The 288,358-nt window shown below is 32.6% G+C and overlaps 14 protein-coding genes and 1 long non-coding RNA gene across 17 annotated transcripts; 7 read left to right on the top strand and 8 right to left on the bottom strand.

Moving 5' to 3' along the window:
• Positions 1–10,212: 10,212 nt before the first annotated feature.
• LOC130442002 (uncharacterized) lies at positions 10,213–25,453 on the top strand. Its single transcript, XM_056775947.1, has 2 exons — positions 10,213–10,995; positions 25,142–25,453. The coding sequence occupies exons 1-2, from the start codon at positions 10,381–10,383 to the stop codon at positions 25,406–25,408; spliced, it is 882 nt and encodes a 293-aa protein (XP_056631925.1). The 5' UTR covers positions 10,213–10,380; the 3' UTR covers positions 25,409–25,453.
• Positions 25,454–28,750: 3,297 nt separating this feature from the next.
• LOC130442003 (inosine triphosphate pyrophosphatase) lies at positions 28,751–29,951 on the bottom strand. The gene has a single exon (XM_056775948.1). The coding sequence runs from the start codon at positions 29,510–29,512 to the stop codon at positions 28,928–28,930; it is 585 nt and encodes a 194-aa protein (XP_056631926.1). The 5' UTR covers positions 29,513–29,951; the 3' UTR covers positions 28,751–28,927.
• Positions 29,952–29,985: 34 nt separating this feature from the next.
• On the top strand, positions 29,986–43,217 carry LOC130441999 (splicing factor 3B subunit 2). The gene is made up of 11 exons (XM_056775943.1): positions 29,986–30,132; positions 30,184–30,262; positions 30,424–30,695; positions 33,982–34,190; positions 34,261–34,453; positions 37,381–37,557; positions 37,619–37,851; positions 40,041–40,395; positions 40,505–40,749; positions 40,829–41,129; positions 43,049–43,217. Exons 1-11 carry the CDS (start codon positions 30,115–30,117, stop codon positions 43,112–43,114), a joined length of 2,148 nt encoding a protein of 715 aa, XP_056631921.1. The 5' UTR covers positions 29,986–30,114; the 3' UTR covers positions 43,115–43,217.
• Positions 43,218–45,388: 2,171 nt separating this feature from the next.
• On the bottom strand, positions 45,389–74,257 carry LOC130441998 (protein hairless). 2 transcript variants are annotated; one of them, XM_056775940.1, is made up of 6 exons: positions 73,628–74,257; positions 70,818–70,964; positions 58,185–58,476; positions 57,549–57,951; positions 54,784–55,027; positions 45,389–52,996 (listed from the first exon to the last, which is right to left on the bottom strand). In XM_056775940.1, exons 1-6 carry the CDS (start codon positions 73,797–73,799, stop codon positions 52,962–52,964), a joined length of 1,293 nt encoding a protein of 430 aa, XP_056631918.1. In that variant the 5' UTR covers positions 73,800–74,257; the 3' UTR covers positions 45,389–52,961. The 2 variants fall into 2 exon arrangements, with proteins under 2 accessions (XP_056631918.1, XP_056631919.1); XM_056775941.1 differs by having other exon boundaries at positions 58,185–58,482; positions 73,628–74,256.
• Positions 74,258–76,574: 2,317 nt separating this feature from the next.
• LOC130441997 (phenylalanine--tRNA ligase beta subunit) lies at positions 76,575–86,008 on the bottom strand. The gene is made up of 10 exons (XM_056775939.1): positions 85,782–86,008; positions 85,549–85,604; positions 85,294–85,454; positions 83,406–83,745; positions 82,095–82,274; positions 80,107–80,282; positions 79,296–79,584; positions 78,991–79,204; positions 77,904–78,065; positions 76,575–76,760 (listed from the first exon to the last, which is right to left on the bottom strand). Exons 1-10 carry the CDS (start codon positions 85,837–85,839, stop codon positions 76,609–76,611), a joined length of 1,788 nt encoding a protein of 595 aa, XP_056631917.1. The 5' UTR covers positions 85,840–86,008; the 3' UTR covers positions 76,575–76,608.
• A 300-nt stretch (positions 86,009–86,308) lies between these two features.
• Positions 86,309–107,727, top strand: LOC130441995 (sister chromatid cohesion protein PDS5 homolog B). The gene is made up of 7 exons (XM_056775938.1): positions 86,309–86,543; positions 88,392–90,485; positions 92,359–92,636; positions 94,048–94,459; positions 96,459–96,892; positions 98,877–99,152; positions 102,267–107,727. Exons 2-7 carry the CDS (start codon positions 88,400–88,402, stop codon positions 102,375–102,377), a joined length of 3,597 nt encoding a protein of 1,198 aa, XP_056631916.1. The 5' UTR covers positions 86,309–86,543; positions 88,392–88,399; the 3' UTR covers positions 102,378–107,727.
• Positions 107,728–110,798: 3,071 nt separating this feature from the next.
• Positions 110,799–111,275, bottom strand: LOC130441994 (coiled-coil-helix-coiled-coil-helix domain-containing protein 1). Its single transcript, XM_056775937.1, has one exon. The coding sequence runs from the start codon at positions 111,179–111,181 to the stop codon at positions 110,825–110,827; it is 357 nt and encodes a 118-aa protein (XP_056631915.1). The 5' UTR covers positions 111,182–111,275; the 3' UTR covers positions 110,799–110,824.
• Positions 111,276–111,625: 350 nt separating this feature from the next.
• LOC130441992 (BRCA1-associated RING domain protein 1-like) lies at positions 111,626–114,019 on the top strand. Its single transcript, XM_056775935.1, has 2 exons — positions 111,626–112,298; positions 113,099–114,019. The coding sequence occupies exons 1-2, from the start codon at positions 111,834–111,836 to the stop codon at positions 114,017–114,019; spliced, it is 1,386 nt and encodes a 461-aa protein (XP_056631913.1). The 5' UTR covers positions 111,626–111,833.
• LOC130441993 (protein SEC13 homolog) lies at positions 113,451–116,699 on the bottom strand. Its single transcript, XM_056775936.1, has 2 exons — positions 116,023–116,699; positions 113,451–115,833 (listed from the first exon to the last, which is right to left on the bottom strand). The coding sequence occupies exons 1-2, from the start codon at positions 116,613–116,615 to the stop codon at positions 115,500–115,502; spliced, it is 927 nt and encodes a 308-aa protein (XP_056631914.1). The 5' UTR covers positions 116,616–116,699; the 3' UTR covers positions 113,451–115,499.
• A 259-nt stretch (positions 116,700–116,958) lies between these two features.
• On the top strand, positions 116,959–119,726 carry LOC130441990 (ATP synthase-coupling factor 6, mitochondrial). The gene is made up of 3 exons (XM_056775934.1): positions 116,959–117,170; positions 117,281–117,441; positions 119,446–119,726. Exons 2-3 carry the CDS (start codon positions 117,281–117,283, stop codon positions 119,609–119,611), a joined length of 327 nt encoding a protein of 108 aa, XP_056631912.1. The 5' UTR covers positions 116,959–117,170; the 3' UTR covers positions 119,612–119,726.
• On the bottom strand, positions 119,694–183,020 carry LOC130441986 (DNA polymerase epsilon catalytic subunit 1). Of its 2 annotated transcripts, XM_056775928.1 has the most exons (28): positions 182,815–183,020; positions 182,633–182,756; positions 182,194–182,412; positions 181,887–182,125; positions 179,379–179,623; positions 175,241–175,628; positions 174,934–175,127; positions 173,848–174,188; positions 170,567–170,759; positions 167,373–167,640; positions 160,662–160,835; positions 158,200–158,640; positions 156,235–156,600; positions 153,910–154,093; positions 153,273–153,593; positions 147,955–148,200; positions 144,630–144,817; positions 143,590–143,692; positions 140,229–140,488; positions 139,898–140,132; positions 139,557–139,825; positions 129,962–130,309; positions 129,608–129,862; positions 126,330–126,477; positions 126,017–126,261; positions 123,558–123,712; positions 120,141–120,403; positions 119,694–119,963 (listed from the first exon to the last, which is right to left on the bottom strand). In XM_056775928.1, exons 1-28 carry the CDS (start codon positions 182,898–182,900, stop codon positions 119,784–119,786), a joined length of 6,678 nt encoding a protein of 2,225 aa, XP_056631906.1. In that variant the 5' UTR covers positions 182,901–183,020; the 3' UTR covers positions 119,694–119,783. The 2 variants fall into 2 exon arrangements, with proteins under 2 accessions (XP_056631906.1, XP_056631907.1); XM_056775929.1 differs by lacking the exon at positions 156,235–156,600 and having other exon boundaries at positions 182,815–182,979.
• A 29-nt stretch (positions 183,021–183,049) lies between these two features.
• Positions 183,050–213,652, top strand: LOC130441987 (exportin-2). Its single transcript, XM_056775930.1, has 19 exons — positions 183,050–183,317; positions 183,374–183,519; positions 183,570–183,762; positions 185,821–185,966; positions 186,033–186,233; positions 187,188–187,355; positions 187,410–187,539; positions 190,228–190,391; positions 190,462–190,651; positions 190,794–190,989; positions 191,049–191,152; positions 191,993–192,149; positions 192,204–192,295; positions 193,837–194,042; positions 198,439–198,536; positions 198,641–198,808; positions 202,358–202,520; positions 204,245–204,389; positions 213,334–213,652. The coding sequence occupies exons 1-19, from the start codon at positions 183,233–183,235 to the stop codon at positions 213,486–213,488; spliced, it is 2,907 nt and encodes a 968-aa protein (XP_056631908.1). The 5' UTR covers positions 183,050–183,232; the 3' UTR covers positions 213,489–213,652.
• Positions 213,653–217,013: 3,361 nt separating this feature from the next.
• LOC130441989 (microsomal glutathione S-transferase 1-like) lies at positions 217,014–231,923 on the bottom strand. The gene is made up of 3 exons (XM_056775933.1): positions 231,635–231,923; positions 227,038–227,114; positions 217,014–217,306 (listed from the first exon to the last, which is right to left on the bottom strand). The coding sequence occupies exons 1-3, from the start codon at positions 231,755–231,757 to the stop codon at positions 217,060–217,062; spliced, it is 447 nt and encodes a 148-aa protein (XP_056631911.1). The 5' UTR covers positions 231,758–231,923; the 3' UTR covers positions 217,014–217,059.
• Positions 231,924–237,856: 5,933 nt separating this feature from the next.
• On the bottom strand, positions 237,857–286,011 carry LOC130441988 (ionotropic receptor 25a). The gene is made up of 12 exons (XM_056775932.1): positions 285,881–286,011; positions 278,937–279,086; positions 276,048–276,350; positions 273,603–273,801; positions 269,570–269,779; positions 264,792–264,912; positions 261,222–261,452; positions 257,773–258,155; positions 250,585–250,974; positions 243,375–243,707; positions 242,137–242,346; positions 237,857–238,135 (listed from the first exon to the last, which is right to left on the bottom strand). The coding sequence occupies exons 1-12, from the start codon at positions 285,966–285,968 to the stop codon at positions 237,985–237,987; spliced, it is 2,769 nt and encodes a 922-aa protein (XP_056631910.1). The 5' UTR covers positions 285,969–286,011; the 3' UTR covers positions 237,857–237,984.
• LOC130441991 (uncharacterized) lies at positions 280,254–280,698 on the top strand. The gene is made up of 3 exons (XR_008909661.1): positions 280,254–280,295; positions 280,353–280,430; positions 280,670–280,698. It is a non-coding gene; the product is annotated as an uncharacterized LOC130441991 (long non-coding RNA).
• Positions 286,012–288,358: the final 2,347 nt, after the last annotated feature.

Genomic DNA, 288,358 nt, shown 5'->3' with positions numbered 1-288,358 from the left:
TTTCTAAAACATACTTGTATTTGTAATAACTGTGAACTTACTTGAATCATATTCCCTTAGTTTTTCCTCCAGTCTCTTCATTTTCCTTCGAATACCGGAAATCACTTTCTGTTTTCTTTTCTCGGCTTTCTTTCCTTTCGGCATTCTTTTAATTCTATGCACAATCACTTTTAAAACTGAAAACACCGTTGGAATAAATTTTTCGCTACTGATAAGAACACGATATTCGTTTTTTGCGTTGTTTACCTGCACGAAATAAGCGCAAGAAGTATAATGACACACGAACGAAACGAGCCAGGCAGGATCGACGAGAGGGTGAATCATTTTCTTTAAACTTGCGCGTGATAAGTGATTAGGAGTATTACTACAGGGTGTTCTAGGAGGACGTGTACAATAGAACTATAATAACCAGCATCTAGAACCTCGATGAATGGATTCTACGACCGAAAACGTTAAATTAACTTGTTTTTATTATGATCCTAAGCCGGACAGATACAGAAGTTAATAGCCAATATTTCTGTATGTTTATTAGATGGAATTTCTTGAACCATTGGTTATAATAATTCTGAAGACGTTGTTCATTACCACTCTACTATTTTATTAAATCATTTTGTACTAGACTCATTTTTCTATATATAATTATCACAAATATACATATAACTTAGGGGCCATCAATAAATTAAGTCATACGTTACGGGGGTGGGAGAAGGTCGACGAACTGTGAAAAGTGGGTGGGAGTGGTCTTAAATTTCGTAACGTCACATTTCAAAATCTATTTTTAAAATGGTAAAACACGAACTTCAAACATATACACTATATGTAAAAATGAGATACCAATTGCTTCAAGTTGGAATTTCTAGAATCGTTGGTGATCTTTATACTGAACGCACTACTCACACTACCACTACACCAACAATCACACTTTCTGACGCGCGTTTTGATGAGTTATTTCAGATGAGCTATGTGCTCTTTAAACTGGACAATAACGGATCTCTTGGTCTGCCCAATATACTTCCCGTCACAATCACCACAGGTTATTTCATTTCCAAATTTGGTATTTTATCCTAGGGATTGCCCCACAATTGTTTTAATGTATTGCTGGATTTATAAATCAATTTAAAACCCACTATGAGAAATATTCCTTTCAATCCTTTTGTTTCAAGAGGATTGAATACTATCAGCGCAAATTTTTCTTGTTTTTCATTTTGGATTTGGAAAAGAGTGATATTACATACAGATTTCTTTACCTATGACGATTATTTAACCTATTTATCTCTTATCATAACCGTTGTAAGTGGAAAGTGGGTTAACCAATGTACCAGGAAATGAAGACTGGCCATCTTATGTTGGATACATTGAAAAGAATCAGCCAGGGTGTCCCACACGTAGCGGTGTTTTTCCTAAATACGTCACTTTCTAACCTATTACTATTTCCAATCACTAAAGTATCTAAAAATGTTAACTGCCAATATTTTCCATTTGATAGGTGAACTTTATAGATGGATATTATGAGTTGAGTTCCAAAATCCATTCATCTACGTTTGCCTCTTTCGTATTGAATATGGAGAAAATATCATCCACATGCCTGTACCATACCCTGGGAAAATACTGAAACTCTTGGCTTTACAAAATAACTCATGAACAGTTTAGCCATAAACGGTGATAGGCAATTTCCCATTGCTGTTCTTTCATCTTGCTTGTAGAATTCGTTGTTGTACAGGAAATAGTTTTGTTCCATATATAGTAATATTCTTCTATTACATCAGCTCCCAAATTATTAGAGCTTGTAAGTCCTCAAGGTACTCGAAGGTCTGCGGGTTCGGCACGCTGGGAAATAATGAACTTACATATCAAAGGAGATAGTTTCATCTTCAATTTCTGTAGTCTTCACAATAGAACTTTAATAATGTTGTTGGATGCATTTGAAAGCATTGACATTGCTAGATGTAAGAGTAGCTTAAAAAGGGACAAAGGGCCAATTCATTACTGCCCACCCTATAGTTTAGTAGTCAAGGAATGAATGTGAAGATTCCCGCCCAGGTTTTCCCGCTGGAATTAATTTTCTCTAGAGAAGGTTTATTGGTGATAAAATTCAATATCAAACAGGTATGTCAAGTCATTAGATTTCAGTTTACCTTCAGTCTCTGAAGACAGTAACTTGATTATCGAAATGCGCGTTAGACAGTGTAATTGTGAGTGTTGGTGGTGTAAATGTCAAAGAATTGAAACCAAACTTTCTATCTAGTACTGATGGCTTACCAGCATTTCTAATGATTTTTGAAGCACTTAGATAACAGTAGGCAGGTTGATGTCATCTATACAGATTTATCAAAAGCCTTTTATCGCTTGTTGTAAAAGTAAAGTAGTAAAGTATAGTGAAGACATCGGTAAAGAAGTAAAGTAATGCCTAATGATTTATATTTTGCGGCAACCGTTCAAACAATGTGTCATTTCATCACTGAAATCGAATAAATAAATTTAAATTTGAAAAAGACGACAAAACATCTACAAGGTAAGTTTATTTGGAAACTCTACAGGACACTCCAAATATTTAACCACGAGTGGCTACTGATAGGGACTAATAAATTATGTATATTTTCATTTGAAATAATTTTCTTCTCTGATTGTTTTGTAAACAAATTAAAATCTATCCAATTTATATGTATGTAGAGAAACTCATCTAATTTCCAATACGTCTATCAAATATAAAATAGATGAGAACTGAAGTAACAACAAAAAAGTGCGAAGTTGAAAAAATGGATGTTTCATCTGACATAAACTTTCTTATTAAACTCTTGAAATTAGGGTCAAGCATTGGGATTTTTCCTCGACTAACAATGAAAACAGTATCATTCAATATTTTAATTGGTATTTGTTTTGTATTATACATTATTCAAGTCATAATATACATACATAAATTGCTAACACATGTTGCTGTTCATATGAAAGTTACAGAATTGATTATGAACATCTGTATTATCCTCTCGATGTCGGCATTTGTTGTGACCTGCTACACGGGATCTTTGGTTAATAACAAAGAATTAATCACGATGCTGAGGCACTTGATGTCTTTAAATAAACAAATGGTTAAGCACGGATTCTACATCAAGAAGAAATTGATAGATTTTCATTTCGTTGGAATCATTCTCATCTCCGTAGCAATATTATGTTTAGATTTTTGCGATTTTAAATATAAATGGCATAGACACGGACATGAATTATTAACATATTACATGATTTTTCTTGTTAGCAGATACAGCAAATTATATATTTCAATTTTAATATTGAAAATTAACCAAATTTTAAATACTCGTTATAAATTTCTCGAGAGTAATGTAGAACGTGCCACTAGACTCAATATTTTTTTTATAAAAAAATCGAATGGAAGAAGATTGGAATTGATAGTCATTGTGGAAAATTTCAAAACTTTAAAGAAGATAATTGGATGCTTTAATGAATTATTTGGACTGCATATTTTCTTTATTTTAACTCATACAGTCGTGGAAATTTTAACTAACCTAAATCTCTTGATTAGTAATAGAACAATAATTAATTATCGAGAAATAACCATATTTATTCCTTGTTTATACACCATTATATATTCGGTAAGTACTAAAATAATGGTACAGTAAGACGCTTAATGCTGTTTCGGTTTAGGGCCCTTTCACACCAAACGAATCAGAATCACTCCGAATCAAGTTGAATCTGATTGTCCAAGATTCTGCTTTAAATGTGAAGGGATTCCTCGTCCGGTCAGTCTTGATTCAACAACCATACGAGATGGACGTGGAGTTATTAATTTTAAAAGTTAAAGATGTATCCACACTTTTCTTGTTTTCTGTTTCCGCCGTTGTCTCCTACGAAACACTATTGCATTTAAAACAACTGCGTAAAAGTAACTAAAAGAAGGAAAACAAAAAGAAGACGAAAGGATTTTTATAGATTCAGGTTGATTCAGCTGGTGTGAAAGAGTGGAGATGACGAATCAGATTCAACTTGATTCGTAGTGATCCAGATTGATTCGGATTCGTCTGGTGTGAAAGGGGCCTTAGGTTTTTTTTATTTCAATCCGGGGATTCCCCGAAATTCTGTTCAGCGCTACGTTTCCAAATAACATATCCGAAACAGGGTATGTAGTTGTGTTGGTTAGGTAAGTGCGGTGCTGTACGGAAGCATTTTTATCATTTGAAACATTTGTTGACATTATTTTAATAGATTTAATAGAAGCAAGACAGATACCACATTTAATATTAATGCCATTAATGGTTACAAAAATTAGTATAATTATGGTAATTACAACCAAAATGATGAAGTAATATTTATAAAATCAGAAATGTATGTCTCACAATAATTAATAGAACTGAATGGGAGTAACCTTCTTAGGCTGAAAATAAATTATGAAAAAGTCTTCATAATAAATTCATTTTATAGATCCCCTGCTAATGATGAAAATAAGTTTATCGATTAGTTGAACGACGTTTTAGGAACTGATAATAAAAAAGTTCTTTTTATGCAATATTAATATTATAGTCTATTTCAGAAAGGTGTAGAGTAATAAAATGGGGAATTCCGTCAAGTTCTGCTCAATTTCGGTGTCGGCCATAGGTGTAGGACTAGTAGGAATAGTATTGTGTATAATATTAAAATTTCAAGTAACTGCGTAAGAGAATTAGGAAAAGTATGTTTTCTGGCCTGGAGTGTCAATATCGAAATATTATATAGGGATTACTTTGGTAGTAAATTATACAGTTACGTTTTGCGTTTAACAGGTACCGTTTAACATCCTATTAGCGCCTCTGCCTAATTCTAACCCTATTTCAGATTCGGCTCTCCTTTTTACGAGTATCCTACAGGCACACCTTTGGCACACTATTTTCAGTATTTGTGAATGGATTACAATAGGCTAAAACTATATATTGACCCCAACCCGGGTGGTACTACCTACACTTGATAAAAAGAAAGAATTTTACAATGCCAAACTATGAAAGTGGCTTAAATATTCGTTGGGTCACTCTTGGTCCCTTTATATACCTAATGAAGTTTTATTACTCTATACCTTTCTGAAATAAACTATCTTGATATCATGAATGAACATGGATATAAATCAACAATTATTAACAGAGTACAAAAAAAATCCAGCACATGTCTGTTATTGTCAAAAAATTGTAACAATACAAAACAAAAAAACAAACAATACGGAAGAAAATTACAATGAGTAACAAAATAGTAATAGTAATAGGTAATAATTAGTATATAAGTCGTATATAAAACTATAGCAATTAAACCAGTATGCAGCATTTCCGAGATTAAATATTATTATTAAAGTACAGAGTAGAAGGCACTGTCTAGTAAGTATGTCCTCAAATTATTGCGGAATGCGGGAAAAGGTTCTATCAATTTGATTTCAATTGACAAGTAATTGTAAATTTTTTTGCATTGTAAAATATTGAACCCTTAACTAATTCTAAAAGTGGAGTGGGAAGGTCTTGCTCTGCGTTCCTAAGTGGATAGCCGTGCAAAGATCTCTCTGAAATTGGAGAAGCGTGCTTCCGAATTATGCAAACGGATTCAAAAGTGAATAAGGAAGAAAGAGTCAAGATTTTTAATCTTTTAAAGAAGTCCCTGGAGTTAGCCCTGCTGTTTAGTCTGAGTAAATATCTAAAAGCTCTTTTTTGTAGTCAAACGCGGATTCAGGGGGGTTCATGGGGATCATCCCCCCTTTGAGCACTGATTAATTAATTTTTGTTTCAAAAATTGATGAGAAATTGAAGTTTAAGGTGAAAATTACGTAAAGTTTGTCATTATGCTGTCAAAAACAACGTAATTAACTAATATTTTGTGGGTAAAAAGCTTAAAATGCCATGCCTTTGGGGTAGTACTCGTCCTAATACTAATAACCCCCCTTTGTCTAGAACCTTGATCCGTCCTTGTTCGTAGTTTGAAGATTAACTCAAAGGCATCACACGTACCTCAGAAGGGAAGGGCATATCGGAGATGCGACTCAATAAGTGAATAATAAACTGTTAAGGAGATGGATAAATTTAGTTCTTTGGAAACTGATCTCGGCGGAAAACAGAAGGAGCTTAATTTTTTAGATAAGGCGGCAATACGCAACTCCCATTTCAAGTAATTGGAAGGGTGCAGATAAGCTGAAGCGAGCTAAACGTCAACAGCAGTTTGTAGTCAAGATGGCGTTAATTTATTCACATTGGTGAATTCGTTGCTGTTATTTTTAATGTTTTTGACAAAATTGTGTTACAATAGCTAGGGGAAAATTAAAATGTGTTTTTTCTAAAGACAGAAAAAGAAAAATAAGCACTTTTGTTATGAGAGTGAAAGAGATATCATATCTAAAAACTGCTTTACCTGAAATTCTTGTTTATCAGACGTTGCTAGCTCTCGTACCATAAGGAGAATATTAACGCAAATAATGAATACTGCGGAATAAGGAATTAAAAGGAATAATGGAAGGACAAGACATCGTTAAATTCATAATGGGCTCATTTTATAACATTTTCCAACACTCTTACCAAAACTTCGGGTGACAGGCTCTGTCATTCAGCGTCGGATTTAGGGAGAGTGTAGCGGGGGCTAAAGCCCCAGCTCCGAACACATAGGGGTCCCACAAAATTACTAATTTGATCATTTATTTTCGAAACAATATTGGATCTACAGTAAAATTTGCATTTTTTCCAAAATAAATTCTATATTCCATTCATTCAAAATGTAAATAATTAATTAGAAGTGCGAGTAAAATCTCTAGTAGAAATATATTCGATACCTATAGTGAAGCAAAAAGATCTTTCTCAGTTTTAAAGAGAATAAAAAATGTACATCGCGTTACAATGATAGATGAGCGATTGTCATCATTAATAGGGCTGTCCATTGAAAATTACAGAATATGAATTTCCACGAGACAATTGAAAATTTTGCCACAACTAAATCGAGAAAGAAGTTTATTAAATGAAAATGTTATATAGTTCAATATATTACTATATAAATATACTAATATACATAAACTAATATATTATATTTAGACGATTTCCTTAAGTGGGCTCCGAATCGATTTTAGCCCCAGGTCCCACTACTTCTTAATCCGACGCTGCCTGGTCGTACAAAATTGTACCAACTCGCTCGCCTCTTCGGATAATGTCTACATTAGCGTTTGTTAAACTGTGCTCCGTGGACTCCCAGGGCTCCGTGGAGGCCATTCAAGGGCTCCGCCAAGCTTACCTGATTTTCTCATAATATTTCAGAATACTGATAAAATAAAAACATTGACGCTCTACGAAATTGACAAATGAATCGAAAGCAATCGTCCCATTATATTCATGGGAACTTCTATTATTGAATCATCGTTCCTTCTTGATTTTAATAGTGCGGGTTATCTACCTCTCTCTACCTGTCGTTATCGGGCCCACTGCAGTGATCATTAATGATAGGTTATTATTTTTATAATTCTAACCTAACGTGGCAAAACGTGAAATCTATAGATTTTATTCAAAGGTACATTGAAGTGTTTAAGCAGGTATGTATGTATTCACTTATTGATTTATATTCAATGTTGCCTTATTTAGTTCCAACAATTAAATAAGTTGTGAAAATTAGTGAATAAAATCAGTGCTGCTAAAAGTTCGAAATAAAAACTCTATCGTCAACAATAGGGTGGAAGAAACGTTTTCACAATCACAGTATGGTTGGCAATTCAGCATAATAGATATAAAACTAATATAATATATATATATATATATATATATATATATATATATATATATATATATATATATATATATATATATATATAAATATAAAGTAATTTACTTTGCCCCAACTATTAACTTAAAAATTAATAACCATCTAAAATAAGTTTTAGAATCTAAAACTTATGCTGAAGTCGTAATCTTTTTTGAATCGAAAAAATTTTCGAAATTTTGTTGCAGGATGGAAAGGTGGCTCAAAAAAGGTTCTCTAAAGCGTACTATTGCAGATATTGACTCTTCATCTTCTGCTTCGGACTCAACAAATACCCCTTTCGCTAAAGATAACGATGGCTGTAGTAATGAGAGTGCTATAAATAGAATGGCTACAAATGAAGAAACGCCAGATATTTCTTCTAAAAGTAATCAATCGAGAACAGTTACAAAAAAGCTTAGAAAGTATGATGAAAGCTATGTATCTTTAGGATTCATAAGCAGTAATGGAAATCCTTAATATGTTTTATGCAGTAAAGTTCTTCTAAATAGCTCTATGGTTCCAACTAAAATGCGCCGGCATTTGGAGTCTATCCATAGTGAGTTCAAGGAAAAAAATACGGAGTTAATCATGCGAAAAAGTGAAGAACTCTCAAAACAGAAAAGTTTTATGGTTCAAAACACAACAACAGTTAATGAAAACTCAACTGAAGAATCCTACTTAGTGAGGTATCAAATAGCAAAACAGGATGAATCGCAGATTAAATTAAACCGCTATAAATATGGTAGTGTATGCTGGGTGACAAATTAGCCAAAGGAAATTGCGAAGATTACACTCTCGAATGACACTGTAACTCAGTGTATCAGAGATTTAGCAGCCGATATAAAGAACGAACGTTTTGCTTGAAATCATGCGAATTTTCATTACAAATGGATGAATCTACTGAAATAGATGGGCTCGCAATATTAATTGTCATTATTAGATATGAATATGAAAGAGGAATATCAGAGGATCTTCTTTTCTGCAATCTTTACCCACACGTACTACTGGAGGGGAAATATTCAATCTCCTCAATTCTTTTCTAGAAGAGAATGAAATACCATGAGACAACTGTGTTGATATATGTACCGAAGGAGCGAAAGCTATGAGTGACAATATTGATAGGGCGGTACAACTTATTAAAAATGTCGCCAGAAACTGATCTAATAGCAACTGTATGATTTATAGACAGGTCCTTGCTACAAAAAAGTTGACCTCCTTTTAAAAAATTGCTCTTGATGATGCTGTTAAAATTGTAAATTTCATAAAGTCTCGGCCGCTAAATAATCGTTTATTCAAAATATTATGTGAAGACATGGGAAGTGTACATACATCTCTTCTTTTACATACGGAAATATTGGGTATTTTGAACTATTTCTTCTGGAACAAAATTTTGAGTTGAAAGATCGATTATTCGATAGAAATTGGTTGTTCAAAACTGCCTATTAGAGCGACATTTTCAACAAAATAAATGAACTTAATTTAACTCTTCAGGGCAACCTGGTGAAAGTATTTTCTACTTTTAAGAAAAAAATAGAATTCTGGAAGACTTGTGTGATCTCTAACGACTTGGATTGTTTTCCATCTGTGAAAAGATTTTTAGAAGAAGCTGGTGTCGAAATAGAAGAAGGAATAAAGGATTTAACACTTAGAAGGTTTGAGCGAAGCCTTTAATCACCATTTTCCTAAAAAACAAGATATCAAATATCAAAATTCATTGTGGGTTAAAAATCCTTTTAGTGTCCACACAAAACCGTATACTTTGTCAACGGAGGAATTTGAGAATTTTATGGAAATAACAACAGATTCATTGTTGGTAGAAAATTTTAAATTAAAACCGTTAGACGAGTTCTGGTGTAGTCTAGAAAAATGAATATACCAATTTGTCAGGAAAGGCCGTGTCAACACTTTTACCATTTGCAACTACATACATGTGTGAAGCGGGGTTCTCCGCTTATGTATCTACTGAAAATAAATACTCCAACAGATTAGATGCCGAACCTGACATGAGAATACATCTATCATCTACAAAACCTAATATTAAAAAGATTTGCGAAAATAAAAAGCAATATCATTCATCTTATTAATATTTTCCTGTTTGAGTACCTTATTTAAATTTGGAGAAAATTTAAATTGATTTTGAAATTAAATTTTGAAGCAAATAAAAATTCTAGATAGTTATAAATACTTTTATTTGAAGCGCATCAAGGGCTCCACGGAAAAGTGGACATTTAAAAGGGTTCCACTCATAAAAAAGTTTAAGAAACGCCGGTCTATATCATTAAAACTTTTATTCAAACATGACAGTTTCAATATTTGAATATAATTAACACCAGATATTTACCAATAATAAAATAAAACCAAATACGTTTTTTAAATTCAACACCTAACAAGGCCAAAATGAAAAACGATGTATGGGTCATTAAAGTATATTACTTTATCGGTCATTTGTTAGGAACAAGCAGTCCTGGAAATAAAACCAGATTGATAACATTAAGAAATCTATTATATACAATAATTTTAAGCAATTTAGTGATTATTGGAAGTATATATTCATTGTTGAATCGATTACATGGTACTTGGTTAGGAAATTATTCGTTATCGTTAATTATACTAGAATTCATAGAAACTTTACTGGAATTATTATTCATGTTGTTTTGCATTTTCAACGGATTCAAATACAAAGACATATGGATAGATATATTTTTCAGTTTCAATAAAATCGACCGAGTGTTTTCTCCATACAAATTCAGAATAAAACGCAGTAAAGTAAATTATATATTGAAATTTATAATATTTAATATGTTGTATGCGGCGATACACGTTACCGAATTGTTGATTTGGGAACATAGAGAAAACCTCAACAACGAATACGGATACCTTCTGTACAGAATCGTGATGTATTACCACTTTTTCAACACGTTCACCGCCATGAGTATAACAGACGCCCTAAACTCTAGATACAAATTTTTACGTTCGTTAATGACGAAAACGTTCGCGGAAAGTGAAACGACAGTGATTATTTGTCAAGATACAAAAATTATTTCTATAAAATTCACGAAAATTAAACAAGTTTTTTGGTTACTGGACGGTATCGTTCAAAATTACAATAACGTTTTCGGTTGGCCGGTGTTTTTCGGCACAATAATTAGTGTGATTGTTTGTCTCGCCGATTTAAATATAATGACAAATTTCGCAAATACCAAGAACTCATTCGATATATCGGTTGCAGTAATAAATGCATTGTATTCTATTATATATTTAGTACGTATATTTATTTATTTAATTTTATTCTTTAATGCTTCAAAACAGAGGCCCTTAGGGGATGGAGAACAGAGTAATTGCCTGGGCCTCGTTCTTGCAGAGGGCAACAACCCAAGCAAATTTTGAAAAATATCGATTTTTTATAATTTTTCCTATATAAAAGTTTATTGTGACCCTTAATTACTTATCAAGGTTATAACATAACGGTAAATTAAAATAAAGTTAGGGCTTCACGTTCTAATAAAGTGCCAAATAATTATTAGCCACATAACTTTACTAGGAACTTAATTGTCGAATAAATGTTTACTGTTTCTTCATCCCAGTTGGTTTAAATCCGAATTAACTAATAAGTATTTGTCACTTTATTATGTATTCACCAAATATTCTACTGTTGGTATAACTATGAAAGATGTCTATATAGCAATCGTCCATGTTTTGTATAAGAAAAGAAATAAGCGAAAAAACGTTTTTCTATTGACGGTTTCCTACGATTTGTGTTTGTTTCAACTATCTGTGCGTAATTAAATTTGCACTTGTTTTGTTAAGGTTAATGTTGAAGTAGTCGCTAGTTGGAAAAAGTTGAGTCTGAAAATTATAATTTATATTGAAAATAATTGATAGGAAAGAAAAAAGAAAACGGTCAAAAAATTTCATCATCGGACAAAAAATTGTAATGATCAATGTATTTCTTCAATCAAATATTCTAAATCTTGAAAGCATCCATATTAAATATTTAACTAACTTAACTGTTGAAAGTTATGGATAGGTAATCGTGATTATTAGGTTTTATATTTATAAATGAAATACACAGTGGTTAACATTCATATATTAAGTCTTTATTTAAAAGACTACGTTTTCGAGAAGCGTCCTCACGCTTGAAAGAGTCGGTTTGTACTAACTAAAAACTAATAATAAAATATTCACATTGAGGTCTAAGCCTCTCCTTAAGAATCGTAACATTACAGATGTTTTACTAAAATATATGCATTACTCCGAAAAGTAAAAAAGAGTCCTTTATGTGACCCATGTGTCCGGGGTCATAAAACAGAGGTAGGACTTACTTTTCCTTTTCTAAAATATCTTTCAACTAAATGTTAAGTTTCCTTAAACATAAAATCTAAGCATAATATTAAAATACTAAAATAAAAAAAAAATAATAATTTGTAAAATAGGATTCAATTTTGCTCAGAGAAATTCAACACGCCCCCTCAAAAATGAATCCCTTACATAAAAACAAACTTGTAAAAATACAGTCTACATAATAATATTTTACAACTAAAATCCTAAGTATTAAGTACTCCATACATTTCTTACAATATTATCTTTACTTGAATAAAACCCGTAATGACCCTTCTCTCAACGTAGTCCATCAACTTATATGACTCTACCTGGTCCAACATTTGTTGCTTAAGGGTTTAAGGGAAAACCCAACATCTTATGGGAAAACCTTACCAGACCAATTTACAATAGTGTTACAAAAAAAAATTCTTAAAAACTATTTCAAGTCCATTTTGCCCCTGTCAGTGATTTAGTCAATACATCGGCTATCCGCTGATCTGTAGGCATATAAATTAATTTGATTAGTCCCTTTTCTACTTTATCACGAGAATAGTGATATTTTATATCGATATGTTTCGATCTTTTGTGACTTGATGGATTATTTGCAATACTTATGCATCCATTGTTATCCTCATATATTATTATAGGACCTGATATAATTATTTTTATACTCTCTGCTAGTGATCGCAACCACAGAGCTTCTCGTGCAGCCTCATACAAAGCCATATATTCAGCTTCTGGAGTAGAGCCTGCCACGGAAGTCTGCCGCTTCGTAGCCCAACAGATAGTACAATTTTCGTATAATTTAAAAAGATAACCCGTCGTACTTTTTCTATCATTAATATCACCCGCCCAATCAGCATCAGCATATCCACTTATTATATTTTTATAATGACTTCTAGTATATACTAATTTTAAATCGATTGTGCCCTTTAAATATCTTAAGATTCTTTTTAAATATTGCCATAATTTAATATTATTTTTGTTCATATATCTACTAACAATATTGACTGAAAAACTCAGATCTGGGCGAGTACAAATCATTAAATACATCAAACAACCAATAATAGTTCGACATGGCTTATTACAATTTTTATCTAAATTTAAAGCTTCATAATCTATTTTGTTTTCAAGAGGACTATTTTCTGGATCACAATCTTGCATCTTAAATTTTTCTAGAACTAATTTTACATACGCACTTTGATCTAATGTTATGACTGACTCTGTTCTGGAAACTCTTATATCTAGAAATAATCTTATTTCTTTAAGATCTACCATTTGAAATTTATGCATTAAATATTCTTTTAAACTATTCATCGTATCTTTATTCAGAGTGGCAATAACAAGATCATCAACATATAGTACGACATAAATATTTCTGGAAATATCCCCCAAATCTAAGATATAAATGCACGGATCTACTGGAGAATTTTGAAAATTCCTTGATTTTAAAGTTTTGTCAAATACCTCAAACCAACACCAGGCTGCCTGCTTCAAACTATAAAGTACTTTGTTTAATTTACAGACCTGACCCTTTTTACATTGAACGCCCTCAGGTACCCTCATAAAAATTTCTTCTTCTAATTTGCCATTCAAAAATGCTATTTTTACATCCATATGGTGTAGTAACAGATTATTCTGGTTGGCAAAAGCGACAATGAATCTAAAACTAGATATTCTAGCAACTGGCGCAAAAGTTTCGTCATCGTCTACCATATATTCCTGACTAAAACCTCTTGCTACTAAAGCTTTATATTTACAAGAACTACCAAATTCATTATTCTTAATTGTAAATACCCATTTACAGTCTACAATATTTTTATCAGTAGGTATTGGTACTAATGTCCAAGTATTATTTGTATCAAGTGAATTAAGTTCACTTTCAATAGCTTGTTCCCATTGAATTCTATCCGGCCTATTTTTAATTTCATCAAATGACTTCGGTGCACCACTTATTATTATTTGAGCTGATAACATACATTCTTCTGGACTACCAGATTCATCATATGATATTTTAGGAAGACCTCTGATCCTTTCACTCCTCCAACGACTGGTGTCAAAATCACTATTTTCAATTTTTAATCTTGGAAATTTATTTCTGGGATCACAGAGTACATCTGATTTCTCATTATCAGATTCATTACCTGGTTTATCATTACCAGTTTTACATACACTATCTGATTTCTCAATATCAGATACATTATCTGATTTATCATCATCAGATTTATATACACTATCTGATTTCTCAATATCAGATTTATTGAAACTATCTGGTTCATCATTACCAGATTTATTTTCCATTACTGAAACTTCAAATGAATCAGTTTCATCTGCGGAACCCTTATTTGTTCTGTCACATTTTATACCTGGCCGAGACACCATATAATTTGTCTCGTCCACAATAACATCCCTTACAACGGCATGTTTATGAGATTCTACATCCCATACTCTGTAACCATTTGGTTCATAACCAACCAGTACACCTTTCCAAGATTTATTATCGAATTTAGTTTTATTGAGTTTATCATGTACATATACAGTAGAACCAAATATTTTTAAATATTTAAACAAAGGCTTTTTGCTATGCCACAACTCATAAGGTGTCTTCATTATTTTTAATGCTCTACTCGGAATAATATTTATCAAATAAGTTGCTGTTAAAACTGCATCACCCCAGAAAACTTTATCTAAACAAGATCCAGCTATCATTGACAGAGCTTTTTCTGTAATTGTTCTAACCATACGTTCAGCAGCGCCATTTAATTGAGGAGTTCGCGGAACTGTTAAATGATAAGTTATGCCTTTATTTTTACAGTAATCTTTCATATCATTTGATAAATATTCTCTACCGTTATGTATGTATAAGTAATTTAATTTGAGATTGAAATGTGATTCACTTTTCGCGACAAAATCTTTAAATACTGAAAACACCTCTGATTTATGTTTAAGCAAATATATTACACATTAATGAGTATAATGATCAAGAAATAAAACAAACAAATTTTTATCATTTAGTGCCGTCGGAGCCACATGATTGAATCACATACATCAGAATGTACAATAAACAATGGTCTTCTTACATGATCTCGATTTTTAACTTTATTGAAAGGTAATCGAGTTTGCTTGCCATTAATACAAGCTTCACATATCTTATCAATCGGATTGATTTCTTTTATTTCTTCGAAATCGTCTATCATATTATGTATCTTTACTTTTACAAATTTATCCTTACTTATATGACCTAATCTCTTATGCCAAATGTTATAATTTATTTTCTTATTGTCGAGTATTTTGACGACAGAATTTATTTCGTAATTTTCAATAGTAAAGTTTATTTGCGTCAAACTATTTAGTGGCTTACCTTGCATGATAAGTGTACCATTTTTACTTATCTTTACTCCATGCTGATCGAACAAGATGACCATGCCTGACTTTTGGCCTGACTGGAAACCGACAGTAGATTGTATGGGACTTCTGGACTGTAAAGAACTTCTCCAATTGTCACCTTTACGTCTTTGTTGGTTGTCACATTAATTGAACCTCATTTTGTTGCTGAAATGTACTGCTCGCTCTTGGCAACCAAAATTTTAATTGGTGTTTCAAGTGGCTCAAATGTTCTGGAGATGTCTTCTCTGTTTATAATATGATCGGATGCTCCGGAATCTAACAAGAAAACAATTTTATTCTGATTTGTTTCAATTAATTTATTTCCACCAGCCATAAAAGTGATAGCGAATTCGGTTCCACTGATTGAGCAATTTGAGCAGCCTTAGTTGTTTTTCGTTCGTTGTACTCTTGGTTTTTCTTAAAGTAAATGCAATCTCTTCTTATATGTCCTATGCGGCCACACTGATAGCGTTTTGTTTTATTTTTACTTTTAAAAGAGTTTTTTAAAATTCTTGGATGGCTTGTGACCATTCTTAAATTTTGATTTTCCATTATAATTTGATCTCCGGAAGGGAAACTTCTTTTCACTTGATTTATCACTATTTTCGGCAACTAATATTTTTGTACTAGTATCACGATTTTGTCCTTTCACTTTAATTTCGTGATTCAATAAAAGCGATTTTACAAAGTCTAAATCTAGTTGATCTTCACGTAATGTTTCGATTGCAATAGATACTGCTTCATACGATGATGGAAGTGTTTTTAATAAACTAAGTACTTTACCTGCTTCATCTATTATTGATCCAGACGCTAGCAGATCATTTACGTACGTATCAAAAATTGAAAAGTGTTCTCTTAGTGGCATATCAGGCGCTAATTTTAATTCTGAAAGTCTTTGATTCATCATCATTTGTGTTGGAAGACTTTTTCGATCATATACAGAATCTAATTTTTCCTTTTCCTTTTCTAAAATATCTTTCAACTAAATGTTAAGTTTCCTTAAACATAAAATCTAAGCATAATATTAAAATACTAAAATAAAAAAAAAATAATAATTTGTAAAATAGGATTCAATTTTGCTCAGAGAAATTCAACATTAACGAATATTTAAAAAAATTAAATAATCAAATATGGTATGATAAATTAACAAATCATAACATTTTAGGTTGAGTTTTTAATTGGCACTTGTAACTGCCTAATAACTTATTTGGCAAATAACTCGGAGGTTTACGTTATGAGAAGGTGAAGACACCGAATTTTTGGTTATTCGGTAATAATAATTAGTTAGGGACTTTATTAGGAAGTGAAGAAACCCAGCCTTAGTTAACTTTTCATTCATTCAAAACTTGGATATCGCGCCTCAAAACATTCGGTTTTTTAATAGCATGGCACTCGGGAGTTGGAACATAATGTTTTGCTCCTCTATCGCTCAGGAAATCCTATGTTTCAACTCTTGTCACCTTGGAATTATTTTGCTTGTAGTATGTGTTACAAAATCTTTACTGTACCATACATATCTTTCAATTTTATTGAATATTACGTTCTTATAGTATTTAAAGTATTGGGTGAGCTGAAAAAGTGTAATTATAGTATATAAGATAACTAGCAAACCCGGCGAACTCCGTTTCGCCACCAAATGGCTTCGTTTTATGTAACATTTCGTTTGGTGATTAAAACATGAAGAAATTTTTTTTTTGTTTTATATTTGAAAAGGAAAAATTTTATTTCATTTCACAACAGTAATGAATTCATTTCGATTACAAAAATGAAGTGTTATGTAGTTGAACTTCTCTAAGTAAATGAAAGTGAATCCAAATTAAATACTGAATCGAAGCGTTATACGTGTCCTCAAATTATCCGTTTCATTGAAGTGCTCTTTGGTAAACCACATTTTTTGTTTTTTGGTCTGACGTTAACACAAACAAAGCGGATGGTATCCCAACTCGTGAACACGCAACGTATAACTGCCCATGTGAAAAACAATGATTTTCTAAATGTATCCCGCAAACACTAAGCGATTGGCCTTGCGACTTGTTAATTGTCATTGCGAACGCAAGGCGAACTGGAAATTGCAATCGTTTGAATTCAAACGGAAGATCAGTCGGAATCATTGGTATTCGAGGAATACATACATTTTCACCTGTGTACTTTCCGTTAATAATGGTTGCCTCAATCAAATTCGGCATAAGTCTTTTTACCGAAAGTCGAGTACCGTTGCAAAGTCGCGGTGGATTCAAATTACGCAATATCATAATAACTGTACCAACTTTGAGTTGCAAGTTATGTGGTGGAAATCCTGGCAACTCCAGAGAGTTCAAAAGCTCCGTTGGATAATTTACTACATCATCGGGATTTGTTATGGAATCAACGGATTTGTATGTTACCAAATCGCCAGCAATTTTTGATTGAATGGTGAAATCAGTGCATGTACATCATTATTCTTTGCGGCAAGAATTGCTCGTTGACTTAACCAAACATAATTCTGACTATTTCCTTCGAAAAATTTAAGCGAACCAAAAAGCTGTAATATTTTATGTTTACCTAGCAACGATCAAATTTCAGCGATAATACTGCACTAGTGCAAATTATCGATAATTTGCACTAGTGCCAAATTTTCGTCTAGGATTAATAAACATCATTTGGTTTTAATTTTATATTTTAAGAAAAGGAACAATTATTGTTTATTTTAAATTAAATTTTTCTCAGGAAATAGTCTGCCAAAATGCCCTCTCGTGCATGTCAAATTGTCTCATAATTTAAATTATCCACAATTTGACATGCACTCCGGACATTAATATTGATAATTCTCATTAATGTTTGGGAAAACATTTTCAATAAGAGCTAATTGAGAGTCTACAAATCGGCAAAAGTCGTTGGTAAGAGTAATTAATCCAGATGTCGCATCCACTGGAACTTTTCCATTTCCAACAGCTAACAATTGTTTGGAAAATTGTGCAGCACTTTGATCATTTTGAAGTTGAACTCTCATATTAGTGGTTAGCGATAATGTTTTTACGTTATTCCATAAAGATGATGCCTTCAGGCAAGCATTCAATTCATCTGCAGGCGTTCCACGGGGAATTACTGACAACGTCTGCCTGAAATCGCCTGCCAACAATATCATCAAGCCGCCAAATATGTTGTTATTTCGCCGAAGATCCTTCAGTGTGAAGTTAAGTGCTTCAAGTGATTTCTTATGTGCCATTGTGCACTCATCCCAAACAATGAGCTTGCATTGCATCAACAATTTCCCATTGCACTGGATCGGGAAATATTGCATGTTGGAGTATCAATTGTGTTTAAATTGAGTGGCAACTTAAGCGCAGATTGTGCAGTACGACCGCCATCTAGAAGAATCGCCGCAATTCCAGATGATGCTAACGCCAAAGCTATGTCACATCTTGATCGACTTAAAATATTGGTTTGTAGTACATGCTATGTATCAGAGATGGCGCTGTATGTGAAAAAAGATTTTCCCGCTTTTCTATTGAAATTTTTCCTGAATTTTCTTTGCTATAAATCTCACGGAGCCCGAGACCTTTCCAACGAATACAAAACCGTGGAAAGCGGTTCGTGCGTTTTGGAGTTATAGCGTCAGGAAGGAAAACCCGACTTATTTTTATATAGTAGATTTTTTGGATTAATTGATATAAAATGTGTTGCTCTGAAAACAAAGAAACGACATTTAAAGTTTATTTCTACTATTCTTTCTTAAATAAGAAATAATTCTTGAATTAAAACTATTCACATCTCCCAACTTATTCAAATTCTATATTTTATCCTAATCGAAATTGACAATAACCGACAATGTTATTGTGACATCTATGACAGTTCTACCATAGACATCAACCTTCTTTAATTTCTTATTTCTTAGACCTTTTGATATTGAAGTTAAGTCGAAACCTCAATTTATTTCTAACTTTTAAAAATTATTGAAGAAAAATAATTTTGAAACAGAAGAGACCTAAAATCAAGAACATCTAGAAACATAAACAACATCATAACCTATAGATAAGTAAAGCAAACCATATTTCCAACTAAAAAAATACAATTTCTTTACATCTTCCCCGCCCAGTGAGGCAAATTTGAATAAAACTTCCTCTTCGTGTACTATTCCTGTTTTTCTTCTAAAACTTTCTTTGGATTACGCTATTGTTTTTATTCTTCATTTAATGCCAAAACTAGTACAAGTTTCGTTATATGGGAAAGGTTGGATTCTGTTCTACTTCTGTCTTCAATTCTTGAAGGAATTGACCAAAAAGCTGAATTTATATCTAATGTAGTGAAAAATTCGCAATTTGTAGGACTACGATTTTGTTTAAATCTATAAAGTTTATAGAAAGCATTATTTCTTATTTTCTTCTTCTTTCTTGTAAATGATTATTCTATCAGCTTATGATCTAATAATTTCGCTATTTATTGCTCTACCTCTTTTTTTTTCTTCTATAGTACATCTTTTAGGGAAAAATATAAACAGATACAGAAAATAATCAAACAAAGAATAAGAGTGGCCAAAGAAGATTGGATGGAAGATAAATGCATTGAATGGAAGAGTTTCAAGACAAATATGACACGTTCATATGATTAAAAAAGTTAGAGAAGTAGCTGTCTTATACGACAAGAAGACTCCTCATACCTTAAGGAATTCAAAAGGAAAATAAATCATAGATAAAGAAAAAATTCGAACAACTTGGTATGTGTATATCAAAGAACTGTATAATGACACTAGATCAGAAGAACAAATGGCATATGATAAAGACGAACAACCAGAAATACTAAAATCAGAAGTGATATATGTTATAATGTTTGCAAAAAACAAGAAAGTTGTTGGACCTGACAACATTCCAACAGAGATGCTAAAGCTTATAAATGAAGAAAACATAGTCAAACTCAATCATATTTATTCAACCGCTGAAATTCCAGAAGACTAGTTAAAATCCGAAATCATAACTTTGCCAAAAAAACAACATTCAAAGCACTGTAGCGACTATAGACTTATAAGTCTTATGAGTCACACTATAAAAATATTCTTAAAAATCATCCACTCTAGAATCAGAAATAAGTGCGAAGAAGATCAAGACGAAACTCAATTAGGCTTCAGAAATGTGATGGAAACACGAGAAGCACTTTTTGCACAGAATATATTACTACAAAAATACCGGGACCAACGAAAAGATGTATTCGCAGTCTTACGAAAAGGCATTAGATCGAGTACAACACGACAAGTTGATAAATATATTAAGGCAAAAAGGAGTTGATAGTTCCGACGTAAGAATCATCGAAAAATTATATTTGCACCAAAGAGCGGGCGTTCGAATCAACGGAAAATCGACAGAAGAATGCATACTCTCACCACTTCTGTTTGTTCTGCACTGTTTTATCTGAATATAAATTAAAGATCTTTAAGCAAGCTATGCACAACTTAACCTATGGACAAAAAATTAACGGTAAAATTGTAAATACAATCAGATATACAGACGATACAGTTGTAGTGTGTGACGACTTGAATGGACTGCAATGCCTTTTAAACGCCATTGATAGAGTAGGAGTTGGAGAATGCTAGAGAATGGACTAGGATAAGAGAAGCAGGATAATTATTTAGACTATTTCAAGATAGAGAGAGATTTGTGTGCAGGGGCGTTGTCCTGCAAAAACAAAACACCTTTGGATAGCTTTCCGGGTCTTTTTTTTTAATTTTTTCCCATAGAGTGGTCAGATGTCGAATAGTAATGACCAGTTATTGTTCTACCCTTATCCAAAAAATCAATCATGATTACTCCATGGCAATACCAAAAAACTGAAGCATAAACTTTTCCAGCAGATTTTTGGTTAGGTTAGGTCGAAACTTCTTAGGTCTTAGAGAACCAGAATGTCGCCATCCCATCGATTGTTGCTTTGTTTTTGGATGCGATGCTTCTACCCTTGCACGCTTTTGGTCAACATTCAAACATTTGGGGACCCATTTTGCAGCAATGTTTCTCATTTCATCTTTTATCTTTTAATTTATTGCGTAACTTTACTTTTTTGACGTCAAACTTTACACTGACACTTCTAATAACTTATTGTTCGTTACTATTATAACGCAATATTTTGTTTATGCATGGAACTGGTCTAGGCTAACTAGATATCAATACATCATCGTAAGTCTTTTCGTCATTCGTATCCTTTAACTGTACCAAGATCATACTTATCTTTTGCAAAAACTGATTTGTATTTTGTTATTAATTTATCAATCTCAGACTTTTAAGTCTCATCTCGATGATTAACTTTTACTTCAAAATCTTCTTTTTTCATGTGGTCTTTAAAATTCTTCTATATAATCAGTATTTTCGTTCTTTTCTTTTTTCTTTCTATGTTTGACAATGTTTCTTCTCTGCAACATCACTTTTGAGTTGTATTCAAATCTTCATCTGTCATGTCTTTACTCGTAAATGTATCCAATTAAGGGGAGAATAAGTTGAGTAATAAAATATTTTGACATTGAAATTTTGTTTGGTTCTATAGTAGGCTAAGAATTTTTCAATATCCAAGGCGGATGAGGATTACTCACCCCTAAACCTCGCATCGCCTGACCCTGACTTGAATATAGTATTGAACACCGAGAAGCTCGAACAGTGGTTACGAAAGGCACTACACGGTATATATCATCACGACCTCAACCAGCTGCATGTTGACAAAGAAGCTTCAAACAGATGGTTTACTAACGGAAATTTCTTTCCAGAGACCGAAAGTTTTATTATGGCTATCCAGGATCAAGTTATTAACACGAATAACTACAAGAAGAATAAAGGATCCGAACAATCAATCTGACAAATGCAGAAAGTGCCAACAAACATCAGAGACCATCCAACATATAACATCTGCTTGTAGTGTGTTAGCTAATACCGACTATCTACACCGATATAACCAAGTGTGCAACTTCATCTACCAGAAACTGGTTAAAAAGTTTGGTCTTCTCAATATATATACATCGTATATTACAAGTACCATCCGCAGAAGGTGCTCGAAAATGAGAATTCCATATTCTACTACGATAGGTCCATCATCACCGATACGCGGATCTCGCAATTGATATTAAACAGATATGGCACAGGAAAGATGTGGAAATAGTCCCAGTTATTATGTCTTTGAAGGCGGTTCATCATATGAATGATAATGATTAATAATTCTGTAATCATTTCATATTTATTATTATTCGTTTACATATCAAATGCACAAACCACGTGGAGACAATCGGCAGCATGGCATACGCGACTGACGATCAGTTCTCATGTGAAAGTTCTTCCAATATTAATTGCAGATGACAGTTATGCGAGGAACAATCAATATTTCATAAATACGCTCGGCAATCATACCAAATTAAGAAATGAAAAATAATGTTTACTCCCCGTGTAAACATCTAACAAACCGTCAGCCCACGTGACATCATCGTGACTGTTTACCAATAAAAATATCAAATCGTAAACATAAATGGATTTCTATTGGCCGAAACTGTCGGAAGGCGTATGTACACAATGTTTTCGAACTATTACTGCCAGACAGTCTACGATAAGCATTGACTTTGTTTGGTGAGATTTATTTAATTGATGAATTTCTTTAAATAAATTGAAATATGGCGTTATTTAGGCCATGGGCAAATGAAGACAATGAAATTTCACAGTGTACTGAGAATAAAGACAGGTATGAATTAAATAATTTAGATATACAAACACAACAAGTTATTTTAAATATATTCGACTGTTTAAAAGAGGAAATTATTCAGCAATCTGATAATGCAATCATAATAAGAATTGCTGAATTAACTAGAGTAGAACAGAAAAACATGTAAAGAAACACTGAAATCAGTTGATAAAGCAGCTCAAGATTTTATACGTAGGACAATTTATAGTTTATATAAGGAGAATAGGGTTGCGAATTAGAAGTAATACAGCAAAAGGTAGCAAATTATCCAGAATACAATTATACCAGTTTAGAAATATTGCGTCAAGTTTTGTCAGTATGTAGTTTTAAACACAACAAACTGAATAAACGGATGGCAATAACGCAATCTTCAAGGTTATTTCGATGGCGACAAGATTATTTGCGTCAAATAAAAGACTACCTCTAATAGACGAATGGGGTACAAAAAGGGCTTAGTTCACGTCTGTTACCCTGTTTAAACCAAACTCCCTTACAGGCAGATACATTTTACTCGTCTATTTACCTTTTATAATTTAATATTCAGTTGTAGCAAGTTAACGAGGTATAATAATGATTTTTTTAAGTTCAAAGTAGTACTACAATTAAGTGCATCTGTCTAAATAACGACGTAAGATGCCGTCCAATTTATAATGATTCGATTGTCTTTTATCGAATTGTTTCTCGTATAAGATATACATATTTCCAAAAGTATCTATAAAAATAATAAATTTATAAAATGAGGTATCTACGCCTATGATAGATCCAACAAAATTGTCGGCAAGGGTTTTTATAATCTGCAATTGATATTGGAAAAACTATAGATACTATGGCTCATGAGCGCGCTGACCAGGGTTGCCAGCTCCGGGCAACAGAAATCCAGAACACTAAATCAATTTTATAAACACAAAAAATTAACAAATCAACCAAAAACTGGATGAAATGCAGCCTTTATTCGTTCTTCAGCAGTCACTACTTATTCCACTGATATTTGTTTGGCTATTTGCGGCTTTATCAAGTCCTCATCTTGTTTAGACAGGAGACAATGGTTTTTAGCGGGCCCAAATCTCTCAAGGGCTGGTCCTACTGACAATTACCTAGTTGGTACATATTTGACAAGCTTTTGCCATTGTTTTTCGGCTTCGTCCACGAACTCTTTCAAACTTTCCCTCCTGAGGGCAGATTGTTGAAAATGATTTTAATTTAGTAGCAAAACATCAATTTCAACATTTTCATTGCTCAACTCACAAACCCGGGACAATCAGTGCCCCGGGGGCAGACAAGGTAGGACACCTGACAAGCGAATGGAAATCGGGATTGTCCTGAAAAATCCGGGACGGTTGGCAACCGTGGCGCTGACGGCGTCGCACGGGCTCATGCTTATGCTCCATGTAAAACGAAAGTTGCTTCCCACAAAATTCTTTAACTCACAAACTAATACAAGTATAACTGTCAAATTCATATACGCATCTTTTGAAGGTTAGGGCAAACTGAAAATCATGGATTCAATCTTATTGGCGTCATCTATGGGTCATTGGCCACAAACTTTTCATCCCACGAATATAAAATTGTAAAAAGTGCTATCATCATTCCACAATAATTATTTAACAAAGATTTTAAGTGCCATTCTTCTTTCAGACCTTGCTTTGAATGTATTTTGAAAGAATTATATATTATATATATATATATATATATATATATATATATATATATATATATATATATATATATATATATATATATAACTATTAAATACGTATATCTATATAAGCAAATACTTCTATTTTGTTGCTTTCAAATTTTTTGAAGCAAACGTGAAGCAAAAAAATTTTACACGTTACCTAAGCATTCGAATTAAGTTTAAGAGTCTGAAAATTTGGATTCAAAGTTCCTCAAATATATCCTTTTAAAAAACCAGTTCCGAATAAGTATTAGGGGCAAGGAAATTTTAACATGCTTATCCTACTATAGGCTTGAATACAATAAAAACAAACAAAATTAATTTTTTTTTGTTATTTTTTAGCTTTCAACTATAGCAATAGTCATTTCATGTGATAGAGTAGAAAAAACAGCCAGAAGAATAGTATCAGCATGTTATCTGAAACCAGGATTATTGGATAGAACGCCAATAAGAGATGATATTATATTTTTTGCAGAGTTTACAGAAAAACTTATTCCGAGCTTTTCGGCGGCTGGATTTTTCCAAATCAATCAAAATATATTATCTACACTGTTTTCTGCTATTATCACCTACTTAATTATAATAATTCAATTCAATTTAGCTTTGTAAAAGGTGCACCTATGATAAACAGGTAATAAATAAATTTATAGACTAGGAAATGGTTTAATTTCAACCGTGCTTTTAACGTACTTTCACGAAAAATTTGTCACATTAAAGTCCCCATCAAGCTTATGTACTCGTACTGCATTCCACTAAGCGTTCGCAATGCCTGAAATACTCTTTTGGGCGTTGCACATGGCCACCACGATCGTTGTGGTCGTGGCGAGAACGTCACTAATAATTTCATGACTAACGCTTACAACGACCATGTTGATGTGAGCGTTGAAAGAATTAGCGAAATTTTCATAAATCAAAGCTACAAAGATTACCGTCATGTGTTGAAACGGGAAAGACCGTGATCATGAACGTGATTGTCGTGAGTGCCTAGTGGAATGCACCGTTTTGATTATTCCATGCTAAAGTCCACCTTTCTCATAGAGGAAAACTTTGAGCGTTTTGTTGTTAGTTTGACATTGTTCATGAAATACACAACTGCACGTACGTGTTGGCGTAATAGGACGTGCATAATGCATCACGCTGTTTACGAGAGCTCTCGGTTACCTGGCAATCACACTGTTCTGAATTCCATATCCGAGCTACGTCGAATTAAATTGGAAAATTATAAATTTTATTAAAATATAGCGTTTTGAAGAGACTACTTCAACGCTTAAACCACAAGCAAACTATGGTCATAGAACATCTAGGACCGAAGATTGAGCTTAGACGAGTGCGCATCTACATTTCAAGGGACGCCGTGGAGCCTCCATTTTCATCTTTGAATGAGTTACATTATTCACATTTATTCACATTTTAACGTATTGCTTATCTTAATACTGTTATTACGTATTTCACTATATCACATTTTTTAAGCAAGTTCAAAAGTAAAGTCTAAAGCTTATAGATCACCGAATTTTTAAATTTGTCGCCGAAGCTAAGATCAATATAGCAGCTTACGACATTAGTAGGTTTACGCATGTTAACGCTTCTCTTCTTCACAGTTAATCTATTTTACAATTTTGACAATATGATTTTCTTTGATTGGGCTCATTTCCGTATCAATGGGTTTGTAACCGTCAAAATTTTTGTTACTGGAATATAGTGAGAATCCCAAACAACAGAAACCAGTGCATAATCCTCGTGGAGGAAAATAATTTGTACTTTCTTCTTTGATAATACGAAGGGGCAAGACGTCATTATTTGCTCATTCACATATTTTTCTTGCTGCCACGGCTGCTTTAATCTTCTGTTTCCAATACACGAATTTTATATTATCACACTCCATACTATTTATTAAAATATGTTGTGCGTCCTCAATAAACAATGATAAAGATAATAGAATTAGAGACTAGTCTTAAACAAGCTATAACATGTTTTAATTGAGTCGTAGGAAATTCACATGTGAAAACCGACATTACATATGAAACACCCTTTGTAACTTTGTTGAAAATCATCAAAGAAACAAACATCAAAGTTCGTTTCGTCCGTTTTGTACATAACATCTTGTATGTGTTTAAAAAGGGACTGCAAGTATCTTTCTGTATGATCATAGTAATAGTATCTTAGTGCCATTTCGTATAATGCTGCAATAGCCCCACGAGTGCTTAATCAATCGTCGCATTCAGGAGACCTTGTACTTAGCACTACTGCTATCTACCGGTGATCTGAAACGTGGTGGCCTGCTCGATTTACAGCCAGTTGTAGATTCGTTAGCAGTTTTATGCCTTTTTGGGTCAACTCATTGCTCGATGGGCATAGAACCAAGGATTTATTGCCTCTTAACAGGCTTTACCTGGACCTCCAAGTTGGAAGCTCTGGATGAAGGAAATTTGAAGGTAATGCAGGTTTTAAGCTTTGGCCTTCCTTTGGGCCTTGTCAAAAGCTTGGTAGAAACCAATGCTTTAGGGGTAGTAGTTTCCATGGCTTGTTTACTCAGAGCTGAATACGATCATGGGGCGAAATTGTTTACAAAACTACGACTTTAGATAACAGAACGATTAAGCTACGACTAAAACTAAAGTATGGTGATAAACTTATTATCACTGAAAAATTGGGAATATCAACATTCATATGCTTCATAGATGATAATCATGATATTTTGAATCAAGCCTGGCACGAAAAAAGTGTAAAAAAGAAGAACGATTCAGAGTCCTAGAGGCAGCTGCAGCTATCATTATATCATGACTGATGATTAAATTTCACATTTTTTCTTTAATTTAAATCTTTTCAATCCCCACTAATTTCCATTATTTTGCAATAGCTTCAAATTAAACATTATCACAACAGACCCGTGGAATAGGCCCCCTAGGGAAACAACGTTTAAAAAACGCGCTAAGTACACTACGTCATAGGTGGCGTGGAAACGTGTGCATATTAAGCTTATTACAACTTTTTGAATCATTATATCTCAGAAACGGTGGTTCGTAGGAGAAAAAGTATTCATACATTTTTTGTAGATAATTTTATGTTCTATAATTTTTGTCTGAGGTATTTTTGTGGTAAATCTTACTGCTTTACTGAAAATTTATTTTTTGACCTTTGACATTGAAAAAATTTTTTTCCATACACAGGTCTGATGAGGAACTTCCAAATTATATTTTAAACAATTTTACTGATTTTCAGCTTGATGGGAGTTTATGTAAGTTTGAATGTCTAAATTGATCGGAATATATAATAATTCTGAATAAAATATTCTTAAATTTCAACAACATGTATGGAAGATTTCTATAAAATTTATAACACCTATACAAAATGAAATATTAAAGGAATTATTTCCAGAAATAATTTTAAAAACCTATTCTACTATACAATTGACAATTTATTATCAAAAAATATTCATATTTGGCAATTTGTACTGATAACTGTTAAAAATTATAATTTTTTTAAATAAAATCAAGATTTTTATCCAAAATCATATTTAATGAATATAATTATTAATAACAATTTTTCAAAATTGTTACATGAAAAATTAGAAAAAATCTCAGTCTAACATTTTGATTGTTCATTTGTTCATATTTGATTTGTTTTTTCTGGAAATATAACATAAAAAGATTCAGTAGCTCAAACTCAAACAAACTATTTAAACTTTCACTGAAAAAAACTAGAATGCTTGCCACCTTTTATAGATAGATACCTTACAATGCCTTGTACATCTGCTCAAAAGTCCCCAATTTTTTAATTTTTTCTGTTTCTTGAATAGGAAGCAATTGATTGGTACTCAAGTTACCTTATTTGAGTGTAAGCTTATGAGCATACCTGCCTTGAGAGACAAGGATATTTTTCAATTTTATCTTCAAAAATTATATAATACTTTATAATTAAGTTGTCACTGCACCCTTTAAAAAAAACCAAGTATGGAATACAATATTTTATTTCGTGTTTATAAAGAATTAAATTTTATATCTAACCTGACAATATCATTTTATTCCATCTGAACATTCTTGAAATTTTTCACCAAATATCATTTCCCAGTACAACTCTTATCACCCATTTTATCACTTTCACACTTTTAGAATAAAAGTAAAGATGCAGTCATTGTTCTAATTTGTCTTTAAAACTATTGGTAAAATAAGCTTTTAGCGAATCAAGTGCTTTATACCGATGTGATATCTTATTTTTCTCTGATTTGGGCATTTCTGCATACGTCACATTATACCCTTCTGGTTCGAAGCATGGATCCCAACCAAAATCTCTTGGTCCTCTTGGGCTGACAATGGTACCATTTGTTATTCCTTGAAACAGTATAACTTCATCTTCTGCACCTCCGGGATGATAAGCAAATGTACATACTGCTTTTGCAGATTTATCATCAAATCCATGTAGCATTTGATGCAAGCCTTCTGGACCTAATTTTTCCAAAAACCATTTTATATAGGGACCTGGCAAACCTTTTAATGAGTTAAAACATAAAGCTGTGTCTTCTACGATAACGGGGCCTAATACTTGTTTATGTGCTTCTTTGGCTTTAAGGATTGATATTTCATCAAGTTCCCCTTGTAACTCTGGTAAATCCAATTTTTTATTAATCACCTGCCTAGGAAATTCTGAGCCTAAAATTTGAATTACTTCTTCCAATTTTTTAACATTACCAGTAACAAAAGTAATCGGCTTTAACATCTTGGTCCTTTAAAAATATGAAGTGAGGTTAAGTTACGTGAAGTTAGAGCATTGAACTATATCATATAGTTCAATGGCTCAGAGTTGATTTTATCTAGCAGAGTACGTGATGATAAACTTACTTTCATTTCAACGCTCGACGCTTAAGCCTCAAAACACTAAAATATACCAACTTTGTCCATAGATAATTTATTCAATAATGGCTCGATTAAATTCTTAGTTTAAATAAGTGAAAAAAAATACTATAAAATATTTACCTAGTAGTTTATTATACTTATCAGAACACTAGTAAATATGGGTTACAGTTTTTTTTTCTATACTACGCGATTTTTAAAACAATGCATTAATTTAAGATAATGATCCAGTCAAAATTGTACCACGTGGCCTTATTTGACGCTCCGAGTCAGCGTTGAACGTCAATATGAAATTGCACCCTAACAAATATTAGCCTATTGTCAAAATATGACGTATGTCAAACTTTAGACCATACAAAAACGAATAATGTACCGCTAGTACGATGGTTAGGTTATGTTAGGGTTGTTTGTAATATAAAATCAACATTTACATTACATTCAGAAAATTAACATATTAAAATAATTTCAATGGAGGAACAAGCAAATGTAAGTATATTTTCACTCAATTGATATCCATTTATAACGTCAAATTTGCAGGCAGGAGCACCACCAGGTATGGGTCCTCCACCCAGTTTTGGACCTCCAGGCACTCAGGGATGGCCTAATGATGAGTTTTGTAAGTAAAAGGTTTCCTCAATTTATATTTAGTATGAATTGTGTTAGGTAATTACTGCATTAGGTACATAAATGTTTTCATAGTATTTGAATTATGAAGCATCATTTATTATTACTTTTATTAAAGAAATAATTTACATTCTACTGATTTCATCATTCTAGCTCCACTAGGACCGCCTCCAACTATGGAACAATCTTCACCAGTAAATGAGAAACAACTACCTTCCTTATTAACTTTAAAGGTGGATCCCCCTGAACAGTTAACAGAAAATGCATCTGAAGTGGTTTTACCACAAGCTTTAGAAGATGTATTGGCTTTAAAAAATCAAAGACAACTGGAGCTTGGAACTGAAATTGATGTAAATAATGAAAATCAACAGCATCAAAATAAGGAATCTGAACGAGAACCTTTGTGGGAAAAAGATGATAATGTGGTGAGTTCAACTAAATACATTTTCTTATAAAGAAACAATCCACATTTATACTATAATGAATGCAAAGAATCTAGTGTTTATAATAAATAAATATCTATTCCATTTTTTTGTGATAATTCCCAAGATATTTATTTAAATGATATGGTTTACAAGGTTATAACAATGTCATATGAAATTTAAGGTAGCTAATGTAGTTACTTTCATGAAAATAAATATAGTATCCATCTAAATAGTTTTCCAATTATGGCAAAATACGTGACCATTTTTTCAAAATATAGGACTTTTTAGTAGATCTATAAAAGGAGAATATCCACTATGCTTTGCTTTACTATACACTACTGGTCAATACTTTTTGCCCACCCTAATATCCATTCTTTAAATTTCAAAATAATACACTTTAACAAATTTCTTTTTCATATTGTCAGCAAAGGTTGAAATGGTGTCTTACATATGCAAAATAATAGTGTCTTACTCAGAGAAAGCAGCTCAGATCTATGAATCTAGCGATCTCCCCTTTAGTACTTCTAGAATGCAAAGGAGATTGAAAGAAGCTGACCTTTTTGGAAAGGGGGTAGTCAAAAAACATCTTTTATAACGTCAAAATAAGATTAAAAGGTTGCAGTGGGCTTAAGAGTATAAAAATCGTATGCATGAAGAGTGGGAGGGAGTTTTATGAAGTCAAAGGTTGAGATTTTTGGATCTAGGAGAAGAGTGTTTGTGCACAGGTCAAAGAAAGAACAGATGTTTGACCCATGTGTAATTCCAACTGTAAAACATGGTGGAGGCTCGGTGATAGTTTGGAGGAAGGATGACTGGAGATCCGTTAAAAATTGAAAGGAATTTCAAAGGAAGAAAGCTGTAAAAAAATATTAAAGGAAAGTGTGGAACATTTATATCAACAATCCCAAGCATTCCTAAAAGCTGTGCAAAGAGTATTATAAAGAATTGGAAAGGAAGGATGTACTGAAAGTAATGATTTGACCATCACAGTCGCCGGATCTCAACCCAGTTAAGTACTTCCACTTCGTATCTTTGAAACATCCTGAAAAACGAATTGAACTAAATAGACGAAGATTATTTGTCGAACAAGAGAATGTAAAATTGTGCACTGAAATAACGAAATCACAAGGGGGGTACAACAATGAATAAAAAATTTAAATATGTAGAAATTATCGACTGTAGTTTTATTATTACTATATTATTATCTGTATAAATATCAAAGTCGATCGTATTATTTTAATTTGTTGTGTATCACACAAACTATAAGGTAGGCAAAAACTTTTGACCGGTAGTGTATCCCCAAGAACTCAAGCAGCTTTCAAGCTAGCATTGTCAAAACAGTGAAACCACCTTTAAAATGTGGTGCTTTTTGTTACAAAGAAAAGAATTTTGCTGCTGTTAGAGTTTTTCCAAAACAGTAGATAATGTCAGCTTATGAAAAAAGTAGTTTTGTAATTAGAATTTGTTAACAAATAAAATCTGAGATATATTAAATTTGTTTATAGTAAGTTACTTTGCATAGAGTTACTTATGAGTGGAAAAAAATAAGTGGGAGAAAGTATTTTACTCATGATTGATCTATTAAAACTAATGTATAAGTCAACACGAAATGGGCAAACCTCAGTTCACTTTCAGACTTTGTAAAAGAAAACTTGGTTTTAGAATCGTGTGTGTTGGTAGAGTGGTAATGTAAATGTGTTTGATATAAAATCTTCATTGATTCCAGAAATTCCCACTTAGTTAATAAATAGGTTGCTATCAATTCAAATGTAATTCTCAATCATTAAAAAAAATTCTTGAAAGATTTAACACTTCCAGTAACTTAACCATGTTTAGAGATTTTTCATTAAACTAAAGTATGCTTTGGAACGTTGCAGCTAATTCAGCTGAAAAATTTTATAGTTCTAAGAAATATGACTTAATTATCAGAATATCACTTTTATCGTGTCAGTGGAGAGTCAATTCAAATATCCTACAGAATTTGATATAATTAATAATATCATAATATCTGACAAAACATATACATCTATTCTTTGAGACATTTTCATTGTGACTTTGTATATTTATCCAATAATCAGAATCTATTTGACCCATAATATTGGTTGGATATAATTATGCATATTCCATGCAATTATAAAGATGGCTTTTGTAGTATTTGTGTCTTTATTATCTTAAACTTGAATGCTATAGATTGCTGACCCATATTTCTGTCCAATCTTTATAGCCGCTAAAATGTCAACAATAAAAACAGTATGCTATTTTGATTTTAACCACAAATCTATTCATTTTTGGCATAAATATTTTATGTAAATTTTCTTGTGGAGCGTTTTCCTCTTACAACAGTTTTTCTATTTTGTTTACATGGCTATTACCAAGTATGACTTAAATCTCAGCTGTGGAAAATCTATTCTGATGTTGCTGCTGATACATAAAAGTACTCAGAAAGAAGTAAATATTTGACAATCCTAGAAAAACGAGCAATGACGTTGCTATTCACAAGTATGAATGGAGTATCACCTATTATAGACCTATGCCAAATCAATTGCTGTTATGTTTTTATTCTGAAGAATTGATGTTTACTTTTGTATCATTGTAATCACACACTGATGTTCAAGTGACAGAATGAGTGTGAAAGAAAATGGCTTCGAAGCAAGCCCATCAGCCACAGAATTTTTTAATGTTTTTTCTACATCTACATCTACATCTACATACAAGAAAATGTGTTCCAGACCAGCATAAAGCATAAGAATTATTATCGCAGGCTGATGTTTGTATAATACCCAGCTTGGTAAGATGGACGGGGTATCTCCCGTGGCTAGTCTTGATTCTAAATATACTTGTTGAATAAAATTTTGGAGTTATTTAATTAGTAATAATTTGTAAGTGAAAGTAACATGGGATAAATTTAAAAATGGGTGTTATTTGAGGATTGTGAAACGTTATCTTAGTGTTTCCGCCAGGATGCGTACATTTTATCTTTTATTGAATCAATTTAATAATTTCCTGTATATATGTTACAAAAAACTCCATTAACTACTGAATCTTTTGGTATTCAATTAGCTTTTTTGTTACCTATATTCTAATATGTTCCTTAACACAAATGAATGTCACACTCAAATTCAATACACATGATTTTAGCTTTATCGTTGTCTCTTTTCTCTCTATTTAATCTCTCTACTATTTTTTAATTCATTATTGTACTTTTAGTTACTTAATTCTTTCTGTTGTTTCAATAATTTATTGTAGTGAAAAAATTGTTTAACTTATACTTATTTGTTGTTTTTAGGATACAGTAATAGATACTGAAGTAGAACCACTGAAACAACAAAAGGAAAAAGAAATCAAAGATAAAGTTAGTAAAAATAAGAAGAAAAAAAGAAGAAAAAAGAACAGGAAAAACAGAGAAAATGAGGAAAAGAAGGAAAGGGAAAAGAGTAACGAAGATAAAGATAAAGAAGCTGGTACGGAAAATGACCTACAAGATGTTGAAATAGAGTGAGTTGTAATTATATTCTATAGAATAGTTTCTACCATTTAGAAATTAAAATTAATCTCAACATTCTAGATATGTACAAGAAACGATTGGGTTACACGAACTGGCTCCTCAGTATAGGCAATTTTATAGTATTTTTGAATCATTCAAAATATCTGAACAAAAAGCTGACATTGCTCCCCCGACACTTGCAATGCCCACATCATTGTCCAGTAAAACAGCTCTAGCAAATGATGATTTTGAAGATGCTGATGAATCAGAAGATGTAAGTACATGTAAAGATACCCATTATAATATTAATAATTGTCTTTATTTCATACAATTAAAAAAACTTGATGTTAAATAGATTGTAGTTTGAGTTCACATTTATTGGATCAGTAAAAATTCTCTCTTTCCCTTACTGATCGAGTAGTTTGATATTAGCAGTACAAAATATTGTTTTAATTTCAAAATTACCAAAAAAATTTTGTAATATACTATAATTGATAGATATAATGTCTATCCACAAATTAAGGATAAAGGTAAATAACAAGCCACTCGAAGTCTAAATAAGAATGAATCTATCTTCTGAAAGATCCTGTATATATGTTATTGTTGAGCGGCTGCTCAACACGTGGGAGCAAAAGATCTTAAGCCGAATATATGGACCGGTGTCCAAACAGAGCGGTTGGGGCAGCCGTACAAACACCTAGCTCTATGAAGACCCGAGCTGGGTGACAGTCAAGAGAGCCAGACTCAGATGGCTAGGCAACTTGGAACGTATGCCTGAGGAGCAGGGGGTGAACAAAGCATACTGGAACGATGATTTCGAAGAGGATCTTCGGGAGCTAGGTGTGAGAGGGTGGAGACGCCGAGCGTTGAACCTGATGACTGGAGGAATGGAGTGCACGAAGCCAAAGTACCATCCCGGAATCGCGTCAGGTACGAATGTGTTTCTGTGGCTTTACGGACGTGATTGTTTGTTTGAGAGTGTAATATTACTCAGTTATTAGTTTATTTTATATCCAGTGTCTCCGAACAAATTATTGGATAATTTTTATTATGGGTAGAAGAGGCGTTCTTTCACCAAGTGAAATTGTTGAAGTGAATGCACTTCTTGTGAATGCGAAAACATTTACAGACAGGAAAATATCACGAATATTGAAGGTTTTTGAAGCTAGTGTACAACAAATAAAAAAGAAAACTGAGTCGGGGGAAGAAGTTTCAATTTACTGGAGAAGTTAGGCAATTTCTCTAAAAATCTGGAAAATTTTCAATTAGGATTATTTGAAATTAATAATAATTGATAAATCTACTAGAATTTTTTCGTTTTCTTCGAATGAGATTGAAAAATTGGCGCGCATGCGATTGTCATACCATCTAGCGAACTTTTTATTGTACTATTCAGTACCATCTATTTTATCTTCCGAAAATGTGTGCGTAAAAAATACCAGCTGATCATTGAGCAACTTAACCTTACAAAAGTGAGGAAGAATATTATGTTTATCACTTTATATATATATATAAAATCTATAGATTTAAAAAAATCTGAAAATTTGATTTTTTATAATGACATAAACATTGGTTGTGCGACTAAAAGAGCTATCAAAAAATGCAAAAACATTAAAGAGCATGATGTTCTAGAATTTAAAAAAGATTGTCGACAAGCATATATTGCATTGACTGAAAAATTACTTGAACGATCTCCAGGAAATTACAAATTAGTGAAAAAACTAAATTGTTTGTGGTTAGATAATATTATAGCTGCGCCAGATGATTTTAAAGAATTGACCAAATACATTAAAATTATTTTTACATTTTTTCATGGTAACTCATCTCTTGAACGAGGATTTTCTATTAATAAAGACTGCTTAATTGAAAATCTTCAAAAAGATTCGCTCGCGGCCGGATTAAGATTTATAAGGCCCGGGGTTAAAATAATGACAGGGTCCACTTAAGGAATTCGAAAACCCGGAAAAATTCACAAAATAATATCAATACGTTAGATTTGTGGTATCAACACATCAAAAAATACAGAAGATTTCCAAATGATGGGGCCCTCTTGGACCTGGGGCCCGGGGCTAGAGCCCCCCCCCCCAAGCCCCTAGCTTAATCCGGCCCTCAATTCGCTCATCCCCCAAAGATTAATTTATGATAAATTGATAAATGAAACTATTGAAATATCGAATAGTCTAATTCAGTCGGTTAAGAATTCAAGAAGCCGTTATGAAGAAAAATTTAAAAAAATAAAGAATTAGATGACCTTGATAGTAAGAATAAATATTTAAAGAAACAGCAATTGAATAATCTTTTAGATAAAAAGAAAGCTCTAGTCGTCGAGATATTCATCCATAGATGATGAAATTGAAAAATAAAGAATAAATGAATAATTATAACATAAAGAAAAGAATATATATATGTATTACATATGCTATTTAGTTTATTTGCACTAAAAGTGTTAATTTTTCATATTTATTCAATAAATATAAATAAAATGAAAGTGTTAATCTTCCTATACCCAACAGATTTTGATGGTTAAGTAGTTACTTACACCTACACACACATCAAGCTCCATTGCGATTTTCCAAAAGTAAAGGGCATTGGACATTCACAAATAAGTTTTATTTCTAAAAAAGCTACCCGTTGTTACATTATTTCTGTTCTACATTTACTACCTGTAATGGTACCTTTGACTATCTCCATGTCAGTCTTCTTGTATCCATCAGCTCCATTTTTTCCAAAATTTGAAGATACAAGTAACCCCTTAATGTGGTTTGATTACTATCTAATCCCCTTATATCATTGAAAATAAAGCGAAGATGATGAATTTTTATAGAAATGAGGAACTTCTATTGACAGTTAATTGAAAATGAACTAAAAGAAAAATAACACTCAGATCCTTTTGTTGACACAAATTCGGGTTATACGAAAAAAGGCTTCTCCTGCAGATAGTGTGTGATTATTAGATAGTAAATCGCCAATTAAATAAACATGTTAGTTTTTATGTTGGGTAAAATGAATTTTTACGGAAATCCCTAGTGATTGAACTTACAAGTGAGGAATGAGAGTCCTAAAATCTTGGTATTATCAATTTTTATGTTCATCCAGTTAAATTTTCTCTTTTGGATTATTCGTTTGTTCAATAAAAGTTTATACTCGAGACTATTATTTATATATCTATATTAATAAATCAAGAAATACATTTAATTTTAGAAAAAATATGAGGATAAAACAAAATTATCTAAAAGGAAGTTGAAGAAATTAACTAGGTTAAGTGTAGCAGAATTAAAACAACTAGTACAAAGACCGGATGTTGTAGAGATGCACGATGTCACCGCTAGAGATCCTAAATTGTTAGTTCAGTTGAAAGCACATAGGAATACCGTCCAGGTAAAACATTTTCTCTATTCATCATTCATCTGTAAACTGAAACTATACATTTTCTCCCTAGGTTCCAAGGCATTGGTGTTTTAAACGTAAATACTTGCAAGGAAAAAGAGGAATAGAAAAGCCGCCCTTTAATCTTCCAGATTTTATTAAGAAAACCGGTATTATGGAAATGAGAGCATCATTACAAGATAAGGATGAATCCAAAACGTTGAAAGCTAAAATGCGCGAAAGAACCAGACCTAAACTCGGAAAAATTGATATCGATTACCAAAAACTCCATGATGCTTTTTTCAAGTAAGTTTTTTTCATATTTAGATTTTTATAGAAAATTGGATCTATATTGGGTTTTCACAAAATTAGAATGTACTATTTTTCTTCCCTAGAAATAAACGTTTTATTTGTTTGGTGGTTTGTGCAAAAAAATCTGGCCATTTCTCCCTATAAGTCTATCGCTCGATTTTTCTAAAGCGTTGGTCTGTTGAACAATTACATTCCACATATAGGTAGAAGGTGGAATGAAATCTGATTACCCTCAGAAAAATTGTGAAAACAAGCAAAATTGAGAGAAAAATTGAGAACTGAAAATAATGATAATTACTTAATTTAAATAATAATAATTTAAGTAATACAACATTTTTTATTACTTATCCAAAGAAATACTTCGCAGTTGCCGTGTAATAACTTTTTTAAAAACTTCAAACAAAATGCCAACGTTGAGTAAAGTTGACCGATTGAATAATCCACCTACCTTCCTAATTCATGTTGTAACAATATTATTATTCATCTGGGATACACGAACATGCTTGTGTCTTCTTTCGATTACCTATGTTATAATTCTGGTAGAGAAATTCACTGCATTTGGTCCAGCGCAATATGACTTTCCAAACTGTCTGCTTCTTCAGGGCAATTCCAATTAAATAACAATATACTATAATAGAGTGTGTATGGTTTTGGGTAAATTTCTTTTTAATTTTTGGAAACATGGCATAACATCTGAAAATTTTTACCATGATCCGCCACTGAGAAGCAGTTATTTTATTTGGTTTCTTACGTGATATATTGCATTTCTGATGGTGTACGAACAAGATCTACATAAGCTCAATTGAAGAAATTAATTATTAGTACTTTCTTGTCTTTTGAGGACATTTTTTCAAATTACGAATAATCAACTTATAGTGCAAATATAAATGAAAGAACAAATGTGAGCCAAAGACAAATCCTCACTGACACATTGTCATTATACTCTAGAATATGAAGTGATAAACTAGTGGAGTTGAGTTTATCATGACTCCTCTCAAAGCTCCTTTTAAAAAAGAAAAAATATAGATCTGGAGGATCTCTAGCCTTCAGAATTCGATGAAATATGGTTTAAAACAACCACTAGAAAAACAATAAAATTCTCAATTGCCCAAATAGATCAAGGTCTTTCTGGTCTGTAACAAAAGCACCAAGGGCTTTCTAAGTCAAAAATTCCACTGTTGACTGGAGAAGATCGCAGTGACCGCAAAAGAGAAGGCGGACTTGTTGAGTCGCATGTTTACTTCAAATTCAACTCTTGATTCGTGGGGAAAACTACCACCCACCCTGCCTAAAGTTGGCACATCTATGCTAGAAATAGAATTTCTCCACCGAGATCTGGCAAAACTTCTCAAAAGCTGAAACATCAATAAATCCACTGGTCTATCATATAAAAGATGTCATTTCCCTGCAGACTGGAAACTTTCTTGGGTTCAACTAATACCAAAAAAAGGAAAACAGGCACTGCAGTTCAGGATTTAGTCCGGCCTGGACATAAAATATCGCCATCACCATTCACTTGTTGGGTGTTGAGGTAGAAAGCAATATGTGCTCGCATAGTCACGTGATCGATATATCCAAGGTAGCTTCACAAAAACTTAGAGCCCTCTTTAAGACCAAAGAACAATATACTCGACAACAACTTCTAACCCTCTATAAGGCCCAGACCATCCATCTTTGAAATATTGTAGCACATTTGGATCTCGGCTCCCAAGCATATCCTGAAGATGCTGAACTCAATACAGAAGAGAGCAGCTCGACTTATAAGCTATCCAGAGTTGATCAGAAACTTGGAGAGCTTATAGCATAGAAGAAAGGTCGCCGACCTGACTTTGTTTTACCGATACTACCACGGCAAATGCTCTTCCGAGCTGTCTAACATAATCCCACCGATATCAGTTTTTGCAAGATCTACTCGAGGCTCCAGAGCTCACCTACAGACGCCTAGAACAATTTAACGGGACTCATTCCTTTGGAGAAGTGCAAGCCTGTGGCTACAACCTACAAAAGTTTAAGATCAATATCCACAGGCATCTCCACTCGACAGGCACCACTCGAATTACTCGAGTGTTTTACCCTCTTGTGCTTGCTTCTTACAATAAAAAATTCAAAAAATGGGTGTTGGTTAAATGATTGCTGAAATTCAGCTGTTTTTGGTATTTTTTGTATAATCTAATTCTATTTAGGTGGCAAACAAAACCAAAGATGACAATCCATGGTGACCTATATTATGAAGGAAAAGAATTTGAAACTAGACTAAAAGAAAAGAAACCTGGTGATCTCAGTGAAGAACTAAGGACTGCTCTTGGTATGCCCGTTGGTCCAAATGCTCACAAGGTACCTCCGCCATGGTTGATTGCTATGCAACGTTATGGGCCTCCACCGAGCTATCCCAATTTGAAAATTCCCGGATTAAATGCTCCTATTCCAGAAGGGTGCGCATTCGGATATCATGCAGGTGGTTGGGGTAAACCTCCCGTTGATGAAAATGGTAAACCATTATATGGTGATGTATTTGGCACAAACACAAATAACATCGATGTAAGTTTATAACATTTTATATACGTCTAAAAAATATTGAGTTGTTCAATAATTTTAGTTAAGTTTATATAAATATCTGACATACGAAGTTATTTTTAAAATTTTTTAGGATATTGGGGAAGATCCGAATATAGATAGATCTCTATGGGGAGCATTAGAATCCGAATCTGAGGAAGAAAGTGAGGAAGAGGAGGAAGAAGAGGAGAAAGAAGCACCAGCTCCTGATGAGTCTGGTCTTGTAACACCAGCTGAAGGTCTAGTTACACCAAGCGGCATTTCCAGTATACCAGCAGGAATGGAAACACCTGAAACAATCGAACTAAGAAAGAAAAAGATTGAAAATGAAATGGAAGGGTAAGTTTACAATGATTATTTCAAACACAATTCTGTTAGATACTGCTATAAACTTTTCAAATTTTTTATTTATTCACAGCAATGAAACTCCAGTCTTATATCACATCATTCCTGAAAAACGTAATGAGAGAATTGGAAATGCCATGATGGCGAGTGCTCACACTTACGATATGACCAACGTAGGCACTGTAGGAGCTCCAATAAGCAAAAGAACCACAGATCGTGAAGGTATGGTCGAATTGGCGCTTGATCCTTCGGAATTGGATATGGATAGTGATGCTATGGCTGTAAGATATGAACAGCAGATGAGGGAAAACCAGAGTCAATTACAAAAAGAAGATCTAAGCGATATGTTAGCAGAACATGTTGCGAAACAAAAGGTTACTTCTTCTCTTATTTTATTATCGTCATTTTTGTTTTATGCAAAATCTAATTGGTAATCAGCTAAGAAAAGTTTGGTACTTTATTTGATTATTATATTTGTATATATCAAACATTTGTTTAACAATTGCGGAAGATTAGAAAAATAATTATACTAGTTAAATGTTTGCAGTACTATTTTTGCTTTAAACATACTTTTCACCCTCAAAAGCTAGTTTTCGATCAAACTATTTGCTACTAAATAGAAACTTCCTAATTTAAGACAGCTTTTTTCTTTATCTACAAGATTCAACATCCTTCTTCTTTTATTGTCTTTATTTAGAAGATATATCTTCTATTCAATCTACTTATGCTTACACATAATGTACAAGCCTAGGAGAATTTTTAATATTAATAAAACTGAATATTAGTTTGCTGGAAAGGTTATAACAACAGGTAACTACGACTTTGCAAAATAAGCTACTGGCTTAAAAAAGCATAAATATAAGTATCGTAGTTTTTTATGGATTGCCTTGTACTCACAAAAGAGATGTTAGGCAGTTTCCTTTGGTTCCTTACCGAAACGCCAAGAGCTGTCGGAAATTTCTCCGATGTTCTTCAGATGAGAGTGCAATGGACAGTGTCTTTGTTCAATGAAAAGGCCTTTTGAAATAAATTGGTGGAATAAGAAATATACCTTTTCAATTGTTTTAGATCTGGGGTCTTATTCCATATTTCTGATTTCTTCTCGTTTTGGTGGAGAATGATTCGTCTTCTACGATTGGTTTTTCTGATGCTGGTGTACCATTCAAAATTAATCGTTCTACGTTGCTCTAATTCAACAGTGGCGACATGTACAGTTGCTTCAAAGTGCTTCGTGCTCGAACAACTTTTGTTGGATTTGGCTCAGACGTCTTTTGAAGCACCGCGATGCATACAAAACACTAATAAAGCGTATATGGTCATATGAAATACATATCTGGGATTCACCACGAACAACATAAAGGTGCCTTTTCAATCCAAAGTATTGAGATCGCTGACTAAAGCTCCCTAAGATAATCCCAACTATGTACTCAATTTTCCAACATTTATTTAAGAATGTGCCAAACGACTTAATTGCATATCCCTTTACCCATCAGCAAATGGAAAGACTGGAACTACCCCACAGCATTTTTTTGCACCAATCGACACGAGCATTTTTTGAGCTATTGTCAAATTATACAGTATTCAATGCGAACAAATCTCTACAGCCAAATGTTTATGCAATATTGAATGTATGCGAGTGGAACTAATGCCCAAGTATGTTTCGATCTCGCGATTTGTCACATGACGATCACACAGCATCGATGTTTTCTGATACAACAGCCGATTTTTAACGACTTTCATAAATTTCATCCTGTAGCGAAGTGCGACCACGATTGAATTCGGAAAACAAGCTTGAGATTGTGCTTCATCTCCAAAAGTTGAAAAAAGTTGATCGGCACACTGCTATTGGTTTAATCTACGTCGAAAGTCATCGCACGAAAATGTTTGCGATTTAATTCCATTTTTTTTACCAAGATGATCGTTTATGAAGGCAATCTCAGATTTGACATATTCACATCAGTATGGTCATATCTTAAGTAGCAACTCTCGTATTTTCAATTTTTTGGTATTGCAGTCATCCACATATTGGGAAATTTGCTGATGACAGTTACCTCAAGATTTTCCATTACTAATTGTGTTCTTGATATGGATGCTCTCCTAGCACAGCACAGCTAATTTATTTATATACTTTATTTTATGAATTCTATGGCAAAATAGAAGTTATATCAAAGTTCCAAAAAGATTAAATTTTTGTTTTGAATAAGAATTTCCTGTTATATTTTTAATTTTACAATAATATTCGGTGACTTATTTAGTAACAAATTTTATTAACAAATCTTAATATTTTTTACAGAGTAAGAGAAAGCGACAACAGCAAGATACAAAACAAACGAAGAAATACAAGGAATTCAAATTTTAAGGTTTTGTACATTTTTTGTGTTGTGGGGCTCTTAACAACATTATTTGTAGATTTTAATGATCCAATAAATATAATGAGTGGTAAAATTTTATTTCTAAATCAATATATGTGTTTCGATTTTCATTATTTCCAGTAACCTACTGTCAAGCCTTGAAAAATTTACCATACATGATTTTGGAAAAAGCCCGGCTATACAACAACGCAAAAATAAAAATTTTGACAAATGATTGGTTTTACAAATATATCACAAATAAAAATGAATTTATTCAGCTTTGCTCAAACCTAATGGATTTATATGGTTTCGCTCAAATCTCTAATAATTTGTTAGTAGATAGAAAATTGTTTAAAGAGTAAAACCAAAACTTTTAATAGAGTTCCATAAGGTATGAAAATCTTTAGTCCAAATCCAGGACTAAATATTGAATCGTAATACATAAAACCTCAATATAGCAACTTCCTCGATTTAACAAATTTTTCGTAACTCTCAAGTTCCCACCAATGTATGACTATTAATCTCATAGTATGTGGAAAGGGGAGGTTTGAGAGACGATGTAGTCAAATCGATCACGAAATTGGATTTCGCTTTCGATGTGAATAAAACAATTTGTTTACTTCTTGATACCAATTTTAGGCCAACGTGACCTCAACATAACAAACCTCAGTTCAACGAATTACTTTATATAACGAATATTTACTTGTTCCCTTCCGATTTATATATATATTGAGGTTGCACTGTAAAACCTTTTAAACTGTATAGTTAATAGCTTAAATAACAATTAAGTTCTTTATTATAACAATTGAGAACAACAATTTACTGCAAACTGAGAGGAAAAACAGGAAAAAATATTTACAGTGGAGATAGTTTATTTTAGAACTGATAAATTATATGTATTTGTTTCTTAAGGTAAATGTAAGTTTAAGTATATTACATGAAAAAACATACAGATGGGTTTGAAATCTAGTAGATTAAAAGTATAACAAGAGATTAGAAACATCATTTCATTCATTATACAAAAATTTTAAAAAATATATCATCTGTTATTTTAAATCACTGTCTTCGTCATAGATCTCATTCATTTCCATTATAGGTGAAGGATTTATACAGCTATTGCCATTGCATTCTAAGCAGGTTACAGTGCAATTTAATCCACTTTTCAGTATTGTTTTCTGAACGTTGACATGAATATTTTATTACTAGCTGGATAAATTTTATTCTCATACACCTTTGTCCAGATGTGTTGTAAACACTTGTAATGCGATATTCTCTTCAATCATCATCTTTAAATATTTAAATGCACTGGTTATTAACCAATATTTCGTATAGCTATTTTTTAAAGCATATTTTTATATTAGTTCCAAATCTACTAGAAAACACAGTATTATCGTTATAATGCTTCATTAGTCTCACTTCTATTGTATCATTAGGAATATGACCAGTTTTTGAAATCTTTTTTTTTTCAAATTTATTCCATTCTTGCCTTTACTTATATTTCTACAGGATGAATTTGTTTCTCTTCTTGGATCGAACTTTTTGAATGTGTATCAAAATCCATGTGATATTTAGGTCCCTGAGCTATTAAATCAATCACACAGACATTTTTTTAGTAATGTGGTTACATGGCTGATTTTTTGCCTCAAATATTTGTTTTCTTTACATTATTTCATCACCTTCCTTTCCACAGCTAGAACAACTAAGTTTCCAATTTAAGCAGCCACACAACAAAAGTGGACAGCTCTGCATAAAAAGCCGCAAGTTGAGGCTCTTATATTCGACGCATGTAAAAGTCTTCCAGATTGCTACAATGGAGTGAAGAAGTTGGCCTTATCCAAACTTTATAAAACCAAGCAAAGCCATCGCTCCCATTGAATTTGTTTGCCCAATTGTTTATTGTTTTTATTAAAAGTACAAGTAACATTATTTGATAAAGTTTATATTTTCTACCTGAATACCCATGCAAAGCCATCGCTCCCATTGAATTTGTTCCAATTGTTTGTTATTGAAGTACAAGTTAGGGCTGTGAGTGAATGGTTAATTGTTTAAATTTTTTTCACTTAAATTATAGGTAATTGTAATTTTTGACGACTCAAGTGGTTACCAACCGCTGGCTTATATGATTAAGCTGCTATCGTGTAATAATTAAGAGGATTGAGTTATAGCGCCTCGGTTTGGTTATAAAAACCAGCGCACGACATGAAGAAAGGTGAAGTACTCAGACAAACTTTTTTAATAAATAGTTGAAACTTTGATGTTATAATAACAAATAAAATACAGTATTGCTATCTATCAAATTTTTATTTACTGTACAGTACATTTTAAGAGTCTAACATTAGAATTCCAGGTATAAATATTCAGTTCAAAGTTTGGACTCCCGTTAAAAATATTTACCGATATCACAATACATAAGTGCCAAAGAAGTTTTCCCAAAAATAAAAATCAGATAAGCAAGTTCAGTCTCTATTACATTTGTTTTTACAAAAAGTATTGTTCTGATTATTGACTGAAGATGGGTTAATAGCGAATGGCACAAGTCAATAATAGTATATTATAAGAAAAAAAACTACTAGATTAAATAATGTGACTATAAATATTCAGACGATAATAGAGTCCGCGAATGAAAAAATATGATACGCTAACACTTATCTATTGTCTTTTAAAGATTTATTAACATTTTGCCTAACGATCATATGAAAATATAGTTGTTTTATACAAATCTTTATCTTAATGGTAAAAATGGGCGTATAAGACTTAGTAAAAATATTCCAGCTTTACTTTATGTTGAAACTTATCACAAAAATTCAATTTTATGTTCAAAATTTCAAAAGCATATCTGCTTTTAAGCACAAGCAACCTGTTTGGCTTCAATAGATTCACCATAACTTTTTTATTGCTACTCTGTATTACATACGAAAAGGTAAAACGAGTTAAAAATAACACATTTAGATTCAATAGATAAATACCAGACTAGATATCCACGTTCAGACAGAACAGAAAAAATAACAGATACAGACAATGACGTTGCAGCAATTAATTTTGATAGCTCCAACAGAGAAAAAATGGAAAATAATTATGGATGGAAAAAAAAATAAACATAATTAAGAATATATTTAAGAGAATGTGGAATCAGCAGGAGATGATGACAAGTAGTGGAGTAGGACAAGGAGGCATTTTAAGCCCATTATTGTTCTTATTTATCAAAGACGAAATATTCGCTAACATAGAGGAAGCACTACAAAACAGAATAGAGAAGTGTATTAATGAAACTACAAATAACTATACAAAAACAGAAATAATTAAAATATCGAATATACCAGAAGAAATACTGTGCAACTATGTACCGCTGTTCAGAATATTTTTCGACCAATAACGAAAATCTACGAGTCACTACTTCTAATGCTGAACTATGGTGGTTTATTCTGGATACCAACAGATTGGAGCAAAAAATACCAACGTGTGAAAAGACGGTACTGATGGGGAGTAAAGAAACCAAATAAAATAAAGAACGACACAATAAGAGGTGAAGTCAGAAGCAAAAATCGAGCAATAGTTGAGATGGTTTGGAGACATAGAAGGACAGAGCAGTTAAAGTGATGAAAAACTGAAATAAACAAAAAGAAGAGATGAGGGAGATCCAGAAGGCAATTGAATATGAAAATAACAAACAATCTGGAAAAGAGGGCTGAAATGGAGATGGACTAAACAGGAAGCAAATTTTAGAACGAAATGGAAAGGAAATATTACATATACACGTATGATAGAAGAGGTTGTGGATGAGTAAGATACTTTTTATTATTTTAAAATATAAAGGAAAGGGTTTAAACGACTGCAATTTTTGATATAAGTATACTTGTGGGCAATACTGCCTTTGTTCTATGCTCGTGTTTTTGAATTAATTACTCATAGTTTTGTTTTAGGTGTGTTTATAGCAAGTAAATAAGTTCTAATTTAATGCGTTTACTCTTAATGAAAAAACCTATTGTAGATAATAAATAAAAGTTTATTTCAGTAAAAAAATATGTATTTTTGTTACATGACGAACTTGTATAATATGGACGGCATTAGAATGGTGGGATAAAAATGTTACAACTCTTTTTTTCGTGTATTTATATTAAACAATTATATGAATAAGTTCAAAAATATGGTAAAAGATCAACTGGAAATGTTACCTACGGCAAGTCTGATAGTTTTTTTTTAAATTACATGCTTAGCATACTGATCTGGCCAAATTTCCCATAATAACAAGTATTTCTACATTGCACACTAAAACGGAATCTGCAACAGAAGCCCTTGGCACCTGAAATATAAAACAACAAAAACTCTGTCCCATTAAAACCCCATGGTTCTGCAACAAAGTCTAAGAACAATGTATCAAAAAAAAGGAAGGCTTATCTAAAAACATGACAGCAAATACGCCCGAAGACAAAGAATGAGTATAAGAGGGTAAGAAACGACACTAGTAAGGCAAAAAAATAACAGTATTGGGAATCATTTTCAAAAAAAATAAAAAGGACTTTTATGACCTCCAAAAACAGATGTGAAGATTCATCAGAACTCAGAGAAAAGAAGCAAGTGAATATATTAGCTCAAACCACATACCAAAGGAAACTTGGGGTTCAAAATCTTAAAGAATTGTATAAAAAAGAAGATACAGAAAGCATAATGGACACACCAGAAGTGACAATTAACGAAGTAATTGAAATAGAACCTAATCTAACTTAACCTTTCCCATTTTTTTTTATTCAGAAATGTAATTAATATGAAATATTTTGAAATATCTATATTATTATGGACCATAACATAATTTTAATATTTGTACAAATATCTTGAATATTGTACTTACACAATTTTTCAATATTAAATAATTGTTTTTCCGACAATACAACCTCTAGCTAAAATCTAGCGCTTTTTTCCTTATTAAATCAACTGACAGATATAAAACTTCTGTAAAATTTTAAGAATGGAGTGAAGGTACCAGGAAAACAATTTACTCACTCGGATTGCAGCTGTGCAAAAATGGCTTCACTTTATTCACAGAAAATAATCGAAGACTAATTTTTGAGACGTTCTGGAACCACGGAGACTATGTGGCACAAAATTCATACATCCATGGTCTCGTGCAAGTTGCTCGAAAACGCCCAAAAGGTAGGTCTGATCATCAGAAACGAGACTTCATTGTCTATCTACTTTTAAAATAAGTAATGGATGACTATATAGATGCATTGCTAAGAAGACAATGTCGGAGTGCAAAGGAAGGGGTGGCACGAAAAATTCCAGACGACTAGGCGATGCAGGTATTGTTGCCCATATAAGTAATTTCCCGGTCTACCAAAGTCACTATTCCAGAAACAAAAACCCTTGTAGACAATATTTGAGCAGTGAGTTAACTATAAAAAAATGTAAGTCCTCCCCTTTCATAAGCTCACAGTTTTTGTTGCTTACTATGAAAGAAATTTATACCTATACAATCTAAGTATACACTGTGGAAACGATAAAACTGGATATATGTACGTATGGGACGAAGCTGAAGGTGGGCATGGCTCCAAAGACATAGCAACATGTTTGGTTAAACATTTAAAAGAAAATGCTTCACCCTATAGTCATGTTATTGCATACTCAGATTCATCCATCGGCTAAAAGCATCAAAACAAGCCTTTCTCTTCTATAGCTTGTGCAAGATCCAGATGTCTCGATTAATACCATAGATCTCAAATTCTTAGTTTCAGGTCACTCTCATATCTTCCTAATGAAGCTGACTTCGGTATAATAGAAAGTACAAGCCGTAAACATATACAAATTTACAGCCCAGATGAGTGGATTGAAATTATTAAAGAATTCAAAAAAAAGTTGCTACATTTCAGGGTTGTTGAGATGAATCATTTTTTAAGCAGTAGCATGTGGCTACGATTTCAGCTGGCTTAAAATTCGATGGCAACGTTTTCATCGGGATAAACCTCTGCAGTTTCAGTTCAAATAAACTCTACACTCCTAAATGGAGATGTATAAAGTTGACTTGACGAAAAGAATCGGAGGCAGACCTTTGAATAGTTTGATTCATATTAGTCAAGATCAACTCTACGCATCAAAAAGAATAGTAACAGCTGCTAAGAAAAAGGATATAATGGATTTATTACCATACATCCCACCAATATACCATCGTTACTACCGTAACCTTCCAGCAGAAGTTGCCACCCGTTCTTCATCAACAAAGAACAATGAAGATCGGTCGTCTGACGATGAGATGGACTACAATTAGTGCGTCAGTAATTAATATTATTCATTGTAATAATGGATCAAAACTGCACTTATCTTTCACATACTTAGCTAGAATAGTTAAAGAAGTAAAGGCTTCTGGTGAAACACTGTCCTAATATAGGAAATAAGCATATTTTCACAACAGATCAGGCGAATATGCTAGCGGATTATTTAGAGACTTGAATTTATCAAAAAATCAGAATTCTTAGGTGAGACTATGCATGTCGTAAAAACGTCCAGGTGTGTGCCCAGGTATTCTCTACTTCTAGTAACGATTTAATATAAAGATCTTCATATAAGTGAAGTGGTCGAGGCATAGTTAGACAAAGCAAACCTTCTTTAAACTTACTGCAAGTATCTTTTGCACTAGAATGCAGTTTCTCATGTTGATATCTTGTTCTTGAAGGTGTACCTTTACCTTTAGATGTTCGTCATTTGACGCCACAGACATTCGTAAATAGTTTAAAAACATCTAAAAGTAACGAATAGATTACGTCGTCTTTCTAAAATAGAATGAACCTAAATACTTCTCAAGATTTTTTTCTTCCTTTGATAGCAAAAAGATTTTTGATATAAAATTAGAACCTAGCACAATCCGATGTACTCTACACTTCAAATTTCTCCCGGAACTGGGCAAAACCTGATCGGACGTTCATCTGGACCGTGTGTTTATGGCCTTTAGATCTTTTTTAGAAGAATAATTTGCTACATCATTAAACTACGATAAGCCATTTTCGAAATGGTGACGGGCTCTTCCGGTCATACTATTCTCAAGATGGAGACTAAGTGTATTGTAATGATATAAATGGAGAGATGAAGAATTTGAAAATGGAATTAAATAGCTATCGTTTGTTCATTAAAACTAGCTTGAAAGCAGTTTTACTACTACTAATTGATGGAACTATATTTCTTTCTTACATCTGAACCCTAATCTGAATCTGCTAATATGATAGAAACCTAAGAAAATATGAAGTTATTAATGGAAAAAATCAAAAAAATCTTTCAAGAACGTTATTGCAAATTTTCTAGGTAACCATGAGAGTGGGGAGTACAAAATGTTTTTTAGCGAGTTTTGTTGACTTATCAAGCATTGGTACTGAACACACTGTTTACACCAACACTCACAATTACACTATCTGACGCGCGATTCGATAACCAAGATGGTTTTCAGTTTACCTCCACTATCTGAAGAAGACAACTTGGTTATCGAAACGCGCGTTACCCAGTGAAATTGTGAGTGTTGGTATAGTGGTAGTGTAAACAGTGTATTCAGGATGAATATCACCAACAGTTCCAGAAACTCCAACTTAGTTAATCAAGCATTAGATTGCAACAAGTCACACAAGAACCATTTTTAGCCACATATCTGGATGTTTTCCTGAGAATTGGACTGCAGAGAGCGATGAGCACGGGGAGACGTACCATCAGACCATTTCACAGACAGAAAAGTGCTATCAAGGCAAATGTAACCAAAGAATGTTGGACTATTCAGGAGCTAAGTTTGGCAAAAGATTCTAAATCGTGAAATTCGAATGATCATTATTTGTTTAAATATTCAAATTAATTAATCAATAAAATTCTTGGCCAATATTTTTTTTTAATTAATCGTACTTATTTTTACTAACAACAAAGAAAAAAATCAAAAATATAAGTGAATGTTGTGACATGAAATAGTTGCCCGCCAGTTATTAATCGGGAAATACAAGTCTCTATCAAAATAATTATTTTCCACACTAGATTGTAAATGTAATTTTTTTTCTCAGTATGAAGATTAAATAATATGAAAAAATTAAACTAAAAAAATATCAAAACAATAGCCGTTCCTTAAGACTATTAAAAATTTTTGTATTCACCAACATGACTAGTTATGATAATAACATTGCCAAATATTTTAACTATTAATTTGAGCACATTGTTACTGTAAATTGTAAAACACAAAAAACTGAGAGAAAGGATATAAAATATTTCTTCCGGATTTAAATTTGCAACAAATCAAAATTATCACTAATGAATGATAAGAAACATCTATTTGATAACAACTGTTGCAATACACTCACCATCTGGGAATTATGTTGTTGCTCATAAATAACTCAAAGTGGGCATAAAAATACTGAACACATGGGTTACTATTATTATACAAAGACTCAAAATTACACTGTCTGATCCTTCTAGCCAGATATGAACTAATGGAGTTGCAATTACGAGGGTTAGAATAGTTATGGTGAAAAGTAATTTAGTCAACGAGTGTTCCAGAAAATACTAGACTGTTTATAGCAATGAATCAAAATTTCAAAACCAATAAATGTGTATTTTTACACTAGTTCAGTAGTTTATTGTTAATATAGATCATTGAGAGTTTTATGGCAATATTAAAATTGTTGGACTTTTCAGAAACTATTACCCGGGTTCAGGTAGATCACCCCCATCAGCTGATTACAGATCCTAATCCAGAACGTGATTTAGATCACAGTTTCCATATTTCGCGTTCAATTTTCGATGGAAATTTTAAATTAAAAACAACGTAACGCAAACCTCAGTAACTTATAAAGTACACTGCTCTTGAGAATTAAAAGTAAACGGTCACTTAAATAATTTTGAAAATTCGAAAAGCCGAAGACAAAAAGGATTATATTGCATGACTATGATCCGATTAACTCGATCAGTTCCTGAACAACAATGAAGATCCGGGTTAGTTTCCAAACATTCAAATCACGGGTTAAGATCATAGTTTTTGAAAAGTCCTTATGTAAAGATAAACAAGAAGAACTAATTGGCCATATTTAGGATCTCGATATATCCTCGGGATAAAACCTTACCATAGAATCCAATGAAACAGATATTTTTAACAATTTTAATACATGTGAGATTAACTGATAAAAATTAGCATTATAAATAAACTAAATTATGGACGACGCTCAAACTATGGAGAAGAGATTTGAATAATCAACAAGCTAGACAATTATCTTATGGAAGCTTGTAGAATATTTTTGCTGATAGACTGACGCCATTCGTTAAAATAAATAGCAAAATGATATGTTTGACATACTATGTACAAAAGTGAAAAAGTTATTTACAAATACAAATTAATTCGTTCACGACTTGATTTCATTTTTAATTTTTAAGTAGTTTTTTCATTTCATTGTATAAAATAATACAAAACAGTTTCTATACAAAATATCTGTTTATATGTACACCTACTATCTACAGTTGGTTGCTTGTAGAGCTGTCAGTTGCACATTTTCCATTTTTTAAAGCTTCTATCGAGCTGTTTTATAAATAAACCCATTCGTTGGACATGAACATTATCTTTTTTCTTTCAATTTAGTATCAATAATTTTTATTGGCACATCTATTTATAAAACGGCCCCTTTTAATATTTATTGCTATCTGCTTCGAAAGCTTTATATAAAATGTTTAATTACAAATGAGTAACAATATTTATCGCATAATTCCTGCAGTGACATGTTTAGTGCCAAACTACAGCGCGTGTCATCTTCCTCAAAGAAATTACTCTTGTACATTACAAACTCTTTAGAAAATATATTTCTTTAATAAATATATGATATAGGGTACTTCTTCGGAAGGCACACATTGTTTTCATCCGGAGTTTTTGGAAAGGTTCAACGGCATATCTGAAAAACAAAAATTTGGAATAATTAGTACTTTTCTAATTCTAATTTTTCATTAATATGAATCTAAAGCACAAACCACATATTTTATAGACGACAATTTTATTTTTTATGTTCTGTTTATAGACATAGTTGAATTTGCCTGCATAAATAGAAATTAAGTTGGCAAAGTAGATAATTCTATATTGGCGAAGTATTGATGATTCTAGTTTATATAAAGGTAGTTTTAGTTGATAAATCATAATGAATATGGCATTGATTTATTTGTTTCTCTTCTATAAATCTAACAATAATCAAGATAATCGAACTATTCAATGGAGAAACCCACATTTCATATTGGCTCTCAATAAGAAAAAGGTAAATTATCAAATGTATAGTAGTAGTAGGCATAAATTGTAGTTCAACTCTGGATACAAAATCTGGCACGAGTACGTGAACAACAAAATAAAAAAGCAAAAACAGCGATTAGACAGAGTCCAGCACCTCGCGTGTCTCAGAACCACGGGTTTCGGTCCTAACTAGGGTCTTTGAAATCGTACTGGGTCTCACATCTTTGGATCTAGCAATTCTAGTTGAAGCCACGAGAACAGCATACAGGCTGAAGATAGACAAACAACTGCAAGCTGAATCAACTGGCCATGCAAAAATCTGAACACAGGCCGTGGGTGAATGTCCAAACATTTTGATGGGTAGTAACCAGATAGCACCTGCTGTCGTGAATAATAAGGGCTTGGAGACACATTTCACTGAGATACAGAGCAGAGGACAAGTAACTCCAAACCCATTATACTAAATAAAAGCCCCAGAGTGAATGACCAAGGTAATCGCTGTGGGGAAATGTGGACAACCGATACTCAATCGACGTCATAGGAACATCTGTTCAGATAGAAAAGTAGTCATATAAGCCATGATGGCCGAAAGGTTGGGCTCTAGGCTAGTACTAAAGTGTAAGAAAGTCCTACACGAACTGGTGAGTGAACTCACTCGCCAAGACTGGGAGGGGCAAATTCATCAATGGGCTCAGAATTTATTCTTGGTATAGCCAAAAAAGTTGCTATCATGTCTCTCAACGGTATGTTTACAAGCCTGTTTCAGCGGAGATGAATAGAGACACCTGGCATGAGACAAAAGAAGGCACATATAAATGGACCTTCTGTCTCTCTTACCAAATAATTGCACCAATTAAATATGTGCGAAAACAGACTAGTAGCTGGACTCTTAACTTAAATGAATATTATGTAAATCCTTTCATTTCTAGAATTATAACTGCTGTTCATGAAGCAATAAAAAACAGAAAAATAAATTAAAATTCTGTAGCTCAGAATTTGGTTCTGTCTGGAGATAAAATACCACCATCACCGCAAATTCGCTTGTTGGATGTTGAGGTTGGAAGCAATATGTCTTGGCATAGTCACGTGGTCGAATTAGCTAAGGCAGCTTCACAAATACTTGTAGATAACCAGAACGTCAATTTATCGGGACTCCTTCCTTTGGAGAAGGCAAGACTGTGGAATCAGCTACCAAGGCAAGTCTTTCTCGAACAATAAAATCTACACAAGTTCAAGATCAATGTAATAGAGTTTACCCTCTTGTACTTGCTTTTTACATAAAAAAATGTGGTGTCAATAAAGTTCACATAAATAAATATTGTATGCATTGAAGTCTTTTTTATTCCTCGAATTATAACTACTGCTAATTTTTTATGAATATAAACAAAGTGATAACTTGGAAACTTTGGTGAAGCTAAAATTTTATTAGATTTTCATTCAGTTAATAACACAATTACTTACCTGTAACAGTATCTTCCCGATGCTCACCATCCCTACGTGGTTCAACGACTGTCCAAGAGCAAGTGGGAGTTTCGTGTCTAATGGGCATATGAAGAGGAGAGGAATGATGATACATGGAAGGCACTACATATCCCCTACCATAAACACCTGCACCATAATATGACGGCACTGGCGGAAATGGATACACGTAACCATGTAAATATGACTGAGGTGAATAGGGAGGATATCCACATTTTTCTACTTGCTAAAAAATATGAAAAACTATTAATTTCAACGAATTTAATGGGGATTAGATTACATTGCAACCTCAAGTTTTATTGTTCCCCCATCAAATTTATTTTTAAAGATCTACAGCTTTCCTTCCAGTTCCAGAGTTCCAATGAGCTAGGAGGTCTTATCCTCGCCCCTACAATTTTCACTTGTGCTTGTAATGGCAAGGTATTCTAAATCTAGGTGATGCAGAGTATCTTTCTCTTCACGTCAGAATTTGCACTTTTAGTACCTCTCGTGTGCCTCTCTTCCAATTTCTTCCATGTTCCAAAACTCTTTTCCATAGGATTATCTTCATATACCAAGGCTCCGTATCAAGAGGAGGCGTTTGTGCTTTGTGCTTTTCTAACAAAAGTATGTTCATTATGTTTAATTTTACCAAGAACCCATAATTCTTTACATTCGTGATCTTACTTTTACGATTAAACAGTTGACTAGTGCCTCAGTGGGGAGTGACAGTTCCAAGGCTGTGCTTTGTATTTTTTGTTCAAGCCTGGTTGACTAGTACCCAGCTGATGGTTGTCAAGATACATAGTATTTAATTAGTCTGATTTGGTCAACTGGTGTCTAAGTCTAGAGTATCAATACTTTGATTAATACCAACAGAACAACACAATATACAATGCAAGATGCAATATTTGGTCAAAAGCATGCATAAATGAAGCTAAGATGATCGATTCATACAACATTACAATTTTATGGATTTGGTGCCATTTTTATAGCTTGTCAGTTCCAATTCTAGTTAGAAATCTAGTTATAACCAACCTAATGTCAGTTAGACAGCAGATTGAACGGAGCATTTTTAGGTTTTCTGTAGTAAATCTTGTCAACAATCTGAAAGGTAATATTGTCCTGTAAAACAAATATTGATAGAAGATTCCTTATGCACAATTTAAAAATGAAACCAAGGTAATTGCATCTTATGGTTGCAATTGTTGCTCTAGCTACTAACCTAGACAACCCGGATCTCTACTGCATGGATTTCTGTTTAGTTTTTAGTCTGTACCACCTTTGTATGTCCAGTTTCTATGAAAACACTCTGGATCCTGTTCCATTATTTGTTTTCGAGCCATCTTGAGATTTCATTATCATTAATGAATTATTTTTCATCTCAATCCTCTTTTGTAGGAATGTTCATTTTAATCTTTTGCTTAAGCCTGTTTTTTTGATAGGGCAAAGTTCCTTTCACTTTAATTTTGGTGCCCTGAACTTGGGTATCTTGAATTTTTTTGTGAACTGAATTAGTCTATTTAGGATTGACTCCCAGTCCGTTATTTTGCGCCCACCAGGTGATATCTTTTAATGTTTATATCATGATATTGCTGTTTATTTTTTGTTCTCTCCCCGAAATCAATGTAACTATATAGTCAGCTTACCCAATTGTTTCGTATCTTCGTCCTCCTAGGGTTTTTAGAATCTTTATAAGCATTATTAAACATAATAGGATGGTATTACTGCTCCTTGTCACGCTCGTCTAGTATTTCTTTTCCTAGTTTTATATACTCCTATTTCTAAACTAAGTATTCTGCTTTTTAGAATTGCTCTAATCCTGTTTTTACTATAGGGTTCACTTCTAGATTATCCACTTTATGGATAGGGCTCCAGATTAAATTTTTTTTCTTCCAATTATCTCTCGATTATCACTTCATACAGTGCTGACTAACTGTTTTTTCTTTTAAATAGGAATGTTGGGTTTTGCACTCCAATCTATATTTGTATTTAATTTTATATGTGAGTCCAATAGCCTTTTCATTCCTTTCAAAATGAAAAAAGCGAGGCTTATAGGTCTAAAGTATTTTAGTGTTATGTTACTTGATTTACCTGTCTTAAGTATAAAAACAACTCTGACTTCTCTCAATTTTCTTGGAATGTAGCCCAATTTTAGGTTATGTTTTAAAATTACCTCAACATTATTCATTTTATAATCTAGGGATTTTTGAAGCATAATGCTGGTATGGTTCAAAGAAGTTTATTGTCCATACGATCCTCTAACTAGTTACTATTCTCTCTACTGTTTCTGTGTCAACCATTTGGGCTTTTACTGGCTTATCTTCTTGTTCGCCAGGGATTATATTCAGGCAACCAGTAAAATGAGAACAGTAACTCTTTCATTCATGCTTCTTAGAATAATTAATTTTTTCTAAAGTAGGTTCCTGTTCCTGCCGCTACGTCAATTATTGACTCCAGGATTTTATTTTGAGATTTCCATTTGTCCTTGTGTATTCTATTTCTAAATTCGTTAAGGCTAATTTTATTCTTTACCTAGCTTGTTCTGAATTTTCCGATTTTCTCTATTGAAAAGCTTTCTTGTTTTTTCCTGTCTATTGCTTATTAGACAAGATTCTTAAAAGACATCACGAGAAGTTGCGTTAGCTCATTTACCGAATCCTAGTTGTTAGAAGCTAGATTTTGCTTCTTCTTTTCACTTTTCTTACTGGGTATTAAATTAAAAAAATAAATGGGTAGATACTGTTACTAAAACAAATAATACTAACCGAAAGTTCTATTGAACGCAGTCTGTCTACACTCTCTGAATATAACCGATCATCTGCAGAGGATGGCGGTGGTGAACAATATTGGGGGTGTGTTAGAGGATAGTGACTAGGAGATGACGGTGGCGATCTCTTAATGTTTCGATCTTCCGCTAACAGTGACGTTATGCTATAACTAGAATTTCTAAGTGGTTTAGTTTCCTCTACACCATTTGTGACTACAGGACTACCACTGCCACTTCCTGTAACCGGTGCTGAAGGCGGAGTATTCGATATTGGTTGATTTGTTTGTGATTTGTTACGGCTTCTTTTTTGAGAATTATCGTCACCGTGAAATTTGTCTTTTTCCATTTCGCGGAGAAACCGTTTTCTAGGTGAAACGACAGTTTCTGCTCTGGGAGGGGTACTGAAAAACATAAAAATATAATTGAATAATATCGTTCATTATGTAGACGAAATGTTTAGTTTCATTTATTATATATTATTATTGTGATCAATGAAGAAACATTGTAAGTAAAAAGTGAACAAAATAATTTTTTGTCGATGTTAATCTAAACTAAGACACATTATCAAACAATTCACTTCAAATTTAGAGGATAAATTTTATTAAAATATTGCTAACATTAATCAAATCCTTACCTTGTCCTGAGACTTTTGTCAATAAGATACTGTACAATGCTGAGAAGAGAATGCCTACCATATTCTTTTTTAACTTTCACATAAGTTCGTTCACTCTTAATAACAATGTCGCACTGGGGTTCTGGTGCTGTTGACAAAGGTCTTCTCCTCTTATTACTGCATCTTTTTGATCTTTGACCTTTAGGTCTCCACAAATAAAATTTCAATTCTTTTGATAAGTTTTTACAAGGATTCGTCTGTTTCCATGAATGATCCCTTTGCCATGGTGATGACTGAATAGAACTATTGTCATCTGAAACTTTAAAGTTAAAAAGTATTTGTAAAAGATAGATTCATTATAAACGTGCATATTTAATTCAAGAATTTTGCAACAGAAAACTATAAAGTTAGTTTATTGAATAATGAAAAATAATTTTAGGGTTAAAGTATTCAACAATGTGGATTAGGAATTAATCAATGATAAAAAAATATTGAATGTACAATTCACGTAAAATATTGGCACAAATTTCAAGCTATTCTATGTTTGATACGTTTGTCCAGGGCCGGATTAAGCTAGCGGATTTGGAAGGCTATAGGCCCGGGGCCCAGGTCCAAGAGGGCCCCATCATTTGGAAAACATTCTGTATTTTTTGATGTGTTGATACCACAAATCTAACGTATTGATATTATTTCTTTATAATTTTTCCGGGTTTCTGATTTTAATCCGGCCCTACTTTTATCCATTAAAAAACTCGAAAAATATACTTTTTCTTCAAGCTTATAATAATATCTATATTATTTTTGGCAATAGAGATCGTAGAAATAATCTATTCATTTACCAGTAAAATAACGAACACTCATTATTCTACTAGTAACAAAATAATGAGAAACGATAGCAACGTTTTATTATGGGTATTGTATCCAAGTAGACAGGAACTGTCATTTAATTTTTATTTAATTTGATTGTCAGTTTTGAAAAGTATATTGTAAAAATGTCTCAAGAAAAAGAATTTCAATGTATTATTTTTACGCCCATTATGCTAACGCCTCGGCAGTGCAAGAATCTGGGATCAACAATAATCATAGCCTTCTACTCCTAGTAATATAATGTATTATTTTATACAACTGTCAAAAAAAAAACTTTTCTATTGATGCGTAAATGTTAAATTTTTTTCCCCGCACTCACTACTACCCAAAAACCGTTTTCTCAACACCCGAGTATGGTACACAAGTGATGTATGTTATCCAATATCTTCTTCTTTTTTCCACTTAACTCTAACGCTTGTTCCTTCTTCGATATCTTTTCTCATCCTGCCTGCATTGTCACTCCACCTATTTTGTGGTCGACCTCTACTCCGTATTCCAATTGGAGATTTATTTTTACCAGTCTATCGTTCAACTTATATGTTGGTGCCATTATTTTTTACGCTGTGATACCCATTCGTTTATGTTATCTACATCACATAACCGTCTGATGTTTTCTTTCTTTCTCGGTTTAATAGTGTTTTTCCCTAGATCCGCCTGAAAATTTTTATTTCTGTGGTCTCCAAGAGTTGTTTCGTTTTTGATGTTACTGGTCTTGCTTGTATAGGTCATTACAGATTTGATTGTCGCTTTGTAAATTCCTGATTTTGTTTCTTGTCTTATGTGTTTGTTCCCCCTTACTACGTTCTGAAGACATCCCGCTACTTTATTTGCTCTAGCTACTTGTCCTCTTACCTCGTCTTCTACGTTTCCATAACTGGTTATATCAATTTCAAAGTACTTGTATATCATTTTCTTCTGTATTATTTGACCTTCTAATTCTAATTTGCATCTAATGGTTTGCATCTTTTGATATGGTTTTTTCAGTCGAGGTAGTCATATTCTACTGTTTCCCTGTGAGATTAATGGTTTGCATCTTTTGATATGGTTTTTTCAGTCGAGGTAGTCATATTCTACTGTTTCCCTGTGAGATTGAAGATATTTAATAATCTTTGAAGATCATCTACATATCATGGCATCATCGGCATATCACATGATTTTGATTTCACTGTCACCCATTCCGTAACCTTCCATCCATTATTAGGTTGAATTAAATGGGTGATCAGATACCGCTATTGACTGGTATGGGTATAACATTAATCCGAGCTTGAACTTGAACTTGTTTGTCTAAGTATATGTTTTCGATAATCTGGATTATATTGATAGGTATGTTTCTATTGTACAATCTAATATACAAGGATATATTGAAAAATTCTTATCCTACTATAGAACCAAACAAAATTTCAATGTCAAAATATTTTATTACTCAACATATTCTCCTTTTAATTGGATACATTTATTACATCGAACCTGCAACGTCTCTAGACCTTTCAAAAAAAAATGTTCCTTTTTATTCTGCAAACCAGACCACAGCTTTTACTACTCGTTGGAAGAAAATTTACGACCTTTTAAACTTTTTTTCAGTTATGGAAAGAGATGATAGTCGGACGGAGCCAAATCTGGTGAATAAGGGGGGTGTTCTAGTAGTTGAAACCCTAAATCACGAATTTTTTGCATGGCAACATGAGATTTGTGTGCAGGGGCATTGTCCTGCAAAAACAAAACACCTTTGGATAGCTTTCCGCGTAATCTCCAGTTATTGTTCTACCCTTATCCAAAAAATTAATCATGATTACTCCATGACAATTCCAAAAAACTGAAACAGAACTTTTCCAGTAGATTTTTGGACACGAGTACCCAAGTCTCATCTATAGAAACAATTCGGTTTAAGAAGTCTACATCGTTTGCAAATCGAGCATAGATGCTTCAACCCTTGCACGCTTTTGGTTAATATTCAAACAATTTTTCTCATGTCCAAATTGACGTGAACTCTATGATGAACGCGTTCTTATGAAATATTCAGTGCTTCAGATATCCGTTTTAGCCCAATTCGACGGTCTGATAAAATCATGTCATGAACTGCATCGATATTTTCGGGGACTGACACAGAAAGGGGCCTTCCCGATCGGTCATCATATTCAATGGAAAATTTACCTCTTTTGAAGCTTGCAGTCCAATTTTTCACGGTCGCATACGAAGGACATTGATCACCAAGGGTATTAAGCATATCTTCGTAAATCTGCTTACCTCTTAACCCTTTTAAATATAGATACTTGATGATGGCTCGATACCCCATTTTTTCGATTTTCACAATTTCGGTGGTTTACTTTTTTGACGTCAAACTTTACACTGACACTTCTAATAAGTTATTGTTCGTTGCTATGGTAACGCAATATTTTGTTTATGCATTGAACTAGATATCAATACATCTTCGTAAATAATTTAAAATCTTTGCCAAATATCGAGATTCTTGGAGCACTGTAACGATTTAGGTCTAGTAATTCTTCTTCTTCTTCTTACGTTAGGACTAGGTCCTGTATTTTCATCAAGGGTTTGCCAGGAGTAGTTGGGAAACTAAGGACCAGCTTTCATACCACCTTATAGGTGGTCGTCCAGGAGGTCGAGTTGTGTCTGGTTTCTTTTCCTTTGGAATTTTTGCTAACCGTTCTGTCAACATGGTCTCTCCATTCTCTTCTGCGGCTCCTTGCCCATCTTACTACATCCTGAATATCGCACATGTCCCTTATTTCTTCGTTTAGTAATGCATTTAATTCATCATCTAGTAATTCAAGATGAAGAAAGCAAAGACATAGAATCTTTTGAGCTTTACGAAGAACTACACCTTTTAGTGCCTAATCTACCAAGTCGTTAATCACGTTTACTGATCAATACAAAAAGTTCATCTTCAGCGATTGTGATTTTCGAAGCCGTCCTAAACGTTATCTATCGCCAAAGCTCCTGGTAGATGCATATTTCTTAACGTTGTAATCCACGGTATTTTTAATTCGGAGGCAACTGTATGGTTATTTTCAGTGGCCCTGTGGACCCTCGCCCACGGCCTCGCGAATCATCTTTAAATCTTTCAGTAATGTAAAGATTTAACCTTAAAAAGAAATGCTCTGTACTTTTCTATAAGGGCTCATTATCGCGGTCTCAATATAGGAATGGGAAAATAACGTTTTATGGTGAGCGTGCATAAATGACAGTTCTGAAGAATGTGCCGAGTGGTGATCAATACTGATTTGATGTAGAGTGCCGTCGAATCTCAATCCAAAAACTTATCGCCTTGTCGCGATTTTGATTTTATCGTTTGTCGACATGAGGTGCCAAGTTGGGAACTGCGAGTTCTAGGGTTCACTCTGGTGTGCTGTCAGGTTTAGGTTAGGTTAGGTTAGGCGATGAGTTTTCGGAGTGCAGCTGGTGGCATTCGACATGACGTGCCAAGTTGGAAACTGCAAGTTCTAGGGTTAACTTTTGGTTAGGTTAGGTTAGGTTCTCTTAAGCACAAAGAATGGTTTTACCAAAGTGTCAAGGGCTTGCTGAACGATGAGATAAAACCATAAAATACGGTAGTCAAAATGGTTGACTTGTCAAAGTCACATGTTCTAGATTAATCTATAGTGACGCGTGGTGGGGTGCTCCCTCAGTAGAACGAATTTCCTCAACTACTGGCCTAGTGCAAACAAGGCTTTAGTAAATAAAAATAACAAAAAGGTTTGGATTTTACAACTCATAATTTTCTGACTGATTGACATTTTGAAAAAATTTAATATCCTCTTATCAACTATTTTGAAATGTTTGACGATTTCTTAAAAGTTTCATGAAAAAAAAAATAATTTGCCTTGTAATAAACGAAATGTACTAATACCATTACTAAAACTAATTCTTCATTGTTAAAACTTATTAGAGCAAAAACAAATTTTCTTTAAAGGAAATGGCAACACAACTGTTTTTCAAAGAAATTATTCACATTTGATGAATCTAACTAGCAATAAAATTTCTTAAGAGTTGAATAAATATATAGGCCTAACAGGACTTTCTTTGAAATAATCTATTGTTATCGGGAGGTTAGATAGCGATAAAAAATTTAATTGTTACAAAATGTTATAGCTGAAAGCATGAGAGCACCAAAAATCACAATTTAAGGTCTAATTTAAATATAGGGGAACCTGTTTAACCTTGGTTCTATGTGTACCTAAACAATCATACTAAATTCTATTGTTTTTTTTGTGAAAAATTAAGTATTTATAATATATTTTGAAGTCTTTAAACATTTTATAATAGTCACTTAACTGTTATATGCTATTGATTCTTTTATTTAACAAGTGTCAACACAACAAAAAACTCACGAGATACGTAACCTCTAAACTATTTAAAATTGACCTTTTTGATGAAGTTGGAGTAGTGTTGTACCTCGATCAGGTGCTCCTTGGACATCGGACAAGGTACAATCTGGATGTTTTCACACTTACATAATATATTCCTAATCAAATATCTTTATTATTTTAAAATCATGCCCAGAAGTAACGAGAAGAAGAATGTGGATGTTTTGACAAAGAGAATTGAGGAGAAAAACTTCCAAACATTTTGGATTACCATCCAAGAGTCCTCAACCCGCAACAACATTCGAAAATACATACCAAGAAAGATAATGAGTTCAACATGACATTGTGGATTAACAAGAACAAATTTGCGTCGTCATTTGAAGCGCTGTTTGGAAATAAGTAAAAATGTAAGCAAGTTATACGAAAGCCGAAAGCATAGCCTGGACTACTTTGAAGACGCAGCACACATGCAATTTCAATTGACTCTAAAAGATGTAAAAATACACTGGCGAGCAAAAAATTGAGGTCACTTCAGAAATTGAGAATAATTCAGAAATTGCGAATAATTTTAGCGTCAACATTGATAAGGATTAGTACGCGTTAAAGCAAATTTTTTCCGAGACTTGACAGCTGTCATTCGATGTATTAGAGACTTTGATGAAAAATGTGCCTTTGCGCTAATTGAACATTCACATTTCCCTTGCCTGTTTTCCAGTTTACTATTGATTCTTTGTGTAAAACCTAACAATTGCAAAATGTAGTGATTTAACAGGCCTATAATGCCTTTAGATCCGATTGTTGTGGCAAGAATTGTTGCGCTGTTACAAGATAGTCGTGGGCAACGTGAAACTGCAAGAATTGTTGGTGCTAGTCTTTGTGATGTGCAAAGGGTGTACCAGCGCTTTCTGGAGACTGGCCTGATCACTAGAAGACCAGGGTCTGGGCGAAAAAGAGTTACCACTTCATCCAACGGGATGACCGTTTTTTGGTGTCCACAAGTTTGCGGAATAAGGCACCTACTGCGGTTTCACTGTGAAATCAGTTGCAAGAAGTAAGAAATGTCAACGTTAGTGAATGGACCATTAGAAGAAGACTTCATGCTGCTGAACTGTCATGCAGAAGTATAGCTACAGGTCCCCTGTTGCAACGCCAGCATCGGACTGCAAGATTGACATTTGCCAGAGATCACGTTCGTTGGAATAATGATGACAGGAGCTGGGTATTGCTCTCAGATGAGTCGCGTTTTTGCCTCACTGTGTCAGATAGATTATGGGATGGTAAAAACTTTTGACCAGTAGAGTATGTTATAATATATTTTTAACACTGTTCTACCCAACCGAAAAGTTCTAAATAAATATATGTTATAGAGCATAGTTAGGGTCATTTACAAAAAAACTCGTACTAGTGTCCCTTTGAATACGTGAAATTTTTTGTTTCAAAATTTTTAATTTATGATATTTCATTAAGCAATGCAGTGTGGAATGTGTATGGAATAAATAAAATTTTAGCGTTATTCTGACTATGTGAAAAACACTTGAAACAGGTCGATTTTTATTCTTAAATTAACAATTTATTAACAGTATTAAAATATTATACCCCTCCAGCACCACCTCTGAATTATGAGCACCCCCTAGAAAAGGGATCGAGTGGCACCTTGTTAGAAAGGGATTTTAGTTCTCTGTTCCGCAATATGAAGTTTTTCAAATTTGGTGCAATCGTAACTGAGAAAATTGATTTTTAAAATGAAAAATTTTTATAATGTATTTTTCAATGAACTTTACAATTCTCGTACAACATTTTGTATGCCCCCAGAGGTTCTTCTGTAGGAGTAATCAAATCGGGGGATCTAGTCGGCCGATCTTTCCACGTCTTCCAATCCACCTATTGGGAAAAACCTCGTTTAAATATTTTTTTTTTAACTGTAAGTGCAAAATTCGGTGGTGCTCAGTCTTGTTGGTAGTAAATAGATCGATCTATCTCATTTGGATGATTACTATTAGGAAAAAGTCTTTGTATGTAGTCACTAAGAATTTAATCAAATATTCTAGATAAACCTTATCATTAACTGTGCCCTCAAAAAATTATGGCCAATAATTTTATCGTTAATGATACCAGCCCAAACGTTCACTTTTCTAGGATAATAAGTGTGAGCCTCATACATCCAATGAGGATTTTTTCTGTTCCAATATTCACAGTTCTGTTTGTTAACCGTTACGTTTTAATGAAACGTTGCTCCATCATAAAAAAACTATTTTGGTTATGATCTGCATTCATTCTGTCCATCATCAATTCACAGAATTCTTGCCTTATACCAGGATCATCTTCATATAACTCTTGAACCCACTTTGTAAGGGTGGTATTTTTCTTTAACTAACATCTAACTTTTTTATCAGTAAATTGAACATTTCTACCTGGTTTTTCAATATTTTTTATAAGTCCAGTTTCACAAAACTTTTCTCAATTTTGCTAACCGTAGACTATGAAACGTGTTGACCAGGACATTTGTTATTAAAAATTTTACGAATTCTTGTTTTATTACAACAACCAATCATAATTGAAATGTCTATTCTTTAGAGACTTGGACAAATGAGCCATAATTGAATTTAGTAGACGCACAAATATTATACTGACGACTTTTAGTAACTTTAAATACCTAAATAACATGAGGTTGAATATAATGAATATAACATGAATATGAGGTTATGTTTACATGAGTATATGTGTTTCAATTGCAACTCCAAAAACAACTGTTGTAACTACTATTAAAAGAGACTTTTGAAGTTTACCGTCAATAATTGCATTCTAAAGCTCGAAACAGTTATAGTTCTGTTGAAAAAATTCCAATTTTCGTCGCAAAAGAAGTTTGTAGTTTTGAGGTTAGGACAAAATGAATAACTGCTCCCAGTGCAACAAAACTTATGGACAGGATGAAATTTTTAAGTGTGATGGTTGTGCCACAAAGTTTTGTGGCCCCTGCTCGAAATTATCTACTACTGAGACTCGCTGCATGGCCCTAAAAGGTACCAGGCATCTAACGTTCTACTGTCCAGCTTGTAAAGCAAATATCGGCCAGATCCCGGATCTTAAACAATTGATTGTTGTGTTGCAAGACGAGATGAAAAGCCTCAGGCAAATGCTTCAAACATCTCAAAACCAACATGTGCAACCAGTATCAAACTTTGATCGAGAAGAGCTCATCAATGAAATGATAGAGCGTGAAGAGCGTGCCAAAAACATTGTTATATTTAACTTACCAGAATCAAAAGCTAGAGATGTTAAAGCTAAGCAAGAGGAAGACATTAATAGTGTCAAGGAAATATTGCAAGAGACCGTTGGAGGTAACATCACAATAAACACAAAGTGCTTCCGATTGGGGAAGACTTCTGAAGCCAATAAGGTAAGGCCTCTAAAAGTTGTGCTGGAAACAAAAGAACAAGCGATTTCAATCCTTAAGAATAAGAACAAGGTCAAAAACAATAGACTACGTATATACTCCGACCAGACCCCAGCCCAAAGGCAGTATCTTAGGGACTTGCGTGAAAATCTGAACAAGCGAATCCAGGAGGGTGAAACGAACCTTATTATTAAATATGTGAGAGGCATGCCCAAAATAGTCCCAAAAAACTTGTAGAAAACACAAACAAACTTATGGATATATCAATATTATACACCAATACTAATGCACTTATGACTAAATTTGATCAGTTAGTAGTAGAAATAGAGAGAAAAAAACCAGCAGTAGTTGTTCTCACAGAAACATGGCTAAATCAATCAATACCAGGCACGTTAGTAAATGTTGATAACTACTCTTTGTTCAGAAAGGTTCGCTTTGATGGTTATGGAGGGGTCGCCATATATGTTTCGAAATGCTACCAAGGACTACAAGTTATTTCGAGTGATGACAGCACTGAAAATTTAAGCCCATACGAAGCACTGTGGATTAAAATTCAAATAGCTGAGGTAAGGCTTATGATGGTAGGAGTTTATAGACCACCAAACTCTTTGCTAGAAAATGATAGGCAATTTTATAAAAGTATTAAGGCAGCATCATTTACTGAGAACATCCTTGTCATGGGGGATTTCAATTTACCAAACCTAAGCTGGCCAATACTAGGTGAGCCCAGAAATGAAACGTACAGTCTCTCTCTTGTTTCTATGTATACTGAAAGTAATTTGTTCCAGCATGTTGACAGGCCCACTAGATACAGAGGAATGCAAGAACCCTCTTTACTGGATTTAGTTCTCAGTAACGACGAAAATTTAGTAACCAAAATTGAATATTGTCCACCAATAGGTAAAAGTGATCATTCGGTGTTACTCGTCAACCTACAAGTGCAGTGTCAAAAAAGAATTTTGCCTCAACAGCGACAAAGAAATTTCTGGAAAGCAGACTTTAACTCTATCAATCAATTTATTAGCAATTACAATCCTGAAAATATTCTAGTAGCAGAGTCGGTCGAAGATAAGTGGAATCAATTGAAAACAATAATTGACATGGCAGTAGATAAGCATATACCCTTTAGGGCACCAAGAAGTAAAAAGTCACTTAACAAACCTTGGATAACTAGAGAGATAATTAAAGTCATAGAAGAAAAGCGTAAGTTATGGGACGAACATGCCAGAATCAGATCAGAAGAAAGTTTTGCTTGCTACAGACTTAATAATAACCAACTAACAGCCAAAATAAGACAATCTCGGCGACAGTATGAAATAAACATTGCTACTGGAAGCCCAAAGACATTCTACAGTCACATCAGGAAACAAATCTGTTCAAAATCATCTGTTCCTTGTGTTATCAACTCTGATAAGAATCATACAGTACAAGACGCGACAGCTGTGGCAAATGTATTCAGAGACCAGTTTTGTAAGCAGTATGTTACTGAAGCGCTAGATGAACTTCCAGCCTTTGATGAACTGCCAAGAGTAGAGAGATCCTTTGACAGTATCGAGTTTGCAGTCGAAAAATTGGAAAAAACCTTGAAGAATTTAAGAAGCGACTCAGCACCAGGTCCAGACTGCATCAGTCCATATTTCCTAAAAAATTGTTGGCAGAGCCTGTCCCATCCTTTAAGTTCATTAATGCAGACTTCGCTTGAGTCTGGACAACTACCAAGAGATTGGAAAATGGCCTCAGTAACCCCCATACACAAGAAAGGTGATAAAAAGATAGCCTCCAACTACAGAGCCATTAGCCTTACATCAGTCCCATGTAAGATTATGGAAAGGATAATAGTGGATGAGTTACTGAAGTTCATGGATGAAGAAAATATTCTGCCTGCCGAACAACATGGCTTTACCCCTGGAAGGTCAGTCACCACTAATCTGCTTCTTAATTTAGACGTTTGGACTAAGGAATGGGACAAAGGAAATCCAATTGATGCTGTATATCTCGATTTTGAGAAGGCCTTTGACAAGGTCCCAATTAAACGACTTCTGATAAAACTGGAGCATCTTGGAATTAGAGGAAAACTGTTATCCTGGATTGAGTCATTTTTGACTGACAGAAAATTCTACGTTAGAGTTGGGAAAAAAGTATCAGAATTTGGGAAAGTTGTTAGCGGAGTACCACAGGGTTCAGTGCTCGGCCCAGTACTTTTTATCTTGTACACCACAGACCTGCTGTCATTAATTCAGTCAACAAAAAGCTCATATGCCGATGATACCAAGATATCTAACAATCCTCTTACAAGTGGTGAAACCATACAGAATGATTTAACGAACATTTTCAACTGGACCAAAAAGTGGCTATTAAACCTAAATATACAAAAATGTACTGTGCTTCACATTGGAAGAACCAATCCAAATATAGAATATCTAATAAATGGTAGCCCACTGAAGGTGGTGTCTGTTCAAGAAGATTTAGGTGTCACTATTACCGACAACTTAAAGTGGGAGTCACAAATCATCAAAATTGTCAAAAGGGCCAATTCATTAATTTATCTAATAAAAAAAGCATTTGTACACATCACAACAGAGCTCTTCGTCAAAATGTACAAATCTTACATACGCCCTATTTTGGAGTTTGGATTCCAGATCTGGTCACCTTACTTTCAAAAAGATATTGATCTTTTAGAGAAGACGCAAAGAAGGGCCACAAAAATCCTACCCACTGGTTTTTATGGATTGTCCTATGAGGAAAGGTTGATCAGACTAAATCTACCCAGACTAGAAGACAGACGTTTAAGAGGAGATCTTATAGAAACTTTTAAAATTGTGAAACAAATATACAAGTGTAGTGCTTTAAAAGATATTTATGCCTTTAATCAAAACACCAACCTGCGTGGCCATAGCTCAAAGTTATCAAAAGACGGATGTCATTCCAATCCTAGAAAACATTTCATCAGCAACCGAATAGTGGAACAGTGGAATATGCTACCTGAAGAAGTCATCAACTCAGAAAAAATAAATCAATTCAAAAATAGACTTGACTCATATTTGCGCACTCGTTTGTGATATAAACTACTGGCTATAATAACAATACGTATAATATGTAAAACTTTAACAATAATAAACTAATTGTACTCATTAATCTTAAGGGGGCGCTAACAGCCTTAGGCTGTCTGCCCTGTATTAGATAATAATAATAACAGAAGCCTACAAGATTCATATCAATTGTTTATTTGGCTTTTTGACTAATATTTTGGTATTTTCAAAGATATTTTCCTGATGTTTAGCAGAATAGATACGGAAATACCGTGAATGGTATTGAACATTTAATTTACATGTGAAGTACATTGAAAACTACATTCTAAATATTATGTGACATTATTATCTTCATTCTACATAAAGTTTTGTGATAGACACATAATCAAAATTTTACATCTCAAAAATGAATTGTCTCAGTTATGATTGCACCAAATTCAAAAAAAACTTTATATTTCTGAAGAGAGGATTAAAATCTCTTTCCAACAAGGTACCACACGACCCCTTTTCGAGGGTATGCTGGAAGGGGATATTTTTATACTGTTTATACTGTCTGTTTCGGGTTTTTCCCACATAGTGCATAATAATGCTAAAATTGAATTTATTCCATAGATATAAATCATTGCGAAAACTTAAAAATATCTTTCATAATACTTCTTTAGCGTATCTAACGTTTACAAATTAATGCACGCAGGATTCTAATAAGGAAAATATTTTTCTCTCAAGAAGGTGATTTCATGGAAAAAACATCAACATAACTTTTCCACATGGCATCTGACTCGTGCTTATCTTATACTTTTTGAGTCACTTATTCATGAAAAATTTCACAAGATACATTTTTTAGATCAAATTTTATGTACAATAGTCAACTTATTGAATTTATAACAATGACCTCTTGGCATATTAAGGTAATAATTGATTTTTTCTCCATTGTTTTCTAATAACCAGTATGAGAATTTGAATAAAGAAATTTTATTAATTTGTATTCATATTTTTTTACTTTAAATGAATAACAATATAATTAATAAAAATTTAAACTTACCACTAAGAGATGTACTACTTTCTTGACGATATGCTGGAGTGGCTGAGGCAGTACCTGGAGGTGGCCAAAATGTTTTTCTGGGTACTGACACCCAAGAAACCCTCTCACCTTCCCTGGCTCGTTCCAATTCAAGGATAAATTTTCCATCTATAAAAATATCTATTTATCGAAACTAATATACAAAAATTAACACTAAAGTAGAATCGTTGGAGGTCTTCCATGTCATTTTTATATTGAAAGAGAACGATATATTTGATTTGAACATGTATTTATTGTTAAAATCACTTGTTTCAAGAACTAATTTGACTATTTATCTAATTTTACATCGATAAATATGAATATAAAAGTATCGATTTATTAAAGTTATACTTTTATACATACATTTATATTGTATGTATGATCATAATTTCAGTTCAGACAATCACATAATGTGGGAAATTGTTTATAAATTAAAAACGGTTAGAGATAATTATAGGAAACCTTATGCACTATGAGAAAACTAAGAGTACTTTTCAATGCATTGAAAATATACAGGTTGTTCTATGTGACCTTGAATATTAGAATACCCTATTAATAAATAATGGAATAAAAAATATGACGATTGCTAGTTCGATTGCTAGTTCGAGGTATCCTAAATCACTGTTGTAAATTTTACTTGTCCGAGTTAAATTAATTCATTGGGAATAAACTTCTAGCCCAACCTTTTTTAAAATTGATCCAATTTAGTATAAAGAATTTAAAAATAGAATCCATTTAAAAATGTCATAGATTGCCCACTAGAGACACCTATGACTAGAGAAAATTTTATATGGTAGCTCTAATTGATAATTGTATGGCCATAAAAAAAAATTTGAAAAACGTCACCTTATGCCCACAGACCTTATACAGGGATGTATGTATGTATATTTATGTATATTATTATTGACTTCTGAACTAATCGAATTGGATATGCAGAAGAAATTTGGAAATAGCCGAAACTGTAAAGATATCAGAAGGCAGTGTGTTTACAATTATGCATGAACATTTGATCATGAGATAGCGTTTTTCAAAGTGGATTCACAGTCAATCAAAAAAATTTTGATGATTCAGAGCAGTTTTTGGCCATGTTTGCACATAATAAATCAGATTTTTTATCGTGACAATGGATGGTTCCATCACTTCACTCCGACCATCATCTGAGTGGACTGCAGATGGTGAACCACGTCCGAAGCGTCCAAAGGCACAACAGTCAGCTAAGAAGGTTATGGCTTGAATATTTTGGAAAGCGCATGAAATATTGTTCATTGACTATCTCCAGAAGGAAAAGGCAATCAATAGAAAATACTACACAGAGTTATTGGATCATTTTCATGCAAAATCCATTATATTGTTTTTCCATTTGGTGCCGATAAAGTTTTGACAGAAATAGTGATCAGTGATCTTGAGTTCATAAGTACGAAGATAAAAAGTCATGAAAACTCCAAAAGCCATCTTAATAATTGCATGAAATATATATGTTATTGAGATCCACCAATATTATGGTTCAATTAGATTCTTCTTATAGAATAAATATACAGAGGCATAATATTGTAAAAAATTATTAATAGTATTGAATTTTGTGAGTCATTTGAATTGGCTTTGGATTCTTCCAAATCTGTTCAACTTGTTTAGGACATTTTTGAGAACTGAAGCAATGCAATTTTATTTTATGACCCTAGTGAAAAATGGAAGTGTTCCTTGGAAAGTAATATTTTTCTAGTGGGACAACCACAATCCATCATTTCTGCATGATAAAATCAATGAAAATCTGACTGACGACAAAATACAAGTTCAATTTTTGTGGAAGCATTGCAGAAACCTAAAATGTTTTACCACAAGCTACCACTGTGAACAACTCAATGATAAAGAATCACAAGAATTTCATATTTTTCACTAAAAATTAGTAATTGAACCATGGGTTGATTGTAGTTAGACATCAGAGCAAGTAACAGCATAAATTAGCCAATCACTCTGAATGAACTTCTTCTTTTGTATTTTTCTTATCACCTATTAAAAATGTTGATTTACCAAGAATGCACAAAATTGCCAGTAATATGTCTATCGTATCCATATTTATGATATTGGTTTGTTAAACAATATTTTTAACAGGAAACAAAAAAAATAAAATATTGTTATAATTATTAGACAATAAGTTATCACATTAAAGTATGAAGTTATTGACAGAAAGTAATTACAAATATTTGTATTTAATAAAACTTGTTTCAATAGTTGTAAATGTTACTATAAATTAAGTTTCAGTAAATAAATATATATTCTTCTGAACTTTTAATTATAACAAAGTTCTCACTATTCTTTCATTAAATATTATAAGCCACAATACATCAGATCTATCTATCTATCTATCTATCTATCTATCTAAGAAATAATTTATTCCCTCAATGTACTAACCTTGTTTGAGTAGAATTTTAGATAAAAAATATTTACATGTGATTGAAATCAAATCAAAGTTCTACTATTAAATTGGTAAAATCGTCAGTTTATTTTAGATACCGGGGTAAACTTGAAAAAAGTTAAAGTAAAGTTTAAAGTGTAATGTTTAAGATTGGAAAAGGTTTGACACTATTTCAACCAACAATTAAGTAATGTAGTTTTTTCAACTAGTTCACATTGAAAATTTAAAAACTTTCACTGAACATTATGAATAAATACATAGTCAACTCTTGTGTTAATCAAAAAATAGGTGAAACAAGTTTGAAAAATCACAAGTTTAAAGATATTTAATAACAATTGATTTAAAGGAAAATAAACATGTTTAAATCAATAGTACTGACCTTTAAAGAATTTGAGACGTCCTCCTTGCCCATAATTAGTTTTGTGGCACTCCTCCTTAATATTTCTGTCAACATTCCCATTCATTCCAAATTTGTGCCCCTCTTCTGACATTTTGGTACATTTTGTCAAGATGGTTGTTGAGGGATGCTGTATCTCAGATGATATGTGCATTTCATAACGTTTTATAACAGTCTAATATCCATTTCACAAAGTTTCATCTTTAATATCCTCCCTTAAAATATTTCTACAATCCACAATCCACCTGCTGACAGTTCTTCGATCGGTCGCCGTATTTCAACGTCCACTGCACTCCATAACGAATAGTTCTCATGACAATCCCTTAAATACAGCGACCACATTTTTGAAACATTATCAGAAAGCTCGAATACATTAATAACTTTAACTGAATTTAAACCAATTTTAAACATCTAACGTTACCCACCCTACACGACTCGTCCCGTGGTCAAAATTTGATGATGTTGACGGTCGCTCTGTCGGACAGTTGGTTTCATAAAAAGTTCATTCACATTTCCATTGGATGATTTTCAAGAAATATGATTTCCATAACTGTACCAATTTGAAAATTAACTATGTCTATAGTTTCATTATAGTATTTCGTTATTAATGGAACAATTCTTTCTATTTTGAATTGTTTTTATTAAATTATTAATTGGTTGAAAATAAATTCATTTATAAGCAGCGCTCAGTTTTAGGGATTATTACGATTTTTGTTAAGTGATTTTCTCACGTCACATTTGATTTTAATCTAATAACGATTTTAATTTCGCGGTAAAGCATATGACGTCATTAATGTAGGCATGAGTTTAAGGTAATAATACAAATGAATTGTCAATGAATGAAATGTGTATACGTATTAAAACGCTTATATAGAAATTATAGAAATAAAAAAGTTAGTGTAATTGTGTTATGTTTATAATTTCAAGTTCAAGTTTTTGACACCGTAAAATAGAGTATGGTGAGCCTGTGGATTTGGCATACGTCTAAATTATCCATAGAGATGTCTATGGAACATCAGGTTCGATGTTATGGAATCAACTCAATCAAAGAAAGAGAATATTTGTTCTGTCACTTGTCACATCAATTCATAAGATTAGTACACGGACACGTGTGTTGATAATATGAAGGTTATCTTTTTGTAGGTATGCTTACGCGCCAAAATATTTTTATATATTCAAGTTTTTTTATTTGAAATTTATAGTTTCGATATTTTTTTTAAAACAGTATATATTATCCAAGTTATCAAAAATTGATGGATTTAAGAACTGGGCACCTTTCAAACTTTATAGATAATTTATTTGGAGGAATGCCTTTTTCATAAAAAAAATTAATTTAAGACTCTAATAATTATAGAAGTATTTAAAAAATTGTCAGAATACCTCAAATCGTCAACACAGGTTTGGTTTATTTACACTTATAAACAGGGTGTCCAAAAACTCTTCAATCTAACAGAAACTAGATGATTTTATGTCGATCTAACAGATTGAAGATGATGCGGTTAAGTATTTTTTATGCATATATAAGTTTATATTATGCTAACAATGGTGAAATGAGTTATCAGTGTTATTACATTTTCTAATTTTTCCCACAAGCTATTCAAAAGAATAAGAATAGATTCCATAGAGAAGGGTTAAGTAATTCATATGAATACTGCGATTTTTTCAATATAGTCCAAGTTCAAAGAAAAGTTTCAACTGTACTCTATATTTCAATAAAATATATCAGCTGGGATGTGTGCTGATTTTTCTTAAAAAAACTATGAGGGTAGGGCTTGCAAAGAAGATACAGCGAAATTATGATTTGTATGCTTTCCTATATCAATTTAAAGAATTAAAAATATTTATGCTAATTTCTTCTGAATATTAAGAAGAGTCTTGATTTTGTATCTTGTGCTGGGGTAATACACTAAACTTCCTAAGAACCAGTGTTCGGCGATGTATCTTAGATTTCACGTTTGATACTATACAAATAACTAGGGAAATGGGAGTGACCGCTAAATATACTTTGTTTTCAATTCATAGTCTGCTCAAAAAACCACCAATAATAACAGGATGATACAGAGGAGCCGGAGTTTAACAAAGCTCGATAAGGTCGTCTTTCACAAGTCAATCTCAGCAGGCACTTGTCGACAAATGTTATTATGGCAGCGTGCGATACTGCTATGACTCGCAAGACTCACAAAAAACTACAAAATAACTACTTGTCACGGAGATAAAGGTGGGGGAAAAATAGATCTGCAAATAGATTACTCACATGCCAGTAGCCCCATGGAACTCGAGAAATTACAAAAAAATAGTTTAAACCCGATTTTTGGGCACAAAGAACGAGAATTCACGTAAAAATTGGTATTGAAGTGCGATTGCCCTTTTTTTTCAATAACCGAGCTGCGAGAATTTGTTTAGTGTGTCAAAGTAGAGAAAGGTGTCGAGGCCTGTAAGGTCATTATGAAAAAAAATATGAATTCCTTGAACCTTAAAACACCTGCATCCCTTTCATAAGAGATGGAAATTGCAAAGGGTAGTCTTGCTGGACAAGAACAAAAATCTGCTCTACATGCCTATTGATAAATAGACGAAAGTAACAGTGAGAAAAATATTGATAATAAAGATAAATAAGGAACGTATCATGAAGGTTTGATTGCACAAAGGGGCATAGTGGAGTCCTAATAATGGGAAGTAATGTTCAAGCACGATATTTAGGACTAAGAAAGGGAGGTTTTTATTGGGAAAAATTCTACACAATCATTGGTTGCTCAATGTCTTTTATCAAGGTTTTACACTGCTCACAAAAAAAATAGTAATTACATATTTAACGTTTTTGAAAGCCATTATTTCTGAAAGTTGTATCAAGGATTTATATCCTTAATAACCTTATTGAAAAGTGCCAATAAAGGTAATGTTAGTAGAAGAAAAAAAAAAAGAAAAAAAATTAGATAAAATCATTTAATATGCCAATTAAACATTTAAATGAAGGATTGAATATTTAATTCTAAAGCAGAACATGGATTTGTTAGCTCAAATTTGGTCAAAACAGTTGGATGCAAAACACCAATTTTTCCAATGAGAGCTCCATGGCAAATTATATTTGCGCATCTTCCAGGAAAATAAGTTGGATCTGAAATGAAAATAAAATCATTAAATACGCATTGTTAAATTTATACATTTAATTTGTTGCTAAACGGCACAAACATTTGATGTTGATCATTAGACTGTATCAAATCTTAATAATTACAAAATAATATGAAACAATCTATTCTAAAATAAAATGAATCAACTGAATACAAAGTGAACCTAGAATAAATAAGTTTTTGTTGAATTATTTGATTAAAACACTCCCTAACAAAATTAACATTTAATTTCGATGTTTATTTCAACAAAATATTAGCATAAAATTGAAAACAAAATTACTATATTGAATTCCAACCACTATAGTAGGAAATACAGAAATTGAATAAAAAATCTCAAATATTCCTCCACATATTTTGAAATATTCTTATGATAAGTGCTCAAACATTTTCATTTAACAAAAATACACCTCTAAAAAGGAAAAATGAACAACTACAATGTACCTGTGACGATTAAAATGTCTTTCAATATGTATAGCGTCTTCATATTAAAACTAGCCCATACCATTACTATCTGTCACCATACACATACCACCATTGCACAAACCTTTCATTCTTTCATACTGCAACAAGTCGATAAACGTCAAATAGACAAAATCTAGAACATTGAATTCGATCCCTAGTATTTCCAAATAACAAGTAATCGGTAGCAGTGAGGTACGCTGTTTATGATTCTGATTTGTATCAGTTATACGCCCATTACGCTGATCTGGTTTATTTGAACTCTTTCCTTTTCTTGGTTTCATAATACGCTCATTGTTTATTGAATTTTCATTTTATTAATACTCTGAAACGTCCTAAGTGGGCCTAAGGTTTTAAGCTCTACAAGTATTTTGATATTTTCAAAATATAATCAACCCCTTCATGGAGGTTGAGAATTTTTCTACTTTACAATCTTGTTTGCATTTTCCCCATTATTTCCATATAATTTCAGTCATATCTGCTAAAAACCCGATTTCACAGTCTTTATGACTGGACTACATTAACATTTTGACTTGAATAACTAATGATGTTTTAATTTTGCTGGGAAGTGTATTAATTATCAAACAATTACTGAGCACCAACTATTTTATATATTTTTTTATTATGTTTTATTTAGTGGATACATTTTTATGATAAGACAAATTACTTACCATCGGCAGCTTGTAAATAATAACCAACAGAGTTTTTTTTTCTTGACCAAGATACTTCCAAAAGTAACATTATTTTATCTAAGAGGCCGTGGACGACTTCGAAACCGGCATTTCTATTACAATTCACTGCACATATTCTTCTCTCATTTCTAGCACCAACTTCTGCAATGAACGTAATAAAAAAATTATACTAACAATGTATATAACATTTCGATGCTATTTCATAGTAGTACCCAATTTACTAATTTCAGACAGACTTTTAAACTATTAAACTGAAGTTTGGACCGAATTCACTGAGTGACGAAAAAACCTCTCACGGAATGTTCAAAGGAGTTATCACAGATAAACTGAAAATTTCCTCAAAGAAGATCAAATTTGGAATATGCTTAGGATGAAATACCGAAAAAAAAAGTTTTAAGAACAAATTTACCTCAAAGGTCTAAACTATAAAAGTAAATGAGATCAAAACAACAGACAGAACTGAGTATTATGTATGTATAGATATAGAAGTTTGGGCAATACACCAAGTACTTTTCAAACTGAAATATTTGCTCATGTAAAATGTGTTCAGTTCAATTTAGCAAAGAGATATCACAAACAGGAGATCATCATTTTTTTTTGATAGTCAAATAGCCATTACAGCTCTGAACTACAATGTAATAAAATCAAAGCTGGTCTTGAAATGCCTGGTCAAGTTAAATGAACCAGGTAAAAAGGGTTAAGTTACCTTCCAATGTAGAGGACAAAACCTGTATCCACATTCTCTTAAAGTGTAAAAGACTAGGAAACTGCAGAACATTACAATTGGGAATAGAAGATGAAGTGCCAGTACCACGGTAAGAAAAGAGGGCACAATAGATCCTTTGGATCATGACATCCTGAATCACAGCATACTAACATTAAATCAATTGCAATAGGTTAACTACTACTAACTACCCATATTAAACATAACCCATTGACAAAGCATAACTACCCAAAGTGCTGTAAATTCCAACTTATAAACTCAATATAATAGAACTTGCTTCATTTGATTAGGTGGTAATATATAAAAATTCATTATAATCAAGTAAAATAATTCCATAATTACCAGCTTCAGAATCTTTAAGTACGACATCTGCAATTTCAAATATTTTCATAGGCAGCGGCATTTTCTTATTAGCGGCGATAGTTTTCAGAATACCGGGCAATAGAGTAGTACGACATACTTGAAATTCTAATGTTTTCGGGTTAGAGATAAATACTGCTGGAACTTTGTCTATTGAATCAATCCCTAATTTTGTACTTACATCATCTCTTGAACACTAAAACACACATTACAAAAATAAAAAGCATCAATTAAGTAAAATAACAAGACAACTTAAATATATATTTGCATTTGGTATCGAGACTTACCAATGTGAATGTTAAGGCTTCTGTAAATCCAGCTTCGGCAATAGGGTACCTTAATAGATCGGTCAATTTGTTAACTGGAAACTGTTGACCGACAGTATTTGTTTTTGGAAAAGTTCTTTTTATATTGTTATAACCATAAGCAATTGCAACGTCTTCATATATATCGCAAGGATGTAAAATATCATGTCTTGTAGGAGGTATTACAACTTTAACTGTGTCTGAATTGTTCTTTGATTCAGAAAAAAGGCACATTTTTGATAAGAGTTGAATGATACTATTAGAAGATTCACTAAAAAAATTTTATAAAATTAACATAATAATTTGAATGTTTCAATTTGTATAAATTTTATATAACAGTCCCTGATCTTGATACCTGGTAGCCATATAAGCTTCATACATATTTGTAAAAAATAAATTCAAATTTTCTACTAATCAAAGCATCAATAAATTTCATTTATGATTTGTTACCACTTTGTACTCCATATGATAATTATGTCTAAAATTTATCTGTGGTACTTATATATTTTTACTTTATATTAGATATACATATCTAGTGATGAACCCGATCATTATGATTTTTAATTATTACACATAAATGCACGTTTTGAATGAAAAGGAAAACATATGCAAGTGATTGTAATAGAGTGAAAATAGAAGATTTCTGGCTTGGTTCAAGTAAGCTTTCCCACACTCTGAGCATTACAATGCCATGTGACATGACCAGATACTGCAGAGTGCACTATGCCATATAATATATAATGAAATCAGTACTACCTTTTACATAAAATATAACTGGTATGTAATTACTTACTTAATTCCGATTTTTTTATTACATTTTTTAATTGAAATTGTTTCAGTTCTATATTCCAATTCCGGGTACAAAACAGAAGTACCATTGGGATTTTCAACTTCACAATATTCAACACAATTTGGTTCAGCACAGTATTGACTAAACATACAAACAATAGTATCTAGAACTACTTTTGCCTAAAATATATATGGCAATAACATATTTCAAAGTTTCTACATTTTTTAAATAATTTAACAATTTTTTAACAAACATATAAAAATATTTCGAGCATTATTAATTGATTACCAATAATTTTAGAATATAAGGTTTTTCATTATACTAAGGACATTTTTCCACTTGTTATAAGTGTGTGCCCTATTTTTCAATATACATTCTATTATATCTTTATATTTCACTTGAAATTAAAGAAATCATTTCAAGTATCTTCATATATAAAATCAGCTCAAATCAATTTTTTTAACAAAAATCCAAAATGAAATACATTAAAATTTATCTACTTCAATACTCCGACCACCGTGCAAACAATATCAACCAACTAAGCAACACTCAGTTCAACCCCTCACTGCAAGGAAGAAGACTAAAAAGACAATCACCCGAAAATCTGTAAGATCAATTCTAATTTGCTAATAAAGAAGAAAAATATAAGAAAATACATTTAAAAATTTATCAAATAATTCTATACTTGCAAAAATTTCAAACCAAAGAAACATAAAATAAACTTCAAGACAATTGAACCACTCCAATTTGGACATATCTCATAGAATTATGGAGTCTTCTCAGTAAATACAGGGCAAACGTTTTATAAAAATTACAACTACAAATTTTTCAAATAATTATTTATACTTGGCAACATTTCAAACCAAAGATCCATAAAATAAATTACAAGACATTTGAACTACTCCAATTTGACCATATGACATAGAATTATGGAGTCGTCTCAGCAAATACCATACAAATATTATAATAAAATAGATTTAAAGATTGTTTATATAATTATTTCAATATCGATCAATGAAATAAACTACAAAACAATTGAACCACCCCAATTTGGACATATTCCATTGAATTATGAAGTCGTCTCAGCAAATACAATACAAATATTTTAATAAAATATATTTAAAGATTGTTTGAATAATTATTTTGATACGGATCAATAAAATAAGATACAAAACAATTGAATCATATCCCATATAATTATGGAGTTGTCTCAGCAAATACAGTGCAAACATTTTTTTTAAAATTGTAACCATTCAAGATTTTCCTAATTAATATCTATGCTTGACACAATTCCAAACAAAATTTTTTATTTCTGATAATTCACAATACAGATATTTTATTAAAAGTATTATTAAAAATTTTCCAGATCATTGTCATCAACTTATGAATCTCAAATCAAATGTCCAAATAAACTACAATTTAAACATACAGTGCATAATTGTAAGGTTGTCTCAGCAAATACATCACAACTATTCTATACAAAATACACTTAAAGATACCTATTCCAGATAATTAATGATGCTCTTTGGTATATCACAATGTAGATGATATGCCAATTTAAACAGTACAAATAATAACACACCATATAAATCAAACACATTTTCAATGTCTACAATTACTTGGCATTCCCTTGCCCCAACAATATATGACAGAAATCTAAAAAGAAACTAGTCAATTGAGTAATGTAATAATGTAAAGTTCCTGAGACAGCTAAGGTTTAAATAATAAAATTCAGGATTCATTATATTCTGTTAATGAATATAAAAAAAAAACTTTGCTGATATACTATACTAAACAAATTTCAATATCAATGATCCACAGAAAATTCATTGTATTCATCCACATTTGCTATAAATATGAGTAATTTTTTGTTTATCAGGGATCAATATACAAATTTACAGGGTATTTTGTTAAAACTCAACCGCCTATGCTAGAATGATGTAGATGGTTTTGAATATTTATTATCCCTTAAATAATGTATATTATCTTACCTTTGTTAAATCAGTAGCTGTACATTCAATGAATACATTTTTTGTATCCAAAGTAATCTTTGAGTGATTTCCATTAATTATAGGTGGCAATGATAAAACAATTCCATTACTATCTGTAATAACCGGATATACTGGACTATCTTTTATTATGGGTAAATACTGTTTCAACTGAGCATGAGTCTAGAAAACAATTTTATTAGAAAATATAAATTCATAAAGTCGATTATCATTAAAGATAATTTTTTTTATTTTCTGGTCTAACTCAACCCGAGCGGGTTGAAAAAGAATTTGTGTGAAACAGCATTGTCAGAAGTTTGTACACAGTATGGTTATTACATTTAATTGACTGGGTTGGATGAGTTAGAAACAGGTTCAACAGAACAACAAATGGTAACAGTATTAGGAAAGGGATTAACAATTACATATACAAAACCGTCAATAAAGTATGAAGATTTTCTGTGGGTGCTTCACTAAGAGAATGTACCCAACTTAAGCAGTACAAATATAGATTAGCCCATGAAGCCATTATATATCTACACAAAGTAGGGAGAATTAGAAAGTAGTGAGCCTAGTCCTAGAACTTGATCAGTATCTCATCAGTGAATGTTCTCAGTAATATAATGATCAAGAAAATAAACATTGATAAGACTTTAATATTAGTTGAAAATTGGAAAATAAGATGGTTTAAAACTGGTGGTCACTACCTCTACAATACTGACCTGCTTCTCAAACAGAAATACGTCATGAATGTGCCATAGCGAGGCATTTTGACAGTCTAGCTCCTATAGAGTATTGAGTTCTCACCTAAACGATTCAAAGGTGTTCTGGGAACATTCTAGGAATCTCAATGACAGAAAAAACCAATAACCTTTTTGGTTTAGGTTTCCAATCACTAGGGAGTATATGGAAACAAGGAGACCATGTAGTTACCAGAAAAGAAGTGCAAAAAGCCTTTTACTGGCATGGAACCGAGGGGAATGCATCTTCAAGAAAAGAGTTTAATGAAAAGGAGGAATCTGAAAGAAAATAATTGTTGTATTCTTCCAGATAATATATTTTAGTAAAAAGGAATAATTGGAGAGAAGGTAGCAATTAAAAAGTTGAGAAAAAAATGCAATAATATAATATTTGTAGTAGTGTCCTTTTTGAATTCAACAAAATAAACATTTAACTGTCAATATTCTTAATTTATTTAAGTTGCAATTCCTGTTGTTGATATTCATACTGAACACAGTTTTTACCAGAATTTATATGTTTTTATCTTGTTGCTTTGGAGTGAATTAAATTTATTAGTTTAACAATCATACTCACAGAATAGAATGTCATCAATTCTTCAGCAGAAAATTCTTTGTTCTGGTTAAGGGGAACAAATTTAATATCTTTTGGAGATTTAGCATCATAAACAAATGGACCCTTAACAGTATCATAATCATGTGTTCCAATAGCCACTAGGGATCGTTTACGACAAATATTTTGGTGTAATTTATCTTGTAATTCTATGAAACTGTTATAACTATCTTTGTCAAACTTGATATTTCTTAATAAAGCTGCTACAGCATAGGGACGAATTTTCGCAGTATCAGGTTTGATAATTAACTTTTCCATTGTCCCCTCAGTTGGTTTAACAGCACCATATATTGGCTGAGAAATTCTAAAAAATGAATTGGTAAATAACAAGATGAAATAGAAGTCTTTAGAAGCAACACAATACAAAAGGTCTTTGGTAGGGATGAAATGAAATGAAATATGAAAACAAAGGGCGTTAAAAAAATAAATAAAATTTTTCTAAAGCTAATATGCAAATAATAGATGCTATGTTGATAAGGAAATGAAATCATAAATAGAAGAATTGGGATTAAGTGAGGTGATGAATCTCATGTTGTTGTTTACTGTATTCATGGATAAAATAATAAATATATGTAATAGAAATAACAGATTTCTCTTTGGAAGTTATGGTAATTAAGAAATATTGTTGTTATTGTAAGTTGGAATTTTTGGAACCATTGGTGATATTTATCTTCTTCTTTTAATGCATATCCATTAATGGATGCCTCACGTTCTGCAACCATGACATCCTCTTCCGTCCCAATCCTCTCTTGCCTTCAATCTTGCCCTCGACTATCAGCTGAAGGAATTGATATTTATGGCCTCGCATTATATGGCTAAGGTATGCAATCTTTTCTTTCTTCGCGATGTTAAAGAGTTCACAGTCTTTATTGATACGCCTGAGAATATCCTCATTCCTCACTTTGGCAGTCCATGGTATCTTCAGGATTCTACGATATACCCACATTTCGAATGCCTCTAATTTGTTGATGTTTTTTACCTTATGGGTTCAGCCCTCCATCCCGTAAAGAAGCACTGACCAAACTTAGCACCGCACAAGTCTAAGTCTAAGATCAAGATCAAAGTCGGTACATGTAAATATATTTTTAAATTTTATCAATGTACTTCGAGCTTGTTCAATTCGGCATTTTATTTCACTGTCCGACGACCATTCTTCATAGAGCCATGTACCTAGATATTTAAATTTTTTTACCCGTTCTATAGGTTTTCCATATTATGTTACTCTAGATTTTTTAAACGTATTCGCTTCCCTAGTGATAATCATGAATTTAGTTTTTTTGATGTTGATGTTTAATCCCATGTTTTGGCTATGTCTGCCTACTATATTAATTAGTTGTTGTAGGTCATCTATATTATCTGTCTGTGTGAACTCAAAAACTCTGGAAAATTTATAACAATATAAGACAAATGAAGAGAAAGAACCAATAGGGAAGAGGCAATAGTAAAAATTTCAAAGGGTGTGTGGGTGTTACGAGCAATTAAGAATTTACAATTAGCAGATTCCTCAAAGTGTATCATAGAAAGTATTATTATAAATTGTAGTTGAGTATAAATGAAAATAATATAGTGACAAGTGATTCAGCATTCTTAACTAACAAACAAATATGTCTCATGGCAATCATTTGTTAAGTCTTAGATAATTAGTTTAACAAAATTTAGAAAACTTTATGGGTCATTCTGAAAACATCTCTTAATAGACAATTTACATGAGCATAAATGGTTTAATCAGTTATCTAGAAGATTTGTTTTATTTTCCACTGAATAAACACACAAATTTGCAGTTAAATAGTTAGATTACCAAATATTTGAGCTTATGAAATTAATAACTAATTCTAAAAACCATATTACTCACTTTCCTTGAAATATTAGTAAACCCTTAACTAAACCTTCTAAACATAATAAATCATAACGATTTGCTGGAATATCAATTCTATAAATCACATCTTCTGAAGCATTTGTTGTTAGTTGTGAATCTTCACCTTGTTCTTTGGTAATCATTTGTTTTTCCGTTGTCTAAAACAAATTAGTTTTGCTCTGAATGAAACATGTTTTTATTTACCCATAGAACATTTAGTATAAGAAAAAAATATTATAAACAAATATTTACCACTTCATCTAGTTCTAGACCGAATTCGAAGCACAGGTTTTGAAATTCATCATCAGCTAAAAAATGCCTTGAAATTAATGTAAGAACAGAAATAAAAATTCAATTTTATAATTATTCAAGTTTAGGATTTGTATCAAATACTATTTTTATATTACGAACTGTTAACTTCCAATTAAAATTGCAGGAAATATGGGATGAAACAAATGTATCTTATGGAAATACGTATAACTCACTGTATTGTTTTCCTAAGGATTTAAATAACAAATCTCTTTTAACACCGATTGTAGGCATATTATTTATGATGAATGCAACGTTCGTGAAATTAGAATTGTTGCCTTGCCCTTATAGCAATATTTTTACTATAACTTGAAGACCATTAAACGTCAAAATATTTAACCTCACTTTTTAATGAAAACGAGGCGGCAAGAGCACAGAATCCAAATCATAGTAATGAGGTTATAAAGCAGTGCTAGGAAGTTGCTAGCTGGTGAGCAGCACGAGTCCAGTAATAACATTGTAGTGTATCTACACTCCATAGTATCTACGGATGATCTACGGTCCACTTACAAAAACTAATTTTTAGGTAACTTCAACCACGACTCTTAATGAGGAGGTATGGATATTTCAACCAGTACAAATACAAATATACGATATTCCTAATAATATGAGCGTTACATACAATCCGAGTTTAATAAAAAGAAAATAATTATAAATGTCACTTTCCGTGTTGACAATTATAAAAAGAGAAGAAGAAAGCTCCCAAACTTCATGTTAATAAGTGAAGTGCATTTCGTAAGTTCTGTTATTTTGTGCGCGTCCCTGTTTATCTAGAAAATGGAGATATTTTGGTAAAGTTTTACCGATTTTTCATAAACAGAAAAATATAACTGAAATAAGTTATGTTATGAGCTTGTGTTTTATACTATCTATAACTTTTTTAAAGTGCAAAGACTGATCTACCTCAATCTTATTATCCAACGTTATTTGGTAGACAGGTAAATATATGTTGCATAGTATTTCGTTGTATTCGTGTGTAATCCCTGGGAATTGCTTTTTAAAGAAGTAATTTTCAATACAATCAATGTAATTTCTACTTTGCGGCATAGAATAAATGAAAAAACATTGTTTGGAATATACCAACTGAAATCTGGATAATAGGTACCTGTAGATGTGGTTGATGTATATTAATGTGTATGTGTAAACCACGAGAGTTTGTTATTTTATAACGACTTCCAGGGATTATGTTAATTTTTGAGGTCGCATAATAAAAATAGAAAATACAGTATACCTATATTATCAAAATTACTTAGTTAACAACTTATTTACATAATTAAGATAGCAATTCTTGTATGATATAGGTAAATTTTTTAAATTAATAATATTTGAAATTATTTGGTTGTCAGCTTTTTGGTTTTAAGTCAGTTTTTTTATTAAATAATTTTCAGTTCTCAAAGTACTAATAACTATGAAGTTATTTTGAATAATTTGTTACTATTTTTTGAGAGGCCTTTAAGGAATATTATTTATTAGATCTTATTAATGAATGGTACAGTGGGGATTCAGATCTTAGACATTAGGAAATGATTTATGATATGTTAATAAGGATAATCATTACTTTTGACATAATTTTGAGTGTGTAATGAGCTTTCCATATTTGTTATCTTTAACAAAACAAGTGAATGTTAATATCTGAAGGGTTTTTGTAAGTTCTGTGATTTTTTTTATAAGTAAGCAGATGACCTATTGATGAGGGATGACATTTGTAACAAGAAACTGTTCATAATAGTCACTCTAAATATTTATGGTTGTTCAATGCATAAATACTCAATACCAAACTCATGATACAAAATATATCCTATTATTTAATCAAATTTTGTTCATTCTTATCGATATTGATATTATCCATTAATTTTACAGTTTGCTAAATTTATATATTAAACTGCTGACACATAACATAACCCTTTCCACAAATTTTTTAAACATTTGTTGTAAGTTTATACACTTTTTATAACATGAATAAAGACTTTATGTTACACCTAGAAGGAATAATTTTTCTTGATATTTGGCAACATCAGAAGCATATTTGGCTATAATAACAATGTTTATAAATTTTCTTGCAGATATTATTGTTTTAGTAATGAGGTTACAGAAAGAGATAAAATTATTAATTACATTAACAGCATATTTAGTGAAAAATATGTTCAAATATGTAAAAAAATTTCTAAATAGATTTGTGAACTAAAAATATGCTCATTTTCGGGCGCAGAAGTATCAAAACTGTTTTTAGTCCAACTTGTCCAACATCCAATTAAATTGAAAGATAATCCTATATATACAGTGATAGCAATTTAATTCACTATCTAATGGCATTTTATTACTGTGATAAAGTGGGCAAAAGATAATTTGTTGATCTTTGGAATCTTTAATTTATAGGTTATTTGAATTCAACCATTTGTTTATTGATATCCATCTTACATGCTTTGGTAGTATCAAGTATGTAATTAATACATATAATATGTTCTTTATTCTGTGTATTACAAAATCTATTCTGCTATTTTGGAAATAATTTATAATAGATTTTAAAGATTTAGTTAAAAAGTGCACATTGTTAATTATAATTGTGATATTTTGATAACATATTAGTAAGAAGTACAAAAACGTTGTCGTTTAAAAAATATGATACAAAATTCTAGCATAAAAATAAGAATAATTAATAAAAACATTCAATCAACACAACACACAAACAATTAGGATACAACTACCTAACCACTTTTATGTGGTTAGGTAGTTGTAGTTTTTGAAATTTGGGAATTCTTAAATCTGTCATTAAGTTATTTTTTTAGGTAACAAAATGTCTGAAATAGTGTATCCTCCAGGATGTCGTCCAATTAGTGACGACTTAAATACAGACGAATTAATCCGTCGGTTAAAAACACTCGCACATACTTTACAAGCTATGGGACAAGACGATGGAGCTTATAAGCAATACATTCCATTGTCCCTTCACCTTGCAGAAGAGCAGTTTTTATCTCACACTTCAAGAGATGTTCAATTACTAATAGCATGTTGTATTGCAGACGTCTTGAGAGTATATGCTCCTGAAGCACCATATAAAGATCCTGAACAAGTGAAAACAATTTTTCTCTTTTTAATTACTCAGTTATCTGGACTGAAAGATCCCAAAGATGCTGCTTTTAAGAGATATTTTTATTTGCTGGAGAATTTGGCATATGTGAAGTCATTTAACATGTGTTTTGAACTTCAAGATTGCCAAGAAATATTCTGCGCTCTTTTTCAATTGATGTTTCGAATTGTCAATGATGAACATTCTGGACGAGTTAAAAGTTTCATGTTAGATGTACTGTGCCCTCTAATATCGGAAAGTGACATGGTCAGCAATGACCTTTTAGATATTATTTTAATAAATATAGTTGAACCTAACAAAACGCAACATAAAAATGCGTACTTTCTGGCCAAAGAGCTAATAATCAAAACCTCGGATACACTTGAGCCTTACATTCAAGCATTCTTCAATCATGTTTTAATTTTGGGCAAAGAGGATAAAAATTTACAAATTTGTGGTAAGGTATATGATTTGATTTATGAATTAAATCATATAAGGCCTCAGATTTTATTAGCCGTATTACCACAGCTAGAATGTAAATTGAAAAGTCCTCTGGAAAGTGACAGATTAGCTGCTGTTGCCCTTTTAGCTAAAATGTTCAGCGAAAAAGACTCTGAGCTTGCGCGTCGACACACTGCATTATGGAGGGCATTTTTAGGAAGATTCAATGACATTTCTATTGCAATTAGAACAAAATGTGTACAATATTCCATGCACTTTCTCCTAAACCATCCTAGTTTAAGAAAAGATATCACAGAGACTTTGAAAATGAGACAACACGACTCTGAAGAAAATGTGCGGTATCAAGTAGTAATGGCTATCGTTACGACAGCGAAAAACGATTTTCAAGTTGTGTCAGATTCTGAAGATCTTTTAGAATTTGTTAAAGAAAGAACTTTGGATAAAAAATTCAAAATAAGAAAAGAGGCCATGTCTGGCCTAGCGCTCATTTACAAAAAACATCTCAGCGATCCCGATGTACCTAATGCAACAAAAAAAGCCGTCACCTGGATTAAAGATAAAATTCTACATGGTTATTATATGGCCGGCATGGAAGATCGATTATTAGTAGAACGTTTATTGAATACTTGTCTTGTTCCTTATCAACTTCCTGCTGCAGAGAGAATGAAGAAATTATACCATCTTCTTGGCACGGTAGATGATCATGCAACTAAAGCATTCTTAGAATTACAGAAGAACCAATTATGTGTCAGAAAATTGGTTCAAGAATATTTGGAATTACATAGGCGATTTGCAAACGGTTCAAATGAAGTTTTGAAAGAATTGGCGATAAAAGTACAGAATTTATCCAGGTGTTTACCAGAGCCAGTTAAAGCTCATGAATATTTAACAAAATTTAGTAATCATCTGAAAAGAGATCAATTTCTGATGGAACAATTTGATATAGTAGTGAAGCCCTCTGTGAGCTGTAAAGAATGTTCTGAAGCAACAGCAGCAGTATTAAGAAAACTTGGTCCACCAGTTATGACAAACTTATATTACAACACAGTTAAAATGTTGCTTGAGAGAATAAGTTCTGTAATGATCGACCACGAAGCAATTAAACTATTAGTAGGATATGTTGAGGACTGTTTAAAAGGTGGAAATAGTATAGAAGAAATTGGATTGAACCCTGCGACAGCTGGAGATAGGGGCATAAAGTTGCTGGTTATGTTGAGTGTAGTATTTCCCTCCCATTTTCAATATAGCGATGTTTTGGAGCAACTGTTAGAATTATTGAAGTTAGATGATGAGAATGTTGCTCCTTTAGTACTATCTGTATTCACTTTCCTGGGAAAATATAAATGTTTATGTAAGTATATTACAAAATAATTATTATGATTTTGGAAATACCATCATATTCTTGATAGATTATTAATTTGTATTTTTCGAGAAAATGATCTTGCAAAGACAAATCAAATTAACAACATTGAAATTATTGTCAAACCTGAAGATGTTCTTGATTTCATATTTAATGTTTCCCAAAATAATATTATAAATAAATATTTCTATTTTTGTACTATTATCAATATCTTACCAATGTTGTTCGTAATTTCTCATCTATATCTTTTCATTTGACCGTGAATTTCTTCCAACTTAAGTCAATTCTTTTTGCTGCCCATTCAAATCCTGAATTGACAAAGACAACTATTTTATACCAATTTTAAATTTGCTTTTAAGGAATGTCAGGAAGAGAGAACTTATATTTTTTTCAAGTATTTTTCACAAAAAAATAAAATTCATATCTTCACTATAATCTTCATACTGTTTTGATTAAAATTTTTGTAGGCTGTAAACGACAAATCTATTGTTGCTATTAATGTAAGTATGTGTAATTTAAGGGGTCCCTTTTTCTTGCTGTGGCACTAATAATTCCATGCCTTAAAGAAAGTTCAGAATATGGGATGGCTGTAGCTGACAAAGATCTTCTATTTCATATGCTTCCAGGTGTAATGCTCTGGAGCTCTGTAGTCTCTCACACTTTGAGAGAATATGGATAGAGGTTTCATCTATTTATCTGCTTAACCTAGTATCTTCAGGTGTCCATAGAGGCGTAAATACCCGACAAAACTCTTGATAATCTTTATAGATTGTCATTACTCAAGTTAAAAGTTTTTATTTGGTTATAGTTTCCCAGTAGTATACTTGCATGTCTTAACCCTTGTAGATTGTTTCCAAGAACTGATTCTTTCTCCAGCTACCTTTTTTCTAGCATTTTCTCTATTTTCTGAAGTCTATTGCTCAAAAGGGTTCAGGTCCTAAGAAAAGTTTTTATGCCCTTACTTTAGTGAATCTATTTGCTATTTCATATCCCTCTACTCCAGTGTGTCCCAGAACCTGTTTACACTACCACTACTCCAACACTCACTATTACACTGTTACCGAGACCATCTTCTGAGACTTAAGGTACACTGGGTAACTTTATTCTTCTTACCTAGCTTATATAACTTGTCCACGCATCCCAAAACCAGCTTAGATATCATGACATTGGAGATTAGAGTTCCAGAGGCTTGGCTTTTGGACAAGATGATAATCTTCATTTGGAAGAATTTCTTTTTTAAGTTGAACTGTACACATTTTCATATTTGTGCCTCCTATTCAGTTCTGTTTGCTACTTTGAAGCAGTCCTTGTACCATTTAATGGCATTTTTATTTGTTCCTAGCATTGTGTTGGGATCCCATTTAGTTCTAAATCTTAGTTTTGAGGTAGATTTTCTCTGGTGACTCCTAATGTAAATAATTATTTCCTTTGAAATATTTAATTATGGGTAGTGTACATTATATATTACAAATTCTCTTCTTTCTGTGCTTCTTATTTGATGCTCTAATGGGTCTGCATTTATCTTTTTTATAGTCATTATATTCAAATATTCAAACAGTCATGCTCAAACTATTGTTCTAACATCAAATGTTGAGCTTTTGTTGAGAACAGCCCTAAACATATTGAGAATGGTAATTTTCTCATTTTTAGTTTTTTTAACTAAATATATAGCCATTCTCAAGAATCTGAATTTTCAATAAATGTCAAAAAGTAACTAACTAAGCATTTAAAATGGTAGGACTTTTCAAAACAAGGTATATTGGCCTCACAATAAGGAAACTAATAAAATTTATTTCTTTACGGTTTTATATAAATTGTCAATAAAATTTAAAATTGTGAGTGACACAGAAATAATAATTTTTAGCTGAACAATTTCCTGAAATCATGAATCAGTTAGCACCAATATGTAAAGAGTTTGCACAAACTGGAACACCCAAGCAAGCTAAAGGGGCAATACAATGTATCTACAAGAACATGCCAGATATGTATGATACTCTATTTTCTAGCATTTTGGAATCTATTAAAAACAATCTTACACCTGAATCTCTCAACTACAGAACTGCAATAGTTACTCTTGGACATATCGCCTTCAATATACCAGATCGATATAAGGTGCAAATAAAGAATATAGTCTCTAGAAAGGTAATATTTTTCTTAAATCATAAATGTAAATATGTCGAAGATATTAGACTTGTCATTTTCGTAATTATAATAATGAAAATGGCGGAAAAAAAATACAGTGATAGTTTCACCTTTTAATTTGCATTTTCTATTTAAATAACATGGGATAAAATTATTTTGCACTTTGGGTTTTTATGGTTCTTGTTGTAGACATTCAATTGGAATGAGCAAAATAGATTTTTACAGGAAATTTGACGCCCCACAAAAAGGGATTTATATAAGTTTGCTTGTTTGATATTTTCAGTTTCTAAAAAGATATTCGTGGTTAAAGTTGGATTGATGATACATTTTCATGTTTTCTCAATTTTTTTACGCAACTATCAACAATTGAAATTGAAAAAATATAAAAATTCATCATCAATCCAGCTTTAATCTTGAACAACTTTTGAAAATATTGAAAACTTACAAAAGACTTTTGGCAGTCATAGTTATACAAATTGCTAAGAACTAATTCTAGATGTGAACTTAAGGTTTAAAGAACATTTAAAGTTATTTTTGCAGTAAAGCTAGGCTAAGATGAAACTCTTGTATATAAACAGGTCTATTCTTAATTTTAAGATGAGGAAAAAGGTTTATGAATCTCTGGTATCGTCTATTTTTGTCTACTGTGCACAAAACGTGTGTTGTAAATTTATCTTTAAGTTAAGAAATTATGACTATATTTCTGTCAAAATTAACAAATTGAGTTGCAGAACATATGTATGTATTGGGGTATTATATAAACTGCGAACCCAAAAGATGTATCTTGTCCCCATTTCTTCACACTTTAAGACAATGTGGATAGAAGTTTTGTCCTATGTGCAAACATTGGACACCTGTTTATTTGAGGGAAAAACTTGTTTTCCTGAAAAAATACATAACGTACATGTGAGACATAAAAATCTGTGAACTAGGCCTCAGCATAAATATGCGCTTTTTCAAAGAAGTTTCATGTAAGTAGTTAATGGTTATAATGTTCTCCACAAGGACCTTAAATTGTGGTAAAATTCTGGTACAGAGCAATTTTTTGTAACTAAATATTTAGCACTTATTTTATGCAATTATAGTTGAGAATGTATGAAGTTCTTTTGCACTTTTAAGCAACTGAAAGTGGTTAGGTGGAAGAATAAGATATATGCTGAATTTCATATGATGTGTGTATATTGTGTACTTTGTGAATTGTATTTAGTACAGAATCAGACCAATAAAGCTGAAACTTTCATTGAAACATTTTTGATAAAGTTAATAAAGAAAATTAGTCGAATTTTTTAAAGCACCCTAATAGATAGAGAATTTTAGGAATAAGAATTTATGTTCTTAGCTTGTTTGAACAGAATTTTAATATTTCACTTTTTATTATAAAACTGAAAATTAATTCATAGTTTTTTTGAAGATTGTTAAAGAGCTTCTAGTAAAGGAAGGTCGAGAAACAGAAGTTGACACTGACGGTGATTCTTGGTGTTCTGAAGACGAATTACCTGAAGAAACAAGATGCAAAGTGGAAGGCTTGAAAGCAATGGCAAGGTGGCTGTTGGGTCTTAAACAAGATACGGCTTCTGCTCAAAAAACTTTCAGAATGTTGAATGCATTTATATTACACAAAGGTGATCTTTTACAATCAGGACGGTTGTCAAAAGCTGAAATGTCTTGGTTAAGACTAGCTGCAGGTTGTGCAATGCTGAAAGTTTGCGAACAAAAAGGCGTCGGGGATCAGTACACAGCCGAACAATTCTACAATTTATCTCAACTTATGACGGATGAAGTTAAGCAAGTTCGAGAAATATTTGCCACTAAATTACATAAAGGTAGGTATTTTGAAATTAGCAAATTATCAACTCAATATTCTTTTTTTGTCATAAAAATCTCTCTACTTGTTCTGCTTTAGAATTATCCAAATGCTTTTCACATGAGAATTATGAAGTTTTATTAATTGATATTAGAAATACACTTTCACATACAGAACACATTCACCTACAATCACAAATACACTGTCTTGTCATTTAAGCCAAATATTAACAGGGAACTATGAAAGGCTCGAAGGGACACAGTGTAATTGTGAGTGTTGGGATAGAGGTACTAATTAGTAAAAAACATGTCACTTAAGTGAAATTTGATATTGTTTGTTAAAGTTTGCCTTTATTGTTTTTTGATTATAGTTTTCTCAGAATGCCAAGAAGTATTAGCTCCCAATTTGAGGCAGCAATTCGTCACCATTATCAATGTCATACAGCTCCCAGTGGAGCAACTCTCAGTATTTCAGAATCTGTGGTAGAACAATGGGGTCGCTATCCTCATGTGTCATTTCGTGTGTTTTGTCCAATTTTGTTGACCAGTGCTCTACATTTCCTATTTTTTTGGATATTTCTGTAGCCTTTTTCTATATCTGTTGCAAATTCTTCTTCATGCTTGTCCATTTTCTTTGTCCTATTGTATTATAATATAATGTATATATAGTATATGTAGTAGTGTATATCTATTTCCACTTCGTAATTGTTATGTCTATTTTCTCTTCTTCAGTTATGTTCCAAAGGTGTTTATTATTTATCATGTTAGCTAAAAAAAAATTTACATACAACTCTTATGCATCTGTTAATAAATTATCGAATTTTCTGGAACATTTTATTATGTTTACAAGTTTTAGCCCCTTATAAAGAAACAGATTTTACATTGGTCTGAAACAGTCTTAGTTTTGGTCTTAAAATACATGCTGAAGGCCATATTTTATACAGTGACATGAAAGCCTCTTTTGTGCCTAGTCCATTTTTCTTTTGATGTCTTTTTCAGTACCTCTATTTGTACTTACTATGCTGCCTAAATAGCATAATTCTTCCTTCCTTTTAAATCTTTCTTTTTGCTTCTGTTTTGCGATTTTTTTAATATCTTTGTTTTTTGCGGTTTATATTTAGTCCTACTGATGTTGTCTTATTGTTTAGTGTGTTTAGTTTTCCCTTGCATGTGGTTTCTATTTGTTGTTAATAAACATGTCATCTGCAAATTGAAGGTTCTACAATTTTTCAAATAGGTTCCAGTTGATTTCTGACCTTATATCCTCTGATTTTCTCATAATTTGTCACCATATTCCTTGTTATTTTGTGTATGTTTCAAGAATTAGTATTTTATGTATATATACCTTGGATAAATTAATTAATTGAGGTAATGAAGATGACGACAACCAAAACTCACCAAAAATTATACATCTTTGATTCATTACAATCTTACCGTCACTTGCGCATGTTTTTTCCTCACTAATGTATATCTAAGTTACTGTGATACCAATAATTGAACATTAAGTATTTATATCAGTTATTTACAACTTCAGCCGTACGTTTTTCTGTAAGTATGTGCTTTCATGTGATGTAACATTTGAAAATATTTATTCAAATACACCGACTGATTCACTATGACATCAAATTATTGACTGATTCATTAAAATAGTATTATCACAATCCAGAATTTTCAATTACTCGAAATCTCTAGTTTGGCGCAAACAAACAACAAGGCCTTCTTATAAATTGTCTCTATAAAAACTGCAATAACGTAATGTAAACAGATCACAAAAACAATACAACAAATAGCCATCACATAAAAAAACATAATGTAAATAGGTTCATTCGAAAAACTTTAGCATCAAATAACATAAAACAGGATCGGCCTCAAGCTCTATATTAGTGGACGAGTAGATAACAATATTATATTAATTACCTTTTATTTGCACTAACTGAATTATACAAAACGTTTATTACTATTGATACTAAACTGTACAGTTTACAGAAATAAACTTGAATATTTTAATTTTTGTTTTAGGTTTAAATAAAGGATTGCCAAACAAATGTCTGCCTTTGGATTTTATGGGTTATTATGCACTCGCCGGAAGAGAACCAGAAAACCGTCTACGAACGACCATCAGGAATTACATGATTGCTGACATTAATAGACGTAGGGACTATGTAAAAACATTGACAATGGGTACAGGACAAGCAGATAAAGCACTAAGTCAACTGCCTCATATATTGCCAGATTATATGCTCGTTTTTGCTGTACCAATTTTGGCACATGATCCACATTTAACCAAATGGGATGATGTACAAGAACTCATGAAAGCGAAACAGTGTCTTTGGTTCATTTTAGAACCACTAGTTAAAAGTGATTACTTTAGTTATGGATTTTACAAAAATTTGATAGAAAAAATGAAAAATCATAAAGATGCTGTTAGGCCTGATGATGACTCTATTAATTATGTAAGTATTTATCATTAGCAAAAAATTGTCTCCAAGTTATGTCAAAATTACTTTTTTCATAACATAGGATGATTCTAGCATTTTTAAAGTTGACAAAATTGTTGGATTTCTTATAGCTTTTCATTTATCTTTGGTCTCTCTTATACCCGTTTCTATCTCAGTCTTCTATAATATTCTTGGTTTATTACTTTTCTAAATCTTTATCTGTTCCCACTTGTAGAATGTTTTGGGAGTCGTTTTGGCTTTACATCTTTATACCTAGAAGATATTTTGTACAAGACTCTACATCACATTACTCTGCTTCCTTAATACGTAGACTCCTCCCAAAGAAGGCTATTTTTTGGGTGGTATTTGATGGGCAGTAACCAACCAACCACCAGTCATCACGAGATGTTCTTCAGTCTTCTTATCTGATATGGTCATGTATCTTTTGGATTGTCTTGGGCCTGAAGTGTTACTCCAGTAAGATTCCATCTGATTCTTTTGCCATTCGTTCAGTTCACTATTGATGTGGCATTTGCCCCTTTTTTAGCTCTCTCATTTCCTGGTATACCCTGGTGGCCTGAAGCTACATTAGGGTTACTTTGTTTGTGTTAGTTAGTGCTTTTAGAGTTTGTTTAAACTTCCACACTAGTTTGGATGTGCACTCAATAGATTTCAGGATCTTCAAGGCCGCTTGGCTATCTGAGAGAATGTATATGTGCATTTTAGAGAGGTTTACCTGAAAAATAGAGAGTGATGTTCCTAGAGGTATGGTTAGCATTTTGGTCCAGAAATGCACAGTCCAGCTTCTTGTGCTAGCGTCTGACTGTCTGTATACCAGAGAGATACATTTCGAGCTTATGGAATATTTTTGTTGCTTCATGATTTGTGATCATCCAATTGGTTATCTTTGTCCAATGTGCATTTGGTCCATTGGTTTGTCACTGCTTTCTGTTTCATTAGCTCTAGATTCCTTAGATTACCTATCAGATCTCCTGTCTTGATTAGTGGGGGCGTCGCTAAATGCCCATTTATCTTCAGTATGAGGTGAAGAGGAGGCAAATTCAGTAACGCCTCTAAGGCTGTAGTAGGGCAGGTTGACATTGCCCCTGTAATACTTTTGAATCTTGTTCAATTTTTTTTTGAGAGGTTTTTTGTTCAGTTTTTGGCCACCAAACAAGAGCTACATATGAGATCATGTGTTTGATTACTGTTTGGTATATCCAGAATACCATTTTAGGCTTTAATCCCCATGTCTTACCAACAAGCTTGTGACAACTCCATATAGCCGCAGTGGCTTTTGCAATTACTTTCTCGAGGTGATTGTTCCAAGTAAGTGTTTTTTCCTCTATAACTCCTAGATATTTTGCCTCATTGGAAAGTATTAATTTAGCTCCATTAAGGATAGGTACGTTTATATATGCCTTCCTTCTCCTTGTAAATGGGCTTATCTCACTTAGTTTTCCCGTTATTCTTTTCTGGTATTCCGTTTTTATTGTCATTAGTTGATGTTTCATATTTCCTCTTGATTGTCCAATTTTCTGTTGTGTATGTTGCAGTTGGTACTCTTATCTTATTTTCATTTTCACATTCATATCTATATTTTGATGTTCTAGTATTATTCTATTAAATTCTTAGTAAAATCGTATCGATTTGTTGGGGCTTAATAATCAGAAATGTTTTGAGATTGATGTAATAATTGGATATTTGGTTGCTTTGAAAATTTAGATTTTGGTGGTTTGTGGTCAATTTTTGGTGCTTAAATGGTAAAGATCTAGTAGTAGTATGTCAGTCTGAATGCTCAGACCATCCAGAAATTTTAGGAAAGTATGAATGGACCAAAAAATACTCTACCATCCATAAAAGCTGTTGAGCGATGTTCTAAAATTTAAGCTTCTATAACGGTTTTTATTTTTAATTTGTGGCATTGTTTCTGTGAATACTTTTTTATATATCAACAATCTTTGATGAGGATAATTTTAATGAAATGTTTCGAATCTAGAAAATATGGGCCCTTTGTGACCTAGCATCCGGCCTCCTACTTACCCGATCAACAAACTACGACATCAAAGATTTTATAAGTGAGACGCGCATTCCATTGATGTATTTTGTACCACAACCGGATTTCTTCAATACCAGGGTTTTTCTCCCTCCAGAACTCCAATATCAACCTAATTTGAAAACCGGCATTACCCTAAATATGCTCAATACCGAAAGGCAGAAAAAACCTAAACCTAAAAAACCGGAAGGTTGTGGTCCTCTTGGTACAGATGTTCAAGTAAGTGTTTCATATTTTCAATTTTCAATCAATTATTTTCTTAGGAGTGACTACTTATTATAGAATATATTGGAAAGGTAGAAAAAATAAATATATAAATATATTTGAAGGATTGTTTAACAAAATAATGTTTGTCAAATAATTAGATAATTTTTATTAGTGATTCTACCTTTCTTTACTTTTAGTGCTGGTAAGTATATTGGGATGTTTAACGGAAAACCTATTTTATACTTAAAAAAAAATATCTTTTATCAATACACTTTCTTTTTCTATCATTTTTATAAGTTGTTTCTTTTAATAATTGCAAAAGAAATTTATATTTTGTCTATTTTTACTGCATCCATATAAAAATTTTATCATATCATGTATCTCCTTCCAATAATTTTATAACATCATATGTAATATGAGCAACAACTATTATTTTAATTACATTAATGACTGAATTAGTAAATTTAGAAAATGATTGTCTTAAGGAGACAGTTTTAAGTTGATAATATTTTCACATCTAGCTTGCGGATGTTGATGGAATTGATGCTCAGGTATGTTTATATAAAACTCATATTGATGTTATTTAAATTTATTTTATATGCCACTCAAAGCATCCTATCAATAAATTTCAATGCCAAATTTAGAGAATTACTTAATTTTTACATATAGAATTTAAAAAAAAATACAGTCAAAATAATGTTTCAATTTTAGTTTAAGTGGAATAGAAGTTCATATTTTGAAACCTTCACTTGATCTGGCTCGAAATAGCTAACAAATGGTTTTTTAGCTAATAGACAACATTCAGAAACTATGTTAATAACTTACTACATGTAAAAAATTCAATATTTCGCCTTGTTCAGTAATGGTTTAGTTGAATTTAAATGAGTTGTTTATTTTATAGGGAGGGTTCAGTATCTGCAGAGCTTAAAAAAATAAGAACTGAAACAATGATAACTTAATCATTTAAATAATCTAAATTAAACATTTTCTATTACTTAACCAACAGAAAATTTTCAATACTTAGTAGTCGCCTTATAATACTTTGATAAACAATTCAGTTAAGTTCTGCGCGCTATTTCTTTGACCTTCGACGTCTCACGTTGCAGTACCGGTAGTCTAAAACAGGAGCATGTTTAATTGGGGAGATTCGTTGCATTGAGTACAGTACAACGCTTAATACATTGGTTAAGTGCCAAGTAAATAAGAATGTTATGTAAGGCTATGCCAATGACTGGGTTTGATATTTTAACCAAAAAATATATTGTTTTCATCCATTTTCATATTTGCATGAAATATGTTCTATTAGTAATATTTTGGTTAGGTTAAATATACTGAGACATAATAAAAATGTGTCGAAAAAACTGGTACATATTGTGAAAAATTATGAATTGTGTGAAATTTTGTACGGCATTTGAATGCTGACATGATGAAAGTATGGCATATTTCTTCGAATATAATTTTGTTGGCTGAATTAGATGCAATTATAAGTGAGTTCCGAAACAAACCTTAGTTTGGTGATCAATTTACTGGCGTGGTTAATTTACCTAAAGTGGTAACTAAGTTGTTCAGGACAGTTTTGAAAAGTGTAGTTCCAATAATCCATCATTTCAGCTCAGAAGCTTAAAAAATCTATGGAAATTTAACACAGACCTTGTTCAAAGAAACATTGAGGAAAACCTAAGCTGCGTTCGCAACTTTCCTAAACTAAACTTTATTATATAAACAAATTTTATTTCCATTTACAATAAAATTATTTGTCTCGTATAACGATTAGTAGTTTGTAAATAATATGCAATTTTGATGCATGATACTTTTATTGTTTCTAGATCATATTTTCTACCTTTATTTGTTTATTATTTATTTTCAGTGTTTGAAAATGTTTTGATTCAATTGTATATTTATATTTTTACATTATGTTCGAACATAAATTAACTTTATCTTAAAAAAAAGTCGTGCCCTATTTCTGCCTTATATACAAAAAATTCGCTTGCTAACGAACTGTCACTATGGCATGTAGATTTATAAAAAAGTTCTGTGGTCATTTCCAAAAAGGCCATCATTTCATATAACATTGGGCAACCAGTGAAGTGAACTCTAATTTGATATAGTTTATATTTTGATGAGTGACAACATCATGTTGAAGAGAATGAACATTTATTGACATTAGTCCACTAAATTACATAGAATCAGCCTGGGCAAAAATTATATTCCACTATGAAATATAACTCGTCTAACAATTTTGGGGGAAGAGAACGACTTTGTATATTGTATTATAAATATCTAAAAAATCAATTCTCATAATTATTAAAACTATGGTAGTTCACTCCTATGAAAATGAAAATTGTTTTCCATACTTATGTTTTTATTTATGTATTTAAAATTGTGATTTGCGTTGAAAATATTTGCTTCTGGTACATTAGATAAATTGTATATACAGGTTGACTCATTAAGAATGTCCAATCTCTGAACTATAGATTGTAGACCTTCAAAATATGATGATTCTACTCAACATGCTTTATGTAAATATTGCTAGTTTCCGAGATACGGGGTGAATTGGAAATTTGCATAAAGCATGTTGAGCAGAATCAATCATATTAAATATATATATATATATATATATATATATATATATATATATATATATATATATATATATCAATCTGGTATCATTTGTCGTATCATTTGCATAATGGTAGTGGTAGATTAAAAACAGTTTAGTCATACTATAATTTTTATTGCCCATTTATTATTTTATTTTAAGCGTATGGTGACTCACAAACTTTTGAATTATTAGTACGTTCTGTGATAAAGCATTACAAAAATGAATCCTTTTTTTTACTCTCCAAGAAGATATTTAAAAAAAACATTGATAAGAATCTATAATTTTAAAACACTAATGCAACTGGTGTGTTATGTAATAATTTGAAGCCAATACTGAAGCACTTCATTTGTTATACATTTTTCATGATTTCTTAAAAGGAAGTTATTTCAAGAGTTTAACAGACACTGCGTAAAATTGTATTATTGAAAAATGAAAAATAAACTGCAGCGAAGTAAAGAAAAACAAATATTTGGTTTTCATTAACATTCCGCTTTAGATAATAATCATTATTATTTATTTTGCAGCCCTCGGAAGCATCTGAGACAAAAATTCAACTACCTGGTCTGGAAGAAGATATCGATGAGCCACCAGCAAAAAGGCTAAGGGAAAGAATGAAAGTGGATCTCGACAAGTGAGTGTGTGTATATAAGACAAAACTACAGAGTGTGTGATCTCCACAAAATGAAAATCATCAGGACTCTTCAGTGCTTTTCTTTTGCAATTAGAATCATTTAATTTGTAATTAAAAGTTAAGAATAAGGATTTTCTATCTACTTATTATCAAAGCGGTTCGAAAAATCGGCACTTCTGGACATTTTTTATCGTGAACCTTTTTTTCAAGTTAAAATTACTGTTCTAATGAGAATCATCAAAAATTTTCTACATAATGGTATGTTTTGTTTAGAACAATGTAAACAGCATATTAGTATACAACATGGGTTTCAAGGTAACCAAAAAGATAATTTTTTTTATGAATGTATTATGGAATATACTTTTGGACACAATTTTATCCAATATGTCCAGCACCTTACGCCTCATATTATTTAACATTTCCTAAACCAACTTATCATCTCCAATGACCACAGGTAAATTTAAGTTCATGTTGGTGTAGCAGTGAAAAATGTCTTAGTTTTTTAAAAGACATCTGTTGCTTTAAGTAAGGGTTTAATAATTGATTGTAGCTTTGAAAATGTGTAATTTCTGGATTGAAACATACCAAACATTGTCTTCGTTATCTTTGGTTGTGCTTTATGGAAATCAGCTACAATTTTGCTCACACGTTTACTCGCACAGTCCCACAAGTTTATGTTGTATGTCCAATTTTGTACTCTATTACTACTTCTATTTGTCACTAGATAAATTATCATGATTTATCCAGCTTTTTTCAGTGTCTTAATAAAATTTTTCAGTTAAATAGTCCCTTTACCTATAGTTCAATTGACTTTGTTTTATAAGTTGGAATCTCTGGAAGTATTAATGATATCCATCACCTCTACATTTGTTTATCTTGTATGTCCAATTTTGTATTCTATTACTACTTCTTTGTCACTAGACAAATCTATTATGGTTTGTTGCTTTCCTGATGAGATTTTTCCTACCTATAGTTCAATTGATTCTGATTCTTACTTAATTTTAAATTTGAAAATGTATATTGCTGTACTTTCTTCACTATTATCCAAATGGGATTCATCATCATGCTGTTTAATCTCTTGGATTATGGCTAGCGCTTGGGGCACCTACATTCTCATATCTCAATTCTTTTCTGTTTTTTGATTTGGCTTTCTAGTCTACTATTCCTAGGATGCTAGTATCTTTTTCAATTTGGTTTCTCCAGGTATTTCTTGGTCTGCCTCTGCCTCTTAGTCAAAGATCCATTGTGTTATCTTTCCTGTAGGTTTCTTTCTTATTATATCCTGACCAATTCAGTCTTAGTGCTTCTACATACTTTATTATATTTTTTCCTCCCAGTTCTTCATCTATTTCTCCATTTTTCTTCAATCTTATCTCTCCATCTCCTATAATATGTGGTCCAAGTATAGTTCTCATTATTTTCTTCTCGATTATCTTCAGGTCTTCTTAGTTATTATTTGACAGTTGTTTCCATGGCGTACGCAATCAATATTCTTATTAATGTTTTATATATTTTGTTCTTTTTACTAATATTCTTGATTTTGAGTAACTTTTTATTTTTTCCAAATGTTTAATATGCTTTTTCTATTCTCTCTCTTATTATTTCTTTAGACGTTTGTCCTATTGTTATTCCTAGATAATTGAAAGATGATACAGTTTCAAATACGTATGTCTGTGTCTTTAGGTGGTCCATTCCTCTTTCATCTTGTTTTACTATCTTCATGTATTTGCTTTTTTCTTGGGATGAGATGGGATTACTCCTGTAAAAAGGTCCCTTTACCTTACTTTAGGTCCATTGACTCATTTCTAAGTTAGCATTTCTGAAAACTTTCATGATACCCATTACCACTACACTTTACATTAACCGACGTGCATTTCTTTCACCAAGTTATTCTCTTCAGCGCCTAATGACAAATTCAATTGTTGTCTTTGAATATATTAATGATTGTTTCATCTGGAAAATCAACGAATATCTGGAGAATCTTTAGTTGTTATTTATGTTAAGTAATTATAAAGTTATAAAAATATAATATAAATTAAAAATTTATACCATACGTCCAAATTAGAGATTTTTAAGTACAGTAGAAGTCCGATAATCCGGCACGTTCGGGACCGTCTCGGTGCCGGACTACCGAAAATTCCGGTCTATCGGGGGGTAAATATAAGAACAATTAGGTTAATAATAAACTAAGAATACAGTATGCAAATACATACAACAAAGTTTATTTTACATTTCATATAATGTATGTACACGTACTGTAAAACATATTTCACTTAGATTTAAAAAAGTCACGAATGTTTTTTTGTTTTCTTGACTTTTGGCGTTTAGTATAAAATTTATTTCTAATGATATTGAAATCAATAATTTCTGAAGCACTGTAGCTAGTACTAGCCTCAGCAAAAGAGATAAACTTATTTAGTGATTCTGCCCAGCTGATTTTTTCCTTTTCTTCCATTTTGGCATCTGAGTCATTTTCTTCAAGATTTTGAGTATGCTGAGGGTTTACTAAAATGTTGATAATGTCCTCATCGGTTAGTTCTTGTTCAACAGGCTCATTGTGTGTTGTATTTTTTACCTAGTTCCAAGACTGTGCAATATCATAGACTGCATCTTTTACTGTAAACTTTTTTTGAAAATCTTTTAACAGGCCTTGAATAAAAGACCTTCTTTAAAAGCATTTAAAATTTTGAATAACCCCTTGGTCCATGGGTTGAATCAAAGATGTTACGTTAGGTGGGAGCAGAGTAGCAACAATATTTCCAGAAACTAACTCATCTACTGGCGGATGGGATTCACAATTGCCCAAAAGAAGGATGGCTTTAGTATCTTCTGGTAGACCAAGGCTTTTGAAGGATTCCTTGCCTTCAGGCACAAAGTGGTGAAAAAAGCAGTCTTTAAAGAGGGCGGCTGTTATCCACGCATTTGATTGAGCATCGTATTGGACAGGCAAGTGTGTAACATTCTTAAAAACCCTGGGTTTTGCAGATTTACCTATCACAATAGGGGTCACTCGGTGGTTTCCAGACGCATTAGCACATAGCAAAACGGTTAATCTGTCTTTTTTTTTTTAAACCCTTGGCTGCTTTTTTTCCTCCCCCAGCTAGTGTAGATGTTGGTAAACATCGTCACACTAGCCTTGTTTCATCAGCATTGTAAATCTGTTCAGGTGATAAATCATTATCAGCCACGATTTTCTCAAACTCGTCTTTGTATTTTTCTGCAGAGTTTTGGTTTGCTGAAAGGGTTTCTCCAGTTACATCAAGTCTTCGAATTCCATGCCGAAACTTAAAGTTTCTGAGCCAATCATCAGAATAATTAGATTCACTTTCAGCAACTCCTAAATCTTAGCCGAATTTCTTTACCTTTTCAACAATCATTGGCCCTGTTACCGGCTTTCCTTCAGAACGTACTGCACTAAACCATTTGAACGATACACTATCTAGCTGTTCCAGTTTTGGTTTTTTTAATGTTTGTGTAGAAGCCAATTTTTCAGTTGTTACCAATTGAGAAGCAAACTTCATTAGTTCATCTTTTTGTTTTTTAATGTCATAAATAGTTGATGAGCCAATATTAAACTCATTCATTAAAACATTTCTATTCTCGCCTTTTTCTAGCCGTTTGATGATTTCTAGTTTCTGATTGAGAATAAGTGTTACGTGTTTTCGTTTCTCTCCTTATGAACTCGAAGGCTTAGGTTTTGAAAACATGGTCACTGTACAGTTAGAACAAAAATCACTTTTTTTATAAACAGTTTCAAAAGTTACGTTTACTGCGATGTGAAAGAACACAAAACAACAACGTACAAAAAAATGGCGAAGACGCTTCGTGATTGATTAACGGAGCTGCACTACACGGTGTAGTCTACACCTGAATTTGTTGTGACAGCTGAGACTAGCCGGCCGCTAATTGTTTCCGAACAACACCGAGCGCTTCCGGATGATCTCGAACTACCCCGAAAACTTCCGAATAGTTCTCGAGCGGTTTTATTTGCTTTAAAGACACACTTTTAGGGAAAACCAAAATTTTTACAATTTTCCGGAGCGATGCCGGACTGTTGGATGCCGAACTAATGGACTTCTACTGTAATACCGTAACTATTGCCCAATAACTATTTTTTTTTCGCAGCTTCTCTTTCTCCACTGATTTTGTGATGTTATTCTTTGGAAGTGTTGAAAAGATATGCTTTTTTATTTTGATTGATTGAAAATTTTTCGATAATTAGAGAATAGTATATTTTTCTTCTAGGTAGAATTAACGTTATATCACCGATTTAAGTATATATATTACATAAAGATATCTGTATTTTAACTATTTCTATTATGCCAGAAGTGTACATGTTTTCCGAATCCCAATTTTGTACATTTAGTCAATAATTCTTAGAATTGATATGTATCCTTACATCATTTTTTCATGGGCTATTTACTTTGCTAAATTAAGTAACTTACATGACGAATAGGTTTTATCTAGTTAGAATTGGTTTTCACTAAATGTCTATAGTCAATATATGAGTTGATAATGGAATTATGACTGGCAACTGGTTTGAAGCTAATTGTATAGTGGATCCCATCGAACTGGTTCAAGATGAAATGAGCAGAGTGGGAGATAGATTCAATCTATTGTGAAGGAGACATATTTTAAAATTTGAAGACTTGCAAACAACAAAAACTAATTATTACAATGGATTTACACATCCTGCATTAGTTTTCAAGTATTGACTTGCTGGACAGGGGACGTAGTTAGAATAATTGTAGCAAGAGTTTGGGGATACAGAATAAAATATTTGTTTTCTCAGTGGGAAAAATAAATTTTCAAACAATCCCTGATTTGTACTGGAATGTGTAACTAATTTGACACTCAGCTTGTTGTATTAAAGATTTTATGAGATATTTTTATTTCTATTATTAATTAGGACCATAAATATACATTTGGCATAATGTTGAGGTATTTGTCTTTGTCATAATATTGAAACCCTATATATCAAAGGAATCCATTTATAAACCAATTACTTTCTGTATTTGCTTTCAAATTGTGCGCTGACATGGTGGTAAAATATTGATTTATGTATATTTGTATGAATTTTTATGATTATTAAAAAAGTAACTATTCTATGTAGAAAAATATATTAGTAAATGGCCTATGAAATATCGTCGGTGCGAAAGATTTTTGAATTTTAACTAATAAGTAAAAATTGAACCGGATTTTTCACAAGAGAAATTATTTTTATAAATGGGCGATTTTTTGGTAAAACGAGTCAAGTTGTGTTTAATTTATCGTTTTCCTTCTCGTTTAATTGTTTTATTTATAAACGCGAAGAAAATTGTAAGTTGTAAGTATAAAATATAATTTAGTGAAAAATATTATTTTCTATTTCCTGATTATCAGTTTCATATTCTGTTCTTCTTTCCCTTTAAAATTGGCCTTTACCTATGTAATTAAGCAGTTATCGAATATTCTAGAGTATTCTGGAATAAACGTTCATGACTATACAAGTTATTATGACAAAAATATACAACATAAACGTGAAGTTTGGAATAGTTTTGGAACGTCATCAACAGCCTTGTCATCATTTTCTTGCATTTCATTTTTATAAATATTCACAATCATTTGTTTTTTGCTAGCATTAAAACTTCTTAACCGTTGTATAGCAAATGTCAACAACTTCATCAGCTGTATGCGTGTCAGATATGTTTAAGAAAATAACACAACATACAAAAATAAACAATCTCACTGCAGTATGATAATACGATGCCGGGTGTCGTCCCTGTACTACACCTGATCTAAAAACTTGCAGCTGCCACGCTGCATTTGCCCGGGATATTTACATGCTGATCTTTGTTGTGGTTTACTATTTTTCTTCGATAAATAGATTTCAATAGGGGTTTGGAGACAAATATCATTGACAGAAGATAATGGACTGTTGACTCTCAGTCCACAATAATATATAATAGAGCCACTTGGTACAAAGACGAATGAGTTGGCCAGAGCAGATTTCTGCGAAGGATATCCCAAAATAAGTGAATTTTTTCGCTTCGGGACCATCTTCATCAACGCTAGAAAGAGTAATCTGAAACTGCAAAAAGTACTACAAGAACTGATGAGCGATAGCTGCAAGGTTCAGCTCTTTTGGGTGCCCGATCACCCGGCCAACGGTTAAGCTGATTCGCTCGCCAGATTGGGATAAACAAATCTACCAATGGGCCCAGAACCCACATATCAGTAGTCTGCTCGCAAGAAACTGCAGAGATAGATTGAAACATCTGATACGAGATAAGATGGGCCTTCTGCCTCTCACCAATCAGCAGCTCCACTTATATAGGCGCGAAAGTCGATTGCTGGTGAATGGAGGAGTAAGAAATACAGACTACGTGAGTTTCCAGCACTCACATGTGCAAGGTTTAAACAAATGGGCAAGCCTATCAGTTTGTCTTGTGATGTTAAAAGTTTCAAATTAAGGTGCCTGATTACCTTTTCAAAAGATATCGGCCTTTGGTAATTTTAAGTGACTCTGACGACCCACTAGCCAACTATGAACAATTTTACTATTTTTTTAAATTGACACTTCCATTTAAACATATTTAACACTATTTAAGAATGGAGTGAAGAAAGTTTCTTTTTGGACAGTCTTTCTTTGTATAATACAACTGAGTTAGGAAGGGAAATTCTAATCACAGAATGAAATGTTTAAGAATCCCATCAGTGCACCAAAATATAACTATTCTAGAGCAAATTATTTTGTAAACAAGAGCTGCTGATGATTTATTGATGTTCGTATATTTTTTAAAAATCTAAGATTGTGGTTCTTGCAATTCTTTAGTCGAGAACTTACATTGATACATAGGTAAAGTTACAAGTATGTTTTCTGTATTTTAGGGCTGGATAATTGATCCTTACAATAATTAGTCTTTGAATATGATATCCGCAGTGCTATACCATTCAACAAATTTCTTAATCTTAGTCTTGGGAAATTAACTCTTTGAGAAAAAAGCTCTTACGCCCTGACACAAAAAGTTTAGTATGAGGATCCTTTTTATGAAAGTAAAGTCACCAAGGACCCCAATTATAGAAGTCGCATAGTAATGAATCAAACTGACTTACAGCAGCAGTGCCTCAAGATTTGCTCTGTGAAAATGATTACCAGTTGAATCAAGAAGATTAAACTCTAATTCTAAGCGATTCGTATTAACCACACAGCAGTATACAAGGTCTGCTAATGTTGAACATTCTCAACCCAAATATTCAGTTTCCCTTTATGAATCAAGTGTGATACTTGACAATATTTTTAAAGGTGCAAGTGTTTTCCTAGATGTCAAACCCAAAGAATTCCAATCAATGACCTTAGTACCTACTAGCACTAGTACTTAGTAGTTTGGTAATGTCATACTTTTAATATGTATACGTATCAATCCAACAATAAGTCTTCGGGTAACAAAGCAATAAAAGAGAGTATATCTTGAGATAGATTTCTACTAACATCATCAACCAGTACTTGAATCACCCTGATAAGTCAAATCATCAACAAAAACGTTTTGTATTAATGTATAAAGAGTACACTTATATCAATCTAAAGATAAAGGTATGATAAATTCAAAGGTCACTTCAGTATTCACTTATGACACCTCAAAAAATAAATGTCTTTGGATTAGATGTGACTTGGTTATCGGGTGTGTTTATTATACAAAAATATACAATAAGAAAAGAAACTGACATAGCTGAAGAAACACTTGGTGAGCGATTTTATATGAAGCTTTCTGCAACAATCAAAAAACGTTATGCTGTACATTTATCACTTGTATAGTTCAGAAAATTAGTTGCTTGAATTCCAATTTCTTCTGTTGGTACTTATATGCAGAGCAGAAAAAGTTCTTTTAAACTCTAAAAAGATTTCATTATATTGAAACCTTCCAAGAAAGCTAAATTTCTTGCAAATAGATGATTACTGATAAAAAAAGAGATAATGATGGGTCATAGAAGAAAAATGGAAAAACAAGAACACAAATATTATGTCAGAGTTGCTTGCTACTGCTGGATGTTTTTCTTGATAAAATATTTTTGTCTTGAAAGAAACATTGTTTTTGTTTAGCCGCTGCTGGGATATATTTATCTCAATCCATATAATTGCTGGTATTAAGTAAGAACAACTATATTTTAGAAGCCAAAATTTGTACGGAAAGATTTAAAGCTTGCTATGAAGTTGTTCATAAACCCATGGAAAAAAACCCTTTTTTCACTTGATGTTTGATCGGGACATTATAGAGAATTATTGTTTCTGATTTAACAAAACATAAAAACGTACCACACAGTTTCTTTTGAAAAAATCCAATGTATATACAGGAAAATATGCAAATAATTATACAAAAAAATCTCGGCAAATTGGGGGAATAAAAAACGTTAAAAATCTATAAATAATTTACTTATAAATATTCTAATAGTACCTACATCTTTTCTCAACAACTATTTAATGTTAGGAAACTTTCTCAACAGTGCATTCAGTTGCTTATGGGACATTTTCTTTTCTCCAGGAGTCAATACACCTTTAGCTTCCTTTTCCTCCTTTAATTTCTTTGCATCTAAATGGTTTTTATAACATTTTTTAAATGATTCAATTTCTTTCGAACAAACGGCCTGATTAAATTCATTTTCTTTAAAGCAAGCAAACATTATAGACATTTCATAAATACAACATACATCAGAGGATTTCCCACCTTTACCAGAAACGGCTCCTTTCAGCTTTAAAGGTAGTAATTCTTTAAATGGAACTGGCTCTTTAGGAATAGGCCTGGCCACAAAAAGGCTACTGAATATCTTCATCTTAATTTATTAAATATACTAATATTTTTTCACTCGAGGAATACTCATTTTATTTTAGGTTAAGTGTCAACCATAGATCAGCAAAGATTGTCCTTTGATCTCATAGTGAAAAAAATTCCAACCTAATCCCCTTCAGTAAATGAATATATATATAATTTCAAAATTACTCTATGCCAACATAATTTGAGGGATTGATTTGCAAATTAGAAAGCTATTAATGTTTATCTATGGCATATTTTTTTTTGAAAATAAGAATCTTTTAGAAATTTTTATTACTTGAGTGCTAAATGATTTCACATTTGGTATATCTTAGGTCTTAACATCTCTGTCACTTTCTATTAATTATTATTTATATATACTAGTATATTATCAATTATAAATAACCAGTGGAGGTAACTAGCAAAACACAGATCCTGGCTGTATGTCGTCAGACAAAATGCTAATAGAGAGAGAAGAAATAACCAGTGGTTGTTAATGCGGTCTAGAGTAGTCCTGTAATATATTGCAATCCCACTATCCCGCCAAAAGTGTAATTTTACTATGATTAAAAATTAATATCGTAAAATCAAATATGTTTTCCTTACGAAGTATATTGGTTTAAACTTTAATACCGTTAAAGTTCTTTTGCATAAACATTTTCAGTAAACACATAATGGAAATTGATAAAGTTGAAACATTTCTTCATCGGTTAGAAGACATTCTGAAGTGCACGCAATGTGGAAATCAGAATAAAGTTCTAGGTCGATTAAAAAAGTGTGGGCATTATTTTTGTAAGACGTGTATAAATAAAATTGATCAAGGTTGTCCAAAATGTAAAGCGTTTGTTGAAGATAGTGAAATAGACTGGCACAATTTTTTCGTTCAAACGGAAGACTTAATTTCTAAAGTATACAATTCTTTATTAGTTGCATCGCAAAGAAACGAAGTGAATAGGATAAATACTATTTTTTACCAAAACAAAACATATCAACTTAATTTTATAGCGGAGCAAAAAATAAATACCAAAGGCGAGACTGCTCTACACGTTGCTTGCAGACGAAAAAAGATAAAAGAGGTGAATAATTTAATAACACATGTGGATATTAATGCACAAGATTTTGCGGGTTGGGTTCCCATGGTAAGTTTAATATTTTCAAAGTTTCATTTTTCTTTTATAAATTTTAATATAAAGATTCCATAAAAAACTTTATTTTCTCTCCATATCTCACCTACCAATTGGCACTACTACAATACAGGTATGAGTCGACCTCCTAGACAATTCGCCTCCAAGCTAGTCTATTCTTCATCAAAGTTCCCCATCCTCTCACATCCATTGTTTATAAGTTTTAGTGAACTTGACCTGTCCATCTGATGTGGAGTCAGCCTATTTTTCTACAGTTGTATATTTTGGCATTGATGATTCTATTAGGCATCTGGTTGTCTTCCATTCTTTGAATGTGGCCAAACAAAGTCAATCTCTGGGCTATCTCTAATGAATTTAATGATGTTTTCATAGATTTTTCTATTATTTTGGATTCTCCAGTCTGCTTTGTTCACTCTAATTCCTCTTTTTGTGCCATCACCCAATATTCTCTGCCATAAGTTGGTCATGAATACAGCTTTAGATTTGTTAATAACTAGGCCAAGCTCTTTGGCCTAGTTATTCACTTCTTTAAAAATTTCTGTCAGTCTATTTCCTTCAGAAATTTAGATCAAATTATTATATATAGTTCCTCTCTAATATATTTGCTTGATTGCTTTATGTAGCAGTATTATAAAGTGAACTCGAAAGATGAAATTAAAAAAATACATTTTATATTTGTGATGTTTAATTCTACTTTCAAAATTCATGGCTATATTGTTGATTAAAAAATCCAAATTATGCTTTAATTATATTATTTCAGATGATCAGTTTTTTTTTAAATGTTTGTTTTTTAGCATGAAGCTGTAGAAAGTGAAGATTACGAAATTGTAGAATTATTATTAAAAAATGGTGCTCTAACAGATACTCCAGGACAAGATTACAAAACACCCTTGCATAAGGCAGTTATTTGTCAGAATTCACAAATTGTAAAATTATTATTACAATATGGTGCTAACAGAGATTCCATAGATTACTTTGGAAAAACACCATTAGATTATGCTCAATGCACTGAAGAAATCAAATCAATATTTGATGAAGAAATTGAAATAATAAATATAATGCCACAATTATTTTGTTGTAAGAAAATGGTAGCTCACTGCTACTACATAGATCCTAGTTATGAAGCAAAATTGAAACAAAGCAAAATAAAAATTGAAGAAAACTATAATGCAAAAAAAGTTACACATTTTATTATAAGAAGAACACATAAAATATCTATTAAAATTCTTACGGCAATGTTAGAAGGTTCCACAATAGTACCCCAGGAGTATATAGATAATTTTTTAAAACAAGATTTTTTTATTTCAATACCAGACTATACGTTTATCAATATACCTCTCTTAAATACTGGTATACAAAAATCATTGATGAACAATTTACTTAGGTTACCAAAATTATTTGATGGCATCAGTTTTTATATAACTAATCACACAACGCATGTTTTAATATATGATATTAAAGTTAAAAAACATAATTTGCAAAATGTAATCGCTGCTGGTGATGGTGTTCTTTTACACCGAGCTCCAACTCCAACTACTTGCGAGATCAAAATTAATTTTCCATTCCATGCCAGTAAAACTAATGCTAAATGTTGTAATTATATAATATATGAAGAGCAGAAACCACCTTTATTGATGTATAATATGGCAGAATTGAAGCATAAATCTTCAAAGTGGCTTCTTGATTGTGCCTTGAATTTCACCATTTTTGATTGAAGCACTTTGATTTTTCTAGCATACTTAAGCAGTATTATTGAAGTGTATTCATCTGTTTATTAATAAAAAAATATTTTTTGTATATCAATGAATTTTTGTTATATTTATCAAAATTACATAGGGAATGAAAAAAATTGCTATAATTTCATCAATAAATTCAATTACCAAGAGTTTTAGTTAAAGGCAGATGTAGTGAAATTACAATGCATCCTTAAGGTTTATTGTGCTATTTTTGACATTTACATCTCATCTCTGACTTCCTCACTATTACAATGTTCTTCTTCTAATGTGTTTTTTGGGTATGTTTGCAATATCAAAGCAATATAATATGTGAACTCGAGTTTCATCCTCTAAATACAGAATTTACAATCAGTTTCCGCTAGATCTCATCAGGTGTTTGCCGATACAGCAGTGTTTGGTAAGGAAGCCAGGATATGTAGCTTGTTTTTTGTTTAGATCCAAATACTTTTTAGGAGTGATTTAGCTGGGAAATGCACAGCTTTTTCAGTTTCTTCTTTATTTTAAAAATCTTGTGGGTGTATTATCTGAAAAACTCCAATACGTCTTTTGCTTTTGCAAGTTTCTTGTCTGAAGCATTTTTATGCTACGACAGTGAGCATTATAGAACTAGTTGATGCAGAGTCTCTTTCCTATAGAGTTCTACAGTGCTCATTTTGAGTCGACCTCCTAGACAATTCGCCTCCAAGCTGGTCAGTTCTTTTCACCAAAGTTCCCCATCCTCTCACATCCATTGTTTGTAAGTTTGAGTGAACTTGACCTGTCCATCTGATGAGTAGTTAGCCTATTTTTCTACATTTTGGCATTGATGATTCTATAAGGCATCTGGTTGTCTTCTATTCTTTGAATGTGGGCAAACAAAGTCAATCTCTGGGCTATCTCTAATGAATTTAATGATGTTTTCATCATCAATTCAGTGAGCATTATAGAACTAGTTGATGCAGTTTCTCTTTCCCATAGAATCCTACAGTGCTCATTTTCTACTAGAACTAATATATCCTGGAGGCGGAAGTGCTTCGTAAAGAAAGCAGTGAGTCACTAAAGCTTGTTTGATATCTATATACTTTTAAGATCTAGTGGTATAAACATTCTTCTGAAGTGCTTCTCTTTTGGATGCTTCCTTCTACCAAAACTTTCCCATAGAAGCATTTTCCTACACCACAAAAGAGTGCTGGGCTAATAATAAAATTTATTTATTTAGAGGAGTTCCAGTTTCTTCAAAAAAATAGCTTATTAGCTATTTTTTGAAAAATTACTGTATTAACAATTTTGTATAGGGATCACTGATAAAAATTGTTTTTTTTTCAATATTTACATCAAAATTTGAGCTGTTAATTGTTAATTAAAAATTTTTAATATCTATATTATATTAATTGAACAAATTGAGAAAAGAAAAGAACTGTATCTTATGAAGTTAACTATATGTAGCTTATAAATTATATTAGCCTAAACTAAACGATAATTACTGAGTGTGAATCTGTCCTTGTCCTTTTGAAATATCACTAATACACTGCCAATTTCCTTCAGAGTTTTGATCCCAAAGTGTAATTTTGTTATCACCTCCTGATACAGCCAGAATATTCCCATTTAGTGACCAACTTACATTCCAAACAACATCATCAAATGTATGTAACACTGTTGAATTCCAGTTAATACAGTCACTGCTTGTCCAAATGACTACCCTTCTATCTTGAGAACAGCTTGCAATGGTGTATCTGTGAAGACCTACTGATGGAGCCCAAGCTACATCTCTTACCCAATCAGAATGAACTTCCAATTTTGATTCTTCAACCCACCTAAAAAAAAATTGTTATATGTTAAAATATATAATTTTATTTTTTTGTCACAATGTTTCTTGTAATTTGAAAATATGCCCTATTTAAAATAAATTTTTAACTATGCGCCTGGGACGTTCATCTTGTTTGAACTGAATTACAACTTTATGAAAATGCTTGACAATGTTACTGTTTTTATTAAAATCTTACCTATCGCCATCTTCTCTCCAAATTTTAACTAAATTGTCACATCCACCGGAAACTAACCGCTTAACTGGTGAAGTTTCTTGTTCACCACCACCAAAGACGGGAGTAATAGCAGGTGCCCAACTAACTGCATTGCATCCTATAGCATGAGCATTCTGAATTTTCTTGGCATCCCATGTATTACTTCCAACATTATAATTTAGTATAGAAATTGAACCATCACTACTACCACAAGCAAGAATCAAACCTAGCTCGGCTGGAGCGAATTGTACAGAATTAACACTAGAATCATGGTTAGCGTATTCATAATATTTCATCCATTTCCTTTGTTGTTCTTTCCAAATGATGACTTTTCGATCATAAGAACATGAAGCTAACAAGTTACCAAATTTTGGGTGACTCCAATCTATTTCCCAGACTGGACCATAGTGGCCCTTTAGATCATCCAGAAGGGTCGATGCACCACTTTTTATATCGTATACTTTAACACTATTATCTGATGAACAAGTAGCCAGACGTAAACCATAATAATCTACTTCGGCATCATGTATCATATCTTCATGACCCGTGTCTATTGAATTCAAAATTGAAACCATTTTCAAATTTTTGAAAAACCAAATTTATAACCCTAATTTATTTTTGACGTGTACCGAAAAATGAACACGTCAAAAAATTTAGCTGTGTTTTTAACACTGCCCTGATACACCCTACATCGTAGTGTAATCATCAATAAATAATGTATATGACATTTTTAAAATTTATTAACTATAACTTGTGAAAATTGCATTTAGTTTCTCAAAAATTCCAAGATTGAAGATCAGTGCAATACACAAAAATAATGCAGTAGAGTGTAAGTAACTGCAGCTTCCTAGCAATAATCAGAAACCAGTGATCTGTGACAGTAATGAGCAAATTCCATAGAGCTAGAACCTAGTTCCGTAGAAAATTCGATTAATCCAATATTCATTTGTGGCAAATTTTAGATTATATTTAACGAAAAACGAGCTAAAAGTAAAATTGTCATTTGTAATATTTGTATCACTGTATTCCACATTTGAAAGACATTTTTAACTTATATTTAGGTTAAAAATCTCTACCTTTGAGAATAAAGTGCTATTGCGACAAATTATACATTAATTTATATCTAAAAGGTTTGTATATTTAAAAATTATTTTCTTTTCGTGAGGTTAATTTGCTTAGTGTGATATTATTTTCTGGTGAGTATATAACCTTTATCAATCAATTACATAATCATTTGTAGATGCTATCTTCTCAATTTTTGAACACGGTCAAGAATTCCGTGAGGACAGGAGTATGCAGCCGAAATATTGGAATCCTAGCACCTTGTTTACAGAAAGCAACCGACCCAATTCAACAGCTTTTTATTGATAAAATCAGAGAATATAGACAAAAAAGTAACAGGTAAGTTCGTCTTCTGAAATTCATAAATGGATTCACAATATCACCTGATATTTTTCTGAAAATTTATTTTATACAAAATTCTGTTGAAATTTTTAAATATATGTTTTTGAGAACAATATATCTTTGAGCTTCTCGACATGTGTATATGGAAAAAGAATTAACTGTTTTCAGTTGTTCAATTCTTCACAGTTCAAAAAGTCAAGTTATAGACTAGAATTATTTTAGATTCTAACAGTTACACAATAAGTCCAAACTGTTACCAGACATCGACAACTTCGGTATATATTAAACATAAATTACATATATTAAAATAGATTTGATTTTATGTTCACATAACCCATTTTTCCTTTATCTATAAGATGCCGCATCTACAAACTTGACACATTGTATGATACCCCATTGATAAATTCACTATAAACCCCATAATTTGTTGCTATCATAATGGCTTAACACGAGGGAGAACAATATGCAAATTAATTTTTCTGTGTATTTTTCAACAATTCTTACAATAAATTTCATAATATATTTTTTCAAAAAATTAGCTGTTTATGACTAATTCAGTATTATTTTCTGAAAAAATCGAGATTGTTAATATAAGTATTATTGTTTATGTACATCTACTCAAATATCCTTTGTTGAACAACATAAAATAGTTTGTGTGAAGATTATGCACTCTTGAAATAATTTCTCAGATGAAAACTATTTAGTGTTGAAAAAGCCCTAACTAACGATTGTAAGTATTCTGTAATAGAAATTGATTTCTCTTATAAACACATAAGTAATGAATGAATATGAACAATTTCCAAAAATTCTCTTTGTTTAGAAACTGTTTGTTGGTTTATAGTTTGCTTTTTCATGAATTTTTATATTTTTATTACCTGTGTTCCAGATATATTCCAGACATAATAGTTTATTGGTTCTGCCAGCCAAACTAATAATCACTTTTTTTCCATTACATGAAAGTAATAACACCTTTATATATATTGTAATCTAACAACTACAGTATCCTCCAATAAGATAATATTTAGAGAGTATTTTATTTCATTCTAGAGGATGGTTTTACAGTATATGCTTTACATTACATGGAGGTTTATGTTAATTTAAATATTTCTCTATAGCTTTTCTGTGTAGGAAATTTTGACTAAACCAATATATGATACAAATAATGAAAACTTTATGCCTTATTAAATTACAACAGTAGTTTTGGAATGTATTTTGAATTAATCTTCAATATACTGCATTTGCCAGTTATGCACTTATCCTAAAATTGATTTCATGACTATTTTTCTTGGAAGTGTCTTTGGAATGCCTTCTCAAAGTCAGGAATAGTCTCGAAAACATTTATTTTCATATATTTTTTATTTTGTTAGCACTGTGTTTTCATGAAAAAAAAGATGTTTTGTAAGTAGTTTTGTTAAGTGTTCCAGTTCTACAATCGACTGTTTGAGCGAATAGATTTTTTCACTTTTAGCACTCTTGGGATACCATTCTCAACTAACTTATTTCCATTTTTAAATAACTTGTATCACTTGTAAACAGTCCTCATATTTACTTTATCACTATATGTTAAAGTGTAACATTTCTTTAGCTCTTGTTTAAGTTTACTTTTACAAATTAGACTGTAAGCGTTATTTCATTGAAGTGGTTATAATAGCAAATTGAAAAACCCCGAACTTTCCACTTGTCTTGATATATGAGCAGCTCCAAATTCACCATTGTTCTACTTTTTCATACACTGAACAAAGTATAACCAGTGTATGTCCAAAATTTCTTAGTGCACACTAAAACTGAAGATTGTACCCTACCTCCTTTTCACTTATTTTTTGCACTGTCACGTTATAGGTTGTAAAATTCCCAAGTTGCTATCTTGCCCCCAATAACAGACGATTTATCCAATTTCTTTCAATTATCTCTCTCCTTTTGCCACTCATTGTTCCTCTTCATTTTAAAAGATAAGTATACTTATGTAGATAATGAATTTAATATAATGCATTTTAATTTCAGTGGTAAGACTCTTGTCGAACCAACCCCAGAACTTCAAAAAGAATTGAAAACTGAATTGGAAAAAGTGGCAAAACAGTATGGCGGTGGACCAGGAGTAGATATGACCAAGTTCCCAACATTTAAATTTCAAGATCCCGTTATTGATCCTATTAATTTACAAAAGTAAATTATTCCCATTCAAGTTCTCATTATTACATTAAGTCTGTAGAAAAAGATTGTATATTCATTTAGGTGGATAAATAAAATGATTAAAACCTAATAAAAGTTGTATTACAATATGTACATAGTTAAAAAAATAGAATTACGTTACATATTTCCTACATTAGATTTCCTACTAATTATTTTGTGTTCAAATTGAACTGAAAAATTTGATCCACAGTTTCTGACAAAGCTGGCATGTTAAATGTTTGAGCTAAAGATTTGAAAGTTTGTAGTAATTTTATTAAATCATTCTTTGAAATTAGGCATTTGTAGGTCGATGAACATACACAGTGTTTGTTTATGTTGTCTGGTTTGATCTAAAATAAAAAAATATTTTATTCATATATCTATCAAACATAAACTGACCTGTTGATGCGGCTACTTCAAATAAAAATTTATTCCTCAAATTTTTCAAACCAAAGTTGGAAAAATGATTATGTCTGCTTTTTTATTAGAGGTGATCCCAGGTCCCTATAATTAGTGTAAAATCTTACCTGCATACATTTTTTGCATTGCAAATCTTGTAAATTATATGCCAGTAATTTCTTGTTAACAATATTTAACATAACGCATTCAATTTCAGCGTTATCGTATTCGGAGTTACATAAAGGACAAAACCAAGCTGAATCCGATCTAAATTGATCTCTGCCCAAGTCTATATCTCTACAATGATTACAAGCTCTACAAATTATCTGTGGTATTATATAAGATACAGTTGGATCGTTCCATACAGCTTTTTCCGAAAATTCACCAACACCTAAAACAAATATGCATTCAAATTGTGTAATTGTAGAGTAGTTTTTATCATTTGTCCTAAATAGTTGGGTGATAACATCACAAAAATGAAATGTGGTTATACAGAAAAATTTCCTTTGTCCTAAATATAGTTTTGTTATATTGATTGATCCACAAAGTTTGAGAGATTTTGTACTAAATTAAGAATTGTCCACTATAAAATAGTACAAAGTTATTTGTATTTATACGGTTTTTAGTGGGCAAATAGTAAAATATGATTTTCATAGCCATATGAACATCAATCACAATTATCATTTGAAATTATTTTCAGCTACACAGGAAGTACTTAAACAATTCTTTTAAATGAAACGCCCTATATTTGATCACATTTTTTCATGGAAAGGTGAACTCTGCATAAGGTTTTATTCACCTAGATTTTGTCATTCTTGAAATAGAAGTTCAATTCTGATGAATCCATTTAATTTAGACAAGTGAAATTTATAACAGTGATTTAAGATACCTTGGGCAATTATGATATTTATATGGTTGGAAATAATTTTAGATAATAGCTTATTTGATGTTCATACAGCTGAGTAATTTTTTTTAAATATCACAGTTTGTCCGCTAAAGCATGTATAAATACAGATAACTTACCCTGTACACACCTCTTAATACATTTTTTAATATTAAAAATGCGAGTTGAGTGAAAATGATTATATTGAGGTGGAAGACTATCAATCACATTCCAAGGAGGCTGAATTAGATATAACTTTTACACATTTTGATGCTTGAAGGAAAAATTTTCTCATACAAATGGGGAGACTGTTGCGCTTTTAATATATCAACAATATAGCTGTGAGTATTGAGATGACCTTTTTCAATGAACACCTTGTCAGTGTGGCCTTTCATAGTAACACTACTCCATACCTTTACTGCCGCTATCATATCCATAACTTGGTGATATACAACATTGTGCAAACCTTTTATACACTTCTTCTTTCGGTCCCGTGCCTGCCTTCACTAGCGTGGGCTACTTTCACAATTTAGTTGAATTGGTCTCTATCTGTCGCTACTCGAAATAGTTGTTCTACTTCTAGTCTGGTAAAATTTCTAACATTTCATAGCCAAGATGGTTTTTGGCGACCTATGTATCTTTTGCCCCCAAGCTATGCCTGAATGATCAGGCGAGTGATGTGACTGACCTTTTTTGTTTTTATGGTGCTTATGAATTCTCAATCCTTATTCAGCTGTCTAAGTACCTTTTCATTACTGGTATATGCAGTCCACAGGATCTTGAGGATTTTCAGATAGCACTACATCCCGAACGCATATATGTTCTTAAACGCATCTGAATTGTAAGAGTTGGTTTCCATTTGCTGGATGCCCTACGTGTCATTTCAATCCTCGTTCTTATCTCATCGTTATGTCATTTTCAGCCAGCTACCCAAATATTTGAAATGTGATAGCAGTTCAATAATGTATCCGTTGATTGTAAGTGGATTTGCTTCCATGTTTATTCTACATGCAGTCATTTATTTCGTTTTCTTGACATTTATATTAATTCCTCATCTCGACCATCCTAATGCACTCTGTCTAGTAGCATGTTTTCTGCAAAGATGGCAACATTATTTACGTATCTTTTGCGTTGTTTTTCATTTCGCCATCTGTCTTTACTTCCTTTGTACTGCAATGTAACGAAATATGTTATAATGAACTGAATAAATGTTGAACAAAAGGGATGATAAAACAAATTCCTGTCTTACTCCGCTTTCTTGGTATTTCATTTGTAAAGCTATCATCTAGCCTGACTACTGGCCTCCCAGTGTTTGTACTCAATTATTGCGAAATATACAAAATCTCGACTTATCTGAGAATATTACATATGAACATCAATCACAATTATCATTTGAAATTATTTTCAGCTGCACAGGAAGTACTTTAACAATTCTTTTAAATGAAACGCCCTATATTTGATCACATTTTTTCATGGAAAGGTGAACTCTGCATAAGGTTTTATTCACCTACAAAATCTCGACTTATCTGAGAATATTACTTTGACCACACATAGTCATTCCTGTCTGAAAATGGATAGTGAGGCGTACATATCACTGGGTGAGTTTTTCATAGGGATTTTTCACATGTAGTTGCATCTCGTTTCCGTGGTAATTCTCAGAAATCAAGTTTTTCGTATCGATCTCTTGCAAAAATATATAAAAAAATCCTAAATAAAGAAGTGTTTGAAGACATGAATTAGTGTTGTACAAATAATTGATGGAATTTCGATTTAATCTCATAATTAGTCAGGTTCTCATTACATAAATATTTCTATCTCTTTACAGTACCACAAATTTTAAGATGGTGTCTTTACACCAATTATTTTTCTTAAAAAGCTACACAAATGGATCAACTACTATAGTTTACTTTTGTCATAACTTCAGTAGCACACCATCCTAGTACTTCCTTCAAGTATTTTGTGGTGGAGGAACAAATTCGCACCAGTAAAGAGGACTGCTTTCTATTCACTCTACGGTATAACACTAGGAGAGTACTAAGAGTTAGTACTCGGTTTTAGTGATTACGAGTTAGTAGTATTGTGTACTATTGCTTTAAATGATTTCCAGAAAACTGTTGTCGAACTCTTCCATGTGTTGATGTCTATTTGTAGGCACTCCTTATCATATCATTGCTTCTTCCTTGTTGACAGCGCCACACAAAATCTTGAAGAGAAAAGTACAGATAACATACATTTGCCTTAGCTCTTCAAGTTGCAAAAATCGACTTTCCTTTTCGTTTTTGCAACATCCTCGATGCTTTAGAAATCGTGAATTGGCCCACGGTTTCTCAAGTCATCAGAATTCTTGTAAAACACCTTTGGATAGTGAGATTTAATACTTTGGTGAACAATACAACTTTAGTTGAGGTAGAAATACAGAGCGTAAACAAAATTAAGCCAGTAAAATAAACCAGAAATTCTTTCATTGAAAGTTAATTTTGCTGGCATGTGTTTTATATGATAAAATGAAGCAAAGGCATTTTATAACAACTTTAAGTCGATACAATCACTGATTATTGTAACAGTAAGAAAGTAACTTCAGAAACATGTGTATGAAGATCTTAAACCTTTGCAAAGTTATGAGTATTGGTATTGATGGGGTTGTACATTTTTTAATACATACCTATTAAACGCAATAGGTTGCTTTTTAGTGATTCTACTGCATCTCGTAATGCTGGATCTAAACCTATTATGTGACAAATAGCTTTAACAAATTCTAAAGCAGCACTTGTACCATCTGGCTGAGGTGGTAGACGGTTGTGTATTTTCTCTGTCATCCTACAAATATTTAAATTTATAAAACAAAATAATAGGAGTATACAATTTTAATAAGTGAAAATAATAATATGACGCAAACACTGAATTCCTTAAGAGGTATGTTGCTCTGCAAAATTATGTTATATATGAGAACAACAAGAAAATTTGTACTCTAATGATATTGCGATTGAGAAATGGCAAATGGACCATGCAAAACAAGGACAAGTATACATAAGTTGATTGGAGAAGGAGATGAGTTTTGTACAACCTACTGTACTGTTTGCAAATTTCAAAATTAGCTTATCCTTTTGCAAGAGCATGAGACTTTTGAAACTAGTGATAATGAACAATTTACCATTTGCTAACACAAATTTGGGTTGAGATTTAAGCCATTACCAAAAATAATTGTTTTGAGAAATTTTAACAATTTCGCCTACCTTTAAATTCACGATGACTGTTAATTCAATCTTCACAATACGCGCCGGTTTTCGAGTACATATATATTCAAATGTTATGGTTAGCAGTGACTCTTGAACAATTGTTTTATTTGAGATAAACAGAAGTTCTGTTTTTGTTCTGAATGGAAAAACAAGAATGAAGTGTTGTCAATAGCTCAGGTATAGAATAAATACAAAATATATTTTATATTTTTATCCAGAGAAACAGGTTTAAAAATGTAAAATATATCGATAATGGAACAATATATTGATACAGGATGAAAACGTTTTTTAAAATTTGTATAAAAAAAGTTATAGTTATCTATGAGGTTCATATTTTAAATGAAAATAAGTCAGAATTATGACCCATATCTTATATATTAATCATTTTGTAAAGCATCTTACTTACAAATTTACAATATTGAAATAAACAAAAAAACTAAATGACAATAGAATTAATTTTTACAATTTATTCCATTATTATACGTAGGTAGACTGGAATTTCAGATGATATAGGCCATTTCAAACAGATTTTTCTTCAAACAATAGGCATGGTATTTGAAACAGAGACATGGCATTTGAAACAGTTCGTTTGGCCCGTTGAAGCGTTTTAATCTCACATATAGGTGGAAGTATATCTATTGATTTGTAGTACTAGAACTGGTTTCACCATGAGAATCAATCTCTAGAAGACTGGCTTACATATGTACAACTGGAGCCATGAAAACATACTCAATGGCTACACAAGTAATGATTCTTAAACATATAAAATTCAGAGAACGCATCTCCAGGGATAAACTGAAACTTCCCTCAAATCTGGGATATGCTTTAGGATAAAATACCGAAAAAATTTCAGTAACTTTCAGAAAAAATTTACCACAAAACTGTAGAAGCAAATGAGTTCAAAACACAAACTTGAAATTAATGGAAATACCATCAAATAATATATAGATGATTCTAAACTTTCTGAAAGGTTAAGCAATACTTATTTTTCAAGCAGAAATTTAAAAATGTGTCCAACTTAGAAAGAAACACGATATTATCACCTTTTCTGATAGCCAAGCAGCCATTAGAGTTCTGAATTCCAATATCATAAGGTTGGTTTGGGAATGCCAGATAAATTAAACAAGCTGAATAATAAGAAAAAAGCTCCCCTCCAAATGGTTGCGTGACGTACTGGAGTGGAGGTGAATGAAATAGCAGACAGATCTGCTAATGTTGTGCTGGAGAACCCCTTGATAGGACCTAGACCCGTCTATGGTATCAGCTACAGGACAATAGATAAAACACAAGACAATCAGGTGGTTAGGGAAACAATTACTTGAACAAGCTGCGGGTTGAGACAGGCAATCATTCTCTTTGGAAACCTATGGAGCTCCAGAACATCATAATTGGGAGTGAAGGAAATAGAAGAGAAAGATCTTTGGTAATTCACATCCAAAACTTCCTGAAAGAAGTGGAATTATTAGATCAGCTGTAAACACAGCATTTCCAGTGCCGCAGCAAGAAAAGGGACACAATAGATCCTTTGTATCACAGAACATATGACACCCAGAATCACAAAATACATATTTGATACCTACATCTAAGCAAATATTCATTTATTGAGAAATATTTTAACTATATTTAAACTGACACAAGATCTACAGTAAAATGTTTAGATGAAACGCCACAATGCAAACCCTAGTGTATTGCGGACAGTATTGCTAAAAAAGTCACTAAAAACACTACTGTCATACTGAACACACTGATACAATTAGATTGTCTGGTTCTTTGAACCAGATAGGAGCTTGTGATCTATGGAAAAGTCGAATCACCAGAAAGTATGTATTGGTAGTACTATACTTAGGTCCAAATACCCATAAAAGTAATTTCTAGTAATACTTACTGAAACAGTGTCTGACTTATTTCTCCAGCTAACAATTCCTTTGCATAATCGACGACATTTTCATGTTGGGCCAATCCAAACGAAGGTTGACTTAGAACAGCTTTAGAAATAGTGGAACGTTCTTTCTGTTGTAGGTTAGTGTATATGGCATTGATATAACCAGCTATGACAGCATTAAAGTTATTGCGGCAATTAGCACGTTCTGGAAGTAGTTCGGCTATATTCCATTTCATTTCCACTATTGGCTGTAAGGAAGTTGAGGTTGAAATACTGGTGATTTACAGATTTATATGTTTTCCAATAAAAATACTACCTGATCAGATTCTTCCTCGTCATCTTCATTACTTTCATTATCCTCGCCATTTTTTTCTAGTGTGTCATTTGGTATAGTTTCTGGCAACTTTCCTTTGATTCCTCCAAAATTTGCTGTATCAAGCCACACAAGTTGTTCCCAGCATTGCCTAAAAATGGTGTCTAAATTATTAAATTAGAAAAAAGAGATGTACAGAAAATTATCCACAAGTTACGAACGACATAATTCAAAGAGAAAAAGTGTAGTTTGTTTTAATTTCAATATTTTCCATTTCTTTTTGAAAATGTACGAATTTTTTATGCTTGTTTAACATTTCGAATTATTAATTATAAGAGAATGTCTCCTATCTCACTTTAGGACAATTATAGTCCAGTTTATTTTTAAACTTCTGGCACATTTTACATGCAGTAAAGGTTGGAATAGAGTGTTAATTTATGATTATAGCATTTAGAAATTTCTTTGACTACTCTGTTATAGTATTATTTCTTGTAGTATGCTTTATTTAGATATAGAAAGAAAAAAAAACGAAGCAAATATCGAGTACTTTACGCGTTTCAAGTTCCTAATCAACATTTCTGGGAAATGTCTACCACCAGATTTTGATCATTCGTAATAATAATTAGAAAAGATGAGGAATACATGAAAAGTACAAAGCTGACTATAGAAACATCTGAAGGAATACCAAAAGACGTAAGTTGTGAAAGAATTATGGGATGTTTGGTACGAGGTGTGATAAAAAATTAGAGTAATGAATTTTTATAGTAGCAATTACGCCGTATCTTATTCTGCTATAATCTCTCATATCTTCATGTCTTGATAAACAGTGACAAATTTGAGATCGTTTCCACTTGTCAGTCAACCACTATAGCCGCTTTGGTTGGATCGTGTGTGCAGTGTCATCATGATAGGAGTGTCAAAGAAGCTCATGAAATGTTAAAATCTGTATAGTAAAATATTCGGAGTTCTCAATGGAAAACCAATTAATCATTCTCCCTAAAAAAGCCCGTCGAACATTTTTTTCTTTAATTTTGAGGACATATGGGAGAACTGGGTCTCGTGACCCACCATTTGAGGAATTGAAATTTCCTAAAATCTGGGGTGGGGCACATTATACGGATACATCAGTCTTATATACCCCAGTAAAACCTCTTATTTTTTTTGTTTTCTTCTTTCTTTTATTTTTCCACCACACTTGTATTTCTATGAAAAGTTTGTATAATCTTTTTGTAACCAGACATAACACTGCAAACACTGAATACAAGATTTGTGACATTCAATACAAGTGTTGTAATTTTCATTGGAACATTATTCACTAGAATCGCTGAGCTGTAGCTCTTCTTCACATTCTGATGAAGGAGTTTTTTAAAAATTCTTATGTTTTGATAATGTAGTATCAACTTTTTCTCTTGTGACTTTGTTTGTTGGTGTTTCTTTTTGTGAAAAAACAGATGACGTATTTGGTTTATTAGGCATTTGCATATTTTGATTTATTGAACATGTGGAGGTACTTGGCGAAAAAAGTTCATTTGTATTATGAATTGACTGTGGATAAATATTTATTTGTTGTAAATGATCATCACTGTTCCTAACCGATGCATTAGATATGCTAAGTATTCAGGACTACTATAAGGACCAAAGGGATAATCCTGAAAAGCCAATTGCCTGTACTGCAGATTTATACCAAACATCACCAATCATTTTTGAAATGTGGTATCGACTTGAAGGCTTTTCTTTGTTAATAAATTAATGGTGACTTCTGTAGACATATAATTTTTTATGGCCAAAAAAAAATATTGTGCTTAATGGTCAGAGGGCCTAGTAGTATGGCTGGGTAGACAAAAATAATTTTCATTAGCCAACTGTAGCATTTTATATGACTTGGAATGAAAGAAAAAACCATCTAGATAAAGTCTCATGGAATGAAATGATCTCTAATCCAGTTTAGAAAGAGCTTGGCGTTGTTGTAAGATGATTTTTTATTCATAAACACATCTGATCCGAAAATTTGAGTGTTTTGAATTATTCCTTAAAATAAGCGGAAGAAAAGTGGCATTGGGAAGAATTTTCAACTTTTTCAGTGCTGGTTACAGTATTAACACATTTTAGCTAGTATACGTCCAGTTTTATTGTTAACTTGAATACCGCTCTCGCCCCTGTTAAAGATTTTTTCCGGTTTACAAATCATTATCAGTTAGTACATTCAACATGATTTCAAAATATTAATCGACATCCTGTCGCTAGCAATAAGTCTTCCGCTTTTCGTTTACTTAGTTTTGGGCGCCTATTCATAAACTCTTGAAATCAATCCTGTCCTGCTTGTTTTTTTTCTCATTATTGAATCGATGTGGCAATCCCAATTTATCTACAAAGTCAGTTCGATTGGTCCAAAGCAAATCCAATAGATTCGAGACCCTCAATTTGAGCTAGAAGTCTCATTCATTTTTATATCCTAATTCTGAAAGTCTACCAATGTTCTTTTTGGTATTCCAGTACCACACGATGTATCTTCGTAATCTACCTTTTTATCGTATTTTTTGCCGTTCATTATAGAAATGCATAGAAACAAATTAAAAATAATCCACATAAAACCTGAACAAAATTAGGGCACATTAGCCAATATTTAAGGTAATGTACTCCAAGAAACGTAATTTTAAGCATACAAACGTCTAGAATTCAAAATTAAACATTCAGAATGTACAAAAATGAAGCGAATACTTTAATTCGACGTAAAAACAAATACAAATCAAGTTCACGTTGTTATACATACCTTTTAATAAGTTTTTGTCACTCAAAACAAATTAAAACTGGCACTGTGTTGTTTATATCGCCACACTTGTTTCGTTGAGCCGTAAGGATAAAATACAAAATACATTAGGTTAGTTTACTTGGATACGTTATCTACAGGGGCTCGTTTACCTGATTTACCCTAGTGCGACCAGAGTTCGTTCCAGCTGTACACTGCAAATTATACAGGAGGGAACATGAGCTTTTGTAAAATGGCGTGCAAATAAAGAAACCTGAGAAATGGGCCAAAGACTTTCTTCTTTATCATAACAATGCAACGTGCCATAACTATCCTCTGGTCGCGAATTTTTAATCGATAAAAATCTTCCTGTCTGCCCACATCCGCCTTACTCATTAGTTGGAGTGAGAGCATTACTAGCCAAGGACTAGACTTTTTTCATCACACTTTGTTGTAATATACCAAATAAAATATTTTTTTCACTCATGCTTTTTGGATAACTATTTATACAGATATTACAATGCATTGGACTTACCTATACGTTATTTCCAATGAATGGAAAAGTTCTTTATTACGTATTGACGTTACCACGAATTCAACATTAGCAATGGCGTCTTCTACCGTGGTTTTTTTCGAACAGATGATGATTTTGTTGAAATTGGCATAGATAATCATACATCCGAGTCGTTTAAATTCGGCAACTAGTTGCAAAAACAGTTTTTTCATAAGGTTTTGTAGAGTACGCAAAAGAGCGGGATCATATAAATAAGCCTTTGGGGATCTCATCCATCTGTAAAGAAATCGTGAAGTAAACTAAATTAATTAAACGATTATTCGCTTTACAATAATGCACGTCTTATTTTGGTTAACATTTTCTGTCATATTTTACCTGTAGAAATGAATAACTTGAAAATCGGCAAACACATTTCTGTGAATCGAAATATCCCTCATCCAAGCCACTGCCATTGATCTCAGAATTTTAAAAGATTCCGCGCATCTGCTAGTTTCATCATAGCTTGTCATATTTTGATTTCCAGATATCATACTATTAATTGATGCTATTTCTGATGCGTCGAAGGCTGTAACGTTGCTCATTCCTTCTATATCAGTAACGTGGTGCGATTGTAATAGAGTGTTTATTGCTAAACTGTCAACATCCAATTCTACACATACTGAAGAATACCATCCTGGTACATTACAAACTTCTGAAGATCCTTCTTGATTTTCCGCCAGTAGTCTAAAAATATTCAATTCTGATTGTTTTTCGTTGTTGACTGATAAATTAAAATTTAAGAATAATAAACAATAACCTTTAAACCCATTAATTAAAAAATAATCTAAAGTTACATATGATGACTTTTTTCATCTTATACAATGAAAAACAGTCAAATGGAATTTCTCAATTTTGAGATAATAAATTTTGGAGGAAAATTGGTTAAAAAAACTTTACTAAGTAGCTTGTACTGCTACTACACGTGCCCTTATTTCAAGTTCCATCTTGTTCTTGTTGATATTGTTGTTTTGCTAAACTATTTACATATATCTTCTTGTTCTTCTTCAAGTGCCACCTTCAGCTCCTGGAATATTTTTGTGGATTAACTTCTGGAATCAATTCGAGGAATCCTTGTTGGTCACTACATAATAGTGCTTTCTAACTTGCTCAGTTTTTTTATTCAAATAAACCCCACCTCAAGCAATTCACAATCCTCATCCAAACGCCACTCGTTTTTTAGTACACACCTGTTCAAATCGTATATATATATATATATATATATATATATATATATATATATATATATATATATATATATTGTTATGGTATGAATATATTCAAAATAAATTATTAAATAATAATAAGATATAAATAAAGCAATAAGTTCAGTTCTGTTATTCGGTTATTTAGAGCAGTTTATCACAATAAAATAAATAACATTCTTTATATTAAGTTTTGGCCAACACTATATTCTAAATTATTATTTAATTTTGACAAATCCTGTATAATCAAAGAATTTAATCCATAAATTGACAGATAAAAACAGGAGCACCAACTTCAAAAATTTGTGTGACATACCAACATAAATTTTAAGGTTATAAATGATAAAATATAAAATTTTGACAACTGCAATGATAAAATTAATAACATAGGAATGAAATAAATACAACAAAGAAATTATAGAATAATATTATTTGAATAAAGTCACAATAATTTAAAAATTTAGAAATGACAATTTAGTAACTAACTTTTAAAATAAATATCATTGGTTAAAAGAAAAAAAAAGTTTGTTTAAAAAAAAAGGAAGGAAAAAAAAATCAACAACGAGAAAAAAAATTTTTTTTGGCAAGAGAAAAAAGAGTAAAATAATTTTAATTGAAATTTAAAAAAATTAAAATCTTGATAAAAAAGGCATAAAATATTCAAAGGATTGATAATTAATAATTGTATAAGTGTAGTAATAAGAAATTAGTGAAAACAATTAAATAAAGTGAAATAAGTGAGAATACTCACAAAGGGACAATCTCCAAGATAAAGAAGTTGTGAAAAGGAAAAGAACAGGAGTGGAACTACAGCGGAGTATCTGTTTATTCTGCAAGGCCGTAACAATTTCCAATTAAAAAAAAAAAATTAAAAATTACAACATAACAAACACTTAAGGTACTGTTCTATTAAGTTTAAGTATTTCTTTTAGTATATAATATTTGAGTTCACATTTCCATATAATTTAGTTTTATGAATGTAATTATGAGTATGAATGAATGAATGAATGTTTGTAAAATAAAATAAATGTAATAGCTAGTTAAGAAATTGTATATTTTGAATATTTTATTCATTATAAAGAACAGACCCGGTCTTAAAACTATTATAATCTGACCTTATAACCATAACAATTTATCGCAATAAAATTTTTTAATTTGACCTCACAATATAATACCCTGAGAATAAAAAAAATAATAATAACATAATAAAATAAAGAAATTCAAATAATTATTAATGGCGCCCAAATTAAAATCTGATTTTATTTAAAATAAAATTTATAAAAATAAACACATTACACACTATTAATACCAAAACAATATGGCGCCCAACGTGGGGCATATATAAAAATTGGGCATAAAAAAAAATTGGACATAACAAAATTTGGCATTGAAGAGTTTACAGTAATAACAAATTTAAACAAGAAAAATGGAAAAAGGAATGACACTCGGAGATGGGAAACAAATAAGAGCAGAAGGAGAATCAGATGAAGAAGAAATGATAGAAAATCAAACAGCAGAAAATTCACAGAAAAAGAAAGAGAGGATGGATATAATGAGTATGTTCCAGATTATGATAAAAAAAATGGATGAATCTAAAGAAGAACTAAAACGAGAAATGAATACAAATAGTCAAAGAATGGAAGAGAAAATAGAAGATATGAGAAAACAATTGGAAGAAGTAAGAAGCTATGCCGAAAACAAAATACAAGAGACAAAACAAGAAATTCGAGATGAAATGTTAGGAGGATTAATGGAAGTGAAAAAAATACAATCTAGAGAAATGGAAAATATTAAGAAAAATGAAAATGAATTAAAAATGGAAATTGGTGGGAATAGTAAGAAAATAGAAATAAATACTGAGAAGATAAAGAAATTAGATAGAGAAATAATGAAAACGAATAAAAATATACAAGATATGGAGGAAGAGATGAACAAAGAAATAAAAATGAATTTTAAGATAGCAGAAGAAGAGAATTATAAAACAAAAAGGGAATTTAAAATGGAAATAAAGAACATACAAGGAAAAATAGAACAAATTGAGAAAAAAGGAATGAGTATGGAATATGTTGGAGGAGTAAAAACAATTTATGGAGCAACTAGTCAAAAATTTGACGGAAATATTAAAAAAATACATCCAAAAATATTCATAAGAATTTTGAAAAATCGAATAAGAGGAATAAATAATATTGAAGACATAAAGGAAATAATAAGAGATCATTTAGAAAATCATGCGTTAATATGGTTTTCTGCCAGGGAAAAAGATATGTCGGATTTTCAAGATTTTGAAACGGCATTTTTACAATATTTCTGGGGGGAAAATACTCAATCAACCATCAGGGAACAATTATATTTCGGAAAGTTTGATGAAAATAGAAGCCATAGTTTGAACAATTATGCAATCCAACTACATGCGATGACACAATATCTGGAACCACCAATCCCTGAGGAGGAAATCGTTATGTTCATAGCAAGGCATTTCAAGGCAGAATTGGCTGAGACCATTGCAATACAAAATATAAGAAAATTGGATCAATTATCTATGTATCTACAAAGAGTAGAGAGAAATTTGATCAGACATGAAAATTCACAACAAAATATAAGAACAAATTATATAAACAATGAAAATAATCAGAGAAACAACAATCAAAATAACAATTGGACAAATAATAGATTTAATAATAATAGAAATTATAATAATAATGCACAAATTAATAATAACAATAATTACAATAACAGAAACTACAATACTAATACTAACAATAGAAACAACAATGATTCATACAGACAAAATAATTATAATGACAGGAACAATAGACAATATAAAGGACTGGAGAGTAGAAATTCTGAAGGAAATATGCAAAGAGGAAATGGAGATCAAGAGACAAGAAGAGTAAATTTTCAAAGAATCAATCAAGATAGAAGAAATAGATCAGAAAGCAGAGATGATGATGTAACAAATATAAATGAGACAAGATTACATACAGCACAAATATATAGGGAAAATACAAGACAGACAACTGAACAAATGAATGACAATGAAAATTTTTAAATACGCACACATCAAATAAACAAAATCTATATATTTGTAAATATGAAAATCCAAATGAATTTATAAAAATAAATGAAAATATAGACACAGATGGGAATAATAGTTTAATTATTATAAATGGGCTAATTAACAATTTAGAAGCTAAATTACTTATTGATACTGGATCAGAAGCATCAATGATTAATAAAAATTTTGTTGATAAATTAAATACTCCTACAAATAAAATTATTAAAATCCCAAAAATAAATTTAATAGGTGCTAATTCAAAGAAAATATGTGAAATTAATAGATTAATAAATATAAACGCTAATATTAAGGGAAAAGAATTTAATTTACAAGTATTAATTGCTCCAGATATTGAGACAGAAATAATAATAGGATATGATGAGCTAGAAAAACATAAAGCCATAATAGATATTGAAGAAATAAGATTAAAATTGGATGGAACATGGATTAACTTTGAAATAATAGCTTTGAAGGAAGAAGGTAAAGTTTTTATTTAAAATAAAATTTATAAAAATAAACACATTACACACTATTAATACCAAAACAATATATATATATATATATATATATATATATATATATATATATATATATATATATATATATATATATATATATACACAGTGCTTTTCAGATAAAAGTATCCACCTTTAATAACTTTTGTAATACTGGTATTACAAACTCTTTAATCTTTTTAACTGTGCTATTTATTATGAAGTTACAATAAGTGTTCAAAACGAGTACCATTCACTTCCATACAATGGTATAATCTATTTTGAAATGCCTCTCTGACATTGCTTAATACGGCTGGATTTAATTGTCGACATTCATTTTCTATCCTCTCTCGTAAATCATCCAGAGATTCTGGTTGGGTAGCATTAACTTTTGTTTTTAAATACCCCCATAAAAAGAAGTCTAGGGGTGTTAAATCCGGTGACCTAGGTGGCCACTCCATCATCTGCCCCCTTCTACCTATCCAATGAGCGGGGAATGTTTCGTTTAAAAATTGTCGGACAGGCATAGCATAGTGTGGGGGAGCTCCGTCTTGTTGAAATACCAGTAAATCTTCGGAAAGGTTATCATCATTTTCTATTATTGTTGTAATACGTGGGTCAACCCCTTCCCTGAGTAACTCAAGATATGATTCACCATTTAAATTTCCGTTGATGAAGAAAGGTCCGAGAATGTGGTCACCTAGGATACCACACCAAACGTTTAACTTTTGGGGATGTTGTGTATGGAATTCACGCATAATATGTGGATCACTTTCAGCCCAATATCTACAATTATGCCTACTTACTAAGCCATTTAATGACCATGAGCATTTATCAGAAAAGCAAATGTTGTTTAACAATTATGGATTGTTATTGATAATTTGCGTCATTGATTCGCAAAACTCTAGACGACGATCAAAATCATCTTCATTCAACTCGTGCACCAACTTAACTTTGTATGGGTGGTACTTGAATTTATGTAAAACTCGGAAAACTGTAGAAGATGAAACACCGATCGCTCTACTTATTGTTGACAACGATTGGGGTTGTTGAGCCTCTAAGCTGACTTGCCCTAAAATTGCCACTTGGATTGCTTCGTTATTTACGAGTCCCTCTCGCTTATGCACTTTATTGCAAACAGACCCTGTTGTGGTAAATTTCTCCATCAGTTGAATTACATACTTATGAGTTGCATGTCTTTCGTCATGTAATTCGTTAAATATTCTAGCAGCAGCTCTTGCACAATTATTATTTTGGTAGTATAAACCTACAATTTCAATTCTTTCTTGCAAAAGTAAACCATTTCAGAGAAACAAAATAAATAATGTATCATCAAATTACACTATCAATAGTGACTACAAATTCTAGTTGACAATGTCAAACTTTAATAAAAAGTAGAGTTTTTTGTTGTTTGGATTTTTTAAGTAGAATAAATAGCACAGTTAAAAAGATTAAAGAGTTTGAACTGTTGTACAACCCATTTTAGTACAGGCAAATAAGGTGAAAGTAAATAATAAGTAAAATTTCATAAACTAACCACTTTAACCTACAAGTATTATACATTTTTGAAATCAGCTCAAAGAGGAGTATCCAAATTTTACATAAAAAATATGAAAAGTAATTTAAAAAAATAAAGGGGATGCTGCTAGGGGTGAGGGGGTGGCTTTTCCAGTAAGTTTAAATAAGCCATAATGCTTGCCCCTTCCAACATAAATTGACGTATTTTTGGATTTTTTCTAAATACCAGTATTACAAAAGTTATTAAAGGTGGATACTTTTATCTGACAAGCACTGTATATATAGTTTCCATTAAGATTGATTTAACAATCATCTGTAAACTGTATGTGCTTCTGTAGTTATGAGCAGGGGATAACTTTGGACCATTAGAGGGTTTGTGGAAGTTTTTCGTTTTGCTATAAGTTTCTAGCGTACCATCCATTCAAGTCATACTACGGCGTCAAGAAGTCGCAGACCAATCAAGTGTCGATTTCTCAAACTTGTAGGTACCATAAAGCGGTTATATCGCCCATTTTCCTACCGAAGTCGATCATTGGCCTTACTCGCTGATCTACTTAAAAGAAGTTCATGACATTCAAGAAGAACAAGTTTGCAATAAACAATAACAACATCACGCAGTAACCAATATTAAATTATTAAAAGTGTGCAATGAGGAAATAATATCAAGAAAAGTTTGTACGGCAAAGTGTATGACATAGGGTGAGAGAAAAGTTTACGAAACTTCAAATTATGGAAGCAGTGTTTATCTAATTTTATTATTTATTTATGGGGTTTCAATCTGAAACCTAAGGAGTGGGTTCGATTTTTTACATCTACTAGTTAGCTCGTATAAATTGTGGTTTCCGCTTAATTTGACCAAAGAATTTGAAATTGTACATTTTATTAATAGTTTGAATTGAATTAAGAGAAACTATTGCCATTTCTAAACGAAAAAATTTACGCAATTGGTACGTGCGCAACTAATTGCGTACAATGCAAAGATATAGATTTTATATCAGACAGCAGAGCAGCTTTCTAAGCACTTGACTCTTATAAAACAACAAAATTACTTTGATGCGAAAAGTAGTCAAACCATGATCATAAACAAGAGGAAATAATAAACTGGAGTAAGATCTCAGAAACAATCGAAGAGAATTATTTTTTGTTTTACTTAATGGACTCAAGCAGTCCTTTCATTAAGCAAAAACGAATTACTGGTATGCTCACTGATTACTGTCCGGTGAATTAGCTCTTGTCGTATCTGCAAGAAACTAAAGAAAACAGTCGAATATTTCCTGTGTGATTGTGAGCTGTCCATTGGGAAAGGCTACACATTCACTATTCTTAAAACGATAAGAGGTAAAACGCAGAGCGCCCTGACGGGTAGTTCACTTTGCAAAGTCGTTGTTACCTAACTAAACATGATACAATAGATGAAAAGTGAAGTTGATTTACGACCATTTCGCCCTGGCTCATGCGCTAATTAGATTTATATGAAGAGAAAGAGATGAGAATAGGTGGGGATATTGCATAGAGGCTGATGTGATAATGGCGGCACTTGTATCACATAGAAATTTGAATACATTGGTTTATATATATATATATATATATATATATATATATATATATATATATATATATATATATACAAAATTTCTCTATTTATCAAGTGATGATCTAATGAAGTGAGGTGAGTGAGCAGACAATGCAGTGTAATTATGAGTGTTGTTATAGTGGAACTAAACAGTGTATTGAGTATGAAACGGGTGATTTAATTCACTAAGATAGGTTGAAGGAGGACTTTTTTTATAATACGTAGTGATAAGATGAGTATAATATTAAATACACACAAACATCAAAGAAACAATGAACATTGCGTTTGCAATTAAATGTGAGTTATACCACATACCCATAGACTTGTTTACTTTGGGATTTTTGAATTTCCTTTCATAGCTGAATCCCAAAAATGGGACATGCTGACGTGATTGGGAAACCAGAACATATCAGAACAAATAGCCACTAGAGCTTTAAGCTCCAATGTAATATGATCCAATTTGATTTGGGAATGTCTGCACAAATTAAATGAGCTAGGTGAGTAGTTACTGTCCAATGGGTTTCAAGAGTGGAGGGAAATGAAATATCAGACATGCTAAAGTAGACACAGACATATCATTCATAGGACCTAAGCCATTATGTGGAATCAGAACAGCATGAGAAAACACTACAAAAGAAATTACTGGAACAATCTACAGATCCCTTGATTGTATCAACCTAAGTAAAACCAACTAGTTACAGGGCGTTGAGTTTCTTATAAATGGAAACTAATTATACCTTACCTTTGTTGTTAGTAACGCTACTGGTTTTCAAAAGTAATAACAATATTTACTGATGAAACCAATTCCTCAAAAGGTGGCATTGTAAATTTTCATGAATTATTTATAATATATGAATAAATTTATCAATTAACATTCGAGCCTTCACACCGGTTTAAAATTATTCATTAATTAAGTTTTTAATTGGATGCAATTTAGTGAGTTTATCATTAAAAACTCAAAAATTAGTTAACCTCCTCTTCACCAGCGTAACTTTATGATCACCTGAAATTTCAAGGGGATATAGTATCAATTATTATTTCAGCTGCACTAGAAGTGAGAGCGTGACAGAGAAAAAAATCACTTAGAATGTTCAGAGACGGAATCATGAAAGAAAACCTGTTCCTAAATAATGACCGATCCTAGGACATGCCTTATCAAAAAAGTTTAGCTTTGAAAAAAACCTCAATAATAAACTGTAAAAGCAAATGGGATCAAAGCACAATACAAGGAATGAACAGAAATACTATGAAATGGTATACGGATAGATCAAAAACAGCAGACCGAACTGGAATAGGAGTGTACGGGTCTAGAACCAAACATTTGACAGCCTGGGCAGCGATCCAAGCATTTTTCAAGCAGAAATTTATGCAATTGAAAAATTCTTTAAGTTCAATCTAGAGAGGAATTATTGTAAACAGGAGATTATCATCCTGTCAGGCATCCGATAGTCAAGCAACCATTGGAGCTCCAATATCATAAAATCCAAACTCGTTTGGTATTGCCTAGAAATATTAAACAAGCTAGGCAAGAAAAATAAAATACCCTACAATGGATTCCGGGACACATTGGAACGAAGGGAAATGAAATAGCTGATAAGTTCGCTAAAGCGGGGGCAGCCAAGCCCTTCCATGGAATCCGAGCCCTTCTGTGGTATCAGCTACAGAACAATGGAAAAAGCACTAGATAACAAGGTAGATAGGAGCAAAACCAATTATTGGAACAATTTACAAAGTCTGAGACAGGCAAAGACTCATAGCAGATAATGCGGCGTGCAGATTTTGTTGCACAACCTCTATCCCCTATCTCTCGAAGTGTGAAACACTAAGAAACTACAGAGCACTAAACCATTAAAGTCATCCCACATTCTAGACTTTTTAAAAGGAGTGGTATTGATCTATCATCTGTAAACACTGTGTTCTCCAGTATCGCGGTAGGAAAGGAAAACACAATAGATTATTTAGGTCACAGTGCATTCGAGACCCAAAATCCATACATACATCATTTAATTTTGTCAAATTAAAAATCAAATTTAAAAAATCAAGAGAATAAATCCGAATAAGTGTAAATATCTTGTGTGATATTTTTTACCTCGCATCATTTTCTTGACTTCCTCCAAGATCCGGCTTATCAGTTGTCGAAAACCAAAGTACGTGATTGTGATTGATTAAATGTCTAGCGAAAAAGATGTCGGATCCAAAGATAGCTGGATCAGAAGGCATGTTACCGAGTGGCACATGAAAATATCTACATTGTTCGGCCATCAATTCCAAAACTCTTTCACTGTTTAAATAATGTCGTACAATCGCTCTAGCTCCGATTTTTTGCCAATCAATGACATTGTAAAGTTCATCTATGTCCTAAAACAAATTTATATACCAAATTAGACAAATTGAGTAAACATTTAAAACTGATTTCGAGACAAGTTGTACCTGTACGTGAATTTGAACCTGAGGAAAATCAATAAAGTTAGAAACGTTGTGCTGTAATTCTCCTATTTCCATAGTTGATTGGATAGCTAAAAGAGTCGGCCCTTTCTTTTCGTCTTTGTAATTTTGTAATGTTTTCTGTAGTATTTTATAAACTTGAGTCATACTAGTTTCTACTTTTACTTCGAACGTTACTTCTGCAGGTGGAAGTAGATCATCATCAGCATTTTTTTCCATTCTATAAAAAACATTTTTAATAACGAAATATTTGTTATCTCCGTTTAGGGTCTTAATTTGTTGTCCAGTATGTTTAATAATATAATTTACTACTTACTTGATCAATCTCTCTGCTTGATACAAATTCGTCATATTGGGCATCAAATTTGTTTTTACGGTATCCACAACAATGATGATCGCTTTTTTAACAGGTGTTAGAAATAATGCAAACATGTGTTGAGCTTTCGACATATGTTTGTGATGATAAAAGTAGATATGTTTGACTGAATCTTTTAATAAATATGGTTGTCGAGCAATGCTAATTTTATCTAATTGTTCCATGTTAAAGCTTTCCATGTTAGACACTCTAGAGGAGACCTGAAATTTTGTTACCACTTTGCTTTCAAAGCATCTATTTATACTCATGTTTTCAATGAATTCAAGTTATTACAAATTAACCAAAACAAAAATATATGCGCGACAATAGAAAAGTAGTACTTGTACTTGCAAGTAAGCCCATTGAGGAAGACAATGCACAATTATGCTTAAGAAGACGATATCTAAGAGAAAACAGTAAATGAAGTAAAATGTGTCAGTAGTATAATATTGAACTTGAGTTATATCTAAATATTAAAATTGGAATAGGAGCCAAGACCCAAATACTACGAAACAATATGAACCCTCTCTTAAAACCTTTAAGTGTTAGTTTTAGACAACGGACTAGAGCCATTCAGTGTCCCAGGATCGCGACAACATAAAATTACCATTGTATTCAATTTCCCTTAATATAGGCACTAAATCTTTGTGAATTTGCCTTTATTTTTAAATGCAAGAGTCAAACACTACGCGTTGCTCGACACTATCCATTTTGATACTGAAATATGAATTTCGAACTTGGACTAATACTGTAGGTTCAGATTTTTCAGTTTCTAGCGTGAGTTTACATATAGGTTACCATGTGACGTAACGGTAAAACTAAGGATCCTAAAGTTTATTTCAGAAATGCATAGAGTAATAAAATCTCATTAGGTCTGCAAAGGAACTACAGAGTGACACAACGAATATTTTAAGCCACTTTCATAGTTTGGGTTTGATATCATTGTAAAAATTTTTTTTAGCAAGTGAATGTAGTACCACCCGGGTAGGTGTCAATATATGGGTTTAGTCTATTGTTATCCATTCACAAACACAGAAAATATTGTGCCAAGAATTTTATTTTAATAGAATACTTAGGCATTATGTACATAGTATTAGGTACACTTATTTTTTATTGAACATTATACAAAAAATACCTTATACAGAAATTAAATTATAAAAAATCATAATATTCTTCGTTATCTGAGGAACTGTCATCTCCTCTTAACGTTATAATTAACGGGTCGAAGGTCAGATCGATTAAGTAGTCAAGATCCCACATTTTCTCCTCTTCTTTTATGACATGCTGGACCCCCTTAATGGCTTGATCAAACAGTAGCTTAACGTCTTTAATTTTGAATGTCGTGCTGTGTCTTGCTACTAATCCTCTTAATTGCGCCTATATTAGTTCTATAGGATTTACTTCGAAATGATATGGCGGTGTGCGCAGCACAGTTACACTATGTTTTTCTGCTATATCTTCCACGGCGTATTGCATAAAACGATGTTTGTGTCAATTTGCTATAGCTAATAGTTCTTTTTTTTTTCAAATTATCTTCAAATTCAATATTTTTGGTGGTTAACCAGTCAATAATTTCTTGTTTTCTCCACGATCAAGTTGGAGTCTTCTCTATGCATCGAGAATTATAACTTTCGTTATCCACAACTACTACTGAATCAGCCGGAAGATATTTTATCATTTACCCAAAATAGTCTTTAAAAATATCCGAATCCATGTCCTCGTGGTAATCTCCCGTATGGCACAACTGAAAGGTTAGCAAACCTTCTTTTAAAAATCCTTCTTCGCTTCCAATATGGACGATTATTAGTCTTTTCCCTTTACCTGAAGGCACCTTAATACCCGTTGATATACATTTTTGGTACTGTTTAACCTTCATTAATACACGTCTCATCAAGATAAAAGATTTTCTTCTGCTCTATTCTGTACTGCTTTAAACTTCTCAAGTATTTTCGTCGCCAGCAAACAATTTCATCGCTTTCCAGTAAAAGTTCTTTACAGTAATGCTTTTCCCAGACAAAATCCATATTTCTCAAAGTGGTCCATAAAAGTTTTTTAGTTATTAACGGAATACTGTCATCCTGGCCAAGCTCTATTAAAATCTTATCTAGGGCGGGTATTTTTTTTAAATTAAAAAGAGTGAACTTTTCTTTGAATTACACTATTGGTGTCTTCATCAAGGACTTCTACTGGTCTGCCTGGACTTTTCTTGGGAGGTTCCACTTGGCTTGCTATCTTTCTCCCCGCAATAATTTAAAAACGGTGGACTTTCCAACTCTAGTCATTCGGGAACATCGGTGGACAGTTTCTTGTACAGTAAGTTTCGGGTAATCGTATTTTATGCAATCGTGTACATTTAAAATAATAAGTTTTTCATTCATAGTGGAGAATTATTGGAACATCCTTTCGTTGGAGTAAATGTCGCCATTTTATTACTAATCTTATAATACTGTGAACACTATGGCTTAACAGCAAACTAAACTAAAAAATATATGTACTTATAAAGGTCTAAAAATTTTGGTTAAGGCACCATTGTCCTTACGGCGCATGGTTAAGCCGAATCTGGAATAGGGTTGGAATTAGAGGCACTAATAGAAGGTTAAACGGTACCTGTTGAATGCGAAACGTAACTGTATAATCTACTACTACTAAGTAATCCCTACACAATATTTCAAAACCTACACCTATGGCCGACACCAACATTGAGCCGAACTGGACGGAATTCCCCATTTTATTGCTCTATACATTTCTGAAATAGACTATAGAAATAGTCAATTTTCTAGTGATTGAAGTATGGAAAAGGAAATTAGTAGATTAAAAGGAAAAAAATTTAAAGGGAATAGAAGGCAATAAAATAAAAAAAGTGTATCCACGAGATTTCAACAAATATTCAGCTCAGTTTTAAAGAAAATCCAGGTACATCCCTTGGAGTACTCATAAAAAACCTCATTAAAGGAGAAAAACTAAATAGAGCTTGTAACAGTGGTATGTGAAAGTAAGTGTTACAGTTGATATATGACATACATGTCTCAAACGTTGGTGGAAATATTACTTTATTTCAATCGTTTTATTTGCACATAAATATATCTTCTCATTCTAAATCTGTGTCAGGCTTATGTAGTGAAATTCAAATGATTTTCTACATATGCGATTCAAAATTGATCAGCTTAACCAACCGTTTGAGTATTGTAACTGTTGGTTAAAGTAAAATCTATTTAAAGTTAAATAGTTTATGGAGGGCTACAATTAACACTATTGAGGTCAACCGTTAGATTCATTGGTAAGACCAAGATTTTGTAATCGGGAATATGAGAAAATAAATTACCTTACAAACACATCCAATTTTAACTAACGCTCTAAACAAAGGAGTAACTTGTGTTTCATATACTCCTTCTACATTTGGATCAGACTGGTCCAAAAATATTTTCCTGAAAGAAGATGAATGTTATTAATTTACAATAAATGCACAAAACTCGGCATTATTTCAAAAAATAAATATGAGTCATCGGGGCTCATTAAATTCAGAGCTATCAGTTGATGCATAATTCATTGACCTGAAGACATCATACAACTAAGAACAATTAATTCAAGTATCTTACAGATTTGGAAGTACTACAGTGTAAAAAAGGAATGTGGATTTGAAAAACTTGAATTATTATGCATTACCGATTCAAACTATTGTATCACTTTGTAAATAGAATACTTCCGAAATAATACATTCGCGCCAACGAAAAATCCATTCTCTGGGTAATTTTTTTGAGCAAATTTTGAAAAACACATCGCAACGGTTCTTTTTGTATGTCTCTAATCGACTGAAATAGTCAGTTTAATTGTGCTAGGGATATATGTTGATTGCTTAGTTTTAAGCTAGAAATTAGTTAACAACATTAGTCTTGTGAGTTGGTATGTAGCCCCTGAGTTAGCTTACCACAAATCTGATCTTTTTCACGAATTTTCTCTCGAGCTCACAAAGTTTTTTGTTAATTACTCACGTTATGTATATTAAATATATTGAATGTCTAGAGAGAATCAAACCACAACGCTATTAATAAAGTATATACTCCAAATGCAAGTATTTTGAACACACAATTTCTATACTCGATGAAAAATTGAAAACAAATTTCGATGTTTCAATAATTGTAAAAAACATAGACTTGACAGAAACTGACAACATGGAGCAATGTAAATAAACTAGAATATCTTTGACAGTCTTTGTAACATAGAAGGAATGCACATGTGAAGCTGTCAACACCAAGATGAGAATTTGGAGTCACCACCGATATCCAAAATAAGAAGTGGAGAACCCAATAAATAATTGCATGATACATTGAAGCCACTGACAAATTGTAGTCTAAGTATACTTACTTCCCGTGTTCTTGATAAACTTCTTCCGGTACAGAATACATATATAAATTGAAAACTTGTCTAGCTCTAGGAAGCATTCGGTTACATTTTTTGAAAAGTGCACCCTCTTCGACAACTTTGGGGGTACGCAAATTGGCATAAAATATTCTGGGAACAACCAGTTTTACAAGGTGTAGCTCATTCTGAACCTAAAAAATCTTTCTAATTAACTGAAAACTAAAAAATAAATGACAAAATATGGTTGGTATTAAAATTTTAATATTTGGGGGAAAAGAACTGTATTTGATTTAAGAAAAATTATAATCGTTTTAAGAAATTCGAGTTTTTAACAATTTCATCTACCATCGAATTTTGGTGCATTCAAATCAATATTCAGATTTCGAGTACAAATACAATACGAGAAGGAACCTTTAGTCATATGGCTAATTTATAGCTACAATATGTTTGCAAGAACAAGTATATTCAGAGAATTATAAAGTGTGAGAAAGGTTAAGAAAAACATTTATTTACTGTTGTTTGATAAAATTGAATTTGGGTGTAGTTGTGAAAATATGAGTACCCCGACTTTGCTGAAATGTTTGCCCGATGTTATCCTTGAATAGAGAGAATAGTCCTTGATACCATCATTGAAATAGTTCTATTACTGTGAATTTGAAGCTCCCAGTAAAACTCAATCTGATCCTTCAGGCATCAATTCAGTTCGTTATTGATGTGACATCTCATGGGGTCAAAATATGAAATTGTTGCTCCTTTTGTTAGATGTCTACTTTCTCATTATTACATTAGGATTACCTATTTTGTTTTTGTTAGCTATTGCTGTTGTTTACACTCCCAAGCGAGCTTGAAGTGCACTCAAAGCCTTTAAGTCTGTCAAGGCCGCTTGGTTATCGAAGTGAATGTGAATGTGCTTTCTAACGAGGTTTCTAATCAAAAACTCCTGAGCCCATAGGTTAATTGTAAGCATTTTACCTAAAAAATAGTGAGTGCATTTAGGTCCAAAAATATCCAATCCGGTCCCTCGTGCCAGCTTCTCACCATCTGTGTTCTAGAGTGATACATTTCGAGCTTGCAGAAGATCTTTATTGACCCAGATTGGAGGCAATTGATTACCACTTCGAATGGGAAGATTCTATTTTAGTTAGCCTGTGCGTGCCACTAAACGCCTCTATTTTTCACAAGAAGGTGAAGGAGAGGTAGGTTTAACAGCGCCTTTAAGGCTGTATTGGGGCCTGTTTTTATGGCCCTTATTACACAATCAAGTAAGGCTTTTTCTGATCTATTGTTTGTTTAGTTTTCGGTCACTAAATGAGCGATGCGTATGTTTACATGGGTTTGATGACTGTTTAGTAAACCTGTATATCATATTACAAGTCTTCCCCAAAGCTTGACCATAAGCTTGCAAGAAGTCCATATAGTTGCAGTAGCTTTGGAAATTATCTAGTCTAGATGATTGTTCCAGGTAAGTGTTTTATCCAGATTGACCTTTAGATACTTTATTTGATTGGATAGTATCTGGTATGATGAATGTGAACTAATAATTGTGATGGAGCTCTGTAGAATGATTCCAAAATTATTTAAACTACACTTATTATTTGCCGAAAATATCCAAATTCAAGATAACTAAACGTCAAAGTATTTATATTAATTCAATTTACACTGAATGATCATGAGAATTCAGGAGGGTCTAATTTGAAAGAATCTAATACACACAAGTTTTTCCATCTTTAAAATGACAAAATACATTCGTCTGTAGTAGTTCAAATATAAACAAAGTTTGTTTTCAACTCAACTTATTTTTTTAACACATTGTTATTTCATATGATGAAATATCCTTTCTCGACATGTATATTAAAAAGTAATGGTTGTGTGTTGATAGTATTAATCATAATTTATTATGGCTTAAATTATATCAAGATGGTGTGAGTCCTAAAATTATTCTTATTATAAAATATATACGATCACTCATTTATGTCTATTAAACTAAATGGTCACTTTTTCATCTCTGTGTTTATTTCTAAAGATGACAAAAAGAACAGTAACCAAGACTCTTCAATATACCGCTGCTGTTATGAATATTATATACCGATCTAAATTTTATAATTCTATCATTTTATCTTCTCTATCATATGGAATTGGAATCTGGGCATTACGATATGCTGATTCACTTCAACAATTTCACTTATTTAAAAGGTTGACGGTCTTCCTCTTTGTACTCCTAATTATATGGTGAGCGTAGAAATGAAAACCATTAGGCTAATTTAATATTTAAATTAGCGTTGTTGTGGTTAAATAAAGTGAAAATCATGGATGAGAGTTCATTAACTATGCAATGGTTCTTGATGTTAAAAGCCCTCAACAGTCACAGTGTAAAGTTTTCTGTGTCAACTTAAGCACCACTTCGACCGGTTGTGATAATCTGTGGTTAGAGTTCTTGCACAATAAACCCAAGCACCTTTCAAATAACATTAGAATTGATCGCAGATGACTAACAAAGAATAATTAACTCCTACTATCATTTATCATATAAACTATTTACTTTTGTCTGAAGATAATAGTTATTTGGATAAATCTTGTCCAATATATATAATTAGATTAATATCCCAAATTAGACTGTGCAGTTCCAAAACTCTAAAAATATATTATCCAAGTATAAAATACACAATAGATATGACTGCAACTTGTAACCTAATGTAACTTGCATGAGACCGAAACATTAATGCACTATGTTTAGAATGCCCAATGTATAATGAACTAAGGGGGGTTGCATATTTTTAGAATTGATTTTTGACCAATTAATACATATTCTTAACACCAATGACTTCATCAAATTAACTAAAATTATGAATTATCTTCTTAATACTTTCAAGCTGAGGGCCCTTGTACTTGAAGAATAAGATACTTAATGTGTTTCCACTTTTTTCTTGTTAAATTAGGTATATGTATTGAATTAGTTTTATCCTACTTTATTATGGTTGTTGTTTTGTTTTAGCATTTTGGTATGTAAAGACCGAACTTCTTATAATAAGAATTGTATATTCTTTTAATGCAATAAAATCTATCTATCTATTTATTCAAGTAATAGTTGTGACGAGGTAAGTAGGAGACAAGTGTTATCAAGGGCACATAAAAATTGTTGCGGTGTTATCAATAACTTGAGACAACATAAATTAAACAATATAAATACAAATATTATTAGTGTCACTATTTGTTAAGATTCCTAATTGTAAACAGTGAGTTCAATTAAAATATCTTACACCAGATATTTTAATTGAAAAATCAATTATTAGCTTCGACATAATGAGAATTCATAATTTGTTTTACATACCAACGCCCATAGTCTGAATTCACCAGCAACTGCTGTCGGTACAATTTGAATAACTTGCCATGAAGTCGTAAGTAACGACCGTTGTGCCCTTTGAATAAAATCTCCAAGAGTACCTGGAGCTGATGATCGCAATACTGCTATATTAGAATTAGTTTTTTTCTTTTTACTTTGATGACCTACATTTTTCTGTAAAGATTGGAACAGCCATTTTTTCTTTTGGAACAGAACCCATGCGATTAATTCTTCCTTAAAAATTGAAATAAAAAAATAAGTGTAAATAAAAAAAACAACTCAAGAGTATACAAAGTATATTTTTTATTCGTTTTCAGTGAGGACGATCTAATAAATAGTTGATACAAAGTTTATAAATTTTTCGTTCGTTTCAAAAATTGTTTTTGGCTTTTCAGCCTTTCTACAGGGTTACTAATTACATTTTTAGCTTTAGCAACACTGTTTCTAACAATCATTGATATTTCCTGTGTAAAGTTCACATTTTTGAATATAATATTAACCACGACAGTTAATTATTTGTAACTCATGCAGTTAAATCAATTCCTCAATAAAAAATTGATTGATCTGTAAACCCACATCATCGTGCTTTAATTAACATAACATTTTATATAGTGATAAGGACCATTTTACAAGATCGTAAAAAATGGTATAATGAATTCAAACTTTGCTCAAGTTCATTCCAGGTCGAAATTCGTAAAGGTCCAAATTGCTGTGTGTAAGATCTGCACATGTGTCAAAACATGAATCTAAGACTCCGAAATAAAACTACAGTCAAGTGTTCATACTTGTAACAGACAGTTACGAGTTTCAAAGGTAAAAACGCGGTACAAAAATGAAATAAAATAATAATAGATAGTTATACACATTGTTCTCGACTGCTATTTTAACTCCACCTCTTCAGTTTTTCATAGAGACTATATATATTTTTTTTATTTTCTAAAACGATCTTTGTCTCAAATCCCTCTAACTTGGGACACCATTTATTTTATTCTTTGCACCATGTTAGGACTGCTGTTAGCTTACTTGGGACATTAAAAGATTAACATATAAACTGTTACTTTATTTACAATTCAAAACAACAAATATTTAAGCTCAGAAAACTAGTTTTTTAAGGCTTTATTAACAAAAAATGTTACAAATATATAAGAACTTGACAAAAAAAGAAAAAATGAATATTATTATAAATACAAATAAAACTATTTTCTATAAATTAAAAGTGAATTTTCTTCTGGACTCACAAGTGGGCTTAACAAGTTGCTTTATGCGATCTGTCGAAACATTGTTGTCAATGTCCTCTATAATGGGAAAAACAAAGACATTTTTGAACCCTATATGGTTTCGCATAAAACTGACTTTGAAACAAGAATTGTCGTTTTCCTCACTCATTATTTTTCCTATGAAGTCATTTTTTGATTGTTTTTTTGTTCCAGCATCATAAATTCGATAAAACAAAATCGTTTTTCGTGTAGGTTGTAAGCTGGTCTTCACAATTATTCATTTCGTTGATAGAAATTGGCTGAATCAGTTAACTTCGCTGTCTGCAACCAGCGGCTCTTCATTGATTGCAATATCTTCTGTTATATCATCGTCGAACAGTATGGTGAAATCATCTTAGCCAATTGATGATGAACTGTCATGCAGTGATATGTTATCACTCTCGTCTTCACTGTCATCATCATACCTTTTATTGTTAATGCCCTTTCGCTTCCTTTTTTTTGTAATAATTGGTTTAAGGTTGTCTAGAGGAGGCTCATTTGTGTCATCAGTCTCCTTACTTCCACCAGCCTCAACTGTTTTATTGTTTACTTTTTGTTTTTATCCTCGCTTTGTGCGGCTTCAGTCTCATTTTTTCTTAGATCCTCAATTACATTTTTTTAAGCTAAACTCATTCCAGGTGTTACAGATATATTCTTTCTCCTTGGGTTGACTTTGGTTTCCTTTTCACATGTGGTCCTAATATATTCCTCTAGTGACGATGTCCAATTTGCTGCTGAAGTGGAGCCACCTTGCTCTCGAGGAACTTGAGGCATGCTGTTGAGCACTTTGTTCTTGTTAAGTGGTGCAATCCCATTTTTTTTAAAACCTGCTTTCAAGTTTTCAGGTGTATGATCCCCAAGTTCTTCCAACGAAATTGATCTTTTCTTAGAGATCCCTTGTTTTTCATCTTCCAGTCTGTCAGCTCCATTCGCCAAATTGTTTTTAATGGGTTAAAAAAAGCGAAGTCTAGGGGCTGACATAAATGGGTGCTATTTGGCGGTGGAAGTATAAAGCGAATGTTATTCGCAACACACTGGCTTAAAATACTGACTGAAACATGACTGGCAAGATTGTCACCAATTATTGCTTTTGGACAATCGCCACGTTTTTTGGGCAAAGCAACAGTTTGAAACCAATCTTAAAAAATACTACCTTCGAACCATCCAGACTTAGATCTATTATATCTAGCTCCTGGTGGCGCGACTTCTGTCCAGCTACCATATAAATTGTCTGCTTTGTAGACGATATATGGTGGTAGAGTAACACCATTTGCTGTACCAGCAAACATGACCGAGAAATTGGATTTTGAATGATCAATTATTCTTTCGGGATTCTTGCTCGTACAATAACTTTACTGGCTCCTGGATTATCTTGTATGCTTGTTTAATCATAATTGATAAGAGCGACCAACGGGACACCTTCTAAAGATTCAGAAAGTTCCTGAAAGTAGGCTTCTATCATTTCTGGAGTCACATCTGCCCTAGCTCTCTGGATGTTATGGATGTTGACACATGCGAGCTTTTAGGTCAAGACTTTGCCTCTTGAAAAAGCCTCTTATCCACCTCTTTTCTGGCATGTTGTTTTTAAAACGCGATTCAGCAACACCTTTTTTATCTAAAAATTTTTTTACAATACATCTTACGTCAAAAGCGGTGAGTGGAAAACCCCACTCAGCTGCTAAGGCTAAGCAATCAGACAGCTGTTTTTCTTCTAGTTTATTAAAAACTGGAGGTCTGCCATACGGATTTTGTTGCTTATTTTATACCTTTCTTTGTATTGACGATTTAGGAGCACCAAATCTTTGTTCAGATTGTCGGTAAAACATCCCATCCCACACAGCTTCAGCAGCTCGATCTAATGAAGTATTCTTAAAATCGTGAAATCCTCCTTTTGGTCGACTCATTTTAGACATACCTTAGACTAAAAAGAAAACCATAAAAGTAAAGGCAATCTATGATGTATGAGGTATGTAATTGAACATTATTACATTATATCCTAACTTGGCACAGTATCTGTTGAGAATTGATCAATTGACAGCTGACCCGAACCCAACCCAACCTTGACCCTATCCAACTTCACACTATACTTTTGTTTTATATAGACTCAAAGTTGGTAATTATGTATTCTAATGTATTCTGATTTTATTAAAAATTAGTAGGCGATAAGCACCTTTTGACAGTTTCATGTAATAGTGACACAAGCGAAAAGAAAGGCAAAAGAAAAACGTGCTCCGAAATTGTTATTCCGTTATTATTGTTATTTGAACGACACTGGAGAGATGAACATCCCATCCCTGGGAGGAGCAAAGTATTGGCTCATGTTGAAACGACTTCACTCACTACCGAAGCTGTTATTTCATGAAGACGAAAAGTGAGGCCCCTGAGAAGATTGCAAGCTACCTGAGACTGGTACTCACAGAAGCAGCGTTTGGTAGCGACTTCAACCGCAGAAGCCGAGTACCGAGCCGCAGTGTCTGTGATTGGAGATGTGTGCTGGATCAAGAGACTCGCACTGGAACTTGGTATCCTGGAAAGTGATCAGCCGATCACTCTGAAAATCGACAACATGTCAGCGATTCACATGTTACAGAATGCATATGAAGGAAAGACAACCAGAGGCAAGAGACACATTGAGATACCACGAAAACACATTCAGCAACACGTCGGCAACACTGTGATACTGCAACACGTCGAGAGCAGCAAACAGATTGCAGACATTTTCACAAAAGCACTCAACAGAAAAGTTTTTGAGACACTTCGCTGTAAATTGATCAAGGAAAGATCTGTTGAGAATTGATCAATTGACAGCTGACCCGAACCCAACCCAACCTTGACCCTATCGAACTAATGTATTCTGATTTTATTAAAAATTAGTAGGCGATAAGCACCTTTTTGACAGTTTCATGTAATAGTGACACAAGCGAAAAGAAAGGCGAAAGAAAAACGTGCTCCGAAATTGTTATTCCGTTATTATTGTTATTTGAACGCACTTTGAAATCCTGTTCAATAAATCGAACATTGATCAAGATTGGACTCAATTTATTTGCAACTACAAACCCAAAACCCACTGTAAATTAACAACAGTATCCTAACTTGGGACAGTATCCTAACTTAGGACGATGTCCTCAGTTTAGAAAACCGATTATAAGAAAATTGTAGTTATGATATTGAGCAAAGATAATACACATAAAATCCTAGGAATCTGAAAACTTATAAAGCTACTCTCATAATGTGGGTGAATTAAGTTATTTTGATTATAAATCTTACCCGATTTTAATGCCGAATTTAAATCGCCACACACTGTACAAATACCAGATATTTATAACTATATTTCTCGTAGTTACACGCCATACACTTACTTGTTTAATATAAGCTAGTTGCAAACGCATGAAGTACAATCGCTACCAATCACTAAAAAAATGTCAAAATGTCCCATTAAGGGCACCGTCCTAAGTATGGGCACTTGACTGTAACTTGGTTACAAGATTGAGTCAAATCTAACAAAAACTGTTTTTGGAAAAAATACTGAAGCAAATCGTTGTCTGTTTCTTGATATTAAAGATTTTAGAGCAACGTTTGACAATTAACTATTTGTTTGCCAAGGGTCCCTGGAGGAATTCGAAAAAGTCATCAAAGGAGTGGGTCATTTTTCATAACGACAATTTCTTATTGCTGCTCAAACAATTGTATTTCAACCAGCGAGAAGGGCGAGTTAATAGGCCATATATTAAACAGTGTTGTCAACTATTGTCAACATTAGAAAAAGCCGCTTTTGCGTCCAAAGTGTTTTTTTTTTGAACTACTTCAGTCGGAGGGGAAAAGTGCTCTGAAAATTGATTCAAAAGCATAGAAATGGGAATTGATCTTAATGAAAATAAAACTTGTTTCGATTATACTTTTCCATTGTCAGACCGCACACTGTACGAACCACGAGTCTCGACTCTCGAATGCGCAGTGAAAGAGCTAAATTTTAGAGATTTAATAAAAATTTGATGATTATTAATGAAAAAAATTAACATTAGTTATAGCTTAAAAAAATATAGTGATTACCCTAGTATTTCCAATAGGAGGAGGATTTCCTAATATGTCTCTCCAAGTTTTATTCAAATCCTCTTCGGAAAACTGATTTTCTTTGTCAGATCCTCTCTTACGCTTAGTAACGGTAGCTACAGACGGTATTTTAAAAGAGGACTTATTTTTATTTGTACCCACATCTTCTATATCAGCAGTAGAATTATCTTCAGCTTGTTTCACTTTGGTAGCTGCCGAAAACATATCACTGATTCTTCTTTGTTTGAAATTGTCATTTTTTTCTAAAATTTTTTTGTGTAACCAATCCGGATGACGAACTCTAGGAACCGGGTTTGGCACCTAAAATTTAAAAATAGAAAACAAAATGTATGTATGTTATTATCAGGATAATTGTCTGAAGTTTTTTTTTCGAATTTATAGAGTCAAAACAATATTAAATTTTAATCTGTAAATGCTCTCACTTATACAAAATTGTCTAATGTTTTCAAATTCTTACTACAGTACCTACACTTCCCGTCAAATATAACAATAGTTGGAAAGTACTGGGGACAAATAGTTTTTACATATTTGGATTCATTAGTTAAAATATAATTTACAAATAAAAATTATTAATGAAGCTTCCTGTATAAATTACATGTTTATTAATTTTACTTACCCCTTGCATTGCGGCTGGTATAGTTATAATTTTTTGAATAGCACCTCCTAATCGCTCTATATAATAACTCCAGTCTAAAATGTCTCTTATATCAATTTCATTAAGAGATGTATCTCTTAACCATTTTCTCAAGTAATGTTTTTGAATTGTTTCTTCTGCTTGAAAAATTGCAAGAGGAATAGCTCTGTAAATATAATTTCTAGTTAGAGTAAATTAAAAAAAATGAATAAATAGATATTAGGTTTCTATCTCCACAACACTTCATGCGAACTTTCCATTGTTTGAAACAGTGCTGGAAGTCTTCTGTCAATTGTTCAACTATTTCAGAGGTTAGGTGATCGATATTTTTTTATTTGTCTTAAATGGTGGGGTTCTACGGGTTGAAATATTGCGTTCACATGGCGTGGATTTCTTCTTGTATTCAAGCAACTAGGAGATCATAGCACATCAATGGAAGCTTCATAATATAATAGCTATGTTTATTTTGTTGATGCTGTACTATAGCATGATACCGTGGGTTTTATGATGGTCTGTATAGATAGATTTTTTTAATTTCTTATTTCATATTTTCATAAAGACTTAAAGAGAAGTCGAAACGTCAAATTTTATTTATCTTTTAAAAATCATTTAAGAAACATATATATAGATAGATTTATATATATTATGAAAATAGTTTGTGGGCTATTCCATTATCTAACTTTACTCTTCTTATGGAATGTATTTGCTTAGTTATTGAATTCTTCCCGTGTTTCGTTGAGAATAGCTTTCCTACGTCAACTACCGAAACCATACGATTCTCGAGCTATTGCAGTAACATAGAATATGCTCAGCAGTTCTTCCCCTGATCGATAAAATCTTGTTCTGATATGAACTCTTTGGCTCAAGATATCTCAAGATTTGCTAGTTAACGACTTTTTCCATGACTTTTTAATGGCTGGGACTAAAGCAATTAGACGCTAGTTGTTGGGAACCGTCTTTTTTCCTTTTTTTTTTGGAATGAGTTGAGTCCAAACAAGTTTCCAATCTGCAGGGAAGAGACCTCTTTTATAAAATAGGAAAGAGTTTACAAGGCGAACTTGTTAGTTCAACTGCCTATTTCTTCAATAAAATTGGTGGTATTTCTTCAGGGCCAGTGGTTTTATTGATGCCCAAGCATTTGAGAATTCTATTTCTCGCATCAACCAACACCCGGAAGGCTGTGTGGTAGTTTTTCATGCGAATAAAGAGTTGAATTTGAGGCAAAAATGCGATCCAACAAATCCGCTTTCTCTTTTGAGATTACTGCAATTGTGCAATGTTTTCCAGTCAACGGAGGAATTTTTGAATTACTGTCTCATAATATCGTTCCTTGCAAGCATCTATGGTCTGCTTGCAGGTATTTTTTGAGACAACAAAGTTTGTATGATTTTCGCTACTAGATTTGAGGCTAACAAAGTCACCACCGCGACTCTGGTTGATTCATCGATAAATTGGGTCAGTTCGTGACTGGTGGAAAAATCTTCAAAGTCACCAGCGATAACAATATATGCGTTTCACCATAGCTTAGTTGTACACGACGCATTTTTTTAGGTATGAATTTTGCAATTTAGTCATTTTGCCTCTTTTTTGCCCCTATTCCCTCGTGCCCGGTACCCAGACCACCAAGACTACTAATATGGCTTAGAGTGTTAAGAGCAACCACACAATCCCATTTTAGCTTGGAATTAACCTGGACAGAATCGTGTTACTAAAGTGCAGCGTAGCTGTTTATGAATATATAATACTTTATGATTTCTTCCATACCAAAGTGGATCTTCTATGAAATAAATGCGACATTGGTTTGGTTTACTGGAAAAGCTATCTCTTGTTTTATTGTCACTGCTCTCAAGTCTTTCTACGTCTATCAGCCCACATACCAGGTTGTTTCTGCTTGTATAGAGGCACCACTTTTCCAGTCTTCCCTACTTGTTACAATCATTTTGGATTTGTTGATGAAGCTATATCATTACCTTGTTTCATTTCAGATCTACGACTTCTTCTTCAGCTTCCTAGAGTTCATATTATCATACTATGCCTCTTAAGTTATTGTTGGTTATAAATTAATCTATGAAATACAGATATGGCTTCGCCTTGTACGAAAATATGAGGCAATGGTGGGTTCAGGTTCAGAAAGATTTCCATTACAGCTGAATATAGTTTTAAATAGTAGAAACTTGTTTAAATGGTATTTTCGATTTTTTACTGAGTAGCTAATATTATGGCAGGTATAAACATTTTTAATATCTAATTGAATACTTTATTTGTTCGAATTTGTATTTTGTTTTAATTATTGAATTATAACATTACCTCTCTGTTACTGGGGCTCCGTCTGGTTTGCGCGAAATAACATATTTACAAGCTAAGCCCGCATCCTTTACCATCTGATCACCTAAAAACTCCGCTAAACGTCTAGCAGTACTAATAGAAGTACTTTTTTGTGCACCATACTCTTCCAATTTTTTAGACATTGATTTATTTTCGGAAATGAGACCGAAAAGTTCAGAATCCGGCAAATTTCTACCTTTCGAATATAGAACGTCTAACCAATAGTCTGCTATTTGAGCGACAGCTGCATAACACGATTCTAATGTATCACCTTTAAGAAATGCTTCAAACACGGAAGATTGAAAGTTTTTAATTAGCTGGAGCTCTCCTCTTCTTTTCACTTCAAATCTATACAAAAGATATAAATATGATCACGAAAAGTCCCTCTGGTAGTTATATTGTGTAGATTTTCAATAACTTATTATAATAATCATATATACTCTAAGTGGCATTATGAATTTTGAACAACTTATACTTTGATTCGTTTATATTTAGTAATTTTTGATAACGCGTGTGTTAACATCCGTATACTATATTTTTTTTTGGTAAATTCAATGGATAATAACCATTTAGAAGCCTATGTATCTGCAGCATCTGATGCAATGCAACTATAATCTATAATGTGGCTAAGAATTACATACATTAATTTTTACAGCTTCTCTATACAGCTCACAATTGTATTTATTGTGTGGTGGAAAAGTAACAACTAGAAAGAATTAGTCTTATGTTTATTTTTATATTATATTAATTGTTGCAGTTTCTTGTATCCCCTCTTTTGTATATTAATGTAATCATTCTCATTTACCAATTTTCTGTATAATATAGTTTGTTCATTACGATTTTTAGTGTCTCAGCTATTTCCATTTCTGTCCCTTTTACTAATTGCGTCATTATTTGGTTTATTCCTGGTGCCTTCGCTACTTTCGGTTTTTGTTGTTTTTTTTGTACTGATTTCATTGCTTGTTTTTTAGATTTCTGCTACTCTTACTTTTAGCCTCTTTGTTTGCCAGTTCTTTTATATCCTTTCATTCTAAAAGATTTGTAACATATTGTCTCCATCTTTCCATGATAATATCTTCGTTTTTTATTATATCTTTTTTAGGCCTTTTATTCTATTTTTCTTGCGAGTTTAATGGCTCCAAAGAATACTTTTTGATTTTCCTTGTAGGAAAATCAACTTCTGTTTTTGTTACTAAGTTAATTTTGTAACAACTGTCCTTTCTTTTTGGTAGTTGTGTAGATTGTGCTCTTGTTAGATATTTCTTATACAATTGTTTTTGCTTTTTAATTGCATATTGTATTGTCTCCAATCCCTTCAATTGTTTTCTTGTGCTGCATGCTGACTATTTTTGTTGTTTCACATATTTTTTCTGCTGTTTTTATTATTATATTTATAAATTTTGTTCACATTTTTGTTGATGTGTTTTATTAAATTTTATTTCATCAAATGTTAGTCCCTTGTTTTATTTGTAATTTATCTGAATTAATAACATTGAATTTTTTTATTTATTGTTTTTCTTTTGTGACCTGTCCGTTTGTTATGTCTATTCCATTTCCATTCCATGGTCATTAGGAGTCAGGTCTGAATTTCTTCTGACCTCGAATTCCTTCATTTTATTTCATATACTTTGCATCGTATCGAAGTTTATTCCCAGTAAATCAAATTTTACTATATCTAGAGAGTCGAAGGCTCCTTCGACATAAACAAACACTACTTCCACATATTGATTATTTGTACTTCATAATGCCCTAAGTAGTACCATACCTCCTTTTAAAATCAAACTGAGGTGATTAAATTATTCGATCAAATGTTTTATAACTAGAAGAAAGAAGGTTATCAGTTATCATGCTGCAACTTTTCTTAATGAAGGATAGAAAATATTTTTCCATTCAGGTATATATTACTTTTATTCAAAATAAAAAAATAATATAAAAAACATTGCTTACCCTTTCAATTCAGCTAAAGAACCATCGAAATTAAAAACGGCATATCTCTTCTTCAATTTTTTTCCTTCTTCCTTACTAGCAGGTAAAACCATTGCTTTATAAGGACCATCTACTTCAAAGAAAATAGAATTTTCTTGTCGAATTTCGAATTCCATGGTTTCCGGATTTTTCAATTCGTGGTACTGATCGTTTGTAAAATATTCTTTAACCATAGCGTTTAAAACGGTGTTGGGGTAAGAGATATTGAATTTTTTCTTTTTTTCATGGTTGGTTAAAATAGTGAAGTTTTCTGGAAACGACGCTGGTAAAATACACCATATTCCATCAGTATCCAATTCAAGAGGCCTGCCCACTTGTTCTATTATTTCTCTCGCTTTCATTATAATATTGGCGCCTGTGTAACATACAATGCCCGCCATTTCCATGCTATGCCATCTAGCTCTAAAAAAATATTTATGTGAAATTGAAACCAAGAATTGTTGCATTTCGTGGCAAATGCTGCCAGTTACAATCATTGCATAAATATTAATATTGTAAAATTGTTAAAAAATGTATCCAATAATAAATTATTGGATGCATTTGAGAGCATTGAAATTACTAGATGTAAGAGTAGCTTAAATAGGGACAAATGGCCAATTCCTTACAGCCCACTCTTTAGTTTAGTAGTCAAAAAATAAACATAAATATTCCCGTCAAGGAGTTTTCCCGATGGAATTAATTTTTCGTGGGAGGTGGCTTATTGGTGGGAAAATTTAGTATAAAACAGATAAGTCAAGTTATTAGATTTTAGTTTACCTTCAGTCTTTGAAGACGATAACTTGGTTATCGAAACGCGCGTCAGACAGTATAATTCTTAGTCCATGATAACTATGTCATTGTAATTGTTCTCTGTAATATTGTATGAATATAACTCTGATAATACATAAATAAAATAAACATATTTAGTTAAACCAACATATAGAAAAATAAGTAGAACAAATTATAAAAAGGCATTACACTGTTAGATACAGTAATAAAAAACTTGCCAACGGTCATTGAAACATCTAAGTAGAGTGGAAGTAAGTACTTTGTCCAGACAGTAGAGAAGTCTGTAATACTAAAGATTTGCATTTAAAAAAAATCATAGAGAATGTGAAAGGCTTCAGCTAATAATCAACTGGTTTTTTTAATAACTGTAACAGATGACTGTATGGGTGATAAGCTACTGTTTGCAGTTGTTTTATATGCATACAGGGTGTTTCTATATTCGACCGACAACGTTCTACCACAGAGAGATCTCAATAAATGTAAATAACACTGTATTACAACAATAACAAAATTGTCAAAGTTACAGTAGTTGTTCAAACTGTTGGCCGCTTACTTCAATACACTTATTACACCGTTTTGTCATTGAAAAACGTGTCTTTGAGAATAAATCTGGACGGGATTGAATGAATTCAGCCCCCCCAGCTTGAATTCTAGCTATGAGATCTTGTTCAGACCAATCCATTTTTCTCTAAAACGTTTGTAATTTCTTGCCGCTGCAGCAAAATGAACAGATACCCCATCGTGTCGAAACCACATGTGTTGTCTAATATTTAACGGTACATTCTACAAAAATTTAATTTGTGCTATTATTATTTTTATTTTAATTTCCAATTTTCATATTATTGTAATACATTTTTATTTGAAATTGAGATTATGAATAATTTTTATTTGTTTTGAACTACTTACGCTTAATCATTATTCAAAATTAAATGGATAATTATTTAATTTGTAAATTACTTACGTGCTTGCAGATTTTTATTTAAAGACAAATTTCTACAACACCGTTCATTTTAGCTCCAAAAAAAGTTATTAGTTTTTCAACTAAAAATAATAAGGTAATTTCAAACAAAATTAAAAAAGAATTTGCTCCAGTGGCGTAAAAAATAGGGGGATAAAAGTGTCAACTAACCCTGACAGCGCGCCACTTGTTAAATTTTTCCAAAGTTTTTTTATGACATAATACTACTTTATTAAGGAGCATATTGGTCACCAAATTTGAAAAAAAAAATTTAAAGGCGTTCTTGATTTATGGCAAATTTTTTATTTTGATTCAAAATTTTGATCACCCTATATCTCAGTAACTAGGCCCCGTAAAGATTCGTATTCCTATAACAAAATGAATTATTTATTGAGATCTCTCTGTGGTAGAGGGTTTTCGGTCGAATATGGAAGCACCGTTTATAATAAATCATTTAATACAGATTTTACATTAGTATCATCAAACTCACATCATTGTTTGTTGATGAAACTTTGAGATAAAACAAGAAATGAGGCTGCAGGGCTAGGATCGTGAGGTGCTCAAAGTGATTTTCTCTAAAAAAGAGCACCAGAATGTTAAAATAGAAAAGTCATTCAAAAATTAGAAGTTTACATGAAGGGATACTTAGAAAAGTTGGAACAGGCAAGAATTAAAAACGGATATTTACTTAACTTACCCTTTTCTCATGACGTATCCATAGAATGAATTAAGAATACATTTATGGGCTAGTTGGAGGGAATCATACAGTACTTCTCTATTTTTTGCCGATTTAATTTCGGAAGCATCTCCTCCTTTAATAGCATCCATTACAGCCTGTTTAGCTTTTTTTGATAAACCTTTATATTCATATCTAAAAATATCACCAGTTGACATTAAATATTTATATATCAAACAATAACATTTATAAAGGTTACTATACAATTAAAGCTGAAGTAATATACCCGAAATCCGTTATTACACATAAAAACTAGTAAAAACCCGAAATAACTAGGAGTATCAGTAATTTCGCGTTCTTACTAGCAAGAGTTTCAGGAAAATACTGAATTGAAACTTTCATTCGGCTATTTACTAAAATCTTCAGTAAGAACGCAACGCGCAAGAAGAAGAAAAGGGGATTACTTTCTAAACCAATTTTATACAATGAATTAAACAGCCAATAACAAGTAGATCTTATCGATATGCAGAGCTAATCAAATGAAGAATATAAATTCATAATAGATCATTTGACACAGTTAATTTTGTTAAGAGCTTTAACATCTAAACGAGCTGAAGAAATTGCATATAGATTGAACGAAATATTTTTGACATTTGGAGCGTCTTGTATATCACAGAGTGACAATGGTCGACAATTTGCGAACTGTGTTGCAAATGAATTTAAATCTTTAAAACCAGAATTTAAGATTATTAACGGGAAACCAAGTCACAGCCAGAGCCAAGGATCAGTCGAGAGGACCAATCAAGATGTGGAATATATGATTGCTTCATGAATGTCAAATAATAAAACCGCAAAATGGTCAGAAGGTTAATCATTTGTAAAATTTATGAAAAATAATGCCTTTCATCAGGCACAAACTCCATACAAAGCCTCGTTTGCGAACCAAACAAATGGATTCTAGAATGAAAAGATCGGGGAGAGTTAAAATTTTGTGTTTTTAAAATATAATTCACAATGCGTTCTACTACTCAAGCCATAAATACGTAACGAATAGCTTCTTTTTTGTAATTTAAGATAGATTCGAACAGGTGCAAAATACAAGACCCCTAGAAAGGCAAATCATAGCGAAGATGCGATTCGAACAAGTAGTAAGTTGTTAAAGCAGTACGAGAATTGATCTGTTCAGACACAAATTTAATGGCAAAATTCTTTTGCCAAGTTTTCTACATGTAGAGACCATTGAAGGGCACTGTCAATATGTAGACCAAGAAACTTGATCGAATTTGAGGTTCATAATAAGTCACTGTTGAGTTTTGGAGTTGATAAAGCTTCTTTATAGGATAGAACTAAAGTTTTCTCAGTGTTCAATCAGAAACCGTTCGCGTCAGACCAAGACTTAATAATAATGAGATCTTTGTCTATGGTAGAATGCATAGTTTGTATATCTGGACCACTCCAGCTTACTCTGGTGTCATCTGCAAATAAAGTGAATTTACCATTAATTCGTAAGTATGTGACATCATTGATGAATACCAAAAAAATAAACTACAATATTATTTGTAGGTGTAAAGAAATTTTAATATTTCGTTATTCAATACTGTAAGTTTTGTGAAAACCGGTTTCAACTGAAACTTGCAATAAATAGTTGGATAAAAGTTTCAATTCGGTTTTTTTCCTAAACCTCATAGCAATCATACGTTCTTACTAGTGAGAACGCGTAATTACCGATACTCTAGTTATGTTGAATTCTAACTAGTTATTATGCATAATAACGGATTTCGGGTATTTACGGTAACAGTAATACTAGAAAGAACAATATATAATCTGGAATTATTTAGTTAAAGATTTTGTAGACTTATAGACAGCATTCTATAACGTGTTGTAAGCAGGTGAAATGGAAAAAATGAATACCTATTTTTTTATTTTTTATAAACATGATACCAAGTTAAGTGATTTGATTGTATCAAAAATAGATTAGCATAAAAAAGCTTGTGCCAAAAAATTGCTTTTGGTATGTGCTTGGCTTGGGGTAAAAAATACGATATAACATATGTGAAAAGCTACATTGTTTGGTACCAAAACGTGGACAATAAAGGGCACCATTTAAATGAAACAATGTAATAAACTGAGATTTCAACTATTTATTGGAGAATTCCTGTCATGTGCTGCTTTTATAGCCAATTAGGAGCCCTGAATATTACTATAAGTTCTTCATAACATTCCTAGAATATTTCAGAACACTTAAGGACACTCCAGAATATTCAATAACTGCACAATCGTATAAGTAAACACCAAGTTACTCAGAAAAGAGGAATAACCTATCTAGACGTGTTACACAGACAGGTCTCTAAGTATTTGTTGAAATAATCCATTTCAATCTTGAAGCTGTTGCATTCATTCGCCTCCAGCTCCCAAAACGATCATGATGTGTATTCTATTGGATCCCCAATCATTGACATCGTCAATTTTATTTTCAAAGACTGAATGGACCTAACTTTCTTGCAGACAAACATCATCCTATAGCCTCATCTGCTTAATTAATACGACTTGCGCAGATGGATGATGCTTCCCTTGCCCATCAAAGAAATCGTCTTCAGAGTGTTGTTAAAACCATGACCTTTATGGAAACGTCGCCGCTTATGTGTACTGGATCTACAGCCCCACGGTCCGTAATTAATCCTTATCAGTTTGATACCTTCTACTTTTTATAGATAAGTCGTTGCAAATTATCCATATTCTTTCTGAGATCATTATCATTATTGCCCTTCTTTGAACAGATCCATTGTCATCAACATATCTTAGAAGAACTTCACAGTTTGCAACATAAACGCCAAATCACCTTTAAATAGATCTAAAGCAACATCGTTCAATAGATCTTGCATACCATACTTACAATCTGATGCTTATCAATGCAGTACCTATTTGTACCTTCAGTCACCATGTATTATATGTGGAAAGACCTTACAGGAACGCCATTAAGTGGATGTTTACATACAGGGTGCGGCAGCATAACTTCCTTTTTTCAAAAGTTAATAAAACTTATTGTATGAATCAGAAAATTTTTATTCGTTTTTTATAATACAGGCACATACATAAAGTTTTGTTTTACTGAGTTTTGAAGATCAAATCAGTTAGGTGACGTCCCCCATTCTCCATACACTGAGTAAACCGATTTCTGGCGTTTGTCATGACTCTTGCCAGCATAGCAGGTGTTATGTTGGCAATTTCTTCCTGGATGTTCGTCTTCAAATCTTGTAGGGTCCTTGGACGGTTCACATACACACGGGATTTCAAAAAACCCCATAGGAAATAATCACAAGGGGTCAAATCGGGAGAGCGGGCTGGCCACTCCAAATCGCCCCTAATTGAGATAAGGCGCTCTGGGAAGTGTTCCTTCAAAACAGCCATCGATGTTCTTGAAGTGTGTGCCGTTGCTCCGTCTTGTTGGAACCAAGTGTCCCCTAAGTCCAACTCATCTAGCCGTGGGAAAAAAAATTCCTGTAACATGTTTACATACCGGTGCGAATTCACTGTCACTGTGACTTCATTTTCCTCAAAGAACCAGGGACCAATAATTCCACGTGAGTAAATTGCACACCACACTGTGACTTTAGGTGAATGCAAAGGCCGTTGATGCAATTGTCGAGGATTGGTATCAGCCCAGTAGCGCATGTTTTGTTTGTTTACGGATCCACACAAATGAAAATGGGCTTCATCACTAAAAAAAACAATAGCGTCCTCAGGAACGACTTCCAGAAAAACCTCACACGCGTTCCTCCGAGAATTGAAGTCACGTTCAGAAAGTTCCTGCACAATTGCCATCTTGTATGGATGAAAATGAAGATCATCATGAAGTATTCTCCTCACAGAACGATCGGAAAGTCCAAGGGCAGACGCATGTTTGCGCGCAGAACGCCGTGGTGATCGCAACACTGAAGTTCTAACTAACTCAATGTTCTCCGGTGATCTAATGGGCCGAGGGACTCCAGTTCTTCGTCTTGTCACACTTGCAGTTTGTCTGAACGTAGTGACCCACGTAACAATTGATTTCCGGTCCGGGACAGGGGCCAAGGGGGCTAAATTAAAGCGATTCCGAAAGGCGCGCTGGGTTGCGATCACAGAACATCCGCTCGAAAAGTAAACCTCAACGGCAAACGCACGCTCCTCACTGTTCCAACGCATGATGGCGACTGAACTATGCCGGGACAAAACTTTATAGTCCCCCCTCTCGAACGAGACCACTAGCACTCCGTTACGACATCTACCGACTAAATGGCGAACTTTTTAAAAAAGGAAGTTATGCTGCCGCACCCTGTATTTACTTATATTTTTACCATCGAACGTCTACAAACTTCAAGAAGGAATAAATACCATATGCTGCATGTCACGGATTTATTACACTAACTAATACACTTGAAATAAATCTTACATAAATTACATTACTTTACTAAACTGATGTTACAATCTGTATAAACTATATTTCAGTCAGGTGTACCGAATTCTAATTGCCTTCACGGTAGAATCCTTACTACTTTACATTACACTACACATTCCTGTAGTGTTTAACTAATTTGTTCATATTAATTTATGGGCGAGTTTTTAATAAATAACCAACACCCTCCTCCAGCTCCTTTCTGAGCTTCATCAACAACTCACTTAAATTTCTGAATTGGCATACTTTCTTTTCTTAAAAACAACCCCACAGCTGTAACCAATTTGTAACACACCGGGGTTGATAATTATTCCAAAAATCAAGTTTAATAACTTCGCACTTAAAATTTTTAATATCTTCAAAACATTTAAAATTACACCAGAATATTCGATAACTGTGTCACCATATAGGCAAAGGCCAAGTTACAGTGAAAAGAAGAATAATTTATTTAGCCTATTTACGAATGAAATCTACTATATAAAAATAAGTCGGGTTTTCCTTCCTGACGCTGTAACTCCAGAACGCACGAACCGATTTCCACGGTTTTGCATTCGTTGGAAAGGTCTCGGGCTCCTTGAGGTTTATAGCAAAGAAAATTCAGGAAAAATTTCAACAGAAAAGCGGGAAAATCTTTTTCACATACAGCGCTATCTCTGATACATAGCATGTACTACAAACCAATATTTTAAGTCGATCAAGATGTGACATAGCTTTGGCGTTAGCATCATCTGGAATTACGGCGACTCTTCTAGATGGCGCTTAAGTTGCCACTCAATTTAAACACAATTGATATTCCAAAATGCAATATTTTCCGATCCAGTGCAATGGGAAAATTGTTGATGCAATGCAAGCTCATTGTTTGGGATGAGTGCACAATGGCACATAAGAAATCACTTGAAGCACTTAACTTCACACTGACTGAAGGATCTTCGGCGAAATAACAACATATTTGGCAGCTTGATGATATTGTGGCAGGCAATTTCAGGCAGACGTTGCCAGTAATTCCCCGTGGAACGCCTGCAGATGAATTGAATGCTTGCCTGAAGGCATCACCTTTATGGAATAACGTAAAAACATTATCGCTAACCACTAATATGAGAGTTCAACTTCAAAATGATCATAGTGCTGCACAATTTTCCAAACAATTGTTAGCTGTTGGAAATGGAAAAGTCCCAGTTGATGCGACATCTGAATTAATTACTCTTACCAACTACTTTTGCCGATTTGTGGACTCTCAATTAGCTCTTATTGAAAATGTTTTCCCAAACATTAGTGAGAATTATCAGAATTATGCTTGGTTAAGTCAACGAGCAATTCTTGCCGTAAAGAATAATGAGTTACACGCACTGAATTTCACAAATCCCGATGATGTAGTAAATTATCCAACGGAGTTTTTGAACTCTCTTGAGTTACCAGGATTTCCACCAGATAACTTGCAACTCAAAGTTGGTACAGTTATTATGATATTGCGTAATTTGAATCCACCGCGACTTTGCAACGGTACTCGACTTTCGGTAAAAAGACTTATGCCGAATTTGATTGAGGCAACCATTATTACCGGAAAGTACGCAGGTGAAAATGTATGTATTCCTCGAATACCAATGATTCCGACTGATCTTCCGTTTGAATTCAAACGATTGCAATTTCGAGTTCGCAATGCCAATCGCTTAGTGTTTGCGGGATAAATTTAGAAAATCATGTTTTTCACATGGGCAGTTATACGTTGCGTGTTCACGAGTTGGGATACCATCCGCTTTGTTTGTGTTAACGTCAGACCGAAAAACAAAAAATGTGGTTTACCAAAGAGCACTTCAATGAAACGGATAATTTGCGGACACGTATAACGCTTCGATTTAGTATTTACTTTGGAATTACTTTCATTTACTTAGAGAAGTTCAACTAAAGAACACTTCATTTTTGTGATCGAAATGAATTCATTACTGTTGTGGAATGAAATAAAATTTTTCCTTTTCAAATATAAAACAAAAAAAAACATTTTTCTTCATCTTTTGATCACCAAACGAAATGTTACATAAAACGAAGCCATCTGGTGGCGAAACGGAGTTCGCCGGGTTTGCTAGTAGAATTATAGTCTTAAAGATAATTTTTGGTCATAGATGATTGAAAATGGGAAATATGCGAATCAATTTTTTGTACAATTTTAATAAATTCCCACTTACTTGGATTTTGATAAAAAAATATAATTTGCCATGAGTTTGCTTACATGAAACTAAAATGAAATCTTTTTTTACGAACTTTTATGTTGTAAGAGTATAAAGAAATAAGAAAAAATGTGATACCTTCTATCTCTGAATGCTCTTACGGTATCCACATAAAACGAGTTTTCTTTTTGACAAATTGTGGTGGTTCTTTCTTCAACTCTTGTACATTTTAGCTTTTTATAAACTTTTCTACAATAAACTGTCAGTCTCTTTTTCTCAAGATCGGCTTGTTCGATCCTTGACATTTGATGAAAAGCTCTTGGAGGTCCTCCTGGATATTCAGAAGGAAACTTTTCGGTTTCTAACTGTTGTTGAATTCTTTGGTATTCATTTCTAGACGCAGGCACTGGAAACATAAAGGTAAATATAAAAAATTCACAGTAGAATAGTCCAGGGTTTCTAAACCTAGCACACACATAAGGGGCAGCTTTATCTTATAAATATTTATATATGATTTATATAAATATTTATATAAATATTTATATAAATATTTATATAAACAATTGGTATAACTCGAAGAAATGCTACATAAGGAAATTTACTCAATATTTTTGTGCCAAAAATAATTGGATTTGGGATTGTTATCAGAAAATTAATTATATTGCTTTCCCTGCTTACTTTGTACTTAATCAATGAAAATTTATCAAAAACATTGTAGAGCATCTAATATTTTTTACCACGAGCTGTCACTGGCAAGAGAGAAGTAAAGCTTTTTCATTCACCAATTTGTTTTGAAAAATGTTTGCCCTTCATATGACTTCTATTTTAGTTCAAAGAAATCTCGAGGCTTGTTGATGTATTTAATACAAAATGTTTTTAAATAGCGATTGTTATTTGCTACCAAAATGTTTAAACAAATTATTATGTTAGAAGTAGTAAATCCAAAATTAAGATATTTTTACGATTATTTTCTTGATTTTATCTTTGGAAACTTGGTCGACTGTGTACTGTATGATATTTGATTATGACAGAAAGCAAATTAGAAGCATTGATTCAGGTTCTACCTTTCAAATCAATATCAGATACATAGTGCGGTCCATGATTTCTTGGTCTCATATGGTAGAGAGAAGCTTTAAACAAATTTTCAACTTGCTGCTTCGATACATTTTATTATAGTAGAGCTCAAACGACCACTCGAGTCAAGTTGTTTTGAAAATTGTCTCAAATTGAGTGGTGTAATAAAATTTTTGACTAACTTTTTGATTAACACTAACACAAATGAAAATCATTTTTAACAAGAAAAAGTTGTTTAGCTGATGACGAGAATCATTAGAAGATGACCCAATGGAGGAGGTCCTATGGTGATGACTGACACAGGCGGGCATTTCCAAAACTAGTGTTCTAATGATTTTACTTGAGTATTTGAATATGTCAAAAATTAGTACAAGATGGGTGCCTCAAATTCTCAACACAATGCAAAAGTAGCTTCACAATGTTGTGAGAGGAAGTATAATCCAATCAATTGTAATGAGTGATGAATTATGGTCTTTTACTATGATCTAACATATAAATGGGATTCCATGAAGTGACTATGAAAGAAAAGCTTTTGGGCTCCGATTAAGCTCATCATGTTAATGTGTGTTGTCAGGGTTTGTTGCAAGATTTTGCTGTGTTTAATATGTACAGAAATTTTGTATGCTTTCAAGTTCCAAATGGGGCGCCACTCAGTTTTTTAACCTAAACTGAGAAAAGTATAGAAATAGGTTGAGGTATTTTTAGGAATAAAGCTACTTGTTGAAAATAAAATACAATGATTTATATTTGAAATTATAAAAAAACAGGTAAAAAAAGGTTACCCGCAAAACTCATGAGTTTTTGGTTTACAGAACATAATAAAGTAAATTTTACAACAAAAAAGTAATGTGAGTGGATCTGACCTTTAACAACATATGAGACTCCCCACTTGTCAGGAGAATACAAACAGGACCACATTCGTGGAATGAGGTTACGAATTAAAGAAGTTCGTTCTGTTAATTGTCCCCGACTAGGTAGCTCCAAAAAGCAAAGTTTGACGTTAAATCCCAATTAAAGTCGTCTAAGTTTTAAGCCCCAATAAAGGTCCTATGTCCAAAGCTAGGTCCCTTCCTTTTTAACGAAGGGAACTTATATCAACTTCTTCTTGAATGTTCAATTAACAAATTAATATTCCAGTATTTTTGAAATCGGCGGAAGGTTCCTTAGGCCGGCTAAATACCGCTTTTCAAAAATCTCTGGAGAAATTGATCTTAGCGCTACCACGGTCGCTGACCAAAAGAACAAGGTAACTACCTCTCCAATCGTCAATTTCTCAGTCGGAAATATCCCGACTTCCGCAAATATAGAATTTGCAGCCAAATTTAAAAATTTATAATCAAATCCATAATGAAAAATTCCACATCGGTTAACAGTCAAAAGGAAAATATGAATGAAGTTAGCAGTAAACTTCTTGAGCAAAATCGGGTCACACGTCATGACGACAGCTAACAAATCACTCATCAAAACAACCTTTCATCGGACAACAAAAAATCAATATCCGCAAAATTTACAAAATACTGCACGAATAACCTAATTAGTGAACGGTTAACTAGATGTGGCTCTAACCTTCTAAGGGGAAGCAACTTGGCTTTTACAAGCAACATAATTCTGCAACCAGTTATACCACGTCTGGCAAATTTCAAATAATGCTTGCCTCCTTTAGACCAAGACTTAACCTCAAAAGAAAATAAACCAAACATTCAATTTGTTTATATAAAAATAGTTCAACAAAAGGATAAAATAAACTGTGCTAAATAAATTCCAGGAACCCAGTATGTCACCAACAAGTACATACAAAACTATGAAATATAATATGTAAATATTTCTACTCAAAGATAATATGACAAAATATCTTACAAAGAAAATTATTCACAAAAAGAAGTTGGTAAGTTTATATCGTATAATGTTTATAACAACAAAAGTAACGCAAGCTGTGAGCAATGAAAATGTTACAAGAGCATGCAGTAGGTATAGAGAAGCCCTTGACAAGTTTCAATAAATTCATCGCTTCTTGGTAATTCTGAAAATCTATGCTAAAATCTGTATTATGATCTTATGATCAATGTCTAGGACACTAACATAAACTTTATACATAATATATAATATATGTCATATTTTAATATTAGATGAAAAAGAAGTGTGGAGGGGCGCCATAAATATTGTTATTTAAAATTGGGTCCCGAATACTGAAAGAATGAGAAATGCTGAATTAATCCGAATAGATATAGTAATTCAATATTAGATTTGTGAAAACTTACTGTATTCCTCACGCATCATCCATGCCATATTCCTTTGGCAAGATGCTCCAGGTCTATTGAAATCACAAGCAGCACAAATAGTTTCATCCACAATTGCACAGGGTTGCAACCTATTTGTTAAAATTATATTGGGATACATGGCACCAACGTCAAGATGATAAATTAGTGGCCTTTCCAATCTCATTGGAGAATTCTAAAAATATAAAAATAAACTGAAAATCCAAGAAACATATGATATGAGGCCCGCAAATCGACCCTCATTAACTTAACAGTAGGACTAGAATTTATCAAATATCATTTCAAGTAGAAAGAATGGTTGTAATGTTCTTATATGTATCCAGATTTTGCAATGATCAATGTGCTTAGTATACAGAAGAACAAATGAATTGCTGCATACAATTAAGGTATATGTTAGTTAACCACCCCGATATGCTGCTCATTGAGAGGGAGGATGTTTTAACGTTCATAAATGTATTGTTGACATACTTTCTTTAACCTTTATAGAAAAAAAGTTCCCAATTGTATGGCTAGTTAAAAGCTTCGACTTCAATCCAATGGTAGTCTTTTTGTCATGTAATTGATAGTCGCTTACAAGCTCTATAATCTTATAATTGTATATTAGCTATCTCTTAGACTAAGTAAAATATGGAAAGCTCTAAATCAAAAAGAGGTTCGAAGTATACCTGGAGGCTCAGAAGCTCCTTTTCGTTGCTGGTGCCTCACTCGACATTACCGAAAGCCTATGTCCTTTGAGAAGCCGATCAGGCGCTTTGGCTTGAACCTTTTGTTGTCATTTAGGCAAGCTGTGAGGCTTGGAATGCCCAAGTGTTTGAAACGTGCCCCAAGGCGTGGAGAATGCGTCTTAGATGAATGCTTCTGGTTAAAAGTCCGGTCACTAGTCGAATTTCACGCCTTTTAATTGGAGCAGTTGTTTGGTAAGAGAAGCTGGTCTATGTGAGCCTTCGCTTGTCTCATGCCAGGTGTCTCTATCCATCTCCGCCGAGCTCGCCTTGCAAGAAGACTGTTGAGAGACGCGAAAGAAGCACTTTTAGCTACACCAAGAATGGGGTTCTGAGTCTATTGGTGAGTTCCTCGATTTCAGTCTTGCGAGTGATTTCGCTTCATAGTTGCCCTTGTTGCCCGAGTGACGAGCTGGATCTTGCAGTCATTATTTACTAGATTTTGTAGGACTTTCTTACACTCCAGCACTAGCCTAGAGTACTCCCTTTCGGCCGTTATGCATTGTATGAAAGCTCTACTATCTGAGCAGATTGAGATTACTGGGTTCCTCAGTTCTTCCCCAAGCGAAAAATATTCACTTATTTTGAGGTATCTTTTGCAGAAGCCTAGTCTTGCAAGCCATTCATCCTGGAGCCGTCTGTGTACCAAGTCACCAGTTCATTGCTCTCTCTCAGCGAAGTGTGCCTCCAAGCCATTATTAATAACAGTTATAGGCACAAATTTGGTCACTTCCGTTTTATATATATATATATATATATATATATATATATATATATATATATATATATATATATATATATATATATATATATATATATCGTTATGGTATGAATGTATCCAAAATAAATTATTAAATAATAATAAGATATAAATAAAGCAATAAGTTCAGTTCTGTTATTCGGTTACTGAGAGCAGTTTATCAAAATAAAATAAATAACATTCTTTTGGCCAACACTATATTCTAAATTATTATTTAATTTTGACAAATCCTGTATAATCAAAGAATTTAATCCATAAATTGACAGATAAAAACAGGAGCACCAACTTCAAAAATTTGTGTGACATACCAACATAAATTTTAAGGTTATAAATGATAAAATATAAAAATTTTGACAACTGCAATGATAAAATTAATAACATAGGAATGAAATAAATACAACAAAGAAATTATAGAATAATATTATTTGAATAAAGTCACAATAATTTAAAAATTTAGAAATGACAATTTAGTAACTAACTTTTAAAATAAATATCATTGGTTAAAAAAAAAACAATGAAGAAAAGAATCAACAACGAAAGAAATTTTTGGCAAGAAAAAAAAAGAGTAAAATAATTTTAATTGAAATTTAAAAAATTAAAATCTTGATAAAAAAAGGCATAAAATATTCAAAGGATTGATAATTAATAAGTAGTAGTAATAAGAAATTAGTGAAAACAATTAAATAAAGTGAAATAAGTGAGAATACTCACAAAGGGACAATTTCCAAGATAAAGAAGTTGTGAAAAGGAAAAGAACAGGAATGGAACTACAGCGGAGTATCTGTTTATTCTGCAAGGCCGTAACAATTTCCAATTTAAAAAAAAAAAATTAAAAATACAACATAACAAACACTTAAGGTACTGTTCTATTAAGTTTAAGTATTTCTTTTAGTATATAATATTTGAGTTCACATTTCCATATAATTTAGTTTTATGAGTGTAATTACGAGTATGAATGAATGAATGAATGTTTGTAAATAAAATAATTGTAATAGCTAGTTAAGAAATTGTATATTTTGAATATTTTATTCATTATAAAGAACAGACCAGGTCTTAAAACTATTATCATCTGACAACCATAACAATTTATCGCAATAAAATTTTTTAATTTGACCTCACAATATAATACCCTGAGAATAAAAAAAAATAATAATAACATAATAAAATAAAGAAATTCAAATAATTATTAATGGCGCCCAAATTAAAATCTGATTTTATTTAAAAAAAAAAAAATTTATAAAAATAAACATTACACATTATATATATATATATATATATATATATATATATATATATATATATATATATATATATATATATATGTATTGTTTATTTTTCTGAATTTACTACTAGAATGATCGAAATTTGATTCTCATGAGGTTTTACTTTCACCTTCATAAAGTAAGTTTTTGTTTAAATGCATCAATATTTTTAAACATTCAAAAATCAAAATTAAGCATTATTTTGGAGGGGTGATTTTTTTTACATAATGGTATAATGAATTGTTTTAATTACATTATTTCTTCTTTAATACTATGATATGATAGTTATACTTAATAATATTGAATAAACAGTATCACTAGAAAATTTAAAGCTATATGGCAAATTTCTTTTTTTTTGTACCATTAAAATTCATATTTGAATAGTTGAAAAAACACTGTTCAGTTTAATTCAGAAAGTTCAGTTCAATTAAAAATTAGTATATTTTGAATTAATATTCATTTAAAAATTTCCAATTAATCAAAATGTACATGAATATTTCGAAAGCATTTTTCACTTACTTTTAATGCTAGCAATTTCCCTTTGATATCTTCATAAACCTCTTCTAAATTAGTAACGCATTCCATTGGAACCCCCTCTTCTACAACTATGGCATGTTCCAAAGTATTTGCAATCTTACTTACTAGGGTGTCTATTGCTTCAGGTATAATTCGAAAACGACATGGAATATCGGCTCTAAAAACACCCGATTCTAGAGCCTCGACGTGACCACCTACATAAGTTTCTTGTTGCAAAAGGTGACCGTCATGTGTGAGTTTGTTTATTTCTGATTCTTGCTTATTCGGAAAAATTATATTGGCATGGAAAGCTTCAACCATTAACAAGGCTTCACATAAAGTTCCTAATAATTCAATAGAATTTAGTGATTGGTTTATAATACAACTATGCAAAAAATTATAACAAAATAAATATAAAAAATAATACCAAAAGAAATACATAATTGTAGTGGAGCAGCGAATAGAAAGGAATTTAAAGTAAAGCAACGACCGAAACTGCGTAGAGAACGACAGCTCTGGGAGTAAGAATGGTATAATATATTCAGCGACTAATTGTGATTGTGTTTAGGTAGGGTAAGACGCCTCTGTGAAGACCATCCGTGATAATGGGTTTTCCGCTGTGTACAAGATTCTGTGAGTGATGGTTTGGGGACTATTGCTTATGGTAGCTGATCCCCACTTGCATTTAATCAAGTCACAAATCTTCTAACTATAAGCGCCTACAAATCATCTTTCAGCAATAAAACTCATGTCCACTTAGTCCAGAGGAGACTGCTCAGTATGTACCACGTTTCATGTTTTCAGAGACTAGTGAAGAAAAAGTTTCTTGGAATGAATGCCTCAAATAGGTATCAAAATATTTTGTTAATGCCTATACATATACAGGTGTGTATTCATCTCTAAGACCACTAAACATAACGGAGTATATTTTAATACATTTTCTTGCAAATGTTATTATTTCATTCTTGTTGCAGGATTCTCACATAATTACGAAAATGATATCAATAAATTGTTCCTTCTCTGTGTATTCCTAAGTATATACAAAAATGTGTTAAAAAATATAATATAAATATAATAATTGAAACATACCTGATCCTTTTCTTAGGACTTCATCTGGCTCACAAGGAATAATGGTACATAATGCAAAAATAAAAGGATGTACATATTGCATGTATAAATAATATGTGGCAACTGCATCTGACACTGAATAATTGGATAATACTTGAGGTTGAGATGCTGCTAAAGGACACATTTCCTCTGGATCTAACTCAACTGGGTCATACCTACAAAAAAATATTGTGTGTTGGGATTTATTTGAAACTGTTTAAAATATAACTTGTCCAAATATTTTTGAGCCAGATTATATTCCAATGCATTAATGATTTAATTAATATACCTAAGTTTTGCCTTAGCGACAGCCTTGAGATTTTGTGATCCAACTGGTAGGTAAGAGTCTCTTTTTACCCAACAGAGACAATCCATGTGCATTGCAGGCCTACAACAGTAAACGTCTTCATTATTTTTGGAGAAACCAATTTCTTGTTTCATATCTAAGTCGTAAGAAGCTGCTCGAGATTCTATAAAAGGCCAATCGAAAAAATCACCGTTGTAGGTAACAAAAATATGTGGTCGGACTTCTAAGATGTGATCAAAAAATTTCTGTAACAGGCACATTTCATTAGGTTCGTTGAATATTGTAAATTTGCCTTCAAATTCTGGTTTTGGTGTGTATTCAAAATCTTCTATATCAGCCGACAAAACTTCTCGGTTCGTTATCAAATAACCTGAAAAGAAAAACATTATTAAGGTTACAAGGTATACAAATAATAAACAAATAAAAACGTAAATTTTCCTATTGAGATCCAAGGTAAAAATGCAAAGGTAACAGTTACAAGACTTCATCTACTCATGTGCTTGAATATCAAATTATGACAAATTATTCTTATAAACTCAAATCCATCAGCTCCTTTTGACTAATCCGATTTAATAATTGATCACTATACACAATTTTAAGTCTTGTGATTAGATTTAATATAGAGAGCCACATGCCATCGGAGCTATCCATGTCATTGGACCATCTAGAGAAGTTCCTTTCTCATCCCCACAGAACCTGCACTGATTATTTGCTAGACTTAATCTAATTAGATATCTTTTGAGGTGGAAGTATCCCTTAAGAAAGCCAGTGAGAAATGGTAGTAAATTTTAATCACAATTCAGTATTCCAAAGAAATTTTTTGGAATGATCCAGCCCTTGAAAAATTTTACCTTCAGTCTCTGAAGGCGATAACTTGGTTGGAAAAATTTGTCAAAGAAATTAGATTCTTCCTTTTCGTGAAAGTTTCCCACAAACAATAACCAAAAAAGATTAAAATACAGAAACAAATGTGAACATAAAACTGATATGCTATAATTTAAGCAGTTTGGATTATGACAGCATGAAAGAACTGTACAAAAAAACGTCTATACGAAAAATTAAAAAATAATGATTACCTCCGTATAAATGTACTCCAATCGATTGAATATGGTCCCAACTAAAAAGACAGACAAAATTATTAACAGTTTACACAAAAATTCGTCTGTTGTGGAACTGATATTGAAAGAATGTTCAAACATTAACACCGAAAATTGGAGAAATCCCATAAATCATGTAAAAAGAGATGAAACAGCATATGTTTCAAGTTTTGTTTGGCAGCCATCAATAGTGAACGTTTTCAGTGAATTTGTAAATATGGAAAAAATTGGTCGTCGATCGACAACTAACATAAAAATTGAACTATATTCTACTCCTAGTGAGACTGCTTCTTCTTTATCAACAGTAAAATTTTGGGTAACAGTGTTTAAACGAGGGCGTACGACTTGCGAAGATTAGCATCGCAGTGGTCGACCAAATGAAGTGACGACTCCAGAAATATTGATGAAAATCTACAAAGCGGTTCTGGATGATCGACGACTGAAAATAGCATCGTGAAGATGTTTCCATCACAGAAATAAAGCCGAAACATGGGTCACTTCATACCCGAAAAAAAAAGAACAATCAAACAATGGACTGAAAAGGGAGAACCGGTTGCAAAGAAAAGAAGGCAATGGCCGTTCCATCTGCAGGCAAGGTCATGGCGTCGGGTTTTTGGGATGCACTATCAATGGCGAGTATTATGCAAACTTATTGCAACGTTTGAGTGAAGAAAACAAACAAACACGGTCGCATTTGGCTAAGAAGAAAGTTTGATTTGCTACCTCATGCAGCCTATTTGCTAGATTTAACTCCCTTGGATTATTTTCTGTTCCCAGACTTGAAAAAATGGCTCGGAGGTCAAAGATTTTTCAACAATGAAGAGGTGATGTCGACAGTTAATGGTTAGGTTGTTAATGGTTGTTTTGAGGAGCTTGACGATTCTTATTATAAAAAGGGTATCGAACTTATTGAATATCAATGAGAAAACTTTGTGGAGCTAAAAGGAGATTACTTTGAAAAATAAATATATTTTTTCCTTTTGTTGGGCCATACACTTCAAGGACCATCCTCACGTGCAGCATGTTCCGGTTTTATATAGACCTGTAATTGATTTTAACGACAGTGATTCTAAAAACTTGGTCACAAGTCAAAATTTCAGAATTTTCCTGGAAATTGTCTTAGCTATGATATTAAAAAGTTATTTTGTAGTATGATTTTACTGTTATAAAATTATAACTGTATTGTATCTATATTATGGCAACAAGAACAAACAAAACATGATCATAACAACTATTTCTTCCAAAGATTTTTTGAGTAACTCTCATCAAAAAGTGCTATAAAACTATTACTCTAGTTTTTAAGTTACAAATTCATACTTGTATTTAATTTTACTGAAATTATCTTTGCTTGTTATATTAAGTACAACTCTGTACAATTCTTATTGATGCGTTACTTATTTATGGTTTTACTAAGTGAGAACACCTGTTTTAACAATATGTCGTTTTCATTGGTTATTTATGTGGTCTGAAAGTCACTTATTGCATGTAAAAAATATATGTTATACAGTGTGCAATATTTAATACGAATGCCTCAATTTTTTTTCAAAGCCAGTTCTGGAATTTCTAAGTTTAACTAATACCAGTCGAATTCTTGATAGCAGTGTACTGTATCATTTAAAAAACCAAATGAGCTGTCTAAACACTAGCCAATTAAAATTTACAGTCAATTTCACAAATCACCCTGACAATTACAAAAGCACAAGAGTTTACACTTTTTAGTAAACAGATGATATCTTCCAATATGATAGAAGTGTTTAAAATTCCTCATGACTCACCTTGTATAATACATAGTAATTAAAATCATTTATAAAATAGTGAATTATACTTATATTCTCAACGCTTAAGACGATCCTTTAGCAAAATAAAGTTTACAAGTTTACTAAAATTATTTCTTGTTAAATGTTTGTTTTCAAGCAAATCAACGAGAGTTCAAAAAATATATTAGGCTTCATTTACAGACATCAATAAATATAAAACCAGTTATTTGACATTAAAAACGTTCATACTAAGCATATTTCCACTCATATTCAGCAAACAAAAAAGTCTTATTTCAAATGAAACAATGTAATTTGAAAAAAAAACGATTGTCTTACAAGATGGTTTTGTAATTCTACTCGTAATATAAAAAGAATATCCAAAAAACTTATAGTGTACAATTAAAGGGTTTATTTTAAAAGCAACCAATGTCAATTTTATTCAATTTTAAATGGTTGCCACCACCCAATAGCAAATTGTCATTTTCATGTGTTAAAAAGTTATTGTGGCAAAAACTGCCATGGACCAAACCATGAGGATGATTAAATAAGTTAGTTTTGCAAAAACAACCAAGCCCGAGGCATATTTTATCAATACCAACCAATGTCACTTAATTTTTGTTTTAGTATACCTTGATACACTGAAATTATCTCACCTTATAGGAATTGCAAACTCAACAACCTCATTTTCAAGATTTGCTAATCATACAATTTTTTACTTTAACTGTTTTAATATCTCTGAATTGTTCACTTCTAAGTCAAGCCTTGTAGATATTAAGTGGATTTTTGTTGTAATAATTAATTTAAAGAATAAAATGATTTTTTGAAAATCGAATTTTGAGATTTCAAAACATTTCCAGTGCCAACTTCTGTAGTAGATTGGGTGGTCGATCCACTTTCCCAATATTTTACTGACGAGTAGTACTTGCTCTATGATGATAAAATATCCTAAAACATCTTGATTGCATAGCAAAGTCACCAACAACAATTCCATTACAAAAAAGTCCATGAACTTTCGACATTCAGGATAAACTGAGTCACAGAAGACTACTAATGCTAGTGGGTGAAGACTTCTGGATGGTATCTACTATTATCACTATTAAGTGCATAGAGTCAGAAAGAATACTCTGCTTCTAACAAAAGAATCAAGGTATCAAACTTCTGTAAGACTTTTTTGCTTCTTTGTATGACTAGAGGAGTTTCTACTATGATAGATTAATGAAAAAATTTCGTTATAATGATAGCGGTAAAACTACAATCTTATCTTACCTTGCCCATCAATCATGTATGATATCATGATGATTTGATCTGTAGCAGAGTCTGGAAATTTTAAAGGTAATTTTGTAGTTTCAATATCAAAAGCAAGAACTATCGCTTCGGGTCGTTCTATGATATCAGGCCTTGGTGTAATTGAAGGTGGTAAATCTTTTCCTTTGGATTTAATAGTGTACCATGATCCACAAAAAATTTTTAGGTCTATTGAAACTCGAACGTGATAAGGTACATCATACTCCCTAAAAATAAATAAATTGAGAAAAAAAAATGAATAACTTACCCTATAAGTATATAATTAATAATTATTATGTGGCTTCACATGGGGTGGGTCGACAGCAGACCCAGTACAAACAATATAAAAATAATGGAAAAAGCACATGAGTATCAAATAGACCTAAAGATGCTATCAACAAGTCTTTGACTCAATAAAAAACATATTGACAACACAAAACTAACAAGGTATATATGCAAAACTACGAAGATTAATCAATATAACTATTACCCCACAGGTTCAGCACACTTAAGGAGAATCTGATTAGTTTTTGATTAACAAAGGAGTAAGCCACACTTTTCAACTTAGCATTAGAATACATAATGAGGAAAATTAATAGAGGGAATTTAAGGACAGATAATCGCATATGCTGATGACATAGTACTTGTAACCAAACCAAGATCTATAATGGAGACAATGTTAAATGAGATTGATAGAGAAGGAAATCAGATGGGTTTAAAAATTAATGAAAACTAAAATACTGAGATTTGGAAAGCAATGTCAAGGGTTAAAGGTGAAAGTTGACTAGTATAAATTTATGGAAGTAGAAGTTATGATCAATAATGGAGGAGAGAGGAGTACTGACAGAGATGAAAAAATAGAGCCTTCTATGCTTATAGGAAGTTATTGGAAGGTAAACCACTCACTAAATAAATAAAGATCAGTATATATAAAACAATGATTCGACCAGTATTGATGTACTCAGCAGAAACAATGACAGACCAATCATATTAAATAAATATGCAGCTGAACTAACAAGTCCGCTATGCAAACTCTTTTTGCTATCATATAAGAGGTCATTTCCCTACAGATTGGAAACTTGCTCGGGTTCAACCCATACGAAAAAAAGGGGAAAGGACCATTCCCAACAACTACCGCCCAATTGCTTTAATCCCAGCTATTGCCATGGAAAAAGTCTGCTAACAACATCAGTGACCATCAATATGGTTTTCATAAACATAGATCAACCGAGGATCTCCTGGCTTATGTAACCAATATATGAACTGAAGCTATAGAGAAATATGGAGAATTCAGAGCACTGAAGATATCAAAGGCTTTTGTAGGTGTTTTTCAGATCAACCTACTAAATAAATAAAGATTATATGATTTATCGTACCCACTTATCAACTAGCTTAGCAGCTTTCTCAAATACTAATCCATCCAGGACGATATCGATGGAGAACAACCCGGAAAGGTTTGAGGTCAATGCTGGTGTGCATCTTGTCACCTACTCTCTTTCTCCTATACATCAACGATTTACTTGACTAAACTGCAAACCTGATTATAGCTTAACTAAGGTAGCTTCATAAGTGCTTGGCTCCAAGCTTTTTAAGACCAAAAAGCTGTATACCCTGCAAAAGCTTTTAATTTTCTAAAAGGCCTATATTTGGAGTATTGTTCTCATATTTGGAACTCGGCTTCCAAGCATGATGTAATACAGAAGAGAGCAATTCGACTTATAGGTAATTCAGAGTTGACCAGAAACTTGGAGCATAGAAGAAAGGTCGCTGTCTTGACTCTGTTTTACCAATACTACCACAGTAGATGCTGTTCCGAGCTGCCCCACATAATCCCACCTAGAGCAGTTTTTGCAAGTCATACTTGACAGGCAGACATGGCTCATAAACATGTGCTGACACCCAGAACGTCAATTTATCGGGACTCCTTCCTTTGGAAAAGGCTAGCTGTGGAATCAGTTACCAAGGTACATCTTTCCCAAACACTAAATTCTATAAAAGTTCAAGATCAATATCTACAGGCATCTCCACATGGCAGGCACCACTTGAACTACTCGAGTGCAATAAGGTTTATCCTCTTGTTCTTGCTTTTTACATATGAACTAAACAGAGAAGATGTAAAAAAAATCAAAGCTCAGTCAGTCAAGTAGTTGGAGCATCTATCGAGAGAAGAAACAAAATCTATAGCATATAAAATTATGGAATGGAATCCCAGTGATAGAAAAAAACGTGGCCGGCCTAGAACCAAATTGGTTAAAATAAGTGGAAGATGACCTAAGCAGAGTAGGAATTAGAAACTGGCAGCAAAAGACAGATAATGGTAAGTTGTGGCTGGAAATAAGTGAGAAGGTGTAGACATGGATTATGGGGACTAGAGGGCATGTTTGCTTCACAACCCCATTATAGGTGTTAAACCATTATTATTATTTATACAATTACGGCACAGTAACAAGACAAACAATTTATGTTTGTCAGCTTTATTAATTAATTTACCTTATATCCAAAATATTTTCCATTTGATCCGCATTTTTATTTGAATAACTTGTACTTTCTATTATATCTCCATTACACAAAGTACTTGTTAACATTTCTGTGTAAAATGAATTTGTGTTGTCTTTTTGTCTATTTTTTCTTACTACTTTCATAATTTCCCTTCTTACTTTTATTAAGTCTGTTTGATTCATAAAAGACAATTTTATATACTTTTGCTTTAATCCTATGAGGTGGTTTGACTAAAAATGATTAAAAAATCACATTGAAATTATATGTAGGTTTTTGTACATTTAAAATTTTTATTTACCAAGTCTAAATCCTCCTTTGCAACAATTTCAACTTTCGCGATGGTTCCTGTATATTTCTTGGACAAAAATTCAATTACCTCTTGAAGTAATTCTTTGTGAGTTAGTACATAAAAATAAGGCATAAAAGGATATGCTACTTTAAATCTGGTACCATCTTCTTCCATAAAATAATAATCAACAGCTGCACACAATCTTTTGTCTTCATCAAGAATTTCGGTCTATTAAATAAATTGTTGTTTGTTAAGTTGGAATATCAATTTTTTAGAGATATAATAAATAAGATTTACATTATTAGAAATATTTCACAGTAGCTCTATATGTGTTACAAAAATTAGTATTACTTTGAATTACAAATATGTTGTCAAATTAATACATCAATATTGTATTGAAAATATAGTTTTTTTTATTCTTTAAAACCAAAAATCTATTAAAACTTACGGAATGCATATTAAGCAGAAAACCCGTCTTTTCTTGCTGTTCTTTAATTCTGGCAAATCCATACTTAAGATCTATAGTTTCATTTTCTATAACTTGACGAACACGAAATTCTGAACTCTCTTCTCTAGAATGATTTAAAATGTTATTTGAAAACACATATTTCTATATTTTTCATTGCTAACCTGTTTGCACCTTTTGTATTATCATTGGAAGATGCTACTTTTTCGGATCTTACTGCTCTGTATTTACCGGAATTTTGTAACACCATCGTTAATTAATTAAGTTAATTCTATATTAAAAGTACTTTCATTCTTATTACAAAGTTTCAAAGCTATATTTATAACCTCATAAACTTTCGCGGTTTTTTCGGACTGTCACTTTTTAAGGCAAATTTTGGCGATGTCATATAAAAAATTCAGTAGCTGTTATTGTAAGAAGGATTAACCTGAATTTATTGAATAAAAGCTGACTTTAATGAACGTCGCATTTCAAATATATTCATCCGGTTTTTAGGGTTAGCTTCAAGTATATGTAATATAAGCCTAAAAAGTATCTCATAGTTGAAAATATATTGTGGTAGTATAATAATTTATCTAAACAATGGAAATATCTGACCATAATCTACAAACTCTTGGCAAATACCTACAAGAAACCCTTAGTCCCGATGTAAATGTTCGAAGACCCGGTAAGAGTCATATTTTCACATTTTAAAATGTTTATAATTTATTTATAATTTTATAGCCGAACAATTTTTAAAAGGAGTAGAGGTTAATCAAAATTATCCATTGCTTCTTTTGAACCTTGTTCACAAAGCTGAAGTAGACATGACTATCAGAGTTGCGGGAGCCGTAGCATTTAAAAACTATATAAAAAGAAACTGGTTTGTGGTAAGTAAAATATACTTCATTAATCGACTTTACTAACACGAGTCTTTTAGGAGGAAGATCAAACAGATCGTATACATGAAACTGATCGTGTTGCAATTAAAAATCTTATTGTCACTCTAATGTTAAGTTCCCCAGAAGCTATTCAGAAACAGTTGAGTGATGCTATAAGTATAATAGGAAAAACAGATTTCCCTCTAAAATGGCCCGAATTAATTACCCAAATGGTCGACAAATTTTCTACAGGTAAGATTTTATATCTACCTTACTATTTACATCAATATTTTAAATTTATTCCACATATGATCAGTGCCGGATTAAGCTAGCATGTGGTCTTTAGCTATTTCTTCCAATTTCTTCACTGTCGTTGGCATTCAAAGTGTTTAGTTTTTAGTCTTTCTGATTGTCCTGGAATGTATGCCATTTAGAGTATACTATTATTACATTATTAATTTTGTCAACATTACTATTACTAGTCAAAAATATTAGCCCTCTGACAGTCTTTAAGGCAATTTTGAAGTTTCTCAATCTTTAAAGTTAGTATGATATCATGGACTCTTTGTAAAGAAATTTTTTAGAGAAACACTTACGTCATACATGATTGTGTAACTTTAACCAGTTATTCAGCACATTCAATGGTAGTTTCCAAAAAGAACAAGCTTTTTACATTAATGCTTCTCTCTTAATGGTCGTAGGGTGATGTTACACTGCTATTTCATTGATGGAATTATCTTTCTACACTCTCAATGCAGTTGAAAAGGCTATCAACCAAGATCTTTCTGCCTGCACATTACTGCAAACTTTTTTTAATAAATAATTTTTAATTATTTTTCCTTCCCTATGCTGATGTATCTGCAACATTAACTAATTTTATCATTTTTGATTTTAAGTTTAAAAATATAGGATTACCATATTCTATCATTGGATAATTTATCATTTCATAAATATTAGTAGGGGATGTATTAATACCTCCATTACTTATGTGTTGAACTTGTGAAATGGATCACTTGCTTTTTATCTTCAATTTTCTAGTGTGTGTTACTGTGTAGTAAGTATGCCTGAGGGTCAAAATATTTTACATCATTGGAACAATAGTTAGAAATAATCTAAAGCTGATAGTGGAAATCCCCATGGCAGTTCTTGTTCTGACGTAAATTTGTGTGAAAGCCGTTTATAATTTTTTGTTTTCATTTTATATGATTACTTATGTATATCACATATCTTGAGCCGTTATGAAAAGAATTATACATTTGCTAGATGAAAACAAAACATCAAATATTATTTATAAATGAATGTATGTATAGCATGTATATAAATTTCACCCCATGAACTAGCACAGAAAGTGCATTTTACTCTGGGACAATTGCAAAACTTTATGTGTTAGGGCACAGTATAAAGTAGCTCATCTTCTTCAAAAAAGTATAGTGTACAACTCGTGTGGAAACGAGATATTTCAAACAAGATGAACATTCTGTGATATATTTTATTTTCCTTTCCATTTGCACATTAAACTATTAAATATTTTCAATACGTAATCCAACCAGTCGATATATACTAGACTTGTCTCAAAATTATCAAGCCTACTTTTATATCTTCGTATCCAAACTTCTGAAGGATGTCACCAGTGTCTTTGTTACGTTCATCACATTTTGTTATTGTAACAAAAAAAAGACAAAAAAATTAGATCAACGAATCCGCATCCAAGTTTTCCTTTAATATTTGAAAAATTAGCTAGATTATGATTGGGGATGAATCTGGAATGATCCAGAAATAAAGCAACAGCAACATAATGGAAATATTCTAAATCGCCAAGATAAAAAAATCATGTTATAGTTGAAGCAAAGTGAATACAGTTATGATTTTTCACTTTGATGATGAAGTTGTTGTGCATCACAAATATGCTTTTAAGAGGTAACAAAATCAATAAAGAATACTATGTTGGATTAGAGTACTGAAAATATTGTGTGACAAAGTAAAAAAAACAGTTGAAACTAATATGACAAGTGCACTGAAGGCAATTAAGGAAACATTTTCAGGAAGTGGGAAACATCATTGGAAATTTTATATTCAATCAAATGGGGACTACTTTGAAGGATTTCACTCACTAGATGATAAGAATAACTCATCGTAGAGATATGAAAGTAGACTCCATAGTTTCGAGAAAAACCCCATATATTTGATCTGTTATTAATTATCAATTACCACCAAGCTATAGTTTTATGATTTCTTGTCATATGCTTATTTTTGCTCATTCAATTCTTCAATCTCCTTATTTTAAATATTCATTCTATATACTTTTTTAAGGTGACTTTAATGTTATAAATGGTGTATTGAGGACAGCACATTCTCTATTTAAAAAATATAGATATGAATTTAAATCAAATGAGTTGTGGACTGAAATAAAATATGTTCTTGAAAAACTGGCCCAACCCCTCACTGATCTACTAGTGGTAAGTTAATATTTTTCACCTATGATTCCATTATTAATACTAAATCATTTATTTTAACATTTGTAGGCAACTATAGGCTTAGCTCAAACACACAGTAATGATGTGAATGCTTTGAAAGTTATCTACAATTCATTGGTCCTTATTTGTAAAGTATTTTATTCTCTGAATTTCCAAGATCTTCCAGAATTTTTTGAAGACAACATACAAATTTGGATGACCAATTTCCACACAATGCTAACTGCTGACGTACCAAGTTTGCAAAACAATGTATGTATTATTATGTAGACCATATAATTTAAATTTGATAAGCTAGAGAGTAAATTAACTAAAATTTTGATTATATTGTAAATCATTGCTATTTGATTAACGATTCATGTTATGTCAAATTAACTTATTACTATATAACTTTTAACTGACATAACATTAAATCAATTCAAAAGATTAAGTTCTCTTGAGGCTTCTGGACAGCTTCACATTTCCTCGATGTTGATGTGATAAAGTTGTTCCTCGTGATTCTTGGCAAATTTTCCAATAGTATAGTCAAGTCCCCATGGAGGTCACTGTTTTTATAATATCAAGGAGCATTAATAATGCTGCCTAGTACTTTGTTTTGGTATACACTTGATTATTTCTAGGTTATTCATTTTAGCATTACTCCATATTTGAATGCCATTTGTCCATACATACATACTTTATTGTAATTTAACAGGGTAGAAGTTTGTTCAAGCAGCTAGTACATTTTTCCAAATTTGAGGTGTTATTTTCCGTTTTTATGTAAGCTTTCCTAGCTTAGTATCCTGTTTCATACTTAAATAATTTTAGAATATTGCATTTGTATATTGTTTTTATTGACAGCAAATTATTGGTTCTTTTTGTTTGTGAAATTGACATGGCCTGATTCAATCTCATTTAATTTGATTTGCCACAGTTCAGTCCGTTTATTAATTTTTTCAACTGAATTTTGAAGATTTATTGCTGCTTCCTCGATATCTTTGTCTACTGGTCATAGATTGGCCCCATGACACTGCCTTGTGATACTCCCGCATTTATTTATTTCATGTTGTAATAAGCGTCTTCTTGTTATATTATTTCTTTCTATTTGAAATGTAGGACTTTGATAGTTCTGAAAACTGTTCAGGCAGAAGTTTGCTGGGAAATATATTTATATAATGCAGTTTCTATGACATGCAGGCAATTTAGTTGTGTTTCAATTAATTTTAGGAAATCGAAGAAGCTGGTGTAATGGAACAATTAAAATCACAAGTATGCGATAATATAGCACTATATGCCCAAAAATATGATGAAGAGTTTAAACAATTTTTACCTCAGTTTGTTACCGATGTTTGGGGTCTTTTAGTTGCTACAGGATTGCAGCCTAAATATGATTTGGTATTGTATTTATAATAATTTGATGAAAATATTCTTATTTAGATATAATTTTAGTTGGTATCAAATGCCTTGCAATTTTTATCTTCTGTAGCTGAGAGGGGTCAATATAGAAACTTATTTGAGGATGATAATGTTTTAAGTAGTATTTGCGAGAAAGTTATTATACCAAACATGGAATTTAGGGGTAAGTCATCAACACATACAGTACAACTTGAAATTTTCTTGGTTGTACAGAAAAGATAATGTTTCTCGAACATATAATTTGACCTTGTCTGAAATAAATATTATAAATGTCGATTGAAATTCAGTAAAATGCACTAGTGCTTTTTCTGTATAAATTCTTCTATAAAATGCCTCACTACATAGCAGCTTTTTAATCAAAGCTGTATAGTACTTAATTGCTCTCCAAGATCATTGGAATCTCAAGAAGGGAAATGCTGTATTTTCTGCAGGCATTGTGTGCAAAACAGCTCTCAAAAATATATTTTGTAGATAGGGTGAGGATATTAAGTTTTTGAAAACCTCACATTACCTTTGTAATCTAAGCCCTCTACTGCACTCTAATCTAAATATTTTGCCTCCAGGTTAGTAGACTATAAACTATTAACTGTATTTAAATGATAAGATAATTATCTCAGCTTTTCTTGTATTCATCAAGAAACCTTTCAGTTAGTGCCAGAGTTTATTTTTTCATCACAGGAGTCAATTTTTTTTAGTAGACATTCCTTTAGACATTCATATATAGTTGACAGATCTAGGAATATTAACTTTCATGTTTTTAACATTTTATTTAGTTAGATTTAGACTAGATGTTTTTCTTGATAAATCGTCTTGATTTTAGGTCTGTTTTGTAGAAAATTGGTTTCAGAAATAGGCAAAATGTTTTTAAACTAATTTTCTATTAAAACAGATCTGAAATCAAGATGATAATAAAAATGTCTAAGAAGTCAAAAGTTAAAGAAATTAAGATATTATACAGGGGTTAATGTCCCCTAATGTCCTAATCTTGCCCTATTAGCTATTTCCGCCATTTATAACTCACTCTAGAGCCCACACTCTTGAAAATTTTTCACCCAAAGGGCTTGCTTCGACTTGTATTGGTAGGGCATTCTGCAACTACAGAATGAGTAGTTTTTTCTTGCTCCTCACAGAAACTCCTCTTGTTAGTGTCTGTTAAGCCTAGTTTCATAAGGTGATCCTGAGGCAGCTTCTGTAAGAAAGAAGATGTTTATAGTTTTTGCAGTATTCCAAAGAAAATTGTTGAAGTTATACTCCAAAGTAATTATCTTCTCCTGAAACTCCTTACAGATTCTATACTAATAATATGCTTTTGCAGTTCGCATCTCTTTAAAATTATATTTTGACATCTACTACCTACCAATTAAATCGCTTATAATAAGGTGTTACTATCGTTTTTTATTTTTATTTTACTAGTAATGTAATAAACTAATAAATTAATAGAATATTTGTGTGATCTGTGTTGCTGAAAATATAGTTATTATTTGCTTGAAGAAAAAAACACTTTGTTTTGTTATAAAGAATCCCAGTATTAATGAATTTTTGTGAATTCCTGGTATAAACTGATTTTTCTGAAGAAGAAATCAAGTCACAACAGCAAAAAAGATCAGTTTTTGAAAACTTCAGTTCTTTGACATAAATTTGTGACCTACAGTACCAGAGAACTCGAAAATTTGGTTAAGATTGAGAATTTGAGCTCTTTACAGAGTCCAGATAATATTTGTACAATAAAGATTTATGATTAATGCAATTCCTGAAACACCATATTATAGAGGAGGAGTCATAATGGGTTGAGGAGAGTATTTCTCTAATAAATATTAGAATTATGATAGTTGGCAGGTAAATATAAGACATCTTATTAGGTAATATCTTTAGCTCCACACAACTACGAAAATTTCTTGTTTATACAAAATAACATGACGTCTTATGCTGCACAGGTTGTCAAAAATCCAAAAATCAACTTTAAGAAATTGTAGTTGATATTATAAAATGGCAATCTAGTAGTTCAGACCTCAATCCCATAGAAAACTTGTAGGATATCATTAACAAACAATTGAGCGGGACAAATTGAAGAGGCATGAGCAGGTTAATTCAAATCGTATTAGTATTTTACCAAAGCTTGAATTCATTACAATTTGGCGATTACGCCATGTACCCTTGCATTTAAAAATACATAATACAGATACACATACACGACAATTTTATCATTCAACCATTTCCCTGAACAACTTCCGCAATAAAACAATAATTCTTCGATCTCGTGAATTCCAAATTGTCTTCTCTCGGGCTACCTTTCGTTTATAACCTCCTTAATGTCCTAATAACATGCAATTAACTTAATCCTCCCTGATATCCCTGGTTCACATTTTAGGAAAAACCAAAATACATACATCCCTCTACCGTATACTGTTTCATGACATCCCCTTCTATTCCTTACACGAACTTCGGTAAGACGTTTTGGATCGGTGAGAAGTTAACTCTTTCTCTACGCTTTTTCTAAAGATTCGGCACGTGCAATTAAAGTTAATTTTATCTTTTATATTTATATTTGTGTTTATTATTTTGTTGATATGTGTATATATAATAAGTTTAAGCAGTTATCGAACTTAGTTTTTGTGCTACCTCTTTACCATCCTCTGCCCTAAGACTATCGCCCATATTTATATTTTGAATACAAATACACTATGTTTGGTAAGTGGTGCGTTAATTCTTTGGACAAGGGTAGTCTAGTATAACTGTTTTGATTTACTCATGCTTATCCAATATTTTAGCAGTGTATAAATTGAATAAAGTTCCTAAATACTCATTATTGTAAAAGTATTAGGCGAATTTCTAAATTATTTATTTATAATAGTGTCAGATGAAGAACTGTTTGAAGACAATCCTGAAGAATACACTAGAAGAGATATTGAAGGATCTGATATTGATACTCGAAGGAGGGCTGCTTGTGATCTCGTAAATACACTGAGTCAAAATTTTGAAAAAAGGATTATAGAGATTTTTGGTCAATATTTACAAGTAAGACAAACTTTATTTTAATATACCCATTTGTTCACTTTTTTTCATATAACGTATGTATTTTATTTAGGTAATGCTTGGGAAATATGCTGAAAATCCAAAGCAGTATTGGAGAAGTAAAGATGCTGCTTTATATTTAGTAACATCATTAGTTAGTAGAGGCTCTACTCAAAAACATGGAGTTACTCAAACCAGTCAATTAGTTAATATCACTCAATTTTGTCAACAGCATATTTTGCCAGAGTTAGAAAGACAAGATGGTAAATAAATAATTATACTGACACTAATATCATAATTTCTGTAGGATTTATCATATTTGAACAATTTTTGTATCATGTGTTTTGTTCAGAAGCTTGAGAACTTATTTGTTATTCATGGTATTTCAAACAAATAATTTTTTAGTAAATGAATTGCCAGTTTTGAAAGCTGATGCGATTAAGTACATAATGACATTTAGATCTGTACTTCCCAGTGACATTGTAGTTTCCACGTTACCACAGTTAATCAGGCATATGCCTAGCGAAAGTGCTGTGGTTCATACATACGCAGCCTGTGCATTGGAAAAAATTCTTATTCTACGAGTTAATAATCTATCAGTGTAAGTTTCCATTATAATTTATTTTTGAATGTTTTTCAATTTTTTTCTGTCTTTCACAGAGTGACTGGTGCACAATTAGAACCACTCGCAATAACTCTTTTAACTAATCTTTTTGACACTCTTGAAAGGCCCGTTTCTGAAGAAAACGAATATGTTATGAAGGGTGAGTTGATATATTTAAGTTTTTTACATGTGATCTTTAAAACAAACTTCACATTTCTTCATTCCTTTTTTAAAACAGACAAAAAGAGTAACGTTTGTTAGTATTGTAATACAGTATGTGCAATTAATTTTTTCATAATAATATAAATTATTACTATGAACAAATCAATTTAATGTCATGTTATATTTAAATGAATAATTCAAGAAAAGTAATTGTAATGACTACTCTTCTTAAGTCGAAGAACTTGACGTGAAGGTTATATTATAGGGCAGTTGAATATTTTTAATAATATTTTCAATACATATTAGTAACTAGTATGTATATATAATAGTGGTTTAGAACAAAGGAGTATTCCAACTTTGGTCTGCATTTTTCCTCTTTCTACCTTTTCAGGGCTCTTTACTTATTTCTTTTCGTTTTTAAAAATTTTCACAAGTCTTCATCACTGCTCTTGTAATTCATTTCTTACAATATGTCCATACTCTCTAACTTTTTTCTTTATTTTTTCGTTACTGATTCTTGTTTTTATACTTTACAAATGTTTTTGCTCTTTATCTTTTCTCAATTTTTCCTGTCATTCTTATGATATATTCAACTTCCATTGCGTTTATTTTCGTTACATTTTTTCTTTTAATTGTCCACTTTCTACTGGTGGTATGTATTTTCATTTTCACACCCATATGTGGTATTTGTCTTGTTAGCTGTTTCTACTACTTTTCCGTGTTCTGCTAACGCACTTCCAAGATATTTATATGTAGTTACTCTTCACTAAGTACTGTTTGTATATTTTATTTCTTCATGTAATTTACTCAAATTATGGAATCTTTGTATTATTTTTAGCTCTCATGAGGACATTTTCTACGTTAGATGAAAGGGTTATTCCATTCTTAAATGTGGCTTTACCAAAATTAACAACAAAGCTGCAAATGGTAGCGAAGAATCCATCTAAGCCTCATTTCAACCATTATCTTTTTGAGACTTTCTCGTTGGCTATAAAGTAAGTCATTTATAAATTTAGATGTTAATTTGTTGATTTAATTTTTCTTTGTAGAATTGTATGTAAAGCAAATCCGGGTGCTGTTACTTCATTTGAAGATATATTGTTTCCCATTTTTCAAGGAATTTTGCAGCAAGACATACAAGGTAAGTGTATAGTAGGACTATGCTCAATTATTATTTACCTAATCATTTTAATCTACTAAATCAGAAAAAAAAACTTGTCTCATTACTTTCAATTTGGTTTTTATACGTTTTGCTGATTGTAATTGTTCATTAATTTAATACTGTAAGTATGAAATAAATAATTAGATAGATATTAAATAATGAAATTAGGATAATTTCCATATTTTTTATACTTGTTAAATGTTCTTAAGGTACTAAAAAAAGCAGCTATTTTATTATTCGACTTTAAACCTCCTTGTAAACTAGATTTGGATTTATTGCATGTTTGGGGTATTCATTCTTTGAGACCCGAAAGAACACATTATACTGCAACTTGTAATGTCTATTGTATCTCCCATTTAAAGTTTTCCCTACAGTTATAGTGCTCTAATGATCTGAGATGTCTTCAAGGGGATCATCCCTTTGCATTCTCTAGTTTCTCGTCTAGGATTTCTGCGTTAATTTTGTATGGCAGGACATTCTTTGATTAGGTGATCTGGGGTTTCTTCATTACCCCCTCAGAACCTACACTTCTCAGTTTTTGTTAGATATACTTTCATTAGGTGCTCCCTGTGATAATGTCAGAAAGACAGTGTAGAATATTTTTACAAAGATTCATTATTCCAAACTTTTTAGAGGGGAAAACCTCGACAAAAAAATATCTTTTACATTGTTCTCACGAAACTCTGCGAAATGCGATCTAAATTTTTTTTCATGAGGCATTTACATATTAGTTTCGAATTAATTAGAAGAAGCTCAGTTTTTCATACCAACCTGATTGACAGAATGCATCGTTGTCCCATTTCTTACGGCCAGGTTCATTTCCACATGACTTTTAACGACAAGGTATTTTCCTTGTACAGGATCAGTAGTGAACATTTGGGACCAGCCAAATACTCTATCGTCACCTATGGCGTAGTTTTTGATGGATATGTGATCATTGGATGGAATTTTTCTTCCCACTTAACATCATATTAGAAGCCTTTTCTTGATCAATATTTCACTGGGAGACGACCACGCTATCTTTTCTTAATCTTAATCTTTCTCTTCATCTATATTTTGTCAAAATATAGCTCTAGTGATACAGCCAAGTGTCTTACTTTATAAGAGGGTTTTCCCTGAGAAAACTAAACATTAACATATGCTAATGTTCAATGTTTTCTATGTGTGAAATCAGTATTTTATTAACTCTTAACTAATTATAATTAGCTGTTTAATTATAAGTTTATGTATATGAGGGCAGTTTGGTTTGGTTAAAGAGAGAAGCTTTATTCTTTTTCTTTTCTTTATATAGTTATTATAACTATTCAAAATTTCGACGTTGATGTAAATGTCGAAAACATTTACAATATAATCACCTTAGCGAAAGTGATGACATTCTCTGAAAAGTCACTTCTATTAAACTACCCTCATATATATTAAGTATAGAGGTAACTCTCTATTTAGTGCATTTAAATGTCTAAAGACAAATGGAGACATTTAGCAAAAATTCCCAAAGAAAAAAAATTTTTTTTGTATTGCAGAATTTATTCCATATGTATTCCAAATACTGTCCCTTTTAATGGAAAATACTCCACAAGGTGCCATTCCAGAACCTTACATGCAACTATTGCCATGCTTATTGGCTCCCATATTGTGGGAAAGACCTGCTAATATAAGTCCCTTAGTTAGATTATTGAGTGCATTTGCAACACAGGCAGCTCCCCAAGTGGTAGCTCAAGATAAAGTGGTAAGTTAATGATTTTTAATTGGCTTATATCAATTTAAGAGTGACATAGATCCAAATACTTATATAGCTTTTTAGCTAAAAATTTGTCTATTACTTAAATCGTTATATTCATTAGTGTTGGTATTTCTTGGGAAAACCATAGAATAATCAATGAATACATACAACAGTATTTTCTTAGAAGTCCTTAGAACTCTGCCAGAAACTTTTTGGTGTAGTGTTGATATGATTTATTGTTTAAACAATATTCATGATATTAATAAATAAAATAATCAGTTTCATCTTTATTTTTCTAAAAACATGAATTACTCCAATCTAATTTGTTAAATACTTACATTTCTTAGTTAAGTACGAGAAATAATTGTTTAGTTTTTTGGCAATTCAATGTCTATGTTACCGGCAATGTGTATAATTCAGGTATTGTAGGTAATGTATACAATCCCTGGGGCGTCCAGGCAATGTATGAAGTATCATGAATATCATTGTCCATTTCATACTTTAACTAGGTATTGTATACAATTCCTAGGGATTGTATCGAATACGTGCTGGTTCACCGGTAATGAGTAAAATAAATAAATCTTAAGACTAAACTAATGTTAGGTAAGCCGGTTAATATCAATAAATCTTAACAGACTTACTTATCAAATAGTGGACAAATAAAACATGTTGTATTTACTTGAAATAAACTTTATTATCAACTTTAAAATAACAAAAAAATAACAGGAAACTTAAAATTCTTCTTGTTTGTAACATAACATTACAAGTATCTTCTAACATAATATAAGTAATTTTGTAATTGAACTTCACAAACAGAACAATTCTCTTTATAACAAAAAGTAGGTTTAATAGGCATTCACAATTTTAAGTAAAAGTAGGCTTTATTTATTCTTACACGACAAACTATTATGGCACTTTGAAGAGCACAGAGCCTTACTTTTGACACAGGAACACTTTTTAGAGTCACAGTTTTTTTTGCAACTACATTTCACAAAGCCCTGTCCTGTCCCCGTAGATTGAAAAGTCGCAACTGTACGGAGTGTCGTTTCCAGATTGAGGACGTCTTCTTCTTGCAGTAATTTCTGATGGCAAACAGTGAACTGTTGTCTTGAATACAATGTCTTGACAACGCCTTGCTTTGTGCCTAGTTGATATAGATCGTCATCAGTTTTGTGTAATACTACAGCCAGTATATTGCGAGCATTACTACGACCTCTATCGAGTTTTAAGCATTTTCTGAGCTTGTACTATCAAATTTTCTTTGGCTCTGATGCGGTTTTCTATCGAAAAGGCGTTTTTTGCGCATAAAGGACAAGCAACTTTGGATCCAAAACCTTCTGCAATATTTTCTTCCGGAGCAGCACAAATAGTATGAATAGGCCTATTGCACATTCTGCACGAATGACCACCTGTTGTCTCCTCGGAACAAACACAGCATATAAGTGCACAACTCAATGACTCCTCTCGTACTGATACCAAATTCGGATCATGTAACGCTTGATCATTTACCTCACAAGGAAGATTTTCGACATTCGTAGGCTCAACAACATTCTTAGTATTTGGGATAGCCATGTGTTCATCATGCGCACTTTGGACATTTGAAGCTTCCTTACCGATGTTAAAACTATCGAGTGCAGCGTTTTGTTGATCTGGTGCCTGTAGAGGTTGAGTGTCAGTTGTTTCAGTTTCTGATGTCTCAGCCGCATCTATTACAGATTCTGAAGATGACTTCATCACTTTTTCTAAATCTTCTTCGCTCTCCAGGTTGTGAGTATCCTCACAAGGCAAAGATATGCCAACTTTTATTTTCGACCAAAAAAGAGCTTCATAAGGTGTTCTTTTGATTCCTGAGTGAAACGCCCTATTCTTCATGAGATGTACAAATCGCAGACCATCACTCTAAAGTTCGCTATCGTTATCTTGCATCCAAGTTGTAAGCATGTTTTCAATGTCCTGGTTAGCTCGTTCGACACTCCCTTGACTTTGGGAATGTCTAGGCTTGCCATGCACAATTTTTAAGTTCGGCCAGTATATTTTAAGATTACTGACCACTCGGTTTGCGAATTCTCGACCGTTGTCCGATTGTGAGATGGCTGGTGCACCAATCAGTGTAAAAATATCCAGTAAATTGTACGCTACTTCCTCAGCGCGTTTTGTTTTCAGGGCTCTTAATATGACAAACTTTGTGAGATGATCCTGATAGAACATTATGAATTTATAATCCCGGTCTGGATGAGATTGATAGTCTATCAAATCTACTTGACACGACAATCCCTTTTTTTATTCCTTTTTGTTTTTGCTGGCAGGGTTCGCAAAGCTGCAAAAATAGTTCAACATCGTGGCGAGTTATATTCTTATATCTTGAAGAAAGCTCCTTCAGCATTCTGTCTCGTCCTCCATGGCCGATACTTTGATGTGCGTCGTGAAGTATTTGAAATAATTCAGTATCAGCAACGTAGTATATAATATTGTTATTTGTAGTAGCATCCACAGGAAAAATCAACTTATCTTTCTGACCAACAGTTATAACATCATAATGCTTCAATAACCAGTAATCCCGAGAAGCCTTTTTTTCAGCCGTTTTTGCATTTTTTGTTTCTTCTATCAATTCTTCATAACGATTTTTTTCGATAAACGTGCGATTTTTTGTATTTGCTGCTTCTCTTTTTATTTGTAATTGTGAATAAAATCTTTCTTTCATCTAAGCTATTCGTTGTTCGGCCGCCATTTTTTAATAAATTAAATTACTTTCCTACCTGACGAAAATTAGCAAAAATAATAACTATGACGCAAATAGCTCAATACACGTGTAACAGTATCATCGCACGTCGCGAAATGAAATGGAGAAATGCGGCTGTTTGCTTAAATAGTGTCGCGGTATCCTTTTTCTCAAGTGGCGGCTCCTTTGACCTGTCCGGCCGCCCGCCGTATCCTTTTTCTCAAGCAGCGGCTCCTTTGACCTGACCGGCCAACCGCCCGCCGCGCCCGCGCTGCCTCTTGTCAAAGGATTTAATTTTATTTACAGAGGCTACCGCGTGCGGCGTACACCCGAAAGTGAAGTTGACAGTTTTATATCGAAGCGCCTCCGTAGTGAAAGATTGTGTTTGTGAACTGTTGTACTACGAATTGAATTTATCCTCAAAAAATCCGACATTTGATAATATTCTGGATAAATTACACCTATGTACTTACCTCCGTAGCAATCTACAGACGCTCCAGCCGTAAGTCAAACTAAAAGAAAGTATTAATAAAAAAGGTAATTCCACATTTATGTGGAACATAAGTATACGTAGTTCACGCAATTACAGAAGAAAATAAGTACCTAAATATTTTGTTTTGGATTCAGAGCGTGATAATGGCTCTCTTATTAAAAATACGGGTGGTAGTAACTCTGACAGTTCGAGTGATGAAGAATTGTGGTGTAATTTTACTTTGAATTTACCTACTTTCGCATATTTTTGATTAAAATTATCTTTGCACCTAGCTTGTGTGTCCCGATAATTTTTATTCGTATTTTGTTTTATTAAACACAATTGCGTTCGGGTGTACCGACATTATCTAAACGAACTTACTTTGATCGCGCCGCCTTGGCGCCGTGCCGTCTCTTGTCAAAGGATTTAATTTTATTTGCAAAGGATACCCGCGTGCGGCGTACACTCGCAAGTGAACGGTCATGCTAAAACGATTCACTTCCATTAATGCTTGAAATGGCGCCTCTAGGAAGGGTGTCAGGGTTCTATGAAGCTTACCGTACTTATTTGTTTGTAATAACCACAATTGCGTTCGAGTGTTACATTACCTGCTGCAAGTTTGGCATTGTATAGAATACCTAGGTAAAGTGTAAAATAAATTCTATTTCATACTTTACCTGCCCGTTTTAGGTATTCTATACATTGCCTAGGTATTGTATACAATACTGGATTATACACATTGCCGGTAACATCTACATTATACGAAAATATTGTAATGGACCTGGGCTTCAAATATTTATTTATAGAAATGAATGCTTACAACTTTCTAAAGTCTTTCTACCTACTTTGGATGACAAATATCCGAAATGATAATTTTTCCATGACTGATGCATAAACCAAGATGAATTTGACTAGGGTTATTGGAGTTTGTGGCTTATTTGCAGAGACTTGCGACGTAAGAACAAGTCTAACTAGGTCAAATTGCATTATCTCAGTAGCTATATCACATCACCTTCACATTAGATAACCATGCCTCCCAATCATTATACAAATATTATACAGATATATATATATATATATATATATATATATATATATATATATATCTAAAAAAGTGGATTATTTTCTTTTTACTTCTTAGACCTTTCTATATGTTTTTCTTGATTTTTGGTCACTTTTATTAGTTATAAAATATGGATTTCTGTTTGTAGAGTGGGTTCCTTGGAGTTTTCCAAAAGTTGATCGCATCAAAGACCAATGATCACGAAGGATTTTATTTGATGCAGAGTCTTATTCAGCACTTACCAATGTAAGTTCTTTTATACTAGTTTATATATATATATATATATATATATATATATATATATATATATATATATATTTGTAATTATTTAAAATATGTTTTTGTTACAGAGAAGCCCTCACACCTTATCACAAACAAATATTTTTCTTACTGTTTCAAAGGCTTTCCTCCAGCAAAACAACGAAGTATATTATAAATCTCATAGTATTTTTTTCATTATATATTGTTAAATATTCAGCAAAGGAATTAATAGCAATTATAGATGGAATTCAAGCACAGTAAGTAACAAACTACAATATCTTTTTTATCATGACTAACTTGTTTAAAATTGTAATACAAAACATTGGGAATTTTATAGTATTGTTGTCTTAGGGGAATATATAAATAACTATTAGTTTCAAGGTTTGTAGTGTTCATGTAGACACACTCTTTCAAGTATAATTTTGATTACTTTTTCACAAGTAATCTAATGCAGTTTTATATATTTTTTCTTCAATATATACAAAAAAAATTGACGAAATAAAAATTAATCGGCAGATTTCGAGTCAAGAATTTATGAGGAAGGCTAATGCAAAAAGCAAAAAATGATTATAATTGGCCACACAAACATTTGGTGGTTCATAAGCGACACTTGTAATATGAACAAAACCTTGAATTCTAACTAAACGAATAGGAAGATCCAAGAAAACATTTTCAACTGAAATTGAGCAGGAGTTAGAAGAAAACATGAAGTTTTTAGCAAGCTTGGAAAAAGCTTGAAGGTTTCCTTAAAAGAAAAAAGGACATTTATCTGTGCGCCTCAGAACCAACTTCTTCTGCAAGAGCACAAGCGCTTAATAAATCACAGGTAGCTAACTTTTTCGGCATTTTTGAAGAATGTTTTAAGTCTCACAATTTGAGACATCACCGAATATTTAATATGGATGAAACTGGTCTCACTACAGTCCAGAAACCACAAAAAATTCTAGCCACCAAAGAATAATGTGTTGTATGTATGCCGTTGATTCATTTATTCAGACATATATGATATACCCTTAGAAGAATATGAAAAATGAACTAGTTGATAAAGCTCACACAGTCACTCTTGGACTAGCACAAGAATCAGGATGGATGAACAAGAGTTGTTTGTAAAATGCTTAAAATATTTTAAGGCACGAAATCTACTTATTTGTGATGGTCACTCAAGTCATAAAAGCATTGTGCCACATTGCACCCATAGAATGCAGCCCTTAAAAGTTTGTAGGTATGTACCACTAAAAATTTATACCCAGTGCGCGTTGTTACTTATTTACAACTTGGGTGTTTGTTCAATGAAGCTTACGGTAAAGTCGCAACTGTTTAGAATGCAAGTAATGGCTTTAAAAGATAGACGTCTGGCCTGTTAATCCTTATATTTTTCCAGACTACATGTTTGAACCGACAGAGACCACAAATATTCCGTTGAATACACCTTTTCAATCCAAGAAAAACAAATAACGATGAAGTAGATTCTTCAGAAAACACAATGCAAGCCACCATCAATGCCGATATTGAAGTTGTTGCGGGTGATGTGGTGAACCTGAATTTAGAAACGTGTTTAGAGGAGTATAATACAGTTGAGGTAGCTAGAGCAGCGTGAGATGACGGTGTGAGACCTGCCCCACACAGGGAGTCCTAGGAAAAAAAATTTAAACGAAGAGAGCTTGAAAGAGAAATTTTTATTGATTGAAACCATCGAGGCAGAGTACCACTGCTCTGTTATATGATAGCTCATTAAGGGAATATTTCTAATACGAGACAGAAGACGACGATAGTGACTGCGCTTGCATTTATTAAAATGATCTCTACCCATTCTAAGCCAGGCGACAATGGTTACAATAAATGACTTATTTCCTTTGGGCTCATGCATCATGTACTGAGTTTCCAAAGACGTCCAAATGATTTATTTGTGAATTGTGTACTTAAAAAATATTATGTAATTATGTTTTTACCTTATATGTCATTTTGTCTGTACTATATGAACAAAACGATTTTTGTCATTAGTTACATTTTTTCTCAATATTTCATTATAGTTCGTACTTGATTAAAAGACTGTGTTACTGATAGTCAGTGAACCAATATGACTAAAAACCATTGAGACTGATTATAATATCAATGAATAAATAAATATTTCAAAGTAATATAAATAAAAATATTTGTAACGTCGTTAAATCATACTTATTTTATACCTTACCTAAAAGATTAGGTTAGCTTAGATATCAGAGAGAATATAAATGTGCTGTTCAGCAAGGTTAATGTGCAACTATTATTATTGCAAGCGGTTTTATCTGAAAAATAGTCTGGGAATTTCATAGTGGTATAGAGAGCATTTCGGGACAAAATGCCCAATTGAACCATATGTATACCTCAGATGCATTTCGAGCTTGTGGGAGATCTTTATTGACACATATTTGAAAGTAATTTATCACCTAAAATGAAATGTTTGTCACTGGCTTTAATTTTTCTGCCTAGTAAGGCCCGCGGGCGATGCTAAATGTCTTTTTTCCCTATAAGTTATAGGGAGGAAGGATTAGTAACACCTCTTAATATAAATAAGGGTATGTTAACTTGTTCCTGTGATACCTAAACAAATCAGCCTTTGAATTTTGTACAGTTTTTTCTGAGTTGTTTTTATTTAGTTTTCCACCAAACAAACGATGCATATGTGATCATGAGTTTGATGGCTGTTTGGTGTACCATATTTCATCTTAGGCTTAAGTCATATGTCTTGCTAACGAGTTTGCGATAAATAGCCGCAGTGGCTTTGCAGATTATCTTGTATAGATGAAGGTAAGGGTAAGGATGACTACTAGATAGTATCAGTTGATTTCCATTATGGGCAGGTGAGTGTAAGGGTTTTCTCTCCTTGTAAATGGGACTAGTGTTTTGTCGGGGGTGATTTAGATTTGCTCTTCATGATTCCAATTTTTCTTTGTGTTTAGTGTCATTTGCAGCTTTGCTTTGCCTTTATCCTCGTCCGTTACTACCACTACCAGATCACCAATATAGCATAAAATTTTAAATCCAATAAGGGTGATAAAAATCTACCTTGAGGACAGTCCTTCACTCTAGTAATAGTAGAAGTGTTTCCGTTTATTTTTGCCGTCCATTTGAAAATAGGGATTTCCACCTTTCGTTCTTGTAACGGCGTCTTTATGGATTGATGTGAGGTGTTGTCAATGAAGACTGCTAAAGCAATATCTTTGTTGTCTAAAGCATTTTCTATGCTTTCAACTAGGCGATGTAGTGCACTTGTAGTGGTCTTGCCTTTTTGAAAAGTGTTTTGTGTGAAGAGGCTTTTTTGCGTGAGCCGTGCTTCTGGTGTATTGTCCTACGGCTTTTTCCATAGTTTTTATGAAAAAGGAGGTGAGGAGACTTGGTTTATTTATTAGTTTCTCGTTTTAGGTAAGAATACTATTTTCGCCTTTTGAAGGAGAGTTAACTTTAGGATAATCGTATGAAAATGTGTTAAAACCAGCTTTCTTCATTCTCTATTTTTGGATTAACAATAATTATCAGATGATTACACTAATTATTACAACTACTAAACACCCACAAGGCAAACAGCTCCAATTTAGTCTCTGAAGACGATAAATTGGTTATCAAAACGCGCATTAGCAAATCTAGTAATTATGTGATCAGTTTGAATATCCCCAATGGTTTCAGAACTGCCTATTTAATTCAACTGTCAAAAAAGTATAGTAAAAGAATTTTTAAAAGCACTTTCAACTCAAGTTATATTACAATACAATTTATAAAATTCAAACATTTTATTTTCTGCTTTTTTAATTTCTTTCAATTGTTTACAGAATGTTTGGGATGGTATTAGAAAAATTATTTATAACCGAATTACAAAAAGTGGCTGGGACTATTGACAGGAAAATAGTAGCTTGCGGGATTACGAAATTGTTATGTGAAAGCCCCGAAATGTTTTCAGGTACTTACCAGAAATATTGGCCGCAGCTGTTGCAGGTACTTTAAAAAATTAATTACCGTAATTTGACTTGTACGTTAACGAATTTATAAAGATTTTTTATACTCAGTCAAATATTAATGAAGAGGGCAAATAGCTTTATTTTTCAAGGATATATATATATATATATATATATATATATATATATATATATATATATATATATATATATATATATATGGAAAGCCGGGATTGTTGCAGTCCTTAACTGGGTTCCATGTTATTGATGAAGATTATCTTGATACTGTATTGGCGCACCGGTACACTGTTTGATTACAGCAACACTCCTATCTGGCAGTTGTAGAACTGCGGAAAAAAATAAAATGGGGAAGGAAACGAGTAGGTAGAACAGGTCGGGATAAAAAGGAGATTATGCATATGGAAAAAATTCCCCAAATAAATAAAAAATACAAATTCATACATAAATAAATTCACCTAATTTGCTCAAAAACTTACCAAATAATATGAGATATAGTTTTACCACAAATTCACTGAAATTTACTTTGTGTTTTACCCTTGATAGGCGTTATAGACAGAGGACGTTTTTCAAGCGACACTGAGATTTTATTGAACCTTTCATAAAAATGATGAAACAATACCATGTATGAAATTGAATATCAGCAATTACTTAGACTACATCTATCGTAAACAAATTTTGTCTCATCCCCTCATGTTAATCTGCTACTGGTTGTAATAAATTTCCAACAGCATTAATGAAGCAATTTGAAGTGATATGAGCATCTTATTCGGCACTAGTAGCTAAATTTACTTGCTTAATGCCTTTTTGAGCAATCACTTTATGCCGTTTAACAATTGAAGTGGTTGTCTCATCAAGATTAAATATTCTAGTTCCTTATATAAAATTCACTACGAGAGTAAATACCCTTCAAATTACAATATATATATATATATATATATATATATATATATATATATATATATATATATATATATATTATGTTCATCAAAAAAATGGCCCTATTCAGACAATAACCCTCCGGAGTTCTCAAAAAAATACTGTGAAAGCTTTTCTTTCAACACCTCAAATTTTAGGAAATTTCAAATTATTGTATGGCTGGAAATAATTTTAGATGATAGCCGTGACAAATGTTGACATGGCTAAGAGAGTTTTTTTTTTTAATGTAACCGGTTGCCCACTAGGAATCGTAAAGATACAGGAAACTGACTCGCTCTGTATATACTTCATATGTTTGGAAATTCATCCAACATCTTGGATGTATCCTTGGATATTAAGAGGACTGTGTTACTGAGGCTAGCCTTCGTAATATTAGGGATTATGACTTTAAGGGCTTGAAATGTAATTTGGTAAGGATGGTTACACATAAGTATGTTCTCGATTTATTTGCTTTTTACAAAGCTTTTTCAAGTGAAGGTGTGATAAATTCTGCAATATAAATATGTTAAGTCTTCAATGAAAATCCTGCATAAATGATTTATCATGTCCGTCTGAGTATTTTGATACTATAACTAACGTCTTGAAAATAAAAGTTGTTATTTACATTCGGCCAATGATCTATTCATTGGTGTCAATTTCATTACATCAGGCATTTATACTGAATACAATTTAATCACTGTAAGTTCAAATTACCATTCCATACCTATAAACAACATTAATAATATATATTTATTCTAATTTTTTATTTCCGTTTTAAATGATAACATAATTGTCAGAAATTGTTTCTTCCATTCGATTTTATTTTAGGCACTGCTTTCATTTTTCGAGATGCCAGTTGATGAAAGTGTACTACCTGACGATCATTTTATAGAAGTCGATGATACGCCATCATATCAAACAACTAGTGCAAAGTTGAATTTTGCTAATAATACAAAAAATGATCCTCTTCAAGGTAAGAAACTATTTTTTTACGTGAAGTTTTTAACAAAAAAGGTTCTTAACCTGTTTCATATATTATTAACTATTGATATTCAAAAATATTCATGAAGAAAGAAAGCTGAAAGTGGACGAAATATTTGAAGTCATCTTTTTAATAAAATGTAAAAACGAGAAAATATTGGAAACTTTGAAATCTGATGATTTGGAGCAAAAATTTAAGCTTTCGTTCATTGTAGCCAATTTTTATTCAAGAACATTTAGTGAAGCAATCCAGAAAAATGTCTGCAAAGGTTCAAAATTTGTTTTTCTCTGATATGTCCGAAAATATGGTATTTAAAGAATGTTCATAAAGGCATAAAATGAAGTTAATTCATTATCTACAAAATTTGTACCAACATATTTTTCAGCATAAACTAGAGTTGAAAAAATATTTTTAACACTCACAATATACGGCAGTTTCTTATGTAATTTAAGACCAAGGGGTGTCAAACCTCATCATGTTTTGGACTACAAAGACAGATGTAGGGGGCGCTGCCACGTTATACAGAGGTTATAAATGAATAGCGTTTGTAGTACAACTGTTGGTTTAGTTTTACAAAATGGAGAAATTGATCCGAAACTCTTTGATAACTTTGTGGGTGACTTTTCGAGTTGACAGGGTACAAAAAAGATAATTGGCCTTGAAATCGAAGGCACCTTTTGAGCGCCTTCTTTTCTTCTTAGGACTAGCCAAATGGTCGAACCTCGTTGAATCATACTTAAGAAAAACATTTTTACTGTGATATGGTTTAGGGGATAATCAGTATATTGATCCAATAGACCTATATTACATTATAAGTATCAAGTATTTCTAAATGAGAATATCTTGCATGGTTGACGTGTAAAAATAGATCAAGTTTAGTGTCATATTAAATATAAACTGTTTATATTTAATTGTATCTAGAAAGTAAGGGTGATTCACTCTACACATTATAAGTAATCGAATACATTCTTTTATATGTATGATAACTAATTATTATGTGCACGAGTGAACAGTAAGAATGCAAGTTGACGTTATTATTAATAAAAGGTCACTTATAGTGCGCTAGTAATTTTCAATCTCCCACATTACAACGAAACATCACATTACTGTGTGGCGCCTCCAACACTCCTGGTGAACTTTTACAGGGTTTTTTCCCAAGGAATAGATGGTGATTATCACCTCTCTTTTTACTAACAGTAAGCAGCTTGTCAACGAATCGAGTGATGTTAGTATCGTTATCAGAAACAGGTTCACAGCAAATAAAGCAAACCAATGTGCTGTTCACTGCAATGGTTCCCGTTTTTATATTATATTAAAAAAAATAACCTCAAATGTTTGATTTACTTTTAGCACTTTCGGTTTTTAAGCACTTTCGCACTTTTAATTAATTGCAAATGAAAAAATAAAAATAACATGGCAAACCAAAGAGTTTTAAATCACAGAATATTTGTAAACAAACTGCTGATCGTACTGAATATACTGTTTACACCAATACTCACCAATCCAAAGTTACCAATACGACAAATTCGTTCTTTTGATACACCAATAGCCTTTTTTTAATTAACCTTAATTTGACTTTCCTAAAGTATCATTTGGTGAACTTTTTCGATGATACCGCAGTTGTCGCTGTTTTTGGCCTTCCCGAACTCTCGTCTTCAGTCAAGATGATACGGCCACGTTTGATTTCAGCTGCCCAAAATTTTAATTGTGTGTCTAATTTCTCTTTCATATAGGTAGGCGTATTGCTTTTCAAAAACAAATATTTAATGACAGTTCGATCCTCAATTTTTTTCATTTTCAGTAAAATCCTCAGAACGATTCATTTATACGATTGTCAAACAGAAACTGATCATCCAAAATGGCTGAAATTTAGTGGTACCTCTTAACGTATATACCGTATATCTAATATATATATATATATATATATATATATATATATATATATATATATATATATATATATATATATATATTTGGGTATAACGTATACCCAAATATATTTCTTAACTCATAACCAAAGTGCTGATTTCTTCAGGTTGAAGTGGTGTGGTGAGATAGAAACTTTTTTATTTTCAAAGGATTTGTATTTGAAAAGGAAAATTCCATTTATTCTCAAATACATATTTTTAGATAGGTATCTACGTACTTAGTAGGTAATTAGGGCCAGTTATAATTTTAAGATGCAGTGAACTTTTGTAGCAAATCATTACATGAAATATGAATAAAATTGAACATTTATCTTATCAATAAATTTAAACTTTGCTAGAAAATGAAAACTATATTATGAATTAAATCGAAAAAAAATAACAGTATCTTTCTCTTATAAATTTAGTTTTGGTGGTGCGTGTCTTATGAAATTATTTATCACTGAATTTTGCCATTTTTATTAGTTTTCCTCCGTCAGAACTTTGCAAAACTGACAAAATTTTTGACCAAGACATGTCAAAATTTATACGAATCTGCAATTTGGACTTGATTAAATCCATGGACATTAGGTTTCTCTCTTTAGCCAATAAACTTTTCCGTTGACTAAATAATCTTTGGCAAAAGGCATTGCTTGTTGGAATCGAAGTAACAAAACAAACTTACTTTATTTAAATTAGTCAAATTTGTAGACGTGTTATTTCTGAAGAAATAGGCCCATATTTTGTCGCTTGGCGAGTTTTTCGAAAGCGCCTCATATACAGTTTTCGGACATGCAAACTTTGTGTAAAAGGAGTAAATATTTAAAGCGTCCTCTATATTCAATACCATGGGAAATTCAGAAAGCACTTCCCTAGTCAATTTTAATTCCTCCGATTTGAGAGACAAAAATTGAAATTTTTTTATAGATTCCATCGGAGGCCCAATCATACCTTTCTTTTAAATATTCAATCGCTCTTTGTAGGAAAATGTGCGTCTGTGATGTGAATTGAGCTCTTTCTGTTTCGACGAATTTTCTGAAATGGTACTAACTTTGCCCCCAAAATAAAGAATAATGTTTAACAGCAGGCCAATTCTGAATTAAGCGATATATAGCTGACAAAAGTGATAACCATGTGGTTCTTCATATTCTATTCGATCAAACTCACAACATTTTTTCAATTTCTTTTTTATTTTTAATATTTCACACAATTATTGGTATAACAGTTGGCTTTAAAAACACGATTATTTTTTTCTATTAATTTCTGAAATATAGAATTATGAACACCTTAATTGACAGAAGCATTATCTGCACTGTATGCACTTATTTGATCCATGCTATAATTAAAATTAATAGTAATGTTTTTAAGGCATTTATATATATCCAGCGATGATTCTTCAGCTTCCTTTTAGAAGTCCAATAATTTTTTGCATAAAACTTTTATTACTAAATTGGAATTTACACCACTACTACACCAACACTCCACCAACTTCAGATACTAAGGTAAACTAAAACCTAATGACTTGACTTACCTGTTTTATACTAAATTTTTCACTGATAAACCTTCTCCCGTGAAAATTAATTCCAGCAGGAAAACCTTGGCGGGAATCTTCACATTTATTCCTTGACTACTAAACTATAGAGTGGGCTGTAAGGAATTGGCCCTTTGTCCCTATTTAAGCTTGTCTTACATATAGCAATTTCAATGCTACATAATGGCTATGTAACCTCAATTATACAGCTCATGTTTAAATCGCAATTTTGAAGCGCATTAAGCCAAAATATTTTTCTGGTGTGAGGGTGAGGGGAAACATGTGTTTGAAGTATTTGTGCATTTGAAAGCAATACATAAAAACTTTAAATTATTGTAATGTTTTTCTTATTTATTTATATGATTTCTTTTCGTGGGGTTAATTAATAGATACTATCTCTTACGTTCTTAATTTATTTATACACTATACACTACAGTAACTTATAATAATTCACTTATCACTATCACTTGAATAACTTAAATAATTTATTCAAATTCTTCGATTACTTTGCTAATTCTTTATGTTCACTACGACTATTTATTATAAACAGAACTAAACTGCGCTACAGAAACTCCATACATACATCCCAAACGAATTTAAAAAGTACTAGAAAAATAAAGAAACAAAACAAATAAATAGACCTTCCTAGAAATTATTCAAAAAGAAATAATGCAAATAAACCGCTTGCTATAAAAAGTTATCAAAGGCGGCGGTTTCGCCAAATTTCTATTCTTCGAATTCTACTATATCCAAGCAGAGCCGGCTCCAGGGCGGAGATGAATTCGTAATATTATGTCTAAAATGGTGTGAGACTGGAACAGAATATCGTACAACATAATAGGTGCGAAAAACCCGATAAAATTTGAGAAAGCGATAAAAAGTTTCAAAATTCAAAACATAATGTGTTAGAGAATATCAACTAAATCATGTGTTAGACTTTATAAAATTTAAACATTTTACAGTTACATTAAAACAAAATTTGTTTTCAACAACCGAACCAAAGATCTTTTATATATTGAATATTATAATTATTAAATTTATGAAACGTTCATTTTATTTCAACACAAACATTATGCTATGAAGTGTATAAAACCAGTGATAGCCATATACGCAGTTATGCTTAAGCCGGTGAAAAAGCATATCCCTCTCGATGGTTGAGGAAGAGGGTATATAGTGTACACAAACGTATGACCAAATCTAGCAATTGTATACGTTATGAATAATGCCTTTGCAGCTATCGGTGATGGATTTGTAAGGGTGTAGATAAGTCCACAAATAAAGAACACAGGGATATTTTCCAGATCATTTAAATGAGCTCTGAAACAAACTTTCACATATATAGTCATTTCCATTGACACAATTCGGATGGTTATTTTTACCTTCGGATTCTTTCTACACGTTCGTCTGTTTTTGGTTCTGCATCAAAGCTTTTTCCATCTTCTGGATTAACAAATGCCTAGAAGTGATTATGTATAATAATTATATAATAATTATTTGAAAATGTAGAGCAACTCATAAAATTTAGGATTAGGATTGAATCTGACAATTTTTTAGTATCCAAAAACGTGAATATAGGAAACGAAATTTTTACATTGCTGTAATCTAATGACATCAAAGAGTTCAAACCAAAGCGCCTGATCGGTTTCTCAAAGGACATCGGCCTTTGGTTACGTCAAGTGAGACACGACGGGCCTATTTCAATGCTCATGTCGACCACAATCAATTATAAACATTGCTATGATATCAAAGCGGTTGTGTACCGCTATCAATATCACACAAAAGTTTATTAATACAGTGAAACCTCTCTATCTTGTCAAGTCACTGGGTAGCAATAAAAAAACATGTAAAGATACGCACCTAGCAATCAGTTCATAATTTCACAATGTCTATGAGAAGATAAGAGACCGAGAAGACCGATTCTTATTAGTCACGAAGAGGAGGAACTCCTCTAAATCAACTACATCATCTTGGCTTCAAGGCTTCGCTGTATCTGGTAGACTAAGTCGTTAGGCCGACTAATCCATCGATGACTGAGCTGTTCTCCAGGCAAAGTGCCTGCCATATTTTGAGTTGGGTTAGTGGGGCATACGAATTCCTAGCTATTCTTGACCCCCTAAAGCAGACGAATTTGAGTTTTTCTTCTTGTTGAAGCATTTGATTGGACGTCCGTTTAGATAACTTCTATACTTTTTGACGAGCTTTTTGATGAAGTCAGTCATTTGAACTAGTACTTTGGTATAAGTTTTTGTGCTGTTAGCTTTATTGTCTCTGTTAATTCTGTGAAAGTACTTCACATCTTTTTTGTTCTCAGACATTAGTAGCAGTCCTATATCATTTGCGAGTACCAGTACCTGTATTGCCCTTATTTTAAGTATCCTCTGTTGGTCTCGAAACTTCTGGTATTTGTTGATTCTTTATCATCTCCATTTTGTGTTTGAGTGTCATTTTCGAACATCTCAATTCTGCCATCATTGCAATTTTACACATAAATGGATGATAGTTAAAAAGTTTGAGTTTTATTAACTTACCTTATATAAAATACGTTTAATTCCTGTAAATGGTGACATGGCCAACATTTTTAAGGCTAGTATAGATGAATAAAACAAATATGTTCTTAGAACTGGATCATCGATTGTTATAATTTTAGTATCTGCCATAATTTTTTATTTCCAAATATTTAATATTTAGTTCGAATGCTACAACTACAACACCGATCGTTTTAAATAACTACAAATTATGAAATTTCTGAAATCAATAATAGTAAATAGGGGTGGGAATCGAACTCTGTGAAATGGAAGTATGAATCAATATATAATAAAGGTTGTCTTAAGTTATAATATACAGGTAATATCTCGTTAATATAAGGTTGGCAACTAAGTACTTTCGTTTTCTTACTGATAGAGAGCCTTGTTGTATTTTTTGAATAACTTATGTTAGTGCTGTACTTTGCCGAGTGCCGAAATGACCATTTTAGGCATATTTTACTTTTTTATTTCCGAGAAGGAGAGAAAGCTGCAGTGGCTCATAAAGAAATATGTGAAGTTTATGGTGCTGATTGCTTAACAGAGCGCACGTGTCAGAATTGGTATAAAAAATTCCGTTCTGCTCTGGAGATTTTTTCCTCAAAGATGACCAAAGGTCTGGTCGACCTACTGAAGTTGATGATGACCAAATCAAAGTCATGATTGAAGAGGATCGTCAGATAACTGTTCGAGAGGTTACGAAGAGGTTACATGTATCGCCCACAACATTTGAAAACACTTAAAATGTTTAAGGTTTGTTAAGAAGCTTTATATTTGGGTACCTCACAAATTGAAAGAAATTCATTTAACACAAAGAATCAACATTGATATGCACCTTAAACGTAATGAAACGGACCTTTTCTTGAAAAGAATTATCACTGGTAATAAAAAATGTATCCCGTACATAGTAACATAGTTCGAAAAAGATCATGGAGAAATTTAATAAATAAACCGAAAGCTGAAAAACAACAAAAAAAGCTCATGCTGTCAGTTTGGTGGAATTATAAAGGTGTTGTGTTTTTTGAGCTGCTTCCAAGAAACCAAATGATCAATTCTGATGTTTATTGCCAACAATTTACGAAAATGGATGAAGCGATCGAAGAAAAACGGCCAGAATTGTCAAATCGAACGTGCGAACACACGACGTTCATGCGCGAAACTGGGAAACTCTAAGTTGATTCTGCAAACTTCCAACGACTGGCCTTGCGATTTATTTATGGTCATAATTGTAAACGTTTAAAATCGAATGGTAAATCTGCTGAATGCATCGGTATGCGCTGGATCAACAACATCAACACCTTTGTCACAAGGTTGTTTAATGTTACGCAGCATGATGAAAACTAATCCTACTTTTAACTGCACATTGTGTGGTGATAATCCAAGAAATTTCAGTGAATTTAAAAAGCCCCGTGGGATAGTTGACTACGTCATCCTGGTTCATGACGATGTCGACTGATTTGAAGGAAACCAACGGTCTCGGAAGAAAATTCTGAATGGTTGCATTGAGATCCTCGACATCTTTATTTTTCGCCGCCAATATTGCTCGTTTACCTAGCTAATTGTGGATATTGAACTGTTGCGCTATATATGGGAAAACACGCAACACATCTTGTTGCAAAAATACTCGCATGTTAGCAGTAAAGTATAACTATCGCAAAAGATCAACAAAGGATCACCGCGCACGTAGCGGTAATCGTCACTCACCAAGATAGAATAATGCACTCTTTGTCTGAGGTATCGATGGACATAGAGGATGAACCGACATATTAATTGGTTGTCAAATGTCAAATATTATCGTTGCGTTAGAAATTTAATTTGTGACAAAGTCTAAAGGAAAAACAAGGTTGTTTTTATTTAATTCCGAGCATATACATATATATATATATATATATATATATATATATATATATATATATATATATATATATATATATATATATAATTTATTATATATATATATGGCCTGAATTCACAATTGTAAAGTTTTTTATTTATTTATTTATATATACCTATATATATATATATATATATATATATATATAATATACAATAATATATATATATATATATATATAGGTATATATAAATAAATAAATAAAAAACTTTACAATTGTGAATTCAGGCCATATATATATATAATAATATATATATATATATATATATATATATATATATATATATATATATATATATATATATGTATATGCTCGGAATTAAATAAAAACAACCTTGTTTTTCCTTTAGACTTTGTCACAAATTAAATTTCTAACGCAACGATAATATTTGACATTTGACAACCAATTAATATGTCGGTTCATCCTCTATGTCCATCGATACCTCAGACAAAGAGTGCATTATTCTATCTTGGTGAGTGACGATTACCGCTACGTGCGCGGTGATCCTTTGTTGATCTTTTGCGATAGTTATACTTTACTGCTAACATGCGAGTATTTTTGCAACAAGATGTGTTGCGTGTTTTCCCATATATAGCGCAACAGTTCAATATATATATATATATATATATATATATATATATATATATATATATATATATATATATATATATATAGGTATATATAAATAAATAAATAAAAAACTTTACAATTGTGAATTCAGGCTTTTGACTATGTCATAATTCTGGGTTGTAATTTTTTACGTATAATTCCTACTCTGCGGTTACTGGGTTGTAATTGTAATTTTTAGATGTTAGATTAAGTTGTATGCTATTCTTGGTTTTTCTTATAATTTGAAGATTATTCAAGGTAATTACAGGTCAGTACTAAAACTAATTTTAAGTCTAGGTTAAATGCTAATAAAGAGTTAGATCTGGCAACGTTTGGTGGTGTAACAGTAACAAAACTTAACAAAAAAAAATTAATCTAATTTAGAAACGTGATTTTATCGTCTTCGTCTTGTAATATTTTGTGTATAAAACGTTTTATATTATTATTATGAATAATTCAAATTTATATTTTTAGCAATTTCGGAACCGAGACAATTCCTCGTGCAAAGCCTGGCTAGTCTTGGAAACTCACAGCCTGGACGATTACCCGTTTACATAGGAAACATGAATACGCAAGCTCAAACGGTAATTCAAGGATACCTGTCTAAATTTGGAGTTCAGCTGGTCTAACTCATCAATTCACGCAGACTGAATTATTGTTTAATTAATCATCCAATTGTTTATTTATAGGTTTAAAAACTAGTTTTTATACATGAAAACTACGTTTATTAGTTCTGTATGAATTATTAACTAACTGTATAATTTATTTTTTAATAATAAACTGATAAATATTTCCAAAATATTTCAATTTTTACCAATCAGGTGAAGCTGTACTTTTGATTCAATAAATAGGTATATGTAAAATATATTGAGATAACGTGCTATACCCTGTATAGTGTATAACGGGGGTCGGCAATAAAGTTACAAAATTTCCAACAACAACTAAACATTTTCGTACCAATGATTGCATTCTATTGTCTCTTTACTCAAAATTAAAATCACTAACAGAATTGATGGTATATGGTCGGCATTCGTTCCGCAAGAGTCGGGGAAACCCTATTTTTAGGGCTTTATTCTAAATACATTCAACAAACAGTGTGATCCAAGGAACAATCGATGCGTGATCTAAGCATGATCACCACGCGCCTTTGTATCTATTGACTAAAATAAACATGCTTCCTTACCTTGACCAATGTTTTTGGTAATGATGTACCTTCATATCTAAATGTTAACTGCTAAGAAATAAAAAAATAGTTTTTGTTAATGTGTACTCATTCTTCAGTTCTCTTTTCTTTTCCTTTATGAAATCATAATTTATTTATTTGAATTTTAAAAGGAAGATTTCGGTAAGTATTTTGTGCTTTTTTTTTCATTTTCTCATAACAATTTATTATGCTACAAATTAACCAAATTTATTTTTTCTTTCTAAGTTTTTATAAAAATCAATCTGAAGCTAATTGAAAATGCTTTTAAATTAATTTAATTAATACTAATAATAATGATTAATACTACTATTAATAACATTAAGTAATCCAAGCTGATTTTGCGCGTACCTTTTGGTCAGGGAATTTTTTGAGTTTTGGTCAGGGGAAAGTCAGGGAATTTATCAGGCAAATTTTGCTGGGAACCCTGACATCGCTATAGACCAAAAATCTGCTTTTTAATACTAATGAATGATAATATGTCACATAGGAAGCGAAACCTGAGACGGTATTCTCAGGTCTTCGCTTGGAGCGATATCGATGTCTTTGAATGCGAGAGGATCAAAATTCAATGTTTTCTCGATTCTCACGCCCTCTTCTCCCAATAGGAATGCTCCCGCCAAAGAGGAATGCTTTATCCACTCGTATTCGCATGTAAATAGACAATACTAATCTATTATTTTTATTGAAAATTATAATCGTATATAAATCATTTATAATTGTAGTCTGATCAAGTTAATTTGGTTATTGGATTGGATTTATATGTTTGATGCCTTGATTATTATTCTGATTGATTAATTTAGTTATAAGTAAAACTGAATGAATGTGTTTTCGCCTTTTATTTTACTTTTCTGTATTTCTAGACTTCTCTTTTATAACTATTCCTCTTTTAATCGGAATCATTTTCAAAAAATAATCTAATATAATAAAAATACAAAAAGATTCCATAAGCGGGCATATTATATATTATACACAATCAAATAGAAAATTATATAAAATGAACTTGAGATTGGTGCAATTCTTGTATGTATGTCTTTATGTTCATCTACATATCTAAAGAAGTATAGGTGAGGAAGCTGTCCAACTTCCATAAAAATCAGTTCAGAAGTTTTTCCCCTAGAAAGGTACGCCTCTGTTTTGTCCCTCTTGCTGTACAAGATAATAACCATATTAGTGTACACAAAAAAGCCCTAATTCAAGAGTTGCGTGTGAAAAGTATACCATTCGATAAAATTTGAGAATAGAGAATGAACTTGATATCAAATATTATAAATATATTGTAGACGAAATTGCTAAAGCACATAATACGAGGGTTGCTACTTAAGTTTTGACGATATTTATAATTGGATATAGCTTTTGAATGCGTTTGAACCAATTATCGAAGCATTTTTTCCATTCCGATTGACGTATCTCTAAAACATGTGATTTGAACGCATCAATTCTTCTTTAAGCATAAAAAAACGTTGAATTCGCAATTTAAATTTGATCTGCCTGAAAAAGAAGATCATTGGATGTCAAACAAGGACTGTACGGCGGATTATCCTGTTCAAAAACGTTTTTGTTTGAACTGGCGTGTAAGATCTCGCATTGTCGAGGTGGAGAATGTTTCATCTTCTGCGATTGATTTCCCTGATTTTTCGAACACTTCTGGCAAACAAATGCTGGTGTATCATTCACAATTGACTGTTCTACGGTACTCTAATGGAACGATGGCGACATGTCCAGTTATACTGAAAAAACAAGCGAACATTTGCTTCGTGCGCGAACAACTTTGGCCCGTCTTGAAAGGTCCATACAGTCGATTGTTGTTCAGTTTCGGGTTTATACGCATAGATCCTTGTTTTATTGCATGTTACGATCATATAGCTTTTGAAGCACCGCGATTGAATTTATCCGGAATTTCTATACACTAATGTAAGCGAGCGGAACTAATGCCCAAGTATGTCTCAATTTCACGGTATGTCACATGACGATCTTGCAATGGCACAATGGTCGATTTTGGACGACCTTCACACAATTTATCCTGTAGCAAAGTTCGACCACGATTGGGTTCGGAAAACCAGCGAAATATGGTGGTTTTAGGTGGTATTTCATCACTAAAAGTCGAAGCAAGTTGATAGACATACTGCTGTTCATTTAATCCACGTCGAAAATCATAGCACAAAAATGTTCGCGATTTAATTTCCATTTTTTAACCAAAATGAATGTTGCAAGAATCTGAATATGTGCCCTATCAAAAATTTCAATCTTTATGATGGAAATGTCAGATTTGACATATTCACATCAGTGTTACCATATTTCAAAACTTAAGTAGCAACCCCCGTGTTTGAAGAATATGTATGTTCACCTACTTTGTCATGCTCTTTAACTTCCAAAAGGTGATAAATAAAAAAAAAACTCGTAATAAACAATAAATTTAACTTAAGCTTCATAATCTTATGTTATCTCCACAACATAATCATCAAAATGATTGAGAAATTTATCGTATATGCGGACGTTTTCCAATACGCTCTTCAAAAAAATTTACCAACTTTGTTTTAAAGATTTCAAGTTTAGAAGCGCTGTCCTCCTAGCAACGTCTTCAGTTCAAGAAAAAAGTGAAAGTCTCCAAGTGCCAAGTGAGGAGTGTATAACGGATTATTAAAAATAATCCATTGAAATTGTTGGTTGCATTGTCAGTGTCAAGGATTGGCATTATTCTACAAGGTAGAATTCCTTTTTATTTGTTTTGAATAGCTCTCTGCAAAGGTACAATAAACAGGTGCAATTCATACTTTGAGGGAAAAATAATAACTGCAGCCATGTTTACTTACAGGTAGCACAAGAATGATGACTTCATGTCGAAAGTGGCGGAATGTATAGTCTGAGAGTTGTGCAGTCGCTTTATGCTATTCGCACGGTGTCTATAGTGAGCGGTGGAAACAAAATGACATGCGTATATGAATAAAAAACGTAACATTAACTAATTTTATTAAAAAAGGTCCGTTTTACAACTAAGTTCAAACCATGAAATGTAATAAACTCGTAATGGTCATGTAACCAGTAATAGCAGTTCCAATAAACCAACTGATTCCTCTTGCTGGTTGTGGGATAGGAACGACTGCATAAACGAACGTGTGCGCTATTCTGGCAACTGTATAAACCAAGAATAACATTTTGGCAATCGATGGTGTTGGATTTGTTAGTATGTAAATTACTGCTGCTACAAAGAACAACGGTATATTTTCAATGTCGTTTAAATGGGCCCTGAAATAAATATATTATTATTATTGTCAGTTATACATCTTTTGATTTTAAAATAGACAGTGAAAATATATGGAAATAATCTAAGTCAATCTTAGTAAAGTATAAACACAATAGATGAAGTAATGAAAAAATACTGAACTCAATGTTTACTTCAATGACCCCAACAACGACCTTTCATATCTGTTTGTGGTGGTGGTAATAAGCAGTGTGCTCAGTATGAATATCACCAACAGAAAAAAGTTTTGGCAAGAGTCATGTTAATCTCCGAAATAATCAATAATCAATACAAGTAATAGCATATGCTGATGATTTAACTCTATTAGCAAGAGACTCTAGAGAGTCTAGAGAACACATTAGAGAAAATTGTAAGAGAGGCAGGAAAAAGAGGATTGAAAATAAATCAGGAAAAGACAAAATATATGGCAATTGAAAGAAAGAAGGAATTTCGCAAAAAAAGAAACAGTGAAAATAAATGACCTCATCTTCGAAGTAGTCGACACCTTCAAGTACTTAGGAACAATAATAAGCAACAAAAATCACATAGAAAACGAGACAAAACAAAGAATTCATGCGGGAAATAGGGCATGTAATAACTACAAAACTATAATGCAGAGCAACCAAATTAAGAGTCTAAAAGACTGTGATAAACCCAGCAGTTACGAGGATGTATTGATATCTAGTTAGTCTAGTCCAGTTCCATGCATAAACAAAATATTGCGTTACCATAGCAACGAACGGTAACTTATTAGAAGTGTCAGTGTAAAGTTTGACGTCAAAAAAATAAACCAGAGTTATCCAATAAATTAAAAGAAAAAAGATGTCCACCGAAATTGTGAAAATAGAAAAATTGGAGTATCGAGTCATCATTAAGTGCCTGTATTTAAAAGGGTTAACGGGAAAGCAGATTTACGAAGATATGCTTAATATCCTTGATAATCAATGTCCTTCGTATGCGACCGGGAAAAATTGGAGTGTAAGCTTCAAAAGAGGTAAATTATCCATTGAAGATGATGACCGATCGGTAAGGCCAGTTTCTGCGTCAGTCCCCGAAAATATCGATGCAGTTCATGTCATGATTTTATCAGACCGTCGAATTGGGTTAAAACGTCCGACTATCATCTCTTTCCTCAACTGAAAAAAAGTTTAAAAGGTCGTACATTTTCTTCCAACGACGAGGTAATAAATGCTGTGAAGGTCTGGTTTGCAGGGCAAGAAGAAAGAAGAAAATTCCATAGGTGTTAAATCCTGTTGATCAATTTGTGGTAGAGATCTATTGGACTTTTGTGAAGTTGCTCCGTTCTCCTGGAACTATATTCTTCGGTTATAATCATTTCAGAATTGCAGCTCAGATGCAAAGAAGTTGTCTAACCTCTGAATTCACTGTATTTGTACGTCCCTTTCATCTTCAAGAAAGTAAGAGCCTATAATTCCTCGCGCTGACATCGCAGCCCAGACGGTCGCTTTAGACGAATGTAGGTGTTTCTGATGTTTGTGTTTTGGATTGGTTGCACTCCAATAGCGAAAATTTTGTTTATTGTCGTATCCATTAAGATGAAAATGAGCTTCATAGGAAAACAAGATGTTGGTTAGGTCGTTGAAAAGTGCTGATTCATTGGTTTTCTTTTGACTAGCATACTGAGGCTTCAATTTTTGCACTAACTGAATTTGGTAAGGTTGTAGCCCCAAATCTTAGTGAAAATTGTGAAATGATGATCTATGCACGTTTAAAGCAACAGCACGCTTCCGAATAGACAAGTTAGTCTTGTCACGAATTGCAGAATTGCCTACGCGCTGCAAGTTACCGTTTGTAAAACTCATGTACGCACAAAGTACGGTCCGTTCCATATTAACTAAATTCCCAAGAGGCAGACTACCGATTGACATACCTTCCGAGTCCATCCGAATAGCTGCATTCACGCCATGAACAATACAAAGTTTAACTTTCTTTTGAGACATCTTGTATATAACCTTTTTGTTTAATGCAAGACTTCTTATTTATTACAAACACAACAAATGGAACGTAGCTCAATTATGATACCAAAACAAGGGAGAGATCAACATAAAGCTACATCTTACAGACCTATTAGCTTGCTCTCTAGCGTGTCTGAAGTTTTTGTTTTACTTCTACATAAAACGATTAAAGCATTGTAAAAGAAGTAAAAGTCAAACCAATTCGAATTTTAAAATAAGCATGGCACAATGGGTACCGCGGCTAATCAACAAAATAAAAGATTTTGTAGCTTCCTGGACATCATACAAACCGTTGATGAAAAAATACACCCCATCCTTATTACGAATCACTAGAATCCTACATTACTAATAGATATTTCCTTGTAAAATACACTAAGACACTAACTACCCTGTACCGAATCCTATCTGGGGTCACCAAAGGAAGTATCTGTATTGATCTATACAGCTGGTCTATCAGTAAATAGCAAAACAATAGTGACAACATTAGCTAATGACACTACCATATTTCACAGCAATCCTACAGCATCAAGGAACTTGCAGCTCAATCTGAACAATATCTAGATATGATTCAAATAGTGGCGTATTATAGTCAACGAATCAAAGTCAATGCTTGTTACATTACAACATTGAAAAAAAATATGTCCAACTATAAAAATAATTGAAGCTGAACTTTCACAAGCTAACAGTGCTAAATATCTTGGACTTCACTTAAACTCACTTTGCAGAAGCAAATATTCATTATGTGGAAGCCATTAGGATTAAAACTAAATCACATGTACTAGATCAAAGGTAGGAAATCCCAACTAGCAAATATACAGGGTCCTTCACGACGAGCTGGATCGATATATATATATATATTTATATATATATATATATATATATATATATATATATATATATATATATATATATATATATATATATATACCCTAAGGGGGTCGCACTGCGAATACGGGCGTGGCAAGCCCGAGGTACTCTAGCTAGGCTCACATCTCACTCCCAAGTTGTGATCCTTCCCAAAAACCTTCAAATTTCCCTTTTCTCATCCTCCTCGATGCTATTAGGTTTACGAGGGCTAGGGGCTTTCTCTTTCTATCCTTCCCAAAAAAAAGAAGAAAAAGAAAATATGATATATGAGTCAACCCAATGAAACAAAGTTTACGGTGCAAGGGAGGGACACCCTAGTACCGGTCGGTGTAGAGAGTGAGAGAGCGGGCTCTTACCGACCGTCAGCCAATTACCGCTATGCAACCCAAGAGGGCGACCAGGCTGGGCTGCTGGATACTGATACTGGAAGAGCTGAGAAAACCCCATTCGAGAAAAGTTCTATGATCGACAGGACACCCCCATCGAAGGTGAGAACTCTATCCTTACCTGATCTCAGCCCACCGGGATTACTGGGAGATCGATCGGTGATTATAGAACAAAAATATAAGGGAAAAGGGAAGAGAGCACTCTGAGCCTTTTGTCTAAAACCAAACAAGCAAAGAAAACTACTCAAGACGTCGGAGCACAAATCTTGAACATAGCGTATAACTTAGCAGAGGAAGCAAAAGCTCTAAATCGCTCTGTCCATGAAAGTTCTAATACTAAGAAGGAAATCAGGGAAATATCTGCGAAAATACTACGCCTAACGGAGCAATTCGGAGGATATGAAATTCAGGAAGCCCTAAGAAGCCTCTTGAGAAGATAGCGGTTTCAAACAACCTTGTAGTGTATCTAGACCCAAAAACGGCAGGAAAATCAATGGCCATTCGTAAAGTTGCAGAAGCCGTGCCTGAAATTAAAAGACTGGGTTTAATGAACAAACCAGAACCACAACAAGTAGCTTATATTGAGTCTACTAGTAAGGTACACTTTGATGAAACCGATGAACTACAAGAAATTGCGAAGAGTATATTTGTAGCCGAAATAGACGAATCCAAAGAAACAATGGAAGTGCTTTTTGAAATATATTGCTTAACGGTAAAAATAGCCGAACTTGCGCAGAAAAAAGATATAAAGAAACTTACGGTAATATTTCAGAAGGAACTGAATTTATCTGAAATACGTAAAGCAGTAGAAATTGCTCTGATGCAGTTTGAACTAAATGTAGAAATTTTTGTCTCAGACGGTATGACACTAAAAAAACAAAATAAACGAAGAGAGTCAAGGGACGAAGCTTTATATATCGAGAGAGGAAATCGTTTTTATGCGGAGCTTTTGAAAACAGTTAAAGAAGAAGTACATAATAGAAACTTGAACAATAAAGTAAAGGCAGCCCAAATGACAAAGGCCGGAGATTTGTTACTTACAATGGAGCGAAATAGCGGAGGAGCAGACGACATAGCTAACGCATTAAAAGATATAAACGGAGAAGGGAAGATAAGAAAACTTGGGGGACAGGAACCACGAGCGGTCTTACACGTCAGAAATATCGACGCGGTCACAAGTAAAGAAGAGATTGAAACAGCAGTGAAGTCACTTATGGCCGGAAGCGAAACAGATTATGTTTCAGTCAGTAATCTTCGTCCTGGTTTCCGAGAGACTCAGATCGCAACCATTCTAGTTGACAAAAAAACTGGTAAAAAACTTACGGATAAGGGAAATATAAGAATAGGTTTTGTAAGCTGCACCGTTAGGCAGAGAGTTAATGTGCTAACATGTTACAAATGCTGGGGTATTGGACACACGACGTGGCAATGTAGCGGACCTGATCGATCCAAATGCTGCAAAAACTGCGGAAAGGAGGGACACCAAAAGAATAAATGCACTGAGAAATCTTACTGTTTAATGTGTAGTGAATCTGGTCACAGACCACACACCATGCGTTGCCTAAGATACCGAAGAGATATCACAAAAGGCGATATAGTGGGAACAGGCTAAGAAATGGCTAATATTGTACAAATAAATCTAGGTCGCAGGCGACCTGCACACGATCTGCTAAAGCAAACAATAATAGTGAACAATATAGACATTTCAATAGTGAGCGAACCGAATAAAATACTCATAAAAGACTCAAAATGGTACGTTGATGAAAATTTTTATGCAGCTATAGGCATTACCAATAACGATATTCGTGTCCTAAATAGCGGACGAGGTAAGGGCTTCGTGTGGATTGAATACACAGAATTAGTCGTTTTTAGTTGTTACATATCACCTAACCTTACATTAGAAGTATTCGGAATAATTCTGAACCAACTCAAAGACGCCATTGGAACACGCAATAAGAAATGCTTAATAGCTGGAGATTTTAACGCGAAGGCGGCAATATGGGGGTCGATTGAAAATGACAAAAGGGGCGATATGTTGTCTGAATGGGCCGCAGGCCTAGATTTGGTTTTACTAAATCATGGAAATACTCCTACTTTTTCCCGAGGAAACAGTTCATCACATATAGATGTCACCTTTGTCTCAAATGATATAAACAAAATGTTTGGGAGTTGGCAAGTACTGGACCAAGAAACATTGTCTGATCACAATTACATCTTCTTTGAGATACCGTCTTTAGAAACACAAAAAGTAGCTCCTGAAAAAATTATTAAAGGATGGAAAATAGAAGAAAAGAAAATCCAATACTTCATATCTGAGATAAAACAAAAAATACGAGAAAAAACAGACACCCTAAACCCTCAAGGTCTCATGGCGGCTATTAAAAAGGCTTGTCAACGCACATTTCAGCCCACATACAACTATAGTGGAAAGAGAAAACCAGTATACTGGTGGTCATCACAGATCAGTGAGGCCAGAAAAGAATGCCTTTGTAAAAAGAGATACATGACACGTGCAAACAGAATATCCGGAAGCACAGTCGAAGAAAAAGAGAAAGCAAGAGCCGAATATAAAGAAAAAAGAAATTACTTGAAAAAAATGATAAAAGACGCGAAGAAACACTCCTGGAAAACTGTTATAGAGGAAGTTCAAAACGCTATTTGGGGAAAAGGCTACCAAATAGTGACAAAAAGATTTCTACTAAGACCGAAAACAGAAATCTCACAGGATATCATACTTAAGGAAGCAAGTGGACTATTTCCAAAATATGAAATAACCACCTGGCCACATATACAATACAATGGACACAGGAAGAACTTGTAACGGCAGCAAATAAAATAAAACCAAAGAAGGCGGCTGGACCAGATAAGCTATCACCAGAGATAACTAAGTGTGTAGTGAAATACCTGCACGAAAAGTGCCTCGATGTGATGAACAGACAACTGTATGCGGGGGAATTTTCCAAAATATGGAAAGTGGCGAAACTAGTGCTAATAGAAAAGCCCAAAAAAACGGACGATTTAAAAACGTCATACAGGCCACTATGTCTTCTGAACTGCATGGGAAAAATTCTCACACCTCGTCAAAAATAGATTACTTGCAGAAATAGAAGCAAGAGGAGGTTTTAGCAACTCTCAGTTTGGGTTTCAGAAAGGTATTTCCACTGTGGATCCACTAGCTAGAGTTCTAGAAATCGCAAAAGAAGCAAAACATGTGGCATGGGCAAACCGTAAGATATGCTTACTTGTAACGTTAGATGTAAGAAATGCATTCAACTCCGCACCATGGAGAGGAATAGCTGACAGCTTGAAAAAGCGAAACATATCGCCATACCTAATGCGCATGATCACAAGTTATCTAACGGACCGGACACTACTTGTAGATAATACCATTATGGAAGTAACCTGCGGTGTCCCACAGGGCTCGGTACTTGGCCCTCTCCTTTGGAACTTATATTATGACGACTTGTTGCAACTGGGTATGCCAAGTAGCGTAAAATTGGTGGCCTACGCTGACGATCTTGCAGTAGTAGTAACAGGAAAGATAAAGACACAGGTAGTAGTAGAAGCTAACATCGCTATTCAAAGAATAGCTGAATGGATGCATTTGAAAAAACTTGATCTTGCACCTGAAAAAACAGAGGCGGTACTTTTGGGTGATCGAAAGGAAGCAAGAAGACTCACCATCGAAGTCTTGAATAACGAAATCACTACAAAACCGCAAATTAAATATTTGGGTGTAACCCTAGACACAGGTGCTACAATGAAAAAACATATTGAAATCGTCTGCAAGAAAGCAGAAGCATCTGCTTTGTCTCTAAGTAGAATAACGCCGCAAAAAAATGGGCCTACAGCAAGTAAACGAAAAATATTATGTGCAGTGACTCACTCGATTTTGTTATATGCGTCTCCCGTATGGTATGAAACGCTGAAATATACCAAATACAGGGATATTTGCCAAAAAGTGCAAAGAAAGTTAGCTTTGAGAGTATGTAGTGCTTTCCGCACAGTCTCCACAAACGCGCTGTTAGTGATTTCAGAAATAATACCTATAGAACTGCAGGCTGAGGAACGATACAAAACAAAAGGCAAACAAAGGAATGAGAAGATAGAGATACGTACTGAAACATTAAATCGGTGGCAGGACAAATGGGAACAAGCAGTAACTGGACAATGGACTAGAAGACTGATTCCAAATATTAGAACGTGGGTAAACAGAAAACATGGAGAGGTGAACTACTATCTTAGTCAAATGTTAACAGGACATGGCTGTGTTGAAGCATACTTCCACAGGTTTAAAATCAGTAATACAACGGAATGCACGTACTGTAGCCAAATGGATGACGCGGAACACACATTTTTCGTATGTGCAAAATGGAACCCACAGCGAATTGAAGTTGAACAATGTGTAGGAGAAACACTTATTCCAGATAATATTTTACACCATATGTTACAGGATGAAAAAAAAATGGAACATAGTATCGGTTATGATCCAGAAAATAATAGAGACAAAAGAAGAAGATAGAAGTAAGCACAGACTAAAATAAGTGTAAGGCAACGCTCGGAATGCTGAAGTAATACTTAACGGTAGTTCCAGCACTCTTCTCGGCAGGTGAATCCACGTATGAGGGGGAAGGGTTTAGTCGGTCGGCAGTACAACAGCCAATAGCCAACGCGACACTATCTAGGCACAATATTGATCAGCCTAGATGTCTGAGAGCAGATTCCTAATCCCCTCCCCCATATATATATATATATATATATATATATATATATATATATATATATATATATATATATATATATATATATATATATATGACTTCCGGTTATACCGAAAGTGGACCCAAACTGCGTTATTAAAACGGAATGCTATAATTTCTATTAAATTTTTGGAATCTACGTAAAATTTCAATATAACTTTATAGCATAGTATGCCTAAAGTCCGCCATTTTTTAATTATTTCACATTTTCGAAATTTTTGGACACATGAACTACAAAAATTATATTTCTATGTTTAAGTCAGTCAGGTCAGCCACCCACTACCGTGTGTTGGGCTCCCTCGTGCTGATACCACAGCTGATTCCAATTTATATTTAGTGGGTTTAAATTTAAATAGTAAGACTACTATTCAAATGTTCGTCATAAAAATGTACCACCCGCATACAGTACCCTTGAAACTGTCTTTGACGCAGCATGTGAGGATTAGTATCACTCCAATAATGAGAGTTACGACAGTTAAATATTTCATTCTTCTGAATTTTACACTCATCTGTCCAAATTAAGTTTTGTCTTCCTGATTAAATTAATATAAATTCACAAAAAGTAATTCTTCTTTTATCGTCACCTGGCTTTAAATTTTGTACAAACAAGATTGAATACGGATGGAACTTGTGTTTTTTAAGAATCCTGTTAATACTTATCTCTGATATTCGAAATCTCTTTCCGCATCGGTTAATGAATTTTCAGGATTCGCTCTGAAGTATCCCAAGACTGCGATTTCATTGTCTTTATTGTCTACGACGGGTTTCAATTTGCTGCACGGTGCAAAAAACTGACCTTGGGTTTTACAATTATGAATGAGCCGCGTAAGTGTATCAGACTCGTTTAATAACCCTATCACATTCCCCGTATATTACCAGCTAATTGAAACAATCTTCATTAATAAATCCTAAACGGGACATGATAAACACTTTTGCAACGTTTAAACGTCAAGATGTTTTCATTGTTTGTTTATTGATATGTTAGTCTTTTTTTTTAGTCGCTCCAGACAACCGACAATTAGAAACCGTGAAGATTTCAGTTTTTTCAAGTTTCTACAAAAACAGTTGATTTAAGGTATATGAATTTACTAACGTCTCCTTAATTTAAAGTGTAGAATCCAATGGTAAAGAGAAAAATGGGGGTTGTAATTCAAAAAAATTAAGTACCTATATAAATTTTTGTCGAGGTTTTTCACTGATTTTGAAAGCTGTAAGTGTTATTTGTCCAAATCCCAAAAATATTAGACCTGACTCACTTAAACTTAGAAATAAAATTTTTTTAGTGGAGGGCTGCAAATTTTGAAAATGTGAAATAATTAAAAAATTGTGGATACTACCTTATATAAAGTTATATTGAAATTTTGCGTAGATTCTAAAAATTTATCAAAAACCATAGCATTCTGTTTGAAACAAGGAAGTTTGGGTCCACTTCCGGTATAATCGGAAGTTACAAAAAATACAGAAAACTGAAATTATTTTAGCTGAAACGAGCAATTCAAATATAGAGATCCTACAGAAATTCGAGAACAAGGTGATGCGTATAATTTTTATCAACCCATCACAATCATAAAATATTAGTATCTAAGATAGTATTATTATACTATATTGGTACTATGAGTATGAGTGAGTCCATTCACGGAAGGAATCTTGTTACTTTAGCATGGAATAGCAACTGTCAAGTTATCAAATTAGTTCTAAGGAATTATAAATTTCCTCACTGGTAATTTAAAACAGAAAACAAATTTACCTTCGAACTCTTTCAACATTTTCATCAGTTTTTGGTTTCAATTTTAATTTCTGCGCATCTTCTGGATTGGCAAATGCCTGAAACAAATGTTATACTAATATATTCCTTCAATGTAACATTCAGATTAAATAACTGCAATTGTTGGACAATAGCAGAGATATTCCTGAGCCTCTGGGATGGCCAGTGCATAAGCACTGCAGGGTTCTCAAGATACTTAAGATCTAAAAAAAATGAAGATTACTTATATTTAAATAATAATAATCTAACCATTTGTCTAAACATTACGGAAGTTTTTTATACTTCACAGTCGCCTTATAAGATCTGGAAAAAAAACTCAGTACAGTCGACCAGTTGAATAATCCTCTACTTTCGGATTCATGCTGTTGCAATATTATTATTCTTCTGGGATACATGAACGTGCTCTGCGCGCTCTATAAAAGACTTACGTCAGAGGCCTCGTGGTTAAAAATACTGTGGTGTGATCTAACTGCAGAAGTGCAACGTGTGGGTTTAGATATCGATGAACAGCTTTTTTTTCATGATTTTCTGAGGTGTCTAGTTCTTAGAATAATTTGAATTGCCTACCAATATAGTAGAACAGAGTTTGTGTGATTTGGTATAATAAAGAAGTTGTTTTTAACCTACTGAATATCAAGAAAGTTTAAAAATATTCATATTGAGAAAGAAAGGCCATTACTAAATATTATTATAGAAAAAATTTTGTAAGCAGGCGAATAAGCTACACAAGATAATACTTAAGATATTTATGCAAAAAATCATGTTTCCTGTTTACTTTTTAGTGGTGAAAAAGTTTGGACATAAATAGGGGTTAGCAATCTAGAGCAATTAAGTTTAAAGATAAAAAGACACGTAAACTCCAATTGTTAGAGAAACTTTATTAAATTGACAAGCTCTGAGAAGAACAGGGTGATACTCTTCTCAGACAAGCTCCTTACTATTGCATATTTAAACCTATAAAGTTAATATGGGCAAACGTAATCAGTCTCCAGAACTGAGTAAAGAGGTTCTAGCAGCAGACCACCAAGAGCTTTGGAAAAACTTTACTGGAACATGTTATCAAAGAAGAATATGAGTATGTGGTATCACCCTCTTTACAACCCATCATAATTCAATCAAATGACTCTAGTTCAGACGATTCTGACTACCATGATTATTTATAAAGATGCTTTAGAATTGAAATATTTTTTTTCTTTTGCTTTATTTGCAAAGAATGTATTTTCCTTTATGGTTTTTGCTTTGAAATTTCGTTTTTCAGAAAAAAAACGAATGGGGTACAAAAATAGCTCAGTTCACGTCTGGTATCTTGTTTAAACCAAACGCCCTTAAAGGCGGGTACATTTTACTCGTCTATTTACGTGTTATATATAATTTAATATTCAGTTGTAGCAAGTTAACGAGGTATAATATTGATTTTTTTTAAGTTCCAAGTAGAGCTGCAATTAAGTGCATATCATTTCCAGTTGTATGCCCAGTAAGCGGCACAATCTTTACCAGCTCTTCTTTTGTTTCAAAATCTTCAAATACCATTCTTTCGAAAATAGCCAACTGAGCTCTATCAACTATATCAGTGGATATGTCAAGTTGTGAGGAACAAGAACTACAATGATCAAAATCAGTTTTAAGCTAAATCAGAACTCGTAGTTTCAACTCTTCGCATCACTGTATTAGCAGAAAGCTGAACAGATTTAATGATCTCAGCTTGGTTTTTGAAGTTATCAGATAATGTATCTGCAACTTCTAAAAATGCAGTTTTAATCAATTCACCATCTTCGTATGGTTTCCTATGTTGAGCGATGACCTTGGAAACCTGGAATGACGCCTCGGTAGCAGCCTTGTTCTTGTCTAGTGTTTTAAAAAAAGTTGGCTGTTGTGCATTTAGCTGAGATTCTAACTGCATCACCTTCTCTCTTCTCAGAGCTGAATTCAACGATTAATCTTTCACAATTCCACTGTGAACTGTCTTGAAATGACGCTCAACATTTTCTTTTTTCCCAACAGAGACACTCACATTACAAAGTAAACACACACATTTGTCTTTAACATGCGCCAAAGAGTAATCAGTTTCTCACTCTGCATGTTAGTGATAGGTTTTCGGCGTTTTGATTGAATTAGCCATAGTAAAAACAAACAAGGAAAGAGCTAAAACGTGTACACTTGAATTAAACATATACGGTACATACATAACTTTATTCTGGCTACACGCGTGACAATAAAAGTCTGCGTAACAAAAACCTGTGACTCCGACAGTGACTATTCAATTGGAGCGCTTACAGACACTGAGCGTTACCGCGAGCAACCAAAATTACCCCGTGCGCCACCGGTAGCTTGCGATCGACTGTTTGGCGACCACTGTTATAGATAAAGAATTACTTAAAGTAGATATTTTTCTCATATTATAATGCAAAAAGAGGCATTTTATCTATTTCCAAAAGTAATTCGGATTACGTTTATTGTTGTTTGGAATCAGATCGAATGGATTGGGTCGTAGCTAAATGGAATGGTTCTTTCTACTACAGAATATCGTGATTAAATGTGATCAACTGATGGATTGTTTCTTTATTTTAACTAATTAACTAAATTTTCCCCTAATATGGTTTTTTATAATGAATTCTAATGACTAGCGTAACTGACAAACTACCCAACTATTTATTATACATTTTCTCATCAATGAATTTTCTTTAAAGAAAAAAAGCTGCAGCAGATGAAACTAATCCGGCCCTTTATCGCTAATCAAATAATTATTACTCTATTATTGTCTCAATAATTTCCAATGCATCCAACAATTTATTATTGTATACATGTTTTCAACAAATTTACATTATTTATATTTATATTATGATTATGATTAGCAGTGTGCTTGGCAATACCAATTTTTAGGTCCGTCCTTATTGGTTCTCTTTAAACCGGATATTAACGGACCTCTTAGTTAGCCCACCATACTTCTTGTCACAACCATTACTGCTAATTTCATAAATACAACTTTTCCAAATCGTATATTTTTTCCTTGGGATTAGCTAACCATGGTTTAATGTAATCTCTGGATTCACAAATCCACTCTTAAAAATTCCTTGAAAAGCCCCATATATAAACAGGATTGATCGATACCAGAGCAAATTTTTCTTGTTTTTCATTTTGATTTTTTGTTCGATTTATTATAAATATGTAGGCCAAGTCAATAGGTTTCAGTTTAACTTTGGGCGCCGAAGGTGTCATATGATGTACGAAGTGTCATAACAAATACAATAAATGAATATACCCTTATGGATTGAGGAAAGCAGTGAAAGTTTGAGCCCGCTCCAACTTATTAATTTGCTACTAGTGACATTGTGAAATATGGTTCATGAACCACGTATTACATTGACAAAAAATCCAGCGAATTTCATGAAATCTGAAAAGCTTTGATAATTAAGTAAGGCAGTTTAAAAGTGGCATGAATGTTTTGAAAATGCTTATGAGCCAGTTAAGGATGATTGGGACTCCAAAACAAATGGAATCTGTTCATATATACCGGCAATTAGGATATCGATTCTTAAACGATGTGCAAAAAAGGAGACTTAAAAATGGACGGTTTTTTCCTCTTTCAGCAAAACACTCTGTGCCACCATCCGTTATTCAATCGTGTGATTTTGTGCCTGTGTCTTTACCAAATTTCGCACCGCGATTTCTGGTTCTTCCCAAAAATTAAGCATGGGCTTAAAGGGAACATTTCTAACATTGGAAAGGCCACGACAGAGCAGATGTATGCCATTCTGGAAGAAGTTTTCCAGAAACGTTTCCAAGAAATATTGAATTGCTAACCAAGGTAAATTTTGTGTTATATTTTTTTGGCTAGCCAAGGGCAGTACTTTTATAATCGAATGTCATGTTTTTTCTTTATTTTGGATAAAATCATTTACCGTATTTTTTAATCACACCTCGTATTTGATTCCATCTAATTGATACTTTCTTTCATTGCAAAAGTCCATAAATGCTCTCCATACAAATTCCTTACTATAAACGGTATTTTTTGGTATGTTTGATTCTATAATTTCATTAATATTCTGGTCAGTATTATAACCAAATCGTGAAATATTTGAAACGTAAAATCCAAGTAAATCAATATGTATTAATAGCAACGTGATAAAGCGAAAACAGCCCATGGGATCTATTTTTAGTATAATGCTGTACTGATTGGTTGTCTTCAATCAGATGACTTCAAATTAATTGCTTTCATTGGATTTATCCTGGAGCAAACCATTTTCAATAAAATATTCACGTATTGAACATTGGCGAAATCATATGATAGGTGCTTTTTTCAACTAACTAATTTAAACAAATCTATATTCGTATATTTAAAAAAATATTATCATAAATGATAAGACTAAAAACATTGAGAAAGGTTAACATTATGTACATTATAAATGTATTATCAACGCAAGCAACAAATAAATGTTATCATTTATTTGATACAAATGATTCATGAGATGAAGGTCACCATTAACTATGAACAAATAGAACAACTAATTAAATAAATCTACGTTTAATCGTTCATTTTCTAATATTGGTTTCTGAAAAAAAATGAATATCAATAACTTACCTTGTGTTTAAATCTCTTCGAACCCGTGAAAAATGCCATAAACATCATTTTCAAAATGAGAATGGTGGAATAAAATAAATAGGATCGCAAAACATCATTTTCCAATGATATGAGTGAAGCCATTTTACTAGAATGGAAAAATGTGTAGAAAACTGTTACGAAACTGATTGAACTACAAAGTTGGTTTTTATCTAATCTGTTATTCCAAACAAGCCGGTTTATCCACTCCAACTTTTATATTATAAAACAATAAAGCGGCGTTGCCAAGTATTATAGTATTCAATGTATGGACAAGGTCTAAAGTCTGATGTAAATAAAAAAACATTTAAGTATGTAATAGATTCAATAAATTTATAAGTTCAATGACATAGACGTAACATAAGGAGTACTATTCTATAAAAGAACGTGAACTAAGAACTATGGAAATAAACTACACTGCGCTACGATGGAAGTGGATATTTTTCATTCTTCTAAATTTTGCATACAAAAATATCCCTAAAAGAATTGCAGTGGATACGTATATAAACACAAATTTACAGTCAATGTTAATTTGCATTTTTTTTCTTTGTGTTGTTATCTCTTTGATGAATAAATGTACGAATGTGGTTGAAGAATGATAAGGTTTTACTCTCAGTGCTTTTATTGGCTGTACTACCGTTGTTGTTATAGTTCTACCAATATCAATTGCAGATTTTTATCTACCATAGGCGTATCTACCTTATTTTATAAATTTATTAGTTTTATAAATACTTTTAAAAGTAGGTATATCTTATACGAGAAAGTATTCGTTAAAAGGCCATCGAATCTTTATAAATTGGACAGCATTATATGTCGTTATTTAGACAGATGCACTCAATTGTAGTCCTACTTGGAACTTTAAAAAAAATCATTATTATATCTTGTTAACTTGCTACATCTGAATATTAAATTATAAAACGTGAATAGACGAGTAAAATGTACCTGCCTATAAGGGTGTTTGGCTTAAACAGTGTACCAGACGTGAACTGAGCCCTTTTTGTACCCCATCCGTTTTTTCTGGAAAACGAAATTTCAAAGCAAGAAAGAGAAAGAAAAATATATTCTTCTCAAATAAAACAAAAGATAAAAAACATTTCAATTCCAAAGTATCTTTTTAAATAATCATGGTAGTCAGAATGGTTTGAACTAGAGTTATCATTTGTTTGAATTATGATGGGTTGTAAAGAGGGTGATACCACATACTCATCTTTTTCTTTGATAACATGTTCAACAAAGTTTTTCCAAATTTCTTGGCGGTCTGCTGCTACCTCTTTACTCAGTTCTGAAGACTGATTACATTTTCATAAATCTGATTTTAGGTTTGCCCATATTAACTCTATAGGGTTAAATATGTAATAGGAGGTAGTCTGAAAAGAGGATGACACTGCTCTTTGCACAGCTTATTAATATAATAAAATATGCCTCCACCACGATTAGAATTAGGGTAGTTAGAGCGATTAATACGTTGGAGGCACGAAGGGTTGTCTGAATGTGTCGGAAAATGTTTTAAGTTAGGCTTGGAATTTATATATAGAGACAGGATTTGTAGTGTACGCACACGGAGTAGAACGAGAAACAGCCACAACACATACTCAAGATCATAGATTATCTATATTTAGATGGATCACGACAATGTTATTTGTTCTAACCAAATTGACGTTGACTGGATGTGACAAGATGCATCCCTGTCGATAGTGACCTGGATGGATCAGTCTTTCAAAAAGCTACTAAGCCAGCCGATAAGTGATGACGACAAACCGTAGGATCTCAATTTATTTAGAAGGTTGTCAAGCCTTCGGTATGTCAAGTACGATTGCTCTGGATTCCCAATATTTCTCTATAGCTTCAGTTCATACGTTAGTGACATAGGCCAGGAGGTCCCCGGTTGATCTATATTTACGGAAGCCCTATTGATAGTCGTTGATGATATTAGCGATCCAAGATATTTCAATATTTACTGGTTAACGACTTTCTCCATGACCTTGGCAATGGCTGGGACTGAAGCAATCGAATGGTAGTTATTGGTAACCGCCTTTTTTCTTTTTTTTTGGTATAGGTTGTTGAACCCGAGCAACTCTCCAATCTGCAGGTAAAAGACTTCTTTTATTTGATTTGTTAGTTCAGCCGCGCTATTTTTCTATACAATTGGTGGTATTCCATCTGGGCCAGTCGCTTTATTTATGTTCAAACCCTTGAGAAATTTTGTCACATCCCGGTGTCGAAATTCCGTTGCATTGATGTGCATAGATGTGCCAACTCCATGCAGGATGGGTGGTAGTTTTCCCCGCGAATCAAGAGTTGAATTTGAAACATACGACAGTGACCGCCTTCTCTTTTGCGGTCGCTGTGATTGATATTACTTTTATAATTTACTTACAGAAGACTTGGCTGACTGCTTTTGTTACAGAGCTTGACAACAAAATTTATACGGTTTTCGTCACTAGAATTTGTACGCATTTGCTGCATTTTTGTTGTTGACTGCTCTAGTGCAGCTTTTATCAAAACATGACTTGTTATCGGCAAAGCCCTTGAAGGAGTAAGGAATATAGGCTTCCATAACTGCCAAGATTACTTTTGAAATCTCGTTTGCACATACTGAATGGTCATTGGAATTGAAGCAAACATCATTCCAAGGAAACATGAAAAGGAAATCCTTCAGATGCTTCCTTTTGGCCGATTTTAAAGCCAAACTTTACGTAATCAAGGTGGATTCTGAGTTTGAATTTCCAGTTCGCACGTTACTTTGTGATCTGATCTTCCGAGTGGGCATGTACGATCACATTGAATAGATCAGAGTCTGTCTGATGCTAGAAAGAGGTCTAAAAGGCTGGCAAAGTTACCATCTTGATCAGGGACTCTAGTTGGTTCATTGATAAATTGGGTTAGTCCGTGATAGTTGTCAAAATATCCAGTTTCCCGCCCTTCGTCGTCAGCTCTGATAAAAAAATTCAACCAATTGATGTAATGAACATTAAAATCACCAGCGATAACAATATCTACATTTGATTGTAGGTCATCGATTTTATTGGCAAGGTTTGAGAATAACTGCCTCTAGTGGGTATCACTAGGAAGACTGTATAGGAAGCAAAAGAATTTTGTTGTTCTTCGAGTTGTTGTTTTAAACCACATTACCGATGGCTAGATAGATTGCAGGCCCTAAGAGATTTATAGGAAACAATGCTTAACGAAGCAAAACACGTCGCCGATACCAGAATTCTCACTCAAAAGAAAATCTAGTGTTGAAAATACATTGGAGCAACTTTAGCAACAAGCTTCAGGGGACTTAAAACTTTTGTTGTCTTTCCTGTTTTCTATTTCATCATGGCTGATAAGAAAACCAGATTTGTAAGCTGTGAAGAAATTTATAATCTGTTTGCTCCATGGATCTATACAAGGAGGAACTGAAGCTTAAAACTACTAATCTAGTTGCATATTACCCTATAGACTTTGCTGATCCAGACATTCTATTTGAAGAACTTCTTCATAAGAAGAATGTATATGGTTTCCCACTCAGAAAAGGACCCGTTGAAACTTCTTAACTAAATATATGAGAAAAACCCCCAGCCCATTTTCTTGAATCTATGCACAGCTGTAAGACTTTTCTGTATTATCCCAGTTACAGCTTCTGACGTCATCAATGATTTTAGAGAAATGAAACATGGGTAAGCTATGATTAAATAGACTATCGAACATTAAAGTAAGCATTTTGTAATTAGAGTATCAAGCGCTTCAAAGACATTTATTGTTTAGCTCCTAATTTTGTCATAATCTTACTATTTTGTCTTGTAATTTAATCTTGGTCAGTAAGGGAAATCTATCTCAAAAAGGAAATTTTCTATCAGTATAATAAAAATAAATGATTTACTTTATGTTTGTAATAATTTTGTCAATAAAGTTTTGTTTTTAAATTGAGCTGATAGCTGTTAATTATTATCAGTTTAAATAGAATTTGTGAAGGGTTAAAAAATTACCACTTAATTTTTGAAATATAGCATACCGTCAGCATGCGAACATACGAGTTCTATTACAACGAACAATAACTTATTAGAAGTGTCAGTGTTAATTTTGACGTCAAAAAAGTAAACCACAGTTACGCAATAAATTAAAAAGATGTCCACTGAAATGCTCGAAATTCAAAAATTGGAGTATCGAGGCAACATCAAGTACCTGTATTTAAAGGACTGCAAGCTTCAAAAGAGGTAAATTTTCCATTAAAAATGATGATCGATCGGGAAGTCCAGTTTCTGTGTCAGTCCCCGATAATATTGATGCCGTTCATGACATTTTATCAGACCGTCGAATTGGGCTAAAACAGATATCTGAAACACTGAACGGGTTCATCATCTAGTTCCTTTCAATTTGGACATGAGAAAAATTGTTGAAAAATGGAACCCCAAATGATTGAATGTTGACCAAAAGCGTGTAGAATGGTAGAAGCATCGCGTTCGATCTGTGTTCGATTTGAAAACGATGTAGACTTCTTAAACCGAATTGTTACTATGGATGAGACTTAATGGAATGGCGACACTCTGGTTCTCCAAGGCCTAAGACGTTTTGTGTCTAAAAATCTGCTGGAAAAGTTCTTGCTTCAATTTTTTGGTATTGCCATGGAGTAATCATGATTGATTTTTTGGATAAGGATAGAATAATAACTTGAGATTACTTGATATTACTGAATACGAGAAAAAATTAAAGAGATGAGACGCAGAGCAAGAAGAAACATTTTTTTGAAAGGTCTAGAGACGTAGCTGTAATAAATGTATCCAATTAAGAGGAGAATATGTTGGTTAATAAAATGTTTTGACATTGAAATTTTGTTTGGTTCTATAGTAGTCTAAGAATTTTTTAATATATCCTCGTAAAGGAAGAGGGAGGCCGAGCCTGATCCTGGTTACAGGGTCCGCAATCAAATGTGACTTTTGTTGATGTAAGAAAGTTACTCACTATTAACCAAGGTAGAAAAATACGGAGCCTAATCTATTGGATATAGATTCTGTATATAGTCTATAGTCTATTTGATAGAATTTATTTGATATTCCCAAAATAAATGTCGTAATGTGATCCCTCGAATGAATATATACTTTTTGGTTCTTCAAGTGTACGACATCACAAACTAATGCATCTCCTCAAAAGTATTGATCAGCAATTCATACGTTGGAAAATTATATTGGAACTAAAAAGCACAAGTAAAACTAGATAATAGTACGTCCAATACCATAAAAAATCAAAAGGGCAGTAAGAAAGGTTGAATGCTGTCTCCTCCTCCTATTTAATTTAAATTAGGACACGATCTTTCAGGAGGCTTTGGATGATCTGGAGATGGAAGTTACTTTTAATGGACTTTGGATTAACAGTAGCATATATGCTGATGGCACGGTCTTAATTGCTGAAAACTTGTCGGACTTACAACAATTGATCAATAAAGTAAGAGAACGAAGCCAATGCGTTCAAATAAAAACACACACAAAAAAAACAAAGGTTATGATCAAAACTAGATCAAAACTTTGAATAATTTTTTTGCCTGGCAATATTTTCTTCAGTGTCAAGCATAGTTTTCTCATCAGATATCTGAACCACATAGTTGGTGCCTATATTTTTCGCAACACACAATTTTTATATTCAATTCAGGCCTTTTAATATAACACCTCTGTTTTTTTGGCAAGGTCTACATCATCCTTCTGTACTCAAATTATAGAGGAAAAGCAACCACTATAATCGCTCATTCTAGGAATTTCGACTATTAGCAAAAGCCCTCTTGCACACTTATTCATTTTTTGCACCTTATTCTACCTCCTTAGACGTTTCCAAACCATCTATAGACTTCTTCTACCTCCGATAAACTCTCTGGTAACTTCTTCTTCACATAGGCAACACCCCTATCGGCCATCCACCTCTCCATCATAGAGCATACGTGTTTTTACTGATATCTTCTACACGTAAAAACATACACGCATATTTACTTTTTACATAACCTTCGAAGACGCTACCCGTATTTTACATTTGACAGAAGATTTGATTTTTAAGAAAATTTTAAAATACATACTTCAATCGATTTCTATGAAAAATTCAAAAACTAATATTTTTAAAATACCAGTAATAAAGGTTCAGTAGAAAAGTGTATTAATGTTTTGGACAATATTAAAAAACTGAGAAGCGAAGCTCGACCTCTACAATAATTATGAACTCACTTTCTACGTTGGTGCATAAATATGATTTTCTAATGATTGTTAATTGTATTACAATTGTATTTTGTAAAATATTATTATAAAATACATCAAATTTAGATGTGCGTCGAGTAATCTAAATTATGTGCCGGTATAACGAATCTAAATCTAAAATTTGCTTCTTTGAAACAACGTATTTTTGCCCTTAACATCAGGCTTATCCGGAATCTTCGATTTTGGAAAAGAGACGTTTCCAGGGAAGTTTGACATCTTGTTTGACAAGGGTGCACCCTGCACATCCACAATCTTACTACCTTTCCTGGAAAAAAAATAAAAACATACATATACATTAAGAAGTTTTGATGTGAAAATTTTGAGAAAATAGGAATAGAAACAGTTAGATTAAGATTGAAGATGAATTGATTGAAATAGCAGACATAAAGTATCTGGGAATGGATAGAAAAATCAATCTTCATGGAATGCACCGTGGGAAGAATAAATTTCGAAAATAATAAGATGTGTTTTAATAACTGTTATAGAAGGGTAATTACAGACATGTTAAATGTAATATATGAATATTAATATGAGAAAGCAGAAAGAAAAGCTAAAAAAATATCCTGGCAAATTTGAAATTGCTGTGAAACAGTATAAGAATAAAATAATCAGAAATATAGAGGTGAAGGAATCATATTGAAAAGGATATAAATTTACAGATGTATGTAGGAATAAAAAAGAGCAATAATAGCAGATCCACATCCACTTTAAACAGGCTGAAGATTAAATTTTCAATTGACCCTCGACATTGAAAAAAGTTTTCAAAAAGTCTTCGAGGCAATGAATGAACCATGAAAACTCTTTATCTATGGTTTTGATGGTTTCATTTCATTTTGATATTGTAAGAAGAGCTGATATTTATAATAAAGAAATGATATATCAGTGTAAACATCAAGATAATTCTTTGATAAATTAAATAAGAAGAGAGTCAGAAGGGGCTCTTATAATTAACACACAGAAAACAAAGGTATGTAACAGAAGGTTACTTTTAGAACAGACAGCCTGAATAAGGGTAACAATTAACATTAAAAATTATGGAACAAATAAGATAGAAGTCTTTTTATGGAAATCAAAAGTACTCGAGCTATTGATGCCCAAATCAATACAATATAGTTGTAAATACTGGATTCACTCACAAAAATTGTAGATAAAGAGGAAGGAGAACAAAAAGCATAGAAAAGAGGTCATGGAAAATGACAACTAATCCAGAACTAAGGAGAGCTTATGTAAATTTAGATATATGAAGATTTAAAGCATATGACAGTTGAAATATATGATCAGAATGGTAGTAGAGAGACATGCCAGTAAATTTTATTTCAAAAGAAAAAACAAAAGGGGAAAGACCAGATCGAAGAAGTGGTTAGAAGCAGGAACAACAGATTCGAATAATGGAATAGACAAATAGAGTAGATGACAGCTAAAGTTTGAGGTTATAGTTAAAGAAGATAATAGAAATTGCAAACTTTATACTATATTTTAAGGATTGTAGTATGTATGTTGTGATTTGGGTATCATGTTCAGTGCGACTTGAAGGATGTCTGTGTCACCTCTACTTGTTGAGATACTGAGGATACTCAGTGGGATCGCTTTATCTGCCATATATTCTTGTATTCCATTTCAGAAGCTTCCATGTATAATTTTTCAACTACCTTAGAAAGTCTGCAAGTAAGCTATTTCATTTCCTTCTAAACCCCGGGAGACAATACTCAATAGATACTTGTAAAAAAATCCAAGATATATAGAAACAAAGTGAAAGTGAGTGAGGTGGGTAATATACAGTGTGTCTGTTGGAACCATATGGAAAACTTTTTTATTAATGGTTTTATGAAAAAAAGTTATTCCTGATAAAACGTTCTGCATGGTCCAAAAGTTAAAATACATCAGATATCAATTTTTTAAAGCAGTATACGAGGTTTGCCAAATAATTTGAATTTTGTGCAAGAGTGAAGTATCTTTTTTCAGAAAAATGTTATAAAATAAAGTTGTTTTGAATTGAAAAATATATTCAAATATGCAATCACAGCCATTTATTATGAAAATCAGGTTTTGTGATTATTTACTAATCATTCCGTATTAATTATTCTGGCGGAATAAAATTGTCAGAGTGAGTTGTAGTTTATAACATCACAATAAAAATGGCAAATTTACTAAATCGTGAAGAAAAAATAGAACTTGTGTCAATTGTTGGAGACAATTACAAAACACATAGAGAGGCCGCAAATATTTTTAATAATAGGCATCCGCATAGAAACATTAGGCATTCAGGAAAAATTTTAAATAAATTTGAGGCTAGTTGAAGTATAGAAAATAAATTTAAGAATAAACGTCGAAAACGGGTTGCGAAAGAAGACACTGAATTTGAAGTGATGCTGTCTGTCGTAGAAGACCCAAAAACATCTTTAAAACAAGGGTCTCTGCAATCCAAACTACTTCAGTAAGTAAAGATACAATGGCAAATATTTTGAAAGGTAATAAATACCATACATACAAACTGCAATTTTTATAAACGTTACTACCAAGGAATTACGATATTCGTTTTGATTTCTGCGCTCTGATCAAAGGAAAGTTAGATGAAGACCCGTTATTCACAAGAACTATAATATTTTCCAATGAGGCAACATATTCTTCAAACGGACCCGTCTCATCACAAAATTGTCGCTGGTGGTCTAACAGTAAGCTAAACTTTGTAATAAAAACTCGGAACCAATATTCTTTTAAAACGAAGGTATGTTGTGGTGTGTACAGAAATAAATTAGTTGGACCTTTTCTTAAATGCCGCACAGTAATTACAATTATTAGAAAATCGAGTAAGTGACTTTTTGCACGACCTTCCGTTACAAGAACGTATGACAATTTGGTTCCAACAAGACGGTGCTTCCATCCTCAGCACATTAAACGTTAAAGTACTCCTTGAAAACATGTTTAATGGGAATGGGATTTGACTCTCCTTGACTTTTTGTATGGGGTTACTTAAAACAGCAGGTTTATCAGCGAGGGCCATTTGATGATGTAGACCATTTGGAGAGGATTATTTCTGAAGAATGCCAAAAAATTACTCCAAATATGACACGGAAACTAATACAAGAGTTTGACAAAAGATCAATTAATTGTTTACAAAAAGAAGGTGGATATGTCGAAGCTGTAGGACATTGAATTAAAATTTAATTATATTTGCTTTTGTTTAATGAATATTTTGTATATGGATTTCATTTTCTACAATAAATAATTATTATGCATTCATTAAGTATGTAAATTGCACGGTTGTTCAAAAACAGTAATCAAATTTTTAACAGGTAAGAGGGATAAATTGTATCCAGCGAGAATAATTAATACGGAATGATTAGAAAATAACCACAATAACATTTTACTGAATTGTAAAAAATAAAGATACTTTACTCAAATTTTTTGAAAAACCTCGTATACTTCTTCAAAGAATTGATATCTGTTGGTTACATTTCAACTTTTGGACCTTGCAGAGCTTTTTATAAAGAGTAACTTTTTTTCATAAAACTACTAATAAAAAAGTTCCATATGCCTTTTACTTATTTGTCTTGAGAACTGTAGGCATTAACATCCCCGACACTTTTCATAGTTGGTCCATTATCAATTGCAGAATACAGTTATGCGAGGTACAATCAATATTTCATAAATACGCACGTTACTCATACCAAATTAAGAAATAAAAATAATTTTTATCTGTATAAAATTCGGTAAACATCTAACAAACCGTCATTCTACGCATACTTGATGAATGTGTATCAAAACTCATGTTCCCCACTGTTTACCAATGAAAACATTGAATCCTAAACATAAATGTATTTCTATTGGCCGAAGCTGTCGGAATTTCTTCGAAATATTCCTGCCAGACAGTCTGCAATAAACAGTGGAGTTGTTTGGTGAGGTTCATGAATTTCTTTAAATAAATAGAAGTATGGCGTTCTTTAGACTATGGTCAAATGAAGATTTATAATTTAATATTCAGTTGTAACAAGTTCCAAATAAGACTATAATTAAGTGCATATGTCTTAATAACGGCGTATAATGCCATCCAATTTATAATGATTCGATTGCCCTTTAACGAATACTTTCACGCATAAGATATACATATTTTTACAAGTATTCATAGAAAAAATAAATTTATTAAATGAGGTATATACGTCTTAGTAGATCAAACAAAATTGTCGGTGAGGGATTCGAACCAGTTTTTTTAATCTGCAATTGCTATTGGAAGAACTATATTTCCTATTTTATGTGTATAAATCTTACCGATGTTTATACCACCAGTATTCGAAGGCCAATGTTATACAAGCCAATCCGATGCCGACAAAAATAACAATAAAAACACCGCCGATATTATGAATGCTGATACCATCTGATTGATCGTCCACTTTTTCACAGTCTTTCTTTTCTGGATTCTTATTCCACCATTTTTCTTTCAACCTTTCCAGTTCTCTTCTATTCAACAGTTGCAATATACTGTAAAGAATTACATTAATCAGTATGAATCTTGTGAGGTCCTTTAAAAGTATCAAAGAATTAAAAAATATATAATTTTTTAATCAGAGAATAAGAAAGTGTATAGACGAAGAATAAGACTATGTTTAAAAATAATATATTAAAAAAGCTTTTTCTAGAAAACACTCTTCATAAAAGTTTAAAAATGTAATAAAAAGTAAAAAATAACGACAGAATAGGGATCGTGGCGAACAAGATTGATATGAGTTAGGTCAGAAGTAGGTATGTAATTATAGAGTTGAAAAAAAAAATGTTATAACAATACCAAAAGTGTGGGTGCTTAAATTTTATATATACTGCCGGTCAAAAGTTTTCCCAAAGATGTGAAGTGGAAGTAAGAGCATTCTGACTTTTCTGTCCAATTTGTTCTTCAACGGTTTAATCGGGTTGAAGTCGGGCGACTGTGACGACCAAATCACTACTTCAGAACATTCTTCCTTTCCAATTCTTTGCACAGCTTCCAGTAATGCTTGGAACTGTTGTCATGCAGGAAGTTAAATTTTATGCTGATCAAGCGCTGGCCAAAACGTACTAAATTTTTCTTCAATATTTTGAAGGTGCCATCATGTCTTTTCCTTTTTTCCCTCTGGATACATCAGCACAGCAACGAAACTTAAAACCTTTAGAGCAAAGTCACGTCGCCTAGATCTGATGCGGTGGTATGTCAGTAGGTGATGCGAGTGGGCTACATCTTCCACCGTTTTGTTCGTTACATTAAGCAAATCTCTAAAGAATTGGCATTAAACAACTCTATGAAACATGAGAAAAACCTAATAATTCTATAAGGTGTTGATAATTTCAAAACGGTTGGAAATATCGTATATTTCATTTGTTTAACGACTTCTGAGTAGCAGTTCATGTGACTATAAGAATAGTATATTAATTGTCGGTTGATTTTTAATTGAATTGAGTAGTTGTATTCTTGAATAATTCTCGTATGCGATTAAGAAGAAAACCATTTAATAAAAAAATAGCAGAACTTTACTCACGCGGTATTAAACTGATCCTTCAAAGGAGATCCCTGCTGGACTCCAATAGCATAAGGTTTCCTAGAAAACTCTTCCCCCACAGTGGTTAAATCACAGTTGGTTAATTCCAAATACTTAATATCGGTAGCGTCGCCCAGGTATGCGAATCCTTCACTGGACGACTTAGAGCTTCTTACTCTTTCTACTGCTTCTTCTAATGTATTCACTAACCCGGCTTCTTTCATTGCTTGCCACATTTTTGTATATTTGTCGCTAACTGGGTAATCCCATACTGCCAACTTTGATCTTTCAACTTCTGAAAGACTGTCATTGAGGCTCATATCTTTCCAAATTCTGAAAATGATTATATTCATCAATAGCTTAAAAGTTCAAACGCGATTCGCTATAGATTCGCATAATTAATTGACAAATTAGATAAAAACAAAAAAATTTGGAGAAAAAATATCTTTAGTTTTCAACAAAACCTCCACCTAGCTCCATTCCTTAGATAGTTGAGCACAGATCGATATAATTTGAAAGCAATCCATAATTTGGTAACCAATAGAGCGAGAAAGCAGCGTATACTTTTGCTTCAAAATAAATCCAGAACAAAAAGGTCATAACACTAATGATATAACATCTATGCTAGTAAAAAATGTTATAGTGATCATAATGTGGTTACATTCCACCATTCTGAGGCACCGACTAGTGATCATTTTTGAATTGAAGTTGAAAGTAGCAAAAAGCCTGTAGTGACCATAAACAAAATTATAAAATTTGTGGATAGTTTGAAAGTGGTAAATCTTTAACAGAATTTGAAGAGGCTGGTGATGATATAATTAAGCAATTAACAGGCAATAATGTTCAACACAATTCTGGAAACGAACAAGTTTACTTATCTCAGATATAATTTGTTAAAATAGAAAAAAATGCACCCATACATACACACATACAAGTAGCTGTTGGGGGATTTGATAATGCAGCTTGTATGAAACAAGAATGAACATATAGGTATGAAACAAGCTTATTAAAGAGTAGGCGTGCCGACGAGAACCTTTGCAAACAATACGTGGTACTCTGAATCAATTATATATATTACCGGCAATGTGTATAATCCGGTATTGTATACAATACCTAGGCAATGTATAGAATACCTAAAACGGGCAGGTAAAGTATGAAATAGAATTTATTTTACACTTTACCTAGGTATTCTATACAATGCCAAACTTGCAGCAGGTAATGTAACACTCGAACGCAATTACAAACAAATAAGTACGGTAAGCTTCATAGAACCCTGACACCCTTCCTAGAGGCGCCATTTTAAGCATTAATGGAAGTGAATCGTTTTAGCATGACCGTTCACTTGCGAGTGTACGCCGCACGCGGGTATCCTTTGCAAATAAAATTAAATCCTTTGACAAGAGACGACACGGCGCCAAGGCGGCGCGATCAAAGTAAGTTCGTTTAGATAATGTCGGTACACCCGAACGCAATTGTGTTTAATAAAACAAAATACGAATAAAAATTATCGGGACACACAAATTAGGTGCAAAGATAATTTTAATCAAAAATATGCGAAAGTAGGTAAATTCAAAGTAAAATTACACCACAATTCTTCATCACTCGAACTGTCAAAGTTACTACCACCCGTATTTTTAATAAGAGAGCCATTATCACGCTCTGAATCCAAAACAAAATATTTAGGTACTTATTTTCTTCTGTAATTGCGTGAACTACGTATACTTATGTTCCACATAAATGTGGAATTACCTTTTTTATTAATACTTTCTTTTAGTTTGACTTACGGCTGGAGCGTCTGTAGATTGCTACGGAGGTAAGTACATAGGTGTAATTTATCCAGAATATTATCAAATGTCGGATTTTTTGAGGATAAATTCAATTCGTAGTACAACAGTTCACAAACACAATCTTTCACTACGGAGGCGCTTCGATATAAAACTGTCAACTTCACTTTCGGGTGTACGCCGCACGCGGTAGCCTCTGTAAATAAAATTAAATCCTTTGACAAGAGGCAGCGCGGGCGCGGCGGGCGGTTGGCCGGTCAGGTCAAAGGAGCCGCTGCTTGAGAAAAAGGATACGGCGGGCGGCCGGTCAGGTCAAAGGAGCCGCCACTTGAGAAAAAGGATACCGCGACACTATTTAAGCAAACAGCCGCATTTCTCCATTTCATTTCGCGACGTGCGATGATACTGTTACCACGTGTATTGAGCTATTTGCGTCATAGTTATTATTTTTGCTAATTTTCGTCAGGTAGGAAAGTAATTTAATTTATTAAAAAATGGCGGCCGAACAACGAATAGCTTAGATGAAAGAAAGATTTTATTCACATTTACAAATAAAAAGAGAAGCAGCAAATACAAAAAATCGCACGTTTATTGAAAAAAATCGTTATGAAGAATTGATAGAAGAAACAAAAAATGCAAAAACGGCTGAAAAAAAGGCTTCTCGGGATTACTGGTTATTGAAGCATTATGATGTTATAACTGTTGGTCAGAAAGATAAGTTGATTTTTCCTGTGGATGCTACTACAAATAACAATATTATATACTACGTTGCTGATACTGAATTATTTCAAATACTTCACGACGCACATCAAAGTATCGGCCATGGAGGACGAGACAGAATGCTGAAGGAGCTTTCTTCAAGATATAAGAATATAACTCGCCACGATGTTGAACTATTTTTGCAGCTTTGCGAACCCTGCCAGCAAAAACAAAAAGGAATAAAAAAAGGGATTGTCGTGAAGCCCATACTTTCAACAGAATTTAATTCTCGCTGTCAAGTAGATTTGATAGACTATCAATCTCATCCAGACCGGGATTATAAATTCATAATGTTCTATCGGGATCATCTCACAAAGTTTGTCATATTAAGAGCCTTGAAAACAAAACGCGCTGAGGAAGTAGCGTACAATTTACTGGATATTTTTACACTGATTGGTGCACCAGCCATCTCACAATCGGACAACGGTCGAGAATTCGCAAACCGAGTGGTCAGTAATCTTAAAATATACTGGCCGAACTTAAAAATTGTGCATGGCAAGCCTAGACATTCCCAAAGTCAAGGGAGTGTCGAACGAGCTAACCAGGACATTGAAAACATGCTTACAACTTGGATGCAAGATAACGATAGCGAACTTTAGAGTGATGGTCTGCGATTTGTACATCTCATGAAGAATAGGGCGTTTCACTCAGGAATCAAAAGAACACCTTATGAAGCTCTTTTTTGGTCGAAAATAAAAGTTGGCATATCTTTGCCTTGTGAGGATACTCACAACCTGGAGAGCGAAGAAGATTTAGAAAAAGTGATGAAGTCATCTTCAGAATCTGTAATAGATGCGGCTGAGACATCAGAAACTGAAACAACTGACACTCAACCTCTACAGGCACCAGATCAACAAAACGCTGCACTCGATAGTTTTAACATCGGTAAGGAAGCTTCAAATGTCCAAAGTGCGCATGATGAACACATGGCTATCCCAAATACTAAGAATGTTGTTGAGCCTACGAATGTCGAAAATCTTCCTTGTGAGGTAAATGATCAAGCGTTACATGATCCGAATTTGGTATCAGTACGAGAGGAGTCATTGAGTTGTGCACTTATATGCTGTGTTTGTTCCGAGGAGACAACAGGTGGTCATTCGTGCAGAATGTGCAATAGGCCTATTCATACTATTTGTGCTGCTCCGGAAGAAAATATTGCAGAAGGTTTTGGATCCAAAGTTGCTTGTCCTTTATGCGCAAAAAACGCCTTTTCGATAGAAAACCGCATCAGAGCCAAAGAAAATTTGATAGTACAAGCTCAGAAAATGCTTAAAACTCGATAGAGGTCGTAGTAATGCTCGCAATATACTGGCTGTAGTATTACACAAAACTGATGACGATCTATATCAACTAGGCACAAAGCAAGGCGTTGTCAAGACATTGTATTCAAGACAACAGTTCACTGTTTGCCATCAGAAATTACTGCAAGAAGAAGACGTCCTCAATCTGGAAACGACACTCCGTACAGTTGCGACTTTTCAATCTACGGGGACAGGACAGGGCTTTGTGAAATGTAGCTGCAAAAAAAACTGTGACTCTAAAAAGTGTTCCTGTGTCAAAAGTAAGGCTCTGTGCTCTTCAAAGTGCCATAATAGTTTGTCGTGTAAGAATAAATAAAGCCTACTTTTACTTAAAATTGTGAATGCCTATTAAACCTACTTTTTGTTATAAAGAGAATTGTTTTGTTTGTGAAGTTCAATTACAAAATTACTTATATTATGTTAGAAGATACTTGTAATGTACAAACAAGAAGAATTTTAAGTTTCCTGTTATTTTTTTGTTATTTTAAAGTTGATAATAAAGTTTATTTCAAGTAAATACAACATGTTTTATTTGTCCGCTATTTGATAAGTAAGTCTGTTAAGATTTATTGATATTAACCGGCTTACCTAACATTAGTTTAGTCTTAAGATTTATTTATTTTACACATTACCGGTGAACCAGCACGTATTCTATACAATCCCTAGGAATTGTATACAATACCTAGGTAAAGTATGAAATGGACAATGATATTCATGATATTTCATACATTGCCTGGACGCCCCAGGGATTGTATACATTACCTAGGGATTGTATACAATACCTGAATTATACACATTGCCGGTAACATATACAAGAAAAAAAATTTACAGTATGCATGGAAAAATTTGTTTATGTTGAAATTTGAGATTTCATTGAGAGAGTGAATTTTTATTAGTTTACCCATTAGGTGAGGGGTATTATTCATATTGGACATTTTTCAAACGCTCTGGGCATTATGAACAGTGCCGGTTTTAGCACCAGCGGCATCTCTCAACTGCTGTTCAAATCTATACGAAAAAAAGGCAAGATAACCATTTTTATATTCATTTATTTAAAGAAAATCTAATAAAACTTGACTTTGTTAGCCTAGTCGACATCTTTTATTTAGTTATCATAGTCGACGTTCTCAGCAATTTCATTTTCGATTGACAAAGTTGCTGGAAAATGGAAGTGAATCGTGTAAAACTGATTGAAAACACACTCGTTTTTGTATTTTTTGACTTTATACATGTAAATTTGAATAGTTACAAAGAATAACACATGTTTTTTAATCGATGGACAGCCCTCTCTCTCTCTCACTTGTGTAGGCTTCTCAAACTCTCGACTGTATTTGTATTTGCTTCACGAGACTCGCCAAAAAATTGTTATGTCTTTCGCACAGGGGCGACGTCAACAGGAAGAATGTCGAAATTTGATGTGGATCCAGTTTAACCTTTAACTTTTGAATGATTGAATTTATCAAAAAATTGTTAGGAAGCTTTTTTGTAGAGCGTTCAATTTTTAACAAGAATACATCTTGACAATTCCAAAATCTCGTGCCCATCGTGTGTTACAAAATTTCAAATTCCATAAGAACGTTGTTCATTGAAATGAGAAATGGAAATTTGCACGGTATTTTTTCAATAGCATTTCGGTATAATAAAGAAAACAAAAATTCCTCGATTTTTTTGAAATAGTCTTGTGTTTATCTCTAGTTGCGGATTTCCGTCCTTCCGGCCGGGCACTCTTTTCGAAAGTTTATGTGAAAAAGAAGTAGATAATATGTTCCTCTATAATAGGATATGCCCGTTAAAATGAGATGCATGCAGTACAGTGATTGGATAATACGTTCCATTCTATTATTGCCAAGATAACGAATTTTTCGCAGAGTTTTGAGAATTTTCGAGCTAGTAAGCCTCATTCGAATATCTCGCCAACTACACTCCTTTAAGCCTGGCGCCCTGGGTGATCGCCCTACTGCGCCCTATCCTATCGCCGCTTCTGATTATGAATAGTACCCCATAACATACATACAACGTATTATCACGATAACATAAATGCTCAAAAGTTATTCTAAGTGATCATAGTATCCATAGTTTGATTCGTTCAATTTTGGTATTTTTCAAGCTTTGGTCTATTCGGCTGATAATTAGTTTTTAGTACCTATTTTTTGATACCTTTTCTATAATATATAGGTACTTGTTCTTTGAATACTTACGGCTGCTTTAATACACCATCAATTGAATTTTGTTGATAATAAACATTGATACTTGTTGAAAAAAAGTATTGTGTAAACAAGAACTTTATTTGGTTTTTAAAAGAGAAATCAAATTGTCATTCTATAAAAAATATTGACTTTTAATTTTGGACCACAAAAACAAAATTTATCAGCACAACTTTGGTAATGAATTACCACAATTTTTGAAATGCTTCCCTTTCAAAAGTACCTTTTTAACTTCTTTTCTTTGGAATTTGTATGTGTGATACCGTCTTAGCTGTACTAATAATTTGTTGTATTTATATACGAGATAAGCTCATGATTAGTTAAATAAAAGCTTCGTTGCACCGTTGTAAATTGAAGGAGTTGTAGCCGACCACCTGTTTCCGTAATCTCAGAAAACAATGAAGCTGTGAGATAATACCTAGGTCACATAATATCGTCGAGTAATCTATGGCAGAATTTGTAACGGACATTGAAATTGAAAAACGGCCTCCAAAATTCATGTTTGCGTGAGAATCAAACTGGTCAAGCTTATACATTGCAGCAAAAAGTATCGATTTATCGCTAACATGAAGTTAAATTGTTACCCTATCTTACTTGGGCTCCAGATCAGGTTTCAGTGATTGTTTTTCATTTCTAACTGCAATAGAAAAGTTACTCGGCGGACGATTTAACAGTGACATTAAAGTTTTATTAACCTATGAAGAGGAAATTCAACAAGTTTCAATAGAGTGTTGGTCAAAGATATTTGAGAAATAGGTTCAACAACTGAATAGTGTACAAAACTGGAGAAAGCAAAGTCAATAATATATTATTACAGTATTTCATTGTATTACTAAAAGTGAAAATATCCATTCTATAGTATTAACAAAAGGTCCGGGATAATTCTTATCAATTTCTAGAGCTTAAAGCTAAATTTTTTTATAGGGGTGAATTTAGAACCATATTTTATGTAGATATAGCTCAAAGTGTTTTGATTACGGAATTTATATTAAGTTACTTAATTTCATGTCACTATCTGTTTTATCCTATATAAAGGCAGGATACTTCCTTAAATAAAAATTGTAGATTTTGTATTTCACAAGAGAGAGAATGCTCTGTATAAAATACGATAGATTTGAAAATAAATAATAAGAGAAGTGATGGAAAACATTTTAAGACTTACTCATAAAATCTTGCTTCGATATTAGCCATTCTTTCAAAGTAAGTTTGTGCCGAGGATCCATTCAATGGTGCGTACTGAATCTTATACTGCTTTGATAAATCATCCAAAGATTCTATTGGAGTATCCAATCTAGAAACGGTGAGGAACGCAGCCAGATTTGCCGTATAAGAAGCAATTATAATGAATCCAAAAAGCCACCACGTTGCAGCGACGAGTCTACCAGATAAATTTTTTGGAGCTTCTCCACCACCTTGTGGGGTTAAGGATGTCATGCAAAACCAAAGGCATTCTTTTAGATTAAATTCACGCTTCTCTTCGTCGTCCTTATATTTTTCTCTGTTGTTTTGATAGCTGTAGGGAGACCAACGGTCGAATACCCACATCAAAAAACTGCAACGGAATATAATGTTCAGTATTGGAGACAATTTACGAACGTGTTTATAAATTATTTTTTTAAATGTATGCGATGCATACCGGTAATCAATGAAATCCGTTGGCGTAATTTAGAAAAAAAAATATTGATTCTTAATTATAAACTGATACTCAATTAGTTTGGCTGATAATTGGTCTGAAAAAAAAATGAATGATGAATTTATGAGTAGGATAAACAAATACTATAATCAATTAGGGAACAAAACAGAATCTAAACATCAAAATATATTTTCTTACCATATACACTAAAAGCCAATAGTATCTTAATTAGAGTAGGAAAATTAACTAAAACCCCTATCAAATATTAAGTGTTTAATTAAACTGTTCAAAACACTTTTTGACAGTGAATATACTTGAAAAAGGTAAAGTAATATTTACAGTTCAAGCCAAAAAAGGTATAGTTATCGTCATCAAAAAATCCTTCTCTTATATTATATAACTTTTTTCACAAGTCTCGGCATACGAGCAATCAATTTCTTCTCGCGAGGGTCTACCACAATTACGGATGTTTCTATGAAGTTCTTCCCACAAAAGTACAATGGGATTGAGGTCCGGACCCCGAGGAAACCCAACCATATTCATTAACACCCCTAGTGCCTCTTTCTCTTCCATATATCATCTGCATAGTTCTGTTAAAAAATGAATCCATCTCTAATAATCATAAACTCGAAGGAACAGTCCTAATTTTTTTTGTATTGTTCCTTTTTAATAAAGCCGTCAATTTTTATCAAATCGCCAGTTCCATGGCTAGAAAAGCAATTTCATAATCAAACCACCGCCATTCTTGATTGTAAATTGGTAAAAGAAAATGATAAATTAGAATCGTTCATAATTAACTAATTGTTATATAGATATATCGCTATTAGTAGATGGTAAAAAATATGAAAAATCAAGCATATTATACTCATTAACAAGATTTTCCACATCTATTGTTATGGAGTAAAACCAAAATGTATTGTTAGGCTCACAAAGCGCATATGTAAATCCATTCATGTTGTATCAACTAAATTAATAATTAAGAAAACCATTGGAAGCTAACATGAAAGCTTATACCTATTACATAAAGTTATGTTACGAAAATACGCCATATCGCCTTAAGGCGAGTATATTGAATTTGACCAGAAGATAAATTAAATAACTTTATTGATAGAAACATCAATTGTCTTTAGAAAAGTACAGTTTCCAAGAATATCTAATTTCTGAACGTTGAAAAGCTATTTTAGTCATTTGGTTAGACTGAAAAGGATCAAATTTCATATTCCTATACCTCAAGGAGAAACGTAAGTCCAATATATATAAAATTTGGTTTTTTGAACATATCCTTGATTATTGTTTCAAACTATTTCAAGTCATAAGAAGATAAGTCCTCAAAAAGTCAATTTATTGTGAGAACTTGAGTCCTTTTATTGTGTAGAGCCCTAAAACTAACTGAAAACCTTATAAAGCTTCGAAAAACTAGACTTTAATCTACATCATTCGAGATAACCTTAACCAAAGGACTAAAATAGCGTCTTTACGTCCAGAACTTAAATTTTCTTGGAAACTGCACAGTCAATAGACTAAGTTATTCAATGAATAACTTAATCTATTGACAGAAACATCATCTTTAATAACGTGTAGTTTCCAAGAATATCTAATTTCTGGACGTTGAAAAGCTATTTTAGTCATTTGATTAGATTGAAAAGGATCAAATTTCAGATTCCTATACCTCAGAGAGAAACGCAAGTCCAATATAAAAAAAATTTGGTTTCTTAAACTTATCCTTGTTTATTATTTCAAACTATTTCAAGGTATAAGAAGATAAATCCTCGAAAAATCAATTTATCGTGAGAACTTGAGTTCTATTATTGTGTACAGCCCTAAAACCAACTGAAAACCTCATAAAGCTTCAAAACTTTCCCTGTATCGAGTTATTGTGCTATGAATTCAAGTCTGTGATAACTTCAATTGTAAAGCAATATCACGTTAGGATTGGTCTTCATTATGTAAAACAACGATGGCAGAACGCACTTCACCGCTACTTTCGTGGGCTTTTTCCATTTTAATACGTCTTTATTGAAGAAACTACAAGTTTAGACTAATTGAGATTTTTTGTGAAGAAATCGTAACCTCAGTTAATAATAATTCGAAAGCACGTGTTTTTCGAAGTTCAATAATCCTTATTAATGACCGATGTGAAACAAAAACAAAGCAATTAATTATTAGCACATCATAAAAATATTATTACGAGTCTACCACTTGGTTGTAACGCAACGGTTGTCGGTGTTTTGGAAGAATACATGTTTCTATTTAATAACATGTTTTATTTTTATTTATGTCTTTTTAGTTAAGATTACGTAACCGGATTAATTCCTTGAATGAGTTTATGTCGTGTGGTTGATTAAGCAATTTGTTAGGGTCAAGAGAACTAATAGCAAGTCCGGAGGGAGTCTTCACTCTGCTCAAAGCAACGTAAGCTTGACCTTTTGCAAATAAGTTTCTACTTAAATTTACAACTACTCGGTCTAAAGTTGTGCCCCGTAATTTATGCACCGTCACTGCCCAGCATGAAATTAAGGGAAGCATTCGTCGCTCGATCTTGCCTTTACCACGTAAAGCATCAAATTCTGTAGCACAAGGCTCTATCCGGACTCCAATACCAGGTCGGTTCCCTGTTATATTTGGGTCATCGAACTCCACAAATACTGCTTGTGGCAGTTCTCCCGGCTCCAGCTGCTCTCTGCGTAGTGCTAGCCAATCTATTCGTCGGATAACACGCATAGCCCCGTTAACCAGCCCATGGTTAACATTGATGTTTCGTCTTAGCATGGCTCGAGAGCCTACACCTAATTTGAGTTGGTTTGGTATACCACCTGTTTTATTGGGATCTTCAGGTAAGTATTCCTCTCGTGGTTTTTGACCATATGTTTTAGGATCCAATGAGATGTCTACAGCACTAATGGTGTATGCTTTTGTGAGCTTTTCTAACTTTTCTGTCATAGTCGCGTTATATGCATCAACCAGTCTAGTTGTTGGGAAAATTCTGACAGCTTCTCCATCGTCAAATGGCTCTATCAACGGTACTCTGCGGTTTTCTATGATAGATAACTGCTGTATTGTAAGTTCTCCAACGTGAAGACTGTTTAATATGTCCACAAAAAATGTATCTCCAGCTTGCCTCATATTTTGGGGCAACTCACAAAAATTGAATAAATTCCAAAGATTAATTTCAGCAGATAACCTTTCTGATTGTCGAAAGCAATAAGATCCCCCAGAAACCTTAGACACTGGAGGCAACTGCATAAGATCTCCAAAAAGTAAAACATTTACTCCGCCGAATATAGCTTCATTTTCTTTATATTGTTAAAGCCGCAAATGTACATGTCGGAGACTTAAATATGGCACCATAGATATTTCCTCTATTATTTATCGTTCAATTTAATATTAAAACTGCAAGTTATATACATATTTACAATCAGTGTTTAAAATCTTCTATTTTGATACCCAACTCGATATGCTTGGTAGTAAAAAAAATTTTTTTACCTCACAACATGGCGTCCAAAATCCACCATTTTGTTTTTTTTTTAAATGTGTCTTATCTAAGAACACTTGGGCTAATGAAACGAATCTAACGATACCTCAAATGTGAAAATCCGTTTAGCGGTTCTGGAGATATAAGGTAATAAAAAATATTACATACATACAAGATACGCGTTAAAAACATAACCCTTCCTGGCAGTCGGGTAATAGAAGAATGACTTCTTTAGATATTCGATTATAACAATAGAATATGAAGGTGTATATTTATTTTATTTATATTATGGGGTTTCATTAAAATTAATAGATAATTATTTTGTTTTAATTTGGTCTTAAACTTTTTTATACACGGATTTTACAACAACTAGCAAATTATTTTAATAAATATAATATTCGAAGAAATCATGAAGGGTGTATGTATTATTGAGATGTCTGACTAAACTAAAATCACAAACACCCAAAAACAAAAGTATATTATTTAGGGTGCTTCTATAATCGACCAACAACGCTGTACCACAGAGAGATCTCAATAAATGAAAGAATTTTGATATAGGAACAAGAACCCTTACGGTGCCTTGTTGCTGACATAGGGGGTGTTCAAAATTTTTAATTAAAATCAAAAATTTACCATAAATAAAGAGCACCTTTAATTTTTGTTTTGAAATTTGGGGATTTATATGCTCCTTAATAAAGTAATATTTTGACTTAAACAAACTTTGGAAAAATTAACCAGTGGCGCACTTTTAGCGGTTAGTTGTCACTTTTATCCGCCTACTTTTTACGCCACTGGTGTAAATTCTTCTTTTAATTTTGCTTTAAATTGCCCGATTATTTTTTGTTAAAAAACTGGTTTTAACAATCATAAAAATAAACATTAAGTTCCATTACTTTTATTCTTTCAATTTGTGCAGTTGTAGAAAAAGTATAGTGTACAACATGTGGGAAAAGTACTTTTCTCAAATGTGAGAAAAGTTGAACTTTTCCCACTTATTGCACAATATACTATTATGATCTTTAAATAAGTATTTAAAAAAAAGTGTTTGAGCGTATCTTATTGTTTTAGGTCGCATCAATTATAGGCGTATCTGGAGCTTGTCGGACGGTCGAATTAGTGAAAATGAATATTTTCGAAGTTGCTTTTTTTGGAGAAAAACTTTGGGCTGAAATTCCAGATTCCAAAATACATACAAGATCATTTTTCATTTCTGATATTGTATGGGTAAAAATCATTCGAGACTAGATGAATTTGAGAAAAAACATAGAAATCGATAGATTTTTTGTTCAGCTTAGAGGAGGAATAGTGAGAAACCAATTGGGCACAATATGCTGTCCCAATGTGCCATGTCTTCTGAAGCTGTTGCAAGTAGTTCACAAACCTTGGTCATTCAACAGCAAAGTAATTTGTCGACCAAAGAGATAACTGTTGGAGACGCAAATTTAACCATCAATTTCAATAAGTAGCTTGTTATATTTTATGGATCTATAACTTAATTCGTGCGGTTTAATAAGAGATGGCGTAACTTGTATAATATTACATCGTTCCAATATTCCGATCCTGCATTTAAAAGCTACTGTTATTGTAAGTCTGTTCAGTATATGTCATTCATTTGAAGCGTTAACAATAATAATTTTTTTTCACTCAAATATGCCGAGCTTTGTTCCTGAAAAAGTGTATTTGTGGGGAGTTCTTCTTCATTACTTTAATATGAAAAAAAAATGATGCCGAAAGTCATCGTATTTTGGTGGAAGTTTATGGTGAACGAACGTGACAAAAGTGGTTTGCACGAAGTGCTGATTTTGACTTGGAAAACGATGAATGTCTTGGGCACCCAAAAAAATTTGAAGATGAAGAACTGGAAGCATTACTCGATGAAGATTGTTACCAAACAAAAGAAGAGCTCGCAGAATCTTTGGATGTCACTCAAGCAGCCATTTCAAAACGTTTAAAAGCAGCTGGATATATTCAAAAGCAAGGAAATTGGGTTCCACATGAAATCAAGCCAAGAAACGTCGTAAGGCGGTTTTGCATATCCGAAATTATGCTGGAGTGCCACAGAAGGAAGTAATTTTTGCATTGGATTGTTACTGCTGATGAAAAATGGATTCATTATGACAACACCAAGCGCAAAAAATCGTATGTGAAATCCGTCCAATCAGCAAATTCAACGGCAAAGCCGAATATCCATGGCGCGAAGATAATGCTCTCTATTTGGTGGGATCAGAAGGGTGTGTTGTATTATGAGCTGCTAAATCCGGGTGAAACCATCAATGGAGAACGCTACCAAATACAATTAATCCGTTTGATGAGAGTAGTATCCGAAAAACGCCTCGAATATGCGACCAGACATAAGGCAATAATTTTCAATCACGACAACGCTCGGCCCCACGCTGCTACTCCGGTTAAGAACTATTTGGAAAACAGTGGATGGGAAGTTTTACCTCATCCGCCTTATAGCCCAGACCTTGCCTCTTCTGAATACCATTTGTTCCAGTTGATGCAGAACGCCCTCAATTTGCATCATTCTTAGTTGCCAAGCTGGCGCAGTTCTTTTGGGATGGGATCCACAAATTGCCACATATTAGTCTCAAATAAACGTTCAAATTTTGAAAAAAAACCGCACGAATTAAGTTATAGACCACAATAGTTCATTGTTAGTTTTTATTGTTTGCCATTAAATAGGTATTATAATATTTATCAATGTATTATATTTTTATACATAAAAAATATTCACCTAGGATAGATGAGAAAAATTTTAGAGGGCGGGAAAAGATGGCGGTAAGTAGAGATGTGTAATATGACACTTTTTTATCTTCAATGACGTTAGTAATGACAGCATTGCATATATGGTGGAAAATAAATGTAATAAACCATTTTAAATTATAATTTCTTTACAAGACACACTCATTTGTATGAATGACGCATTGAATCAATATAATAGTGCAGAGATCGCTTGAAACTAAATATAATTCAAATATGGTTCTCTTGAAGTAAATATTACTGATAATAAGTAGCTGAACGGTCATTTGTTTGAAAATGAAACAAATTAAGTCATTAATTATTTTTTTGCACATGAAAGTGAAGTTAGATACTGCTTACGGAGGGTCTGCATCATCATTTAGCACCGTAAAATTTTCAATAGGGTTTATTTTACGTATTTTATTAAATCTTCTGCACGCCATTTATGGAGGGTTGAAGATGTTACATTTAAATCATATTATGATAAAGTAACTGGAGCTCACCTGGTGAAAAAATAAGCAGCCAATATGCATAACCACACGTCATTTTCTAGAACCGTCAGAAACTTGAACAAGCTAGTAGAAGTTTCAGGTAACTTCATCAAAATAGTAATCCCTACTAAATCATAATACGGCACCGTGAAATCCATGACGTTTTCTCTTTCGGCCATCACCGACATCGCTCCCAAAGCTACATCTGCCCTTTTTTCGATCAATTCCCTTACCATACCATCCCATTTGCCATTGTCATCCATTGCACCATATTTATCAATGGCAATTAAGTCATAATCGAATTTTAATATTTCAGCTATTTTGTTTATAAGGTCTATACAATATCCATTGAATTTTTTAGGGGCGTTATCGTCCTTGAATACGAATGGTTTTTGCTGAAAAATATTTCATTGTATTTTATTATTCTGAGGATGTACTTGGAAACTGAAAATAATTCTCAGTAACACATTTCAATTAATGTTTTCTCTGTTTTAAGTTATATTACTCATTACTGCCAAAGGAAGAAGCGCAATAATAATATGAAAAATATCAAAAAACTGAAGATATATCCATGGAAATTTCAGACTTATTGCATGATCATATTGTCACACGAAACTTATGGACACTCAAGATTAATTACCACAAAACGGAAGGAATTATTCAACTCAACTAAAGAATAAATCTGCAGTTTCCATTCCCTTGGACGGTCTACATATTGGTCGACAGATATTGATAAAATTACTGATCTGTTTAACTTCTAAGTAAGTAGAAAGTTTCACAAAATTTTATATACGAGAATTGACTGAATATCATCACCGACCACTGCAATAATAATGACGTTAAGGAATAGCATAATAACCAATGAATGCCATCCAACTCTGACTATCAAGACCCCAAAATGGGAGCTGATAAATTGAGGATAAAATCCTATGAAACGTTGAAAAAAGAAAATAACATGATGCAGAGGCTGCCAGTCATAATATTAATAATGTAAAAATGTATCCAATAATAAATTCGTGGATGTATTTGAAAGCATTGAAATTGCTAAATATAAGAGTAAGTTAAATAGGGACATAGAGCCAATTCCTCACAGCCCATTCTATAGTCTAGTAGTGAAGAAATGAATGTGAAGATTCCCGAATTAATTTCTGCTGAAATTAATTTTCGTTTATTGGTGGGAAAATTGAGTATTAAACAGGTAAGTCAAGACATTAGGTTTTAGTTTACCTTCAGTCTCTCTGTTATCAAAACTCGCGTCAGACAGTGTAATTGTGAGTGTTGGTGTGGCGGTGGTTTAAACAGTGTGTTCAGTATGAAAATCACCAATGGTTCCAGAAATTCCTACTTAGTTAACAAATTCAATAATAAACCAGAATTGATAGTTGCACAGTTAATATACGAGGATGTATTGATATCTAGTTAGCCTAGACTAGTTCCATGCATAAACAAAATATTGCGTTACCATAGCAACGAACAATAACTTATTAGAAGTGTCAGTGTAAAATTTGGCGTCGAAAAAGAGAACCAGAGTTACGCAATAAATTAAAAGAAAAAATATTTCCACCGAAATTGTGAAAATCGAAAAAATTGAGGTATCGAGCCATCATCAAGTACCTGTTTTTAAAAAGGGTGAGAGGTAAGCAGATTTATGAAAATATGCTTAATACCCTTGGTGATCAATGTCCTTCGTATGCGACTGTGAAAAATTGGACTGTAAACTTCAAAAGAGGTAAATTTTCCATTGAAGATGATGACCGATCGGGAAGGCCAATTTCTGTGTCAGTCCACGAAAATATCGATGACATGATTTTATCATGTCGAATTGGGCCAGAAAGGAAATCTGAAGCACTGATTATTTCATACGAACGCGTTCATCATATAGGTCACGTCAATTTGAACATGAGAAAAATTGCTGCAAAATCGATCCCCAAATGTTTTAATGTTGACCAAAAGCGTGCAAGGGTAGAAGCATCGCGTTCGATCTGTGCTCAATTTGAAAACGATTGGACTTCTTAAAGCGAATTGTTACTATCGATGAGACTTGGGTACATTTCTACGATTCAGAAACAAAGTAACAATCGATGGAATAGCAAGTTTTTTGGGATTTCCATTTGGATAAGGGTTAAGCAATAATTGGAGATTACTATTCGACATTACTGACCACTCTCTACGGAAAAAAATTAAAGAGAAAAGACGCAGAAAGCTATCCAAAGGTGTTTTGTTTCTGCAGAACAACGCTCCTGCACAGAAATCTCATGTTGCCAAGAAAAAATTCGTGATTTAGGATTTGAATTACTCGAACACCCCTCAATATATTTGGCTCCGTCCGACTATCATCTCTTTCCTCAACTGAAAAAAAGTTTAAAAGGTCGTAAATTTTCTTCCAACTACGAGGTAATAAATGCTGTGAAGGTCTGGTTTGCCGAGCAAGAAGAAACATTTATTTTTGAAAGGTCTAGAGACGTTGCAGGTTCGCTGTAATAAATGTATCCAATTAAGAGGATAACATGTTGAGTAATAAAATATTTTGAGATTGAAATTTTGTTTGGTTATATAGTAGGCTAAGAATTTTTCAATATATCCTCGTATATTAGATTGTACAATCGTATATATCGTCATCAGTGGTGTTCCTTTTGTGTGAAATCTCAGATAATTTGAACTCATTTAAGTGTAGTTCATTTAATTTTACGTCCCATTTAAATTTATTCAAATCAGAAGTTGTTTTACGGCAATAACACGGTTCAGCTTATTTGGCAAATGACTGAAAACTTTGAGGAAGTATTTACTTTTTTTATTAATACGCAGTGATCAAAATCGTGGTTAAGATTTTTATTGACAAGTGCATTTTGGATAAGAATACAATGAGCTGGATGACTGTCTCAGCTTATCATTCCTTATGACTCACCATATCAAAGGGAGGATAGGTGAACTGATAATATCAGCTCAATTTGAAATAAATCAGAGAATTTTTAGAAGAAAAGCTCTATATATATTGCTAGAGATGTGTGTTTGCTCAGATATTATTTGTTCTCAGCGAATGATGTGTAGATCAACATGCTACAAAATGAAACCAAATTTTCACGATAGTTTTTGTCGTTATTCCACTGGGAATAGATTCATATTTCAAAATAATTTGAATAAGAATTTTATGCACAGAAATTTTTTCTGTTCTTTCTTCGATATATTTCCTCATCCTGGCTCTACATTGTCATTTCACCTCTTTCTTAGTCGACTTCCGCTCTATGTTCCATTTGGTGATTTATCTCTCGCTATTTTTACCAGTCTATCATTGGTCATTCGACTTATATGTTGGTTCCATTGTTTTTTACGCTGTGATATCCATTCGTTAATGTTATCTACGTCACATAATCGTTTTCGCTTCTTTTTCGCTCTAATAGTGTTGTACAGAGATCCGCTTGTATTATGTATTTCATTACCAAAAAATATATCAAAATATTTACCTCAACAACGACTATTCTATAAACGACATCGGCGGTTAAATTAATCATAGCCTTGGAATTGGCAAGTGTCAGATTATTATCAAAACCTGAATTCCAAGTACCGAGAGAAAGAGACTTGTCAGAAGCGCCTTCTCGAACACCAACAGAAGAAAGAACCATCTGGAAATCCATGTAACTCAAGCCATTCGACACTACCAACAAAGGACCGTACGTGAACGGTTCGGAGTTTTCCTAAAACAAAAAATAGTTTTCTGGGTATCCAAAAATTTGTAATCTAACCATAGAAACCAAATAGATAGTACAAAATTAGAAATAATTAAATAAGAATACATTACTGGAACTTTTTTTTCAAATTATTGTATTTTGGAATGATACTCTTGCCATCAGAACCGTTAAATGTTTGACAAATGAGGAATATTCGTTAAATGTTTTGAATTTATAAAAAAATCTCAAGATCTTATTGTTACCAAATCAAAATCACATGTTTTTTTAATCTAAATCTGAATATTTTTCGTTTTGAACTCTTTTCTCTCGTCCACGTTATTTAATAAGATGCTATGTCTTGTAATTTGACAACAGTTTTTGTTTAGGTTGTTATTATAAATGAAGGAATATTATTTTTATCTAATGAGATTACGACTAATAATTTTCCAGATTTATTATTTTTTTCATAATAGTTTTCAAAATTTCATCTTTTGTGATACTGTATCTTGAAAAAATGCCTCTTCTTCTTCCCCCTCTTCTTACTCCATTTTAGGCAGATTACCTGTTCATCCTTCGCAGCATGCCTATGGCCTCAACTGATGGTAAGATTATCAATCCCTCTTTTTGTGGCCTTCCCATACTTCTTCTCCCCAGTGGTGAGTTGTCTCGTGCTATCCTTATTATTCTTTCCTCGCTCATTCCACTCTGCATTTTTGCCTTATGTCATCCCTACGTTCCCTATCTAGGAGCGTTTTAACAGTAATTTTTCGTAGGCCTTTGATTTCGCTTGCTTCCAGGAGCCTTTTTGTTTTTGCTGTATCAGGTCGAGTTTCTGCTGTGTACGTCATTATGGGTCTGGTCACAGTTTTGTAGGTCCTTGACTTGGCCTCAATACTTATGTATTTGTTTTTTCATATAGTGTCGTTCAGACATCTGGCTGCTCTTGCTGCTTTTATTGTTCGCTGCTTCACCTCCGTCTCAATATCACCATATCTGGATAGTTCTATACCCAGATATTTAAACTTCTTTTTTTGCTGGATTATTTTGTCGTCTACGACCAGCTTGCATCTAAGAGGTATTTTTGATGTTTGATTGTGAGGTTTTGCAATTAAAGCGATATAGCAGCCTTTGGAGGTCGTCATCGTTTTCGTCATCATAGCCTAGGATTGTAATATTGCGGTCACCCATTTTGTATCCGTTCAATCTGCGTACTTGCTTTATTATTTCGTTTATAATTATGTCGAAAAGGAGTGGACTCAGTGAGTCACCCTGTCGTATTCCTCTTTCCTGGCCTGGATTTTGTTCGCGCTGTATAGATTCTCTATTACTTTGATTAAGGTATGGGGTACTTGTCTGTTATAGAGTAAATGTGCAACATCCTCTAACTGATCCCGGTCAAATGTGTTTTGCAGATCTATGAAACACATGTAGAATGTGTTTTGCAGATCTATGAAACACATGTAGAATGTGTTTTGCAGATCTATGAAACACATGTAGGCTGGTTTGTTGTATTCGATTGACTTCTCTAAAATCTGTCTTAAAACAAACACTGCATCAGTGTATGATCTTCCCGTTCTTTCCATTCCTATTCCGCCTGCATAGTTGCTGGTTGGAATGGAAGGAAGGTTCCCAGGTTAGGTTAGCATCCTGCCTGAAGTAAGAAAAATATTAAATGCTCATAGAACCGACAGCCTGCCTCGGAACCGGACGAAACAAAAGAAAAAATGCCATTTTGAGAAATATAAACAAAAACATAAATTTGAAATCTTTTTGTTCTGAGGTACGAGTATGAACTACTTTCAAATAATTCAAATTTTGCGCCATTAGTTAAATTTGAATTTACCAGTATTTATGTGCTACTCAAATTTTGATATAGACAAATAAAAACAAATATTTATAATTGGATATGATTTTTCGGAATATTATCCATTGAAATCAATAGATTTTTGCATGCGTTTGAAGCAATTGTCGAAGCATTATTTCTATTGAGGTAACCCCAAAACATATGATTTGAACGCGTCAACTGCTTCTTCAGATGTAGAAAAACGTTGACCTCGTAACTTATTTTTGCTCTGCGGAGAAATCATTGGTTGCCAAACACGTATTAGCCATCAATTCGATGTTTTGACTGTTCAAAAACTTTTTGTTTAAACTGATGTGTGAGAGCTCACATTGTCATGGTAGAGATTGATTCATCTTCTGCAATTGGTTTCACTAATTTTTCGAACACTGGTGTTCCATTGAGAATTGACCGTTTTACGTTGCTTTAATGGAACGGTGGTGACATATCTAGTTGTTCGGAAACCATTTGCCGACCATTTGCAAGTACATTTGGTTCGTCTTGAAAGACCCATACAGTCGATTGATGCTTAGTTTCGGGTTCATACGCATAGATCCATGTCGCCTAACACGATCTTATAGACGGTCTTTTGAAGCACCTGATTTAATTTTCTCAGCACTAATCGACACGAGTTTTGTTTGAGCGATTTTCAAATTATGCGGTATTCAACGCGAATGAATATTTTTGCTAGCCAAAGGTTTATACAATATTAAATGTATGCGCTTGTAATTGATACCCAAGTATGCCTCAATCTCACGGTATGCTACATGACGTTCTTGCAATATCAATTCATGCACAGGATATATGTTCTCTGTCACAATAGCCGATTTTGGACAACCTTTTGGACAACAAGAAATTCAACCTGCAGCGAAGTGTGACCACGATTGAATTCGGAAAACCAGGAGAAGCACGGTATCTCGAGACGATTCTCCATAACCAAAAGTCGAAGCGAGTTGATCGTCACACTGCTGTTGGTTTAGTCCACGTCAGAGCCAGGAAATCAACACACGAAAATGTTCGGATCTCATTCCATTTTTTGACGAAAATGAATATTTCGAGTATCTGTAAACAACTAAACTAGCATTCGTATGACAACACGCTTTAGGGTAGACGGACCGAAGGGTGAGATACCTAGTTTTCTGACAAATGGTTAGGATAGTCCTGAGTGAGTATAGAACTCTTGTTATTTCATTTCGATTTCTTAATAAATAGTGCTCAAAATGCAGTTTTTAAGAATTTTCGGCCATTCACGAGGCAATTGGAAAACTAATGACAAATTACGTGATTGATTATTCACAATCCCACACCTCACACATTATGGAAGAAATGTTATAATAATGGAAGTAATGCCTATTCATTATTGTGTATTATTAAGTAAATTCTTCTGTCATAGAAACACTGGATTGATACCCTTATGCAGTACGATAGAAAACTACAGGCTGAAAATAATTTTAAATGGTAACTTTTTAGAAAAATTTCACCGTTTGCCCAATAGAAGTTATATAAATACCTTTATATTAAATTACCTTGTTAAAATATTTCTTAAGATCCAAATCCACTCTTTTAGGGCTATTATTACCATTGTAATCATCGCAAGTTATATAATCGGTTACCGCATTTTTCCAAACGCCATCTGCAATCATTTCCCTAAAAATAAAATGTCTATACTACAGAATAGTATAGGAATAGCAACATAAGTTTTAATTACTTGCAAATTCGGATATACATGTTATTTGTGAGAAATTTCCGAATTGTACTATACTGGTTGACCTTGTCAAATCTGGCAAAAATAAATTGTTGAGAAGAAAACTTTTAATGAGCTTCCAAGGAAAAAAGCTACTGCTTTTCTGATCATATCATTAAATGAATTGTGAGAAAGTATCAAGAAATAATGGACTAATAGAAATACAAATGTGATAAAGTATTTCTGTTTTCTATTTAACAATATTTATATTTTACATCCATTTTCTAATTGTTAATGTGCGTGATAACTCAATGATTCAATGAGTTTCTGTTTCAATAATTGATCATTTTTAAACAACAAAAACGTCTAGCATCTTAGCATCTAATATTATGTATAATATATGAAATAAATATAAAAGCAGATAGACCAGAGTTAGAAGTAGACGCCAGATTATATATCGTTGTAGTATGTGCGCATATATCTGTTGTTTAACACGTTCACGACCGCTGTTCCTAAAGTTGGCGATGCTATATAGACCAACTAATTTTTTCTCGTGTAAAATAACTTTAGAAAAAAATATTTTTGCTTGTTTTAGTTTTTGTTGTTACTTTATCTTTTTTTTTGTGTTATTATGTAAGGTCACAAATTTGTGTCGTTAGTTTAAGGTAAAATATTATCAAAATAAACCACATGTCACAATAATGTGACTTAATATTTTGAAGTAAATGTTACATATTTTAGAATTTTATGCTCAAAATTGAAGACAACATATGCTTTTTGAATGTATACGTTTGTAAAAAAACTCATAATTTTTAAGAAAAGTACTCAAATGAAAAACTAGAAATATAAGAGAACGAATGGAACATTGATTTTTTCAATAGATCCTATTTTACATTTTTGTCCCATATGCCAAAGCATAGAGACGGATATAATTCTATAGAACTACCTTTATTGTTCTCACATGCCAAACAGGAATCATGCTCCTTTTTTTGTTGGCTGCATAATCTACACCTTTTTCTCTTTCCTTCTTCATGTGGAAAATGATCGGATCTTGTAGCTATATTTGATTTTTGTTTTGATCTTTTTACTTGCAAAAGGACAATTTTTTTATTGATTTTATTTAGCAACCTACTTCCGTTCCATATGCTTAGGTCCACAATATGAAAGAACACTTTCATGTACCAACTAATACTTTTTCTTGGTGTGCAGTAATACGAAGTCATTTGGACTCCTGTCAACACCGGACATATAACTTGTTATACTCAGCTACCATTTCAGGTTTAAATTTCTTTACTCCCTTTTGTGTAGTTACTTCTGTCATCCCTGACTTATGTTTACTTGAAATAATAAGAACATCTTGATAATCGTGCCATTTAAAAACTTTCATCTGTCTCTTTCTTTTCCAGATAAGATTACCCTTCTTTAGTTTTGTAGATACAACTGTTGGAGGATTTTCTTTTCTGTATATATGGTCCGTCCGATTCCGAAACCGTGTGACACAAGTGAGCGCCAGACGTGATTAGAAGCCGTAGTCAAATTGCGTCCCTCGCCTCTGGACCGTCAGGAAATAATTTGCATTCAAACGCAATAAAGTCCATAGCACACATATGTAACTGTAGTTTCCGAGAAAAACTATGCGTCACATATATGTGTCAAGTGGTCGTGAATATGTTCATAAAGTTGTCTAGCCTGTAACTGAGGGCACAACTTGACAGCTTGTAGATAATATGTGGAAATATGTGAACCACAATTTTTTTGCACTCTCTGTTTATCTTTTATATTCTGGTTTTTGACCATTTCATACCTGTATACGAGAGTTATATTAACAACAAGTGTCACATTGGCTCTTTCTGGAATAAATAGGTTCAGCTCATCAAAACCTAGGGAAGGGTCTAGCTATTGACAGGGAGATTGCTAGCTTTTTTGCATTCCTTACTGTTGTATTTGTATACCGGCTCTAAATAATGTTTGAAAGTTCTTGCTATGAAAAAATGCGAAGTAATCTCAAGTTATGATGCAGAAAACTGTTTAACAATACCATGCCTTCTTTCTTTATAAAGTGATATTTATCTCTGTTATTGGAAAAAGTTTTTGCTATCCAATGTTCCAAAGAAGATACCCAACATATTACATACACATTTGAGCTCGTCCAATGTGTATGATGTATTGAGAAAATATTTTTTATCCTTACTCTTTTACTTAAGTTTTCAATTCGTTTTTTCTCGCAAATGAAACCGTTATCTACGGCATACCTTTCCTGCCTTCCATCACCAGTCAACCTTGAGCAATCTTTGTCTTTGGATACGACACACTGTACCTTCCGTCACCAATCTACATTGAACAACCATGAGTCCTTAGACTTGTTACAAAATGTAGAAGTGCACCTTATACCTACTCCACGCGTTGAACATGACATATCATGAAAAGTTGAAATTTCTCAATTCTTATTTCCACAATATTCTACTCTTCTCTTTTCAATCACTTCATTTTCGTCATTGATTTGCGATATTCCTTGCAATTTCGGAACCATTTAACTTTCTTTTTTTACTATGGTCAAAAAATGAAATTGAAAAAAATTATGTTTTAATGCAACTAAAGCTGTTGCTTTTTTCAGGAAAAATTGAATTTCATAACGAAAAAAATTAATATTTTTGATACATTGAGAATATAACTTGAAAAAACTCCAGTGGGAATAGGGACATTACGTGGAAATAAAGTAAATTATAAAAAACTACCTCTACAGGTCATGAACATTCCTTTTCTTGAGAAGTATGGGGTAAGTGTCAAATAGGAAATTGTGTTCAAGGTCCCGAAATTCGCGAATCTTATTTTGAATGACTCTAATTCATATGGCAGGAATCTCATATTGGTATCTTTTTTTTGAATTGCAATTTTTATTTTACTGAGCAAATATAAATGTAGACTTGAATAGATTCTAAAAAAGTTTCTGTAGCCACTTAGATCTTCTAAAGATAGTTCTTTACATATATTATTAGTGGCACCAAGGGTATTTCGTTTTTTTATCCAATCACCGACCCACACACTTTTTTTAACATTTTTCAAACGTTGTAATTCATTTTTTAAAAACTCATAGACAACGTTTGCACTCTCCTGTTAAGCCATGATTAAATACAATAAAAACACAAATAAATAAAAAACGCAATAGATGTTAGGGACGGTTCCTGGTCGCGACGCCTTTTAGATACTATGTTGGGAACTATCTAAGACCTAAAATATACAAAATAAAAATACTAAAGATAATATTTTGGGTAATTGTTTTATCTGAAGACTGACGGAGTAGCAGAAGAAAACCGATGATACTCCAAAATTAACAACAAACAAACTATGGTAAAAGAGTAAATGCATAAGGAATTTTCGGCAAAGAAAAAAAAACGAAAACAAACGTACTGACATGAAAGTGATTCAGAAAGATTCTGAAGTTATCAAATACAAAGAAAATAGAAGTTGAAAATGCACTTTATGATCTCGACGATGATATCACATGTAAAATAAAGCAATGCGATCAAATTAACTCAAGAAAATACTTCAAGTCTGATGATTTTATTTTCGAAAAAGAAAAATCCATTTTCCGTAGCTGTGCAATTTTTAATCAACGAATGTTATTTATATTTGCAACAGTTTTGTTTCGATTTCAATTTTAACATATGACAAAATTCGGTTTAAAGATATATCGTAATGAACTATGTCGGAATTAGCAATTTCTCAGCTTTTTCGTTTACTTAAAAAAATGGTTTGGCTGGAATCTGAGAAATATTCTTTATCATTTGCCCAAAGATTTATCATATTCCAAAAACAACAGTACAAAATAATCGTACCAAAATCAGTGCTTGGATAGTGCTTAAGGAAACGAAATCCAGGTTGACTACGGTAATTATCTTAACTTGAAATGAAACTCACAGAACACTTTGGAGGTGTAAAATTTTTTATACTGACAGAATTATGCTGTATTGACATATAACATACGCAGTGTCGGTTTTATAAAAATGCGGCTCCATTGGACAGTTCTCATGTTTCCCATTGGTAGAATGGAAGCACGTGATCTATCTGTATCGAATAAAATTAATGTGTTGAAACCTCTTTCAAAAAGAAGTCAGCAGCCACGCGGTATCAGCGCTCATCTATAAGTCGCTGTATTTTGTTGCCTAATTGATGTATATAGCTGCAACTATTACTTATTGCGCAATAAAAAAACTCAAAACTTGCTCACACAACTTTTCTCATTTTTTTATGTAAAAAGCAAGCACAAGAGAGTAGACCCTTTTAAACTCGAGTAAGCAGAATTCCAAAGATCGACGAATCTTGGACTTGTAGACGGTTAGAAGCTACTGTGGGGTATATAGCTTTTTGGCTCCAAGTTTTTGTGAAGATGCCTTGGCTAAATCGGCCAAGTGACTATGCCAGTACATATCGCTTCCAGCCACAACACCCAATAAGCGAATTTGCGGAGATGGTAATATTTTATGTATAGACAGGAACAAATCTTGAGGTTCAAAGCCACCCTTCTTTGAAAATTGAAAAAATAAAGTCGTAAAAATGAAAAGAGAACTCAGAAATTATAAAAGCATAAGATGTATAAGAGTTAGCAATTCAGATACTTACTTGACTGCTATGAACGAATGAAGAAAAAGATCGAAATAAAAGGCTGAAGTTATGATGGGTTCAGTATTTAACTGATACGTTCTTCGCATAGTTCCCAATCTATCTTGGTAATTAGCATTGGGTAAAGGTTTAACAAACAAAATAGTAGCGTTTTTACAAATACATTTAATTTCCCCGTCATCTTGAGTTATAGCATGCCAGGCAAACTTTCTGCAAATAAGATTAAGAATTAAGAGAGAAGAATTGATTTAATTCATAAATGTTCCTGATACCAGGTCCGAAGCTTTTATATAATCATAATCATCATTTTTTTCTATCCCATTGAATCGGTACTATGGAAAATAATTATCTTGAAAATGATTAAATAACAACAACGTTTATGTTACATATTAAAGGATATTTTAGAATTTATTTTAGTTTATTTGTTAATGCATGAAAGTACAGTACAAGATTGTTGAATGTTATGCATATTTTACCGTATCTGTCTAGTTTAGAATCATGAAAACATGTGCAGATTTTGAGGTCAAAAAATCCATTTATCGAAGCTCCAGATGTCGAAAATCAGTACTTATGGAATTATCAATAGTTGTTTCGATTGATTTCCAGTTCGGCTTTTCTAACTGGAGTTATAAATTAAATGAAAGGGACCTATTTCTAGATAGATAGAGAGGGACTTCGTACAATAAGAAAAAAGTCGTCTCGTCCATAGTCCGCTTTCCCAGAGGAGCTCACTCAGATCTATCCTTGATTATGGGAGCATATCACATTTCATAAAAAATTCTTTCTTTTCTTTTGTATAGAAAGACTCATGGTCCAAGAAAAACTACCTCGATCAAAATATTGTTCCATGTGCAGAAAAGAAATAAAGCTACACAAGGGTAAAGAATTGAGCCGATTTCTACGCCTCAAGAAGTATGCTTGAGAGGGTCCAGTGTAGTCAAATACATTATTTGTCGGAGCAAACATTAATTCAATAAAAGGAGTCTTTCTTATCTACACCTTTGGAACAGAGATGAACTTCGAGTAAGCTAACACTGACAATCTGGTACTACCACTATTGAGTGACTTGTATGGATATATATATAAACTTGATACAAAAAATTCGGGAGTGAGTAGATGAAGTGAAACTAATGCTGTGATATACGATCCGTCTTTTCTAAGTTATAGGCCTCTAAATTTGTGAAATCAAAACTTATATTTATGTATATTTTCTAAATTATACATCCGAACATTATGAATTTTTAATGGATGATTACGTATGTCCATGTGTTTGACGGAATAAATAAGAGACTCATGCTTAATGGTTAACAATCCGTAACCTTTATAGGGACAACCAATGCAATCTAAAGATAGCAAAAATGGATTTTTCAATCCGTTTTCTAGCAAAAAAGTACTCTTTGCTTAACTCGAAAAATTGTATGGTTTAGGTGTTATGTAGATTCGCCATAGAGACACATTCTGAAGAAAATCATCATCATAATATATATATATATATATATATATATATATATATATATATATATATACGTCTTGTGGTGCCCAATCTTCATTTCTCCCGGTCCTCCCAATCCCCTGGTCTAAGATTTCTCGTCGACATCCAGGTCATTTTCGGTCTTCCTTGTTTATGAAGTGGGTTTTCATTATTTGTTTTGGTATTTTCTCACTCATCCTCATACATGGATTTACTAGCTGCGATGCTTTTCGTATGGTTTCTTGTATTGTTATATTTAGAATATGCTGGAGTCGAAATTCCTTTTGTTTGCCGCCAAAAATCCATTTTTAGGAATAATAGTCTTATTTTCCATTCTTGACGTCAACTGCTACGTTTCACATCCATATGAAGCAACGTTCTTGAAAATTGTGTTGAATAATTGATGTTTTTTTTTTTCAGAAAATTTACCGGACCATAGTAAAGTGCTGCAATGATTTTTCTCTTTTATTATTCGTTCTTATATTTCTGATTTCGCTCTGCTACTGCTTGTTGCCAAATACATGTATTCTTCAGTGATCGATATTTGTTTTAAGTCTTAAGTTGTAAATCCGATACAGATATATTTACGAGGATATATTGAAAAATTCTTAGCCTACTATAGAACCGAACAAAATTTCAATGTCAAAATATTTTATTACTCAATATATTCTCCTCTTAATTCGAACATTTATTACAGCGAACCTGCAACGTCCCTAGACCTGTAAAAAAATGTTTCTCCTTGCTCTGCAAACCAAACCTCCTCAGCTTTTATTACCTCATCGTTGGAAGAAAATTTACCTTTTTTTCCTTTTTTCAGTTGAGGAAAGAGATGATAGTTGGGCGGAGCCAAATCTGGTGAATAAGGGGGGTGTTCTAGTAATTTAAACACTGAATCACGAAGTTTTTGCATGGCAATATGAGGTTTGTGTGCAGGGGCGTTGTCCTGCAAAAACAAAACACCTTTGGATAACTTTCCGCGCCTTTTCTCTTTATTTTTTTCCGGTAGATTGGTCAGTAATGTTGGATAGTAATCTCCAGTTATTATTCTACCCTTATCCAAAAAATCAATCATGATTACTCCATGGCAATCACAAAAAACTAAAACAAGAACTTTTCCAGCAGGTATTTCGGGGACTGACACAGAAACTGGTCTTCCCGATCGGTCATCATCTTCAATGGAAAACTTACCTCTTTTGAAGCTTGCAGTCCAATTTTTCACGGTCGCATACGAAGGACATTGATACCCAAGGGTATTAAACATATCTTCGTAAATCAGCTTACCTCTTAAACCTTTTAAATACATGTACTTGATGATGACTCGATACTCCTATTTTTCGATTTTTACAATTTTTTCTTTTAATTTATGGCGTAAGTCTGGTTTACTTTTTTGACGTCAAACTTTGAACTGACACTTCCAATAAGTTATTGTTCGTTGCTATGGTAACGCAATATTTTGTTTATGCATGGAACTGGTCTAGGCTAACTAGATATCAATACATCCTCGTAATATTTTGCATGTTGACCTCAAATCCCCATTTTCATATTCTGATATTAGTCGACGAGTCATGAAGACCAAATCTTCTTTGTCTTGGGAAATTACAACCTGGTCATCTGCGAAATGTAGTGTGTACAAAGAGATAGAGTAGAGAAGGAGTCAAGTATACACCTGTGTCAATGTGTCGTTTTGAAGGACAGATATGATGTAAATAACAATGTGCACTATCATTCCTCTTAACATTTTTCTTTTCTTTCTTAAGTCAAGCCCACATTCCAAAAAAATCATTTGTAAAACCGAATTTTCAATTTCGGTCATCTAGGTCATCGATAAATGAATTCTATGCCTCGAAAACTCTAGACTAATGTTTGTTTTTATTATGAACCCAAACCAAAGAGAAACGGAAGTTTGGTACATATATTATCAAAATATTCCACTAATCTAAAATCTAAAAATAAAACAATCATCAATAAGATAAAAAATATTCACCAAGAATCGATGAAAATATACTGATAATATAGTAATAAAAAAGCGGGTACATTTAAGAATTAACAAATTTAAATAACAGTAATAGATGAATAAACCAAAGAAAATAGCAAAAAAAACAGAAGCTGGATGAGATTACAGATGCGGTAATTATAGAAATTATAGAAACAATAATCAATAAGAAATAAAAAAGTAGAAAGATGTTTACAATGGAACGCACACATGAAGAGACGAACACATCAAAGTCTAATAAGTGACATAAATGAAAAGACATAAGAAAAAGAAGACTCAGAAAAACTTGGCTAGATCAACTAGCAAACGAAGGAGAAAAATAGGTGAAAGAAGAATGAAAACCCAAAACCCCAATACTCTGTCGCTCGAAAGGGCATAAAGGATTCTTCAAATTAAGAAGTGATTACCGTTACTGCTACCCTCAGGCAATAATATACCACTTTATTGTTTCATGTTACGATAAAAATTCCTTGAGCTTCCTATTATAGAATTAGTGGATTATAAATTAAATGGGACGATTCATTAATTTGAAATCCTTCAAAAGAACAATAAAACAAAACAAAAATTACCTGTTAAAGTAATTAAGCGAATCGGCGGCATCTAAAACACGTTTAATATTCGTTAAACTCCCCAAAATAAAGTAATTTAACAAATCTAATTTCCGAAGTTGACTCAGTTGATCAACTACCTCATTTCCATTTTTAATGGGCGTTATTATGTGCCTGGTGGCCACATTTTGTAGAAGAGATTTATATTTGTGATCCATTACTAAACAAAACGAGAATTATATTAATTGCATATTAATACGCATTTTCTCAATTCTGATTAGAAATGACAACATTAAACAAGGCAAAAAATATTCTAATATTCAAGAAAATCAGAAATCGATATGAAATATGAGTTTTTAAACATGTAGGCTAATGTTCTGTCAGCTACAATTAGACCTGTTTTGCTTAGCAATTAAATATTTTCCAATTTAATTCTGTTATTTAATTAAGCTGAATAATTAATAGGTTACGATACTAGACTTTTGGCCAGTTGATTGGGGTGAAACTAAAGTCATTCCATTTTACTTTTCACTGGTCACTTTCTTCTCTAACTGAGAGACCTTATTATATTACAATGATACTATTGAGCGCATACAATGGAGCATTTATTATCATCTTCAAAATTTTTAAATTATACCTCGTGATAATATTTATTGCGCCTTGCAACTGCATTACTTATGTTAAAGTATATCCAAGTATTGTCTTATATACCAATAGCTTATAGTCTAGTGAGTACAGCTCAATTAGAACCAAAACCCATGAATATTAGTTATGTCGCTGATTTTCTGGATTTAGGTAGTTTGGAGGGTGCTTTATCGATACAGTAAAAGTTAACATCAAAATTTTGGCCGCTAAGCGATATATTTTTGTTTGAATTTTCAAAGTTTCGAATTTTGCAAATAACTCGGAATCTACGCCGAATTTCGAAAAATGTGAAGGACTGGTCTCTCCGTCAAAAAGTTCTGCTTCCCCCAAGTCTAAGGAATCAGATTCGAGCATGAATTGTTGTCCTGGAATGTTGAGTTTTCGAGGAGATTCAGCAGTTTCTTCTTCAGCCGAGGACGTAATTTCCCTCAGACTCTACGTGGTGCGAAAACTTTTTAAGATGCGACCCCGAAGTTTGTGGGCATTTCACATAGAAATTGTAGCTCTTAGGGAAAAATCACAGGGAACCTTTTTTGTATATTTGGCATAGATTTCGAGTTATTTGCAAAATTCGAAATTTTGAAAATTTAAACAAAAATATATCACTTAGTGGCCAAAATTTTAATGTTAACTTTCATTGTATCGATAAAGAACCCTGAGAACTACCTAAATCCAGTAAAACAGCAACATTACTAATTTTCGTGGGTTAGAGCTATGATCACTGGAAAGATAATTGTGATTTTTTTAAATATAGTTGTTTATGATGAATCCTAAGCTGTTTACTTTTCTTGAATAGGTGAATAGGTGATATCGTGTTCGCAGGATTCCATGACGTGGAGTAGCAATTCTTGGGATGAGAGGTATGGCTAAGAATAACTACTTATAGTCATACAAAAATCTGTTCTATTTTATTTGTTTTGTTCTTTAAAATAAATATAAAATACGAATTCACACGAAAATAAGCATACAAAATTTGCCTCAAATAAAAGGAAATTATGAAAGATAATGGAAATTTTGTGAGCACTTTATATAAAAAGCAAAATTGAAACAATTTTAGAAGAGCTTAACAGCAAATATAAGAAACAGCGTCTTCACAAATTTAGTAAAATTTACTTGATTATAACCTTGAATAGGCCTTGTACAATGTAGATAGAGGACGTTCTAGATTCAACACTGGGATTTTATTATTTTTGTCCAATAGATTGGGAAAGCTCTTCTGCATCATCGGAGCACGCAGGCAAAATTTATTTTGGTGATATTTCACCGCTGTAGAGTACTCGAGAGTCACATTTTCCAATGTTATAATTGATGACGTGCAATGTTTCGCTGGTAAGCTGGGATTTTTTAGGTTTATCTTCAGCCTCTCGGATTAGCACCACCGTCGGTCTACCTGCCGCATGACGGATTTTTGGAAAGATAAATTGATTATTCCATTTTAGATGAAATGTATCAAACTTATCAAAAAGAATTTCAAAAGTGGAAGCGTTCAAAGTAGTCTTACTGAAACACCTGCATAATCAAAACTTATCTCGTACATCTTCTTTGACAACGGGAATTAAAGATTGTTTTAATTTCGCAATATTATTGAAATAGAGAATGAACGTTATTATAATTTAAATCAAGAAACTTTTTGTATGAAATTATTATAGTTCGTAAAATGGAACGTATATATTGAGGCAAAAAAAGTTAAATATGCACTTCGGAGAAAAACTGTCTATTGTCTCGCCTCGACTATCAACTTATAGCCTCAACTATAATAGACAGTTTTCCATTTTCAGTAGTTTTCATTTATAATAATGACGATGATATGAATATATTTACCAAACGACTTGTCAAAGAGAATGGCAGCATTCGTAATATTTTGATACAGAACTATAGTTCTAACGATTTCAGGTATAATATCGGCCGGGGGAGATATTTGAATTAAATAGTTTTTTTCATGTTCCTCAATATCTCGCCATTGTCTCAAATCCCCTTCTTGTCCAAAAGAAGCACTTACAGTTGGTAGTGCTAACGCTGCTGTAAATGACTTCACCGTTTCTGATCCAAGACCTGCCATTGTGGTGTCCAATACCAGATACGGATAAGATTTGCTCTCCAACATTGAATTATAAGTGCTACAAACTAAAAATGAGAATTTGGATCTTGACAAATAATTATAACTTGAAAACTATTCTAAAAGCTATATACATTAACGCTGCGATGGATAATTGGTTATTATCAAGTTCGAATACCAACAAATTTTATCTGAATGATAAATTTTTCTTTTATGGTTGCACATGATTATAGGTCTTATGAGTATCATGAACATTGATGCACGAATTATGCCAAACACACCTAATACGTCTATAAAACCATAACTTGGAACTGCTTTTGTTATAGCACATTTTTTACGGCAAAAGTTTAACAGAATGAGTTTTATGTATAGAACACCACAATTATCTCGGAAATGGCTTGTACGATCCTTATTATTTTTCATTTAATGATTCCTATGCCATAATTTTGGAGTTACAGCTACATTTGCGTTATCTCCGCAGAAGTTAAAATAATACATTTAGGTGGCTAGAATAAAAAATTTGACGTTTCAATAAATTATTATTGTCGAACTCGAAGTTTATCTGAAAAAGAACAAATTGATACTAGGATATGGTGATAGGCATTAAAAATTTTCATCCTAACCGAAAAAAGTTGAACGAAACTGGTCCAGTAAAATATTTATCCAAATCAGGGCACGAAAAAACTGCATCAACTGAAAACAAATCTTTAGATGTTTGTGTCCTGTTAGAAGACAATCCATACTTGAGTCCTATCCAGGGAACTTGATATTTCGCAAACATCCGTAATAAAAATTTTACTTGATAGTAAATTCCATCCATAGAAAGTAACGATGTTTCAAGAGTTGTCAGATGACTATCTTGATAGACGATCAAAATTTTTCAAGTAATGTTGTGTTTTTCGATTTTTGTATTAATGAAAACGTAAATCGGCATAATTGTAACGTAACAATCCTCGTTGTATGCGTTAATCCCAATATCCCGAAAAACTGAATAAACGGGTTAGAATAATAAACGACAAAATAATTGATCTTTTTTTATTGAGGGTAACTTAAATGGTCCCACGTATTTAAATTTATTGGAAAATAGTATTATACCTGAGTTGACTCGGATATTTCCAAATCCAAGTAAGTATTTTCAATTACATTTAAAACTAACTTCAATATTAGAAATTTTCTGATAATAACAATATCCCAAACGACAATATTTGGCTACAACAAGATGGTGCCCCACCTCACTATGCGTGTGTGGTGAAGCAATACTTAAATAATTTATTTCCCAGAAGATGGATTGGAAAGCGTGATTTTATCAAATGGCTCCCGCGATCACCAGACATGACTCATGTGGGGTCGATTAAAAAACATCGCTTTTAAAACAAAACCTGCCAATATTCAGTAATTAGAAGATAATATTACCACAGAGACGAAAAGAATTGAGCAGTGTTGTAAAATGTACTGCACAAAGGTTTAAAAATCTTGTTGTATTGAAGTAAATGGACAATGAACATCTGCTGTAATCGCATTTACTGTATGCTTTCGTTTCGTAATTATCGTAACTTTTCTACTTCACAAAAGTGAATCTACTTATAAACAGACACAAACATTTAAAGATTTATCTTCAGTTGCTGAAGGTTTTCTGCACCATGATTTGGATAAATATTTTACTTCAGTTTCGTTAAACTTTTTAACTAGACCTTGTTACTAGATTTCAATTAGCACATGAATTATTAAAGAATATTCAAAATAAACGAGTCTATTTAATCGTAGCCATCTAAATGTACAATATTTATTGTAACTTTGGTGGAGATACTGTAAATGTTGCTATAATTCCGAAATAGTGGCATTTAGATATAGAAAATATTACATGAAAAATAATCAGTATTTCTTAAGGACTTCCAAAAACACAAAATATATAGGGTGATTCCTTTGAAGTAACAAAGTTCATTATTTTTCCGGAAAAAGGAAAGATCTGACAACAAGGTAGATACCACCATAATACCGGCCGTATCACAAGACCCACAAAAATTTATAAAAATCGTACAAGCCGTTTCTAAGATAATTGAGCGTTCCATACATAAAACTCACTCTGTATATAAATATTTGTTATACGTCAAACTTTTCAAAAAAAATTATTCACAGAATGACACAAACACTCGTACAAAGGGACTTTGTATACGAAATGATTTTGTGCAAAGCATCTGCTTACACATGAATCTGAATAATAGAAAGAGGTTTCATTAGCTGACTAAGTAGTCTGGTCTCTTAAGTATTACATTTCTCCTCCCTCGTTTAATCTAGGATTCGTCCTCGAAGTTCTAGGACGTCTTTAAACGGATTAATTCATTGTAACTATATTGGTAGGACGATTGTAAGGAAATAACTTCGGTAATATACGCAATTTTCTACAACTATTCATTTCTGTGCTCTCCAAACTGTTATTACATTTCTGTTAATCTAACCATTTTTCAAAATTAAAGTTTACGAATTTCAAACTTAAATTATAATACCGACAACTTATGATTACAAAACAATCTGCTAAGGTGTTTACATTGCTACGAAAACTCTTTAAGGTATTCTACAAACTGAGTATATTAAAGTAATGTAAAGTATTAGCACAAATTGTAAGTTAAGCAAAACTAGATTCATGTAAATCTTACGTGCATCCAAAAATGTAGTTGAATCAGTTCTGTTTCCAACAACTCTTCTTATGTCAACGCTTATACCTAATTTACTATTTTTCTTCAGGTATGTTAAAGCGACATCCAACGCTTTATCTGCTACTTCATTTCCCTCTTCATTCACGAACACTTGAAATGATATGAAAATAAATTCAATTTGTGAAATACAAAATACGTATATATGTAAGTTGGATTAGAAAAATATAGTAAATAACTTTCTATAGTAGAGTAAATGATAAGTTCCCGCTGCGCCCCTAGTGCTACACCTATAGTTCTTCCAATATCAATTGCAGATTACAAAAACTCTTGCCGACAATTTTGTTTGGTCTATCATAGGCGTAGATACCTGATTTCATAAATTTATTATTTTTATAAATACTTTTGAAAATATGTATATCTTATGCGAGAAAGAATTCGATAAAAGGCAATCGAATTATTATAAATTGGACGGCATTTTACACCGTTAGACAGATGCACTTGACTTTAGTCCTACTTGGCACTTGAAAAAAATCATTATTATACCTCGTTAAATTGCTACAACTAAATATTAAATTATAAAACTCGAATAGATGAGTAAAATGTAACTGCCTGTAAGTGCGTTTGGTTTAAACAGGGTACCAGACGTGAGCTGAGCCCTTTTTGTTTCCCATTCGTTTTTTTCTGGAAAACGAAATTTCAAAGTTAAAACCATAAAGGAAAATAAATTTTTTGTAAATAAAACAAAAGAAAAATAAACATTTCAATTCCAAAGTATCTTTATAAATAATCATTGTTGTCAGAATGGACTGAGCTAGAGTCATCATTTGATTGAATTATAATGGGTTGGGAAGAGGGTGATACAGCGCAGTTGACAGCGCACGTTTTAGTGAGTGAGACACAGTGGGCGAATGGTCTACTCAAATAACTCGTCTGCTTGTTTGCTCACATCAGCTCTAGTTCTTAAAAAGAATAGATTTTTCTTCCAAAATATTAGATAAGTGGTCCACCAACACCAAGGTACTTGTGCTTCATTTTATCACTCTGAATGAAATAAAGTAGGCCTGTATATAGCATTGCTCTAGCTAGGGTACCTATAATATCTAAAAAACAAGGGCGCAGTTTTAGGTTAGGTTATTGATTTGATTAAGCAGTTGCTGGAGACTCCACTTATAACTTTTGGTCCTCACCACAAATAAAACATTCAAACACTAGAAAAAATTGGAGGTAGATATTATAGATGTACTTACAAGATTTTCGTAATAAGAGTCTATATTAATAATATTTGTAGACATACTTGCGAGTACTTCATTAGGCCTATTAGAGTAAATAGACAAAAAACACAGCTCTTCAAAGACAAATGTAAGTTAAATGTAAACCTTTAAATTTCCACACATGTAACAGCTGTATGTATTACAGAAACTGCAATTGTGCCTTAACCTTCAACTTTTCAAGCTCTAGGTAAAGTACCTGCCATTCCAGTAGGAATATCAAAAGGTAAAACAAGTAACAACTATGAATTTCTTTTTTGTGATAACCATGATATGCTTGAAAAACAAACTTACTTGTTAAATATTGTAATGAATATAGTTTCAATCAATTATTTAAAAAAAATTATAGAGTTTTGAAAGGTGTAGATGAAAGATGAACTCTTGCTGAAAATAGCACACAAACACTCAAGAAAGTACAAAATACCGGTATAGTGGTAGTTTTATAATGATTATGTATTTATCTAGGACACTGTCGCCGCAATGGACACCTGAAGACGTTAGAATTAGCAGATAATGTAGCCTGCAGATTCTGTTGCGCAGATAATGAAACCTCTATCCGCATTTTCTCGAAGTGTGAAACACTACGTAACTACAGAGCACTACACATGGGAACAAATAAAATAGAAGACAAGATATCGTATCTAGGTGCTAGAGCCATCCCATATTCTGAACTTTCCATATGTATTTTTTCGAATGTAATACAAAACTGTCATTTGTCTAATTTTTTGTTTCATTTATGTAGCTCCATTCTCCTCATTATTAAAAATGAAAGTATAATCAAGACCAGATTTCGTCCAGTTATTTTTCCAAACAGTTCAATAGAGTTGTATCAACCAAAACTATTACGATTTGAATTTGAAGGAAACTGTTGTTTCATGTACATTTAGTCCGGCACATGAACCAAGAGATCTACTAAATAGCGAGAAAAAGAGAATAGGCTGGACTACGTAACCTCGCTTTTAAGTGTAATTATAACCATGAAGATGTACCAGTAAGTGTTCCGCAACTCATCATTATTGGTTTTTTGGTCAAAGATAATAGGATGACTGCCTCACAAAGACTCAAGTGTATGATTGGTGTTCTGCTTTCCAAAATGCCGAGAAAATATAGCAAATTAGCCACATGCGCCACACCCAACAAGTGTTGCCGATGAGAACATCAGCGCTGTAGAAAAACTCATTTGGAAGATCGCTGATTTCGAGTATCTACTTTCTAATTCTCACACTATATAAGCTACAAGTTTGAGAAACAGCATGGTTTTTTATTTCAAGGATATTTCCAATAATTAAAGCCCACTGTCAGAATAATGGAAGTTTGACCAAATCACAAATTACTCTGAATGAGTGCTTTTCTTTGCAAATTGAACAACTTTTTACTTTCACTTTTTATTATTTACAAAATTCTCCAGTTTTTAACTCTATTGAATTTTAAATTGTAGTATTATTTAATTTGAATATACACTCCAAAAAATACTTGTTGCATTTGCTTTCAAGAAAACAATCTAATGCAAATTTCAGAATGATACCAACCCCTGGTTTCTATATCAATTGGTTCTCAATATATTGAATTTTTTGGCCATTCAGCAACAATGTGCAATGCAGAACTGTACGCGATGTAGCTGAAGCATTGGGAATCAGCGTAGTATTGAGCGAATAATTCATGAACGGCTTGGTTACTGCAAAATTCCAGATTAGTACCAAGACTTCTGAATTTTGAGTGGAAATTTACATGGCATGGCGTCTTATGCATTGGTATGCAGAGGAAAGGAAAATTTATTGCACTAAATATTCACCACAGACGAGACTTTGTACACCCTTTTATTACGGAGAGTAAACGTGCGTCTATGGAGTGGAGGAAGAAAGATAAAAGCGCGGTACTTAACGCGAAGGCTACACTGACAATGGAGAAGGTGTTGTGTACCATGTTTTTGGACATGAAAGGAGTAATTGCGCTTGATTTTCTGACTGAATAACAAGCTATGAACTCTCAGTATTATAATAACCTCTAAAAAACACGGTGAAACCTGTCTACAAATTAAAACGACGTGATATTCCAATCCGTAATGCGATATTGCTGTAAGATAACACCAGACCACATACAGCTCGACTTACAAATCTTACGATGGAAACGTTGAACGAATTGGGTTGTGAAACACTGGAACGCCCTCCCCATAGTCACGATTTGTCACCATACGACTACTATAAAAAGATATCTTAAAGCTTCCGGAGAAGTGACAAAATTATGTAGAGTGTGAGGACTATGTAGAAAACTGTAAAAAAAATCAGCTGGATAACTTATTGCTATGAACAAGCTCGCGAAATGGGTCCTTAGGCAGGCCCTGTCCTTTCATCTGTTTTTTAGAAATGGCGGACGCGCCTTTGATATTTTCTTTTAGAATTTATTATTATAGCAGGCGGTTTATTTATAGAATTTCTCTAAATAATTTCTAGTCTATTTCTAAGTTAAGCGTATTGTATAGTGTGTAAATAAATTAAGAACGTAAGAGACACTGTTTATTATTTCACTCCTCGAATAGGAGGCGTGTATATAAATACGAAAACGTTACATTAATAATGAAATTTTTTACAGCGACATTCCGGTGTATATTTGAACTACCCTCGTATTTTACGCCTATTTAGAAGGATACATCTTTATCTAAATTATTTATTAAAAAATTTAGTTTTCTATTTGATTTTTTGGATGAAAACAAGCACTTATGCTATTAGAGGATTCTCGATAACAGCAACCCGTACATCATTTTCCTTTTTTTATAAACGTTTCCTATAAAATAAAACATTATTTTAAAATGCTAAATATATTATGAACAAATAAAAAAGAATAAAAAATAAGAGCCTGGGTAGCACAACAACAAACGCTAACGAATTTTGAACAAATTTCAATTTAAATAAAAACAAATCGATGGTAAACAAATATACAGAGTGTCCTATTTAAAAAAACTTTACTTCATGTTCTTACGCTTAGGCTGAACCTCAAAATATTTTAAAAATGTGTATCTGTGCAAATATAACAACTTTTATTTAAAAATTTTTTTTGTATATTTTATCTTTAGTAAGCTATTGCACTTCCACACACTAATGGGCCACCCGATATGTATAACTGAATTTATTTGACGTTTCGCTAATATTATTGATATTGGAACATTGGTTTAAGGATGATGGAACACCACTATTTTAGCGTCAGTGTAAGAGACTTTTTAAGCCACCAATTTCCAAATAAGTCGATTAGACGAAGAAATAATTACCCTCAAGATTGGCCTCTCCCTGCTCACCAGACCTTATTAAATGTAATAACTTTTTCTCCTTCAGTTGTTTCGTGAGAGGAATTGTGCAATCGCATTATAGATAATGCAATGTAATAATAAATTGATTATCAGCTAATGGCCAGAATAGGCTTTTATTTTCGGCGAGGAATAATTTTGAGTTTAAGAGAAAAAAATTATGAAAATTCAATTACTATAAAAACTGAATTGGAAATTGTCAAATGTATACATTCAGGGCTAACTCTAGATTTTTTTGTAGCTTTTCAAATAATTTTCTTGAAAACATATCCTTGGTCATTCGACATATCCTTGAAAATTAGAGTTTTCTGAAAAATCACAATAGTAAATTTTCCCCAATATTTATGCTCCCTCACAGGCTTCTGCTCTATGTCATTTCTTATGCGAAACACCCTGTAAATACCTAATTCTAATATTTGGTTATTACAAAAATTTTCATATATCAACAAAAGACACCTTACATACCGAACTTAATTTAGATTTCTCAAATGCTGACTCATTATCAGATGACTAACTAACAAATTATTAAGGAAGGAATAAAATGTTGCCTAAATATCAAGTAGGATTTAGAAAAAACAAAAATCATATTTTCATTCGAGCAGTAATATCGAATACCTACGACGGCTGTTTGAAAAGTTTCTGACCTCAAGCTGAAGATTTCAGTTTCTATTTGACAATGTTATAAGTGAGGAGTTTAATAAGATTGTTCTAAAAGTGGAAAAAATCGAGCATCAAGTTGTCACTGAATTGTTGTTTTTGAAAGGCAATACGCTTAAGCAAAAGAGAGAGTAGCTCGATACTATTTACCGACCGAGACTCTGCACCGTGAATTACGACAATTAAATATTGGGTAGCTGGATGTCGTCGTCGGACAGATCAGCTGACGACGAGCATTAGGGACGCCAAAAACGAAAATGAAAAATGAATTATGCATGTGCTGGGTGTTTGCTCACTTTAGACCAAAAGCGCATTCGAATGAACATTTCCCAGACGCAGCTTAAGTAAAATTTTTCGGAATTTTCGCGTGGACTCATATCTCTAGATGAAACCTAGCTCTACCACTAAACTCTTGAAATTGCAGTCCAAAAATCCAGTAACGGCTTTATCGGCTGCAAAAGTGATGACTACCTCTCTTCGAGATAGTGATGGATTCATCGAAGATCTTCAAAAAGGTGAAACAATAACAAGAGAGTATATAATTATGATTAGGTAAAGGAAACAATTGCTAGAAAGTAACCGCATTTGAAGAAAATGAAAGTGCTTTTCCATCAGAATAACTCTCCTTCTCACACAGTTCGAATTGATTGACCACGCACCGCATTCACTGGCTATTTTTAAGAAAAAATCTATTCCATAAATGGACAAAGAAGAATTGCAGCAAGAATACATGATATCGTTTTTCAAAAAAGGAGATCGCAAACTATGTGAGAACTATCGTGGGATGTGGCTTCGAAACAGGATTGTACAAAATATATAAGGTTAAATAGGTGAAGAACAGCAGGATTCACAGCTCGAAGATCTACAATAAGAAAGGAACTTTTCAAGGTGCATCACACAACTGAACCTTATACTATGGAATAGACACCTTACAGAAAAAATAAAAGAGGAAGATACAGCACAATGGTTTAGAGTATAATGGGATACAGCGCTGAAAACTGGATGATTAATGAAAGGAATGAAAATAAAGTCACAGCGTTAAAAATGAATTATTGGCGTAGTAGTTGCGAATTGATGAGAGTTTACATTATAAAGAATAATTAGATATGTACGTAGACGGATAAACATGATTAAATGTGATATCTAATTTATTGAGAAAAAGCAATTGTTCTGGTCTTGCCACGTAAGAAGATCAGAAAATACCAAATGGATTAAAAGAGTTGCTAACTAAAGTTCCAAGGATAGAAGAAAACGAAAAAGGTCCAGAAAATCTTAGCGAGATAGCGTCGATGAAGAAAAGAGAAAGAGAGATTTAGAAGACGGAGACTGAGAGGGCAGAGTTGGAGAACACGTTTGTAAAAAGGAAGACAGTGGCATCTGCGTATGTATAAAAACGGTTAAAACATCACTGAACTAAGTATATAGACTAAAAACAAGAATATATTTCGAAACAATTTCAAAATGGCATATGAGTTATTAGAATACTTAAGTAATGTATGAATCAGCTGCTCTAAAAGATTACGCACTCGTATAAGAGAGAATAAAAACTGAGAAAGGAGCTCTTCAAGCAGACCCCTTAAGGCCACTCTCATTATTTCTATTTATCATGAAATAGCTTTGAATTGATTATATCACTCTCGAAGGTAACTATCAAAATTTAGTCAAAAAACTGGTTTTTGTTCACTACACTCGTCAATTGATAATTGTATAAAAATACTTACAGACATTAAGATTTTGAGAAGTTTGACTGTTGGTTCGGAAGAATAAAGTTATCAGCAAAACTATAGAAAACTTTTCTATAATTAACATTTTTGAAAGAAATGTGTTCTATTCGATGTAAGCAATCGATTATAAGTAATATTCACATATAGCCACATATCTTCCATTAATAGGGGTTGCTATAGGAAGCTTTTGAATGTACACATCCAATACATTCGATTAATATTTAATTTTCTGTGTGAACCAGGCACGCACTAAGACTAAAACTCGAATATAATGAAGATATAAACTATCATCCAATAGTTAAGCTTGCACTTGTAAATTTAAATTATTTTTAGTACAAATTGAAGAGAAAAATCATCATCAGCGACGTCCCATTGTTAAAATAATGTTGTAACAGAATTTTTATATTGAAAATATACAGAGTGATTTTTATGAATGGAACGACTCAATTATCTAGGAAACGGGTTGTACAATTTTTATAAATTTTTGTACGCAAGAGTCTTGTGATATGGCCAGATCTTTCCTTTTTCCGTAAAAATAATGAACTTTGTTAATTCAAATGGCTCGGATATTCCCAAATCCAAGTAAGTATTTTTTTAGCAGTCAGAGATGTTGCAAAATGTATTGCAAAGTTTTAAAAATCGCATGGCTTGTAGGGTTGAAGTAAATGGACAACATTTCGAGCATCTGCTGTAATCACCTTTACTGCATTTTTTCCAAAATTCGTAAATTTTTTACTTCACAAATGTGGATCTACTTCTAACATGACACAAACATTTAAAGATTTGTCTTCAGTTGTTGAAGGTTTTCTGCACCATGATTTGGATAAATATTTTACTTCAGTTTCGTTAAACTTTTTAACTAGACCTTCTTACCAGATTTGTATTAGCACATAAATTATTAAAAAATATTCAAATTACACGTTTCTTTCAGCGACAACCCATTCTCAGTTTTCTTTTTACCTTCACACCAACTGTTACTAACAAAGCAGCAGTTTTTTCTCCAAGAGAGGAGTCTTTCGCTTTTACTCTTTACCACGTTTCGTCTTCCAGTATCCGATCTACTTTGTGCCATTTATAAAGTGATTTATTCAGAGAATAAGCTATATCGTGTTGTTTACATGCGGCATCCATTATAACGAACAATAACTTATTAAAAGTGTCAATGTAGAGTTTGACGTCAAAAAACTAAATATCCAGCCATCATCAAGTACCTGTATTTAAAAGGGTTAACAGGTAAGCAGATTTACGAAGATATGCTTAATACCCTTGGTCCTTCGTATGCGACCGTGAAAAATTAGACTGCAAGCTTTAAAAGAGGTAAATTTTTCATTGAAGATGATGACCGATTGGAAAGGTCAGTTTTTATCAAAATATTTGGAAAACTTACCAAGATATTAATTAATCTGAAAAGCAAGACTCTTCAGATGTAGAATCTTCATATTATTATGAGCTTTACAGGTGTTAAAAATATTTTCATTACGTGTTCACTACAATGTTTCCATACATCATTGTGAAATTCAAATATAACTTGACTGGTGTTTTCAATCAATACCACATTTAAAGTAGGCAAAAGTTTATATTTGATTGGTTTGCTTTTAATGTAGTCCAAACCATTTCTGTAGGAAAACTATCGTCTGACTTCTATGCTATGCCTCTATTATTTTTAAAAACTCATTTGTATTATCTTATTTAAAAAGATTTTGATATACTCCATATAGTAAAATTATAAATATCTTTAACTAATTATAGTCCGGAAGGCAGCAACTTTTTTTCAAGGAATTTATCCCAGCTGAGTTTAAAGGTGATATCAAACGGTTCACTTTTTATTCATTTATTTCTTTCATTCAGCATCTTTCATCAAGAATGGAACGTCTAGGCATTTAATGAATCAAAAGTGATAAATGAATTTATCCAATCCAGCGATGTTGGTTTTCGGCATTCGGTATCTATCACTCACACTCCCGCACTCCGAATGAACGGAAAATGAAACGTACGAAGAGAACGTTCACTCGAGTTCGTTTGACGACATATTCGAGGAAATGAGCGAATAAAGTTCATTCTTTTGTCATTTTTTATGTGTCTTGTGAAAAGTGAACCGTCTGATATCACATTAATACTGTATGTTGTAGTCATATTCAAAATGACGAAACCGACAGTCAGTCAGTCTAGTAGTGGAGGGTGCGCGCTACGAAGGCTGCGGTACTCGTGAAAAAAATTGTCTAAAGTTATTTTATCTCAGGCAAAATGGTTCTAATTCAAAATTTCTATCAATTAGCAACAGAAAACAACCGTCAGTCTTAATGCAGACAGATGATGATGCATCAGTCAAGCGCGTTAAATTAACAAAAAAAAATGAATGTCAAATTATCTTATCCCACCTGATATTCTTACTCATGATTTCATACATATACAGAAATATAATAATGATCGTCAGCTGTCTGTCTAGAGGGAGTAACACCGTTAGTCAGAGGCACG

This window comes from Diorhabda sublineata, chromosome 3, assembly GCF_026230105.1.
Source record: "Diorhabda sublineata isolate icDioSubl1.1 chromosome 3, icDioSubl1.1, whole genome shotgun sequence".
In the NCBI taxonomy this organism is placed as follows: domain Eukaryota; kingdom Metazoa; phylum Arthropoda; class Insecta; order Coleoptera; family Chrysomelidae; genus Diorhabda; species Diorhabda sublineata.
This window is presented reverse-complemented; position numbering and strand designations above follow the sequence as displayed.

What these genes read in the sequence shown, in the direction of transcription:
- LOC130442002 (XM_056775947.1), top strand. Translation starts at nt 10,381, where the DNA reads ATGTTGTTTTGCATTTTCAACGGATTCAAATACAAAGACATATGGATA. An exon ending in TGTATTCTATTATATATTTA is followed by an intron (nt 10,996 to 25,141) that starts GTACGTATATTT and finishes GTTATTTTTTAG; the next exon opens with CTTTCAACTATAGCAATAGT.
- LOC130442003 (XM_056775948.1), bottom strand. Translation starts at nt 29,512, where the DNA reads ATGTTAAAGCCGATTACTTTTGTTACTGGTAATGTTAAAAAATTGGAA.
- LOC130441999 (XM_056775943.1), top strand. An exon ending in GGGAAAAAGATGATAATGTG is followed by an intron (nt 30,696 to 33,981) that starts GTGAGTTCAACT and finishes TGTTGTTTTTAG; the next exon opens with GATACAGTAATAGATACTGA. An exon ending in CACATAGGAATACCGTCCAG is followed by an intron (nt 37,558 to 37,618) that starts GTAAAACATTTT and finishes TTTTCTCCCTAG; the next exon opens with GTTCCAAGGCATTGGTGTTT.
- LOC130441998 (XM_056775941.1), bottom strand. Translation starts at nt 73,799, where the DNA reads ATGCACATATCATCTGAGATACAGCATCCCTCAACAACCATCTTGACA. An exon ending in TGCGTTCAATAGAACTTTCG is followed by an intron (nt 55,028 to 57,548) that starts GTTAGTATTATT and finishes CATATTTTTTAG; the next exon opens with CAAGTAGAAAAATGTGGATA. An exon ending in TCGGGAAGATACTGTTACAG is followed by an intron (nt 52,997 to 54,783) that starts GTAAGTAATTGT and finishes TTTGTTTTTCAG; the next exon opens with ATATGCCGTTGAACCTTTCC.
- LOC130441997 (XM_056775939.1), bottom strand. Translation starts at nt 85,839, where the DNA reads ATGCCTACAATCGGTGTTAAAAGAGATTTGTTATTTAAATCCTTAGGA. An exon ending in GTCTAGAACTAGATGAAGTG is followed by an intron (nt 85,455 to 85,548) that starts GTAAATATTTGT and finishes AATTTGTTTTAG; the next exon opens with ACAACGGAAAAACAAATGAT. An exon ending in AATTGATGACATTCTATTCT is followed by an intron (nt 82,275 to 83,405) that starts GTGAGTATGATT and finishes ATTGTTTTCTAG; the next exon opens with ACTCATGCTCAGTTGAAACA.
- LOC130441995 (XM_056775938.1), top strand. Translation starts at nt 88,400, where the DNA reads ATGTCTGAAATAGTGTATCCTCCAGGATGTCGTCCAATTAGTGACGAC. An exon ending in ATGATGACTCTATTAATTAT is followed by an intron (nt 96,893 to 98,876) that starts GTAAGTATTTAT and finishes TTTCGAATCTAG; the next exon opens with AAAATATGGGCCCTTTGTGA. An exon ending in CTCTTGGTACAGATGTTCAA is followed by an intron (nt 99,153 to 102,266) that starts GTAAGTGTTTCA and finishes TTTATTTTGCAG; the next exon opens with CCCTCGGAAGCATCTGAGAC.
- LOC130441994 (XM_056775937.1), bottom strand. Translation starts at nt 111,181, where the DNA reads ATGAAGATATTCAGTAGCCTTTTTGTGGCCAGGCCTATTCCTAAAGAG.
- LOC130441992 (XM_056775935.1), top strand. Translation starts at nt 111,834, where the DNA reads ATGGAAATTGATAAAGTTGAAACATTTCTTCATCGGTTAGAAGACATT. An exon ending in TTGCGGGTTGGGTTCCCATG is followed by an intron (nt 112,299 to 113,098) that starts GTAAGTTTAATA and finishes TTTGTTTTTTAG; the next exon opens with CATGAAGCTGTAGAAAGTGA.
- LOC130441993 (XM_056775936.1), bottom strand. Translation starts at nt 116,615, where the DNA reads ATGGTTTCAATTTTGAATTCAATAGACACGGGTCATGAAGATATGATA. An exon ending in TGGAGAGAAGATGGCGATAG is followed by an intron (nt 115,834 to 116,022) that starts GTAAGATTTTAA and finishes ATTTTTTTTTAG; the next exon opens with GTGGGTTGAAGAATCAAAAT.
- LOC130441990 (XM_056775934.1), top strand. Translation starts at nt 117,281, where the DNA reads ATGCTATCTTCTCAATTTTTGAACACGGTCAAGAATTCCGTGAGGACA. An exon ending in TATAGACAAAAAAGTAACAG is followed by an intron (nt 117,442 to 119,445) that starts GTAAGTTCGTCT and finishes TTTTAATTTCAG; the next exon opens with TGGTAAGACTCTTGTCGAAC.
- LOC130441986 (XM_056775928.1), bottom strand. Translation starts at nt 182,900, where the DNA reads ATGGTGTTACAAAATTCCGGTAAATACAGAGCAGTAAGATCCGAAAAA. An exon ending in AGAGCATTCAGAGATAGAAG is followed by an intron (nt 160,836 to 167,372) that starts GTATCACATTTT and finishes TGATATTTTTAG; the next exon opens with ATATGAATATAAAGGTTTAT. An exon ending in CAAGCAGAGAGATTGATCAA is followed by an intron (nt 140,133 to 140,228) that starts GTAAGTAGTAAA and finishes TGTTTTTTATAG; the next exon opens with AATGGAAAAAAATGCTGATG.
- LOC130441987 (XM_056775930.1), top strand. Translation starts at nt 183,233, where the DNA reads ATGGAAATATCTGACCATAATCTACAAACTCTTGGCAAATACCTACAA. An exon ending in TAAAAAGAAACTGGTTTGTG is followed by an intron (nt 183,520 to 183,569) that starts GTAAGTAAAATA and finishes CGAGTCTTTTAG; the next exon opens with GAGGAAGATCAAACAGATCG. An exon ending in TTTTTGGTCAATATTTACAA is followed by an intron (nt 190,392 to 190,461) that starts GTAAGACAAACT and finishes TATTTTATTTAG; the next exon opens with GTAATGCTTGGGAAATATGC.
- LOC130441989 (XM_056775933.1), bottom strand. Translation starts at nt 231,757, where the DNA reads ATGGCTTCACTCATATCATTGGAAAATGATGTTTTGCGATCCTATTTA. An exon ending in CGAAGAGATTTAAACACAAG is followed by an intron (nt 227,115 to 231,634) that starts GTAAGTTATTGA and finishes CATTTGTTTCAG; the next exon opens with GCATTTGCCAATCCAGAAGA. An exon ending in AATGTTGAAAGAGTTCGAAG is followed by an intron (nt 217,307 to 227,037) that starts GTAAATTTGTTT and finishes TATTTATTTCAG; the next exon opens with GGCCCATTTAAACGACATTG.
- LOC130441988 (XM_056775932.1), bottom strand. Translation starts at nt 285,968, where the DNA reads ATGTTAATTATAGAAAAGTTTTCTATAGTTTTGCTGATAACTTTATTC. An exon ending in ATAGAATAGTCGTTGTTGAG is followed by an intron (nt 258,156 to 261,221) that starts GTAAATATTTTG and finishes AATATTTTTCAG; the next exon opens with CAAAAACCATTCGTATTCAA. An exon ending in ATCGAAGCAAGATTTTATGA is followed by an intron (nt 243,708 to 250,584) that starts GTAAGTCTTAAA and finishes AATCATTTTCAG; the next exon opens with AATTTGGAAAGATATGAGCC.